The sequence below is a fragment of the Myodes glareolus genome, chromosome 5, assembly GCF_982192425.1.
Source record: "Myodes glareolus chromosome 5, mMyoGla1.1, whole genome shotgun sequence".
NCBI lineage: Eukaryota > Metazoa > Chordata > Mammalia > Rodentia > Cricetidae > Myodes > Myodes glareolus.
In genome coordinates this window covers 95,697,558-95,975,639 of record NC_142030.1, presented here as the reverse complement: position 1 = coordinate 95,975,639, position 278,082 = coordinate 95,697,558, and the positions used below count along the sequence as shown (strand labels likewise).

Below are 278,082 nucleotides of genomic sequence, written 5' to 3'. Positions count from 1 at the left end.
CAAAGTGGTTGCACAAGTTTGCATTCCCACCAGCAATGGAGGAGTGGTCCCCTTACTCCACATCCTCTCCAGTATAGGTTATCATTGGTGTTTTTGATTTTAGCCATTCTGACAGGTGTAAGATGGTATCTCAAAGTTGTTTTTTTTTTGCATTTTCCTGATCGCTAAGGAAGTTGAACATGACCTTAAGTATCTTTTGGCCTTTTGAACTTCTTCTGTTGAGAATTCTCTGTTCAGTTCAGTACCCCATATTCAATTGGGTTATTTAGAATTTTAATGTCTAGTTTCTTGAGTTCTTTATATATTTTGGAGATCAGGCCTTTGTCTGAATCAGTGTTGGGCAAGATCTCCCATTCAGTAGGTTGCCTTTTTGTCTTAATGATAGTGTTCTTTGCTTTACAGAAGCTTCTCAGTTTCAGGAGGTCCCATTTATTCATTGCTGCTCTTATTGTCTGTGCTACTATGGTATGTTCATAGCAGCACTATTTGTAATAGCCAGAACCTGGAAACAACCTAGATGTCCCTCAATGGAAGAATGGATAAAGAAAGTGTGGAACATATACACATTAGAGTACTACTCAGCAGTAAAAACAATGACATCTTGAATTTTGCATGCAAATGGATGGAAATAGAAAACACTATCCTGAGTGAGATAACCTAGACCCAAAAAGGTGAATATGGCATGTACTCACTCATTATTGAACTCTAGCCATAAACAAAGGACATTGAGCCCATAGTTTGCGATCCTAGAGAAGCTAAATAATAAGGTGAACCCAAAGAAAAACATATATAGATCCTCCAGGAAATTGGAAGCAGACAAGATCGCTGGGCAAAAGTTGGGAGCATGAGGGTGAGGGTGGCGGTGGGGTGGGGGGAAGGAGAGAGGGAGAGACAGAAGGGAGAAGGGAAGGATTGGGGAGAGCTTGGGGGAGTGGGATGGTTGAGATGGAGGAAGGGTGGATATGGGAGCAGGGAAGTAGATATCTTAATTAAGGGAACCATTTTAGGGCTGGCAAGAGGCTTAGTCCTGGAGGGGTTCCCAGGAGTCCACAGGGATGACCCCAGCTAGGTCCTTGGGCAGTAGAGGAGAGGGTGCCTGAACTGGCCTTGTCCTGTAGTCAGACTGATAACTATCTTCAATATCACCATAGAACCTTCGTCTGACAATGGATAGAGATAGAGACAGAGACCCACATGGGAGCACTGGACTGAGCTCCCAAGGTCCAGTTGAAGAGCACAAGGAGGGAGAAGATGAGCAAGGAAGTCAGGACTGCGAGGGGTTGGTCCACGCACTAAGACAATGTGCCTGATCTAATGGGAGCTCACCAAAGCTAGCTGGACTGGGACTGAACGAGCATGTGATCAAACCGGACTCTCTGAATGTGACTGACAATGGGGACCGACTGAGAAGCCAATGATAATGGCACTTGGATTTGTTTCTACTGCATGTACTGGCTTTTTGGGATCCTAGTCCGTTTGGATGCACACCTTCCTAGGCCTGGATGGAGGCGGGAGGGCCTTGGACTTTCCATAGGGCAGAGAGAGTACCCTGTGGTACTGGAGGGTGGAGGGTGGAGGGGGAGTGGGGGAGTGGGAGGAAAGTGGGAGGAGGGGAGGAAGTTGAAATTTTGAATGTTATTATTTATAAAGCAATAAAAATTTTTAAAAAATAAAAATTAATTCATAATTAGTTTAATTATCAATATTTTTCTCCCCCACACAACATGACTACTCTTCAAAAAATTTGTTTTCTTAAGATTTATTTATTTCCCATGTATGAGTGTTTTGCCTTCATCAACATATGTGTACCAGTTGTTTGCCTGGTACCCTCACAGGCAGAAGAGGGTGGTGGGTCCTCTAGGATGGTTGCTAAGTCACCATATTGGTGCTGGGAACTGAACCTGTACAAGAATCCTATACAAGACTGACAAGTGCTCTAAACAGCTCTGCCTCCAACCCCATCACTGGCGTGCCTGTGTGTCATGACATATTTGGACATCAGAGGACAACAGTGTGGAGTCAGTTCTTGCCTTCAACCTTCTCATGGGTTCTGGGGCTCAAACTCAGGCCACCTGGTCCATGCGTTTACCCTGAATCCATTATATTAGGCCAGGATAGGGTTGTTTTTTTGGGGGGGAGGTTTGTTGTTCTTTGTTTATTTGTTTGTTTTTGATGTGTTTATGTGTTTCATTATATGTAGGAGTGTGGATCTGATGTGGACATGTGCATGAGAGTGGAGATATTCTCAGAGACCAGAGGTGTCAAATCCCCTGGGCCTGGAGCTACAGATGGTTGTGAGCTCCCTTACATGAGTGTTAGGAGCTGAATTCTGGTCCTTTGGAAGAACATCAAGTGCTCTTAACCACTGAGTCATCTCTCTGGCCACTCAAAACCATTTTAGAGTTATTTTCTTCATGTTACTTTATTCTTTGAGACAGAGTCTCACATTACAACCCTGGCTGCCCTGGAACATGATGTGTAGACCAGGCTGGCCTCAAACTCACAGAGTGCGGAGGTTAAAGGCATGTGCTACCCTACCCCCTCCTAGTTATTAAGAATTTTCTAAGAAGGCACAGTTTTTAAAGATTCTCTAGCTGGGCATGGTGATGTGAGCCTTTAATCCTGGCCCTCAGGAGACATGGAGATGGAGCTCTGTGAGTGCAAGGCCAGCCTGGTCTACAACGAGAGTCACAGGCCAGTCAGGGCCTCACAGTGAAACCCTGTCTAAAAAACATCCCAGGGAAACAAAGAATTTGTTACACTGTGATCTGCATAAGACATCAGTTTTGAGAGAGAGAGAGAGAGACTTTCAAAAGATTTAGGCACAAGTCAAAATTTAGGGAAATTTTAAAGCAGTTGTTTTCTTTTTTAAATTATTTTTATTTTTTATGGGTATAAGTGTTTCACACATGTATATGTATGTACACCATATGCATACAGTGCTCATAGGGGCCAGGAGAGGGTGTTGGATCCCCTGACACAGGAGTTGCAGAGGTTTGTTAGTTGCCATGTGGATGCTGGGACCCTGCGTCCTCTGGAAGAACTGTCAGTGTGCTGAACCACTGGGCCATAACAAGCCCGGCAGCTGCTTTTTTAAGAATTGTTTTTATTGAGCTACATGTTTTGATCCACTCCCCTTTCTTCCTCCCCTCCCCGCTTCTACTCTCTCCTGAACCCCCGCCCCCATGTTCCCAATTTTCTCAGGAGATCTTGTCTTTTTCACCTTTCTATGTAGATCCATGTATGTCTATCTTAGGGTCCTCTCTGTTATCTAGTTTCTCTGGGGTTGTGCCCTGCAAGCTAGTTTTTCCCTGCTTTATGTCTTATGAGTGAATACGTCTTGTATTTGCCTTTCTGGGTCTAGGTTACTTCACTCAATATGGTTTTTGCTAGATCCATCCATTTGCCTGCGAATTTCATGATGTCATTGTTTTTGTTATTTTTGTTGTTGTTGTTGTTTTAACCACTGTGTAGTACTCCATTGTGCAAATGCACCACATTTTCTTTATCCATTCTTCAGTTGAGGGGCATCTAGGATGCTTCCAGGTTCTGGATATTACAAATAATGCTGCTACAGGCGGTGGTGGCGCACGCCTTTAATCCAGCACTCAGGAGGCAGAGGCAGGAGGATCTCTATGAGTTCGAGGCCAGCCTGGGCAAGAGCTAGCTCCAGGACAGGCTCCAAAGCTACAGAGAAACCCTGTCTTGAAAAACCAAATAAAATAAAATAATAAAATAATGCAGCTATAAACATTGTTGAGTACATGTCCTTTTAGTATAATTGAGCATCTTTTGGGTACATACCCAACAGCAGTATTACTGGGTCTTGAGGTAGATTATTTCCTAAATTTCTGAGAAATAACCAGACTGATTTCCAAAGCAGCTTACAAGTTTGCATTCCCACCAACAATGGAGGAGCATTTACCTTCCTAAATTAGGCTCTCATATGCATATCTGAATATTATTTATTCCTGTGGTCATTCAACAAACACTGGTTGTTTTTGTTTTTGCTTCTGTTTTTCTTTTTTTCTTTTTCTTTTGAGACAGGGTTTCTCTGTGTCACTTGGAGACTGTCCTGGAACTTGCTCTGTAGACCAGGATGGCCTTGAACTCACAGAGGTCCACACGTTTCTGCCTCCTGAGGACTGGGATTAAAGGTGTGTGCCACCATCTCCAGACTTCCAGCAAACACTGAACACCAATTTTGTGCCAGACTTTCTTCGCGGATATGGAGCAAGTCCATCTGTTTTTGTATAACAACTCAGATCCTTGATAGTTGCCTAAATGAAGAAAGAAACAAAACAAAACAAAAAAACCCTCAAATCTTAAATGTGTAAAGTCTTCATATGAACCTAAAAAATTTTATGTATGGTGTTTATTCCTTGACCTTATAGACATCACGCTATGTGAGATGTGCCTGGTGCTGGATAGTGTTTCTCTCATTTATTTTTATTGTTTATTTTGAATATAATCTCCCTGTGTTGCTCTTGCTAACCTAAAATTGTTTATGTAGACCAGCCTGGCCTTCAATTCACAGAGATCTACCTGCCTCTGCCTACAAACTGCTGGGTTAAAAGGCATGGACCACCAAGCCCAGCTCCTGATTAGGATTTAGGTGTTTTTTGATATTGGACAATTGCTAACTTTCATAATCAAATATTATGTCCTCGTGTGGTGGTGCACTTGAAAGGCAGACAGATCTCTCTTCTGAGTTTGAGGCTAGCCTGCTCTACATAGTGATTTCCAGGTTGGCCAGGACTACATGGTGAGAATGTCTCAAAAATACACTTTTTAAAACTTTTGATTTCTCAGAAAGGCTAGGGAAATGGCTCAGAGGTTAGGTGAGAGCATTTGCTGATCTGGCAGAGTTCCTAACACCCACATCAAGTAGCTTAAAACCACCTGTAGCAACTCTTGCTCCAGAGGATCTAACACCGTCTTCCTGCTTCCAAGGGCCCCTATATTACTGGCATACATTCACATAGACACACACTGACACATATACATAAATAAAAACAAAACAATGCTCAAAAACTGGTGATAATTAAAATTTATTAGAAATTGCAATAAATTTTTGGCCAGGTGGTGGTGGGGCATGCCTTTAATCCCAGCACTCTGGAGGCAGAGGCAGGTGGACATCTGTGTGTTCGAGGCCAGCTTAGTCAACATAGGCAGTTCCAATATAGGCTCCAAAGGTACAGCGAAACCCTGTCTCGAAAAACAAAATAAATTTATAAATGAATAAAAAACAAAAACAACAAAAAAGAAAGAAAATGCAATTAAATATTTGATAAATTAATAAAAGTATAACTCTTATAGAGTTAAAAGTAGAAAAAGATTATTAAAAGGATTAAAACCGAAATGCATAGACAAATACTCTTTTCCATCCTCAGAAGTCATAATATTTATATGGTCATGTTTGGAACTGGAAAGATGGCTCATCAATTAAGAATGCTCACTGTGCCAGGAGGTGGTGGAACAAGCCATAAGCATCCTAGCTCTCAAGAGACAGAAGCAGGTGGATCTCTGTGAGGTTGTGGCCAGCCTGGTCTACAGAGTGAGTTCAAGGACAGCCAGGACTGTTTTGAAGAGAAACCCTGTCTTCAAAAATAAACGAACAAAACAAAAAATAAATAAAATAAAACATAAAAGAATGCTTACTGTGTGAGCATAAGGACCTGAATTTAAAACCCAGCACTCATGTAACGAGCCCGGAGTCCACCAAATGTCTAACCCAGCTCCAATCACGGAGCACACAGGACATGGCCTACACTGGCTGACTTCCAGGCTAGCTGAGACCGTACAGGCCCCAGGTCCAAAGGACTAGGTGGAGAGTGACAGAAGACACCCTGTGCCTTCTTCTGGCCTCTGTGAAGGTGTGCGTGCAGGCATGTTTGCATATGCTCTCCACAGACACACACAAATTAAACCTCTCTCTTCTTTTAATCTCAAAAGCAACTTCCAAGGGTGAGAGATGATGTTGGCTGGGTGCCTTGAAGCTACAGTCAAGGCAGCTCCCAACCCTGGCGGCTGGAACCAAACTCAGGTCCTCTGCAAGAGCAGTGAGTTCTCTTAACTGCTGAGCCATCCCTCCATTCCTGACTTTTATAGGATTATTAATCTTGAAATGTATAAGGAACTGGAGAAAATACATCCAAGTATATACTTACTAAGGATTTTATACCTGCACTACAAAAACATTTCTATAGCTCAACAATGAAAAGATAACTCCTTTATGGGGAAAAGATTGGGATAGTTATTTTTCTAAAGAAGGCACAGAAATGGCCCATAAGCAAGCCGGGTGTTAGCTGTGTACCTATAATTCTAACCTCTAGGGAACTGCAATCAAGAACACAGCAAGTCTGAGGGCTGCTTGGGTTATATATGAAGTTTCAGACCAGTCTGGGCTACACAGCAAAACTTTCTCACAAAAAGAAACAATCAGAAAGATCGCATATCACACCGCCTAGGATAATTCAGTTTTAAAAGACAGCAACAGTTTGGGCATGATGGCACAAGCCTTTAATCCTAGCACTCTGTAGCAGAGGCAAACTGACCTCTGTGGGGACACTGGTAGTTGGACAAGGATTTATCTCTACTAGTTGAACTAGCTTTTTGGAGTCCATTCTTCTGAGGGGGGGTATCTTGCTCAGTCTAAATAGAGGGGGGAGAGCCTTGGTCCTGCCTCAAAGTGACATGTCAGATTTGGTTGACTCCCCATGGAAAGACTTGCTCTCTCTGAGGAGTGGATGGGGGACACGGTGGGGGAAGTAAAGGGAGGAAAAGGAGGGGAAACTGGGATCGATGTGAAAAATGAGAAAAGATTGTTTTTAAAATAAATAAATTAGTATTTTTTTACAAAAGAAAATGCCTTACTTATAGATCTTATGGAGATATTTTCTCAGGCAAGACTTCTTCCTTTTTGTTCACTCTAGCTGGTAATAAGTTGACATAAAACCAGCCAATACAAAGATTGAAAACATGTCCACAAAAAAACCTGTACACAAACATTTATGATATTTAAAAAAGACAAAATGTGATCATAAATTTCATCAATTTAAGAAGAGATTCAGCAATAAAAGTATCAAGAACTGAGAGAGCATTGGATGACTTTTGAAGACACAATGCTGTATGAAAGACCACACTTGATTCCTTTAGATGAAAGGTTCCACCTGGGCAAACCAGTTAATGGTTGGTAAGGCCTGGGAGAGGAAAGGGAGTGATTGCTAATAGAATCAGGGGCATTTTAGGAAGTCATGAAATATTCTACGGTTTCTGTGTACGGTTTCTACATGGTTCTATATAATATTTTATTTTGTGAGTTTAAAAGAAGTTTAACATTTATTTTGGCCCTGGGATGGGTGTTGTGTGTGTTCCATGGAGTCCATATGAATGTAAACAACAGCTTTCAGGAATTAGTTCTCTCCTTCTTTCGTGGAGGAAGGGTCTTAGGGGTTGAACTTAAGTCATCTCACCAGGCCCTTGTTTTTTTTTGAGACAAGGTTTCACTGGGGACATAGCCCAGGCTTGCCTCTAACCTGGGATTCCCCTGTGATAGGATGGCAGGTTGACAGGCTTGCATGGCAAGTACTTTACCTGCTGGGCCATCTTGCCTGCCTCAAAATATCATTTCTACTCTTAACTGAATTAAGGATAAAGAAAGAACAAAAAGAAGCAAAGGAAGGAAGGAAGGAAGGAAAGAAAGAACTATTTATGGGAGTGGAAACAGCAAGCCATGGTGCATGCATGGAGGTCAGATGACAGCTTAGGGTTCTCTCCTTCCACCATGGGAGCAAGGTCATATCATCAAGCTGGGGTGCAAGTGTCCTGGTCTATCTCAGCGGCCTTTGTCTGGTGGTGAACGACACTGACTGCAGCTTGACTGTTTTCTTTTTTCATAGCACCGTTGCAAGAATTCAGTTCCGGCTGCCTGACGGCTCTACCTTTACAAGTCAGTTCCCTTCTGATGCTCCGTTAGAAGAAGCAAGGCAGTTCGCTGCACAGGTGAGTTCATAAAGACAGATGTGTGGGTTATTAAGATCTTGCAGGGGAGGTTCCAAAGCAGAAGAATGGCAGGAAATAGACTGAGGTGGCGGGAGTTCTGACTTGTATTATACATGATGACAGTGTGCAGCAGGCTCAGGAACCCTCCTTTAGCATGCTTAATTACCAAGAGCAGTGAAAAGCCAGTGGTCTCCTAGTCGTTGATCTGAGGACTTGCCTGTCCTGGAAAGGAGGTGGGTTCTCTTTGTTTTCTTTCTTTCTTTCTTAGATTTATTTATTTATCATGTATACAGTGTTCTGTCTGCATGTATACCTGCAGGCCAGAAGAGGGCACCAGACCTCATTACAGATGGTTGTGAGCCATTATATGGTTGCTGGAATTGAACTCAGGACCTCTGGAAGAGTAGTCAGTGCTCTTAACCTCTGAGCCATCTCTCCAGCCCCTCTCTTTGTTTTCTGATGGTTGATTTGTGCCTCATCGTTTTTCTGTTTGCCAATACAAAAGATCAAGAATTAACTTTAAAAGTGTGACCTTACTCAAAATCTAAGTGCACATGAAGTTTGATGACATAAGAAGTAAGATAGGAGTGATTTCTAGTACTATTTATTCTCTTAGTACTGAGTCTAATGCATCCTGGTTATAAATCATCTTTTAGGAATAAGTTTTGTACAGCCAGAACCGGGAAACAACCTAAATGCCCCTCAACCAAAGAATGGATAAGGAAAATGTGGTACATTTACACAATGGAGTACTACACAGCAGAAAAAATAACAACATCTTGAATTTTGCAGGAAAATGGATGGAGCTAGAAAACATCATTTTGAGTGGGGTAATCCAGACCCAGAAAGACAATTATCACATGTACTCACTCATAAGTGTTTTTTTTTAACATAAAGCAAAGAAAACCAGCCTACAAATCACAATCCCAGAGAACCTAGACAACAATGAGGACCCTAAGAGAGACATACATGGATCTAATCTACAAGGGAAGTAGAAAAAGACAAGATCTCCTGAGTAAATTGGGAGCATGGGGACCTTGGGAGAGGGTTGAAGGAGAGGGGAGAGGGAGGGAGGAGAGTAGAGAAAAATGTAGAGCTCAATAAAAATAAATAAAATTAAAAAAATAGGAATAAGCTTTGTATATACATTATGGTTCTCATAACTTCAAGGTTAAACTTAGAAAGTTGGCTGTGTTTTCACAGATGAGGCTAACTTTCCTGGGTTGGAGTTTTCCTTCTAGTACCTTCTCTAGTGCTGGGTCTGTGGATAGGTATTGTTTGAGTTTGGTTTTGTCGTGGAGTATCTTGTTGATAGGCCATGCTTTGTTGGCACCCATGGGAGTCCTGCCCCATTCTGAACAGAGGTGAGGGAGGGGTGGATGCATCAGAAAGGACAAGAGGAGATGGAAGGGGAGGGAAACTGTGATCATGATATAAAATAAATTAAAAAATTTAAATAATGAAAAGAAATACATGAATCTCACGAATGGGTGTTTTATGATATATTCTTATATTCAAAGGAGAACTTAGCCCTATTGTTAAAACATAATTTAAATGACTGAAGAAAAGTTGGGATAATGGGTTAGACCTTTTCACCAAACTACTCAAATAGCCTTTCCTCCATGGTGAGTCAAAGAGGACAGTGATGCCTCAGCGCGGCAGAATCCAGCGCAGGTGGTTGTTCATTGCTCTGCTGTCCTGAGGACCCCACAAGGCTCCTCCTCCATCTTTTAGTATCTAATGGATTTAAAAACTTCAGAATAGGAATGTGTGTAAGAAACCAAGCTACAGACATACTCACTCTTACCTATTGTTAAATTTGTATTGTTTTTGTGTATGGGTAATTTTCCAGCATGTCTGTCTATACTTTAATGACTGCCTGGTTTCCAGGGAGGCCAAAAGAGGGCATTGGATCCCCTGGAGTTTCCAACAGTTATGAACTGCCATGTGGATATTTGGAATCAAACTCAGGTCCTCTAAAATAACAGCTGGTGCTCTTAATTGCTGAACCATCTCTCTAACCATGTAACAATCTTTTAAAGTTAGTCAAACACTGGTGGTGAGGGGCTAGGCCAGATCTTTGAATCTGATAGGCAAGTATTTTTCCATCGTACTATCTATGTCCCTGGCCTCTACCGCCCACATCCCTGCTCCCTCTCACCCCCAAGCAGGATTTCTACTGTGTGGTTGTGGCTGGCCTCAAATTGGAGCACCTCCTGCCTCTGTCCCCTGAGTGCTAGGATTACGGGCAGACATGTAGTATCGCGGCTAGACCTGCTTTTCACATTTACTTATCTAGTTTGGAGTCTGCCATCAGACACTGAAATGAACACACAGAACCACTAGACAGTTCAGTCTCTGCATTTCCACAGGGGACCTTGCAAGCTTCTCGGGGTCCACAGGAAAATTCCCAGTACTGAAGAAGATGCTTTTTCATTTAAACTGAGAACTTAGAAAGCTTCAAGATAAAAACCATCTCCCACAGTTCAGGAAGCCTTGATGAAGAGACCTTTGTGGTCAGGAGTCTGTGCTAGCAGGCACAGGGCACAGGGCACAGGGCTTCTCTGCACAACAGAGGAGCTGGCGACTCCTCAGAAGGAGGACATTGAACTCAAGTCACGCTCACTTTGCTGTGTTTCCCGGTGCTTGGAGCGCTTGCAGTATTTGTACAATAGAAACACCAAGCTACAGACTCCAAGAAGCAGCAGAGCGAAGAGCACATTCACCGCCGTCTGTGCTTCTGTGATGCCCAGCATCAGCCCCAGGAAGGGCACTTCTGTCTTCACAGGGCTGGCAGTGGGTTCAGCATCTAGGAGAGGACAATGGAGCTTAGGTTCTGGCATTCTGGAAAGTTCCTGCTGATCCTGGAGTCCAGAGGTGGCATAGTATCCCCCTCATAAACATACACAACAAACGCTCACCGCTGTGTTATCAGCGTGGGTTCCCTTCATTATTGTGTTGGTTTTGTGTGTGCATATACCATGATGTTCATGTAGGGGCAAAGGACAACTTTCAGGAAGTCTCTCTTTCCAATTTGGGTTTCCAATATAGAACACAGGCTATAGTGCTTTTACCTACTGATCCATGAGCCACCTTACTGTACCTTCCCCCTACATATGCTTTTTCCCCTGAGACCAGTCTCATGTAGCCCCGACAGGCCTCAGGCTAGGAAGTTAGCCATAGATGATGTTGAAATTCAAATTCTACTGCCTCTACCTCTTACATGCTCAGAGTACACAGATATGCTACTGCATCCCGTTTGTGTTACAATGTGTATTGACCCCCATCACCATGAACATGCTAGGTGAGCTCTCCATCATCTGAGAAATATCCCCAATCCTGTCTCAAGCATCACTTTGGGCAACTAAACAACAGTGTGAACTGGATAAAGGTCTTTTACTATCATAGTCATTTACATATTTTAGTCACCCCATAAGAACTACCTGTAGTGTTTATAAAATCCTTTAACTTGACCAAGAAACTACCTGGAAGTGTCTGTCCTTCTCAAGGAAGGTGCAGCAGTGACTTTGAGGTAGGACTGGAGGAATCTAGCTCTGTTCATTCCCACAGCAGGACCCAGTCTCTAGGGTAAGACAGGCTCTGGAGAGACCTGCAGCAGCCCAAAGGCGCCTGGAGCACATGCTAATGAATGGAGGGGACAGAAGGGCAGGAGAAGGCCAGGAACTAGAGGAAGGTGGGTGGAAAGAGCAGCTCCCTCTCACCCTTGACCCCAAAGTGTTAGTACCTCCCAGGGCCACCTACCCTCTGGTTGCTGGAGACAAGGGTGAGGTCCTTGTGCAGGGTCAGGAAAGCCATTGCAGCTCACTACAGAGGCATAGAACTTGGCCGATGCCTTGGGGATCCTTGGCAGAGAAGGGTCCAAGTGGTTCACAAAGTGCACACCAAACCTCTATGCAAAGCCTATGGCCCATTTGAAGTTCTCCATTATGCTCCATAATGTGTATCCTCGAAGGTCCACCTTATCCTGCACAGTGGCTGAAAAAGATGCCAGGTGTGAACTCTTCACATCAAGACACCTGTGTGCCAGGTCTCCTGAAGCCGGGCTCATAGTTGTCCCCACTGTTCTGCTTTGTGGAGTGTGAGACCCAACTCTGAGGCCCTTCCTGTGTGCTAGCAGGTCCTCTACAGTGGATATGCGGAACCATCGGTATCTTTCTACAAAGGCTCCGTTCTGAATGGAGCTTGGATAGCCTGAGCTAACCCCACAGCTTTCTTCTGTAGCTCGGGGATTGGTCTGTGTCAGGACCTTGAAATACCCATGGAGAGGCAGGAGCGTTTAGAAGCAAAAGATCTGATCTGAGCTGTAGTAAGACCTCCTGTCTGTTCCCTTTACTGTAGGAGAGCCCGAGGTTTATATATATGTCACACACATAGTTTGTAGCTGTGTGTCCATGTGAGTGCTGTGGTGCATGTAGAGGCCAGAGATGAGCCTCAGGTTTTTTCCACCTTGTTTTTCTAGACAAGTAGGCGAGGCTACCAGCCAAAAAGACCCAAGGGTCCCCCATTTTCTCCCTCCCCAGTGCCAGGATTACAAACACCCACCACCACACCCAGCTTTCCACATGGTGTCTGGGATTGAACCCAGGGCTCGCGGTTGGACAGCGAGCACTTTCCCACCTGAGCTACCACCCCAGTCCTCCTACCTTGCAAACAAACAGCCCTAGAGCCACCAGACAACCCTTGTCTGCTCACAGAGGAAAGCAATGTGCAGAGATGCCAAACAGCAAGAAAGACTAAGGTCAGGAACGATCTCAGGCCAGAACAGGAAAATGGGTTTACTTGCTGTGGGTAGGTGAGTCTAGGAAGGAAAAAGACCTCTGATTCTAGCCTCAAGCAAAGGCTCAAAATCCTCTGAGCAAAGGGCCTTGTCATTAGTGTCCCCGAGGGGCCAGGCTACCGTCCTGCAGACACTGATGCTCCACCAATGAAGGGGCTCACTGGGGCCAGGCAGTGAGGTGGGAGCTCTCACCTTTGAGGGCCTCATTGATGTAGCTGCGGAGGTAGTAGATCCTGTCAGTGTCATTGAGTTCTGGGTCCCCCCGTCTGGACACCCCATTCTCTGTGACATAAATTGGAGGGTTGTTGTATTCTTCCTTCAGCCAGTTCAAGATCCTCTGGAAGCCAAAAGGGGTCATCTTAAGCCAGGAGGAGCCAGAGTCTAGCCAAGAGCTGTCTGCAATGGTAGCCACGCCCCTGCAAGTTCACAAGGTAAAGGAGATGTCTTGTTTATAACTCCCAGGGGGATAATCTTAGTTGTTTCATCTAACCTTCCCTGGGCCCTTGAACTCTTAGAGATCTCCCTGCATCTGCATCCTGAGTAGTGAGATTAAAAACATGAGTTACCATGTTCAGCCGGAGAGCATGTGGCTAACCCCAATGCTGGGAGATGGAGATAGGTGAGTCCAGTCAGTCTAGCTGAATCCGTGAGTTCCACAATCAGAGGAATTGAGACCCTGGTTCCAAAAAAGAGATAGGGGTAAAAAGTGTAAAAGTGACAGAAGACACCCAGTGTTGGTCTGGCCTCCAGAATCACCTGGACACACACCCACAGATGTTCAGGTTACATCTGCACACACACGTATTATATTATTGAACATTTATTAGTGCACACATGAACACACATAGAAAATCTATCAAAATAGAAAAAAAGGGATTCTGCCTGGTCTGTAACTTACATATGCTTGAAGAACTTTAAATTCAGAATTTAAACATGAGAATACAGTAGTGGTAGTCATACATGCATGCTTGCACGTGCACGCAGACGCGCGCACACACACACACACACACACACACACACACACACACTTACCTCAAATGCCTGACTGACCACACTATTGCTCAGGCTGGGATCTCACGAGCTCATCACTGCCCTTGTCTCACACAGGTCAGCTGTTTCACAGGTAAGGCACCAGTTGAGAGCCAAGCACCCAGTCCCCTAATGCCCAACTCTCACTAGCTCCCCAATGCCTTTCTAATCAAGTTATCCCCAGTGTCCACCAGATTCCACATCTGCTAGCTCAGAAAAATGAAAACCAGTCACGATAAGGTTCTGGATAAACAAATCCCTTGCTGATTAAATGCCATCTAAATTCATTTACTGAGTGATAATTGCTATCTAGAGAACAAAGTGCTGATCACAAAAATCCTTGTCAGCAACAACCTTTGAACTGGTATTTGGCCCTCTGCAAAGCTCAGGGGTAAACGCAGGACAGTGTCTGGTTTCCTTCTGAGAAGTGCAAACCCCCAGGGCCTTCAATGGGCCTGAGCAGTGTGTGCCTCTCTCTGGCTCTGGACTCCCTGCTTTGCCCTGTGTCTGTCTAATACTGGCGCTGACTTCCTATCCTTTTGCATGATCCCCTATCTTCACTGGTATCCATCCTTTTCTGTCTCTTGATATTTCCAGCAAAAGTCTCCCTACTGTTAACACCCACACAACAGTGTCCTCCAATGCCGGGCAGTGGTGGCACATGACTTTAATCTCAGGACTCCAGAGGCAGAGGTCGATGGATCCCTGAGTTCTGAGTTCAAGGCCAGCCTGGTCTACAGACTAAGTTCCAGGACAGCCAGGGTTACACAGAGAAACTGGTTTCAAAAAATAAAAAAGAATGTCCCTCAATAGGAGGCTCTTACCTGGGCTCCTCTCTCCTGAGGTGCTCTTTCCCCATAGGGAACTATTAGCTTAGATCAGCAGAGACCCTGGGCTGGGGATGTGGTCCAGCAGGGATGTTTGCCTAGCATGCACAAAGGCCTGGGTTCCATCCTAGCATGATGGAAACCGGGCATGGTGGTTCATGCCAATAACCCAGAACTTGGAGGATAGAGGCAGGAAGGTCAGGAGTTCAAGGTCATCTTCAGCTATACAGTGACTTAGGCTAGCCTGAGATACATGTGGCCCTTTCTCAAAAACAAAATGAATAAGCAAATAAAGGAGTGAGTAAATAAATAACAGTTACTAGAGGAGATGGTGGGGACACCTGAGTCTTAGCAACTTGATATATTTTTCTCTCTCTGTGGGCATGTGTAGACCCTGTGGGTCCCAGAAATATATTTGTTTTATTTTGTTAGACACAGAATCTCAGTATGTATCTGCTTGCTCTACAACTCACCAGGTAGCCTAGGCTGGCCCCAAACTCAAAAAGATCCTCCTGCTTCTGCCTGCTAGGTGTTCAGATTGCAGATATGAGACACGCTGCCTCTCTGAACTCTGCTTTCTTAATGGAGCCAGGCTAAAACATGACAAATCAAGAACCAGGCCTATTTCCTTTTACGTGAGCAACAAATCTTGGGAACGGATGCTGTTTAGAAGAGTTTATAGAGATGTCAAACTAGGACCGGGTTTGTAGCTTGGTTAGTCCCGTGCTTGCCCAGCATCCACAAAGTTCAATGAGAGCACTGCATTACCCAGGTGTGTGTCGCATGCCTGTAATCAGGCTGGAGCACCCGGGAGCTGGAGGCAGGAGGCTCACAAGTTCAAGATAATCTGCTGAATACTCTGAGATACATAGGACCCTATCTCAGAAATTTAAAACTAATAATAAAAGCAAAGAAGCAAACAAAATCTCACTTTTAGGAAATCACAATGTAGCCAGGCATGCTGGTGTGCACTGTTAATCGCAGCACCTTGGAAAGCAGAAGCATGTGCCTCTGTGAGTTCGAGGCTTCCTGAACTACATAGTGAGACTGAGGGAACAAGAGTATGACCATCTACCTTGGAGACACCCCCATTCTGGCCTGAACAGCACCCCGTTCTCAGTGATTAATCATAGCCTAAGGACCAACTCCACCCCTGTCCGCTCACGAGACTAACAGTTCCAATTTCCCTAAGTCAACGTCATGAAGTCAGCACAGCAGCATTCCTGCATGTCCTAGATGAACAACAACCCTGGCCAAACCCACCCTCTGCCCTCTGACCAGCTCTCCTCCCCGTCCCTGATAAAACCCTAGTCAAGCTCAGTCTCTCTGATGACTGAAAGAAGTAAGATAAAAATTTCCAGTACTTTTATTCCCTTAGTCCTGAGTCAAATGGATCCTGGTTACAAATCATCATGTAGGATCTAAGTTTTGGATGTACAGTACGGTTCTCATAACTTCAAGGTTAATATTAGAAAGTTGGCTGTGTTTTCCTGAATGCAGCTAACTTTCCTGGGGTGGAGTTTTCACTCTAGTTCCTTCTCTAGGGCTAGGTTTGTGGATAGGTATTGTTTAAGTTTGGTTTTGTTATGAAATATCTTGTTGATAGGCCATGCTTTGTTGGCACCCATGGGAGTCCTGCCCCCTTCTGAACAGAGGTGGGGGAGGGGTGGATGGAGATGGGGGTCAGAAAAGACAAGAGGAGATGAAAGGGGAAGGGAAACTGATCAGGATGTAAAATAAATGAAAATTTTAAATAATGAAAAGAAATATATGAACCTAATGGATGGGTATTTTATAATATATTCTTATATTCATGAGGAGAACTTAGCCCTATTATTAAAACAATGAGAGAAAAAAAAGTTGGGATGTTGGGTTCAGAACTTCTCCCCAAACTGCTCAAATAGTCTTCTCACATGTTGAGTCACAAGAGGACAAGATGCCTCAGCACGGCAGAATCCAACGCAGGTGGTCGTTCATTGCTATGATGTCCTGAGGACCCCAAAAGGTTCCTCTGCTAACTTAGTATCCAAACGGTTAAAAACTTGAGGATAGAATGCTCATAAGAAACAAACCTTCTAACATAATCACTCACTTATTATTAATTCTTATTGTTTTTTGTGTATGGGTATTTTCCCCGTATGTCAGTCTACACATCACATGAGTGCCTGGTTTCCAGGGGAGGCCAGAGGAGGGTGTTGGATCCCCAAGACCTGGAGTTTCCCACTGCTGCCATGTGAAAACTGGGAATCAAATGCAGGTCCTCTAAAAGAAGAGCTGGTGCTCTTAACGGCTGAACCATCTCTCTAACCACATAACAGTCTTTTAAAGTTAGCCAAACACTGGCGGTGAGGGGCTAGGAATTGAACCCAGATCCTTGAGTCTTATAGGCATGCATTTTTCCATCATGCCATCCATGTCCCTGACCCCCTACTGCCCCCCACCCCAGTTCCTTCTCACCCCCAAACAGGGCTTCACTGTGTGGCAGTGACTGGCCTCAAACTGGAGTGCCTCCTGCCTCTTGCCTCTGCCTCCTGAGTGCGAGGATTATAGACAGGCATGCAGTATCACAGTTAGACCTTCTTTTCACGTCTACTTATTTAGTTCAGAGTCTCTGCATGCCCACAGGGTCTTTGGAGGCTTCTCAGAGTTCAAAATTCCCATATTGAAGATGTTGTCATTTCAACTGAGAAGTTAAAAAGTTTCAAGATGGAAACCATCTCCCACAGTGCTGGAAGCATTGGAAAGGAGATCCACTGTGGCAGGAATCGGTACTAGCAGGCCTGTCTAAACAACCCAGGCTTCTCTGCACAACAGAGGAGCTGGCGACTCCTCAGAAGGAGGACATTGGACTCAGGTCACGCTCACTTGGCTGTGTTTCCCGGTGCTTGGAGCGCTTGCAGTATTTGTACAATAGAAACACCAAGCTACAGACTCCAAGAAGCAGCAGAGCGAAGAGCACATACAACGCCGTCTGTGCTTCTGTGATGCCCAGCATCAGCCCCAGGAAGGGCACTTCTGTCGTCACAGGGCTGGCAGTGGGTTCAGCATCTAGGAGAGGACAGTGGGGATCAGGCTCTGGCACTGTTAGCTACCAGATTGTAACAGTTCCGGAAAGGTCCTGCTGAGTCTACAGTCCAGAGGCTGCATAGTACTCTCCTTTCAAACAAACGCAGCAAGAAGGCTAATCGCTGTGCAGTCTGCATGGACACCTTTCACTATTTTGTTGTTTTTGCACTTGTGCACACCAGGAGGTTCATGAAGCAGCAGAGGACAACCTTCAAGAGGACACTTTCCACTTTGTACTCCTAGTATAGAACTCACTCCAGAGAGCTTTTACCTACTGAGTCATGAGCCCTCTCACTGTGCCCCTCCCCATATGCACACATCTTTTTTCCCCTGAGACTGGTGTCATGTGGCCCAGAAAGTCCTCAAGCTAGCTAGGGAGCCATGGATGACCTTAAACTTCAATTCCACTGCCTCTACCACTCAGATGCTCAGACTGCAGGGCTATGCATCTGTATGCATACTGGGTATCATAGCCACGTGTAATTTTCAGTTTCCCAGTAAGTACTGGCCATACTGTTTATACAATCCTTAAAGTGACCTAGAAACTACCTGGAGGTGTCAGTCCTTCTCATTGAAGGTGCAGCAGCGACTTTGAGGTAGGACTGGAGGAATCTAGCTCTGCTCATTCCCACAGCAGGGCCCAGTCTCTAGGGTAAGACAGGCTCTGGAGAGACCTGCAGCAGCCCAAAGGCGCCTGGAGCACATGCTAATGAATGGAGGGGACAGAAGAGCAGGAGAAGGCCAGGAACTAGAGGAAGGTGGGTGGAAACAGCAGCTCCCTCACACCCTTGATCACACAGTGTAGGTCCCTCCCAGGGCCACCTACCCTCTGGTTGCTGTAGACAAGGGTGAGGTCCTTGTGCAGGGTCAGGAAAGCCATTGCAGCTCACTACAGAGGCATAGAACTTGGCTGATGCCTTGGGGATCCTTGACAGAGAAGTATCCAAGCAGTTCACAAAGTTCAAGCCAAACCTCTCTGCAAAGCCTATGGCCCATTCGAAGTTGTCCATCACGTTCCATTCTGTGTATCCCCGAAGGTCCACCTTATCCTGCACAGTGGCTGAAAAAGATGCCAGGTGTGAACACTCACATGAAGACACCTGTGTGCCAGGTCTCCTGAAGCCAGGATCATAGTTGTCCCTACTGCTGTGCTTTGTAGAGTGTGAGTTCCAACTCTGAGGCCCTTCCTGTGTGCTAGCATGTTCTCTACAGTGGACATGCGGGACCATTGGTATCTTTCTACAAAGGCTCAGTTATGAATGGAGCTTGGATAGCCTGAGCTAACCCCACAGCTTTCTTCTGTAGCTCGGGGTTGGTCTGTGTCAGGACCTTGAAATACCCATGGAGAGGCAGGAGCGTTTAGAAGCAAAAGATCTGATCTGAGCTGTAGTAAGACCTCCTGTCTGTTCCCTTTACTGTAGGAGAGCCCGAGGTTTATATATGTCACACACATAGTTTGTAGCTATGTGTCCATGTGAGTGCTGTGTGGTGCATGTGGAGGACAGAGATGAGCCTCAGGTTCTGTCCACCTTGTTTTTCTAGACAAGTAGGCTAGGCTACCAGCCAAAAAGACCCAAGGGTCCCCCATTTTCTCCCTCCCCAGTGCCAGGATTACAAGCACCCACCACCACACCAGCTTTCCACATGGTGTCTGGGATTGAACCCAGGGCTCACGGTTAAACAGCGAGCCCTTTCCCCCCTGAGCTACCACCCCAGTGCTTCTACCTTGCAAACAAACAGCTCTAGAGCCACCAGACAACCCTTGTCTCCTCACAGAGGAAAGCCATATGCAGAAATGCCAAACAGCAAGAAAGACTAAGGTCAGGAACGATCTCAGGCCAGTACAGGAAAATGGGTTTACTTGCTGTGGGTAGGTGAGTCTAGGAAGGAAAAAGACCTCTGATTCTAGCCTCAAGCAAAGGCTCAAACTCCCCTGAGCAAAGGGCCTTGTCATTAGTGTCCCCGAGGGGCCAGACTACCCTCCTGCAGGCACTGATGCTCCAGCAATGAAGGAGCTCACTGGGGCCAGGCAGTGAGGTGGGAGCTCTCACCTTTGAGGGCCTCATTGATGTAGCTGCAGAGGTAGTAGATCCTGTCGGTGTCATTGAGTTCTGGGTCCCCCCATCTGGACACCCCATTCTCTGTGACATAAATTGGAGGGTTGTTGTATTCTTCCTTCAGCCAGTTCAAGATCCTCTGGAAGCCAAAAGGGGTCACCTTCAGCCAGGAGGAGCCAGAGTCTGGCCAAGAGATGTCTGCAATGTAGCCACGCCCCTGCAAGTTCACAAGGTAAAGGAGATGTCTTGTTTATAATCCCTGGGGATGATCTTAGTTGTGGCATCTAATCTTCCCTGGGTCCTCGAACTCTTAGAGACCTCCCTGCACCTGCCCCCCGAGTAGTGAGATTAAAAACATGTGTTACCATGTTCATCTGGAGAGCATGAGGCTAACCCCAATGCTGGGAGATGGAGATAGGTGGGTCCAGTCTGTACATCTGAATCAGTGAGTTCCAGGATCAGAGCGAGGCTGAGACCCTGGCTCCATAAAAGGGGTGGGGGTAAAAATGACATAAGAAGACACACAGTGTTGGCCTCTGTCCTCCACAAGCTCCTGGACCCACAGATGCACAGGTTAGTGCATCTGCACAGATATGTAATATATTAGTGCACATTTCTTATTGCACACATGGACACATAGAGAAATACAATCAAAATAGAAAAAGTATTCTGCCTGATCTGTGTCTTATGATCTACTACTGGCTTGTCCTGCCACTTGGGTACTCTATCTTTTTAAGAGACAAGCCCTGCCCATTTCCCCCTTCACAAGGCAAACAGATCTTCTGCCTCCTTCAACCTGTGCCCTCTCTTCCAATCCCTCTTCTGAAGTGACTGATTCTTCTCTCTCTCTCTCTCTCCATTTCTGTTCCATCTCTCTTTCCCTCTGTCTCTCTGTCTTTCTCTCTCTCTGTATCTCTCCCTCTCCCTCTTCCCCTTCCCTTCTATAACCCACTAAATAAACTCTATACCCAAACTCTCTCTGCATGGTGTTTCTGTGTGTCTCTCACCCGCCATGGTCTTCCATCTGCCTTGGACCCTCCAAGGCCTCGGGTGGTAGGACTGGCAGCCCCTCATGGCTTGACATTGCCCTGCTTGGGGCACCCGCCATGGTCTCCCACCCACCAAGGGGACCAGGATTGGCCTCAGGTCACCTGCCGAGGCCTCTGACCTGCTGACCCCTCCCACAGTCTCTGTCCTGCATGGGATACCCTTCGCTTTAGAGAATAACACTGTGATTTACACATCCTTGAAGAAGCCTTAATTCAGGATTTAAACATGAGAACACAGCAGTGTGAGTCACACACACACACACACACACACACACACACACACACACACACTTGCCTCTTCATAGCTGGCTGGCCACACTATTCTATTGCTCTCTTGTGTGGGATCTCACGAGCTCATCACTACCCTGTCTCCCACAGGTCAGCTGTTTCACAGGTAAATCACCAGTTGAGAGCCAAGCACCCAGTCCCCTAATGCCCAATTCTCACTAGCTCCCCAATGTCTTCCTAATCAAGTTGTCCCCAGTGTCCACCAGATTCCACATCTGCTAGCTCAGAAAAATGAAAACCAGCCACGATAAGGTTCTGGATAATGAAATCTCTTCCTGATTAAATGCCATCTAAATTCATTTACTGAGTGATAATTGCTATCTAGAGAACAAAGTGCTGATCACAAAATCCTTGTCCAGCAACAGCCTTTGAACAGGTATCTCATTCCATGTATCCAGCATAAAGCTCAGGGGTAAACCCAAGACAGTGTGTGTTTTCCCTCTGGGAAGTGTAAATCCCCAGGGCCTTGAATGGGTCTGAGCAGTGTGTGCCTCTCTCTCTCTGGCTCTGGACTCCCTGCTTTGCCCTGTGTCTGTCTATTGCTGGTACTGACTTCCTGCCCATTTGATGATTCTAGCTTTTACTGGTATCCCTCTGTTGTGGGAGGCTTCTTGTTTGTTTCCTGGCTGCCAAGATTCCTGAAATAACCACCCAGAAACTGTATTAATTAAATCACTGCTTTTCCTATTAGCTCTAATAGCTTATTGACTAGCTCTTACATCTTAATTTAACCCATTTCTATTCATCTGTGTATCACCACATGGCTGTAGTTTACTGGCAAGTTTTCAGCAAGTCTGTTCCCGGCTGTTGCTACATGGTATCTCCTGACTCTGCCTTCTTCCTCCCAACATTCAGTTCAGTCTTTCCCACCTAGCTCTCTTCTACCCGATCAAAGGCCCAAAACAGCTTCTTTATTCATTAACCAATAAAAGCAATACATATACAGAAGGACCTCCAAATCATAAATGTGTGGTTTTGAAATGGCGACTTCCAGGTTCGTGATGTCAGCTCGAATTCTGACTCTTTCAGGAGGTCTGGCTATAAAGCATTTAAATGGGGTTTGTAAACACAGTGTTATAAACTGCTTAATGATGTGACATAGACCCGCTGCATACCTGGAACTGGGTGGTGTGCACGGCTGGCAGAGGTGGTGAACATGCCTCTGCCATGTTGGATTGAGTGGAGCCAGAAGGTCAAGCAGCCTTAGTCCTAGTAATGCAGCTTTGCATTTTAAGAAGCAGTCCTGGTCAGAAAAGGACTACAGAAATGCAATAAAAACAGATTCAGATAAAAATGAAAAAAAAAAGACCTCAAAACGAGATACAGTGTGTTTTTTTTTAAAAAAAATGTAATTAGAACTAAATAAGAAGATGAACCTGATGAAGATTATTTAGCTATCCGCCAGGAGGTAGGAAATTGTCAAGAGTCCCAGGTAACCTTGGGTGCATGGGGGGGGTGGGAGGGTTGTTGGAAGGGGAGAGGGTTAGAGAGAAGGGAGTAGGGGAGGAATGGAGAAAGCTCGGTTGACCGGGATGGGGGGAAGGGAGGAAGGATGAATGTGGGATCAGGGAAGAATATATTTCAACTAAGGGAGTCATATTAGAGTTTACAGGAAACTTGATTATATATGGGATCCCAGGTCCAAGGAGAGATCCCCAGATTGTTCTCTGGACAGAGGAGGGGGTGCCTGAACCGGCCTTGGCCCGTGACCATACTGATGAATATTTTGCTTATCACCATAGATCCCTCATCTGGCGTTGGATGACGATACAGATGGAGGCCCGCGTTGGAGCACCGAACTGAGCCCCCCAAGATCCAAATGAGGAGCAGAAGGAGGAAGAAAATGACGAAGGACTGCGAGGGATACTATCACCCACTGATACAAGGGGTCGGATCTAATGAGAGTTTACCAAGGCCAGATGGACCGTGACTGAACGAGCATGTGATCCAACCAGATTCTCTGAATGTGGCCGGATTTTCTGAATGTGGCTGGCCTGCAGTCTTTCCGAGAAGCCATTGACAATGACACTGGGACTGGTTTCCTCTGCATATACTGGATTTTTGGGATCCAGTCTGTTTGGATGCTCACCTTCCTGGACCTGGAGTGAGGGGGTAGGAACTTGGACTTCTCACAGGGCAGGAGACCCTGACTTCCCTTGGGGACAAAGAGGGAGGAGGAGAGGGAGGGGGGGAGTGGGAGGGCGTTGGGAGGAGGGGCGTAAATGGAAACTTTTTATAATTTAATAAAATTACTAAAAAAAATGTATATAGGCTTGGGAGAGAGAAGAAAAAGAATATAGAGAGCTATAAAAGGAAGTAAATGGTTTCTAAAAAATAAAACAAAGTCTTTAAAGAGACAGAGTAAACTTCTAGAAAAAGTAATAAAGTAAGAAAAATAAGCCATATAAAGATGGAAAACACACAGAGAGTCTGGATTATGTGCATTCTTGTGTTTCCTTTAAATTTTTTGACTATGAAGGAGCTAAGTACAGAGAGACATTCCATTGTATGGACTGAAAAGCTAAACCAACATATGTGTTTTAATGGTTTCTTGACTTCAAAATTTGAGTTTAAAAATATGTTGATTTGGAAAAGAGGTTCCTCTTTTGTTTCCAGAAAAGATGAGAACCTGTGGAATCCTTCTAGACTAATGTGGTTTGATGGACCAAGACCACACAAAAGGTCTCTGTGAAAAGCCCCAAATAGACTTCGTCCAACAAAAAGCAGGAAGTAATTTGGAGAGACCTATATACAAATTCCCTAAATGATTGTTTATAAATGTTTGTTTATATTTAATGGAGGATACAATAGATAAGAATAATTTGCTTTGGAATAGGTCTTGGTCTATTGATACAAATTTTGGGTCAATCTTATTATATGTATATTTCTGCTCTTGATTAAGGTTTTGTGATTGTGCAGTTCATTTAAAAATGTAATGTATAGTTACAAAATACAAATTAATAGATAGTTATCTATAATAGTCAAGCGTGTAGTCATGTTAAGTTAGGGTTTCTAGATGTATAGAGATATATTTCAGTTAGATGGAATATCTTCAAACTTTTCAAAGACCAAAGGAATATGGCATTTAAAATATTTTAATATTTTAAATATTTTAGGACTGTTCATGACAATGAGATACAATGAGATACTCCTGGCAGCACAAATCTACTTCAAGAAGATGATGGACATTGAAGAGGCTCCAGTGGAGTTTGTGAGCTATTTGGGCAAGGAACTGCTCTTGCCTGGACTGCTTGATGGTATGCTGTATGAACTGGACACGCAGGACCCACAGAAGAATGACTGCTGAAGTTGTCTAAAGGTGAGACAGTCCTTTGGTGTTCCTGCTTCATGAAAGAGTCTGCCAGTCATTCTGCAGGACCCAGAAGAAAGGAACTGACAAACTGCCAATATAGGCGGAACTGTCTTTGAAATTTCCTGTTTCATGGAAAAGTCTGCCAGATACTATGGGCCTGTGGGCTGAAGATGGATGCCCCAATGGTACAGAAGAACTTTGGTTGACTGCCCAGGCAGCAAGATGTCTCTGTCAATTCTAGAGTTTTGAATGTTGCTTACAATGTACTTCCTGTTAACTTAGGTAATATAGTATCCTTCTGAGGTTTTTGATAGAGTTAAAGAATAGATAGCTATAATTATAGTTTTCCTTAGTTATGATAAAAGATAAAGTAGATATAAATATTGTAATTATGATTCTTGCTTGATACCTGTTATATGTAATTTTACTATGTTAAAGTTAAACCCTTTTTTTACTTAGACAGAAAAGGGTAGATGATACAGGATGTCCTTCTGTATATGTGTTGCTTTCATTGGTTAATGAATAAAGAAAGATGCTGTTTTGGGCTTGTGATAGGATAGAATAGACCTTGGTGTGGAAGACTGAACTGAATGCTGGAAAGAAGAAGGTGGAGTTTGGGGATGCCATGTAACCTCTGCCAGGAACAGATGTGCCGGAAACTTGCCAGTAAACCAGAGCCACATGGCAATATACAGATTAATAGAAATGGGTTAAATTAAGATGTAAGAGCAAGCCAATAAGAAATTAGAGCTAAAGGTCAAACAGTGATTAAATTAATACAGTTTCTGTGTGGTTACTTTTGGACTGGCTGGCAGGGAATGTACAAACATCCCTCCTGTTCTGTCTCTCTATATTTCCAGTAAAATTTTCCCTACTGTTAACACCCATAAAACAGTGTACTCCAATGCCAGGCAGTGGTGGCATATGCCTTTAATCCCAGCACTCAGAAGGAAGAGATAGGTGAATCTCTGAGATCTAAATTCGAGGTGACCTGGTATACAGAGTAAGTTCCATGACAGCCAGGGCTACACAGAGAAAAATGGCTCAAAAAAAAAAAATAAAAAAGGGTGTCCCTCAATAGGAGGCTCTTACCTGGGCTCCTCTCTCCTGAGGTGCTCTTTCCCCATAGGGAACTATTAGCTTAGATCAGCAGAGACCCTGGGCTGGGGATGTGGTCCAGCAGGGATGTTTGCCTAGCATGCGCAAATGCTGTGGGAGTTCCTTCAGCTCCTTCAGCCAATCGCCGCTGAGTTACCAGCCCATTGGGGCGTGGTCTCTCCCTTTAAAAAAAAGCAGCGGCTGTCCTCCACTCTCTCTTTGTCTTCCGGCTCCGTTTCCGGCCCCTGGACTCCTTTCCTGTTCGCGCGGAGGGGCTGTTGTCTGGGACGGTAATCTGTAAGTTTTTTCCCCTTTGAATAAATAACCATTATATTAATCATAATTCCAAACTGGTGTGGGATTGTCTGTGACTTACGCCTTCATCTGGCGCCCCACGTTTGGTTGTAGAACCCCCCCTTCCCCCCCACTCAACTGCTTGCTACCAGCTCGGCTAGTCACGAGACCTCCCTCAGCTGCGGCCTGTGCCCTGTATGTGGAGCCAGCAGTTCAGTTAAACCCCACGCCTCCCAAGCTCCACAGGCTCGGGACAGTCTCTGCCTGCCTGGTTTGCTCTTTTCTGAGTTGTTTTCAAATTTCCCTTGTAAGTGCGGCACTTTAGTGGCGTGAATCAGAACGACTCGGTCACGTGGAGGCATACGCGGCTTCCGGGTTGCTCTTTTCTACCCCTGGATTCTGGGTTTCTGGTTCCGTGTATGGAATTGATTTAATTAAACTTTCTTTCTTGAGCAACTTATATTTCCTAGTTTTTAACAAATACTAAGGCAGACACTGAAACAGGACCTGTTTAAGTCACCTTTGCAGTGGTTCTAGTCGCAACTTGGCAACAGCGCCACCAACTAGACAAGAGGTAATATGGCAGTTTTTGTTTCCAACGCCAATTTTACTGTTTTCTTTATTAATACAATGGATTATGTCATGCAAGGTTTATATGACTATGGGAATATATTAATTTACTTGTTACTAGGTTTCAGTTTTCTTTTCAATATTTTATCATTAAGAAAGATACGACTTTTACGGACTAATATTGAACAACTAGTTGAAAGGATTAAAATTATTGAAAATCAGGGGTTATCTGAACAAGTGGATACTATGATAGACAAAATTGACTCCATGTCCAAGGGTACTAGGAAGTTACCTGAAAGGGTACAGGCTGTTGAATTTGACGTTCAGATGTTACCACAAAGTTTTGATAAGGTAACAGATAGAATGAACCTCCAGAATGGGAACCAAAAAACTGATACCTTAGTGAAATTACTAGAAACACGGGTAGGTCAGGAGATTCAGGATTTAAGGGATACAATGATAAAAAGATTAGAAATGATTGAAGAAACTATTGGAGCTGGTGAACAGAGTAAGAAGGCACAAGGACAGGATACAATGCCACCACCAGCTGTTAGAACTGGCTTACCCAGGGTCCTAACAACATACCCTGTAATTTATTCTGACAAAGGGTTAACTTCCAAAGGCTCAAAGGGAGTTAAGGAAGCTAGATGGACACCAATAGCAATGAATGATTTAAAAGAAATTAAGCAAGCTGTCGTTAATTTTGGCTTGCACTCTGCATTTGTTAAGGAAATGATAAGGACTTGGGCTTCTAATGTCAGAGCTACCCCCCATGATTTCTCTCAGCTAGTGTCTGCAGTTTTAGATGATGGGCCTTCCTTGATGTTTGGAATTTATTTCAGAGAAGAATCCAAACATATGGAACAGCAAGGAAGAGCAAAAGGTGTGGAGGTTTCCCAAGATCAAATTCTTGGTGTAGGAGCATATGCTGATCCACAGGTCCAAGCTCTTTATGATGAAGAAGTGCTGTCCTTATGTCACAAAGCAGCCTTGAATGCTTTGAATAGAATACAAGATCCAGCAAAAAGGGTCGAATCATATACCAGGGTTAGGCAGGGACAGAGAGAACCCTTTACTGACTTTGTGCAAAGATTAATTAAGGCTCTGGACATAGGGGTAACAGACCCAGAAGCTAGACGAATACTTCTTGAATCTCTAGCTTTTGAAAATGCAAATACTGAATGTAAAAAGATAATTGGGCCTTTAAGATCTAGATCAGCACCAATGGAAGAATGGATACAGCATACAATGAATGTTGAGATGTTTAGCTATAATGATGAATCCTGGGTAGGAGAAGCGATTTCCAAAGCTATGAGGAGACATCAAACTACCAGGTGTTTTAATTGTGGTAAATTAGGACATCTGAAAAGGGATTGCAGGCAAAGAAATCCTAGGAATAATATCTCCTCTGGGAATGACAAAAGTAGGAGATCTCAGCCTTCAGGTATATGCAGAAGATGTGGTAAAGGCCGACATTGGTCCAACGAATGCAGGTCAACAACAGACAGACAAGGCAACCCGATACCATCGGGAAACTCCTTGAGGGGCCTCTCGCAGGCCCCCAAGCCAAAAGTGGCCCAGTCATTCCCAGTTACAGTCGAAAATGTGTCTCACCAAGAAAATTAAAAACTCCAATGTCTGCCGTAAAAAGTAATACTGGTCTAAATGATGAATTACATGTGGAGAATGAGTCAAAAAATTCAGGAGGACAGAGTAAACGTATATTTTGGCAAACGTATATTAACGATCAAAGACCAAAGCTAAGAGTCTGTATAAATGGCATTTTCATTGAAGGCTTATTAGACACAGGTGCGGATGTAAGTATAATTACTCCAGAATCCTGGCATCCAAATTGGCCTCTTCATGAGGTAGATGTTCAGTTCCTGGGAATTGGAACCCTATCTCGTGTAAAACAAAGCACAAGATGGGTGGAATGCATAGGGCCTGAAGGGCAAATAGGAAGATTAAGGCCATATATAGCAAATATTGCAATAAATTTATGGGGCCGTGACCTGCTACAGCAATGGAATACCCAGATTAACATTCCTGTAGTTCCAGGAACTCACAATTCTGGGAAGGATATAATGAGGTATTATGGAAAAAGGTCACCAGCCATTCAGGCTGTACAAGAACACACAGCCAATAGCAAACCTTTAGAGGTACCAACAGCCCTACCTTTAAAATGGCTAACTGAGAAGCCAATATGGATCAAGCAGTGGCCTCTAGCTGAAGATAAGTTACAGGCTTTGGAACAGCTGGTACAAGAGCAACTAGATGCTAACCATATTGAAGAATCAACCAGCCCTTGGAATTCTCCTGTGTTTGTTGTAAAAAAGAAATCTGGTAAATGGAGAATGGTGACAGATCTAAGAGCTGTCAACAAGGTAATTCAGCCTATGGGTCCGCTACAATCTGGAATTCCTTTGCCTTCTCTATTACCAAGAGGATGGCCTCTTATAGTTATTGATTTGAAAGATTGTTTTTTCACTATACCTTTGCAAAAAAAGGATAGAGAAAAATTTGCCTTCACAGTGCCTACTTATAATAATTCTCAGCCTACTAGGAGATATCAATGGACTGTCCTCCCACAGGGGATGCTCAATAGTCCCACATTGTGTCAATATTTTGTTAATAAGCCACTGGAAATAATTCGTAAGCAATTTCCCAAGTCCATAATTTATCATTACATGGATGACATTTTATTATCTGATTCAAATAAAGATACTTTGGAAAGTATGTTTGAAGAAGTAAAGAAAGTTTTGCCTAGGTGGGGATTACAAATTGCCCCTGAAAAGATTCAAAGAGGAGATTCTATTAATTACCTAGGCTACAGAATAGGGTTAGAAAAAATTCGAACACAAAAGGCACAAATTAGGAGAGACCGATTACGGACTCTTAATGACTTCCAAAGATTGTTAGGAGATATTTCCAGTCTACGACCAGCTGTTGGGATAACACCTGATCTAATAGTTCATTTAAACAAAACCTTAGATGGTGATAAGGATTTGAATAGTCCCAGAAAATTGACAGTTGAAGCAGAAAAGGAACTGACAATGATTGAGGAAAAATTACAGGAGGCACATGTGGATAGGGTCAACCCGAATCTTAGTTCCATCCTAGTCATACTGCCTTCCAGAATTTCTCCTACAGGGATTTTAATGCAGAGGGAAGATATTATTTTAGAGTGGATATTTATACCTCATAAACCAAGTAAAAAAATTAAAAACTTATGTAGAAAAGGTTTCAGAATTAATTATAAAAGGTAAACTGAGACTTCGTCAACTAGCAGGTATAGATCCAGCAGAAATTATAGTGCCTTTTACTACTGAGGAAATAAGAAAGTTATGGGAAGATAATGAACCATGGCAAAGAGCTTGTGCTAATTTTTTGGGAGAAATTAGCAGCAACTATCCCAAAAGTGATAGACTTAACCTCATAAAGAGAACTTCTTGGATTCTTCCTAGAATTGTACGTGATGCTCCAATAACTGGAGCTCGGACATTTTATACCGATGCAAATAAATCAGGGAAAGCAGGTTATAAATCGGAAGAATTGAGTAAGGTGGAACAAAGCCCTTATAATTCTGTCCAGAAGGCAGAATTATATGCCATTCTTATGGTGCTAAGGGATTTTAAAGAACCTCTTAATATAGTTACAGATTCACAATATGCAGAAAGAGTTATCTTGCATATTGAAACCGCTGAATTCATACCAGATGACACAGAGTTGACTTCATTGTTTATCGAGGTACAGGACATAATTAGGAATAGGCTTTGTCCAATGTACATAACACACATCCGGTCCCATACCGGTCTGCCTGGGCCTCTAGCACAAGGTAACGCTGAAATTGACCAATTATTGATTGGAAGCGTTCTGCAGGCCTCAGAATTTCATAAAAAACATCATGTCAATAGTAAAGGCTTAAAGAAAGAGTTTTCCATTACATGGCAACAAGCTAAGGACATTATAAAGAGATGTCCTACTTGTTCTTTCTATAATCAAACACCGTTGCCTGCAGGGAGTAACCCAAAGGGTACTCAAAGGAATGAAATCTGGCAGATGGATGTGTTCCACTTTATGGAATTTGGTAAATTAAAATATGTACACCACACCATAGACACGTATTCAGGTTTTCAATGGGCAACTGCCCTGAGCTCAGAAAAGGCTGATTCGGTAATCACACATTTATTGGAAGTTATGGCCATCATGGGTATACCTGCACAAATAAAGACAGACAATGGTCCAGCATATGTATCTAAGAAAATGAAACGCTTCTTTGCTTATTATAATATAAAACACGTTACAGGTATACCAAATAATCCTACAGGTCAGGCAGTTATAGAAAGATCAAATCGTACTATAAAGGATATGCTAAACAAACAGAAAGGGACGAAAGATACCCCCAGAAATAGATTGCATAATGCTTTATTAACCTTGAATTTTCTTAATGCTAATGAGAAAGGAACAACAGCAGCAGAGAGGCATTGGATAATGGAAAAAACTTCTGAACTAAACCAACCTGTTTATTTCAAAGACGTGCTGACCTCTCAATGGAAGCCAGGAGATGTGCTACGTTGGGGAAGGGGTTTTGCTCTTGTTTCCACAGGAGAAGAAAAATTGTGGATACCATCAAAATTAATAAAGGTTCGATTTGAAGAGGAGAAACCTCTTGGAAAGGAGAAATGACAGCATCTACAATGATGATAACCATACAGGTGGTAAGAAAAGCATATAGAATGGGGGCAGGGTTCTGTTCTTATCTCCACAGGAAAACACTGATCTTTGAAAAGTTCAAGGGACCCTGGATATTTGAATACTGACAGATGGAAAATAACGGCCCAATAGGGACTATCAAGAAAACTGAATAGGTTCTGTAAGTACCATATACTAAATCATATTTCTAAATTTATAGAGCTGGTTTTAGAGTTGGACTCTGGCTCAGTCCCTCTCTAATTCCAAGCCTGTTGTTTAAAGAAAAACCCAGAGTTTCTGGAGTTTCTGTCTCATGTCAAGAGCCATGATATGGGACAGAAAGAAATATGAGTTTAGAAAACATCTTTACTTTTCTTCATATCTATCATACCTTCATTAAATATATCTATCATGTCTCTCATTGAATATAGGTATTCATGTATATGTCTATATAATTAATGTTTAAGTTTTCCACAATGAACAATGAGTTTTTCCTACAGTGACATTTGAAGTTTCCAGGAAGAAGATGGGGCCCCATAACAACAACTCCACCTGGTTGAGATGACATCATGATACTGATAGCGCTACTACAAGACCTGTTTTGGGTACCAGCTGCACAAGACGGTTCCAACGTGCTGAAATGGTGCACATCTTGTACAACATTCTGGCCAGACCTCCACAAAATACTCAGAGACTATTTGCAATTTTAAAAGACATTGATCTTGAAATTTAACCATCATTTTACTTTCACAGGATCCCCCAGAAAGAACGTCGCCCCCATGACAGCTGGAAGTAATTCTAGAGAACGACGTCCCCTTTCCCAGTAAAGTTTGTCCTTGGGTTTAGGGACATCATTTAGGGGTTGGTTATAATTAGTATAGGGTTGAGGGTTGGGGGAGGAATTTTATAAGTGCAGGAATCTAAAAAAAAAAAAAAAAAAAAAAAAAAAAAAAAAAGGGATAATTGGATTATGGGATAATAGCTTTGTACTTGTGAGTTATTGTTTTTGACAAATGTATTGGTATTGATTCTTATATATTGATACAAAGTTAAATTATGTTGACTATTTTATGCATGCATGCTTCATGCTTCTACCTCTGTTTAAAACATTTTTATGTATTTGTATATATATATTGTATTGATATATGTATATTTACCATATTGCATTGTACACTTCTACCTCTGATTAAGATACTTATATATTGTTTATGTATTGATATATATTTACCATATTGTAATGTATACTTGCACATTGTTTATATTTGGAGGTCACATTGTCCTCATTTATTGCACAGTTGTTTATTATCTCAGTCTTTAAGTTAGACAGATATTGAGAATTATATAGATCAACAGTCATCTAAGTTTGTCATTTATAATTAGACTAATCAGGTTCTTTAGATATATAGAGATTATATTCAGTATAGATAGATAATCTTCAACCTCTTCAAAGAGCTGTAGAAAATGGCCTTTAATCTAATTCAGAGTTCTGTGGTAGGGAGACACAATCGCTCCTGGCAACACAGATCTATGCCCGAGAGAATGTTGAGCACCAAAGACACTCCACCTGGAGCCTTTCGTCTTGGCAGAACTGGCCTTTGGGTAAAGAAATGCTCATACCTCAACTACTGACAGAGTTACAGAATATCCGTAAATGGATAAAACAAGACTGCCATATCCTGCCAAGACAGGGTAAGATAGTTTTGAAGTTTCTTGCCTTTGAAAATGGTATGTCAGTTACATCAGGCCTTAGCCAAAGTTGGTTGCTTCAACGCTGCAAATGTGACTTTGGGTGTTTGTCCAGGTAGCCAGTCGTCTCTGCGATTTGTTATATGTTCTGGAAGTTGTTTGATTGCACTTCCTAATTACTCAGATAACATTATTTCCCTTCTCAGATCTTTGATGGGATTGAAGATTATATAAATGTAGTTACTTTCCTTTCATGACTTGGCCAAGTTATTTGTTATACAAGACTTAAGCTAGTTAGAATAGGATATTTGTATTTATTGTATATAATTTCGTAGGTTTGTACTTATTGTATATAATTGCGTAGTAGGCTTAGAACTCTCTTACATAAACAAAAGGGGGAGATGCTGTGGGAGTTCCTTCAGCTCCTTCAGCCAATCGCCGCTGAGTTACCAGCCCATTGGGGCGTGGTCTCTCCCTTTAAAAAAAAGCAGCGGCTGTCCTCCACTCTCTCTTTGTCTTCCGGCTCCGTTTCCGGCCCCTGGACTCCTTTCCTGTTCGCGCGGAGGGGCTGTTGTCTGGGACGGTAATCTGTAAGTTTTTTCCCCTTTGAATAAATAACCATTATATTAATCATAATTCCAAACTGGTGTGGGATTGTCTGTGACTTACGCCTTCACGCAAAGGCCTGGGTTCCATCCTAGCATGATGGAAACCGGGCATGGTGGTTCATGCCAATAATCCAGAACTTGGGGGGTAAAGGCAGGAAGGTCAGGTCATCCTCAGCTATACAGTGACTTAGGCTAGCCTGAGATACATGTGGCCCTTTCTCAAAAACAAAATGAATAAGCAAACAAAGGAGTGAGTAAATAAATAACAATTACTAGAGGAGATGGTGGGGACACCTGAGTCTTAGCAACTTGATATATTTTTCTCTCTATGGGCCTATGTAGACCCTGTGGGTCCCAGAAATATATTTGTATTGTTTTGTTTGAGACAGAGTCTCAGTACGTATCTGTGCTTGGCCTGCAGCCCACTGTGTTGTCCAAGCTGGCCTCAAACTCACAGAGATCCTCCTGCTTCTGCCTGCTAGGTGTTCAGATTGCAGATATGAGACACGCTGCCTCTCTGAACTCTGCTTTCTTAATGGAGCCAGGCTAAAACATGACAAATCAAGAATCCGGCCTATTTCCTTTTAAGTTAGCTACAAATCTTGGGAACGGATGCTGTTTAGAAGAGTTTATAGAGATGTCAAACTAGGACCGGGTTTGTAGCTTGGTTAGTCCCGTGCTTGCCCAGCATCCACAAAGTTCAATGAGAGCACTGCATTACCCAGGTGTGTGCCGCATGCCTGTAATCAGGCTGGAGCACCCGGGAGCTGGAGGCAGGAGGCTCACAAGTTCAAGATAATCTTCTGCTGAATACTCTGAGATACACAGGACCCTATCTCAGAAATTTAAAACTAATAATAAAAGCAAAGAAGCAAACAAAATCTCATTTTTAGGAAATCACAATTTAGCCAGGCATGCTGGTGTGCACTGTTAATCCCAGCACCTTGGAAGACAGAGGCAGGCGTTTCTGTGAGTTCGAGGCTTACTGACCTACATACTGAGACTAAGGGTCAAGAGCACGACCTTGGAGGCAATCTTCATTCTGGCCTGAATAGCACCCCGTTCTCTGTGATTAATCATAGCCTGAGGACCAACCCCACCCCTGCCCACTCAAGAGACTAACAGTTCCAATTTCCCTAAGTCAATGTCATGAAGTCAGCACAAGCAGCATTCCTGCATGTCCTAGATTAACAACAACCCTGGCCAAACACACCCTCTGCCCTCTACCAACCCTCCCCATCCCTGATAAAACCCTAGCCCGTGGGAGAAGCTCAGTCTCCTCCTCTTCTCTGGTGACAGCCCTTCTCAGATTGACTAATACACCTGTGCCACTGCCACTGAGCAGCCTCAAGCTCTTTTCCTCTTACACAGGCCTCATCTCAAAATAAATAAACACAATCACATTTCTCCCTAGGCATTACAGATGCTGCATCTACCTTGGTGAGTGCAGCCGAGGATGGGGTTAGCAGGAGCTCGGGGATATCTTCAGCCTTCAGGACCACAGAGAGCCTTCCTCCTGGAACCAAACAGGAAAGAGCAGTAGTTGAGGGAGGGCGGAGCTTCTGAAGGGATAGATCAGGACCATGACTTCTCTTTAGCAGCTGACAGACTCCAGAAAACAAAGTGGCTAAAAATACAAAGTCTCACTAAGGGATTAGTTTGGGTTTTATTCAGATTTTTTTGAGACACATTCTCATTGTGTGACCCTGGCTGTGTTGGAGGTCAGCTGGCCTTGAATTCACAGAGATCTACCTGTCTCTGCCTCCCAAGTGCTTCGACTAAACTTGTGTGTCACCATGCCAGGCAAAGAGACTGTTGTGTACGAATCAAGACCCACATAGAGAGCACTTGGAAAAGTCAGCATAGAAAGAATTATCCCAAGGTGACAAGAGGACCCTTTTCCAAACTGGATTTAAAAGCAAGTTGCTTCAGGCTGAGGATGCAGCTCTGTTGGTAGAGAGCTCGTTCAAGTTCAGGGATTGATTGATTGATTGATTGATTGAATAGCTTTGTGATTGATTGAGTGACCAATTTCAGGGATTGATTGATTGTTGTATATGTTTGTGATTGATTGATTGATTTGAACAAGCCCAGAGATTGACTGATTGATTGAAGAAATGACAAGCCCAGGGACTGATAGCCAGCACAGCATAACCAGGCATGGTGGCACAGACCTGTGATCTCAGCACTTGAGAAGGAGAAGCAAGCAGGATCAGAAGCCTGAGGTCATCTCAGCTATATCCCCAGCTATATCTCTGGACAGTCGGGACCAGAGCTGTCACCTAACACAAACAAAACCAAAGTCAGGGTGCTCTCCGGAACCTCTGTGTCTCTGTCCTCATTGCACCTACTGTGCCTTGATGGGGAAACAAAGGAAACACTGATGTGTGCATGCGTTTTGTTTAGCTGTCCCGCAGCATGGTGACTGCTCTCAAGCTTGTGTGTGCACCACAACTGCCTGGAGAACAAAGGCAGGAAATACAGAGCTGCTGGGTGGGGGCGGTGCATGCCCTTAACTGTGGCACTTACAAGGCAAGGCAGAGACAGGGGGATCTCTGAGTCTGAGGCCAGCAGGGTCTTCAGAGTGAGTTTACAGGCAAGTCAGGGCTACAGAGAGAAGCCCTATCTTGAAAAAGTAAGCCAAACCAAACAAAAAAAATCAAAAACAAACTAAAAAGGACTTTAAGTTAATTTACTAAGTATGGATACATACACACATTCATTCATGTTGAAACTGTGCTTTTATTTGGAGCCAACAGAATCCCGGAACTCCTCTTAACTGAACCAGCTAACTGCTGGGACCAGAGAAGTGAGTCACTGGCATCTACATTTATTTGAAATGCTTGATCCTCTAACATTTGTGATATTGTCTCTCCATGCAGGCTGACTTTTCAGTCCCTATTACATGGTGCATACAATAGCATATCTAGTAACTGATATCAATCTGGGCTTCTGTTTTCAACAGAATTCTGTATTAAATTGAAATAGTTAAAAAAATTAATACATAATTAGTTTAATTTTCAATATTTTCCCCTCAGATGGCACCTCCTCAATTTCTTTTCTTAAGATTTATTTATCTCCCATGTATGAGTGTTTTGCCTGCATGAATGTATGTGTACCAGTTGTGTGCCTGATGCCTTCAGAGGCCAGAAGAGGGAGTTCAATCCTCTGGAATGGTTGTTAAGTCACCATGTTGGTGCTGGGAACTGAACCTGTACAAGAGTCCTATACAAGACTGACAAGTGCTCTAATCTGCTTAGTCAGCTCCACTCCCAACCCCATCATAAATGCACGTTCGTGTGTGTCATGACATATTTGGATGTCAGAGGACAATGGTGTGGAGTTCATTCTTGTCTTCAATGTTTTTATGGGTTCTGGGGCTCAAACCAGATCACCAGGCCATGCTTTTACCCTTGAATCCATCGTCCTAGCCCAAGACAGGGTTGCTGTTTTGTTGGGGGAGTTTTATTGTTCTTTATTTGTTTGTTTCTGATGTGTTTATGTGTTTCATTATATGTAGGAGTGTGGATCTGATGTGGACATGTGCATGAGAGTGGAGATATTCTCAGAGACCAGAGGTGTCAAATCCCCTGGGCCTGGAGCTACAGATGGTTGTGAGCTCCCTTACATGAGTGTTAGGAGCTGAACTCGGGTTCTTTGGAAGAGCAGCAAGTGCTCTTAACCACTGAGCCATCTCTCTTGCCACTCAAAACCATTTTAGAGTTATTTTCTTCATGTTACTTTATTCTTTAAGACAGAGTCTCACATTATAACCATGGATGTCCTGGAACATGGTGTGTAGACCAGGCTGGCCTCAAACTCACAGAGATCTGCCATGTTGCAAAAGGAGCAGCAGGCCCCATTCCCGCCGCCCAGTTCCCGGCTAGTTTTATATCTGAAATAATTACGTGGAAACTGTATTTATTTAAACATTGTCTGGCCCATTAGTTCTCCAGCCTTTTATTGGCCAACTCTCACATCTTGACTAACCCATATCTAATAATCTGTATGCCATCATGAGGTCATGGCTTACCAGGAGGATTCTAACTCATGTCCATCTTGGGCAGGAGAAGCATGGCGTCTGACTGCCTCTGCTTTCTTTCTCCCACAATTTTGTTTTGTCTATTATACCTATCTAAGCTGTTGTCCTATCAAAATCCAAGACAATTTCTTTATTAACCAATAAAAATAACATATAGACTGATGACCCTCCTACATCACTGCCACGTGTTGGGGTTAAAGGCATGACCATCCCACACACATACACCCCCAGTTATTACGAGTTTTTTAAGAAGGCACAGCTTTTAAAAATTCTCTAGCTGGGGAGCTGGAGAGATGGCTCAGCAGTTAAAAGCACTGACTGCTCTTCCAGAGGACCCGGGTTCAATTCCCAGCACCCACATGGCAGCTAACAACTGTCTGAAAATCTAGTTCCAGGGGACCTGACACCTTTACACTAATGCACATAAAATACAAAGATAAATAAATCATAATTTTTTTAAAAAAAAAGATTCTCTAGCTGGGCATGGTGATGCGAGCCTTTAATCCTGGCCGTCAGGAGACATGGAGATGGAGCTAGAATGCAAGGCTAGCCTGGTCTACGACGAGAGTCACAGGCCAGCCAGGGCTAAAAAGTGAAACCCTGTCCAAAAAACATCCCAAGGAAACATAGAATTTGTTACATTGTGATCTGCATAAGGCATCAATTTTGAGAGAGAGACTCTCAAAGGATGTAGGCACAACTCATGGCTTACAATGGTTTTACAGCAATTGCTTTTCTTAAATTACTTTTTATGTATTTAAGTGTTTTACATATGTGTATGTACATACACCATATCCATACAGAGCTCACAGAGGACAGGAGAGGGTGTTGGGTACCCTGACACAGGAGTTACAGAGGTTTGTTAGTTGCCATGTGGATGCTGGGACCCTGTGTCCTCTGGAAGAATTGTCAGTGTGCTGAACCACTGGGCCATAACAAGCTCGGGAGCTGCTTTTTAAATTAACTATTGTATACATATCTAAATACTGTTTATTTGTGTGGCCATTCAACAAACACTGTTTTTTGTTGTTGTTGGTGGTGGTGGTCTTTCTTTTCTTTCCTTTTTTCTTTTCTTTTCTTTTCTTTTCTTTTCTTTTCTTTTCTTTTCATTCATTCTTTCTTTCCCTTTGTCCCTCGTCCTTCCTTCCTTCCTTCCTTCCTTCCTTTATTTACTTTTTTACTTTTTGAGACAGGGTTTCTCTGTGTAGCTTTGGAGCCTGTCCTGGAACTTGCTCTGTAGACCAGGTTGACCTTGAACTCACAAAGATCCACCTGCTTCTGCCTCCTAAGAACTGGGATTAAAGGTGTGTGCCACCACATTCTGGCTTTCAACAAACACTCATTAAACATCAACTTTGTGCCAGACTTCCTTCCTGGCTTTGGAGTCAGTTCATCTTTTTTGTTTGTTTGTTTGCTTGTATAACAATTCAAATTCTTGATAGTTGCCTAAATGAAGAAAGAAGAAAAAAAACAAAAAATCCCTCAAAGCTTAAATGTGTAAAGTCTGCACATGAACCTAAGGAATTTCATGTACTGTGTTTGTTCCTTGTGTTTATAAATATGTAGGCTCTGACAGCGAGAAGTAATGTGTCTAATGGTGTTTCCTTCAAAGAATTGTCCGGAGAAAGCTGTTTGTTTTGTGAAGACAAAGGAAGTGGAGGCTCAAGGCTGCTGCCTCACTGTCCAGACAGGCAGAAGCAGAGTCAAGAGGGAGTCTTCTGCTCGAGACAGAAGGTACACCTTGCTTTATAAATGTCATCCTGAACTAGCCGGGTTCCTGGGGCTGATTAGTGTTTATCTCATTTATTTATTTTGCTATTCATTTTGAACAGAATTTCCCTATGATGTCCTTGCCAACCTGAAACTGCTTATGTAGACCAGGCTAACCTTGATCTCACAGAGATCCATCTGCCTCTGCCTTCAAACTGCTGGGTTTAAAGACTTGGGACACCAAGTCTAGCACCTGTTTAGGATTTATGTTTTATTTCACATTGGACAATTGCTAACTTTCATAATCAAATATTATGACTGGGTGTGGTGGTGCATGCCTTTACCCGAGTACTTGGGAGGCAGGCCGATCTCTGTGAGATTGAGGCTAGCCTGTCCAGGGCTGCCAGGGCTACATAGAGAGATCCTGTGTAAATGGAGACTGCTCATTCGCTTCCCGGCCATCCAGAGCCAAATGATCACACCGAAACTATATTAATTACAACACATTTTGACCAATATCTTAGATGTATTCCTGGATAGCTCTTTTATTAATCCATTTCTGTTAATCAGTGCATCACCACAAGGCTGAGGCCTACAGATAAGGTTCTGAGTCCTTCTTTGGCAGCTACATGGCATCTCCCTGACTCCACCTATTTTCTCTCTAGATCTCTATTCAGATTTCCCACCTGGCTTTACTCTGCAAAGCCACAGGCTGAAACACCTTTATTCATCAACCAGTAAAAACAACACATATACAGAAGTACATCCAACATCAACCCTGTCTCAAAAATACGCTTTTTAAACTTTTGATTTCTCAGAAGGGCTGGAGAAATGGCTCAAAGGTTGGGTAAGCCCTTGCTGCTCTGGCAGAGAACCTGAGTTCAGTTCTAACACCCACGTCAGGTAGCTTAAAACCTGTAGCAACTCTTGCTCCAGAGGATCAAAGACCATCTTCCTGCTTCCAGGGGCACCTATATTTATTGGCATACATTCACACAGACACACACTGACACATATACATAAATAAAAATACAAAAAATCTCAAAAATAATGAGAATTAAATTTTTTTAGAAGTTGTAAAAAATATTTGATAAATTTAACAACAGTATAAGTCTTATAGAATAGAAAGTAAAAATATTATTGAAAGAATTAAAACCTGAATCCATAGGCAAATACTCTGTTCCGTCCTCAGAAGCCATAGTTTTTATATGGTCATACTTGGAGTGGAAGAGATGGCTCATCAGTTAAGAAAGCTCACTGTGCTGGGTGGTGGTGGCATGTGCCTTTAAGGATCCCAGCACTCACACTCAAGAGGCAGAAGCAGGTGGATCTCTGTGAGTTCAAAGCCAGCCTGGTCTACAGAGTGAGCTCCAGGTCAGTCAGGACTGTTTCACAGAGAAATCCTGTTTCCAAAAACAAAACCAAAAACAAACAAACAAAAAGAATGCTCACTGTGCGATCATCAGAACGTGAATTGAGATCCCAGGACTCATGTAACAAGCCCGGAGTCCACCAAATGTCCAACCCAGCTCCAATCACGGAGCAGACAGGAGATGGCCTACACTGGCTGACTTCCAGGCTAGCTGAGACCGTACAGGCCCCAGGTCCAAAGGACTAGGTGGAGAGTGACAGAAGACACCCTGTGCCTTCTTCTGGCCTCTGGGAAGGTGTGCGTGCAGACATGTTTGCATATGCTCTCCACAGACACACACAAATTAAAGCTCTCTCTTCTTTTAATCTCAAAAGCAACTTCCAAGGGTGAGAGATGATGTTGGTTGGGTGCCTTGAAGTTACAGTCAAGGCAGCTCCCAACCCTGGCGGCTGGAACCAAACTCAGGTCCTCTGCAAGAGCAGTGAGTTCTCTTAACTGCTGAGCCATCTCTCCATTCCTAATTTTACAAAAATTTTTAATCTTGAAATGTATAAGGAAATGGAGAAAACACTTCAAATAATATATTTAAGAAGGAACTTTATACCTGGCCAATAAAAACATTTGTTTAGCTCAACAATGAAAAGATAACTCCTTTATGGGGAAAGGATTGGGATAGTTATTTCTCTAAAGAAGGCACAGAAATGGCCCATAAGCAAGCCGGGTGTTAGGAATGTGCATATAAATCTAACCCTTGGGAATCACAATCATGAACTCGGCAAGGTTGAGGGCTACTATGTTTATATACGAAGTTTCAAACCAGCCTGGCTACACAGTGAAACTATATCACAAAAAGGAACAATCCAAAAGATTGCATATCACACTGCCAAGGATAACACAGTTTTGAAAGACAAAAACAGTTTAGGCATGATGTCATATGCCTTTAATCCTAGCACTCAGAAGCAAAGGAAAACTGATCTCTGAATTCAAGGTCAGAACAGCAAGTGCTAGGCAGGGTCTATACAATGAGACTGAAGAAAATCCAGTAAAGACAGTAACAAGTGTTGGTGAGGAGGAAGAAAATTTGGAGCCTCTCTACATTATGAATGGGTGATAAAATGGTGAAGCCATTTTAGAAAACCATTTCGTAATTCCTCAGGGTATTAAACAAGGAGTTACCAGGTGGCCCAGCACTCACTCTTAGATATATATCAGAGTGGGTTGTTGTGGTTAGGGTTACTACTGTGATAAAACACCATGATCAAGGAAGTTGGGGAGTAAAGGGTTTGTTTGTCTTTCACTTCCACAGCACAGTCCATTATCAGAGGAAGTCAGGACAGGAACTCAAACAGAACAGGAACCTGGATGCAGGAGCTGAAGCAGAGACCATGGATAGGTGCTACTGGTTTGCTCCCTATTGCTCGTTCAACCTGCTTTCTCATAAAATCCAGCACAGAATGGACTGGGTTCTCCCCCGTTGGTTACCAACTGAGAAGATGTGTTACAGGTGGTTGTTATAGAAGCTTTATTGAGGGTCCTTCCTTTTGATGACTTTTGATACAGTTTGATACTAACTGGTATCAAGTTGACATAAAACAGGCCAATACAAATATTAAAATTGGGCCCACCCAAAAACCTATACATAAACATTCATGATATTCAAAAAAGCCAAAACATGGTCATTAATTTCATCCACTTATGAGGAGATTCTGCAATACGAGAAGAACCGAGAGAGCAGTGCTCTTAACCGCAGAGCCATCTCTCCAGCCCCAGGAATTCACTTTAAAAGTGTGGGCTTACTCAAAATCTAAGTGGCACATGAAATTTGATGACCTAAGAAGGAAGGTAGGAGCAATTTCTACTACTTTTTATTCCCTTAGTCCTGAGTCAAATTGATCCTGGTTACAAATCATTCTTCAGGGTCTAAGCTTTGTATGTACAGTATGGTTCTCATAACGTCAATGTTAATATTAGAAAGTTGCCTACGTTTTAATGAATGCAGATAACTCTCCTAGGTTGGAATTTTCCTTCCAGTACCTTTTCTAGGGTTGGGTCCGTGGAAAGGTATTGTTTAAATTTGGTTTTGTCATGGAATATCTTGTTGATAAGCCAAGCTTTGTTGGCACCTATAGGAGACCTGCCCCCTTCTGAACAGAGGTGAAGGAGGGGTGGATTGGGTGGCAGGGCAGAGGGGATGAGTGGGGACAGTAGTGAGGGAAATGACGTTTCGATCATGATGTAAAATAAATTAAAATTTTAATCAATGAAAATACATTATAAAACCATGAAAACAATGGATAGAATTTTACAATATATTCTTATTTTCATAAGGAAAAACTAGCCCTATTATTAAAACACAATTTTCATGACTGAAAAAAAAGTTGGAATATTGGGTTCAGAACTTTTCACCAAACTGCTCAAATAGTCTTCTCACATGTTGAGTCACAAGAGGACATGATGCCTCAGCACGGCAGAATCCAATGCAGGTGGTCGTTCATTGCTATGATGTCCTAAGAACCTCGCAAGCTCCCCTGCCATCTTTTAGTTTCCAAATGGTTAAAAACTTTAGGATAGGAATGTGTGTAAGAAACCAAACTACAGACATAATCACTCTTACTTATTTTTAAATTTTTATTCTTTTTGTGTATGGGTAATTTTCCCAGCATGTATAACTGTGCATCACATGAGTGCCTGGTTTCCAGGGAGGCCAGAAGAGGGCATTGGATCCCCAATACCTGGAGTTTCCTACATGAGATGCCATGTGGGCATTGGAATCAAACTCAGGTCCTCTAAAATAACACCCGGTGGTCTTAATTGCTGAACCATCTCTCTAACCACATAACAACCTTTCAAAGTTAGCCAAAAACTGGGGGTGAGGGGCTAAAAATTGAACTCAGATCTCTGAATCTGATAGGCAAGTGTTTTGCCACCATGCTATTTATGTTCCTGACCTCTACTGCCCCCCATCCTTGTTTCTTCTCACCCCCAAGCAGGATTTTACTATGTGGTTGTGGCTGGCCTCAAAGTGGATCACCTCCTGCCTCTGCCTCCTGAGTGCTAGGATTATAGACAGACACGTAGTATCACGACTAGACCTGCTTTTCACTTTTATTTAGCTAGGCGTCTACCGTCAGACACTGGAATGAGCACACAGAACCACCACACACTTTAGTCTCTGCATTTCCACAAGGAAACATGTAGGCTTCTTGGAGTCCATTGATAAATTTTCATACTGAAGATGCTTTCTTTTATTTCAACTGAGAAGTTAAAAAGTTTCAAGATGGAAACCATCTCCCACAGTGCTGGAAGCATTGGAAAGGAGATCCACTGTGGCAGGAATCGGTACTAGCAGGCCTGTCTAAAGAACCCAGGCTTCTCTGCACAACTGAGGAGCTGGCGACTCCTCAGAAGGAGGACATTGGACTCAGGTCATGCTCTCTTGGCTGTGTTTCCCGGTGCTTGGAGCGCTTGCAGTATTTGTACAATAGAAACACCAAGCTACAGACTCCAAGAAGCAGCAGAGCGAAGAGCACATACAACGCCGTCTGTGCTTCTGTGATGCCCAGCATCAGCCCCAGGAAGGGCACTTCTGTCTTCACAGGGCTGGCAGTGGGTTCAGCATCTAGGAGAGGACAGTGGGGATCAGGCTCTGGCACTGTTAGCTACCAGACTGTAACAGCTCCGGAAAGGTCCTGCTGAGTCTACAGTCCAGAGGCTGTTTAGTATCTCCTTCCCAAAAGAGGCTTCCACCAAAAGAGGCTAATTGCTGTGGTCCCCTTCACTGCTGTGTTGTTTCTGTGTTTGCCCATACCATTATTATCATGTACCAGCAGAGCATAACATTCAGGAGGCCTCTCTTTCCACTTTGTGCTCCTTGTACAGAACTCATGCCATAGTGCTTTTACTGACAGAACCATGAGCCACCTCAGTGTACCCCTCCCCACCCCCGCACTCACCCTTTCTTGCATTGACTCTAGTCTCATATAGATCAGAAAGTCCTCAAGCTAGCTAGGTAGCTATGGATGACCTTAAACTTCAATTCCACTGCCTCTACCACCTCGATGATCAGATTGCAGTACTGGCTACTATACTCTGTTTGTTTGGCGCTGGGTGGTATCATAGCCATGTAAGTACTGGTCATACTGTTTATACAATCCTTAAAGTGACCTAGAAACTACCTGGAAGTGTCTGTCCTTCTCATTGAAGGTGATGCAGCAACTTCAAGGTAGGACTGGAGGAATCTAGCTCTGCTCATTCTCACAGCAGGACCCAGTCTCTAGGGTAAGACAGGCTCTGGAGAGACCTGCAGCAGCCCAAAGGCACCTGGAGCACATGCTAATGAATGGAGGGGACAGAAGGGCAGGAGAAGGCCAGGAACTAGAGGAAGGTGGGTGGAAACAGCAGCTCCCCCTCACCCTTGACCCTGCAGTCCCTCCCAGGGCCACCTACCCTCTGGTTGCTGTAGACAAGGGTGAGGGCCTTGTGCAGGGTCAGGAAAGCCATTGCAGTGCACTATAGAGGCATAGAACTTGGCTGATGCCTTTGGGATCCTTGGCAGAGAAGGGTCTGAGCGGTTCACAAAGTTCAAACCAAACCTCTCTGTAAGGCCCGCAGCCCATTCGAAGTTGTCCAACACGCTCCAAACCGTGTATCCCCGAAGGTCCACCTTATCCTGCACAATGGCTGAAAAAGATGCCAGGTGTGAACACTCACATGAAGACCCTGTGTTTTAGGTCTCCTGAAACGGGGCTCATAGTTGTCCCTACTGCTGTGCTTTGTAGAGTGTGAGTTCCAACTGTGAGGCCCTTCCTGTGTGCTAGCAGGTCCTCTACAGTGGACATGCGGGACCATTGGTATCTTTCTACAAAGGTTCAGTTCTGAATGGAGCTTGGATAGCCTGAGCTAACCCCACAGCTTTCTTCTGTAGCTCAGGGATTAGTCTGAGTCAGGACCTTGAAATACTCCTGGTGTAGGAGGTCCTTCTGCATTTGTGTTGGTTTCATTGGTTGAATAAAGAAGCTGCCTTGGCCTTTTGATAGGGCAGCCCTTAGGTTGGTGGAGTAGAAAGAACAGAATTCTGGGAGGAAGAAGACAGGCAGAGAGCCGCCTGCCATGAAGCTGCCAGGTCAGACATGCTCAAACTTTCCCAGTAAATCACAGCCTTGTGGTGACATGCAGATTATTAGAAATGGGTTGAATCAAGATGTGAAAGTTAGCCAATAAGAGGCTAGAGCTAATGGGCCAGGCAGAGATTTAATTAATACAGATTTCCGTGTGGTTATTTTGGGGGTTAAGCTAGCCAGGCTAGGAATGCAGTCCACTCATCCTACAACATATTCCTACCCATGGAGAGGCAAAAGTGTTTAGAAGCAAAAGATCTGAGCTATAATATAAGATATCCTGTCTGTTCCCTTGACTATAGGGAAGCCCGGGGTCTACATATATATCACACATATAGTTTGTAGTCTAGGCTGCCAGTCAAAGAGCCTCAGGGATTCCCAATTTTCTCCCTCCCAAGTGCTGGGATTACAAGCACCCACCACCACACCCAGCTTTCCACATGGTGTCTGGGATTGAACCCAGGGCTCACAGTTGTACAGGGAGCACTTTCCCACCTTAGCTACCACCCCAGTCCTCCTACCTTGCAAACAAACAGCCCTAGAGCCACCAGACAACTCTCATCTGCCCACAGAGGAAAGCAATGTGCAGAGACGCCAAACAGCAAGAAAGACTAAGGGCTTCAGGGGGAACTAACTCAGGCCAGTTCAGGAAAATGGGTTTACTTGCTGTCGGTAGGTGAGTCTAGGAAGGAAAGTTTCAGATTCTAGCCTCAAACAAATGCTCAAACTCCTCTGAACAAAGGGCCTTGTCCTTAGTGTCCCTGAGGTACCAGACTACCCTCCTGCAGACACTGGGGTCAGACAGTGAGGTGGGAGCTCTCACCTTTGAGGGCCGCATTGATGTAGCCGCGGAGGTAATAGATCCGGTCGGTATCATTGAGTTCTGGGTTCCCCCGTCTGGACACCCCATTCTCTGTGACATAAATTGGAGGGTTGTTGTATTCCTCCTTCAGCCAGTTCAAGATCCTCCGGAAGCCAAAAGGGGTCATCTTAAGCCAGGAGGAGCCAGAGACTGGCCAAGAGCTGTCTTGAATGGTAGCCACACCCCTGCAAGTTCACAAGGTAAAGAAGATGTCTTGTTTATAAGCCCAGAGGATGGCCTTGGTTGTGACATCTAACCTTCTGTGGGTCCTATTCACACAGGATTCCTCACATTAATTTAAATAGTTCCACAGGTCCCCAGCTCCTATCTCCTACTGAAAAGTAAATGCTACCACCAGAGAGTGGGTCCCCGTGCAATTGCTGTGATCTGAACTCAGGACCTCTGGAAGAGCAGCCAGTGTTCTTCACCACTAAACCCTCTCCCCAGCTTCATGTAAGAATATCTTATTTTCAGGCTGGAGAGATGGCTCAGTGGTTAAGAGCATTGCCTGCTCTTCCAAAGGTCCTGAGCTCAATTCCCGGCAACCACATGGTGGCTCACAACCATCTGTAATGAGGTCTGGTCCCCTCTTCTGGCCTGTAGGCATACATGGAGACAGAATATTGTATACACAATAAATAAATATTTTTTAAAAAAGAATATCTTATTCTCATTTCTCAGTGTTTCCTCCATGCATTTATACTGTTTATAAAGCACAGATATAATTGTTTGGCCTTTGTATTGAAAAACGAAGCCAAGGACATATATTAGGGAAAGCAGCTGGGAGATGCAACATCACATGGCTGTCACGTGCTGTAGCCATAAAGCAAATCCAGGTATACAGACCATCAGGTATGTTCTGAGGATGACAGACCTGAATCTACACTGGGAAAAGAGCACTTCCCTCCCCAGGTGTCCTGTTGTTTGTCTTACCTGTCTGCATCAAAGGAAGAGATGTTAGCAGGATAGTCGAAGTTGTAGGCCAGGACAGTGGTGTAGTGGTTGAACCCGAAAAAGTCAAAGGTGCCGTTGATCCTCTTCTTCTCGCTCTCTGTAAATTCAGGAAGCCTGGGAAGAGGGAGTCATTAGGGGAAGAATCAGGAGGAATCACACTTTGAGGAGAGACTGTCTGGACACGATAGGGGCACTCGGAACTCCAGACACGTGGTTATGACTAGAGCAGCTCCCACAAAGGGAAGCTCTTCAGGTGATGCTCCTGCCTGCTGCTACATCCCTTCTGCTCCCCAAAGAGCCACTCTGCACACTGGTCTCACTGTCCTGGGTATGCTACCTGCGTCCCCCACTCCCGTCCATTACCTTCAGACATTCTGAGTTTTATTATGTAAGATAGGTTTGACAACCAAGCCTGAATCTGAAGTAATTTCTTCTAACTATTCCTTTATGCTCTTAATTTAGTCTTTGTCATACGTGTCCTCCCAGCTCACACTTGGCTCCTCTCTTTTCCTGGGCTTGCTTCATTCAGGAGCCCTCTGCTGTCTGTCCTTACTAATGGGGAGTTCTGAGAACTGAATGTTGGATTGTGGACTTCCGTGTCTGATTGATTATTTCACTGACCTGTGATCTCAACCCCTGCTTCTCTCTCTGGAGTCTGTAATGGCCCCTCAGCTGTGGCCTCAAGGCCATGTCCCTGTCCAGCTTCCCTGTGGCCCTGCCCTGCAGCAGGCTCCTCTCAGCTCTGCTGTATGTATTCTGCTTAGTCTTCCTCTGCCTGTACCAGTAGTTCCGAGACACAGGGAGTTCTGCCCTTCCAAGGTTTTGTGGTTTTTTTTTTGGGGGGGGGGGGATGCTTGCGCGGGCATGCATGGTTTTTTAAGACAGGGTGTCTCTTGCCCTCTTTTTCCAGGGTTTCTTAATCACTCTCAATCACTCTTGCCCTGACTTTTACTATTCTTTTTAATAATAAGAGCACCTTTGAAGCCTTAACTTCTAGTTTCTGCTCCCAGGAAGAGAGCAGAGCAGGGAAGCAGGGATGCTCTGTTGTACACCACTCCCATCTGCTGGCCGAGTGACAAAAAGCACGTGCCTGACAGTCCCCAAGCAATGGCTTTCTCTCAAGAGCAGGGCGAACTAGGCAACTCGTTCTTGAGCAAGGCAGTGGGGTTACTTAGGACCACGTACTCTTGGGACAGTTTCCATGGCTACCCTGGAGAACAATAACATTAATATTGACTGTCTCATCAGGCACATTCCCGGGTCAAGCTTGAGCTTAGTTTTCTTTTATTTTAATTTAAAAAATTTCTTTCTCGGGCTCGAGAAAAGTCTTAGAGGTGAAGAGCATGGGCTGCTATATCTGAAGTCCTGAGTTCAATTCCCAGCAACCACATGGTGGCTCACAACCATCTAGAATGAGATCTGGTGCTCTCTTCTAGTGTGTACGTATGTATGCATACAGAACACTGAATATATACTAAATGAAATGATAGCTTTTTAAAAAGAATTGTTTCTCCCACAATATGTTTTAAATAGATTTTTCCTTCCTCGATCTATACCCAGATCCTGTCCACCACCCTGTTCACCCAATTTTGTTTTTTTCTCTCTCAATCAAAAACAAAAATAAAACAAAACAAACAAAAAACCCAAACATAGATCAGTGGCTCACTCAGTCTCATCAGAAGATTGTCTTATGAAGTAGATGGGAATTAACAAAGAGCCACAATTGAACAAAACACAGAGTGGGAGACTTTGGAGCACTCTATCCTAAATGGTGTCTTCCTCAAACCTGCCTTCTATGTGCAGAAGAGGAGGTGGGAAGACTGTAAGAGTCAGAGGTGATGGGTGACCCTAAGTGTCTTCCTGAGTTTTACAGATGCTATCACATGCCATCTTCATAGCAAGAACACGAGTTCTAGGCACAGGGCCCTTCCTGGCACTGACACTCACACCGTTCAATCACCGCTGAGGACACAGCACTGACCTTGACTTGTTGAGGCCCTCCGCCAGGCTCCTTTCAAGGACCCGTGTCTTCATCACCTCCGGGTAATCTCCGCTTTTGAAGATGGGGTGTGCAAACCAGGCTCCCATGAACTGTGTGAGGGTAAATCACTGTTGAAACTGACATGGGCACCAGCAGGCTAGGGGAGGCTGTACCATCGGGGTCACTCTCTCCCTCCTGTCAGGGCTCTTCACTGTTCCCTGCTGGCCTCTGCTTACTATACTACAGACTTCCAGGGGCTGTATAAGCACATCACTGTTCTGAGAATTAGAAACTAGGGGCGCTGGAGTTCCTCAGAATTTAAGGAACTCTTGGCACCCAGAGGTGATGGCTACAGCCTCCTCTATAACCTACTATAGGGAAAGCAGGGGGTTAGAGTGGAGGAAGTTACCATCAAGTCAGTGCTGCATCCAGTGAGGCCTACACATGACAGGGTCTCACTGTAGCACAGGCAAGCCCCAGACTTGCTATGTAGCCAAGGATGCCCGTGAACTCCCGATCCTCCTACTTATGCAGAGCTGACGACAGAACCTCAGGCTCCATGCCTGCTAAGCAAGCACTCAACCAATGAGTTTTCTTGTTAAATTATCATCACCACTAGCTGTGGAGGTGGTGTTGGTGGCGGTGGAGGTGGCAGCAGCAGCTGTGGTGTGTGCATCTGTGTGTATGAGGTGGAGTGGGGGCGGTGCCATGGTGGACAAATGGAGGTCAGAAGACAACTCTGTGGAGTTTCTCCTCTTCATCCTTCCTTCTTTTTAAATTTATTTGTATTTTATTTTCATTCGTTTTGCCTGCATGTATGTCTGTGTGAGGGTGTCAGACCCCAAGAACAGGAATTACAGACACTTGTGAGCTGCCATGTGGTTACTGGAATTGATCCTGGGTCCTCTGGCACAGAAGACAGAGCTCTTATTTGATGAGTATTTTTCCAGCCCTACAGAAAAACTGATATTTTTCCAGATTTTTTAAATGTGTATGAGTACTCAGTCTGCATGTATTTCTTTATGCGAGAAGAGGGCAGCAGATCACACTATAGAAGGTTGCAAACCACCATGCCGTTCCTGGGAATTGAATTTAGGAACTCTAGCAGAATAGTCTAGTGGCCGTAATGGTAAGCCATCTCTCCAGCCGCATCTCCTTCATATTTACATGGGTCCTGAAGATAGAATTTATGTCAACAAGTTTGGATTGGCAAGGACCTTCAGTCACAGAGTCATCTTGCCAACCCATAGACAATTATTTTAAGACTAAAAACTCAGTCACTCACTGGAGAGAAGGTACAATTGTCAATGAAAGTTGATGCTCTCCAAAGGACCCAAGTTTGGTTCCCAGTAGCCTAGTCATGTGGTTTGCAATCATTCCCAAATATTTGATGTCCTTTTCTAAACTCCACACGCTCCTGCACACCCAGTCACGCATGCATACACAGAATTAAAAGTAAAATAAATCGGTGGTAGTGGTGCAAACCTTTAATTCCAGCACTCTGGAAGCAGAGGCCGATGGATTTCTGTGAATTCAAGTTAGCCTGGTCTACAAATTGAGTTCCAAGATAGGCGGGACTACACACAGAAAATGTCTTCAAAAACTAAATAAATAATTTTTTTTAAAAAACCTCTGTCTTTTATAACTCATCCCCTTTGCTACAGCAAATCTCTAAGTAAGAAACATTTAGTTCACAAATGAAAGACCTGAAGAACAAAACAGTTAAGTGTTACCCACAAGCACAGAATCAAGTAAGAGCAAAACTGGCTTAGATCTAAACTTTTGATTCCTGGTCTCCATCTACTTCTTTCAGAGCACAGTGGGAGAGAAGAGAGCCAAGAAGAGATGGTACCCAGAGGACACACCTGGACGTTCCTCCTGGCAGCCTCCACGTCCTCCTGCTTGGAGGGATCCCTGGGCTCAGCCCAGTCACAGTTGATGGTGATGGAAATCACGCCTCCCTGGCTGGCACGGTACTTGTCATTGTAGAGATGCCAAGCCTCAGCGTGAGCCTTTATTAGGTTGTGGCCGACAGTGTATGGAGCCGTGCCAGGCCTGGAGGAGATTCCTGGAAACACACACAGGAATGTCAGCAGAAAACACCGTCCTCCCTGTGTATGGGAAGAGGGGTTTGACACCTGGGAGACTGGCACTCCAATCCCACATCTCCTTCCTACTGGAGGGCAGACAGTAGTCAGCCTCATAGTGCCTTTCCCAGGAGAACAGGCAGCAAAGAGTGCTTGTAAGAAGGGAATGGATTGTTTGTGGGCAGCAGCCAGCAGCACTCTGGCTGAGAGAAGGTACTTGATCTATGGTGGCTTATGTCCCCTCCTCTGGTGGGACTTCTACTATGACGTATGCTCAGTAGACATCCTAGAACTCTAGGGGACACCATGAAGTCAGGACTGGAGGACACACCCAAGGGAGACAATAGCCACATCAGGAGAACAAGTGCTCAAATCAAAGTGCCAACTAGAGCCACAGAAGATGCCTCTATCTGTGATTTGAGAAATACCTCCCAATCCATTTCAAGTTTAGTGTGTGTGTGCAGGAGCAAGTGTGTGCAGGAGCAAGTGTGTGCAGGAGCAAGTGTGTGCAGGAGCATGTGCTGACATGTGTGAGTGTAGGTGGAGGCCAGAGGACAGCCTTAGGTATCATCACAGAGAGACCATCTACTTTTCTGTGACAGGATCACTTGTGGACCTAAACTAGGCTAAACTGAGGGACATGGGAACCCCAGAGGGTCACCTGACTCTGCCTTCTCAGGGTTAGGGTTACAAATGTGTCACCTTAACTGGTTTTACTGTTTGTTTTGTGTTTTGCATGGATTCTGGGAAGAGAATTCAGACCAGACTTGCATGGGAAGTCTTTACCAACTGAGCTCTCTTCCAACACCTGTAGAAGTGGGGACTCCAAAACACTGCCTGGCCATGACTTCTCATGTGAGCAGGATCTCAGGGCTTTACTGTGCTAAGAATATCATGAGCTAAGCAGCTGAAATGTTGGACTTAGGACATTTACCTGGAGCATGCACCCCACTGGCATAGCCATGAGTAGCAAAGACAGAGGGCTCATTCAGTGTGATCCAAAACTTCACCTTGTCCCCCAGCCTCTCGAAGAGCACATCTGCATACTCCTTAAACCGCTGCACAATTGTCTCATTCTCCCAGCCCCCGAAGTCATGTAGTGCCTGGGGCAGGTCCCAATGAAATAGTGTCACCTGCGGGGAAGCCAGATCAATGTTGAATCCACCATCTCCTCAGGAAGCCAGCGACATGAGACATGCAAGGACACTCACACGGAAAGGTTCAGGGAGTTCTGAACATTCTCCACGACAGAGAAGAAAACATTTCAGTCTCTAACTCTGCACCATGTGAATCTATGGACAATTCAAAACCCAAGTTACAAAACCATTTAGGTGCTTGGGTGATGGCTCAGTAGGTGCCTGCCACCAAACCTGATGACCTAGGTTCAAACTCCAGAATCCACACGGGGGAAGGAAAGTGGTCACTCCTATATAGATTTTCTCTGATACACACACACACACACACACACAGCACGGTGGTGCACACCTGAAAGTCTAGACTATAAGGTGTGGGATACAGAACAGAAGTTCAAGAACATCTCCAGCTACATAAGGAGTAAGAGGTCTGCAGGGATATTGGAGGCTTTTTCTCAAATGTAGATAAATAGATAAATAAATACATAAGACCCTATTTGATAAATAAATAAATATGAACAGCAGGCAGCACACTTTAAAAATATATAGAGTAAATGAATAAAATAAAATCCAAGCACTTGTTTGTATAATAAATGGGTTCCTCTGACCCACTGCCTCCAGGGACCACCCTCACCTGTGGTGTGATGCCAGCAGCCAGCAGTGCATCTATCAATCGAACATAGTAGTTGAGGCCAGCTTCATTGATGAACCTGGTGGTTCCGTCTGGGAGGACTCGAGGCCAGGAGATGGAGAATCGATAGTGGGACACACCCAGGTTCTGAAGGGCCACCACGTCCTCAGCAATCTTGTGGTAACTGTCACAATTCAAATTGCCATTGTCGTCATTCTCAATCTTCAATGGTGTGTGGGAAAATGTGTCCCAAATACTGAGTCCTTTGCCATCTTCTCTCCAGGCACCTTCGATCTCAAGATGACAAGAGGTGGTCTAAGCCATCTGACCAAATACATTCCCTTCTGCAGCTCCCTGGGGAGCCTTCTCTGCACACCCTGCTGCCAGTTACTAAAGTTGCCCTGCACATATGGCAGCATCACACTGCACTCTGCTACCGTGATGGTTTCCCATTTCCACATGCGGTGTAGGCACGTGTGTGTGTGTGTGTGTGTGTGTGTGTGTGTGTGTGTGTGTGTGCCTGAGTGCATGCATGTTTGTTTGTGTGTGTGTGTGTGTGTGTGTGTGTGCGCGCACACGCACACACTGACCCATGCATGTAAAGAGAGACAGAAACAGAGAGCTTCACACAGCCTAGGCTGGCTTTGAGCTCTCAGGTAACAAAGGAACCGAGTACTCTACTGAGTCACATTCCCAGTTCCAGAATGGGTATCGCATTTTAGTTTCCCAATTAATGCTGGCAGTGGGGTCTGGCATATGGTGGGTACTCACCAAAGGTGCTGCGTGAACAATTTCACATCCCCTATCACCTCTAAGTACAGTCAAGAAAACTGCAAGGATACTGGTGTGGAAAGTATTTGTAGTCCAGACATACATGGCTGTTTCTATGCCTTCCTCCTCCTCTCTAACTCTCTTCCAATAAGACTTTGGAGGACGCCCATCTGTGGTGTTCAGTGGGTAGATAGGTACCACCTTTGTAATTCACTTTCAAACATTTCAGCAAATATGGTGGGACAGCAAATACGGTGTCACAGCTGAGATGGTGCTGGCATTCTAGCCAATAATGAACATCCAGTGCTGGCTGGGAGAGGGCGGAGTGGAGCCAGCAGGAAACAGCCATAGGAACCATGTGTGTGGAGGTGGAAGAGGCCAGGACCAAAGGGACTAGCCTAGGCTGCCAGGAGCTAGATTTATATATATCCATTAGTGTAGAGAGTTATTCACAGGAGAAAGGAGATGCAAATATGGAAAATGAAAGGGCTAGCATTTCCTTATAGATTTGAACTGGACGTATGGATATGAACTCACGACTTTAAATATACAAAGTGTGGGGTTGGGGGATGTGACTAAGTTAGAAAAGGCATTGATTGCCATACATGAGGCCCTGGGCTCCATCCCCGGCACTGCATATGCTGAGAGTATTTAGGCATGCTAGTAAGCCTGATATTTGAACAGTAGAGGCAGGAGGGTCAGAAGTTCAAGATCATCTTGGGCTACAGAGTGAGTTGGTTTACATAAAACCCTGTCTCCTGTATAATTAATTAAGGAATGCAAAGTGGGAAGGGTCAAGGGTAAAATGACAGAAAATATGTGTGGGTCCATCCATGTGCTGTGCAGTTCCGACTGCTGAGAGGACCTACAAGTTGGAACAATCCAGGGGCAGAGAGGACACCAGAGAGGACGACAATTGTTGGCTGCTGTGTAAAACAGCTGGGTCTCACCAGAGAAATGGCCGCTTAACAGCTGGGGAGGAAGAGGAACAGAGGAGCCCACTGTGCCCGAAGGGATAGGAAGTCAGACTGGGGTGAGACTCAACTGGTCGAGGCTTTTCTAGCATGCGTGGACCCCAGGCTATCCCATCCCCGCACTGAGAAACCAGGCCTAGCGCTGCACACCTGTAACCCCAGCATTCAAGGAAATGGAGGCAGAATGGTCAAGAATCCAAGAATATGGGCTGCTCAGTAATTCAATGCCAGCCTGATCTGTATGAGACCCTGTCTAGAAAAAAAAAAATGGAAAAAGTGGAGGAGGAAGAGAAGAAGAGGATGAAGAAAGGCGGAGCCCCACGCCCGCTGATGGGTCACCATGCCTGCACTGAGCACACCCCTTGCCCTCTCTCTTTCATCTTTCCTCTTCCTGAGGAAAGGGAATCACGGCACCATATGTTCTGTGTTTACCTTCCTGGTCATGAACTCAGTAGCAGCCCCAGGTCAGAGCATCAGAAAATGCCCAGATTGACCCCAGCACCAGTTAGGTCAGCTGACGCACAGATGGAGCCTCCAGGGAGATTACATGTTTGCATGCTCTTCCTGAACCTTCTGTCATGGCTCTACCTGATCCATCTGGCCCTTCAAATGTCCATCTCAGTCCTTCACAAGATCTACAGACACCTAGGAAACACATGTCTGGCCAATCTATAAAGAAGTTTCTAGACTGAATTAACTAAGGAAAGAAAAATCACCCTTAATGTGGGCAATTACCGTTCAGTGGCTGAAATTTACCGAATAAAACCGAGAAATTGAGCTGAGCACCAGAACCCACGTCTCTCTGCTTCCTGACTGAAGATGCCATGTGACCAGCTGCCTCACCTGGCTGCTGTCAGGACTTCTCCTCATCCTTAAACTGTGAACCTGAAATTCTCCCTTCCCTCCATAAGTGGCCTGTGTCAGGTATCTTACCACAGCTACTAGACAAGTAACAAGCCAACCTTACCCACAGGGATCTAACTGACTTTGGGGTCTGAGGACCTGGATCCTCACGCACACGCACACTCATCTGCGCAGGTTTGCTAGTGGCTCTGGCTTGTGTGCTTCCAGTCCTGTGCACATGCTTGGGCCCAGCAGCCTGTAGGAAAGTGAGCTCATGGCTCCACACTCCTCACCTGATATGCAGCAGAAGCCGCACTCCAGATGAAGCCCTTGGGGAACTCTCCATACAGGAACTCGTCCTCCTTGACCAGGGGCATGCCATTGTTGGTAATGACCTCTGTGTAGTATCTGGCTGAGGCTCTTGCTGTTCGAGGCCTGGTCACATTGTCAAAGTCAACATGATACAGTCCAAACTTGACCGTGTAGCCTGACAGCCACTCGAAGTTGTCCATCAGCGACCAGGCAAAATACCCTCGAAGGTCCACACCATCCAGCCTGTAGGCTAGGATATGCCAAAGAGAGGAGAAGAAAGCTTTAGCCAGTAGGCAGGGCTCTCGAGAAGCCCGGTCCTGTGCTGGTACTGGACTCCAGGCTATGCCCTATGCTAAACCATGCACGCGTGCAGTCACATGCTTCCTGAGAGTGGAACATGTCACCTCATCACTCGTACTTTTTGCTTTTTATTGTTTTGCTTTTGTCTTTTGTGGGTTTTTTTTTTTCCAGACAAGGTTTATCTGTGAAACCCTGGCTGTCCTGGAACACACTTTGCAGACCGACTGGCCTCGTACTCAGAGTTCACCGAGCTCTTCATCCCTAGCCGCACAATTAAATCGTACACCACCACCACCACCAGTTTTCAATCTTACTTTTCCTGGCCTGAATGACCTTACAGCAAGTGTTATTTGTTAAGGTAAAGGGATAAGCCTCAAATTCAAGGGCCTCAGCCCGCTTTGCTGGTAAGCACACAAGTGTGAATTTCTTGATATCATGTGAAACATTTTGAGACAGATCCCAGGTAGCGCAGGCTGGTCTTGCACTCACTCTACAGTCAAGAATAAACTTGGATTATTTTCTGCTCCTCCTGCCCCTACTGCTCCAGTGTGGGATTGCAGGTGTGTACCTTGCCCACTCTAGGGCTGGGAGTGCAGCCTGGGGCTGTGTATTCTGGGCAAGCAGTTTACTAACTGAGCTTCATCCCCTGCTCTAGAAGTGGGAACTTTACCTTTTTATGTAAATCTCTGTGTGTGTATGAGTGAGCAAGTGTGTGTGTGTGTGTTTGTGTTTGCGTGTGTAGGCTAGAACACAACCTCAGACATTATTTCTTGGGCATCACTCACTTTTCTTTTTCAAAGCCTCTCAGTTGACCTGGAGCTCACCAAGTGGGCCAGGCTGGTGGGCCAGAGAGCGCCAAGAATGCACCTTTCTGCTTCCTCGGCACACAGATTACAAATGTACCAAGCCTGATGTTTCCCTAGAAAATGGACTCTGATCCCTATGCTTGCAGACAACACTTTACTGAGCCCTAGCCCAAGACCAAAAGAGAGATGTTCAGAGTGCTTGCCAGAGCATGGGACACATGACAGACCGAGGACAGGGAAACTGGACACAAGAGAGGCACAGGACAGCGAGAATGGAGGTTTAGTGAGAGCGGCTGCAGCCTCATGTACCTTTCAGAGCCTCGTTGATATAGGTTTTGTGGTAGAATATCCTGTCAGTGTCATCCAGCGAGGGGTCGTCCAGGCCGTTTCCATTCTCCGAGATGTAAATGGGAATGTCGCCATACTCTTCCTTGATCCAGTTCAGCAGCCTCCGCATCCCCCAGGGCACGGCTGAGAACATTGACGGGGAGGTCAACGAAGAGTCCATATTGCTGACCGTGAGCTCGCGGTCATCATAATAGCTGGGTGGGGTCAGCCTTGGAGTGCTGTGCTGCACAAACACGGACGAGTAGGTGTTGAGGCAGAAGACATCGGCGGTGCCCCTGATGTACGCCTTCTCCTCCTCTGTGAAGCTGGGCAGGCGGGAGCCCGCCAGGTGCTGCAGTTCACTCCTGTTCCCCACGTTCCATTTCATGACATCTGGATAGTCCCCGTTTCTAAAAATGGGGTGGGCAAACCAGCCCAGGGAAAACTGCAGCATCCGGTCGGCAGCTTCCACATCTCTTAGGACTCCTGGGTCTTTGGGTTCCACCCAGTGAGCGTTGAGGCTCAGTGAGATGACCCCCTTCTGCTCCTGCCTGTATTTCTCATCATAAGTATGGTAGACTCTAGCATGAGCCTTGAGGATGACGTGGCTGACCCTGTAAGGTGCCCAGCCCGGGTCCTGCACATTTGGGGGAAACTCCCCGGAACCATAGCCAGACAGCGACACTAAATAGGGCTCATTAAAGGTCATCCAGAACTTGACTCTGTCACCAAAGGTCTTAAAACAGAAGTCAGCATAGCTGTCAAACAACTCGATCAAAGAAGGGTTCTCCCAACCTCCAATATCCTGGAGGGCCTGGGGCAGGTCCCAGTGAAACAGTGTCACCATGGGGAGGATGTTGCTCTGCACCAAGCCGTCAATCAGACTGTTGTAATAATCGACACCGGGCCTGTTGAGGGAACTGTTTCTTCCCGTTGGGAAAATCCGAGGCCAGGAGATAGAGAACCTATAGGCCTTGACCTTCAGGGCGCGAAGAATGTTCAGATCGGCTTCCAGTTGGTGATAGCTGTCACAAGCTATGTCTGCGGTGGCATTGTCTTTCACGGTGCTCCCTGTGCTGTGGGTGAAGTTGTCCCAGATGCTGGGCCCTTTGCCATCCTCATCCCAACCTCCTTCGATCTGAAAGGCCGAGGTGGACACGCCCCACAGGAAGTCATCCCTGAATGTGCCATGATAGAACAAGTCTCTCTCAAACTTGGGCTGGTTGGAGAACTTCTCCCACACGATTTTAGCCTGGGAGGGCACCTCAGATGGGGAGTTGTAGAAGGTTGTGACTCTGGAGGAAAAGTCTGCTTTCACAGGCACTGGGGTTCTTCTCAGCTCTTTAGCAGGGAAACCATTCTTTTCAATGATGCCAGTGAAGAAGTGGGCAGATCTCCTGGCAGTTCTCGGTCTGCTGCTGTCACTGAAGTTGACACGGTACAGCCCGAACCTCTGGCTGTACCCTGGGGGTCCTTCGAAGCCATCAATGAGGGAACGAGCAATGTATGCACGGACATCCACCAAATCCTCCTTGACAGCTGTAAAGAGAAAACAAAGTCAGTCCTGTGTGAGTGCGTGCGTGTGTGATGTGCGTGTGTGTGTGTGTCTGTGTGTGTGCGTGTGTGTGTGTGAATGCATGGGAAAGCCAGAAGACAACCTCATTTGTTGTTCCTTAGGATGCCATCCCCCTTTAGTTTTCCTTACTCTTTTTTAATTTGAAAATCTTTTTATGTGCATGGGTGTTTTCCCTACATGTATGTCTATGCACCACATGTATGTAGTGCAAGCAGAAGTTGGAAAGGAGCATCAGATCCCATGGGGTAGAGTTTCAGAGGGTGTGAGCTGCTGTGTTGGAACTGGGACTTGAACTCATGTTCTCCAGAAAAGCAGCCTGTTCTGCGATATTTTTACTCTTTTGTCTTTGGGGACCACTAGCAAATCCTCCATGTAAATCACACATGAGACTTATACTTAGTTATGAATGCCCAACTTTGGCTTGTATCTAGCCAGTTTTTCTTAAATTATCCCAAATACCTTTTCCCTCAGGCTTTTTCCTTTGCTTACTTCTGTATATCTTCCTTTCCGCTGTGACTGGCCGTATTCCTGGGTCGCTGGAGCCCTGTGTCCTCCACTCTTTGTTCTATTGCTTCTTGCTCTCTCTCTCCTCATTTCCCCTTCTATTTATCCTCTCTGCCTGCCAGCCCTGCCTATCATTGCTCCTGCCACCCAATTGGCCATTCAGCTCTTTATTAGACCATCAGGTGTTTTAGACAGGCAAAGAATCACAGCTTAACAGGGTTAAACAAATGCAGCATAAACCAAAGTCACACACCTTAAAATAGTAATTCCCAACATTGCCAGTGCTCTTAACTGCTGAGCCATTTCTCCAACTGCCACCACCCACCACAACCCCAGCCTGAGTTCATACACATTACAAAAATAATAACAAGGTGGCCAAGGCTGACTTCAAACTCTGTGGAGCTGAGGATAAACGCGCACTCCTGACCCCACGGCCTCCACCTCCTGAGCACTGGTGTCACAGGCACACACTCCCTCGTTGACACAGTGCTGGGGATGGAACCCACGACGGTCAGAATGGTAGGAAAGAACTCTACCAAGTACATCCTGGGCCTATTTAATTATTTTTATGACAAGCTCTCATTAAGTATTCCAGGATGACTTTGAACTCTCAATCCTTCTGCCTCTGATTCCAGCTGCTGGGGATAAAGGGTTGCACCACCAGGCCTAGAGACACGTGTCCCTAATAGGAAAGATCACACAAAGATGGAGGCATAGACTGGTGTGAAGCCGAACTCCCCACTCTCCATATATAGACAGTGGCTGGGGAAGGTATGGAAGACTGGGCTAGGCTATTAACCCCGTCTTCTCAGATGGCCGAGTCTCTGAAGACAGCATCCCTGTCCCTGCTCACTGGCTTCTGTGAGTGACAGCCATCATCAACTGATCTAGGTTAGTGACCCATGTGCTGAAAACCACTTGCCCTCCTTTTCCACTTAAAGAAGACACATTGGGTCCAACTGAGCATGTATGCACGGCTCACCTGCAGAACAGGGAGGTCAATGCAGACTGGATAGCAGCTGAGGGAGATGGGGCTCAAAGGGGGCAGCGCACTGAGGGGAGTCGTCAGTGGGTTAGGGTCCTGTCCTAAGCGTCAGTCCCACTGTGGACTGAGTCTCCTAAGAAAAGATGACATTACTCAACTACATCTTTACTGTCTTATGCACTTCCAGGCTCCTCATGCTGTCAATAAACACTGATTAATGAAGAGCTCAAGAATACCAGACTGGAGAGGCTGAAATGGATTAGTGAGTATAGGCTCTTGTTGAGCAAGCCTGAAGGCCTGAGTTCAGTCTCTGGTCTGCCCCCTTAAACACTGTGAAGACTTGGGGAAGAGCCGCCCCTCCCACCCCCCACCCGGACCTTCTTACCCTTGAGCACCTCGTTGATGTACAGGTTGAAGTAGTTCACTCTCACTGAGTCGTCAAGGAGATCCTCTCCTTCCCCTACGGGCATGCCATTCCCAGCCAAGAAGATGGGAACTTTTTCTTTCGTGTATTCCATGGAAGCAAACCGAAGCAGCCTCCTTAGGCCCCAGGGCACCACCCGGATCCAGGGAGATGCAGTCTGGGGCCACGTGGGGTCTACGTGCTGGGAGAAGCCTCCGATGTTATCATAGCTGGGGATGCAGCTCAGCTGGGCAGCGCTGCTGACCAGCCGGGATGTGTAGTGAGACAGACCAAGGAAGTCCGCAGAGCCTTTCAGGAGCTGCTGCTCCGCTGCAGTGAACTCTGGGAGTTGGGCCAGAGGACCCCCACACTGCTGGTTTACCTGCTGGATCTGGGCCCGGAGGGTGGTGGGGTAGTTCCCATCCACAAAGATGGGGTGAGCGAACCAGCCCAGCATGAAGTGCAGGAAGCGCTCAGCGGCAGCAAGGTCCTGGGGACTCTCCCCATCCAGGGGCTCTGCCCAGTCTGAATTGAGCACGATGCCCACGCGGCCCTGCTGCTGTTGGCGATGGTGAAGGTCGTAGTGATGCCAAGTTCTGGCGTGCGCCTTGAGGATCAAGTGAGCCACCTCGGGAGGAAAGGATGACGAAAATAATGTCAACAGTGGCACCAGCTAGTCAGTAGTGTCACCAAATTCCTGCTGAAGTCAGCAGAACCAGCCATGGGTCTGGGACGTGGCTGGATTGTTAGACAGCCTCATAGTCACAGAACCCGGGGCTCCATTTCCTGCACTAATGAACCTGGCATGGTGGTGCAAGCCTGTACTGACAGAACTCGGGAGGTGGAGCAGGAGGATTGCTGGTTCATCCTTGTCTGCATAGCACGTTCAAGGCCATGTCTTCTCGGCTGTGTAGAGCTACAGCTTAGAACCATCAGGCAAAGGGACCCTTCCTTCCCCAAGTGCTTTTTGTGGTGGTGTTCTTTGTATTTCAAGACTGGGTTTCTCATGTAGCCCTGGCTGTCCTATGGTGGCCTTGAACTCAGAACTTGCCTCTGCCTCTCAAGTGCTGGGATTAAAGTTGTGTGCCGCCACCACCCATCTGCAAGTGCTTTTGACAGGTGTATTGTCCTAGCAGTGAGAAAAGGAACTGCTACAGAAATGAGGAGAAATGAACTTTCTCAGCCTGCATATAATATATCTAAAATATCACAGGAGACACTATAAACACTCAGGAAATTCTTACCTATAACAAAAGATTACCAAAGCCAGCTGTGATGGCTCAGTCTGTACTTTAGAGGCTGAGGCAGGAGGATTTCTGTGTGCTGAAGACTGAAAACTGTGTTTCATGTTAGCTTTAGCTACAAACTGAGACCTATCTCAATAAAGCAATGCAAATAAATAGATAAATAAAATCTTAACGGCTATGACTACAGCTGAGTAATATGTACAGAAGTACTTTCCTGAAATGCAGAGCCCTGGGTCTACCCCATAATCCTGGGCACAGACAGCACATGTCTGTCATCGCAGCTCCAAGGAGGTGGGGACTGAACCCAGGCCACGTGTGTGCTAGGAAAGAGCTCTACAGCTGAGGACAATCCTCCAAGCCCGGAACTTGTCCTTGGAGTCCAGGAACCTTGACCAGGCCTGAGGGTGTGGCTCATTTGGCCAAGTGCTCACGTATTATGAAGAAGCCCTAGGTTTCATTCTCACCCCTGTTTAAAACCCAGGCATGGTGGGAGATGCCTGTGACCCCCAGCTCTCAGGATAACAAGCAAAAGGTCAGGAGTTCAAGGTCATCCTCAGCCTAGGTGTAGGAGACAACACTAACAACACATTCTTATCCTTCCCTCTGTTTTTCTTTCCAGGGCTGGGAGTTCACAGCCTGATGTGTCTTCTAATTGACAGGAGTTGAGGGGTGGGAAAAAGTACCTTAAAAGAAGCCACTCCCGGGTCAGAGATGCCTGGTGGGTGCTGCCCAGTGCCATAGCCTGCGTAGCTTATCACCCATGGCTCGTGGAAGGTCACCCACAGCTTCACACGGTCCCCAAATGTTGAGAAGCAGAAGGCTGCATAGTCCAGGAAGGCATCCACCACACTCTCATTCTGCCACCCGCCTTGATCCTGCAGGGCCTGGGGCAGGTCCCAGTGGAACAGCGTAGCCATGGGCTCGATGTGGGAGTCCAGCAGGCTGTCTATCAGTCTGTTGTAGTAGGCGACACCTTGCAGGTTAGGGCTGCTCTTCTGCCCAGTGGGGAACAGCCGGGACCAGGAGATGGAGAATTTGTACACCCCAGCCCTGAGGCCTCGGAGCAGGGCCACATCAGAGGCTGGTTTGTGGTAACTGTCACTGGCCACCTTTGCTGTCGCTTGGCCCTTGGCTGCGTTCAGGTCACTGTAGCTGTCCCAGATGCTCGGCCCTCGGCTGCCTTCTGCCCAGGCTCCTTCCACACTAAAGGCTCCAGTAGACACGCCCCAGAGGAATCCCTCTGGGAACACATCTTGCAGGAAGGCATCCCTTTCTGCCCTAGACTGGTTAGCAAAGGCTGCCCAGACTGTCTGGTAGGCTGAGACGGGGGAAGAGGGCACAGCTGCTGTCTCCTGCTGCTGCTCAGTCTGAAAGGCCAGGCTGTCAGTTAGAGAACAAGATGGACTGTGGGGTAGAGCGACATCAAGGGACACAATTAATGACTGAGTTACAAACGCCCCACAGGGTCAGGTATGGAGGCTCATGCCCTTCTCTCAGAACTCAGGAGGCAGATGCGGCCAGATGTCTGTTAATGTGAGGCCAGCCTGGTGTGCAGAGTGAGTTCCAGGTCAGCCAGGGCTACACAGTGAAACCTTAAGGAGAATGAGAAAAAGAAAAAGGCAGAAGAAATGAGAAGAACAAGCGGAAGAAAGAAGAAGGATGAGGAGGAAGTCAAGAGAAAGAAAGCAAGAGAGAAAGAGAGAGAGAGAAAGAAAGAAAGAAAGAAAGAAAGAAAGAAAGAAAGACAGAAAACAACAGAAAGAAAACAACAGAAAGAAAGTAAAGGAGGGGCAGAAAGGGAAGAAGGTCAGGAGGAATAGAAGGATAGTTGGGAGAAAGAGACGGAGCAGAGAAAAAATGAAAAAAAGAAAAAAGGAAGAAAGAAAGAAAGAAAAAGAATGAAAAAATAAAAAAGGAAGAAAGAAGGCAAAGGAAGAGAGGAAGAAAGAAAGAAGAAAAAGATGAGGCAGAATGAGGAGGAGGGTCAGGAGGAGGAGGGCCAGGAGGAGGAGCATCAGGAGGAGGAGCATCAGGAGGAGGAGCATCAGGAGGAACATAGTCAGGAGGAGAAGGGTCAGAAGGAGGAGGACCAGTAGAAGGAGGGCCAGGAGGAAGAAGACCATCTCTGAATCCAGCACTGTGATATGAAACATTCCCATTGTACTTGGCTTTTATGCTTGTTCTCTGCTCAGGCCCCCCATGCTTACAGAGAAGGCACCTGACAGCCTGAATCTCCTCTTCTGCCCATTTGATCTGAGAAAGTTCTAAAATAAGGATTTTCCTGTGAGAGCTGTGATTCGAGGAAGGTGTTCACATCTCATACTGAAGAACTGAGCTCAGAAGTTTATCTCGTGAAGCCTCAGTGGGCTGCTCAGGTCTACACCTAAACTGCTCTCTTTTTTTTTCTTCTCTTTAATAATTACTATATTTATTTACCTTTTAAGTTTCATTATTTATTGCTGTGGATTTTATATATGGACAATTTCATGGAGTCTGTTCTCTTCGGCTGCACTTACGTGGGACCTGGGGATCTAACTCAGGTACAAATGCATGCGTGGTGAGCTGCTTACTTTTTGTTAACCTTGGTGCGGGAAATTGTCTGTAATCTGTCAATCATGTTTTACATAAATGCTGATTGGCCAGGCAGGAAGCATAGGCAGAAAAATCAGACAGGAAGTAGAGGTGATGCAATGAGAACAGGAGAATTCTGGGAAGGAAGAAGCTGATTCCTTCCAGTCCTGCCCAGATCACTGAGGAAGCAGGATGTGACCTGCCAGCGAAAAAGGTACCGAGCCATATGGCTAAAACATATCAGAACAAGAACTAATAGGAAGCCTGAGCTAATGGGTCAATCAGTTTTATAACTTATGGAGACTTCTGTGAGTTTTAATTTGGGGCTTGCTGGTTGTGGGATACCGGGCAGGACAGAAACCCCAACAAGCAGGCCCCTTCATGTTAAAAACCTGACACCAAGCTGGAGTCATCTGAGAAGAGGAAACCTTGACAGAGAAAAGGCTTATGTCCGACTGGATTGTGCACAAGTCTGTGGGCATCATCCTTATGTAATGATGGGTGTGAGAGGCCAAGTCAACTGTGGGTAGAACGACCCCTGGGTAGGTGGTCCTGAGTTATACAAGAAAGTAGACTGGGAGCTGGAAAGACTAAGACAGCTCAGAGGTTGAGAACACTGTTTGCATTGTCAGAAGTTGTGAGCTCAATTCCTAGCACCCACATGCTGACTCAGTAATGTCTACAACTGTACTTCCAAGCAATGCAGTGCCTCCTCTGATGTGCATACATGCAGACAAAACACACAAATGCATAAATTAAGAAATCTTGAAAAAAAAGAAAGAGGGCTGAGCAAGCCATGGAGAGCAAACAAGCAAGCAGCATTCATTTCCCCATGGCCTCAGTTTCAACTCTGCCTCGAGTTCCTGCCCTGATGCCCATTGTGGAGGACTGTAAACAGTAACATGAAATGAGCTCTGTCCTCCCAAGTTGCTTGGGTCACTGTTTTATCAGAGCAACAGAAAGCCAACCAGCACACAGGCAAGGGCCTTTACCCTCTGAGGCACCAGAGTCATGCATACATGCATTTATTCATTCATTCTTTCATTCAGAGACTCTGTGTGAGGAGTGTGCACACGGCATGTGCAGAGGTTGGATGACAATTGTGGGTGTCAGTCGTCTCCTTCCAACACGTGAGCCTGAGAGACCACACTCAGGTCATCAGACTTGGGCACAGGTACCTTTACCCATGAACCATGTAGCTGGCCCCATAACCTGCTTTCTCTGCCACATATGTGCACACTATCCCAGTATCCTCATCTCAGCTCTGCTAAATATGCAGACCTGGGAGAATCTGACAGTGAGGACACAGGACCTGTAGGCCCAGGCACATCTCCACGAGCTACTGCTTCTCTGGCCTCCCTCTGAGCCTCCACCTCTCATCTCTTAAACGACTGTGACCTGTTTGCTGTTCCAGGAGGCAAAGTCAGGACTGGTGAGATGGCTCAGCAGTTAAGACCAATTACTGCTGTTGCAGAAGGCCTGGGTTTAGTTCCCAGCATTCACATGGGAATTCTAGTTCCAAGGGATCTGTCATTCTGACATTCTGACCTCTGTGGGCTCACTCAGGCAGGTGGTGCACCTGTATGCTCACTCAGGATGCTGCATGCGCGCACACACGCCTCAAACAAAACCAAAACACAAGGACAATGGTCCCCAGTGATTGCCCATGTACGCAACAACAGAACCCATAGTAACCGTTACTTCTTGTTAACGGCACAAGTCAGCATTACCTCTCCTCAGGACTGGATGAACAGCTCAGGAATGCATTGATGTCGAACCCAACCATCTGTACTTGGTCTTTATTTATGGCTGTAAGAAAAGCAGCTTTGTTAACTGTGTGTGGAGCTGGAGCAGAAACATGCAATCTGTAGTTTACTTCATTTTAAAACCACTCTAAACACAAGTGATGATGATAAGACTTTCTGAAGATACCATGGATGCATCTGGTCTGCTTAGAACTAGAATGTTGGTCCTCATATTTCAGAGTGAATATCAGTGACACAAACACTTCAGAAGATAGCTGGACCCACCCTTGAGTCTTGGTCATGGGAACGTGTTCATACCTCCTTTCGGGCTTTTTATTTTTTATTTTTTTATTTTATTTTGAGATAGGATTTCACGATGTAGCTCTGACTTTCCTAGAACTTGCTCTTAGAGTTGAATGGCTTTGAACTCAGAGATTTGCCTACCTCTGTCTTCTGAGTACTAGGATTTAAAGTGTCTGCCACTGCCACCTTCTTGTGAAATTTTTGAAAAAGAAGGTGGGGGAGTTAATTGGCTCGGTGCCTTCTGGGTAAACAGGGGGAATTAGCTAAAGCTCCAGAACCACACAAAAAGCCTGGCATGGGATGAGAGAGATGACTCTGGATAAGAAGCAAATTGTTCTTCTAGAAGACCTGAGTTCAGATCCCAGCATCCACTGCAGGCAGCTCACAACTGCTTGCGAGTAACTTTGTTTCCAGAGGATCCAACAGCCTCCTCTGTTCTCCTCAGGCACCTGCACCAATATGTACACACACAGACAAACACACAGACACAGACATGCACACACACGTGCACTAAATAGACTTCCCTTGAGTTCAAGGCCTGGCAGGACTATTCAGTGACGTCTAGACCACAAGGTCCTACACCAGAGGTTTTCAGCATCTTAGATGCTACCAGGACTGCTCAGACAGCGGAACACAAGGATATGTTTCCATTCTGACAGTTCACACCTGAGTCAGGAACATGTCATATTGGGCACCCTTGCCATCTGTACAGGACCACTCGGTGTCCCAGGACAGGAGGAGCTCACTGCCAGGGAAGTTATGGGACTTTAGCCTCACCTGGTAGGCTCTCAGTCCAGCCATTTTCCTAAGCCCCTCCCGCGTGAGAACCCCCGATGTCAGTATTGCTTCCCAACACACAGTGTAACAAATGCCACTCAACACCTGCCACATGCTGGCCCACTCACCTTCAAGAAGGCTGAAGAGCAGTGAGGAGGGTCTCCTCCCTGTGGATGGGCAATCCTGAAGTTCTAGGGAATAGATGAAAATCTTCATTTTGGGCTCAATGTTCTAGAAAAGATGAAGACCAACAAGTGTGCCTTTAGTAATGGGAACAGGGGAGAAGCTACATGCTCACCTTCTAGAAACAACCTCAAGTCACCCCATCTACTGAGGGCAGTGACTTGGACTCTGGAGAACAACACTCGTCAGTGACCATCGGCCACCAGCCCTTCCTAAATGAACTGAAACCATAGCAGCTCATTTTAGAGAGAGGACTTCATACGCCAGCAAGAAGATTAGGGTCAAGAGCAAGGTTTCTGCTTGTGTAGGAGCCTGCACTTCCTAAAATGTTTAACCAAGATGCTGTATCACCATGATCATGAGTGTTCATGGTTTGCTTAAAAAATACTCTGCTTTGAGGAGAGGGTGCCTGAACTGGCCTTATCCCATAGCCATACTGATGAATATCTTGCATATATCACCATAGAACCTTCATCTAGTGATGGATGGAGATAGAGACAGAGACCTACATTGGAGCAGTGGACTGAGTTCCCAAGGTCCGGATGAAGAGCAGAAGGAGGGAGAACATTAGCAACGAAGTCAGGGCCGAAAGGGGTGCATCCAACCACGGAGCCGGTGGGACTGATCTAATAGGAGCTTACAAAGGCCAGCTGGACTGGGACTGATGGAGCATGTGATCAAACCAGACTCTCTGAATGTGGGTGACGATGAGGGCTGACTGAGAAGCAAAGGATAATGGCACTGGGTTTTGATTCTACTGTACTGACTGGCTTTGTGGGAACCTAGTCTGTTTAGATGCTCACCTTCCTAGACCTGAATGGAGCGGGGAGGACCTTGGACTTCCCACAGGGCAGGGCACTCTGACTTCTCTTAGGACTGGAGAGGGAGAGGGAGGGGAGAAGAGGGAGGGAAATGGGAGGAGGTGGAAAATTTTAATAAATAATAATAAAAAAGCCCCACCCTCTTATACCAAAAAAAGAAAGAAAGAAAAAAAAATCTCTGCTTTGTGATATTGAGAATGTACTTTGGCTGGTAGAGTGTTTTTCTAGAATGTGTAAAGTCCTGGCTTCCATCCTCAGTGGTACATAAACCAGGTGTGGCGGGGCAGGTATACAATGTCCACACTCAAGACATGGGGGCAGGAGAATCATAAGTGCAACGTTAGCCACAGAAGACCAGCCTGGGTTACATGAAAATCTGTCTCAGTATATATACTTTAGATAGAGAACAGATCGGACAGGTAAACAAGTTGGCTATGGCAGCCATGTCCTCATAGGAATTCCTATACTTTCCTTTCTTCTTTGGATTTGTTTCAAACTTTCTGTAATAAAAAGTCAAGCAAATGGCTACAGTGACAAATTGGTGGTTAAGGGCACCCAAATCACAATCATGAGTTCAGGTCCTGTGTAAGAAGCAGGCCTCCCAGGAATGCCTGTCACTCCAGCTCTGAGGGATGTGATGCCGTCTTCCAGCCTCTGTGCACCCAGGCAATACCTCTCCCCCCAAGCAGGAGGCACATGCATTTACACAAATATGTACAGTCACACTGAAACATAAACACAAACTGTCTTAAGAAATCCTGTCTTGAAAATAAAAATCAGTAAAATGACATAGGGTCTGGAGAGATGGCTCAGCGGTTGAGAGCACTGGCTGTTCTTCCAGAGGTCCTGAGTTCAATTCCCAGCACCCACATGGTGGCTCACAACCACCTGTAATGATATCTGGTGCCCTCTTCAGGCCTGCAGGCACATGTGCAGATAGAACACTGTATACATACATAATAAATAAAGAAAATGTTTTTTAAAAAATCAGAGGCGCTGTCACTTTGAGATCTCAGCTCCTATGGCTGATATCCCTCTATTCTTTGCTTCTTTATTTTTGAGATTGTCATTTAATTACAACATTTCTTGCTTCTCTTTCTTCCCTAAGCCCTCCAATATACTTCTCCCTCCTCTTCTTCAAATTCATGGCCTCCTTTTTTTGTCAATTCATATTGCTTGTGTAATGTATTTCTAAGTATGCTTATATACATATATTACTAACTGTAACCTGTTCAGTCCATATACTGTTATTTGTATGTGTGTTTTCGGGCTGACCATTGGGCACTGGACAGCCCACTGGTGTGCTCTTCCCTGGGGAGGAGCCCCTGTCACGCTCTCGCATTACTGTCCCCTGTAGTTCTCTGTGCACAGCTGAGGCTTCATGGGCTGTCCACTACTATGTTGGTGACACTCTATGGCTGTAGCTTCTGATGTTACTGGGAGACACAATCTCACAGCAAACTTGCTATGCTCTGCCTCCCACGATCTCTCTCTCCCTCCCTCTATAGCTTTTCAGCATCTTTGGTGTAACGGGAAATTGTCTTCAGGCTGGTATGTTTGACTTCGCTTTAAAGTAGTGTTACTGATGGTGGGTTTGGGGTGTCTGCACACATTTTCATATGGCAGCTTGTTCTCCCTTCTCCATTCCTCTCTCTCAAACAGGGTCTCAGGTAGCCTAGGTTGGCGTTGACCTCATTGTTTAGTTAACAATGATTTCCTACTCCTGATCCTCCTACCTCCCTAGTGCCGGGATTACAAGCAAACTTTACTACACTGTTTCATGCTGAGCTGGGGATGAACTCAGGGCTTTGCTCCTGTAAGGCAAGCAGGCTACTAACTGAGCCACAGAGCACACCCAGGGACTGCCCACGGGGAGCCCACATCTAGCTACAGCAAGCCCACATCCTGATGGTCTCTGTAACAATGGAAAAGCCCTCACATTACCTGTAGGTCACTCAGCTTCTGTGGTAGAGTCGCCACACTCTGACATGTAGAAGTCAAATCAAGAGAGAGGAAGTCAACCGAGTCCTAGAAACAGGGAGATAAACCATTAGAACAAGGCCTCCTCAGAAGTGTGCTGGTTCTCCCCATGACTAACCCGATCTTGGGATTCCCAGGAGAAAGCTGCAGATGAGTGTGCATGTGACTACAGCAGGGGCGTGAGTATGGTGAACTAGTAAGTGTGAAAATGTGTGTGTGGGTGTGCGGTGCCAGCAAATGGAGGAGCACGAAGGGAGGGAATTGGAGTCTGGAGCTTCCCCCAGGGGTCCCCCTCCCCTGACCTTTGTGACATCTGGGAACCGTCTTGGGTCTGGGTTTGGTTTTAATTTCAGGCCACAGCTTGAAGTTCACCCCAGTCAAGCCTGGCTTGAGCAGTTCTCCCAGCAGACAAACAAGCCACACAGCCCTGATCACCTGCGCTCTCTAACCCATGGTCTAGCTAGGGATTCCAGCTCACTGAGCATGTGGCTCAGTAGGAAGAACACTTGCTGAGCGTGTGCAAGGCCCAGGGTCTGTCACCAGCACTGCATTAACAGGGCATGGTGGTGCCTGTCTCTCCTTCAGCATTCTAATCCTTGGCTACCTTGTGAGTTCAAGGCCAGCTAGTGCAACAAGAGATCTTGTCTTGAAGAAGAGGAGGAGGAAGAGAATAGTGACAGGGCCTAGAAGCTATAGGTGTCTGCCCTCCACTCTGATGACCTGAGCTCAACCCCCCATCACACATGAGGGTAGAACTGAGACTCCCCAGATTTCCCTCTGCTCTCTACATAAGTGCCATAGTGTGTTCATGCCTACATAGAGATACACAGATACAGACAGATACATACCACACACACATACACACACATACAACAAATAACACATGTACACCACACCACATATACAGACACACAGACAGACGAACACATACACCATACCACACACAAAATAAAAATGTAATGAATTTTTTAAAAATCAAGGACAGTCGGGCAGTGGTGGCACACACTTTTCATCCCAGCCCCAGGAGACAGAAACAGGCAGATATCTGAGCTTGAGGGCACCCTGGTCTGCACAGCAAGCTTCTTACAACCAGGGCTACACAGAGAAACCCTGTCTTGAAAAAGAAAAAAAAGAAAGGAAGGAAGGGGCTAGAGAATGGGCCCACTCAGTGAGTTCTTCCCATGCTTTCTGATGTCGAGTACACACCGAGTATCCACAAGCACGTCTCATTGGTTTTGTTGTTGTTTGTTTTCTGAGCAGCCTTTGTCTGGCCTAGAATTCATTTGTAGACTAGGCTGGACTTGAACTCCTAGATCTGCCTGCGTCTGTCTCCCAAGTAGTGAGACTAAAAACATGTGTTACCATGTTCAACACGAGAGTGTCTTTAACCTGAACGCTGGGAGATGGAGATCGGTGTGTCCTGGGGGTTCACTGACAAGTCAGTCCAGTCAAATCAGTGAGTTCCCATTTAAGAGAGAGACTGAGACCCTGTCTCCATAAAAGGGGAGGGGTAAAAAGTGACAGAAGAAGACACCTGTACCGTCTGTACTACTACATGCACTGCGGTACTACGCCTGTAGTGCGGACCCGAGCCGGGCAAGAGCCTGGAGATTTGAACACACAAAGACACACAGATAGAAACACGTGTCATCCTTGCAAAAAGAATGCCCCCTTTATTGTGTACCAGAGCCGCTTATATATGGTTCCTTAGCTGATAGCCACGCCCTAGCTAAACCCACTAGAAACCATTCCCCTGTCATCAGGAACTCCTGAGGGTCTCATGCTCACAGTAGCTGCAAACACAGGAAAACAAGTTGTTTTGCTCAGAGCAGCTGCAGGTTTACAGGAAATTCAGGGTCTGGGTCCACAGCCCCCAATAGACACCCAGTGTTGGCCTCTGGCCTTCACAAGCACCTGGACACACACTCACAGATGAGCAGGTTCGTGCACCTGCACACACATGTAATACATTAGCACATGCACAGACAGAGAAAACCAATCATAATAGAAAAGATAAGATTCTACCTGGTCTGTGGTTTACATATGTGCTGTAGGAAGGCTTGTAGCTTGTGGTTACCCGCCTACTGAGGCGTGGCCTCTTATACTATATACACGGACACAGAACCTGCTGTATCCGCCCCTTTTTCTCTTCCTTCCTTTTCGCCAGCTGCTCATTTGGATTGTTGCATTGCGGGATTCAATCTCTGTCCTCCATTCAAGCAGAGAATTCTAAGTTGTGAGTTTACCCCTAAATAAATAACTGTCTACTTATCACTTCTGAGCTAGTGTGGGATTTCTTTCAAGCGTTCATGCACCACTAGGTCCCCTCATCACATATGCTTGAACAACTTTAAATTCAGGATCTAAGCATGACAAGACAGCAATGTAACTCACACACACACACACACACACATGCACACACACACACACACACACACACCTGCCTCCACAATCCGGACCGACCACTCTATTTTTCTCTTGGCTGGAATCTCACAAGTTGATAACTGCCCTTCCCTCCAAGAGGTCAGCTGTTTCATAGGTCAGGAACCAACTGGGAGTCACGTGTCCAGGTCCAGTGCCCTAGCGCCCAACTCTCACTGGCTCCCCAATGCCTTCCTATCAAGTGATCCCCGGTGTCCACCAGATTCCACATCTGCCAGCTCAGGAAATTGAAAACCACATACGATACAGCTCTGGATAAACAAATCTCTTGCTGACTAGATGCCATCTAAATTAATTTATAGAGTAATAATTGCTATCGAGAGAACAAAGGGTTAGTCATAAAAATCCTTGTCCAGCAACAACCTTTGAGCTGGTATTTTGCCCCTGCATGCAGCGCAGAGCTCAGGGGTAAACGCAGGACAGTGTCTGGGTTCCTTCTGAGAAGTGCAAACCCTGGGGCCTTCAATGGGCCTGAGCAGTGTGTGCCTCTCTCTGGCTCTGGACTCCCTGCTTTGCCCTGTGTCTGTCTAATGCTGGCGCTGGCTTCCTACCCATACATCATCCCTGCCTTCCCTGTTTTCCCTCCTGTCCTGTCTCATTATGTCTAGTAAATTTCTCCCTACTGTTAACACCCACACAACAGTGTCCTCCAAGGCCAGGGTGATGGGACGTGCCTTTAATCCCAGCACTCAGGAGGCAGAGGAAGGTTGATCTCTGAGTTTGAGGCAACCTGATCTACAGACTGAGTTCCAGGACAGCCAGGGCTACACAGAGAAACCTCTCTCAAAAAATAAAAAAAGAGTGTCCCCCAGTAGGAGGCTCTTACCTGGGCTCCTCTCTCCTGAGGTGCTCTTTCCCCATAGGGAACTATTAGCTTAGACCAGCAGAGACCCTGGGCTGGGGATGTGGTCCAGCAGGGATGTTTGCCTAGCATGCACAAAAGCCTGGGTTCCACCCTAGCATGATGGAAACCAGGCATGGTGATTCATGCCAATAACCCAGAACTTGGAGGGTAGAGGCAGGAAGGTCAGGAGTTCAAGGTCATCCTCAGCTATACAGTGACTTAGGCTAGCCTGAGATACATGTGGCCCTTTCTCAAAAGCAAAATGAATAAGCAAATAAAGCAGTGTATAAATAAATAACAGTTACTAGAGGAGATGGTGGGGACACCTGAGTCTTTAGAGCTTGTGCCTAGACAAGAGGATTGACCAAATCTGAGGCCAGCCTGTAATCTGGCTGTTCTAATTTCCCTAAGTCAGTGACATAATGTAATCTGTGAGAACATTTGACAATAGAATATGGTAAAGTCACACACGGTGTTTCATGCCTCTAATCCCAGACCTCAGAAACAGGAGCTAGAGACCAAAAGCTCAACGTCAACCTGGGCTACAGATGGAAGCCCTGTTCGAAATTTTAAAAATCACAGAGGATGTCATCAGGATGGTACTCTAAGGCATATATTTTGTTTATAAGCCTTATTTATTTTCTTTTCTATACAGCATGTACGAGAGCCCAAGGGAGCCAGGAGAGGGTTATGGTTCCTTGGAACTGGAGGTTACAGAAGGTTGTGAGCCTTCATGTGGGTGCTGGGAACTGACCCTGGATCCTCTGGAAAAGAGCAGCCAGTGCTTTTAACCATTGAGCCATCCCTTCAGCTCCCAGAAGTATATAAATAAATACTTTAATAAATTACTAACTCTTAATTTTTTTTTCTCTGTGGGTATGTGTAGACCAATTGGGTGCCAAAGTATATTTGTTTTGTTTTATTTGACACAGTGTCTCAGAATATATCTCTCCTGGCCTGAAACTCACTAGTAGCCCAGGCTGGACTCAGACTCACAGAGATCCCCCTGCTTCTGCCATCCTCTGTGATTAATCATAGCCTGAGGACCAACCCCACCCCTGCCCACTCGTGAGACTAACAGTTCCAATTTCCCTAAGTCAGTGTCATGAAGTCAGCACAAGTAGCATTCCTGCATGTCCTAGATGAACAACAACACTGGCCAAACCCACCCTCTGCCCTTTGACCAACCCTCCTCCCCATCCCTGATAAAAACCCTAGCCCGTGGGAGAAGCTCAGTCTCCTCTTCTCTGGTGACAGCCCTTCTCAGGTTGACTAATACACCTGTGCCACTGCCACTGAGCAGCCTCAAGCTCTTTTCCTCTTACACAGGCCTCATCTCAAAATAAATAAACACAATCACATTTCTCCCTAGGCATTACAGATGCTGCATCTACCTTGGTGAGTGCAGCCGAGGATGGGGTTAGCAGGAGCTCGGGGATATCTTCAGCCTTCAGGACCACAGAGAGCCTTCCTCCTGGAACCAAACAGGAAAGAGCAGTAGTTGAGGGAGGGCGGAGCTTCTGAAGGGATAGATCAGGACCATGACTTCTTTAGCAGCTGACAGACTCCAGAAAACAAAGGGGCTAAAAATACAATGTCTCAATAAGAGATTAGTTTGGTTTTTATTCAGATTTTTTTGAGACACATTCTCATTGTGTGACCCTGGCTGTCTTGGAGGTCAGCTGGCCTTGAATTCACAGAGATCTACCTGTCTCTGCCTCCCAAATGCTTGGACTAAACTTGTGTGTCACCATGCCATGCAAAGAGACTGTTGTGTACGAATCAAGACCCACATAGAGAGCACTTGGAAAAGTCAGCATAGAAAGAATTAACCCAAGGTGACAAGAGGACCTTTTGCCAAACTCTATTTAAAGGCACAGTGCTCCAGGCTGAGGATGCAGCTCTGTTGGTAGAGAGCTTGGAACAAGCCCAGGGATTGATTGATTGACTGACTGATTGATTGATTGATTGAAAAAGCCCAGGGATTAATTGCTCGATTGATTGAATGACAAGCCCAGGGACTGATTTAACCCAGGGACTGATAGCCAGCACAGGATAACCAGGCATGGTGGCACAGGTCTGTGATCTCAGCACTTGAGAAGGAGAAGCAAGCAGGATCAGAAGCCTGAGGTCATCTCGGCTATATCCCCAGCTATATCTCTGGACAGTCGGGACCAGAGCTGCCACCTAACACAAACAAAACCCAAAGTCAGGGTGCTCTCCGGAACCTCTGTGTCTCTGTCCTCACTGCAGTTACTGTGCCTTGATGGGGAAACAAAGGAAATACTGATGTGTGCATGCGTTTTGTTTAGCTGTCCCGCAGCATGGTGACTGCTCTCAAGCTTGTGTGTGCACCACAACTGACTGGAGAACAAGGGTAGGAAATACAGAGCTGCTGGGTGGGGGTGGTGCATGCCCTTAACTGTGGCACTTACAAGGCAAGGCAGAGACAGGGGGATCTCTGAGTCTGAGGCCAGCAGGGTCTTCAGAGTGAGTTTACAGGCCAGTCAGGGCTACAGAGAGAAGCCCTATCTTGAAAAAGTAAGCCAAACCAAACAAAAAAAAATTCAAAAACAAACAAACAAACACAGGACATTAAATCTATTAATTAAGTACATATACACACTCAGATGAAAAAACCTGATTCACATACACAAGTAATATATGAAATTTAGGAAAAAGGAAAAAGAAAAAGAAAACTAACATCAGGACCTACCTTCAGATTTCGAGTCAAGGGTAAAGATACAAATGTACCCAGGAACATAACAACCCTTTTAAAAATACATAGTTGTTTTTATTTATGTGGATATTTCTATGTGTATGTGATCATATGAAATGCATATATAGATGTCAACAGAGGCCAGAAGAAAGTGTGGAATCCCCTGGAGCTGGAAATACAGGTGATTGTGAGCCACTTGATTTGGGTGCTGAGAACTAAGCTCTGGTCCTCTGAAAGACAGCAATAACTCTTAGCCAATCAGGAGCCATCTCTCCACCACCTTGACTCCCAATGCCTCTTCTTTTTTTTTGAGACAGGGTTTCATGTAGTCCAGGCTGGCCTCCAAATTTCCAAGTGGACAAGGATGACCATGAATTGATTATTCTGCCTTCAGCTCCCAAGGTGACCTTGAACTCCTGGTCATCCTGCCTCCACCTTTTCAGTGCTTGGCTTACAGACATGTGTCACTACACCCAGTTCATGCAAGGCAGGAATTGGAACCCAGGGCTTCCTGCATTCATGACAAGCACTCTGCTATGCAATCACACAACCATATTGTTCATTTAAGTTTGTTTTTTTTTGTAGGATCGTTTTTAGAGATGGGGTTTCTCTGTGCAGCCCTAGCTGTCCTGGAACTCATTCTGTAGACCCTTGAATTCAGATATCCACCTGCCTCTGCTTCCTCAGTACTAGGACTAAAGGTTGACATCACCATAATCTGATGTGGTATTCCCCTCCGTATGCTGTAAATACCAATGGCACTCTCTCTCCAAGGCAGCTCCAGGTACAAGGAACCCTTAGAAGAATGTGGGAGGAATCCTGACTTTATAAACGTCCCTTCAAGGAAGGGCAGAGAAAGACAGTTGCTCAGACTTGACCCTGAGGAAGGGTCTAGAAGATAGTTTTCAAGGGCTGGAGAAATGGTTCAGCAATAAGAGCACGGGCTGCTCTTCCAGAGGTCCCTGGTTTGATTCCTGGCATCTACACAGCAACTCAAACCCTCTGTAACTCCAGTTCCAGGGGATCTGAGGGCACAGGCATGCACATGGTGCTCATGTAGATAAAACATGTAGATAAAACACCCACATATCTAAAATAAAAATAAAATCACTTGCGCACACACACACACACAGACACACACACACACACACGCACACGCACGCATAGACAGACACACAGAACTCCTAGATGTGTACAGGTGGGGGCCTCATCAGTTCCTGTTAAGGAAGCAAACAGAGGAGGGTGGTGAGAGCTGCTCACGGGCCACCACGTCTGTGTGTACTCACCCTGAGAAGAGAACTCTCTGTGGTAAACTTCAAAGGCTTTCCTGTGGGCCTTGCTGAGGGTTTGGAGAGCAGAAGCTTTCGAACCCTGGGGGGCAAGATCCAGGATCACTTTCTCCAAGTCGCTGAAGGTGAACCAGATCTCAGCAAGGTCCCCAAAGGACTGGAAGGCGAACGTGGCATAGTCGGCAAAGAGGTCAGCAAAGTCCCTGTCTCTCTGGATGGTGCCGCGGGTGGGTGGCGTCTGGTGGCACAGGACCACCATGGGCTGAAGCTGGGCAGCCTTCAGGGACTGCAGGAGTTGTCGGTAGCACCGCACCGCTTCCTGGTCTGGATTCTTGGGGCTTCCCGTTGGCAGAAGCTGTGCCCATGATAGAAGTACTTTGTAATGGGTGACCTGACTGGCACGAAGACTGCTCAAGTACTGTGGCAAGAAAGAGGGCAATGGCTGCTGGCAGACGTAGAAGTCCTTGCTGCCAGGTCCAAAACCAGAGCCCTGGGTTCCCAGTGGATGGCTCAGGTTAAGCACTAAGTCATTTGTAAGAGGACCAGCGGCTGAAATAAAATTTCTATCGGAATCCCAGGCAGTCCCCTGGCATGAAAGACTCAGGAGGACAGTGCTCAGGAAAAGGGCTGTCCAGGGCAGATCCATGTTCAAGGAATGGTTAGAAGCACTGGTAGGAATCCGGTCCTTATAACACAGTTGAAGCTGTAAAAAACAGTGATTATCCCCACAATATTTAACTGTGTTATCTAGGATCATTAAATGAGAACTTGGTAACTTCAAACAGTGTAATCTTCATAGAAACAAAACAAAAACTTGTCTGTGCTGCTGTATACATGTTCATGAACTTGTGTGTGCACAAATATGTGGAGGCCAGAGGTAGATCTTGGGCGTCTTCCCCGATTGTGAGCCCTGGGGAGCTGCCTGTCCCAGCCTCTTCAGTGCAGAATTGCAGTTGTGTCAGCACATCTGGTGTTTTACAAGGACATTGAGCATCAAAACTCAGGTCCGTATTGCTGTACAGCAAGCACCTTACCATCGAGCTGTCTACTCCACCCTAGTCTTTGCAAATGCACAAACCGTAAGATAATGTTATTGGAATTGTTAGGTATAATGATATAATAAATAAAGCTTGCCTAAATATAAGAGGGCAAAGCTAAGACACTAGAGGTTAGGCAGTGGAGGTACACACCTTTAATTCCAGGTTTTGAGAGACAGAGCAGATGGATCTCTGTGAGTTAAAATTCACCCTGGGCTACACAAGATCAATGCAGAAAGAAATGCAGGTGGTGGTGGCTCATACCCTTAATCCCAGTACTAGGGAGTCATATGCCCTTAATGCCAGCACTACAGGGAATATAAAATGGGAGGAGAGAGAGGCTTAGTCTGCTGAGTGTCTGGTCGCCCAGCCTTGGTAGAGATATGACTTCTGTAGTGGCTTGGCTGCTTTGCTTTTCTGGTTGTTGGGTTGAACTCCAATATTTGTGCTACAGTTAGGGTGTCTGAACCCTGGTAGCCCAACAGGCTAAGCTCAGTCACTAAGGCCCCCCAAATGCCAGATACATAACAGTGAAAAAAACAAAAAGAATATTCACTGTGGGCATGGTGGAGAAAATAAAGGGGCGTGTTGAACTTCTAACTTCCAGCCCCATCTTCAGGGTTGTGACATGAGTTTTGTCATTTTTAAAGATTTATTCCAAGATGGTGGTGACATGTCCTTAATCCCAGCTCTCAGGAAGCAGAGGCAGGGAGATCTCTGTGAGTTTCAGGTCAACCTGATCTACTAAGCAGTTCCAGGACAGCCAGGGGAACACGGAGAAACACCACATGCATGCCAGGTGACCTCAGAGGCTAGAAGAGGGTGTCGGATCCCCTGGAAATGGAGTTACACATGGTTTTGAGTCACCACATGGATGCTGGGAATCAAACCGGGTCCTCCGCAGAGCAGCAGTGTTCTTATCCACTGGGCATCTCTCCAGTCCCATGAGGTTTAAGGTTAAATAAAGGGCACAGCACAGCAGTTCTGGTCAAGGTGTGGCCCTGCCCCTCACTGTCCATTCAGTTTCTCCTGCAGAGCGGTCTGAGAAGTGTTGACCTGTGTGCCTTTGTGCAGTTCCTTCCCGGAAGACAAGTCCCTCCCCCCCCCCCCCCCCGACTGAAACTCAGTTTCAGCTTTTGTTCTTGCCCTACCCCAAGGCTGCATGGAATTCCAGGGAAATACTAATTCCAAGAGTTTCCTTGTTCAAATTGGTCTCTACCGATAGGAACAGGGTTGAAGGTCTCTTAAAGAATCTTCATTCCTGCTAGAATTGAAGGTTACAGCAACAAACTTCATGTAAGGACAGAAAGTTGCAAATACCTGAACAAACCAGATGAAATCTGACACAAGAAACACAAACCCCTCTCCAATCTGTTCCCCGTGAAACAAGGGTGATGCCCATCTTTAACTCAGCACTCAGGAGGCTGAGGTGCGTGGATCTCTGAGGTTGAGGGCAGCTGAGTGGACATAGTGACTTTGAGATCTGCCAGAGCTAGTAAGACTGTCTAGAAAAACCAAACTCAGAGAATCGAACCGGGGATAGGAGGGGGAAGACAGCTCAGTGATTTAAGGACACCGGTTGCCTCAGCAACCATCTTCTCCTTCCATCATGTGGGTCCATAGAGTCAACTTTGGCGGCAGGCACTTGTACTCACTGAGCCATCTCAGCAGCAGACAGATTAACTGCACTCTATATTCAGCTTTCCTTACATCAGAATATTGTCTGGGACAGAAGATTGGATTATGGTTTGGGTTCATCACACTTTTCTTTATTTCAGAGAGAGATTAAGAAGGAAATTGAAAGGAGAAAACCTGGAAAGGAAATGTTGGATTATAAGAGGAAACAAGAGGAGGAATTAGCAAAAAGAATGTTAGAAGAAAGAAGCAGAGAAAAGGCAGAAGACCGAGCGGCTCGAGAGCGCATCAAGCAGCAGATAGCGCTGGTGAGCTTCGCTGTGTGCTCCCTCATTCCTGTTGAGACTGCGCCTTTCTGTGCAGCCAGTAGAATCCCTGAACTCCCTTAACTGAACCAGCTAAGGGCTGGGACCAGAGAAGTGAGCCACTGGTGTCTACCTTTATCTGAAATGCTTGATCCTCTGACGTTTGTGATACTGTTTCTCCATGCACGCTGACTTTTCAGTCCCTACCACACAGTGCACACAATAGCACATTTACGAATTGAAAGAATATCAACCTGGGCTTCTGTCTTCAGAATTCTGTACTGAATTGAAATAGTTAAGAAAAATTGATATGAACATAGTTGAACAAATGCTTTTGTAGTATGATTGGGCATCTCTTGGGTATATTCCCAAGAGTGGTTATTGCTGGATCTTGAGGTAGGTTGACTCTGAATTTCCTGAGAAACCACCACACTGATTTCCAAAGTGGTTGCACAAGTTTGCATTCCCACCAGCAATGGAGGAGTGGTCCCCTTACTCCACATCCTCTCCAGTATAGGTTATCATTGGTGTTTTTGATTTTAGCCATTCTGACAGGTGTAAGATGGTATCTCAAAGTTGTTTTTTTTTTGCATTTTCCTGATCGCTAAGGAAGTTGAACATGACCTTAAGTATCTTTTGGCCTTTTGAACTTCTTCTGTTGAGAATTCTCTGTTCAGTTCAGTACCCCATATTCAATTGGGTTATTTAGAATTTTAATGTCTAGTTTCTTGAGTTCTTTATATATTTTGGAGATCAGGCCTTTGTCTGAATCAGTGTTGGGCAAGATCTCCCATTCAGTAGGTTGCCTTTTTGTCTTAATGATAGTGTTCTTTGCTTTACAGAAGCTTCTCAGTTTCAGGAGGTCCCATTTATTCATTGCTGCTCTTATTGTCTGTGCTACTATGGTATGTTCATAGCAGCACTATTTGTAATAGCCAGAACCTGGAAACAACCTAGATGTCCCTCAATGGAAGAATGGATAAAGAAAGTGTGGAACATATACACATTAGAGTACTACTCAGCAGTAAAAACAATGACATCTTGAATTTTGCATGCAAATGGATGGAAATAGAAAACACTATCCTGAGTGAGATAACCTAGACCCAAAAAGGTGAATATGGCATGTACTCACTCATTATTGAACTCTAGCCATAAACAAAGGACATTGAGCCCATAGTTTGCGATCCTAGAGAAGCTAAATAATAAGGTGAACCCAAAGAAAAACATATATAGATCCTCCAGGAAATTGGAAGCAGACAAGATCGCTGGGCAAAAGTTGGGAGCATGAGGGTGAGGGTGGCGGTGGGGTGGGGGGAAGGAGAGAGGGAGAGACAGAAGGGAGAAGGGAAGGATTGGGGAGAGCTTGGGGGAGTGGGATGGTTGAGATGGAGGAAGGGTGGATATGGGAGCAGGGAAGTAGATATCTTAATTAAGGGAACCATTTTAGGGCTGGCAAGAGGCTTAGTCCTGGAGGGGTTCCCAGGAGTCCACAGGGATGACCCCAGCTAGGTCCTTGGGCAGTAGAGGAGAGGGTGCCTGAACTGGCCTTGTCCTGTAGTCAGACTGATAACTATCTTCAATATCACCATAGAACCTTCGTCTGACAATGGATAGAGATAGAGACAGAGACCCACATGGGAGCACTGGACTGAGCTCCCAAGGTCCAGTTGAAGAGCACAAGGAGGGAGAAGATGAGCAAGGAAGTCAGGACTGCGAGGGGTTGGTCCACGCACTAAGACAATGTGCCTGATCTAATGGGAGCTCACCAAAGCTAGCTGGACTGGGACTGAACGAGCATGTGATCAAACCGGACTCTCTGAATGTGACTGACAATGGGGACCGACTGAGAAGCCAATGATAATGGCACTTGGATTTGTTTCTACTGCATGTACTGGCTTTTTGGGATCCTAGTCCGTTTGGATGCACACCTTCCTAGGCCTGGATGGAGGCGGGAGGGCCTTGGACTTTCCATAGGGCAGAGAGAGTACCCTGTGGTACTGGAGGGTGGAGGGTGGAGGGGGAGTGGGGGAGTGGGAGGAAAGTGGGAGGAGGGGAGGAAGTTGAAATTTTGAATGTTATTATTTATAAAGCAATAAAAATTTTTAAAAAATAAAAATTAATTCATAATTAGTTTAATTATCAATATTTTTCTCCCCCACACAACATGACTACTCTTCAAAAAATTTGTTTTCTTAAGATTTATTTATTTCCCATGTATGAGTGTTTTGCCTTCATCAACATATGTGTACCAGTTGTTTGCCTGGTACCCTCACAGGCAGAAGAGGGTGGTGGGTCCTCTAGGATGGTTGCTAAGTCACCATATTGGTGCTGGGAACTGAACCTGTACAAGAATCCTATACAAGACTGACAAGTGCTCTAAACAGCTCTGCCTCCAACCCCATCACTGGCGTGCCTGTGTGTCATGACATATTTGGACATCAGAGGACAACAGTGTGGAGTCAGTTCTTGCCTTCAACCTTCTCATGGGTTCTGGGGCTCAAACTCAGGCCACCTGGTCCATGCGTTTACCCTGAATCCATTATATTAGGCCAGGATAGGGTTGTTTTTTTGGGGGGGAGGTTTGTTGTTCTTTGTTTATTTGTTTGTTTTTGATGTGTTTATGTGTTTCATTATATGTAGGAGTGTGGATCTGATGTGGACATGTGCATGAGAGTGGAGATATTCTCAGAGACCAGAGGTGTCAAATCCCCTGGGCCTGGAGCTACAGATGGTTGTGAGCTCCCTTACATGAGTGTTAGGAGCTGAATTCTGGTCCTTTGGAAGAACATCAAGTGCTCTTAACCACTGAGTCATCTCTCTGGCCACTCAAAACCATTTTAGAGTTATTTTCTTCATGTTACTTTATTCTTTGAGACAGAGTCTCACATTACAACCCTGGCTGCCCTGGAACATGATGTGTAGACCAGGCTGGCCTCAAACTCACAGAGTGCGGAGGTTAAAGGCATGTGCTACCCTACCCCCTCCTAGTTATTAAGAATTTTCTAAGAAGGCACAGTTTTTAAAGATTCTCTAGCTGGGCATGGTGATGTGAGCCTTTAATCCTGGCCCTCAGGAGACATGGAGATGGAGCTCTGTGAGTGCAAGGCCAGCCTGGTCTACAACGAGAGTCACAGGCCAGTCAGGGCCTCACAGTGAAACCCTGTCTAAAAAACATCCCAGGGAAACAAAGAATTTGTTACACTGTGATCTGCATAAGACATCAGTTTTGAGAGAGAGAGAGAGAGACTTTCAAAAGATTTAGGCACAAGTCAAAATTTAGGGAAATTTTAAAGCAGTTGTTTTCTTTTTTAAATTATTTTTATTTTTTATGGGTATAAGTGTTTCACACATGTATATGTATGTACACCATATGCATACAGTGCTCATAGGGGCCAGGAGAGGGTGTTGGATCCCCTGACACAGGAGTTGCAGAGGTTTGTTAGTTGCCATGTGGATGCTGGGACCCTGCGTCCTCTGGAAGAACTGTCAGTGTGCTGAACCACTGGGCCATAACAAGCCCGGCAGCTGCTTTTTTAAGAATTGTTTTTATTGAGCTACATGTTTTGATCCACTCCCCTTTCTTCCTCCCCTCCCCGCTTCTACTCTCTCCTGAACCCCCGCCCCCATGTTCCCAATTTTCTCAGGAGATCTTGTCTTTTTCACCTTTCTATGTAGATCCATGTATGTCTATCTTAGGGTCCTCTCTGTTATCTAGTTTCTCTGGGGTTGTGCCCTGCAAGCTAGTTTTTCCCTGCTTTATGTCTTATGAGTGAATACGTCTTGTATTTGCCTTTCTGGGTCTAGGTTACTTCACTCAATATGGTTTTTGCTAGATCCATCCATTTGCCTGCGAATTTCATGATGTCATTGTTTTTGTTATTTTTGTTGTTGTTGTTGTTTTAACCACTGTGTAGTACTCCATTGTGCAAATGCACCACATTTTCTTTATCCATTCTTCAGTTGAGGGGCATCTAGGATGCTTCCAGGTTCTGGATATTACAAATAATGCTGCTACAGGCGGTGGTGGCGCACGCCTTTAATCCAGCACTCAGGAGGCAGAGGCAGGAGGATCTCTATGAGTTCGAGGCCAGCCTGGGCAAGAGCTAGCTCCAGGACAGGCTCCAAAGCTACAGAGAAACCCTGTCTTGAAAAACCAAATAAAATAAAATAATAAAATAATGCAGCTATAAACATTGTTGAGTACATGTCCTTTTAGTATAATTGAGCATCTTTTGGGTACATACCCAACAGCAGTATTACTGGGTCTTGAGGTAGATTATTTCCTAAATTTCTGAGAAATAACCAGACTGATTTCCAAAGCAGCTTACAAGTTTGCATTCCCACCAACAATGGAGGAGCATTTACCTTCCTAAATTAGGCTCTCATATGCATATCTGAATATTATTTATTCCTGTGGTCATTCAACAAACACTGGTTGTTTTTGTTTTTGCTTCTGTTTTTCTTTTTTTCTTTTTCTTTTGAGACAGGGTTTCTCTGTGTCACTTGGAGACTGTCCTGGAACTTGCTCTGTAGACCAGGATGGCCTTGAACTCACAGAGGTCCACACGTTTCTGCCTCCTGAGGACTGGGATTAAAGGTGTGTGCCACCATCTCCAGACTTCCAGCAAACACTGAACACCAATTTTGTGCCAGACTTTCTTCGCGGATATGGAGCAAGTCCATCTGTTTTTGTATAACAACTCAGATCCTTGATAGTTGCCTAAATGAAGAAAGAAACAAAACAAAACAAAAAAACCCTCAAATCTTAAATGTGTAAAGTCTTCATATGAACCTAAAAAATTTTATGTATGGTGTTTATTCCTTGACCTTATAGACATCACGCTATGTGAGATGTGCCTGGTGCTGGATAGTGTTTCTCTCATTTATTTTTATTGTTTATTTTGAATATAATCTCCCTGTGTTGCTCTTGCTAACCTAAAATTGTTTATGTAGACCAGCCTGGCCTTCAATTCACAGAGATCTACCTGCCTCTGCCTACAAACTGCTGGGTTAAAAGGCATGGACCACCAAGCCCAGCTCCTGATTAGGATTTAGGTGTTTTTTGATATTGGACAATTGCTAACTTTCATAATCAAATATTATGTCCTCGTGTGGTGGTGCACTTGAAAGGCAGACAGATCTCTCTTCTGAGTTTGAGGCTAGCCTGCTCTACATAGTGATTTCCAGGTTGGCCAGGACTACATGGTGAGAATGTCTCAAAAATACACTTTTTAAAACTTTTGATTTCTCAGAAAGGCTAGGGAAATGGCTCAGAGGTTAGGTGAGAGCATTTGCTGATCTGGCAGAGTTCCTAACACCCACATCAAGTAGCTTAAAACCACCTGTAGCAACTCTTGCTCCAGAGGATCTAACACCGTCTTCCTGCTTCCAAGGGCCCCTATATTACTGGCATACATTCACATAGACACACACTGACACATATACATAAATAAAAACAAAACAATGCTCAAAAACTGGTGATAATTAAAATTTATTAGAAATTGCAATAAATTTTTGGCCAGGTGGTGGTGGGGCATGCCTTTAATCCCAGCACTCTGGAGGCAGAGGCAGGTGGACATCTGTGTGTTCGAGGCCAGCTTAGTCAACATAGGCAGTTCCAATATAGGCTCCAAAGGTACAGCGAAACCCTGTCTCGAAAAACAAAATAAATTTATAAATGAATAAAAAACAAAAACAACAAAAAAGAAAGAAAATGCAATTAAATATTTGATAAATTAATAAAAGTATAACTCTTATAGAGTTAAAAGTAGAAAAAGATTATTAAAAGGATTAAAACCGAAATGCATAGACAAATACTCTTTTCCATCCTCAGAAGTCATAATATTTATATGGTCATGTTTGGAACTGGAAAGATGGCTCATCAATTAAGAATGCTCACTGTGCCAGGAGGTGGTGGAACAAGCCATAAGCATCCTAGCTCTCAAGAGACAGAAGCAGGTGGATCTCTGTGAGGTTGTGGCCAGCCTGGTCTACAGAGTGAGTTCAAGGACAGCCAGGACTGTTTTGAAGAGAAACCCTGTCTTCAAAAATAAACGAACAAAACAAAAAATAAATAAAATAAAACATAAAAGAATGCTTACTGTGTGAGCATAAGGACCTGAATTTAAAACCCAGCACTCATGTAACGAGCCCGGAGTCCACCAAATGTCTAACCCAGCTCCAATCACGGAGCACACAGGACATGGCCTACACTGGCTGACTTCCAGGCTAGCTGAGACCGTACAGGCCCCAGGTCCAAAGGACTAGGTGGAGAGTGACAGAAGACACCCTGTGCCTTCTTCTGGCCTCTGTGAAGGTGTGCGTGCAGGCATGTTTGCATATGCTCTCCACAGACACACACAAATTAAACCTCTCTCTTCTTTTAATCTCAAAAGCAACTTCCAAGGGTGAGAGATGATGTTGGCTGGGTGCCTTGAAGCTACAGTCAAGGCAGCTCCCAACCCTGGCGGCTGGAACCAAACTCAGGTCCTCTGCAAGAGCAGTGAGTTCTCTTAACTGCTGAGCCATCCCTCCATTCCTGACTTTTATAGGATTATTAATCTTGAAATGTATAAGGAACTGGAGAAAATACATCCAAGTATATACTTACTAAGGATTTTATACCTGCACTACAAAAACATTTCTATAGCTCAACAATGAAAAGATAACTCCTTTATGGGGAAAAGATTGGGATAGTTATTTTTCTAAAGAAGGCACAGAAATGGCCCATAAGCAAGCCGGGTGTTAGCTGTGTACCTATAATTCTAACCTCTAGGGAACTGCAATCAAGAACACAGCAAGTCTGAGGGCTGCTTGGGTTATATATGAAGTTTCAGACCAGTCTGGGCTACACAGCAAAACTTTCTCACAAAAAGAAACAATCAGAAAGATCGCATATCACACCGCCTAGGATAATTCAGTTTTAAAAGACAGCAACAGTTTGGGCATGATGGCACAAGCCTTTAATCCTAGCACTCTGTAGCAGAGGCAAACTGACCTCTGTGGGGACACTGGTAGTTGGACAAGGATTTATCTCTACTAGTTGAACTAGCTTTTTGGAGTCCATTCTTCTGAGGGGGGGTATCTTGCTCAGTCTAAATAGAGGGGGGAGAGCCTTGGTCCTGCCTCAAAGTGACATGTCAGATTTGGTTGACTCCCCATGGAAAGACTTGCTCTCTCTGAGGAGTGGATGGGGGACACGGTGGGGGAAGTAAAGGGAGGAAAAGGAGGGGAAACTGGGATCGATGTGAAAAATGAGAAAAGATTGTTTTTAAAATAAATAAATTAGTATTTTTTTACAAAAGAAAATGCCTTACTTATAGATCTTATGGAGATATTTTCTCAGGCAAGACTTCTTCCTTTTTGTTCACTCTAGCTGGTAATAAGTTGACATAAAACCAGCCAATACAAAGATTGAAAACATGTCCACAAAAAAACCTGTACACAAACATTTATGATATTTAAAAAAGACAAAATGTGATCATAAATTTCATCAATTTAAGAAGAGATTCAGCAATAAAAGTATCAAGAACTGAGAGAGCATTGGATGACTTTTGAAGACACAATGCTGTATGAAAGACCACACTTGATTCCTTTAGATGAAAGGTTCCACCTGGGCAAACCAGTTAATGGTTGGTAAGGCCTGGGAGAGGAAAGGGAGTGATTGCTAATAGAATCAGGGGCATTTTAGGAAGTCATGAAATATTCTACGGTTTCTGTGTACGGTTTCTACATGGTTCTATATAATATTTTATTTTGTGAGTTTAAAAGAAGTTTAACATTTATTTTGGCCCTGGGATGGGTGTTGTGTGTGTTCCATGGAGTCCATATGAATGTAAACAACAGCTTTCAGGAATTAGTTCTCTCCTTCTTTCGTGGAGGAAGGGTCTTAGGGGTTGAACTTAAGTCATCTCACCAGGCCCTTGTTTTTTTTTGAGACAAGGTTTCACTGGGGACATAGCCCAGGCTTGCCTCTAACCTGGGATTCCCCTGTGATAGGATGGCAGGTTGACAGGCTTGCATGGCAAGTACTTTACCTGCTGGGCCATCTTGCCTGCCTCAAAATATCATTTCTACTCTTAACTGAATTAAGGATAAAGAAAGAACAAAAAGAAGCAAAGGAAGGAAGGAAGGAAGGAAAGAAAGAACTATTTATGGGAGTGGAAACAGCAAGCCATGGTGCATGCATGGAGGTCAGATGACAGCTTAGGGTTCTCTCCTTCCACCATGGGAGCAAGGTCATATCATCAAGCTGGGGTGCAAGTGTCCTGGTCTATCTCAGCGGCCTTTGTCTGGTGGTGAACGACACTGACTGCAGCTTGACTGTTTTCTTTTTTCATAGCACCATTGCAAGAATTCAGTTCCGGCTGCCTGACGGCTCTACCTTTACAAGTCAGTTCCCTTCTGATGCTCCGTTAGAAGAAGCAAGGCAGTTCGCTGCACAGGTGAGTTCATAAAGACAGATGTGTGGGTTATTAAGATCTTGCAGGGGAGGTTCCAAAGCAGAAGAATGGCAGGAAATAGACTGAGGTGGCGGGAGTTCTGACTTGTATTATACATGATGACAGTGTGCAGCAGGCTCAGGAACCCTCCTTTAGCATGCTTAATTACCAAGAGCAGTGAAAAGCCAGTGGTCTCCTAGTCGTTGATCTGAGGACTTGCCTGTCCTGGAAAGGAGGTGGGTTCTCTTTGTTTTCTTTCTTTCTTTCTTAGATTTATTTATTTATCATGTATACAGTGTTCTGTCTGCATGTATACCTGCAGGCCAGAAGAGGGCACCAGACCTCATTACAGATGGTTGTGAGCCATTATATGGTTGCTGGAATTGAACTCAGGACCTCTGGAAGAGTAGTCAGTGCTCTTAACCTCTGAGCCATCTCTCCAGCCCCTCTCTTTGTTTTCTGATGGTTGATTTGTGCCTCATCGTTTTTCTGTTTGCCAATACAAAAGATCAAGAATTAACTTTAAAAGTGTGACCTTACTCAAAATCTAAGTGCACATGAAGTTTGATGACATAAGAAGTAAGATAGGAGTGATTTCTAGTACTATTTATTCTCTTAGTACTGAGTCTAATGCATCCTGGTTATAAATCATCTTTTAGGAATAAGTTTTGTACAGCCAGAACCGGGAAACAACCTAAATGCCCCTCAACCAAAGAATGGATAAGGAAAATGTGGTACATTTACACAATGGAGTACTACACAGCAGAAAAAATAACAACATCTTGAATTTTGCAGGAAAATGGATGGAGCTAGAAAACATCATTTTGAGTGGGGTAATCCAGACCCAGAAAGACAATTATCACATGTACTCACTCATAAGTGTTTTTTTTTAACATAAAGCAAAGAAAACCAGCCTACAAATCACAATCCCAGAGAACCTAGACAACAATGAGGACCCTAAGAGAGACATACATGGATCTAATCTACAAGGGAAGTAGAAAAAGACAAGATCTCCTGAGTAAATTGGGAGCATGGGGACCTTGGGAGAGGGTTGAAGGAGAGGGTAGAGGGAGGGAGGAGAGTAGAGAAAAATGTAGAGCTCAATAAAAATAAATAAAATTAAAAAAATAGGAATAAGCTTTGTATATACATTATGGTTCTCATAACTTCAAGGTTAAACTTAGAAAGTTGGCTGTGTTTTCACAGATGAGGCTAACTTTCCTGGGTTGGAGTTTTCCTTCTAGTACCTTCTCTAGTGCTGGGTCTGTGGACAGGTATTGTTTGAGTTTGGTTTTGTCGTGGAGTATCTTGTTGATAGGCCATGCTTTGTTGGCACCCATGGGAGTCCTGCCCCATTCTGAACAGAGGTAGGAGAGCGGTGGATGCATCAGAAAGGACAAGAGGAGATGGAAGGGGAGGGAAACTGTGATCATGATGTAAAATAAATTAAAAAATTTAAATAATGAAAAGAAATACATGAATCTCACGAATGGGTGTTTTATGATATATTCTTATATTCAAAGGAGAACTTAGCCCTATTGTTAAAACATAATTTAAATGACTGAAGAAAAGTTGGGATAATGGGTTAGACCTTTTCACCAAACTACTCAAATAGCCTTTCCTCCATGGTGAGTCAAAGAGGACAGTGATGCCTCAGCGCGGCAGAATCCAGCGCAGGTGGTTGTTCATTGCTCTGCTGTCCTGAGGACCCCACAAGGCTCCTCCTCCATCTTTTAGTATCTAATGGATTTAAAAACTTCAGAATAGGAATGTGTGTAAGAAACCAAGCTACAGACATACTCACTCTTACCTATTGTTAAATTTGTATTGTTTTTGTGTATGGGTAATTTTCCAGCATGTCTGTCTATACTTTAATGACTGCCTGGTTTCCAGGGAGGCCAAAAGAGGGCATTGGATCCCCTAGACCTGGAGTTTCCTACATGACCTGCCATGTGGGCTTTGGGAATCAAACTCAGGTCCTCTAAAATAACAGCTGGTGCTCTTAATTGCTGAACCATCTCTCTAACCATGTAACAATCTTTTAAAGTTAGCCAAACACTGGTGGTGAGGGGCTAGGCCAGATCTTTGAATCTGATAGGCAAGTATTTTTCCATCGTACTATCTATGTCCCTGGCCTCTACCGCCCACATCCCTGCTCCCTCTCACCCCCAAGCAGGATTTCACTGTGTGGTTGTGGCTGGCCTCAAATTGGAGCACCTCCTGCCTCTGTCCCCTGAGTGCTAGGATTACGGGCAGACATGTAGTATCGCGGTTAGACCTGCTTTTCACATTTACTTATCTAGTTTGGAGTCTGCCATCAGACACTGAAATGAACACACAGAACCACTAGACAGTTCAGTCTCTGCATTTCCACAGGGGACCTTGCAAGCTTCTCGGGGTCCACAGGAAAATTCCCAGTACTGAAGAAGATGCTTTTTCATTTAAACTGAGAACTTAGAAAGCTTCAAGATAAAAACCATCTCCCACAGTTCAGGAAGCCTTGATGAAGAGACCTTTGTGATCAGGAGTCTGTGCTAGCAGGCACAGGGCACAGGGCACAGGGCTTCTCTGCACAACAGAGGGGCTGGCGACTCCTCAGAAGGAGGACATTGAACTCAAGTCACGCTCACTTGGCTGTGTTTCCCGGGGCTTGGAGCGCTTGCAGTATTTGTACAATAGAAACACCAAGCTACAGACTCCAAGAAGCAGCAGAGCGAAGAGTACATTCACCGCTGTCTGTGCTTCTGTGATGCCCAGCATCAGCCCCAGGAAGGGCACTTCTGTCTTCACAGGGCTGGCAGTGGGTTCAGCATCTAGGAGAGGACAATGGAGCTTAGGTTCTGGCATTCTGGAAAGTTCCTGCTGATCCTGGAGTCCAGAGGTGGCATAGTATCCCCCTCATAAACATACACAACAAATGCTCACCGCTGTGTTATCAGCGTGGGTTCCCTTCATTATTGTGTTGGTTTTGTGTGTGCATATACCATGATGTTCATGTAGGGGCAAAGAACAACTTTCAGGAAGTCTCTCTTTCCAATTTGGGGTTCCAATATAGAACACAGGCTATAGTGCTTTTACCTACTGATCCATGAGCCACCTTACTGTGCCTTCCCCCTACATATGCTTTTTCCCCTGAGACCAGTCTCATGTAGCCCCACAGGCCTCAGGCTAGGAAGTTAGCCATAGATGATGTTGAAATTCAAATTCTACTGCCTCTACCTCTTACATGCTCAGAGTACACAGATATGCTACTGCATCCCGTTTGTGTTACAATGTGTATTGACCCCCATCACCATGAACATGCTAGGTGAGCTCTCTATCATCTGAGACATATCCCCAATCCTGTCTCAAGCATCACTTTAGGCAACTAAACAACAGTGTGAACTGGATAAAGGTCTTTTACTATCATAGTCATTTACATATTTTAGTCACCCCATAAGAACTACCTGTAGTGTTTATAAAATCCTTTAACTTGACCAAGAAACTACCTGGAAGTGTCTGTCCTTCTCAAGGAAGGTGCAGCAGTGACTTTGAGGTAGGACTGGAGGAATCTAGCTCTGCTCATTCCCACAGCGGGACCCAGTCTCTAGGGTAAGACAGGCTCTGGAGAGACCTGCAGCAGCCCAAAGGCGCCTGGAGCACATGCTAATGAATGGAGGGGACAGAAGGGCAGGAGAAGGCCAGGAACTAGAGGAAGGTGGGTGGAAACAGCAGCTCCCTCACACCCTTGACCCCACAGTGTTTGTACCTTCCAGGGCCACCTACCCTCTGGTTGCTGTAGACAAGGGTGAGGTCCTTGTGCAGGGTCAGGAAAGCCATTGCAGCGCACTACAGAGGCATAGAACTTGGCCGATGCCTTGGGGATCCTTGGCAGAGAAGGGTCCGAGCAGTTCACAAAGTGCACACCAAACCTCTCTGTAAAGCCTATGGCCCATTTGAAGTTGTCCATTATGCTCCATACTGTGTATCCTCGAAGGTCCACCTTATCCTGCTCAGTGGCTGAAAAAGATGCCAGGTGTGAACTCTTCACATCAAGACACCTGTGTGCCAGGTCTCCTGAAGCCAGGATCATAGTTGTCCCCACTGTTCTGCTTTGTGGAGTGTGAGATCCAACTCTGAGGCCCTTCCTGTGTGCTAGCAGGTTCTCTACAGTGGACATGCGGGACCATTGGTATCTTTCTACAAAGGCTCCGTTCTGAATGGAGCTTGGATAGCCTGAGCTAACCCCACAGCTTTCTTCTGTAGCTCGGGGTTGGTCTGTGTCAGGACCTTGAAATACCCATGGAGAGGCAGGAGCGTTTAGAAGCAAAAGATCTGATCTGAGCTGTAGTAAGACCTCCTGTCTGTTCCCTTTACTGCAGGAGAGCCCGAGGTTTATATATATGTCACACACATAGTTTGTAGCTATGTGTCCATGTGAGTGCTGTGTGGTGCATGTGGAGGACAGAGATGAGCCTCAGGTTCTGTCCACCTTGTTTTTCTAGACAAGTAGGCTAGGCTACCAGCCAAAAAGACCAAAGGGTCCCCCATTTTCTCCCTCCCCAGTGCCAGGATTACAAACACCCACCACCACACCCAGCTTTCCACATGGTGTCTGGGATTGAACCCAGGGCTCACGGTTAAACAGCGAGCACTTTCCTACCTGAGCTACCACCCCAGTCCTTCTACCTTGCAAACAAATGGCCCTAGAGCCACCAGACAACTCTTGTCTGCTCACAGAGGAAAGCAATGTGCAGAAATGCCAAACAGCAAGAAAGACTAAGGTCAGGAACGATCTCAGGCCAGTACAGGAAAATGGGTTTACTTGCTGTGGGTAGGTGAGTCTAGGAAGGAAAAAGACCTCTGATTCTAGCCTCAAGCAAAGGCTCAAAATCCTCTGAGCAAAGGGCCTTGTCATTAGTGTCCCCGAGGGGCCAGGCTACCCTCCTGCAGACACTGATGCTCTAGCAATGAAGGGGCTCACTGGGGCCAGGCAGTGAGGTGGGAGCTCTCACCTTTGAGGGCCTCATTGATGTAGCTGCGGAGGTAGTAGATCCTGTCGGTGTCATTGAGTTCTGGGTCCCCCCGTCTGGACACCCCATTCTCTGTGACATAAATTGGAGGGTTGTTGTATTCTTCCTTCAGCCAGTTCAAGATCCTCTGGAAGCCAAAAGGGGTCATCTTAAGCCAGGAGGAGCCAGAGTCTGGCCAAGAGCTGTCTGCAATGGTAGCCACGCCCCTGCAAGTTCACAAGGTAAAGGAGATGTCTTGTTTATAACTCCCAGGGTGATAATCTTAGTTGTTTCATCTAACCTTCCCTGGGCCCTTGAACTCTTAGAGATCTCCCTGCATCTGCATCCTGAGTAGTGAGATTAAAAACATGAGTTACCATGTTCAACCGGAGAGCATGTGGCTAACCCCAATGCTGGGAGATGGAGATAGGTGAGTCCAGTCAGTCTAGCTGAATCGGTGAGTTCCACAATCAGAGGAATTGAGACCCTGGTTCCAAAAAAGAGATAGGGGTAAAAAGTGTAAAAGTGACAGAAGACACCCAGTGTTGGTCTGGCCTCCAGAAGCACCTGGACACACACCCACAGATGTTCAGGTTACATCTGCACACACACATATTATATTATTGAACATTTATTAGTGCACACATGAACACACATAGAAAATCTATCAAAATAGAAAAAAAGGGATTCTGCCTGGTCTGTAACTTACATATGCTTGAAGAACTTTAAATTCAGAATTTAAACATGAGAATACAGTAGTGGTAGTCGCACACACACACACACACACACACACACACACACACACACACTTACCTCAAATGCCTGGCTGGCCACACTATTGCTCAGGCTGGGATCTCACGAGCTCATCACTGCCCTTGTCTCCCACAGGTCAGCTGTTTCACAGGTAAGGCACCAGTTGAGAGCCAAGCACTCAGTCCCTTAATGCCCAACTCTCACTAGCTCCCCAATGCCTTTCTAATCAAGTTATCCCCAGTGTCCACCAGATTCCACATCTGCTAGCTCAGAAAAATGAAAACCAGTCACGATAAGGTTCTGGATAAACAAATCCCTTGCTGATTAAATGCCATCTCAATTAATTTACTGAATGAGAATTGCTATCTAGAGAACAAAGTGCTGATCACAAAAATCCTTGTCAGCAACAACCTTTGAACTGGTATTTGGCCCTCTGCAAAGCTCAGGGGTAAACGCAGGACAGTGTCTGGTTTCCTTCTGAGAAGTGCAAACCCCCAGGGCCTTCAATGGGCCTGAGCAGTGTGTGCCTCTCTCTGACTCTGGACTCCCTGCTTTGCCCTATGTCTGTCTAATACTGGCGCTGACTTCCTATCCTTTTGCATGATCCCCTACCTTCACTGGTATCCATCCTTTTCTGTCTCTTGATATTTCCAGCAAAATTCTCCCTACTGTTAACACCCACACAACAGTGTCCTCCAATGCCGGGCAGTGGTGGCACATGACTTTAATCTCAGGACTCCAGAAGCAGAGGTCGATGGATCCCTGAGTTCTGAGTTCAAGGCCAGCCTGGTCTACAGACTAAGTTCCAGGACAGCCAGGGTTACACAGAGAAACTGGTTTCAAAAAATAAAAAAGAATGTCCCTCAATAGGAGGCTCTTACCTGGGCTCCTCTCTCCTGAGGTGCTCTTTCCCCATAGGGAACTATTAGCTTAGATCAGCAGAGACCCTGGGCTGGGGATATGGTCCAGCAGAGATGTTTGGCTAGCATGCACAAAGGCCTGGGTTCCACCCTAGCATGATGGAAACCGGGCATGGTGGTTCATGCCAATAACCCAGAACTTGGGGAGGGGGGTAAAGGCAGGAAGGTCAGGAGTTCAAGGTCATCTTCAGCTATACAGTGACTTAGGCTAGCCTGAGATACATGTGGCCCTTTCTCAAAAACAAAATGAATAAGCAAATAAAGGAGTGAGTAAATAAATAACAGTTACTAGAGGAGATGGTGGGGACACCTGAGTCTTAGCACCTTGATATATTTTTCTCTCTCTGTGTGCATGTGTAGACCCTGTGGGTCCCAGATATATATTTGTTTTATTTTGTTAGACACAGAATCTCAGTATGTATCTGCTTGCTCTACAACTCACCAGGTAGCCTAGGCTGGTCTCAAACTCACAGAGATCCTCCTGCTTCTGCCTGCTAGGTGTTCAGATTGCAGATATGAGACACACTGCCTCTCTGAACTCTGCTTTCTTAATGGAGCCAGGCTAAAACATGACAAATCAAGAACCAGGCCTATTTCCTTTTACGTTAGCGACAAATCGTGGGAACGGATACCGTTTAGAAGAGTTTATAGAGATGTCAAACTAGGACCGGGTTTGTAGCTTGGTTAGTCCAGTGCTTGCCCAGCATCCACAAAGTTCAATGAGAGCACTGCATTACCCAGGTGTGTGCCGCATGCCTGTATTCAGGCTGGAGCACCCGGGAGCTGGAGGCAGGAGGTTCACAAGTTCAAGATAATCTTCTGCTGAATACTCTGAGAGACATAGGACCCTATCTCAGAAATTTAAAACTAATAATAAAAGCAAAGAAGCAAACAAAATCTCACTTTTAGGAAATCACAATTTAGCCAGGCATGCTGGTGTGCACTGTTAATCGCAGCACCTTGGAAGGCAGAAGCATGTGCCTCTGTGAGTTCGAGACTTCCTGACCTACATAGTGAGACTGAGGGAACAAGAGTATGACCATCTACCTTGGAGACACCCCCATTCTGGCCTGAACAGCACCCGTTCTCAGTGATTAATCATAGCCTAAGGACCAACTCCACCCCTGTCCGCTCACGAGACTAGCAGTTCCAATTTCCCTAAGTCAATGTCATGAAGTCAGCACAAGTAGCATTCCTGCATGTCCTAGATTAACAACAACCCTGGCCAAACCCACCCTCTGCCCTCTGACCAACCCTCCTCCCTGTCCCTGATAAAACCCTAGTCAAGCTCAATCTCTCTGATGACTGAAAGAAGTAAGATAAGAATAATTTCCAGTACTTTTATTCCCTTAGTCCTGAGTCAAATGGATCCTGGTTACAAATCATCATGTAGGATCTAAGTTTTGTCTGTACAGTACGGTTCTCGTAACTTCAAGGTTCATATTAGAAAGTTGGCTGTGTTTTCCTGAATGCAGCTAACTTTCCTGGGTTGGAGTTTTCACTCTAGTTCCTTCTCTAGGGCTAGGTCTGTGGATAGGTATTGTTTGAGTTTGGTTTTGTTATGGAATATCTTGTTGATAGGCCATGCTTTGTTGGCACCCATGGGAGTCCTGCCCCCTTCTGAACAGAGGTGGGGAGGGGTGGATGGAGATGGGGGTCAGAAAAGACAAGAGGAGATGAAAGGGGAAGGGAAACTGATAAGGATGTAAAATAAATGAAAATTTTAAATAATGACAAGAAATATATGAACCTAATGGATGGGTATTTTATAATATATTCTTATATTCATAAGGAGAACTTAGCCCTATTATTGAAACAATGAGAGAAAAAAAAGTTGGGATGTTGGGTTCAGAACTTCTCCCCAAACTGCTCAAATAGTCTTCTCACATGTTGAGTCACAAGAGGACATGATGCCTCAGCACAGCAGAATCCAATGCAGGTGATTGTTCATTGCTATGATGTCCTGAGGACCCCAAAATGTTCTTCTGCTAACTTAGTATCCAAACGGTTAAAAACTTGAGGATAGGAATGCTCATAAGAAACAAACCTTCTAACATAATCACTCACTTATTATTAATTCTTATTGTTTTTGTGTATGGGTATTTTCCCTGTATGTCAGTCTACACATCACATGAGTGCCTGGTTTCCAGGGAGGCCAGATGAGGGTGTTGGATCCCCAAGACCTGGAGTTTCCCACAGATATGAGCTGCCATGTGGGAACTGGGAATCAAATGCAGATCCTCTAAAAGAACAGCTCGTGCTCTTAACTGCTGAACCATCTCTCTAACCACATAACAATCTTTTAAAGTTAGCCAAACACTGGCGGTGAGGGGCTAGGAATTGAACCCAGATCCTTGAGTCTTATAGGCATGTATTTTTCCATCATGCCATCCATGTCCCTGACCCCCTACTGCCCCCCACCCCAGTTCCTTCTAACCCCCAAACAGGGCTTCACTGTGTGGCAGTGACTGGCCTCAAACTGGAGTGCCTCCTGCCTCTTGCCTCTGCCTCCTGAGTGCGAGGATTATAGACAAGCATGTAGTATCACAGTTAGACCTCCTTTTCACGTCTACTTATTTAGTTCAGAGTCTCTGCATGCCCACAGGGTCTTTGCAGGTTTCTCAGAGTTCAAAATTCCCATATTGAAGATGCTTTTATTACAACTGAGAATTTAAAAAGTTTCAAGATGGAAACCATCTCCCACAGTGCTGGAAGCATTGGAAAGGAGATCCACTGTGGCAGGAATCGGTACTAGCAGGCCTGTCTAAACAACCCAGGCTTCTCTGCACAACTGAGGAGCTGGCGACTCCTCAGAAGGAGGACACTGGACTCAGGTCACGCTCACTTGGCTGTGTTTCCCGGTGCTTGGAGCGCTTGCAGTATTTGTACAATAGAAACACCAAGCTACAGACTCCAAGAAGCAGCAGAGCGAAGAGCACATACAACGCCGTCTGTACTTCTGTGATGCCCAGCATCAGCCCCAGGAAGGGCACTTCTGTCTTCACAGGGCTGGCAGTGGGTTCAGCATCTAGGAGAGGACAGTGGGGATCAGGCTCTGGCACTGTTAGCTACCAGATTGTAACAGTTCCGGAAAGGTCCTGCTGAGTCTACAGTCCAGAGGCTGCATAGTACCCTCCTTTCAAACAAACGCAGCAAGAAGGCTAATCGCTGTGCGGTCAGCATGGACACCTTTCACTATTTTGTTGTTTTTGTACTTGTGCACACCAGGAGGTTCATGAAGCAGCAGAGGACAACCTTCAAGAGGACACTTTCCACTTTGTACTCCTAGTATAGAACTCACTCCAGAGAGCTTTTACCTACTGAGTCATGAGCCCTCTCACTGTGCCCCTCCCATATGCACACATCTTTTTTCCCCTGAGACTGGTGTCATGTGGCCCAGAAAATCCTCAAGCTAGCTAGGGAGCCATGGATGACCTTAAACTTCAATTCCACTGCCTCTACCACTCAGATGCTCAGACTGTAGGGCTATGCATCTGTATGCTGTTTGTGTGATACTGGGTATCATAGCCACGTGTAATTTTTAGCTTCCCAGTAAGTACTGGCCATACTGTTTATACAATCCTTAAAGTGACCTAGAAACTACCTGGAGGTGTCAGTCCTTCTCATTGAAGGTGCAGCAGCGACTTTGAGGTAGGACTGGAGGAATCTAGCTCTGCTCATTCCCACAGCAGGGCCCAGTCTCTAGGGTAAGACAGGCTCTGGAGAGACCTGCAGCAGCCCAAAGGTGCCTGGAGCACATGCTAATGAATGGAGGGGACAGAAGAGCAGGAGAAGGCCAGGAACTAGAGGAAGGTGGGTGGAAACAGCAGATCCCTCACACCCTTGATCACACAGTGTTGGTCCCTCCCAGGGCCACCTACCCTCTGGTTGCTGTAGACAAGGGTGAGGTCCTTGTGCAGGGTCAGGAAAGCCATTGCAGCTCACTACAGAGGCATAGAACTTGGCTGATGCCTTGTGGATCTTTGGCAGAGAAGGGTCTGAGCAGTTCACAAAGCGCACACCAAACCTCTCTGCAAAGCCTATGGCCCATTCGAAGTTGTCCATCACGCTCCATACTGTGTATCCTCGAAGGTCCACCTTATCCTGCACAGTGGCTAAAAATCATGCCGAGTGTGAACACTTTAGAAGCCGGGCTCATAGCTGTCCCCATTGTTCTGCTTTGTAGAGCGTGAGTTCCAACTGTGAGGCCCTTCCTGTGTGCTAGCAGGTCCTCTACAGTGGACATGCGGGACCATTGGTATCTTTCTACAAAGGCTCCGTTCTGAATGGAGCTTGGATAGCCTGAGCTAACCCCACAGCTTTCTTCTGTAGCTCGGGGATTGGTCTGAGTCAGGACCTTGAAATACCCATGGAGAGACAGGAGCGTTTAGAAGCAAAAGATCTGATCTGAGCTGTAGTAAGACCTCCTGTCTGTTCCCTTTACTGCAGGAGAGCCCGAGGTTTATATATATGTCACACACATAGTTTGTAGCTATGTGTCCATGTGAGTGCTGTGTGGTGCATGTGGAGGACAGAGATGAGCCTCAGGTTCTGTCCACCTTGTTTTTCTAGACAAGTAGGCTAGGCTACCAGCCAAAAAGACCAAAGGGTCCCCCATTTTCTCCCTCCCCAGTGCCAGGATTACAAACACCCACCACCACACCCAGCTTTCCACATGGTGTCTGGAATTGAACCCAGGGCTCACGGTTAAACAGCGAGCCCTTTCCCACCTTAGCTACCACCCCAGTGCTTCTACCTTGCAAACAAACAGCTCTAGAGCCACCAGACAACTCTTGTCTGCTCACAGAGGAAAGCAATGTGCAGAGATGCCAAACAGCAAGAAAGACTAGGGTCAGGAACGATCTCAGGCCAGTACAGGAAAATGGGTTTACTTGCTGTGGGTAGGTGAGTCTAGGAAGGAAAAAGACCTCTGATTCTAGCCTCAAGCAAAGGCTCAAAATCCTCTGAGCAAAGGGCCTTGTCATTAGTGTCCCCGAGGGGCCAGGCTACCGTCCTGCAGACACTGATTCTCCAGCAATGAAGGGGCTCACTGGGGCCAGGCAGTGAGGTGGGAGCTCTCACCTTTGAGGGCCTCATTGATGTAGCTGCGGAGGTAGTAGATCCTGTCGGTGTCATTGAGTTCTGGGTCCCCCCGTCTGGACACTCCATTCTCTGTGACATAAATTGGAGGGTTGTTGTATACTTCCTTCAGCCAGTTCAAGATCCTCTGGAAGCCAAAAGGGGTCACCTTCAGCCAGAAGGAGCCAGAGTCTGGCCAAGAGCTGTCTGCAGTGGTGGCCATGTCCCTGCAAATTCACAAGGTAAAGGAGATGTCTTGTTTATAATCCCTGGGGATGATCTTAGTTGTGGCATCTAATCTTCCCTGGATCCTCGAACTCTTAGAGACCTCCCTGCACCTGCCCCCCGAGTAGTGAGATTAAAAACATGTGTTACCATGTTCATCTGGAGAGCATGAGGCTAACCCCAATGCTGGGAGATGGAGATAGGTGGGTCCAGTCTGTACATCTGAATCAGTGAGTTCCAGGATCAGAGCGAGGCTGAGACCCTGGCTCCATAAAAGGGGTGGGGGTAAAAATGACATAAGAAGACACACAGTGTTGGCCTCTGTCCTCCACAAGCTCCTGGACCCACAGATGCACAGGTTAGTGCATCTGCACAGATATGTAATATATTAGTGCACATTTCTTATTGCACACATGGACACATAGAGAAATACAATCAAAATAGAAAAAGTATTCTGCCTGATCTGTGTCTTATGATCTACTACTGGCTTGTCCTGCCACTTGGGTACTCTATCTTTTTAAGAGACAAGCCCTGCCCATTTCCCCCTTCACAAGGCAAACAGATCTTCTGCCTCCTTCAACCTGTGCCCTCTCTTCCAATCCCTCTTCTGAAGTGACTGATTCTTCTCTCTCTCTCTCTCTCTCCATTTCTGTTCCATCTCTCTTTCCCTCTGTCTCTCTGTCTCTCTCTCTCTCTCTGTATCTCTCCCTCTCCCTCTTCCCCTTCCCTTCTATAACCCACTAAATAAACTCTATACCCAAACTCTCTCTGCATGGTGTTTCTGTGTGTCTCTCACCCGCCATGGTCTTCCATCTGCCTTGGACCCTCCAAGGCCTCGGGTGGTAGGACTGGCAGCCCCTCATGGCTTGACATTGCCCTGCTTGGGGCACCCGCCATGGTCTCCCACCCACCAAGGGGACCAGGATTGGCCTCAGGTCACCTGCCGAGGCCTCTGACCTGCTGACCCCTCCCACAGTCTCTGTCCTGCATGGGATACCCTTCGCTTTAGAGAATAACACTGTGATTTACACATCCTTGAAGAAGCCTTAATTCAGGATTTAAACATGAGAACACAGCAGTGTGAGTCACACACACACACACACACACACACACACTTGCCTCTTCATAGCTGGCTGGCCACACTATTGCTCTCTTGTGTGGGATCTCACGAGCTCATCACTACCCTGTCTCCCACAGGTCAGCTGTTTCACAGGTAAGGCACCAGTTGAGAGCCAAGCACCCAGTCCCCTAATGCCCAACTCTCACTAGCTCCCCAATGTCTTCCTAATCAAGTTGTCCCCAGTGTCCATCAGATTCCACATCTGCTAGCTCAGAAAAATGAAAACCAGCCACGATAAGGTTCTGGATAATGAAATCTCTTCCTGATTAAATGCCATCTAAATTCATTTACTGAGTGATAATTGCTATCTAGAGAACAAAGTGCTGATCACAAAAATCCTTGTCCAGCAACAGCCTTTGAACAGGTATCTCATTCCATGTATCCAGCATAAAGCTCAGGGGTAAACCCAAGACAGTGTGTGTTTTCCCTCTGGGAAGTGTAAATCCCCAGGGCCTTGAATGGGTCTGAGCAGTGTGTGCCTCTCTATCTGGCTCTGGACTCCCTGCTTTGCCCTGTGTCTGTCTATTGCTGGTACTGACTTCCTGCCCATTTGATGATTCTAGCTTTTACTGGTATCCCTCTGTTGTGGGAGGCTTCTTGTTTGTTTCCTGGCTGCCAAGACTCCTGAAATAACCACCCAGAAACTGTATTAATTAAATCACTGCTTTTCCTATTAGCTCTAATAGCTTATTGACTAGCTCTTACATCTTAATTTAACCCATTTCTATTCATCTGTGTATCACCACATGGCTGTAGTTTACTGGTAAGTTTTCAGCAAGTCTGTTCCCGGCTGTTGCTACATGGTATCTCCTGACTCTGCCTTCTTCCTCCCAACATTCAGTTCAGTCTTTCCCACCTAGCTCTCTTCTACCCGATCAAAGGCCCAAAACAGCTTCTTTATTCATTAACCAATAAAAGCAATACATATACAGAAGGACCTCCAAATCATAAATGTGTGGTTTTGAAATGGCGACTTCCAGGTTCGTGATGTCAGCTCGAATTCTGACTCTTTCAGGAGGTCTGGCTATAAAGCATTTAAATGGGGTTTGTAAACACAGTGTTATAAACTGCTTAATGATGTGACATAGACCCGCTGCATACCTGGAACTGGGTGGTGTGCACGGCTGGCAGAGGTGGTGAACATGCCTCTGCCATGTTGGATTGAGTGGAGCCAGAAGGTCAAGCAGCCTTAGTCCTAGTAATGCAGCTTTGCATTTTAAGAAGCAGTCCTGGTCAGAAAAGGACTACAGAAATGCAATAAAGACAGATTCAGATAAAAATGAAAAAAAAAAAAGACCTCAAAACGAGATACAGTGTTTTTTTTTTTTAAAAAACGTATATAGGCTTGGGAGAGAGAAGAAGAAGAATATAGAGAGCTATAAAAGGAAGTAAATGGTTTCTAAAAAATAAAACAAAGTCTTTAAAGAGGCAGAGTAAACTTCTAGAAAAAGTAATAAAGTAAGAAAAATAAGCCATATAAAGATGGAAAACACACAGAGAGTCTGGATTATGTGCATTCTTGTGTTTCCTTTAAATTTTTTGACTATGAAGGAGCAAGTACAGAGAGACATTCTATTGTATGGACTGAAAAGCTAAACCAACATATGTGTTTTAATGGTTTCTTGACTTCAAAATTTGAGTTTAAAAATATGTTGATTTGGAAAAGAGGTTCCTCTTTTGTTTCCAGAAAAGATGAGAACCTGTGGAATCCTTCTAGACTAATGTGGTTTGATGGACCAAGACCACACAAAAGGTCTCTGTGAAAAGCCCCAAATAGACTTCGTCCAACAAAAAGCAGGAAGTAATTTGGAGAGACCTATATACAAATTCCCTAAATGATTGTTTATAAATGTTTGTTTATATTTAATGGAGGATACAATAGATAAGAATAATTTGCTTTGGAATAGGTCTTGGTCTATTGATACAAATTGTGGGTCAATCTTATTATATGTATATTTCTGCTCTTGATTAAGGTTTTGTGATTGTGCAGTTCATTTAAAAATGTAATGTATAGTTACAAAATACAAATTAATAGATAGTTATCTATAATAGTCAAGCGTGTAGTCATGTTAAGTTAGGGTTTCTAGATGTATAGAGATATATTTCAGTTAGATGGAATATCTTCAAACTTTTCAAAGACCAAAGGAATATGGCATTTAAAATATTTTAATATTTTAAATATTTTAGGACTGTTCATGACAATGAGATACAATGAGATACTCCTGGCAGCACAAATCTACTTCAAGAAGATGATGGACATTGAAGAGGCTCCAGTGGAGTTTGTGAGCTATTTGGGCAAGGAACTGCTCTTGCCTGGACTGCTTGATGGTATGCTGTATGAACTGGACACGCAGGACCCACAGAAGAATGACTGCTGAAGTTGTCTAAAGGTGAGACAGTCCTTTGGTGTTCCTGCTCCATGAAAGAGTCTGCCAGTCATTCTGCAGGACCCAGAAGAAAGGGCCTGACAAACTGCCAATATAGGCGGAACTGTCTTTGAAATTTCCCGTTTCGTGGAAAAGTCTGCCAGGTACCATGGGCCTGTGGGCTGAAGATGGATGCCCCAATGGTACAGAAGAACTTTGGTTGACTGCCCAGGCAGCAAGATGTCTCTGTCAATTCTAGAGTTTTGAATGTTGCTTACAATGTACTTCCTGTTAACTTAGGTAATACAGTATCCTTCTGAGGTTTTTGATAGAGTTAAAGAATAGATAGCTATAATTATAGTTTTCCTTAGTTATGATAAAAGATAAAGTAGATATAAATATTGTAACTATGATTCTTGCTTGATACCTGTTATATGTAATTTTACTATGTTAAAGTTAAACCCTTTTTTTACTTAGACAGAAAAGGGTAGATGATACAGGATGTCCTTCTGTATATGTGTTGCTTTCATTGGTTAATGAATAAAGAAAGATGCTGTTTTGGGCTTGTGATAGGATAGAATAGACCTTGGTGTGGAAGACTGAACTGAATGCTGGAAAGAAGAAGGTGGAGTTTGGGGATGCCATGTAACCTCTGCTAGGAACAGATGTGCCGGAAACTTGCCAGTAAACCAGAGCCACATGGCAATATACAGATTAATAGAAATGGGTTAAATTAAGACGTAAGAGCAAGCCAATAAGAAATTAGAGCTAAAGGTCAAACAGTGATTAAATTAATACAGTTTCTGTGTGGTTACTTTTGGACTGCCTGGCAGGGAATGTACAAACATCCCTCCTGTTCTGTCTCTCTATATTTCCAGTAAAATTTTCCCTACTGTTAACACCCATATAACAGTGTCCTCCAATGCCAGGCAGTGGTGGCATATGCCTTTAATCCCAGCACTCAGAAGGAAGAGATAGGTGAATCTCTGAGATCTAAATTCGAGGTGACCTGGTATACAGAGTAAGTTCCATGACAGCCAGGGCTACACAGAGAAAAATGGCTCAAAAAAAAAATAAAAAAGGGTGTCCCTCAATAGGAGGCTCTTACCTGGGCTCCTCTCTCCTGAGGTGCTCTTTCCCCATAGGGAACTATTAGCTTAGATCAGCAGAGACCCTGGGCTGGGGATGTGGTCCAGCAGGGATGTTTGCCTAGCATGCGCAAAGGCCTGGGTTCCATCCTAGCATGATGGAAACCGGGCATGGTGGTTCATGCCAATAATCCAGAACTTGGGGGGTAAAGGCAGGAAGGTCAGGTCATCCTCAGCTATACAGTGACTTAGGCTAGCCTGAGATACATGTGGCCCTTTCTCAAAAACAAAATGAATAAGCAAACAAAGGAGTGAGTAAATAAATAACAATTACTAGAGGAGATGGTGGGGACACCTGAGTCTTAGCAACTTGATATATTTTTCTCTCTGTGGGCCTATGTAGACCCTGTGGGTCCCAGAAATATATTTGTATTGTTTTGTTTGAGACAGAGTCTCAGTACGTATCTGTGCTTGGCCTGCAGCACACTGTGTTGTCCAGGCTGGCCTCAAACTCACAGAGATCCTCCTGCTTCTGCCTGCTAGGTGTTCAGATTGCAGATATGAGACACGCTGCCTCTCTGAACTCTGCTTTCTTAATGGAGCCAGGCTAAAACATGACAAATCAAGAACCAGGCCTATTTCCTTTTACGTGAGCGACAAATCTTGGGAACGGATGCTGTTTAGAAGAGTTTATAGAGATGTCAGACTAGGACCGGGTTTGTAGCTTGGTTAGTCCAGTGCTTGCCCAGCATCCACAAAGTTCAGTGAGAGCAGTGCACTACCCAGGTGTGTGCCGCATGCCTGTATTCAGGCTGGAGCACCCGGGAGCTGGAGGCAGGAGGTTCACAAGTTCAAGATAATCTTCTGCTGAATACTCTGAGATACACAGGACCCTATCTCAGAAATTTAAAAAAGCTAATAATAATAGCAAAGAAGCAATCAAAATCTCACTTTTAAGAAATTAAAATTAAGCCTGGCATGCTGGAGTGCACGGTTAATCCCAGCACCTTGGAAGGCAGAAGCATGTGCTTCTGTGAGTTCGAGGCTTCCTGACCTACATAGTGAGACTGAGGGAACAAGAGTATGACCATCTACCTTGGAGACACCCCCATTCTGGCCTGAATAGCACCCCGTTCTCTGTGATTAATCATAGCCTGAGGACCAACCCCACCCCTGCCCACTCATGAGACTAGCATTTCCAATTTCCCTAAGTCAGTGTCATGAAGTCAGCACAAGTAGCATTCCTGCATGTCCTAGATGAACAACTCTGGCCAAACTCACCCTCTGCCCTCTGACCAGCCCTCCTCCCCATCCCTGATAAAACCCTAGCCCGTGGGAGAAGCTCAGTCTCCTCTTCTCTGGTGACAGCCCTTCTCAGGTTGACTAATACACCTGTGCCACAGTCACTGAGCAGCCTCAAGCTCTTTTCCTCTTACACAGGCCTCATCTCAAAATAAATAAACACAATCACATTTCTCCCTAGGCATTACAGATGCTGCATCTACCTTGGTGAGTGCAGCCGAGGACGGGGTTAGCAGGAGCTCGGGGATATCTTCAGCCTTCAGGACCACAGAGAGCCTTCCTCCTGGAACCAAACAGGAAAGAGTAGTAGTTGAGGGAGGGCGGAGCTTCTGAAGGGATAGATCAGGACCATGACTTCTCTTTAGCAGCTGACAGACTCCAGAAAACAAAGTGGCTAAAAATACATCTCACTAAGAGAGTATTTTGGTTTTTACTTGGATTTTGTTAGGCAATGTCTCATTTTGTGACCCTGACCGTGCTGGAAGTGAGCTGGCCTTGAATTTACAGAGGTCTGCTTGCCTCTGCCTCCTGAGTGTTTGAACTAAACTCATGTGCCACTATGCATGGCTAAGAGACTATTTGGTTGTTTGAATCAAAACCTATACACAGAGAGCACTTGGAACAGGCAGGATACCAAGAATTATCCTAAAGTGTGTTCCCAGCCCATGTTTAGCCTTTCAAAACGTATAACTCAATGATGAGCTGCCAGTGTCAACTCTTCTATCGGCTGTTGTTTACAGTGGGGTGGGGATCCCAGTGTTAGCTGCACTGCTTCCCTGTGCTGTGTGTGCATCTGCATTCCCACCAGAGGGGCGTTCACTCTTCTTCCATAGCTGCTGCACCGTTGTACACTCTGTACAGGGAGATACAACCTTGCAGTTCCTCCAGGTCCCCATCAAGGTCTGCCTCAGAGCCATCCTAATAGGTAGGAACTGGACACTCATTATGGTTTTCATTTACATTTCTCTAATGCTTATTGATGTTTCGTGGGAATTTTCTTGTTATTGTATCTGTTTGTCCATTTCCATATCTTCACTGTAGAGATGTCTACTAAAGTCCTTAGCCTTTTATTGGGGGTGGGGTTGGGAGTGGGGGTAGGACTAGAGGTAGGGTCTCAGCATGCTGTCCCAGGCTGGATTCAAATATATAATCCTCCTGAGTGTTGAGATCATTGGTCTATCACTATATCTAGCTTCTGCATCCTGTTGTTCTTAAGTGGATTTTTCCCCCCTGGCCAGGTGTGACACATACCTTCAATCCCAACATTTGGAAAGCGGAGTCAGGTAGATCTCTGAGAGTTCAAGCTAGGTTGGCCTATACAATAAGTTCAAGGACAGCCAGAACTAGACAGTGAGACTCTGTCTAAGGGGGAGAGGGGATTCTTTTCTTTCTTTTCTTTGTTTATTTTGGACCCTGTTTCTTGCCCAAGTTGGCCTTGAACTAGCTATGTAACTGAGGATGACCTTAAGCTGTCATTCCTCTGGCTTCCACATCCTCAGTTAAGCTTTAATGGGAACACAGCATAGGTCTCCATACATGGACGAATCAAATGTAGACCATTAAGTGGTCTACAGACTTAATAACTACATTCTCAGTCCTTGCTGTTCGTTTTACTTGGGTAATTTGAGCTAACTAATTAATTTATGAGTCAGGATTCTCATGTGTCTCAAGGCAACCTTGAATTTCTGGCCATCCTGCCTCCACCTTTTCAGTGCTTGGCTTACAGACATGTGTCACTATGTCCAGTTCATGCAATGCAGGAATTGGAACCCAGGGTTTCCTGCACGCATGACAAGCACTCTGCTACACAAGCACTCAACCATAGTGCTCATTTAAATTTTGATTTGTTTGTTTTTCGAGACAAGGTTTCTCTGTGTAACCCAAGCTATCCTGGAACACACTCTGTAGATCCTTAAATTCAGATATCCACCTGTCTCTGCCTTCAAGTGCAGGGATTAGACTTGGGCACTATGACCAGCTAAAAGCTAACTTCTTTATATGCACTTCGTATAACAAAAAATTCTATCATTTAAAATTGGCAGAAAAGAATAGAACAGCAACATTGCAGCAATGTAACATTGTAGCATTATTCTTAAAAGTCTTTAAAAAAAGCCGCTATTTTAGAACACTGGCTTCATTGTTTATCTCTTTTCTTTTACACCCTTCCTAGGGTCTAGATGGGGAGATGGCGTTCTCACTATGTAGCACTGGCTGGTCTTGAACTCATACAGATCTTCACATCAGGCTGACTTTAAACTTGCAATCCTCACACTCAGTCTTTTAAGTGCTAGATTTAGAGGCATGTACTACCACACCTGGCTAATTTCAATTTGAAGGCCCTATCAAAAGGAATGATCAGAAGGTGGCAGGAATTTACACACAGCACTAGTCGCTGCGATATACTTTGTTCCTAGTAAAAATAAGTCAGTACAGTTGTAGAGCATTTGCCTCTCGTGGGCAAGGTTTTCGCTTTAGTCTCCATCCTACATTTACAAATCACAATCTTCTCATTATGCATCGTTGTGTTATTTATCTTTGCCTCACTTGATGCACTGTAAGCTCCAGCTAAAAGGTACACACTTGTTTCCGTAAGAGAAGGGGAACCACAGTCGGGTCTCCTTGTAGAGACTCAGGACAGCACTCTCTCTCCAAGGCAGCTCCAGGTTCAAGGAGCTGTTAGAATGTGGGAGGAATCCTGACTTTATAAACGTCCCTTCAAGGAAGAGCACAGAAAGACAGTAGCTCAGACTTAACCCTGAGGAAGGGTCTAGAAGATAGTTTTCAAGGGCTGGAGAGATGGCTCAGCAATAAGAGCACGGGCTGCTCTTCCAGAGGTCCCTGGTTTGATTCCTGGCATCTACACAGCAACTCAAACCCTCCGTTAACTCCAGTTCCAGGGGATCTGAGGGCACAGACATGCACATGGTGCTCAGACAAACGTGTAGATAAAACACCCACATATCTAAAATAAAATTAAAATCACATGCACACACACACACACACACACACACACACACACACACACACGCACGGACAGACACACAGAACTCCTAGATGCGTACAGGTGGGGGCCTCATCAGTTCCTGTTAAGGAAGCAAACAGAGGAGGGTGGTGAGAGCTGCTCACGGGCCACCACGTCTGTGTGTACTCACCCTGAGAAGAGAACTCTCTGTGGTAAACTTCAAAGGCTTTCCTGTGGGCCTTGCTGAGGGTTTGGAGAGCAGAAGCTTTCGAACCCTGGGGGGCAAGATCCAGGATCACTTTCTCCAAGTCGCTGAAGGTGAACCAGATCTCAGCAAGGTCCCCAAAGGACTGGAAGGCGAACGTGGCATAGTCGGCAAAGAGGTCAGCAAAGTCCCTGTCTCTCTGGATGGTGCCGCGGGTGGGTGGCGTCTGGTGGCACAGGACCACCATGGGCTGAAGCTGGGCAGCCTTCAGGGACTGCAGGAGTTGTCGGTAGCACCGCACCGCTTCCTGGTCTGGATTCTTGGGGCTTCCCGTTGGCAGAAGCTGTGCCCATGATAGAAGTACTTTGTAATGGGTGACCTGACTGGCACGAAGACTGCTCAAGTACTGTGGCAAGAAAGAGGGCAATGGCTGTTGGCAGACGTAGAAGTCCTTGCTGCCAGGTCCAAAACCAGAGCCCCGGGTTCCCAGTGGATGGCTCAGGTTAAGCACTAAGTCATTTGTAAGAGGACCAGCGGCTGAAATAAAATTTCTATCGGAATCCCAGGCAGTCCCCTGGCATGAAAGACTCAGGAGGACAGTGCTCAGGAAGAGAGCTGTCCAGGGCAGATCCATGTTCAAGGATCTGTTAGAAGCATGTGGAATGAATCCAGACCTTATAACACTGATGAGGCTGTAAAATATGGTGATTATCCACACAATATTTAACTGTGTTATCTATGATCATTAAATCAGAACTTGGTTCAGTGTAATCTTTAGAAAAAAAAAGTTTTGTGCTTCTGTATACATGTCCATGAACTTGTGTGTGCACAAATATATGGAGGCCAGAGGTAGATCTTGGGCGTCTTCCTCAATTGTGAGCCCTAGGGAGCTGCCTGTCCCAGCCTCTTCAGTGCAGAATTACAGTTGTGTCATCACATCTGGTGTTTTACAAGGACACCGAGCATCAAAACACAGGTCTGCGTTGCTGTACAGCAAGCACTTTACCAACTGAACCATCTCCTTCCTCTGCCCTAACATTTAAAAATTTAAATACTACGAGATGTTATTGGAATTGTTAGGGTGTCTGAACTATGGCAGTCCCAACAAGGTAGGCTCAGGCACTGGTCCCTCAAATGCCAGATATGCAACACTGAAAAAACAGAATTATTCAGTGTGAACAGAATGGAAATAAAGAGGTTTGTTGAATTTCTAGGGCTATCTTCACAGTCCTGATATGAGTTCTGCTATTTTTTTTTTTTTTAGATTTATTGCCAGACAGTGGTGACATGCCTTTAATCTCAGCACGGAACTCCTTGAGTTCCAGGACAGCCAGGGGAACACAGAGAAACACCACATGCACACCAGGTAGACTCAGATGCAAGAAGAGGGTGTCAGATCCCCTGGAACTGGAGTTACACATGGTTTTGAGTCACCACACGGATGCTGGAAATCAAACCGGGTCCTCCGCAGAGCAGCAGTGTTCTTATCCACTGCGCATCTCTCCAGTCCATGAGGTTTAAGGTTAAATAAAGGGCACAGCTCAGCAGTTCTGGTCAAGGTGTGGCCCTGCCCCTCACTGTCCATTCAGTTTCTCCTGCAGAGCGGTCTGAGAAGTGTTGACCTGTGTGCCTGTGTGCAGTTCCTTCCTGGAAGACAAGCGCGCACACACACACACACACACACACACACACACACACACACACACACACACACCCCAGTTTCAGCTTTTGTTCTTGCCCTACCCCAAGGCTGCATGGAATTCCAGGGGAAATCCTAATTCCATGGGCTTCCCTGTTCAAACTGTTCTCTAGACATAGGAGCGGGGGTTATAGGTCTCCCTCCGAGGAATGAAGGTTACACCAACAAACTTCATACTAGGACAGGAAGTTGCAAATACCTGAACAAATCAGATGAAATTTGACACAAGAAAAATGAACTCCTCTCTCTGAAAACAGGACCACAGTTCAGCGGTGGTGGCCTTTAACTACAGCACTCGGTAGGCAGTGATAAGCAAGGGGGGGGGAGGGGACACAATAGGAATGGTGATGCCTATCTTTAACTCAGCACTCAGGAGGATGAAGTAAGTGGATTTGTGAGTTTTAGGCCAGTCAGAGCTTGTAAGACCACCTAGAAAAACCAAAGTTCAGACAATCAAAACGGGATAGGAGTGGAAAGACAGCTCAGTGATTTAAGAGCACCTGTTGCTTTAAGCAAAGGACCCAGGTTTGCTTTCCAGCACCCAAGGGGTGGTTCACGAGGGAATCTGAAGCCCTCCTGACCACAGGCACCAGAAAAGCATGATACATATACATACATGCAAGCAAAATACTCACACACATAAATAAATCTTGTAAAAGTGGGAAGCAACCCTTCTCTATATACATGTATACATGGTATTACGTGCATGTGTATTCGTGTGGAGGGTGGGGGGCAGCTTTGGTCAGGCATCACAGATGAGATCAGTTGGGACTCTCCCATGTTTGTCCTGGGGATAAAACCCAGGTTCTCAGGCATGTACAAGTGCTTTATCTGCTCGTCTAGCAGGAGCCCCCCTTTTTTAAAAAATTTATTTTTATTGCGTATACATCATTCTGCCTCCATGTATGCCCACATGCCATAAGAGGGTGCCAGCTCTCATTACAATTACAGATGGTTGTGAGCCACTATGTGGTTGCTGGGAATTGAACTCATGACCTCTGGAAGAGCAGCCAGTGCTCTTAACCACTGAGTCATCTCTCCAGCCCGCAGGTCCCCTTTTTATTTTCAAGCTGGGTCTTTCACTGGGTTGGGAGTGATCTAGTAGGCTAGGCTGCCTGGCAACACCAGCATCTACAACTCTTCTTCCCCAGGGCAGAGATTACAAGTATACACTACCACATCCAGGTTTATTTACTTTCCATACTCAGTTCCTTGTGTTTGAGGGTGAAGAGATAAGTATTTTAGCGACTGAGCTACCTCAAAAGCCAATATAAAAACTATTAAGTTTTCAAACCAGGTAGTGGTGACACATACCTTTAATCCCAGCACTTGAGAGGCAGAGGCAGACAGATCTTGAGGCCAGCCTGGTCTCATAATGAATTTCAGGACAGCCAGGACTACATAAACTTCGTCTTGAAAAATAAAACAACCTATCAAGTTTTCATAACCACCTTAAAATATAATGAAGAGTTTTCAAGTGTCTTTTCTAAAGGTACATGTGAAGTCAGGTGTGGTGGTACATTCCTTTAATCCTACTACGGGGGAAGACAGAGGCAGTTCCAGGCCAGCCAGAACTACATAGTAATACCGTCTTTAAACATACACACAACACACAGAACTCCTTAGTGAGACTGTCTTTACACACATACAAACCACAAGAAGCCTACTAAAGTATTTTTCTTTCTTTTTTGAGAGAGGAATTCACTGTGTAGCCCTGGCTGTCCTTTGAATTCAGAGATCCGCCTGCCTGTGTCTCCTAAATGCTGGGATTAAGGGCCTGTGACACAGCTGGCCAGCTTTACTTACATATTTCTCTAGTTTGTATAATTCAATTATTACTGTACATATGTGCAGCAGCATAACATGTAGAAGTCAGAGACAACTTTGTAAAGGGACTTTCTTTTCACCGTGGTTTCCAGGGATTGAACTAAGTTGCATGGCAAGTGTCTTTAGTTGCTAAACTATCTCAACATTTTAAAATTTTTATTTAAAACTAAAATTTAGCCAGGCAATAGTGGCCCATGTCTTTAATTCTAGCACTTGGTAGACAGAGGCAAGCTGATCTGAGTTCAAAGCCAGCCTAATCTAGAATAAGTTTCCAGGACAGCCAGGGTTACAGAGTAAGTCTGATTCAAACCAAATCGTGTGGATGAATGTTTTGCCTGTGAGTAAATATGTGCATTACTAGTCCTATTCCTTGGGTGCCATTCAACTTTAAAAAAACAAAAACAAGAACTTGCCAAGTATGCTATCAGGCCCCAGGGACACTGCCTGTTTCTACCTCTCCAACAAAGAAATTATACCCCCCGATATTTTGCATTGGGTGCTGTACTGGCTAGTTTCATGTCAACTTCACACAAGCTCAAGTCAGCAGATAGGAAGCCTCAATGGAGAAAATGTCTCCATTAGATAGGGCTGCAGGAAAGACTATGAAGTATTTTCTTTTTAATTAATGGGAAAGGGCCCAGTTCATTGTGGGTGATGCCACCCTGGGCTAGTACTCCTAGGTTCTAAGGCTGAGTAAGTCGTAGGAAGTAAGCTAGTAATCAGTACCCATCTATGGCCTTTGTTGCCTGATTCCTGCCCTAAAAACTTTTGATGAACAGTGCTGTAGAGGTTTAAGTCCCCTACTTGCTTTGTGGTCAGTGTTTCATCACAGCAACAGTAACTCTAAGACAGGCCTTTACACACTTCACTGACTAGGCTTTCTCCCTAGTCCCTTTCAACTCTGTAGTTATGGATGGTCTGGAACTCTCTATTACCAACTACGCCTTCGAGATAAATTCTAGTCTATGATCTGTCCACCTCAGCTACCTAGGAGCTGGGATTACAGACAGGCTAAACACATCTGCTGGCTCAAGTTACTTAGACCTCTCATATAACAGAAAAGGTTGCTCTCTAGCTGGGTGGTGGTGGTGATGCCATGACTTCAGTCCTAGCACTCAGAAGGCAGAGGCAGGTGGATACACAGGAGTTCAAGACCAGCCCTATCTCAAAAAACAAAACAAAACAGAAAAACAACAATAACAAAAACCCCTTCTCTGTTGGCAAACAAATGAAGTCAATCCCGATGACTGGAGTACAACCTAGGAAATCCCACGTGCCAGGAAAGATTTCCTGGGATTCGTACACAGATACCACAGCATGCACACCCCCACCAAACAAATAAATTTAATAAAAAATGGTCTATTTCTTCTTAAAAAAAAAAAAAAAGAAAATGAAATCATTACCCAAAAAATTACCCTTAAGACAGAAATAAAATAAATCAGTACTGAGTAAATGATAAGTCTTTATATCAAAAGCCCAGCACTCAAGTTAAAACAAGAGGATCAGGCATTCAAGATTAGTAACAGGCTACTTGGGACCCCATACCCCTGCCACTCAAAAAAAGCAAAATAAACAAACCCCCTCCCACAGAAAAACATCCCAAACCAATACTGAAATTAACTTCAGAAACTCACCTCCAAGGCCTCTCTACCACAAGAAACTTACTCGTGGAAAGGGAAGCAATAATCAAGAGCACAAATGAATCCAACAAACAACTGCAGAACAAGTTATTTTATTTTAATGAATAAAAGCAGTAGTTGGAAATAGAAGAAGGCAATTTCCAGATATGTATATAACAAAAGCAGCAGGCTTTCCTAAACACGAAGACAAAGGTCTTACAGAAAGAACATGAAGGGTTCTGACTTCAACAGAACAAGAAGCACAAAGTGCCCAAGCCTGTCTCAGTTGGAGGCTCAAAGGGCCATGAATTCAGCTCTCACTCCTCAAAACATCACTCCAGAAACTGTCTCTCCAGGGCGTCACCAGGCTCTGGTGCAGAGGTAGGGCACCACAAGTCCTTGTGTCTGGCTGTACAGTTACCTTTAATATCTCAGTCTTCAAGCAAGTAGTTAGGGTTGACTACCAAGTAGGGGTCTTCCTCATAGCTCTCGCTTTCTTCAGTGGAGCCTTTCAGTCCAGCCTGGGTAAGCTCAATCAGAACATGATCCTGTGGAACAGTTTGTCTTCAGTCCAACTCTTTTAAATGTCTGCTACTTACATTCTCTTCTTTCCTGTCCAAAAGCCCTTGGACCAGAACCACCCCTTAAAACCATACCAGTGTTCTCAGCTCCATTCTTACAGGATGCTGACCTTCACTTAGAACTGCTGGAAAAAACTAAGACATTCAGCAGGTACTGTGATTTTAATAAGATATCTTTTACATTTTATTAAATGTTTGTTGATGTAACTTCAAAAAAGGAAACTGCTTGAATTTTAAGATTATACAATTGTATAAAATTCTCTAATATCTAAATCTGTTTTACTTTCATTTACTGTTGCCAGTTAATTTTTATTACTGCCGAGAAGCCCTTTTCATTCACTCCCCTCCCACTTTCTGAGACAGTTTACGCAGCCAGACTGGCCTGAAACTTACAATTTCCCTGCCCTTAGTTACTTGAGTGCTGGGATTTTAAGTGTGTGTGTGTGTGTGTGTGATCAGCAAGATTCTATTTCTCTTTTTCCTTCCTTCCTTTTTTTTTTTAAAAAAACTAATTTATTCTGAAGAGTTCTTAGGCAGTTCTTAGGCACCTGATGTGGGTGCTGCAAATCAAACCCGGGTGCTCAGGGAGCACCCTGCATGCTCATCACCACTGAACCATCTCTCCATCTCTTATTTATATTTATGAGATATTATACTGATTCTATTTCTAACTGAACTAACAATGGGTCAAAGATGCTATGGTAGTATACACCCTGTAATACCTCCACTCAGGTGGCTAAGGCACAAAGACCTTGAATTCTAGGCTAGCGTAGGCTTCACAGTAAGACACAATCTCCAAGTAAACAAACAAAAAAAATCTAAACATAATTTACCTGGAAATTTTCTCTCTGATCAAGTAAAAATAAATGTAGAACATGTTATCTGTCCTCTTCTTTCCCAACCCTAAACACTTTTTGCCAAATAAAACAGAACTTCAAGCAAGACCGTTTACTGGACCGAGGAAGATGAAACAACAGGTGCTGCTAGAGGACTGGTGAGAACTTACCAGACAGCAGTGTGTGAATGGAGTGGACAGGGTGAAAACGAAGGGTAAAAGTACCACTCAGGGGCTACAGATACAGCATAGACCTAAGGCTGACCAGCACATGCTAACCCAGGATTCAATGCCAGTACAGTTAAAGACACCACAAAATAAGATTCAAATGCAACTTGTTCAGTTTTTGCCTAAATCCTGCTTATTTTAGGAAAAGATGTACCTTCCTTGCTGTTGATTCTCCTTAACCACAAAACCCCAAAGATTCAAAATATACAAATTCATCAAAAAGCCTACAATGCAACCTGCTGATATAGGGACCCCCCCCATCCCGTACCCTGGAGCAGGCAGTGGATACATACGTAGTGCGTTAGATGATGAACAACCTTCTCTATGATCCTCTTTTTATTTATGAGCTCCTCTTCAGAGTCTATTTCTGACTCGATTTCCTTCAGGTACCAATTAACAAGCTCACTCCTCTTCAATGCTGACTCATCTTCCTCTGCAACAAAAACATTATTTAAAAGAACTGATATTTAACAAACTGCATTGCCAATTCATGGCGCATCACGCACACAAACACACACATGCAACAATAACAACAAAACAAAACAAAACAAAAACCATAGTTCTGATTATAGAAACTGCAAAATAAGGTGCAAGAGTTATGGCTTTGGTTTAGAACATGTGCTTAACAAGTACCAAGAACTGGATTCAATCCTTAGTACCACATACATACAAAAGATATAAAACCAGGTGTAATTGTAAGCTCCTCTTCAGAGTACTTCATTTCTTTGTTATTTTGAGATGGGGGTCTTCTTACTATGTAGCCTTGACTGGCTTGGAGCCCACTATATAGACCAGGTTTTAAACCTGCCTCTGCTGAGTGCTAGGACTAAAAGTGTAGGCTGTCACACCCAGCCAGAATCTACTTCCGATTCAATTCTTTCGAGTATTAGGTGAAACCAGCTGTGAAAGTCTCCAGTACAGATTAGATTTTTGCATGATGAAAGAAGCCTAAAAGCTACCAGAGCTATCCTTGGAACTGTTCAGTCCAGAGCACATACATTGGGCAGCTCACAACCTACTCTAACTCTTGCTCTGAGGGATCCAAATGCCCTTTTGATTTCCATGGGCACCCATACACAAAAAGAATCAACTATAACTGTAACAGATGATTGTTTTCCGCCTGCCCACAACTACCTGGAGAATGGTGAAACTGATAATCACAACAATCAGTTAAGGGTAAGAACTGGGCCAATGTTCCAGCAACCGGTACTGATGGGCAGAGGATTTTTATTAGATTTGTGGTAGCTATATAGATTTGAGTTCAATTTGCTTGTAAAAGAGAGACCACTTGTTGGGAAGAAAGCAACTATTGTAATTTCACCCGCAAAAATGTTATGTTCTTTATATGATCAGATCTAAAGAGTCTGCTTCAAAATCATAAATACACGAACAAGAATGATCAATAAGTCAACATAAATGACCATCTCTTCTGATAGAACACAATGTTCAACATCAGAAGTGGCAGAAATAGCATGTCAGAATGACAGCGAGAACACAGTGTAGGGTGCATACTCACCTTCTTCCATTTTCCTGAGGTGGAGCACAATGAGGTTAGAGATTCGGCAGTACTCAGCGAAGCCCAGCCTCAGGGAGGGCTTGGAAACAGGTTCCTGATTGGCATCTTCACTGGGACCGTTGACCCCATTCACAGGGGCTGGGCTGTCAGCATGACCTAAGGAAAGAAGTAACCACCTGATTCTCGCCTTTGTGCCTTCAACATGCCCTCATCTAGCATTCAGGCACAAACTCCTTAAGCTTAACATGAACTTTAGAAAACAATTATTTAATAAATAAATTTGGAACAACTGACTTGGGAGAAATATTAGGGATGGAGGTCAGAGACTTTATTGATATTTGACTGGCAGCAAGGCATGGTGGCACACAACTTTAATTCCAGCACTCAGAAGGCAGAGACAGGTGGATCTCTGTGAGTTCGCGGCCAACCTGGTCTACAGAGCTAGTTCGAGGACAGGATCCAAAGCTAGAAAAAAAAAGAGGTTGAACCAGACAGAAGGCTATAAATTTAATATAATTTAGGCTACCTACCCAATGAAATTTCCCCCCTGCATCCACTAGTCAATTTGCAGTCTTACGAACAAAGCAATCTGTTATTCACCTGTAATTGAGAAGTTTAATCCTCCTTTTAACTATCATTGTGCATATGGCCACTTGTGAGCATGCCATAACTGTGGATTTAGTCCTTTTTTACATGGGTGCAGGGTAATGTTTTCTTTCAGTCTTTCAAGCACATACACTTCGTATAACTACTTAACTGTGCTTCCTGCATCCACTAGTCAATTTGCAGTCTTACGAACAAAGCAATCTGTTATTCACCTGTAATTGAGAAGTTTAATCCTCCTTTTAACTATCATTGTGCATATGGCCACTTGTGAGCATGCCATAACTGTGGATTTAGTCCTTTTTTACATGGGTGCAGGGTAATGTTTTCTTTCAGTCTTTCAAGCACATACACTTCGTATAACTACTTAACTGTGCTTCAGTTTATAGTTAATTTAAAATCCATTTGCCTTCCCCTTCTGAATACATCTACTCCACAGCCATCGACCGGTGCATTGGTACTATGGTGGTTTGAAAGAAAATGGCCCCCAATGGGAATGGCACTATTAAAAGGTGTGGCCTTGTTAGAGAAGTATATCACTGTGGGGGTGGGCTGAGTCTCTTTTGCTCAACCTTTCTCAATGTGACAGTCAGCCGACTTCCTGCTGCCTGCAAGATGTAGGACTGTCAGCCACTAGCACCACGTCTGCCTGCATACCATCATGTTCCCCATCATGATAATGAACTAAACCTCTGAAACTGTAAGTGAGCCACCCCAACTAAATGTTTTCTTTATAAGAGTTACCATGGTTATGATGTCTCTTCACAGCAATGAAATCCCAAATTAAGGCAGGTACCATGATATCCTGCAAAATCAGTTTCTATCTACAGACCAGTGATGAGCAAACTCCTCACCATTGATGCCATCTGGGCCTTCATCCGTCTCCATCTGAATCTCTTCCTCTTGATCTAGATTGACATCAGGCGTTTCAACACGGATGATTGATTTATTCAGTAACCGAAAAGCTTCCTTCACATGTTTAGGCTGGACCTAACCCAGTAATGAGACAACTTAGCCATGTAAAAGGATATTTTATGCCAAACAGCTAAGAATGCTCCTCCCCATGTACACTATTAACTCACCAAAATGGCTGAAATGACTGACAACATCATATACTGACCGAAACAAAGACTAACTCACCCACTGCAGTCATATACGAATTTGCTGTAGGGCAATGGTTTTACCCTGTAAAGATCTGCTTCTTGTACTTGTTTAATAAAATGCTGATTGGCCAGTAGTCAGGCAGGAAGTAGAGGCAGGGCAATGAGAACAGGAGAATTCTGGGAGAGGAAAGCTCAGTCTGAAGCCTTCACCCAGAGGCAGAACAAGCAAGATGTGACTGCCTCACAGAAAAAGGTACCAAGCCACGTGGCTAACACAGACAAGAATTATGGGCTAATATAAGTTATAAGAATTAATAAGAAGTCTGAGCTAATAGCCCAAACAGTTTATAATTAATGTAGACCCCTGTGTGATTCTTTGGGACTGAGGGCTGCAGGACCAGGAGGGACAGAAACCTTGGTCAATACAAATTAATACAATTGTTTAGCAGACTCTTTCAATAAAGGCACTTGGCTTTTGATTGCAAAAGCAGTATGTGTACTTTCTTCCCATTTCATGTGCATACTTTTCTTTGTGGTCTGCATTTATGTCTATGCATCACATACATGCAAGGTCTGCAGGACAGAAGAAAGTATTGGATCCCTTGGGAATGGAGTTATAGACAATTACAAGTCATCATGTGGGTGCTGCGAATAGAACCTGGGCTCTCTGGAAGTGCAACCAGTGCTCTCTTACCTGAGCCATCTCTACAGCCCAGCAGTATGCACTTCATGCGTTCTTAACCATTTCCCCAGCTCCACTTTCTTTCCTTTTATTCTTTTAAGTCTTTTGAGAAAGAATTCTCTGTGTAGTCCCAGCTCTTCTTGAACTCAAGAGATCTGCCTGTCTCCGCCTCATAAGTGCTGGCACTGGCCACCACCGCCCACCCCCCCAACACCCCTTACTTCACAGTACTGAGAATTGAATCCAGGGCTCAACACAAAGCACTCTACCACTTAGTTACATGCCCAAATCTTGTTTCACTGATTTGAGACAACATCCTATGGAGCTCAAGAGGACCTCAAACTTGAATTGGAGCCATGGATGATCCTACCCATCCATCCCTTTCACAGACAAAATTTCAATTCTAACTGAACTTTGTATATAAAAGTACACAAAAGCCTTTTTTGAAGCAGAAATGTATGGCTTCCAATATCCTCTCCCTCATACTCTAATATTTGCCTATGAATCTAGGGCTCAAAGAGCAATTTAAAACCCATGGAGCTAACAGTGTAGATCAGAGCCAAATGTGTTTAGCATGTACAAGGCTCTAAATTTAATCCCAAGCACACACAAAAATCAAAATAATAGCCAAACCCAACACACACTGATTATACCATCCTTAAGGAGGAAGGCTCCTTCTGGGACAGGAGTCACAGCCACATTTGTATTCCCAGCCAAAGGCCAAGGACACTTGCTTGAGATATGCTTCTCCTGGATAAATGATTACTTACCTCTATCTGCACTCCACAACTACTGATTAGAATAGATTATCTGTTACTATCAGTCTATCTACTTCATAACTGCAAGACAGCAACCTTCTCACTGGGAGAATAGTACCAACTGGTTCTGGAAGGTTCCATAACAAAGGTTAAAAACATGCACACAAGCCAACTCATGCATTCCTCTGTTATCAAAGGGACTGTGGTACCTCATCACAGCAGTGCATCCGGGCCATTGATTCTGAGAGGCGGATCATACTCTCCAGCTGTCGCACAGTGATTCTCCATGAGGACTTAGTGACCCCAGAACCATCCCTCTGGCGGAGGCGTTTGTATTGCTCTACAATGAAGTCCTCCGACTCTTTGGATATCTGTTTCAAAACCAGTCAAGTGAGGGAGATGTTTACACTCACATCCCTTAATGGGCTACCTTAAACTTCAGTTAAAGAGGATCCCAGGTGGGAACACTCTGGAGAACTTAGAAGCTGAAACTTTAAGCTATCATAAAGACAATGAGCTAGTTCAGAAACCGGCATTAAGAAGCTTGTAAAGTCCACGTACTAATTCTATGAGCATGAAGACAATAACATTAGACTAGTTTAAGCAAATGACCATTTCTAAATGACATTTAACAAATGAAGCAATAGAATAAAAAGAAATGCCTTTTGCACCTCAAGTGTCAAAGCTCATTAACTGAATTAACACTCAGACTAAACTTAAGGCTCAGATCAAGAACTTATGCTGGCTTTAGGCGAAAAGACACCATACACTGACCTAAGAGGCCCTCAGTTTTTAAGAACAAGAAACTTGGTACACAGAGGGACAAGCATGTAGTCCTGGTGAACACATTCTTCATACAAAAGTCACTCAAAATCCTACTTAATTTTACTGTTAGACAGAGTTTAACTATGTAAGCTACAATATCTGGTCAAAGATTTTTATTAATATCTAACAAGTCAAATATAAAATTATTCAAATTAAAAATAATCTCTCAACCATTTCTGAAGAAACAAACTAGTATTCAAAACAAAACACAAAACTTAAAATTTAAGGACATTATAGTGCACTTAGCAGGTTTTAAAAGGAGCATACAAAGTTGGGAAAGAAAAGTAGTGAGAGGTATGGTATGAGAGGAGTGAGGTCTGGAAGTGGGAGGTAGATTTATCAAAACACATTATATTCAGGTATAAAAATTCTCAAGCAATAAGTTAAAAAAGATTTAAGGAAATGAAAAAGATAAACACATTAAGGTACATCGGCACCTTCCTATAAACTAAACAGTAGGAATCTAAAGCAGGATTATTTTTGAAGCCTGTCTGGTCTACATAGTGGAGATACTGCCTCAAAAGATCAAAACCAAAACCAACCAAAGTTAAAGTTAAAACAAAATAAAACCAAAACCAAGTACAGATTCAGTTAATTTCAACTTAACTCATTTATTTAAATGGTTTTAACATACACACACATGCATGCACACACAGCTTATGCAGGTACAGCAGGGCAGATTACCTTGGGTTTAAACTGTCGGGCAAAGAGAAGATACCTTCTGATATCATCAAGGGAATAAACTCGGTCAATCGATTCTTCAATCCTCGAATGCAAGTCTACTATACGCCTAGCGATAGCATAATCTGTCACCTAATTTAAAACAAGAAGATAACTTCTATTAATCCTAGTTAGTGGTGACTCCAAAGTACCCCAGAGGTAATTTATAGCTACAAAAGATCTTTCATCTGGGCATGTAGTCAATGCCTATAATCCCAGTACTTGGGAAGTTAACATTAACTACATAAGATGTTCAAGGTCAGTATAAACTACAGGAGACCCTACCTTCAAACAAAGACAAAATTGACCTCTATGCTACTGAAAGAAGTTATTAATAGGTACCAACATTCTGAGCAGAGTTTTTATTTCATTTTTTTAGATTTATTTATTCTATGTGCTTGAGTATTTTGCCTGCATGTATGCCTATGTAGTATGTTCACGTCTGATGTGCACTGGGGTGAAAAGAGGGCACTGAATCTCCTGAAATGAGTTATGGATGTTTGTGAGCCATCATGTGGATACTGGGAATTGTACCTGGGTCTTTGCAATAATAAAGTGTTCTTAACTGTTGAGCCATCTCTACAGATCCACAAGCAAAGTCCTCACAACAGAATTAAAAAAAATAAATACATGTTATGCTGGGTATTGTGGCATATGTCTTTAGTATGCACTGGTGAGGCAGAATCTCTTTGATCTTGAGGTCATCCTGGCCTGCATAGCAAGTTCCAAAACAGCCAGAATTATGGTGAGACCTATCTCAAAAAAACCAACAATAAAATTTATTTTCTGTGTATGATGTTTTGCCTCTGTGTATGTGTTTGCACAATGTACATGCTTGGTGCCCACAATGGCCAAAAAAGGGTTTCAGATTCCCTGGAACTGGAGTTACAGGTGGTTGTGAGTCACCACGTGGGTGTTAAGAATTGAACGTGGTCCTCTGCAAAAGCAGTAAGTGCTCTTAACCACTAAACCATCTCTTTAGAGATGTCCCACTTAAAAAATATTCCTGGAAAGAATGGACTACCTTTAATAATCATATTTGCTATGAAAACAGAAGGAAGAACTAGTGGGGAGGAAGGGAACCAGCCACAAACAGGCAGATCTCTGTGAGTTTGCGGCCAACCCGGTCTACAGAGCTAGTTCCAGGATAGGCTCCAAAGCTAGAAAACAAAACAAAACAAAACAAAGGTGGTAGTAAGTAACCAATTAGAGCAAAGTTACTGTTTGACAGGTGAATGGAAATGACACAAAGCCTGAGGGTCGCACACCTTTGATCACAGTTTTTGGGAGATAGAGACAGGTGATTCTCTGTGATTTTTCAGCCTAGTCTACAGAGAGAGTTCCAGGATAGCTGGGGCCACATAGAGACCCTGTCTCAAAATACAAACAAACAAAACCCAAACTATAATGAAATCTAGTAGCACATGCTAACTTAAAAATTGATCTTAAGGGGCTGGAGAGATGGTTCAGTGGCTCAGAGCACTGGTTGTTCTTTCAGGGCCTGGATTCAATTCCCAGCACCAAACAAGACAACTCATACCTACCTGTCTGTAGCTCCAGTTCCAGGACCTCTGACACCCTCACACAAACATCCATGCCGGCAAATACCAATGCACATAAAATAGAGTATAAAATAACCATAGCAGAGCTTTTACAGGAAACTCACTACATGACACTGTTTCCTCAGGAATGTGTAGAAGCAAACGTCATAAAAACCCCATAAAGAAGATATTAATTTTATTTTATATAGAAGTAAACTGAGTGCCAGAAGAGTTAAATAATCTGTCCAAAGACTTAGTAAGTAGTGGAGACAGAACTGATCAGTCTGGCTTCAGGGTGTCCTCTCCGTCATTACATTATTATCTAGGAGTTAACTGTGTTCATATACTTGTGAAGGGGACGAGGAAGAATCCAAGTCCTCTCCCAAACATTTACAACAGCAAGGCAGTTTTATTTAGATAATGTTTCAAGTCAGGTTGGAAACAGAGTTTTGCACTGTTACTACTAAATAGAGGAACTCCCTGCTCAGCAAATGAGTACAGCCCACAAAGATGGCCACAGTGGGTTACAGAGTTCAGGGCCAGCATGAGTCACACTAAACTTTGTGAGGTGGTGGAGAGGGTGGGCTGTTTGTGCGTTATCATACACTTCTGGGCTGGTAAGGCTGAAAATATTTAAATCTAAGAACAAATAACTCTGGCCAGCAGTAGTACATCCAAGGGGCACCAAAGGTCATAAAACTGAACACAAATGGAAAGCATGAACAACAGCTTAAGTGGTTGGTTACCTCATTGCACTCATCCACCAGGATAAAGAAGAGATCAAAGCGGGACATGATAGGTGCCGACAGACTGATGTTCTGTTTCAGTGATTTTGATCTGTCATAGTGTCCGCTGACAGGGTTTGCTGCAGCTAAAATGGATGTCCTGGCATTCAGAGTTGCCTAACCACGAGAAATAACCATGAGACTAAAGAACAAACCCAAACGGGCCAATATAGATACAAGGAAAAGTTGTGTTTTACGCAATTAACAAAACGGAAGTAAAATAGTGCAGCAGGCTTTCTTGAACCACCAGCCCCCAAATCATGACATGGAGACTTATTATTTGTTATGAATGTTTGGCCTTACTTTAGGCTTGTTCTACTAGCTCTTATACCTTATTTTAACCTGTTTCTCTTCATCTACATTTTGCTTCCGGGCTTTTTACTTTTCTTTCATTCTGTATGTCCTACTTTCCTGCTTCCTCCATGTCTGTCTGTCTGGTAGCTGCATGGCTGGTTGGTCCCTGGCATCTCCCTCGAGTCTAAATTCCTTTTCCTACTTATTCTCTCTGCCTCCCATCCCGGCCTACTCCTCTACTGCCTAACTACTGCAGCTTTTTATACTAAACCAATCAGGTGCCTTAAACAGGCATGCAACACACCTTTACATAGTCAAATATTCTGCAGCATACACAAACGTAACACATCTTTACATAATTATACAAATGTAGCATAAACAAATATTTTATATAATTAAACAAATATTCCATTCTGCAACAAAAAGCAGAAGGCTTTTCACCTACTGAATCATCAAAACTCAAGTATGATAACAGCACAATAGGCTCTTCTATATTGGTGATGTAATCTCTTATGAGTCCCGTAGCCTGCATTCTGCTAGGAATTTACCTTTTAACTAGATACAGTAGGTACTCAGTTTACTACAATAACTGTACCTTGTGACACACAAGACTACAAATGAAGCCAGGCAGTTGTGCCGGAGCGGATCTTGGGAGGCAGAGGCAGGCGGATCTCTGTGAGATCGATCAATGTAAGCCTGGTCTACAAGAGCTAGTTCCAAGACAGGCTCTAAATCTAGGGAAACCCTGTCTCGAATAATCAAAAAGACTGAAAACAATCCACCCAATGTATGGTTCATGCAGCTCAATACCATGGGCTAGTAAGTCACAACTGACCTAGTAGGACTATAGAACTATAGGAAGATTGACAATAAAATTATCAAGTAAAAGGAGGAAAGAACTGTATGCATATGCTTATTTTATGTGAAGTATTCCCACAATACATACCTAATATCCATTGTACTGGAAGTTGTAGGTGAAGATTTCTCTTAAATTTTTATACCAGTGAAATACTTTAAAAATTTTTAACTAACAAATCTATTACTTTCTTTCAAATTTACAGATTTACAAATTTACAGTTTACAGATTTATTTTTTTTTTAAATTATGTGTATGCATGTCTGTCTCTGTGTAATGCAAATCCTGTAGGAGCCAGAACAGGGCTCTGGAATCCCTAGATCTATAAGCTGTTCACTGTGAGTTCTGGAATCTGAACTTAGGTTCTCTGCGAGAACAGTACAAGCTCTTAATTGCTGAGCCATCTGTCTGTCCACCAAACCTACTACTTTTAATAAGCTAAGATTCTCTCTAAAGTTGGTCATAATATAATTCTTTCCATTTAAATTATTTGTTATCTTTGAGTATTTTGTGGTACTGGGACCAATAGCTATTTTTGTTATAACAAGCATGTTTATCAAAGAATGTGGGGTTTATTTATGAAAATTTTGCCAAACACAGTTAATAAGACAGCACAGCAGGCAAAAGCCCCTTCCACGAAAGCTTGGTGACATGAGTGTGACCCCCAGAAACCCATGGAAGGAAAAAACAAAAATGCACAAAGCTGTCTTTCTGTCACATGCACCCATCCCCCAATAAATAAACATTTCTAAAGCGTTTTGACAAATCAGAAGAAATGCTAAAAATTACACTAGTGCAATTAGTTTCTATCACAGCAATCTATGTGCACTGGACTCTCAATAACATCTGTACCTTACATTTTAGATCAGTACTACACATTGAAAGAATGTATTTCACCAAGTGGATATCTCTATCATACTAATCTCCACAAGTAAGGGGATACACACCTTCACTCCTGCTTTAGTGATAGATATGGTCTGCTGCTCCATAGCTTCATGAATAGCGACTTGGTCCCGCATGTCCATCTTATCAAACTCATCAATACAACAGACACCCTGTAATCAAACAGATCTAGCATTAAGGAATTTCCTTGTAGGGCTGGAGATAATAGCTTGGTGTTAACAGTAGTTACTTGACTAGTTTGTGTGAGGAAAGCAGACAAAACTGCTTTGTAAAAACAGATGTAAAATGATAAACTCACAAAGTGTCCTACCAGAGACCTCTCCATTCCCTAGGCAAATGGAAGACAGGATGCAAACATTGTTAACTCCTGTTTAGACAAGACTGTCCAATAGAACAAAGGGCTGGAAGCAATTCTCATGTGACTCATTTAAACTAAGAGCAAAACAAACAAATACCTAAGAGTAAAACTAATAATATGCAGACAATGTAGTCGTCTCAACACTTAAACCTCAGCCTCAAGAGATTTGGGCTGGGTGTAATGGTGCACACCTTTGTGGCAGGCAGAGGCAGAGGCAAATAGATCTCTGGGAGTTCTAGGACAGTGACAAACACAGACTCACTCTGGTTCATCCATTCATTTTATTTTAGTCTGGGAAAGTAAAGAGTGAAGGAGTACAATGAATACAAGCTTGCAGACCCACAAACTGATCTTTGCCAAATATGTATATAATATTCTATGTATCCATGGATGGACCTATTTAGAGATGTTAGAGTCTGCAAAGTAACAACCTGGTATGTCTAGTCAAAGCAATCAACACATTAGAGGGATGCTCAGAAAGTGTCAAATTGTGACAGTCTCAGCGGGGTGTAGTGGCACCTGCCTTTAATCCCACCACTAGGGAGGCAGAGGCAGGCAGAGTTCAAGGCCAGTATGATTCACAGAGTGAGTTCCAGAACAGCCAGACCTACAGGGTGAGACCCTGGTTTGAAAAGAAACAAAACAAAACAAACAACAATAACCCCCCCAAAAAAACTTAGTGTTGACAACTTCAATTCAATGAAGATTAATAAAACTAAGTAACACAGTAATAAATTCAACAGATCTCTATTGGCTTGACTAACTGGTCAACAGTGTACAATGTCCTTACATTATCAGCCAGCATCAATGCTCCAGCCTCAATGACAAATTCATGAGATTCTTCATCCCTCACCACAGCTGCTGTTAAGCCAGCTGCACTGGAAGCTTTGCCACTGGTATAGACAGCTCTGGGGCTGAACTCATCCACATGCCTGTTTAAGAGCAGCACAAAGATTCATTAACACATCAACACATTACATGTTCCAGAAATATCAGCTGACAGGAGCTCTACGTCCTTTGGCTTTTAAAACTGAGTTTGAGACCATACTGGGCTATACAGAAAAACCCTGTCTCAAAACAAAACAGAAAAGCAGAGTATTCTCAGTATAACAATGCTCACAGAAGTATTACTATTGCAACAGGGGAGAATGGAAACAACCAAAAGGTCCACCAATGCATTATGTATAAAACAAAATGCAACACGAGCATAAAATAGAGAAATATGCAGTCTGATCACTACAGCATGATGAATCTCAATGTATTACAACAAATGAAGAAAACTACACAGAGGGACCAAAATAGTAGGGTTACACGTACTAGTTACACAAAGTAAAATGGTGCTTATATGGGAGTGGACTAGAGAACTGTGGTTTAACAGGTATAGTGGTTCTGTTCAGAAGAACAAAAATGTTCTGAAGACAGAGAGTGGTAGTGATTACAAAAATTTGAATGTACTTAGAGTCACTGAACTAAACCTAAAAATGGCTGATACAAAACAAATTTTTATGTAAAAGTACAAGCTATCCACCTCCTGCTCATTCATATGTTCCATGAAGGACAAGAAATATATTAAACAGACTATGGAAAATTATGTAAAGTGATCATCTCGACAGAAATCCCCAAGGGAAGAAAAGCAGTCCTAGCTCAATTGTAAAGTGTTTAGAAGATTGCTCACATTTCTGCCTTGAGAGGAAGGACCTGAATCCTGCAGCCTCTCATCTTTGGACACAGAAACCATGGTAGCCAAAAGAATATTAAAAAATATGTTAAAGGGAGGGGAGGCTCAGAGAGGGGGCTCAATGGCTAAGAACACTGGGTGCTCTTGCACAGGAACAGGGCTTGATTCCCAGAAACAACACCCTGGCCCACAACTGTCTGAAACTCCAATTCTAGGGGATATGAAGCCCTCTTCTGGCCTCTGTGAGTACTGCATGCACATGTCCAGAGACTACAGACATACCAAATACCAAGACACATCTAAATAGATAGATAGATTTAAAAAAAAAAAAAAAAAAAAAAACAACACAGTTTGATGGGCACACGCCTTTAATCCTATCACTTAGGAGGCTGTGGCAAGCTGTGAGTTTGAGGCCTGCCTAGGTTATACAGTGAGACCCTATCTCAAACACCAACTGTTCCCGCAAACAACAAAAAGGAATAGAAAAAAAAACCTTGTAAATCATTATTCAAGCACTAAGCATAAAAGTGAAGACAGACATAAGCCCAATGTTCATTGATTAATAAACAGACAGTACCCCTCTCAGTGTAGCTAGTGGTTCCCAGTGATTTTATTATGATAACCTGATCTGATCAATAGATAATGAATTCCTTAATGTACTCATACTATTGGGAAGTAGTGAAAAATGGATGGGGAAAAGGGTACATTTATAAGAAATGGGTCACTGCTGGAGTATCTGGAAAGGTCTTTGTCTATGGCCACTCCCTGTTTTCCTGTCTTCATCCACTTCCTGGGTGCTATGAGGTGAGCAGTTCTGCTCCTTCTCCCTCACTCTGACTTTGTTTCCTGACCACCCCAGGAACAATGGAACCAAGTGATTGTGGACTAAAACTCTGAGATAAAAGTAAATCCTTTCTCCTTTAAGTTGCTTACCTTAAGTATCAGTCACAACGATGGAAGCTGGCTAACACCATGTGGTAGTCATGTATTATTTAGTCAGAGAAGGAAACAAAATACTGATGCAAATTCCAACATGACTTCATGCTAAGTGCAAGTTTATCTCTAAAGACCACATATGAGCCAATAAAAAAAAAAAAAAAAAACACAGACTGGGACAATGTAGTACACTATAACTTTCTATAGGGAAAAGAAGTAACTACTAACAAGCACAAGGTTTCCCTCTAATTAACAGTAACATTTTAAACTTAGTTGAACTTTGTAAACTATTGCTATACTAGAAGCACCAATCTTCAAAATTCAAAGAAATTAATTTCATGATGCATAAATTACATTTCAATAAAGACGCCAGAAAACACTATATAAAAGATCTAAGGGTCAGCAAGATGACTAAATAGGTAAAGGTGCTTACTGACCAACCTAATGACCTGAGTTCAATCCCCAGGAAGGATTAAAGTTCTATCACTTTAGGTAGGAGAGAAGTTAGTACTGCATGTTGTCTTCTGAGCTCTGTGTGTACCTCACACACAAATAAATGTAGCAAACAAAGGTCTAAGAAAACCATACATATAAAATACAATGCTGTCATAATAGGCAACAATGAATAGAAAAATAGAATTCTTTAAACATAACTATCACTTTCAAATCTAAAATTCAGCTTAGGAATGAGGATCTTGCTTAAGGGGTAGCATATACAAGGCCCTGGACTAAATCCCAGCATATCAAAGACAAAACAAAATTCAACCTGTGATACACTTAAAATAATCATAAAACGACTACAAATGTTCTAGGCTGGGCACAGTGACATATGCTATATACAGACCTTGTCTCAAAAACAAAAACAGGAACGACACTGACAGTAATTTTGGTAGCATGGCTACACACACTCACTGCTTTTTCTACTACTTCAGGTAGACACTTACTTGAGGAATTGGCTTTTAGCTGTACTTGGATCACCAACAATACAAACATTTATGTCCCCACGAAGAGAAGTCCCTTCCCCTGTTGTCTTAGGAACACCACCAAACAACATCAGTAAGACACCACGTTTTACTTCATCATTGCCTGAAAAGAAAAGTTCCAGAGGAAAAAATCATTTTTCAGAAGAATGGTAAAAAGGCTCAGCAGGTCCTTGCTATAAGTCAGAAGACCAGAATCTGACACTGGGAACCCATCCATGTAAAGGCAGAAGGAAAAAACCAACTCTACGATGTTGTCCTCTGATTTTCAAATGTACCTTTTCCCTTGGTATGATATATAAACATGGAAACTTAAAAAAAAAAAAGCTGGACGATGGAGGTGCACACCTTTAATCCCAGCACTTGGGAGGCAGAGATAGGCAGATCTCCGTGATTTTGAGGCCAGTCTAGTATATAAACCAAGTTACAGAACAGCTAGGGCTTTACACAAACCCTGTCTTGAAAACCAAACCAAACCAACCAACCAAATCACAACAACAAAAGAAAATTAATGGCTTGAGAGGCTCAGTTGGTAAAGTGCTTGCCAGGCAAGCCTGAGGACCTGAGTTCAAGTCCTTGAAACCATATGAAAAGTCAGGTATAGGGCTGGAGAGATGGCTCAGAGGTTAAGAGCATTGCCTGCTCTTCCAAAGGTCCTGAGTTCAATTCCTAGCAACCACATGATGGCTCACAACCATCTGTAATGAGGTCTGGTGCCCTCTTCTGGCCTTCAGGCATACATGCAGACTGAATATTGTATACATAATAAATAAATATTTAAAAAAAAAAAAAGAAAGAAAAGTCAAGTATAGTGGCTCACACTTGTAAGCCCAGTGCTGAGGAAAAGAACAGATTATTGAGGCTTGCTGACCAGCCAGCCTTGATTACTCGGAGAGCTGCAGAATAATGAAGACTGTCTCAAAAGCAAAACCAAAACAAACCACAGGTGAACAGCTACTGAGGACATCATGAGGTTGACGTCTGGTACATGTATGCATACACATACAAAAACAGAAAATTAAAAATCCATTCTATAACAAAACTGACTTATGACTTATGAAACAAAATGTATTGAGGACATGAGTTTTAAATGGTCCACAAAGATTTTGACATTCCTTATTTTAAAAGGGAACCTAACTGGGTGTGGTGACATCTTTAATCCCAGCATGTGAGAGACAGAGATCAGGGAATCCCTCAAATTCAAGGACAGCCTATATATAACAGTAAAAACTAAGAAGGAACCTGTTGGCTGTGGTGGATTAAACCTTTAATTCCAGCCTCTGAGTACAAGGCTAGCATGGGCTACATAGTTCCAGGACAACAAAGACTATGTAATGAGAACTTGTCTCAAATAAAGGAGATGGAATTTAATTTTCTACTTTCGAAGTAGGCATGAATAGACACTCTTTAAAAAATAAAAAAGTTTATAGAGTCTAGGGCTATACTCAAACTCACATGCATCCTCCTGGGTTAACTTCTTTCTTGAAGGCAAGGAGGGACTACAGATACCTACTATGACTTGAATTTTAACGAATAACTATATGGAATTAAAGGGGTACAACTGACAGATCATTAGACAGACTCCTGGGAGTGTACTCCAATGAGAAACCTGATTTACAAAGCTTCGGGAACACCTGTCTTTTAGATAGACACTATCAATTCTGTAGAAATCTTGTGAAGTCATGGCTCTTCTCCCTTCCATAACGGGATTCATCCCGAAACATCCCAGCAGTGTATAAATCATTCGTTGAGATAATTTCTTCCTGTATAGGCAACTGAATGACGTCTTCCACATCATGGGGCCCTGGTGTGAAAGCATTCACTCAGCCAACTTTTGTTCTCATAGTCAAATCTACATAAAGCTGGACCCTCACAATTATCCTTATTGACAACAAAGGAGTCCTGAGCAAGAGAGACAGTATGTCTGCTCTTACTGATAAACAGGTCTGGGTGGCCCTGAATTCTCTTACAGTCAACTGAAGAGAGTATAACCTACTGGCCTTTGCTCTACCCTAACAAGCTATTAATATTCTGTACTTTACTTTTGACTTGACACAGGTCTTAGTCTAGGAAATTAATTGTTTGTACCTTTATCCCTAAAATATACAGGAAAAAAGCTTGGGTCGCTAAACCAGTCCCAGAGAAAGAAATTCCTTCTCACCAGGGTGCCAGGGGGATACAGCATCCTGATGCTTATCCCAGGGGAAGGAGGGCCAAGCTCCATCCTAATCCTCCCAGTGTCTGCTGGGGAACTTCACAGTCACGCTCCTGAGACATAAGGTGCCTACCTTGTCAGTCTTTTATCCATCCTGTTAGCCCTAAGAAATGCATGCTTGGTACCATTGTTATTTAGGAGAAAATTGTTAACTATGTCTGTGTGGGCATACAAACTGGAAACCTTGTGGGATGGGTAGAACAGCAAGGACTATCAAGGAAAACATCCAAGAGAAACAGTGAAAGGGGAACATCAAGACAGCATTAGAGAGAGCATAGAAAGAATAAATGGAACATGATAAAAAGACTTACGTGAACTACTTATTATTCATTTACCCTCAGACCTTATTAGTCAGGTTTTTGCCTGCAATAGCCATCTTTCTGAATCCTGAGAGGTTTAGTGGGGCTTAATCCCAACAGAAAACTTGATAGTGAGCTGAGGTGAAGACCTGCCCACTGGGTATCACACATAGTAAGGAATCCAAGCTCCCTGCTATCCATCAGCACACTAAGGTAAGTTATCTGAGCTCCTGCATGAGCTATTGCTCAAGCCCCAGTCTAGCTTTTGGGCACCCATAGCTTCTGATCTACTTTAAGTGTATTGGTGCTTTGTCTGCATATATGCCTATATACCACATGCAGGCTTGGTGCCCTCAGAAGCCAGAAGGCACTGGATCTCCTAGAACTAAAGTTACAGACAGTTGTGAGCCTCTATATGGGTGCTGTGAATGAAACTCAGGTTCTCCATAATCATCTAGTGATCTTCAGTCCCAATATGAAGATCTCTCCACCAGTACCACCCATAGAAAGTTTCCTACTGATTGCAAGTTTCTATTACAAATAGTTCTTACCATGGATAGTAGGGAAGAGGCTGGTACAAAGGTTGTGGTACAGGTTTTTGTCCTGACTCATTTCAAACACCTTTTCCCATTCCTTCACTGTCATTTGGTTTTTAATGCTCTCAGCTGTCTGTTCCTCGTCTCTGAGTTCTTTCCCTCCAAACTGAGAAGTAGAAGAAAAACAAAACAAAAAAACATTATGAAGAGCCAAAACAATGTAAAGAAAAAGAAATTTCACTTTCATTATAATAAAATTGCTCGGGACATCAAAGTTGTGGTTTGACTATAGTCCCTAAACTAGCAAGACTTCAGTTAATAAAGGGATTTAAGGGCTTGTCATTTACCCAGTGAGGAAAACAAAGGCTACTATTGTTTTATGTTACTCTGAGCTATAATAGCAAGCTCATCACTGACATGAAAATGAGCCTCAGCAAAAAGCTATTATCAAGCTCTGCTATCTTAGTAAATCTCACCACTAGGGTTAGGGATATAGTCGAATTTGTTTCTAGCAGGCACAAAACCCTGTGCTTAATTTCTAGCATAGTAAACAAACAAATAAGTAAAAATAAAACTCACCCTTGGGTTGGTTGGTGCAACATAACAGGCAAGGAAGACCAGCCTGTATGACAGATCTCTGACACCAAGGGCCCGGAGTCCTCGAATGCCTTCTGTCTCATATCCATCAACTCCACTGACTCGAGAGTTAGTCTCTGCACGTGCTCCTATAAGAGTAAGGGATAAGGTATTTCACAGTTCAAATACTAAAGGTGCTAATAAGAACTAATATATTGAATAAGCCAAAGTTGAAGCAGCACCTTTCATAGAAAAATCAATTATCTCTTCATACTTCCATGCTTACCCTGATTGGTAGCCAGAAATGTCACATGGAAGATTCAAGTAACCGGATAGGCTGAGGAGCAGACCAGGATTGGTTAAATCTGAACAAATTACTGACCTGGTATACTAAGCTTGGAGACATCAGGTACAACTATTAGTGTCCCTGTGAAGTCACACTTGTCACCAGCTTGGGCTGACTCCACAGCTTCAGCTCTCAGGATGACCTCTAAACTTCGGGGGATACTTCCTCGGGGAAGTTCCGCTTGAGTCTCTTGAATACGAACCTATATCAAAACCAGCAAAAGTAAGAGATGCCTTTATACACTGTGCGACTGAAATCAACTACGATTACCCACATATCCCAGCCTCTGTGTACACTTTTCTCTTTGTGTGTGTGTAAGGGAGGCTAGAGTCCTAGCTCAGGTGCCACTCGCCGGCCTGGAATTTGCCACTTTAGCTACAATGGTTGACCAATTAGCTTTAGAGATCTGGTTGTTTCTGCCTCCTCTGAACAGAGCTACCACGATTGGCTTTTTTTTGTTTTGTTTTGTTTCTCGAGACACGGTTTATCTGTGTAACAACCCTGGCTGTCCTGGAACTCACTCTGTAGATCAGACTAGCCTCAAACTCAGAGATCTCCCTGCTTTTGCCTCCCAAAGTGCTGGGTTTAAAGGTGTGCGCCACCACTGCCTGACTCACATTTGGCCTTTTATGTGGGCACTGGGATCAAATACATGTCTCTCCCAGTTAATGTGACAAACAAGTTACCAACTAAACTATCTCCATAGGTCCTGCCCTGGAGATGTTTGACATATACCAATATTCATTCAACAAGTTGTACCAGAAGCTGAAGAGATGTCTCAGTGGTTAGGAGTACTGGTTGCTCTTCCAGGACTTGGATTTAATTCCTAGCACCCATATGAAGGGTCATAAGCACCAGCAATTCCAGTCCCAGAGGCTCTAATGTCCTCTTCTGGTTTCTGTAGACACTACATGAATATGGTACATAGACATGCATGCAAGCAAAACACCCACATGCATAAAAATAAACGAATGAATAAATAATAGTTTTGTGCCCTAAAACTACTTTTAGTCAAATAGTTCAACTGGCTAAGCAATTACATCTACTAGTGCTGGAGAGATGGTTCAGCACTGTCTGCTTTCCACACAAAAATCTTGCACCCTAAAACTCCTTTTAGGCAAATAGCTCCACTGGTTAAGAGATTAATCTATCAGGACTGGACAGGTGGCTCAGTAGTTAAGAACTACTTTGCAGAGGATCAGATTTTGATTCCTAGCACCCACATGTAGGTTTACAAATATCATCTACTTCCTGGTTATTTTAACACAAGCAAGAGCTATCTGGGAAGAGAGTTCCTCAATTAGAAAAATGCCTCTATCATTCAGGCCTGGTAGGCAAGCCTGTGGGGCATTTTCTGGATTAATGATTGATGTTGGAATGCACAGACCACAGCGAATTGGGTTACTCCTTGGCAGGTGGTCTTGGGTTGTAGAACCATGATGACCAACAGTAAGCAACATTCCTCTATGGCAGTGGTTCTCAACCTTATTAATGCTTTGAGCCTTTAATGTAGTTCCTCATGTTGCAGTGACTGCCAACCATAAAACTATCTTTGTTGCTACTTTATAACTATATTTCTGCTACTGTTACAAATTATAATTCAAATATTTATGATTTCTGACAGTCTTAAGTGATTCCTGTGAAAAGTATGATTTGACCCTCACCAAAGGGGTCATGCCCAACAGGTTGAGAACCATTGCTCTATGCCCTCTGCTTCAGTTCCTGACTGTAGGTTCCTGCCCTGACTTTCTTCTATGATGCAATAGAACTATAAGCTAAATAGTTCTTTCCAAGTTGCTTTTGGTCATGATATTTTATCACAGCAGTTGAGTCTCACTAGGACAAACTGTAACTCCTGTAACACAGAACCTGACACTCTCTTCTGGCCGCTGTGGGCATTATAGGCATGTGGTATATACACACCAACAAACAAAAACCACATAGATAAGATAAAAAGAATTCTTTAAAAACTTCACTTTTGAGTCACGAGGTGGTGGTGCAAACCTTTAATTCCAGCACTCAAGAGGCAGAGGCAGGCAGATTTCTATGAGTCCAAGGCCAGCCTGGTCTACAACAACTAGTTCCAGAACAGGCTCCAAAGCTACAAAGAAACCCTGTCGCGAAAAAATAAAAACAAAAAAAAAACCAACAAAATAAAATACCCCACTCCACGCTACCCCCTACCAGAAAACTTCACTTTTACCAAGGTGGTGCACACCTTTAATCCCAGCACCCAAGAGGCAGAGGAAGGGAAGCTCTGTGAGTTTGAGGCCAGCCTGGTCTATAGAGCAAGTTTCAGGACAGGTAGGACTATTACACAGAGAAATCTTATCTTGGAACCACCCTCTACAACCCTCCAAAAACTTCACTTTTGATGGGTTGATGCAGGCCTGTAATCCCAGCATTTGGCAGTTGGAAGCAGTAAGATCAGGTCATCCTTGGCCACACTGTGAGTTCAAGACCTGTCTGGGCTACATGAGAATCTGCCCCAACAAAACAAAATCAAAACCCAAAAAAACTTTACGTTTTACTCTAAACTCCCTGTTTTCAAAATGACTAAATATTTCATCTATGTCACACCCTCCTTAAACTTCTCAAAGAAGTTTTTTGAAAAGGCAGAGGCAGGTCAATGAGGCCGTTCTGGTCTACAAAGTGAGTTCCAGGACAGCCAGGACTACACACTGAAACTGTTCAAAGCCCCCTCCAAAACACAACAAAACTCCACACCTAACTACTTCAATATTGACCTCTAAGGGGGGGAGCACAACTATATTTGTCAATGAATGTTTCCTCCTGGAAAGCAAAGAAACAGCTGTAGGTACCTTCAGGAACATGGGAAATTTTTTTGTTGTTTATCAGTCTTTCATAGCCCAGAATGGCATACTGAAAGATGACCTTGATCTTCTGACCTTCTGCCTTCAGCTCCCAAGTGCTGGGACTAGAGGCTTGTGAGCCTGCTAAGTCAGCATTCTTATCTACTGAGGCGCATTCCCGGCCTAAGGAACAAATACATTCTCCTTTGTTCTTGCTACTCTAACACTGGAGACAACTGTTACAGGATAACCTGCAATGGACCATGAGTCAGGGAAGAAAACCTGTAATTTTTTTTTCTATTATGTAACTTTGGCGGTACTGAAGTTGCTATGGAGACCACACAGGCCACAGAGATCCACCTACCACTGACTCCAAGTGTTGGGATTAAATATGTGTGCAACCAAGACTGACTCTTGTAATTTTGAATCTTGCTTTGAAAGGTCCTCTTGGGAGAAACACTTACTGCACATTAAAAACATACTGTTTTGTATGTTCTTCCCTAGAACCCCCACAGGTCTGTGACTATTTCTCCATCCCTAGTTCTTCTGAAAGAGTTGTAGTCTCCCTCACAGAAAGGAGAGCAGCTTCAGGAATAAAACTTGCTGATGATGCAACAAAGAAACTATGTAAAGGGAGAAAAAACACTAACACTTACATAAATTCCTTAAAAACTGTCATCTACAAGTTATCACAAGGACCAAAAAAAAGGTATTAGCAGTGAATCTAATCTAATAATCTATTTGTCTAATAAATACATACATGAATCTGATCTAAACATAAGTAAATACCTTTTGAAAATCAACAAATCTTGATTTATTAGTGTCTAGCAAGAACCTCTTCCTGTTGGCACACACTGGATTTCGGCAGATATTTGGCTGTGTGTATTTGAACTGTTGCTCGACATCCTTGATCACTGTTTGACAGTCCAGGCACAGGAAAGTTCCACTCACGAGCTCAGGATGCACTGGGTGAGTGCGTACCACTTGCCCACTGATGCGGGTAAGCACCCCAATCCTGGATGAAGTGAGCTCACGAATCCTGTTTGAAGACAAGTGTTATATTAATAAATATCCTTACCATCTTTCTTTTTTTTTCCCTCCGAGACACAGTTTCTCTGTGTAGCCTTGGCTGTCCTAGAACTCACTCTGTAAACCAAGCTGGATTCAAACTCAAAGAGATCCATCTGCCTCTGCCTCCCAAGTGCTGGGATTAAATGCATGTGCCATCACTGCCCAGCCTTTCCATCTCTCTTTTTCCTTCAGTTCTGGGGATTGAACCTAGGACCTCGTACACTGAGCTACATGCAACCCTAGCCCACTTTCCATTTCCTTAGTGTAGAAAATCTAAGAAAATTTTCTTTTTAAGTTTTTTTTGTCTTAAATGATTTTTAATTATGCATGAGTGTATGTCTCTGTGTGGGTAAGTACATGTGAGGGTAAGCACTTTCAAAGGTCAGAGACACTGAATCCTCCTAGAGTTACAGGCAGTTGTGAGCTCCTGATACTGGTGTTAGAATGCAAACTCATGTCCTCTGCAAAAGCAGTTCACACTCTTACCTGCTGAGCCATCTCTCCAGTCCATTTCTGTTTTTATTAGGAGTGATTAATGATAAACATGCTTTAAAAGAATGGAGACAAATTATAATATAGAATCTCCTAAAAGAATAATTTGGTCAACACGCCCATTGCCAATTTATGTAACATAAATTCCTTAAAAAAATAAAAATGAGGGGCTGGAGAGATGGCTCAGAGGTTAAGAGCATTGCCTGCTCTTCCAAAGGTCCTGAGTTCAATTCCCAGCAACCACAAGGTAGCTCACAACCATCTGTAATGAGGTCTGGTGCCCTCTTCTGGCCTGCAGGCATACACACTGACAGAATATTGTATACATAATAAATAAATAAATATTTAAAAAAAAAAAAAATGAGCCAGGTAGTGGTGGCATACACCTTTAGTACCATCATTCATTCAGGAGGCAGAGGCAGGGATATATTTGATAAACTGTCCCAAAAACCTAAATAAATAAACATGAATATGAAAGAAAAGACTGAAGAAATAAAAAAGCTGGATGCCTTGACACGCATCTGAAACCACAGCATGTTGTTGAAGGGGTAAACCAGATCTTAGGTGCTTGATGCCAGTCAGTCTAGTCGGAGCGCCATCTCAAGCTTAGTGAAAAATACTTAGTTTCAGGACCGCAGAACTCAGTGTACTTGCTGCTCCTCTAGAAGATCTCAGTTCAGTTCCTAGCACCCATATCAGGCAGTTCACAACTACACATCACTCCAGGGTATCAAGTACCTCTGGGCACTGCACATACTTGGGACCCAAGAATACACACAAACACACACAATACCCACATGAATAAAACTTTTAAATTATTTCTAACGGTTAAGAATGTCATGTATTTATGCTGGGGGGAGGGAGGCTTAGCTGAGCATGGTGATGCGCGCTTTTTTCATTATTATTTATTTTTATTATGTGTATTGGTATTTTGCCTGCATGTATGTCAGTTTATGTAAAAATACTAGATGCCCCAAAACTAAAGTTACAGACAGCTTTAAGATGACATGTGAGCTCTGAGAACTAAACCTGATCTTGTGGAAGAGCAGCCAGTGCTCTTAACCGTTATGAGGGCAGAAATAGTCAATCTCTGTAAAAATTGATCACTTTGATTTCAAAGCCGCTGTTCTACATACTGAGACTCTATATTCATTAAAGTTCTAAAATTCATTAATTTCTTTACTTTTTTTCGTTTTTGAGACAGGATTTTACTATGTATCTCTGGATGATTTGGAACTCACTTTGTAGACCAGCTTGTCTTGAACACAAAAGAGATCACATGTCTCTGCTTCCTGAGTGCTGGGATTAGGCACTCATTGGCCTATCATTGGCCAATGTCAATCAGTGTCAATCATTGGCCTTAATCACAAATTTCTGCAACTATTCTTAATTCTCACACCCTCCCCCAGGCACAACCTGTCTGACAATACTGAGTATCTGCCTCACTTTACACTGCCCATCCTATCTCCATGGGAAAACAAATTTCTCCAAACTAAATTTTCTGGGTAAAAGGTTTAAAAACTTCAATATGTCCATCTGAGCTGGGTGTGGCAGCACATGCAAAGAAGAGACTGGACGCTTGGGTGTTTGAAGCCAGTGTGAGCTACATAGCAAGGCCTTACCTTTAAATGACAGACACAAACAAGAGATACTTCACAGCATCAGTATTTAAGTACTTATTACAATCCTGTTACTATCAGGTAAAAAGATTTTTACAGCAATAAAATTGTCTTTTATGACTAAAGTAGAAAACTCGAGGCAAAAGACATGATAGAAGAGAAGACTGAGACTCAGCAAAGAAAAAGTGGTCTCTATATTATATAGCCAGCTATTACCATCACTGGGCCCATGAGATTCACCCCCAAAAGATTCCTTCCTCACTTGTGTCTGGTAGGCAGGTCTTGAAATGCAACATAAAAATCCTTGGCAAAAGGGATCTCCTTTCGATCTTTGACAAAGGTCTTCAAGGCTCGACACAGGTAAGGGTAGACTCTGAAAAACAAACAGGACCAGTGAGTTTACTCTTACCAAGACTGCCTTCTTTTTCATGTTTGTCAACTTTTAGAGTACAGCATCCCACCTGGTCACAAACAAGCTTTAGAACTTAACTGCAAGACAGATGCTTGCTTTTATAGTAAACTCCGCTGCTTACTCCTCCAGCCATTCTTTTTTCCCTTCATGTATATGGGTATGTGAACCCATGAAAACATGGGAAGCCAGAAAACAACACTAGCTGACTTCCTGACTCACATTTTGTACGCACGGTCTCTCACTTGCTAGCCAGCAAGCCCCCAGGACTGTCCTCTCTGTTCCCTAGCCTTGGAGTTATTGTTATTATTGACTACTCTGGTTTATGTGGATAATGGGAAATAAACTCTGATTCTAATGCTTGTACAGCAAGCACTTGCAACCATGGAGCTATCTTCAACTGTTCTTGACTAGCTATAACTAAAAAGTTTCAGAGTACCCCAGCTTCCAATCCACCATGAAAACAGGACCATGTCTCCTCTTTTATAACTATTGACAAAAATCCGTATTTATACAAAGATTTATTTAGAACAAATGTAGATCATTATTTGTGAACAAAGCTGGGTTTTTGGTTTTGAAGACAGGGTTTCTTTATAACAGCTCTTGTTGTCCTGGAATTCTCTTTGTAGACCAGGCTGATCTCAGACTCAGAAATGCGCCTATCCCTGCCTTCTGAGTGCTGGGATTAAAGGTGTGTACAACCACCACCTGGCAACAAAGCTGTTTTTCTCATACATGGTTGAAAATAAAATGAGCTGAAGTTATTTCTACCCCTAAAATACTCAAACTATGCTGAAATGTGGAGGTGCACACCTGTAATCCCAGTACATGGGAGGCAGAGACGGAGATATGAGTTTGGTATACAAAACAAGTTCAAGACCAACCAAGGTATATATTGAAGTCCTGTCTTAAAAACAAACAAACAAAACAAAATGCCACACCTAAGCTACTAACATGTATCCAAGGAATTTTATATGGAAAATTATACACTAGGCCAAAAAGGGAAGGATGCTGTATCTGTATTATTATCTCCAAAACTATAGACACATAAGAAGACATCAAAAGATTGCCTGGCAGTGGTGGCACACACCTTTAAACCCAGCACTCTGGGAGGCAGAGGCAGGTGGCCAGACTGGTCTACAGAGTTTCAGGACAGCCAGGCTATAGAGAAAAACTGTCATGAAAACCAAAACCAAACAAACAAAAAATGTAGTGAGATCCTTATAAACTCTATACTTGCAGACATTTGAGGCTTTGGATGCTTGCTTCAACAAACCAGCAAAGAATGGCTACCAATGCAATAGTTAAGAACATAAAAGTAATTTTATTTTTCTCTTTACTTTTCTTTACTTTTTTTTTTTTAAAAAAAAATATTAGCTACACATGGGTTGGCAAGATGGAAAAGTGGGTAAGGGTGCTGTCACCAAGGCTGAGAACTTGTGTTCAATCCCTAGGACCTACAAGGAGGAAGGACAGAACTGATTCCTGTAAACTGAAATGAATTGCACACATGCACAAGGGCACACATCCCTTTTAAATAAAATTTTAAAAGAGACAATATAGGGGCTGGAGAGATGGCTCAGTGGTTAAGAGCACTGACTGCTCTTCCAGAGGACCCGGGTTCAATTCCCAGCACCCACATGGCAGCTTATAACTGTCTGAAGATCCAGTTCCAGGGGATCTGACACTTCACACCAATGCACATAAAATAAAAGTTAAATAAACCATTAAAAAAGAGAGACAATACATTATTTCCATAATCAGAAAAATTAAATTTTTAACAAAACCACTAATATTATTGCTATAAAGAGCCCTTTAAGTAGCCATAAGTGGTATGTGCTTGAGATTCCAGCTGTTTAGGAAGCTGAGGCAAGATCTTCAGCCAAGAATTCAAGGTCAACCTGAGAAGCACCCATGGTGAGACCCTATCTGAAAAAGTAATATCCTTGGTCCAAAACCAGGACTTACTACAGTTACTCTAAGTACCTATTCCATGAGTGAAACAGGATAGTTAAGATCAAATAAAATGAGAAAGCACTCACCTTTAATACTAGCATTTGGGAGGCAAAGGCAGGCAGATCTCTGTGAGTTTGAAGTCAACCTGGTCTACAGAGCAAGTTCAAGAATAGACAGGGCTATGTAGGGAAATCCTGTCTCAACAAATAAAACAAACAAACAAACAAAACAAAGAAAGAGAGAGGGAGGGAGAGAGGCCGCCCAATAGAACTAAGTAACTAAATGTGCTGCGGGAGTACCTTCAGCTGCTTCAGACTGCTTCAGCCAATAGTCGCTGAAGCACGAGCCCACAGTGCTGCGGGAGCGCTGTCAGCCAATAGCCGCTGAAATACCAGCCCACTGGGGTGTGGTATATTTCTCTTTAAAAGAAGAGCGGCAAGCTCGGCTTGGCGGTGCTTGGTTCCGGCTCCTGCTCCCTGCTCCAGCACTAGGCTCCCTTCCTGACGGTTTATCGTGTATGTAAGTTTTACCCCCCAAAATAAATAACCCCTTAAAACATAACTGGTGTGGGATTGATTCACCATTATAAATGTATGACACAAAGCAAACATTTTCTTCTTGGGAAAACTATATAGAATTTTTAACATCTGACATAAGGAAACCCAAGCTCTACAAAAGTCTATGTTAATGGGACCACTTGTACCAAAGGGTCTCTCCTTAGAAGGAAGTAATTGTGACAAAAGCCCTTCTTTCTTACAGGGAACACACCCAGGTCAAGAAGCTGGTTTTTCAGGCTTCATGTCTATTCAAAGGAAAAATGAACATGCTCTTACCTATAGAACTCTTCCTGAATGGTGGTAGAAAGTTGTTGGTTAAATTGTTCCAGGTCTGCAAAACTCACAACTAGTGTGTTTCTCTCAGGACGAATCAGCTCCTCTGCAAACTGCAAGTATTTAATTTCTCCATCACTACCCTGGAACCTGAAGATACAAAATCACATTAAAAAGAGGAACTAATTAGAAAAAAAAAAAAAGAATCTGCACACTAGGTAACTTGGTATATTGGTTAATGGGCATCAGCTTTAGGTTCAGAGACATCCATCCACACCCAGTATTTCCATGACTTGGGACAAATTACTTACTTTTCTAAACTTACTTTCCCCCCCCTCAAGACAAGGTTTCTCTGCATAGCCCTGGCTATCCTGAAACTTGCTCTGTAGGCGAGGCTGGCTCAGAGATTCACCTGACCGCTTGGATAATTTAACATTTTCAAAATAACAGATTTTTAATTAATGTGTAATTAAGATCCAACAGTTAAGAAATGGAGCTAAAGATTCAAAGATTAAATTTCCATTAGTCAATATTTAAGAAGCAGAATAGAGGCTGGGAATATAGTTCAGTGCTAGAGTGCTTGCCTAACATACATGAAGCCATAGATCTAATCCCCAACACCACAAAAAAATTTAAAGCAAGCCAAACAAACACCACCACACAGAGAAATGAGGTATCCACTGCTAAAGACCCCCCAAAAATGTAAACACATGAAGTAAAGCTGGTGACTTCCCAACCAAAAGTAAAACAATATCATACAAATATATTTTCTGCTCTTTTCATATACTATGTAGATCAGGTTTTGTTTTGGGCAAAATTATTCCTCTTCTAACTACATCAGGCTCAAATTCTTCTAAAATGCTTATTTTAGACAGACCCAAGTATAAAGCATTATATCTGATACCTAAAGGCACAGGGAAGGCAATGTTTTTCCTGCCCTAGAGTTGGCATTCTTAGGAGACAAAAGACAAATAATATTTCTATTGATGAGAAGTGCCAGAAATATAAGCCAACTATGCCTACAGGAATATCTATAATAAAGATTCATATGTAAAAGTAACATTGGAATTATTCCTTGAAAGTCATTAAAAGTTACATTCATGAAAAAAAATGGATGGGCTTGGTGGTGCAGGTCTGTAACACTAATTACTGGAGGGGCTAAAGGTGGAAAATTGGAAGTTACCCACCCATCTGGGTAACATAGAGGGACCTTTTTTCAAAATAAGAGAGTCAAAAAAGGCCTGGGAAGTTGTGTACAGTGGTGCACTCCTTTAATCCTATCACAAAGCATGATTTCTGTTAATTCCAGACAGACAAGGCAACACAGTAAGTCCCTACCAAATAAACATACAAAAGAGGGTGGATGCTAGAGATACAGCTCAGTAGTAGAATGTTTGTCTAGTATGTATCAGACCTTGGGTTCCTTCCCCAACACATTAAGAAAACAAGCAAGCAAACAAAAATAAAATAGGTGATAGAACCACACCTATAGTGACTGATGGTGGTTTTGGAGAATGAAACTGCAATAAAAAATTTAGTAGTAGCACACCTTTAGTGCCAGCATTCAGGAGGCAGAGGCAGGTGGATTTCTGAGTTCGAGGCCAGCCTGGTCTACAGAATGAGTTTTAGGATAACCAGGGCTACACAGAGAAACCCTGCCTTGAAAAACAAAACAAAAATTAAGGAGAAAAAGAAAAATGTAGACTTTATTCCATAAACAAAACTAAAGCTGTTTCTGTGAACCAAAGTGTTGTTTATGCTGAGCTTTAACACTGACCTACCAAGTAAAGGTGAAGGTTTTGTTTTTCCGAGAAAATGGGTCTCTCTGTGTAGCCCTGGCTGGCCTTACACTCTGAGATCCGCCTGTCTCTGCTCATTAAAAGGTGTGCCCTACACTTTTATTATCTGCTGAAAGGAACCTTTCTAACACCTTAGTGAGGCGGTAGGGTGGCTAGAGAGCCGAGAATGCCAGAGTTGACAGGGGAAAGCATCTGGAAAAGAGCAGGCCTACTGCGCTCACAAGGGAAGAAGTACCTACGGCTTATTGTCTGAAAAGTTTATAGAAGTGGTTCTCAACCTTCCTAATGCTGTGACCGTTTAATAGAGTTCCTCATGTTGTGGTAACCCCCAACCATAAAATTCCATTGCTACTTCATAACTGCAATTTTGCTACAGGTACTAATCCCAATCTGATATGCTAGTCCCAAGGTGTTGAGACCCATGGGGTGAGAACCACCAGTTTACACTTTCACCAAGAGTCTTGAGTTGGATTGTACGGACTGCCAAGAGCATTACCAAAAGTAGGAAAGTGGAATTTAAATCAGTTTTAAGTACAGCAGAATTTCAGAAGAGAGCAGTATTATTCAAGTAGCCAAAAGGAAGACAAACGGCTAAACAATATATGATAGGTACATACATGCCATGTAATTTTACTCTGCCTTAAAAAGAAAACTGACTACAGTAAGCTGCACGTCTAGCAAAATTAGCCACACACACTACTTATACGAGGCACCTAGAGTCATCCATTTCAGGGATATGGCAATTATCAGTAGGTTAGGAAAGGGACGCATAAAACTGGTTATTTAATAGGTAGAGTGTCTGTGTGGAAAGATGAAAGTTTCCAACAGATATGATACAGACGGTTGTATAATGCAATACAAGATGCGACTTTTTGTGCACACCCCCAAAAAGTCAAAACAGTGAGTTTTTTGTTACATACTGGCATAATCCCGAAATGAAAAAAAAAATTCTGTAAACTCAAGCTCGCAGCACGGCAAGCTCTACAACTCTCAGCAGCCGGCTGTGGCTCAACCTTACTTAAGAAGTAACGGGCTCCGCTCCAACCCTGCCTCCCTGGGCTGTAATGCGAGCACTGAAATAAAAAAGCAGGGCTGGGTTCGGCTCCCAGCATCGCATCAACCGGGCATGGCGATGCGCGTCTGTCACTGCAGCACTCGCGACGTGGAGGCAGGAAGATCGCCAGTTCAAAACCATCTCTGACTACACGAGTTCGAGGAGACCGTCTCAGAAAAGCAAAGAGAAAAAAGCAAAGCGTGGCGCAGGAAGGCGCTGAGGGAGGGGGAGGGCTCGGCGCGGCTTTGGATTCCGGTCTGGTCCGGTTCCATCCCTCCCCGACCCTGAACACACGCGGCCCCAGGCTCCGCCGGCCCGCTAGCGCCCGGAAGCCACTTACTCTTCTAGGAAGTCTAGGAACAGCTTCTGGCATTTCTCGGCTACCTCGTCGCGCACCTCCGGGTGCTGGCTTCCGGCGCCAGGCTCGGCGGCCGCCGCGAGATCCATGGCAGCGCTGAGAGTACGAACCGCTGAGGAAAGACCACGACAGGAGACAGGCCGCAGCAGAGGAAGACCCACACAGCCGCAGCTTCCACGCGTTGCTCCTTCCGCGCGGCCGCTTCGCGCGCGCCTCCGCCAGGCCCCGCCCTCTCACCCCAGCCAATCATGGAGCAGGAGCTGGGGTACTTCGCGCCAAACCTGTCCAATCAATGGCGGTTCCGTCCAGAGCCCCTCCCACCACACGCGAATTTCGCGCCAAATGTGAAAGCTTTTTGCACATGCGCCATGTAGTCTCGCCCACCCTCTGGTTGTTTTGACCTCTGGAGGTGGGAAGTTTGCGTCTACGTCATGATGGATTTTTCACCTTCATTTTCTTTTCGTTACTTTCCTTCCTTTCTTTCTCTCCCTCCGTCCCTCTTTTTCCCAGAGCAAATGTAGATTTATTAAGTGATGGGAAAAAAACTTCAAAGAGTGGAAGGGACTCCAAAGAAGGAATACACGTTTTTCATGTCTTTGTGGTTTTTGTATAGTTTCCTAGTGTTGGGAGGTAAGAATAAGGCACTGTGAAAGGGGAAAAGTCACTCAGCTAAGCCTCTCTGAACTGTCTAGCTGCAGGAAATAAGCTGTAAACAAACCGCAGGAGAGAGCGCTCTAAAAGTTAGTGAAGGGCTGGAGAGATGGCTCAGCGATTAAGAGAACTCTGCAGAGACCCGCCCACCTTGGCCTCTCAGCACCGACATCAGACAGTTCACCACCGATAACTCCAGCTCCAGGGGATTTGAAACCCTCTGCTACCTTCTTTGAACACCAGCAAGCACGTGTGCATACACACATATCTTTGTTTGTTTGTCTGTTTGTTTCTGTTTATTGAACCTGTCGCCCGCGCCCTGCTCCCGCCATTATTGGGCTCGCTCCCTCTACAGCCTGTCGGTCCCTGGCACAGTCGGGTCTGGTTAGTACCCGGATGGGAGGCACACATTTATTTTAACAAGTCAAAGACAGATAAATTCTGCTGAAGGAGGAGGCATACTTTCCGGATCCTCCTGACACAGTAAAATCTGCAAAACATTTGACATTATTGATTTTTACTGAGATAGAGTCTCACATAGCCCAGGCTGGCCTTGGATTCTTGATGGGACCATCAATCACATTGGGTTCACGTGCTTCTGGGACTGAATCCATAGTTTCCTGAGCGCTAGACAAGGGCTACCTTGCTATTGAATAAGCCACATCGCCAGCCCTTTGATCCCTTGGTGCTGATGACTTGAGGCTGTGTTTCACCCGTACTTTTTTTCTGGACCTCCAGGACACAGTAAACCTGCACAAACAAATTTAAAATATCACTTTTTTGAGACTTACAGGATGTTAAATTAATATCAGGCAGGGCAGACCTAATTAATATTTTATTACTATTGTACTGGGTGGTTTTGTGTGTCAACCTGACACGAAATAGAGTCATCAGAGGAAGGAGCCTAAGCTGAGGAAATGCCTCCATGAGATTCAGATGGAAGACATCTTCTCATTTAGTGATCAATGGGGGAGGGCCCAACCCATGGCGGGTGGTGCCATCCCTGGGTCTTGTTGGTCCTGGGGGTCTATACAATTTGAACTGCAATCTGTTGGACTTAGGTCTTATATATTGTTGCTTAATAATTTTCAGAACCACTGACAGTAAAGCTGAAGCAGTATAGCTTAAAACTTGTATAAATTCCAAGTGATTAGGATGATCAGGTACTAAATGCACAAAGTAAAGCCAGTAAGCAGCACCCCTTAAGGGCCTCTGCAACAGCTTCTGCCTCCAGGTTCCTGCCCTGTCTGAGTTCCTGTCCTGACTTCCTTCGGTGATGAACAGCAATGCTGAGGTGTAAGCTTAATAAACCCTGTCCTCCCCAACTTGCTTTTTGGTCATAGTGTCTTGTCGCAGCAATAGAAACCCCAACTAAGATAATTATTAAGGTGTATACTATAGAGATCTGCAACTGAAGGTGTGATCTTACTAAGAGGTGCTGAAGACTTGAAGCTGCGTAAATGCCTCAGTCCTTCACAACTCCAAATGTAGCCCTCACTGGATGAGTGCATTGGCAATTCTAGAGGAACAAAACTGGCCGGGCGGTGGTGTGGGCGGTGGTGGCGCAAGCCTTTAATCCCAGCACTTGGGAGGCAGAGGCAGGCAAATCTCTGTGAGTTCAAGGTCAACCTGGTTTATAAGAGCTAATTCCCGGACAGGCTCCAAAACCAGAGAAACCCAGTCTCGAAAAAAAACGAAAACAAACAAACAAACAAAAAGGAACAAAACTGATGGAATGATATAGGATATATTAGGGTTAGCACACAGGCTGTGGTTCAACTAGCTAAGCAGTACCTGTATCCCAACAGAAAGGCCAAGAATCCAGTAGTTGTTCAGTCTACAAGGTCAAATGTCTCAGCTGGTCTTCTGGTCTTCATTGTTTGTTGGAGTCCTGGAGAAACAGGTTCTAATACCAGCGGAGGTTGCCTCAACAGCAGGAGGATGAACATGCCAGTGAAAGTGAGGGCAAGCAGGCAAAAAAAAAAAAAAGCTTCCTTCTTCTATGCCGTCTATACAGGCGACAATCAGAGGGTGTGGCCCAGATTTAAGGTGGGTCTTTTTTTTTTCCCAGGGTTTCTCTGTGTAACTCTGGTTGTACTGGAATTTGCTCTGCAGACCAGGCTGGCCTTGAATTTAGACATTGTCCTGCCTCTGCCTCCTGAGTGCTGGGATTAAAGGTTTGCACACCACCACCTGTCTTTGGGGAGGTCTTTGGATTACAAATGATCAGATTTAGGTTGGATGTTCTCATTCATAGGAGCCAATCAAGAAAATCCTTCATAGGTGGGTTCATAGGTGCATCCAGTTATTTGGGTTTTAGTTGATTCTAGAAGAAGACAAGTTGACAACCAAGATTAGCCATCCTTCTGTGTGTCTGTCTGTGTGTGTTTTGCTTTGTTTGTTTGTTTTTCCTTTTTGATAAGGTGCCAGGCCAGCTAGGGCCACAAAACAAAATCCTGTCTCAAAGAAAGAAAAAAGAAGAAGAAGAAAAAAAAGAAAACAAAATGTTACACTAAATCTTATAACTCAATCCCAGCAAGATTAACTGGTATCATTTGTGCATTTGTGGATACAAGTTCTACTTTTTTTTTTTGAGACAGAGTTTCACTGTGTTGTCCTGGAACTCATTTTGTAGACCAGGCTGGCCTCAAACTCACAGAGATCCATCTGCCTCTGCCTTCCGAATGCTGGGACTAAAGGTGTGCACCACCACTGCCTGGCAACTAGTTCTGAATACTTCTTTGTATGAGGGTATATAATTAGGAGAAACAGCAGAAATCAGGAAAGTAAAAAGGAACTATGGAGGTTGTAGGAAGAGGTCGAGAAGGAGGCTAGTAAGTCCTAAGTGCACTGAGAGGGAAGACAGTTAAAACGGGGAGGGGCTAAAGCTTGGGAGGGGCAGGGAAGGCAAGGCAGAGGAAGAGTGAGGGAGGAGGGATAAAGAACACTAAGGATGGGCTGGAGAGATGGCTCAGAGGTTAAGAGCACTGGCTGCTCTTCCAGAGGTCCTGAGTTCAATTCCCACCAGCAACCACATGGTGGCTCACAATCATCTGTAATGAAATCTAGTGCCCTCTGCTGGCCTGCAAGTATACACGCAAGCAGAACACTGTATATGTAATAAAGATTAAAAAAAAAGAACACCAAGGATAACTGAAAAATTAGAGCCTATATATATATATATGTGTGTGTGTGTATATATGTATATTTGAGTAATTTTTATGAAGTTTTTCCACTTGAGGTGATAAAACGCCTTCCAAGAGCCGTAGACTAATAAAAACTCCAATTCTAGGCATGAAAATCTTTTCTTCAAGTTGTTAGAGGAGTCCAAAGACTCCCCCAAAAGTATATTTATTGTCCTTGAAGGCAAAGCTCTATTGCTGCAGACATTGGAGCTGGAGAAAGGAGATGGTTCCAATGGTCCAGACCGACCAGCTCAACTATCACCCAGACCCACATCCTAGGACTTGGGTTGGCTCACCATAACAGTTGCCCCATCTTGACCTGCTGGAGTGTGAGAAGGGACTGGTTTTGCAGAACAACAATAACTGAAAAATCTCCATGACTCAGGGCAACAACAGGATGTCCAAGAGGAGTTTCTCTGAGGGTCCAGCCCAGTGACCATGGTGGACCAGAAACCAGAGGCCTTGAACCAGACCAACAACTCATCACAATGGTCATTTTGTGGGTGGGGCTGATTGGATAAGAGGGGTACTCTGTGTGACACGCCACAACTCCCGATGACACTAGAATGAATGAAGGGGTGTTAGAAAGATGGAGGAGTGAGGTGGGTTTTTTGGTTGCTTTGTTTTTAATTAATTTGGGGGACATACTGTAGGATAAGAGGTATATAATGAGGGACTGGGAGAAGAGCAGGATTGGAGTTCATAAAGTGAAATTTCCAAAGAATCAATAAAGAATTATGTTTAATCCAGGACAGACTCCAAAGTTACAGAGAAACCCTGTCTCGAAAGACAAAAAAAAAAAAAGTTTAAAAAAGAAAGTCATTGTATGTATGTATGAATGTTTCAAAGAATAAAATATCTAAAAAGAAGAAGAAGAACTCAAGCTAGAACTGACCTGGAAGCCTCCTCCCTGAAGACCCTCACTGTATGCAAGCTGACAAGGGAGAAAAAAGCAATTAAGAATCCTTTCCATCTGTAAAGTTTATGAACCGTGACAATGACCAACATTGTAAAATATGCCTGAGGGTGTTACAATGGCACACCTATCTTTTGGGTAACCAATAGACCTGTAATTGAACTTAAGGGTTACTCAATAGGGAGAGAATTCATGTCTGGTACTGGAAACCTAGGCATCTATTTGTGATTGGCAATGTCATAGATTAGAGGAGAACTGTAGACAGAAGTTTTTGTCCTGCCTGGTCCTGCAGCTGTTCAGTTCCAAAGAAACACACAGAGGCTTGTATTAATTATAAACTGTTTGGCCTATTAGCTCAGCTTATTATTAGCTAGCTCTTATAACTTAAATTAACCCATAATTCTTATCTATGTTCAGCCACATGGCTTGGTACCTTTTCTTAGTAAGGTATTCTCATCTTGCTTCCTCTGCTTCTGGGTGATGACTATCTCTCTGCCTTTCCTCTTCCCAGAATTTTCCTAGTCTGGTTGCCCTGCCTATACTTCCTGTCTGGCTACTGGCCAATCAGCATTTTATTAGACCAATACGAGTGACAAAACTTTACAGTGTACAAACGCATTTTCCCACTGCAGAGAACCTACTATTGTCATTTTTCTAAGCCAGTATAAAATTCCTAACTGCATTCTAAGTACTTATCATTATATCCACAGATAAGTGTAGCCCTCACATCTCATCAAAGAAGCTGCTTCTGTGGTAGACAGAGACATTGTCCCAACTAGTCAAAATGCACAGAACAACTGACCATGAGATGTCCATGCCCAGTCAGTACATCTACAAAACAATCTCTACATGTAAGCCTCAGGGAACAGCATGGAAGAGGAAGAAAGACTGTTACAAGCCTGAGGACCAGTGCATCTGCTGTAAGAGTCTTCTATATGTGACAGGGAGCTGCATTCATGAAATCTTCATGTCACTTAAACAAGACCTACACACACACACATGTGCACGTGCGTGCGCTCTCTCTCTCTCACACACACACACAGAGACAGAGAGAGAGAAAGAGGGAGAGATCAGAGAACAACCTTGTGGAGTCAATTCTTTTCTTCCACCTTTATGTGGTTTTTGAAGATTGAACTTTGGCCATCAGGCTTTCCTTATCCACTGAGCTCTCCTTCCAGTCCCTTGAAGAGCTTTCTGTATTATTGTTACTTAAAAAAACATTAAATTTTGTAAAAGTAAAACTATATCATTCCCCCTCTTCCCTTTCTTCCCTCTTAAATTCATGGCCTCTTTTTTGTTACATACATACAGACAGACACATAAATATATAAATACAACTACTGAGTTAATTTAATTTAGTATTGCTTATGTTTGCGATTTCCCATTTAGTATTGGATAACCAACTAGAGGGCTCATCCCTAGTAAAGACCATCTCTCCTGCTCTCAGCATTCCTTAGTTGCCTGTAGGACTCCAAGAGAGATTTCCCTGTTTTTTTGTTTGTTTGTTTGTTTCTCAAGACAGGGTTTCTCTGTAGTTTTAGAGCCTGTCCTGGATCTCACGCTGTAGACCACGCTAGCCTCAAACTCACAGAGACCTGCCTATCTCTGCCTCCCGAGTGCTGGGATTAAAGGTATGTGCCACTGCCGCCCCACAAGATTTTCCTCTTACATGTTAACGTGTCTACTGGTGTCCTTGTTCAAGTCGTGTTTAGGCAGCCATGTTGAGACATCAGTGGGTGAAGTGTTCCTGACATTTCAAGGAGACACAATCCAACAGCCAATTTCCTGGTCACCTAGCTTTTTCATAGTTTTTCCATCCCCTCTTTTGCAAAGTTCTGTGAACCTAGATGCAGGAGTTATGTAATAGATGTGCTCATTGGAGCTGGGCACCTCACCAACTGTTGCTCTCTTCAGCTGTGGTTTTCTGTAATGGTCTCTGCTGAAAGCAAAGAGAAGTTTCCTTGAGGAGGGGTGAGCATGGGTAGAGGACGAAGTATTAAGAATGCAGTTGGGAACTATGTTGGCTTAGAAATGGTGGTAGTAGGCTAAGATCTGTGCCTCGCTATTACACTCAGAGGGACATCTTGCTGTGCTGTGATTATTGTGGTTCAAAAGCATCACGGCAGGTGATGGTTAAAGAAGGTGTGGAACATACACACTTCAGAGTTTTACTCAGCGGTAAAAAACAATGACATCTTGAATTTTGCATGCAAATGGATAGAAATAGAAAACGCTTTACTGAGTGAGATAACCCAGACCCAAAAAGATGAATATGGTATGTACTCACTCATAAGTGGATTCTGGCCATAAATTAAGGGCATTGAGCCTATAATTTGTGATCCTAGAGAAGCTAAATAAGAAGGTGAACCCAAAGAAAATCATATAGTTATCCTCCTGGATATTGGAAGTAGACAAGATTGCCAGGCAAAAGTTGGGTGCACGGGGGATGGGTGTAAGGGGAGATGGGGAAAAAGAAGGGAGAAGGGGAGGATTGGGGAGAGCTTGGGGGAATGGGATGGAGGAAGGGTGGATATGGGAGCAGGGAAGTAGATATCTTAATTAAGGGAACCATTTTAGGGTTGGCAAGAGACTTGACTCTAGAGGGCTTCCCAGGTCCAAGGAGATGTCCCCAGCTTGTTCCTTGGGCAGCAGAAGAGAGGGTGCCTGAACTGGCCTTGTCCCATAGCCACACTGATGAATATCTTGCATATCACCATAGACCCTTCATCTGGCGATGGATGGAGAAAGAGATAGAGACCCACATTGGAGCACTGGACTGAGCTCCCAAGGTCCAAATGAGGAGCAGAAGGAGGGAGAACATGAGCAAGGAAGTCAGGACCACGAGGGGTGCGTCCACCACCGAGATGGTGAGACTGATCTAATGGGAGCTCACCAAGGCCAGCTGGACTGTGACTGATGGAGCATGTGATAAAACCGAACTCTCTGAATGTGGTCGTCAATGAGGGCTGTCTGAGAAGTCAAGGACAATGGCACTTGGTTTTGATTCTACTGCATGGACTGGCTTTGTGGGAGCCTGGTTTGTTTGGATGCTCACCTTCCTAGACCTGGATGGAGGGGGGAGGACCTTAGACTTCCCACGGGGCAGAAAACCCTGACTGCTCTTAGGACTGGAGAGGGAGGGGGAGGGGGAGTAGGAGGAGTGGGAGGAAAATGGGAGGTGGGGAGGAGGTGGAAATTTTTAATAAATAAATAAAAAAACCAAAAAAAAAATAGAGAGAGGTAGGTAGGGAAAACTAAACTGAATGCTGGGAGAAAGAAGGTGGAAGGAGAGGCCATGGAGCCACCAAACACAGACATGCTGAAATTTTGCCCCATAAGCCACAGCCTCATGGCAATATATACGGATTAATGGAGATGGGCTAATTTAAGATATGAGTTAGCCAGAAATATGCTTAAGCTATTGGCCAAACAGTATTGCAAATAATACAGTTTCTGTGTGGTTATTTCGGGGCTGAGGAGCCAGAAACAAACAAGTGGCCTCTTACTACATATGTATATGCACATACATGCACTTATACAGATTTTATGTAATTTTAGTTAAATAATAGTGTGACCCTATGGCTTTCCCAAATATCTTTACTATTTATTCCCTACCTCATTTTTCCTATCTCCATATGTTCTCTCTCATCTATGTGAGACTATAACCTGGAGCACCCAAGGCACCAGGAAAGTAAAAAGATATCATGGGGCACAGGAGCGGTAGAGGTGAATAGCAGGATACATGTGATATCATTACTTTAAAAAGTTATTTTATTCCATTGTATAACATACAAGCAAAAGACCAGTAAGACAAAAATACCCAAATAAAGCATTGCTACAAAGAAATCCCACTGAGTTTGTTTTGAGTTGTTCATCAATGCTGGTTATGGGGCCTACCCTTTTGTGTGGTTAATATACCCAAAGAAACTCTACAAGAGAAAATAATCTTTCCTTTACAATCCTGTATCAGTCCTGTTGTGTCACCCATCTCCTTACAATCCCTTATAATTTCCTCTTATAAGTCTTCTTCCTCCTCTTCCATATAACTTCCTGAACCCTGAAGGGAGGGGTTTGGTGAAGACACCCATTTACTATTTATTGTTTCAAAATCTCTCACTCTCTTTACATTGTCCTGTTGTGGGTTTCCATGTTAGTCCCCATCTAATGCAAGAGGAAGCTTCTCTGATGATAAAGCTATTTTCCCCCCTCTTTGAGATAGGGTTTTACTATGCAGCCCCAGCTGAAATCAAACTTTAGATGTTTCTGCCTTCACCTTCCTAGTATGTATTTATTATAAAGGTGTGTATCACCAGACCTGGATAATCAGCGGAAAAACATTTTGATACTCTGTTTTTCAGACAGTTTGTTGTAGCTCAGGCTGGCCTGAAACTCCCTTTGTATCTGAGGATAGTCTTCAACTTCTGATCTTCCTGCTTTTATTCCCAAATGTATACAGGTATACACTCCAATGCTTGGGGATCAAAACCAGGGCTTCATACAAGCCCTCTACCAATTGTGTTGTAGCTCTAAGCCTTTGACTGCTGGTTTCTAGACTGGCAGAGCAGAACAGTACCTTCACATTTCCAGGGCCATTTCCTTCATGTGTCTGCTAACGGGTGTCAACTCTTTCGGAACATAGACATCTAGACCCACACACTCTAGCAATTGGATGAACAAATGCAACTGAGTCCCGCACTGGAAGATACGATGAATAGAGTGAGTCCTGTACTTCTGTATCCTGAACCCCGCAGTTCACTTAATGACTCCAAATTTTATGTTGCTTGCAAAGGTGTATGGTGCCCTCTCCATGCACAATAGTTTCTTCATGGTGGTATTGATGAAGCCTTCATAAAGTCCTATTATTACTCTTTTATAAAGCAGGAGTGTTCTAACTTTTTGACATATCTTTTTGGTCAAAAGTGAGACCCCAGTCCTCTAACACCCCTATATCCAGAGGCTGAAATGTAATATTGAGGCCCCAGTCCTCTAACACCCCTATATCCAGAGGCTGGAATGTAATATTGAGTTGGAAATGTCACTCCCAGCCTGCCAAGAGCTGACCACTCCCACAAGGGATTTAGGGTTGGGCCAGAAAAAGGAACATGTGGTTTTGGGTTTGCACGTGTGCTTTTCCTCGCCATGCACCCCCGGCCACCCAGGACTGTGCCATCTACTAAACATGGGCATTTAATTTGGTTTGATCTGGTCTGATTGGAGTTTTTTTGTGTCAGTGGAGCGGCTCGTCTTAAGATTTTTCCTAACAGTTTCAATTATGATGTCATCTACAAACGTGTTGGGCCACATTCATAGCTATTTACTGGCACATAGATACATAGATTCCCTCTTTTCCCTCCAAAGGGTCTCTGAGCAGAGGTCCAGGAAGAGGTGGAGATAAAGGAATAAAGGGCATAGCTGGCTTGGAGGGCTTGAAGCTTTAGATTCACCTATAGTCAAGCTTGAAAAAGGACATAGAGGAGTTTAGCTAAAAGTCAGTTCCTGATCTATAAACCCCCAATGTATTCTTTTTGCTTTGTGGTAAAGTAGGACCCAACCTAAACTATAGCACAGGGGTTCAATGTTGGCACACCAAGTTTTTATGAGCCCTATCATTGTCTCTGGAACATGCTTCACAGGCAGAAGAGAAAATGTCATGGAACATGTCTTGTGTCTAGGCTAAGGTACTCTGCCGACCCTTTCTAGGTGGGAAGTGTCTGGCATCATCAGCTTCCACAAATGGATGTTTTCTCTAGAAATGGTGCTACGGCAGAGCACAGCATCAATCCCTGCTTTGGACAGGACAATGGAGGTGTGCCCAGTATACAGTGATCATGACAGACCAGTTCATGCTGTTGCCAGTGCTTCTTCGTGGTGTATTCTCTCTCAAGCACCAATACATTCTAAGATACTTACATGTTTGCATGTTTCGGTTACTCTCCTATGTGTTTTCTTTTCTTTTGAGAGGCTCTCATGTAACAACAGAGACTGATTTTGAACTGTTGGCCCTCTTGTCCACACATCCCTAATGCTAGAATTACAGGCACATGCTGTAACGCGCCATTGGTTCTGTAGCACTTTTCATGTCTAATATTTACATAAGGCTAGTTTATTTTTTATTCCCAATGTGTATATGCCAACCAGTTAAAAAAATCAAATTTCTATAAAGTCACACAAAATTATCATTAGCTTTAAGGTTTTATTGAATTCCAACATCAGAAATGAAGTGTTTTGGTGTTACTGTTTCTAGCCAGCATTCTCACTTGCCTCACATGATTGCTGCAGATAACTTTTAACTCATACTCTGATTTTTCTGTGACATATTGATCTTTTATATGTTAAAATCTTGGTTATTTCCCCAATTTCTTTTTCTCAATGTCAAGAGTTAAAAGTCCAAATACTGAAAATTTAGGACATTAGTATTGAGGATACCATAACATAGAAAAAAAAATTATACAATCTTAAACTGCTTAAAAGTCTCCTTAACTTTTCCTATAGTGATAAACTATGAATTTTCACCATAGAAATTTCTATTAAAATGTTCAAGCATGTCCTACTGAAACATATCTGAAGTTCAAAATGTTTTTTCTTAAATTAATTTGTACTGAACTATTTAAAAAAGAATCGTGGCACTTTAGTAAGACAGTTATTTTACTGCATATCTTAACTACCTCACGTGTAACCTGATCAATAGCAGATTACTAGAGAGAATAAAAAGTGTGGTTTAAGGCGTGAGTCGTTTGGGGTCACGAGGGAACATTGATGTCTGACGTACATTATGCAATCCTAAGAACAGCATCGTCACTCTTTCCAACCCTGTGAATAAGAAAATGACAGTTAATCCTTTTTGAAAACCTCTCATTTACTAGTTATACTTTTTTTTGTGGAACATATTATTTTATTTTATAAAGCATCTCTCATTAAAAAAAGAGAAAAAAACCCATAAAATTCTATACTTCGTAAATATTCTTTTCCTTCCTCCCTGGATATAGGCATTCACCAATCTATTCTCTGCTTCTGAACTTGACTACTCTAAAATACCAGCAGAGTAGAATCATACAGAATTAGCCCTTTTGCTAATTTATTCATTTATTTATCATTCATTCGTATATCATCTCCACAGTTCATCTATACTTCAGAACACAAGAAAATTTCTTTCTTTCTTTTTCTTTTTCAACTGTGTAACAAACAGCCTTGGCTGCCCCAGGAGCTCTCTCTCTCTCTCTCTCTCTCTCTCTCACTCTCTCTCTCTCTGTAGACCAGGTGACCTTAAACTCAGATAATCACCTCCCTCTACCTCCTAAGTGATGGGATTGAAGGTGTTTACACCACACCCTGCAAAATTTCTCTTTTTAACACTGATTGGCCATATAGGTCAAAGACCTTATTCCAGAAATTCAGATGTTCTAAAATCTAAATATTTGGAAGCATCAAAGCAGCACTCAAGGATCTCAATGGTAAAGTCTATGAAATTAATTCTAAAAGCCAAGAAAATACAAGTCTGGTCCTGATCATGTCACAGGGGATCCTTAACCAACACCACATTCTGCTGGTCCATTTACCCATAATGGACGCCCAGCTGCATCCATGTCTCAGCCACTATAAAGATGTATGTATGCATAAATACTTCTTTGGTGTGTCATTTTCAATTCTTTCAGGCACACACACAAAATTGGACTGACAAATCACATGGTAAGTCTTTCTTTAGGGTATATACACAGAAGTGGACTATTGGTTTCTATGATAAATGAGTCTCTATTTTTGAAGAACTATAGTCCTGTTTTCTGCAGCAGGCAAACTGATCCTCCACTCATCCTAGTGATAATTATTTTATGTTAAGATGGCAGCCATCCTAGCTGTGTGATGCTACCGCTCATGCGCTCACCAACCATCTGCATCCTCTTTTGGAGAAATTTCTATTTAGGTCCTTTGTCCATTTTGAACACGAATTTTATTTATTCTGGATATTAATCTCTTATCGCATATATAACCTGTAAATATTTGTTGTCGCTATGTGGGCTGTCGTTTTACAGTCTTGCTCTTTTTTTTTAAACATGTCTGTGTGTGCACGTGTCTTCAGGAGCCTGCAGGGTCATTAGATCTGGAGCTGAAGTTTCAGGTGACTGTGAGCCCCTGATGTGGGTACTAGGAACTCAACCTCCAGTAGTCTGAAAGAGTAGCAAGTTTTACTTTACTTTACTCAACTTTAGCCATCTCCTCAGTCCCCCTTTACTTTTTTTCCCCAATTGTCCCCTGCTTTCAAAGTTGGTGCTAGGGATCAAATGCAGGGACTGTGCAGACAAGGCGAGCACTGAGTTATATACTTTAATTGTCAAACCCAGTCTTGTACACACTGTGCAATTAAGTATTTTTTTATGCACAAAGTTTAATATTTTTCCCTACGCTAAATTTTGCTATTAATCACCTTGCTATGTGTGCCATAGGTACTATATCTAAGAAAACATGCGAAGGGCTGGAGAGATGGCTCAGTGGTTAAGAGCACTGCTTGACCTCTGAAGGTCCTGAGTCAGTTCCCAGCAACCACATGGAGGTTCACAACCATCTGTAATGAGATCTGGTGCCTTCTTCTGGTCTGCAGGCATACATGCAGACAGAATACCGAGAATACTGTATACATAATAATTTAAAAAAAAGAAAAGAAAACATGGCAAAATCCAATATCCTGATGCTTTTGCTCTGTTTTCTTCTAAGAGTTTTCTAGCGTTAGACCTTTCATTTAGGTTTTTGATTCATTTTGGATTACTGCTTTTACCTGAAGTTAGGTAAGGGCTTAACTTTATTCTTTGACATGTAAATATCAATTTTCAAATCACTGGGGAAAAATACCATTCTATGACCTTTAAAAATTATTTTTATTTACATATATGTATGTGAGTACATGTGAGTTTACGTACCCTACTATGTGTGCAGGAGCCTGCTGAGGCCAAAAGAAGAAATCAGGTCCCCTTAAACTGAAATTTTAAATGGTTGTGAGCTGCTATATGGGTGTTGTGAACTGAACTCAGATCCTCTGCAAGAGCAGCAAGTTCTCTTAATCTCTGAGCTGTCTTTCTAGTCCTCTTCTATAGCCTTTAAACTTGTTCTTCACTTGCGTTTACAGAATTATTTATAAGTAATAGCAGTATTACCAATGCCTCCACCAGCATGAGGAGGGGCTCCAAATCTGAAGGAATCAATGTAAGCTTTGATTTTCTCCAAATCTATAAAAAGAAAACAGAATTTATCATTTTATTATAAAGAGATATTACTACAATGAAGATTTGGGGGAAAATGACTCATGAGACATCTTTAAGATGTTTACAATGCATTATTTTCATAATTCACATAGTTCTAGATATTTTAAATTACTTACCAATTCCATGGTGCAAAGCTCTCTCTGTTAGCAACTGAGGATCATGTATTCTTTGTGCTCCAGACAGTATTTCTTCTCCTCTCATGAACATATCATAAGAGTTGGAGTGTTTCTGCAGAAGAAAAATGAATGAACCTCCATCATTCTTCAAGTCCTATGTTATCACACTTTCCCATGATAAAAATCCATGCTGTCTTTCCCTAGTTAATGAAAGACTATCCTTCAACACAAGATCCTCTATGGAAGAACTGCTAAGGGCAGTTTTTGTTCTCTGTTTAGGTTTCCATTTTCTCTTTACCACACCTCCTACTAACCAGAACACCACATCTAAAGCAGTGGTGCTGCTTTTTATTTTACTTTAGGTCTAAAAAGTTTTAAAATATGACATAAATTTTGGTCAATTGTGAATGTAAATCACCAGTAAGTAAGTACTCTATTTTAGAGAACTTTTAAGGAAAGTTAAACTAAAACTGAATTAACCTATGCTTAACTTGTGGACTATCAGGCATTTGACACTATCAGTTTTAACTTTCACATAAACAATGGCTCCGATTCCCAGATCATTTCAGCATTACCTGTAATTTGTTATAAGCGCTGACCTCTAAGCCTGCCCCAATCAAAGATTAGGAACTCTAAGAGTAGGGTTCAGTATTTGTGTTTCAAAACCCCTCCAGTCTGGTGCCGGTAGTGTACACCTGGGAAGCCGAGGCAGGCAGACACCTGAGTTCCAAGCCGGCTTAGGCTACCCTGCAGATTCCAGGTCACCAGAGATACACATAAGACTTTATATTGGGGGAAAAAAGAGAAAACAAACAAAACAAAACAAACCCCAAGTTCTCTAGAGGGTTCATGTATTCTAAGGGTTGGGAACTACTAAGAAACAAAAATCCATAAGATCATCTGGATTACTAAATATAAAATAAGCTTTGATTTTCTTCAAATCTATCAAATGAAAACATAACTTACTACCTTAGTGTAAAAATTAGAAAGGTGAATTCCCAGTTCAAAGTCAACAGAGATCCTCCCTAAACTCTGAGTATCTAGTGCTATATGTAGCATCTACAGTACCAATAAATCTTTAGGAAAATTGACCTCGTAATAGGATTTAATTTAATTTAGGTTCTCAGGACTAATTTGCTATAGCACTCAAATATGGTTATTAGAAAGTTCTTTCTTCCCCACAAATAGGTGATTTGAGATTAAATTACTCACAGGATTTCTTGGGTCAGGCATGGTATAGAAAGGTCTTACAGCCAATGGATATTTATCAAGAACATAAAAGTCTGTATCATACTATTAAAAGAAAGAAACTGTGTTAAGTATATACAATATTTTATGGAAAATTTAAGTATTATTATATTAATATAAAACCCCCTGAATTATTTCCCTAATAACACAGCTTTTTGTTTAAATATCCAAATAAAATTGGGTAATGGTCTTCAAATGGAAACCACTGAAATAAATACCGTTACAGTGTTTGACATTTTCTTACTACCTCACAAGCTTAGGTAAAAAGAAATTACACTCCAACTTTTATTTGATTACATTCCCCTTTGTTAAAACTGATGGGAGAGAATGGCAGCAGAGTGGTGACTGCTGATAGAGCAAGCTCAAGGTCTGGCTCACACTGTAGACTTCAGAAAAAGCTCAACCAGCAGGGGGAGCTCAAGGACTTTCTAAACATTAAATTAGTGTCCTATTAAAAAGAACACAACTAGGCTAAGCTTTATGTCCTTTGGCTTTAGTTCTAGAAAATAAAAGCAAGAGTGCACAGGTAAGACCTTCTGTGGTTTAGAGCCCGTCTTCACTAATCTGACAATCTGAAGTGTCCTTTGGAGGTACTTCAGTATGACTGCACAAATGTCACACACCGAATTAATCAAACTGTTGGTCAAAATCTGCCTAAATATTTTCCCCCTTTTCTAAGAACAAAAGTACCATTCACTTTACTAACTCTGGAAACATACCACTGTAAGAAGATGATAGAATATTCTGCTATTGTTGCTTCTTCTTAAGGTACATTTCAGATTAAACAACAACAACATCAAAAGGAAAACATCCTACCTTTTCCTTCACCAAACGACCCAACAGCTTTTCATTTGGTGTACTGAAAAAAGAGAAACATGAAACTAGTGGTTGAAGGTAAAACAAAAAGTTTTTTATTTTGGTTTTTAGAGACAGGATCTCTCTGTGTAATATCCCTGGTTGTACCGGAACTCCCTCTGTAGACAAGGCTAGCTTCAAACTCACATAGATCAATCTGCCTCTGCCTCTGAGTGTTAGGATTAAAGACGTGTGCCACCACGACCCAGCTTACAGAAACGTCTTAGCTTTCTAATATTTGTATTTAATTGTGTCTGTGAGTGGGTGCTGGAGTTACACAGGGAGTTGTGAAGCAGACTGATGTCAGTGCTGGGAACTAAACTCACCATACCGGGAAGGGCAGTCAAGAGTTCTTAAAACCACAGAACCATTTCTCCAGTCCCCCAAGTAATAACTCAAAACACTTTTTAAATTAGTAAGGCTCCTTTTAATTTAAGGTTCTTAAAGAAAAATAAAACTTTGGCTCAAACACAGTCAGCTGTCTGCCCCCTTTTAAGACAAGCATTTCAGGAAGCCACCTACAGGCTCACCTCCCTCAGATACTTGGTGCACATACACAGTGCTCCAACCTTTACAACCAGGCAGAACTAAGTATTCCATTGATCCAGAAACAGGAGGGAAACTTAACTGTTTTACTGTACTGTTTTCACTTTACTATAATTGTGTGAAATAAAAATCCAGTCGGCCAGCACTGGAGGATTGTGTTATTAAACAGTCTCTTTTTGTTACTTCACAAAGGTTTGTAATGACAACCAGTATACCCAAGTCCTTAAAGGCAATCTGTGACCAACAGGTACCTTTTTTAGCACCTATGTCACTCAACGACAATTCTCAAGATGCCTAAAATATACTGCTTAAATTGAACTAATTATAAAATTTATGGCTTCTTTTAGCAATAAAGGGTAAGCTGAAAAATCGTATTTTTCTTAATAAATAAGTAATGGACTAGGAGTAAAGTATATTTTTTTGGGGAAAAAAAAGACAACCACCACGTTTCTCTTCCACAAATCTACTATGTACTATTGTGATGACTTAACTATTTTAATCAGGAACCTCTGAATGAAATGTATATTGACAGCAATTTTCTATCTTTAGTATGCAATTTATTCCTAAATTGTAAGAAGTAGAATTAGATTTAGGTTAGAAAATACAGCATACTGATAACATATAGACATTAGTATTTCTATGCCTAATCCTGTGTGGGGTGAATTAGAATTTTCTTTACCCTTAAAAAGGGAGTAACATTACAAACAAAAGTCATAGACAATAGCCAGGTGTGGTGGTTCATGCTTTTAATCTCAGCACTTGGGAGGCAGAAGCAGGCGGATTTCTGTGAGCTCAAGGTTAGCCTGGTCTACTAGTCAGCCAGGGCACACTGACCCTGTTGCAAACAAACCCACCAAACCAAACCAGAGAAAACTCTCCTCATTCTTCTTTGTTCTATATTACTAGGGATTGAAAATAGAGTCTAACATAAGATAAGTAAGTCTCTACCACTGAGCTATGCCTTCTACACCCCCACCTATAAATTATATATAGCCATGGCTGTCCTGGATCTCACTAAATAGACTAGGCTGGCCTTGAACTTAAAGGCCCACCTGCCTCTGCATCCTGAGTGCTGGGATTACAAGGTGTATTCCACCATACCTAGTAATAAAATACCTACCTACCTACCAACCTACCTACCTACCTACTTACCTACCTATCTATCGTTTTTCAAGGCAGGGTTTCTCTGTTTAACAGTTCTGGCTGTCCTGAATCTTGTAGGCCAGGATGACATCCAACTTACTGAGAGCCACTGCCTCTGCCTCTGAAGTGCTGGGATTAAAGGTGTGCACCATCACTGCACAGCAAAAATATTTTTAAAATATTTAAAAATACTGAAATATTTTATGTGTGACTGTTTTGCCTGAATATATGTATGTGTACTACATGAATGCCTGGTTTTCTGTGTAGCCATGAATCGATCACCTAGAAGAGGAGTTACAGATGGTTGTAACCTACCATCTGAGTACTGGGACCAAGACCTAGATCCCATGAAAAAGTAGCAAGTGCTTTTAACTGCTGAGCCATCTCTCCAGTCCTTAACATGTTTATTTATTTATTAAAAGATTATTTATTGCTGGGTGTTAGTGGTGCATGTCTTTAATCCTAGCACCCAGGAGACAGAAGTAGGCAGATCTCTGTGAGTTTGAGGCCAGCCTGGTCTACAAGAGCTTGTTCTAGGACACCTAGGGCTGTTACACAGAGAAACCCTGTCTTGAAAAACAAACAAACAAATGGCAATTTGCCTGCATGTGTTCTGGAAAAATAGCAAGACTCTTATTCTCTGAGTCATCCCTCCAGATCTCCTTTTCATTCATTTTGAGGTAGCGTCTCTCAAAGCTGCTCAGGCTGGCCCAAAACTTGTTCTGTATCCCAGGCAAACTTTGCATTGGTAAACCTCTTGCCTCACCCCCCCTCCCGAGTACTTGAGATTACTGGCCAGTGCCACTAGTTTGTCTTCATAAAGGTTATAAATAGGGAGCAAAATGAAAAGTTAACAAAATTACTGAAGTTTATGCAAACAATATTAAATATATCTTATATTCTTTATTATATAAAGCAGTATTATACAATATATCAAAGTTAATAGTAATCTGTTAGGCAAAATACATTAAGCCTAGGCATAGAAGTTAAAAAAAGAAAAAAGTTTGAGACCAACCTTAGATCTTCCTCATCGCCCATTTCAACTCCTGCTTCTCGAAGCATAGCCAAAGCTTCACAATACTCCAGTCTTAGAGTTGGCTCCAAAAATTTGAAGGGCTCACATGGGAACTGTTTATTCACAGTTTGAATTTCAGTCTGAAACCTGTATGTTCAATGTTTCAGATAATAAAATGTGAGTTAAATTTTTCTTCCACAAGAGGTCACTGTAAACAATATATGATATCAGTCTTTGAACTTACGTTTGTATCAAAAAAAAGCATCATCAAATTTTTAAGAACTAAAGTACTACTTATAATACTTAATTCCATTTCTTTGTTTCAAGTTTTTTGTTTTTTTCCAAATCACAGTATTTGGTATTAAAAGATTAAAATTTTTATTTACAACTCCTATCAGTTAACATTGTTAGAAACAAAAATATATATTCTGTGAGGCATTTAAAAAAATCTTATTTTAATCATTAATCAATTCTTTTCATCTAGGAAGAGGACACTAAAAGATGTCTGCCTTGTTCTGCCATTCCCACCACGCTTTCTAAGATATTTAGGTGCTACTTCCTTCCTCCTATGATGTCCCCACAGTACCTGCACAAATTATAACTGCAGAGAACTGTGTTTCAGTAGTGAAGGGTTCTTTCCTTTTCTGAAACAGGGATCTCACTGTGCAGTCCTGGCTGACCTCACACTTGTAATCCTCTATCTCACGATCTCAAATGCTGCCATTTAAAGGAGTATCCTACTATACCTGGCTTATTTAAATAAGGCTTAAAAAAGCATATTTTGCTCAAATGTTTATGGATGAGATGATGATAGACTTGATTCAAATAGGGGCAAGGAAAATAGGCACAATAAATTTTTTTTAGCCATACACTGGCAATGACTAAAACAAGGTACTAAGCACATAGGATTTGTGAGGCTTAGTGTCCCTAATTTAAAAACTTTTTAAAAATAAAAGCTGGAGAGATGGCTCAGTGGTTATAAGCACATATTTCTCTTGCAGAGGATCTGAGTTCCATTCCTATTACCCACATCAGGTGGCTCCTGTAATTCTAGTTTTAGAGAAATTGACACCTTCTAGACTCTGAGGACATTTGCACTCACATATAAACATACTACCTCCACAAAGGCATAACTAAAAAGTAAAAAAAAAATCTTTATTCCTATATTGGATTATAGGTGTGTGCCACATCTGGTACAGTCACTGATTTGGAAACGACTGTTCCTTTGTTTATCCCTACTCATGTCTCTCAATGCTCTGAGTCATTGATAGTTCTTTACCGATATATTACTCTGCAGCATAAACATGAGTGGAATATAGCACAAGCCTGACAGTCTAAATTACAAGGGACATAACAACAAATGGTTTCCAAATAATCTGTAAAATATAGAAAAAAGGCTATTTTTCAAACTGTTGCCTTATGTTTACTAAAGAGGTTAGCAACAAAACTATTTGAGTCCTTATAATTAGACACAATTAATCTTGGTTTATTTCAAACACTCATATTAGAGAAAGAATAGATATCTAGAACAAGTTTTGGAAGTTTTCTTAAACTATACAAGAAACCGTATTATTCTCTATCACTCCCCAACCAAAAAACAAAACAAAAAACTGCAATTGTTTTGAAATTAAAGCCATTTCAAGACATTAAATAATTTTAACCTTTCTTGAAGTCCTTTGAATATTTGCACCAAGGTATCAGCAATTTCTTCTACAACTTCATGGTAATGATAATTAAAAGCCATTTCAATATCCAAACCAACAAATTCAGTCAGATGTCTATGGGTATTGGAGTCTTCGGCTCTAAAAACTGTTAACCAAAGAAAAATAGTACAGTATTTTAAGTCTTGGGTAAATGAGAACTTAAATGCAGAATTGTACTTGGTAGTGCCCTAGGTGGTGCTATTATTTCATGCCCACAGGGTGAGACAGAGCACTGATAAGCCATCTGTTTCAGCATTCTCCTATACAGCAAGTTCATTACAAACTCCCAAGTCCTAGAGAAAAGCAGAACCAAATGCAAATTAATAAAAGAAGCTCTTGAGAACCCCTAGGGAATGCAAGATCCTGAGGCACCACCTCAATAATTAAAAACAGACTCATTTATGACTAATACAGTTTGTCTCCGTTTTATTAAAATATGGCTCAAGCAAAATGAAACTGCATAAGTGAAGTAACATTATACACGTTCCAGCAACTTCCAGTCCAGCTCCTATGCTCTCTGCAACTCCCCTGCAGTCTCTCACTCATCTTTCCTAGAACACATTCCCGCTTGCAAACTCACAACTCACAAATGGCTTTGGCTTGCAAAGTCACAAATGACTACTATAACAAGATATAAAATGACAAAGTCTAAAACCTTTACGCTTTTCAATTTAATCTTAGCCTATACTTCCAATTTTTAACCACTCTTATTTCTGTTTTCTCTTGTAGTCCATGCTTTCTACCTATCCTGTTCCCTGTAGAACATTATTTCAGTTTTTAAATATCCTACTAAGTCCTTAAAACCCACTTTAGTTTGAATTTTTTTTCATGGTGACTCCAGCAAATAATCTTTCTACTGCTAATTGTATAGCACATTCTGATTCTTTTTCTTTTGAGACAAGGTCTCACTTAGCAGCCTTGACTGTCTGAAACTCACAATGATCCTCCTGTCTCAGCCTCTTGGGTACAGGGTTATAGGTATGAGCCACACCACATGGCTCCCTGACACAGACTTCAAGATGTATTATTTGAATGTGTAATCATGGAATTATTTTGTAATTCATTGGCTTATTCCCCGTGACTGCTCTGTGCACGTGTGACTTACTCAGTAACAGAAGCAGGGATTGACATGTTCCCTTCTCACTCAAGGCACAATCTCTAAGCCAGGAGTACAGCAAGTATCTGGGCGCTTTGAGTGCTGAGCTTCAGGTTTCACCACAAATGTACTACAAGAACTTGCATTTAAATCTCTATCAGCATCTGATGAGTGTTGCTGATTCTTCTAAGGACATGGCACCTAGCCTTAAGAATACGTATACAATATATGCGTGGTAAATAATAACTTCAGAAAATTAAAACATTAAAAAAAATTTAAGACAGGATTTCTCTGTGAACAGTTCTGGCTGTCCTGGAACTTGTTTTGAAGATCAGGGTGGCCTTAAACTCTCAGAGATCCGTCTGCCTCTGCCTCCCAAGTGCTACCACCACCTGATTAAAATATTTAATTTTTGTGCCAACTTCTCTATTAGCAAAAGTTTAATAAGCTTTGGTAAATTATCAAAAAACATAAATAAAATAATTTGTTAAGTTTAAAAAATATTTCATCATCTTATGTATATAGATCTTTTGCCTGCATGTATGCCTGTGCATCACGTGCTTGAAGTGCCCACAAAGGCTAGAAGCAGGCATCATATGCCCTGGAATTGGAATTCTAGCTGGCCCTCTTACAGAGGACCTAGGTTTGATTCCCAGCAAGTATAAGGGAACTCATTAAGATTCACCTGCTGCAGAGGACCTGACTAGTCCTCAAATCATGTATTTTTAAAACACATATCCACACTCACTCACACACACGTTTTTATTTCTACCTTTAAGTTTAGTATTTTTTTCTTTTTGTTTTTTGTGAAATTGAACTGAGAGCCTTGAACATACTAACATAACAAATGCTCTATCATTGAGCCAAGTGCATCACTAGCTCTTAAATTTTAATATTAGATAATCAGCAGATAGATGGATTTAAGCTTTCAAAGGATCTAAATGCTAGTGTTTCTAATATAACTACTCTATAATTAATAGGTTTAATTCAACTATTTAACTCTACATAATTTTACAATTAGTAAACATAAATGACAATATCTTACCTGGTCCAATGCAGAAAACCTTCTCAAAATCAGCACAGATGCACATCTGCTTATACAGCTGTGGGGACTGAGCAAGGTAGGCATTATTTTTAAAATAAGACACAGTAAAAACATTGGCTCCTCCTTCACTGGCAGCTGAAATACAAACATTTATATTATTATAATCAATTGAATGTTAATTTATATAATTATTAGGTTAAAAAAAAAAAGCAGTTCACTTAGAGAAAAAAAGAAGACCTAGAAAATCAAGGAAATATTCCCTTTTTCTGAATCAATTTCCAATCTATTAGTTTAAGGCTGTAAAAACTTAATGAATAAATAAAAGGGAAAAATATTCCCTTCCCGGTGGGCGGTAGTAGTGGCACACACCTTTAATTCCAGCACTTGGGAGTCTGAGGCAGGAGGACCTCTGTGAGTTCGAGGCCAGCCTGGTCAACAAGAGCTAGTCCTAGGACAGGCTCCAAAGCTAGAGAGAAACCCTGCCTCAAAAACAACAACAACAACAACAACAAACCTTCCTTTTTATCTGAGATAGGCTCTCACCATGTAAGGCTGCTCTTTTAATTATTTTTCTAATTGTAAGAAGGTGATGTTTAATTTTTTTAATCTATATCTAAATACCATTCTTTTAATAATTTAACTTCTGTATATTGTTTTGCCTACATGTGTGTATGTGTATCTTATGCATACCTTGTACCAGAGGCCATCATAAGAAGGCATTGGATCTCCTGAATCTAGAGTTACAGATGATTCTGAGATACTGTGTGGGTGCTACAAACTGAACCTGGGTCCCCTGCAATAGCAACAAGTGCTCTTCAACTGAGCTATGGCTCCAACCCCATTAATAACATTCTTTTAATGCATTTATTTAATCAGTGTACACATTTGCCTTTAGAAGTGCATGTGAAACTCAGAAGAAGCTTTTGAAAGTTGGTTCTCTCCTTCTATGTGTCCTGGGGATTTGAACTCACATTGTTAAGCTTAGTGGTAGTAGCAAGGCAAGCCCTTTACCCACTAAGTCCTGCAATGATGATGATGACAGTGATGATGATGATGATCTTTTGAAACAAGCTCTCTTTATGCAGTCTTGGCTAGCCTGGACTTGCTATGTAGACCAGGCTAGCCTTGAATTCACAGAGATCCACCTGCCTCTGCCTCCAAAATGCTGGGATTTGTTTGCCAGCAGGAACAGCTAGAACGCTACGTGGAACTCATCTTTTCAGTGTTATGTAAACAATTCTAAAAGGGTAAAATGATGAAGACAAGATTCTCATCCAAGAATGATGTCAACAGGTATTTGGTGGTTTTTACAACGAAGTTTATATAAAACCAAACTGCTGTGCCAATTCTGAAGGAAATTAACATAATAAAAATACATGTGGCCTAACTTTCAGTATAGGAATCATGTTTTGTTACTGCTTCATTTCCTTATCATTACCACAAAGTGACTGTTGAAGGAAGAAAATGGAACACTGTAGATGGTATCATTGTCCTTGAAATAAGTCCATGGCACTAAATCTTAAGGACTCTTAGAATTATTTCAGTTTAAAAATTAACATAAGCAACACTGGGTGGGGGTGGTTTAAATTACAGGATACGTCTTGAAACATACCTGAAATAATTTTAGGAGTTTGGATTTCCACAAAACCTTTGTTAATTAATGTTTCCCGGAAGAGATGGCAGATGCCGGACTGGAGACGGAAGACAGCCTGACTAGTTGATGTCTGTAAGATAGCATTAAAGTCTAATTAAACCAACCTGGCACAGCAAGCAAGTTAAACTATTCCTGCTCTCAGCAATGTTTAAGTCCAATAGTACTGGAGAAGATGAAACACACAACAGCCCAAGACAGAAGATGATGAGACAAGCTGCAATCTAATGAATATATATGATCATACTGAGCCATTCTCACTAGAAATGCTTCCTGATGTTCTGATTTATAAAAATACCATTCGTGAAAAATATTTCTTAACAATTAGTGAAACACCTTGCTTGTAGATTCTCTTGGGGACTGTTTTTAAGGGCAATCCACTGAGTGAGATATCAATGTGTATGTAGCATACAAATATTCTAAGTAAGAGTGTAGCATGGAGTAATAAATCACCAAAGACAACACGTATGTTCATGTTAATCATCACCAATTATATGCTAACTGTAGACAGCCATGCATTTGTTCCATTAAAGAAAGAAACTGAATACATAAAAGGCACAGCACCTCACAACTCTGACCCACAGTGGCACAGAAAGCAGTGAGGAGCAGCTCTCTAAGAGCTTGCTGCTGCCATCTTTTTTATTTTCTTTCTTTTCCGCTCAACCTCCTCAGTTACTCTGGTTCCCTTTGTTTACCTTCAGCCTCAATCAGTGGCCAGAGCTCTCTAGTAATTATCTGTGTTCCAGTGAATATAAGTGGCTTCTTATCAGTAAGTCTTGTATAAAACATTAAAGGGAAAAAATTGTTATAACCAAGTAGGTGTTTGATAAAATACCTGACCTCAACCCAGACCAGGATAACCAGAGTGCTGAGTTGGTATTCACGCATTTCAATGAACTGTGCTCTATGGCCACAGCTCATCCTGCCTATGCACACTCTGCACTCTGATGCAGACACTAAGGACCAGGTGGCTGCTACTCTACATCTTTTATAGGAAAGAATGTAAACTTGAGTTTCTGGAGATCAGGACTTTTTCTTTTTTAAAACAAAACAAAACACTTTATTCATTTTACTTACTTAAAAAAAAAGATTTATTTACTTACTATGTATACAGTATTCTACCTGCATGTATGCCTGCAGGCCAGGAGAGAGCAGCATGGGGTTGGGAATTAAATTCAAGACCTTTGGAAGAGCAGGTAGTGCTCCTAACTACTGAGTTATCTCTGCAGTACCTATTCATTTTATTTTGTGTGCAAGTGTCATACCTCATGTGTGGTGGTCAAAGAATAATAATGAAGTTGGCTCTTTTTCTACCACATTGGAACCAAGGATGGACCTCAGGTTATCAGCCTTGGCTCAAAGTGCCTTTATGCCTTGAGCCATCTTGTCATCCCAAATCAGGGCATACTTAAGCAGTGTTATTTTATAATTCAAATTCAAAGACACAAATCAGTAATTCCTCACAAAACAATGGAGACAATTTTTTAAAAGCCTCTATAATCTGTTATAACTGTTTAATTATTCACTTTTAAGACATTTACATTTAAATTGGAGAAAAGAATTTGTGGCTTTACTTATTTACTTGTTCATTTATTTGTTTGTTTATATGTTATGTGACTTAAGGAAACACTGCCTCATTCAATTACTACAAACTATTTTTCTGCTTTGTAGTACCTAGCAACCTATAAATCCAAGAGGTATGTCACTGTACTTCTACACATATGGAGACACAATTCACTTTAGTGAAATATATTCTATGTAAGGGCCACTACCACACTGTATCGCTCTTTCTTCCTTTCTTCCTTCTTCTCTCTCTCTCTCTCTCTCTCTCTCTCTCTCTCTCTCTCTCTCATCCGTTTAGCTAGCCTAACTTACCTTATTTTATCCTCTTATAAAATTGAAATCAAGCTTCTGGACTGTTGTAACTCATATAGTATACATAGAAATTACACTTAATCATGTTTTAAAAAATAAATTTTAGGGCTGGAGAGATGGCTCAGGAGTTGGTCTTCCAGAGGTCTTGAGTTCAATTCCCAGCAATCACATGGTGGCTCACAAGCATCTCTGGTGGGATCTGACACCCTCTTCTGGCATAAAGGTATACATGCAAATACAGAACTCATACACATAAAATAAATAAATAAACAAATCTTTAAAAAACAAATTTTGCTGGGCAGTGGTGGCACACGTCTTTAATCTCAGCACTCAGGACACAGAGGCAGGTGGATCTCTGTGAGTTCGAGGTCAGCCTGGTCTGTAAGAGCTAGTTCCAGGACAGGCTCCAAAGCTACACAGAGAAACCCTATCTCAAAAAAAAAAAAAAACAAAAAACAAAAAACAAAAAAAAACAAAAAACCAAACCAAACCAACCAAACACACAAACAAAAAACCCAAAAATTAAAACAAGCCCCCCCAAAAACCCTAAAAATAAATACACCCCCACACATACTAAGCCCCATTATTCTTGGCTTACTGATTGTATCAACAAATCTGTCAATGTGGGAAGAAAATGGATCCATGGTGTATATGAGAAAAAACAGCCCTCTATCCCATTAGGTTCTTTAAGGTACTTGCTTGCCACTGGCAAGATAGGTGCCTATTTTATTAGAGAGAAGGAACTGGGGACACAGCTTAGGGCTGTGTCATTTGCCTTGCATACTAACATACTAAAAGTTCTATGCTCCATTTGTATTACAGAAGAAGAAAACAAGAGAGTGTAGCTCGACAGTGAAGTTCTTACCTAGCATGCACAAGCCTCTGGGTTTATTCTCTAGACCACAAACACAAAAACAAGAAACTGAACACAATTATTCAGACAAAAATTCTAGCATGTCCCAATTTCTATCTGGCTCCCTAGAGAATATTCTCTGGCAGATTCTACCTTTTAAATGGTTTGAGATGACTATAGCAGTGCATACCTCCAACACCAGCTCTTAGGAGGCTGAGGCAGGAGGAATTTGAGGGGCCACGGGATGAGGACTGCTAAAATCAAGAATGAGGTTGGTGAGAAAAGTTAATCAGAATTTATAAACATAAGGTGTTCTTGAAAAGCAGAAGGAGAAAGCTTCAAAGGAAAGCCTTGCTTATTTTGGCTATCTGTAATGCTGACAACATTCCTAGAAGCACACTTGACTGAGTGCATGCCAGTTATCTTTGTACTCAGGACACAAAGCTACTACAAAAAGCTTGAATATCTGTGCATGGAAACTTGCCTCAAGGAAAACTCTGTTCTCAGGGGAACTGCGCTCAACAGACTAACACAGAGCCTGAGAAACTTTTAGTCTACTGCAGAATCATGTTTCAGCAACAGCCCCTCCTTCACAAAGAATCGAATGGCATTAGAAGCCAAGGTGGAGAAACTAAAGTCTGAGCTATCTACCTACCTACCTACCTACCTATCTATCTATCTTCATTTTTCGAGACAGGGTTTCTCTGTAGCTTTGGAGCCTATCCTGGAACTAGCTCTTGTAGACCAGGCTGGCCTCGAACTCACAAAGATCCGCCTGTCATATAAAACTGGATAGAGGGCTGGAGAGATGGCTCAGTGGTTAAGAGCACTACCTGCCCTTTAGAAGGTCCTGAATTCAGTTCCCAGCAACCACATGGTGGCTCACAGCCATCTGTAATGAGATCTGGTGCCCTCTTCTGGCCTGTAGGCATACATGCAGGCAGAATACCAAGAATACTATATACATAATAAATACATAGATTAAAAAAAAAAAAAGCCAAGCAGGGTGTGTATGTGTGAAACTGCTAAATCTCTTAAAAAAAACTGAATAGAAAGTTATGTTTAAAATAACCTTTCATTCCAAATGAGCTACTCTACTTTTTTCTTAAATCAGATTGATGTAGAATTTATAATTAAGTACAAGTAACCTCTGTAATAAAAAACTGGAATCACTGCAAAACTACTATTTTATTACTACATATGGAAAGTTTGGCAGCACTCAGGTTAAATCTCAGCCAAGACTCACCAGCACATAGGCACTGTAGTGTACGATAAAAGTGCTGCAGACTGAGACTGGGTGGTTTGCAACACAACAGTGTCTGGCATCCCTAGAGCACTCTGATTCAGGCCAACAGTTACCACACCCAGGAAACTCCCGGGACTACCTCAGGCCACCCATTTTTTTTTTAAAAAAAATATCATCACCTACGGCAATCACCCATCTATGATTCTCACAGCATTCCCTCAGCATTACTTCAATTTGTTTCTGCCTCTACTCACTTCTGTCATGGTGGATTTCACTTGTATTACTATTATTTCCCTTTAAATCACACCTTGAATGGCACATCCTTAGCAGTAACAGCATCCAAAGACACATGAATTTAATTTGCAAGCTATATCACATAACTATTAAAATATAAGACATGCATCTGCTTAACAACCAGAAACCACTGTACATCTCCAGTTTTAGAAAAACATTGTAAAACTGAAATGCCATAAATTCCAATATGTTGGCATGTAATCTATACTGCCAAGAAAATCTTTTGTATTACAACGGAGTAAAAATGTATTAGAAATATATATATTTTCATTTTCTACTTGAAAAAAAGTATTGAAGTAGACAAGGAACAGACAGACACTTGATTATAAACTATCTAATTACTGTGTAAGTGTTTCAGGATTCCATGGTTTTGTTAATGACTTAAAATTTTTTTCTAGATTTGTTTTATGTATATAAGTGTTTTGTCTACCTATATTTTTGTGCACCATGTGCACGCGGCTTCTCTGAAAGACAGAGACATCAATACTGGATACTCTGAAACTGCAGTTGCAGACAATTAAGCTTCCAAGAGAGTGCTTGGAAACAAAACTGGATCCTTAATAAGAAAGGCAAGAACTCTTCCCTACCTCCCCCCAATAAATTATTTAATTTTTTAATGAAAAAATTATGTGTATGGGCATTTTGTCTGCAAGTATATCTGTATATTATGTGGTTGGAGTGCCCAGAGAGGAAAACAGGAATGTTGGATCCCTTGAAATTGGACTTACAGACAAGTTATAAGCCATCACAGGTGCTGGGAAACCACACTACAAGTCTGTTCTTGACCACTGAGCCACCTGTCCATTTATTTATTTTATATGTGTATGGGAAGGCAAGTACAGACTTTCAAGAGTTGATTGACTCCTTCGATCATGTGGGTTTCTGAGACTAATATTAGGTCACTATGCTTGGTGGCAGTTACCCACACCACTGAGCCATCTTGATGCCCCAAGAATGTTAAAATGTTAGTCATTTGTATTCTCAGAAAAGTCTAAGTTAAATGACTTTATATTACTCACCTAGTCCTTCAATAGGTCACTGTGACAGCCAATCCACCCTCTAAGGATGGCAGGGTATTTGGGAGACTTTTGGAAAGCTTGCACTTAAGTCAGAATCACTCTTTGATACTATCCTCTTAGGAACAGATAAATGTCATCAAGATAGTAAATACTTATTTTTACTCTTGGGGATACATTGCTTACATAGTAGATTTCCCTAATTAAGAATGTATGACTGGAGCTGGGCGGTGGTAGTGTACACCTTTAATCCCAGCATTTGGGAGGCAAAGGCAGGCGGATCTCCGGGAATTAAGGCCAGCCTGGTCTACAAAGTGTGTTCCAGGGCAGTCAGAACTGTCACACAGAGAAACCCTGTCTCAACAAACAGGCAAAAAGAATATATTACTTTAGTTGGCTTAACATTACAATTCATTTAATTTAAAAAAAACTACTATTTTATGTGAATGGGTGCTTTGCCTGCATCTTTTTTGTTTGTTTTTCGTTTTTTTGAGACAGGGTTTCTCTGTGTAGCTTTGGAGCCTGTTCTGGAACTTACTCTGTAGACCAGGCTGGCCTGGAAATCACCCGCCTCTGTCTCCGAGGTGTGCCACCACTACCAGGTGTTTGCCTGCATGTTTATCTAACACTCCATTCACATAAGGCTCTTGGAGGTTCCAAAGGATAACAGATTCCTCGAAACTGGGAGTTACAGACAGTTGTGACGTGCCATATGGGTGCTTGGACCTAAATGGGGCCCTTTGGAAGAATATCAGCTCTCTTATCCATTGGGCCATTTCTCCATCCCACAATGTATTTTCTTTAATTGATCACTGCGCTAAAGCTTTTATGCTCATATTACCAGTTTCATATAGACAAACACAGGAATATATAGCAGTTACTTACTTCGAAAAACTGAGTATTTTTAGGAGATAAGACTTTTGATGAGGTCTTAGGGCAGTCCTATCTCCCTTGGTTTACCACGTTATCATAGAAGTCAAGCCATTTGTTTGTTTGTTTGTTTATTTAGGTTTTTTCAAGACAAGGTTTATCTGTGTAGCCCTGGCCATCCTGGAACTCGCTCTGTAGACTAGATTGGCCTCAAATTCAGAGATTACCCTGCCTTTGAGTTTAAAGTTTGTGTCACCACCACCCAGCATGAAGTTGAGCTATTTTAAAAAGCATAACATATTATTTTTTTGTTTGTTTTGAAGACGGGGTTTCTCTGTAGCTTTTTTGGAGCCTGTCCTGGAACTAGCTCTTGTAGACCAAGCTGACCTCGAACTCACAGAGATTCACCTGTCTCTGCCTCCCGAGTGCTGGGATTATAGGCGTGTGCCACCACCGCTTGGTAAAGTATAACATATTTAAGCTAGGGATCTAGTTAAGTGAGTAGATTGCTCACCTAACATGTATGAGGCCTTAGGTTCAATCCTAAGTTATCCAGCATAACTGGATGTGATAGTGTCTCTCTAGGCTATCAGAACTTGAGAAGTAAAGGCAATAGGATCAGAAGCTCAAGTTTTCTTCAACCACAAAGACAGTGGCCTTATCTCAAGAAAATAAATAAAATACAAGGGGCTGGTGAGATGGCTCAGTCAGAAGAGATGCTTGCTGCTAAGCCTAATGATTTGAGTTTGATCCCTGGAAACCACATGGTTTAAGGAAAGAACCAACTCTCACAAGTTGTCCTCTGACTTCCATGTGTGCACCACGGCACATGCCTACCGTCCCCTGACCCTCCACAAAAAACTTAAGATGACCCATGCAAATGTGAGGTCAAGGGTTTAGATCTCTAGTATCCACATAAAAAGGCAAGCGGGTGTGGTGATCTGCTTATAATCACAGTACTATGGAGGTTTCAACAGAGGACCGTGAACAAGTTGGTTAGGCAGACTAGCCCCAAACACTGAACTCTGGGTTCAGTAAGAGACCCTACCTCACTATAAAGAGTGGAAAAAGACCTCGGCAACCACCTTGGACCCCAAAACAAAGATGCATGTGCACGCACACACTTTCATACATGTACCTCCATACACAGGAATATGCACATATGCATATGCAGACCACTTTCACATGAAAAAAACAGTGTTTAAGAATTAGACAAATAACATGAATGAATTAAGTATAGGATAACACAAGGGACATAGTCTACCTAGTACTTTATTTGGCCAGAATGAGCCCAATATTGCTAAGATCTCCAACTTTTCAAGAAAAATCATCTGGACGTTAATATGAAAATCTTCCCACCCTTCTTTTCCCTCCAAGATGACCTCCAAATGCTTTTTCTTTTGTTTGTTTTTGAGCCAAAGTCTTATCACTGTAGCTACAGTTGACCTCTAATTGTCTACATAATCCAAGCTGACTTTGAACTTTCCTGCCACAGCCTCTTGAATGATGGGGATTATTGGTGTACACAACCAAGTGTGGCCAAATCCTGGGTTTCAGTGATTCTGTATTGGCCTTTCAAATAGCTGGGGTCACAGGCCTGTGTCATGGCACCTAGCAAAACTCCCTGGGTACAATGCACTTAAATTAGACCATCACCACAGACAAAATTGTTCTGGGCCAAACTAGTATAAACCAGCAACAACACTGAAAAAACAGTATGGGCAAACAAAATATACCCAACTCTTATGATCAAAATAAATGGAAAACCTGAGATTTCTAGGTAGTTGTGAGAGGTTAGTTTTTGCAACATAAAATTAAAATGGAGGTTAAAAAAAAAAAAGAAAACAGAAAGCAAATAGAAGAAGCGTTAAGTGAACACTACAAGGAGACACAACTGCAGAAGAATCAAAGTCAGAAAAAACTTAGGGCAGCAAAGAACCTGAGCATGAGACAGAACACTCAAGGAGGAAGATGTGGTCAAACATTAAGAAAGAGATGACAAACCAGTGATGAAACCACTGAACTCTTTCACTTGCAACCAAACCAAAAGAGAAACAGAAGGCCCAGGAGACGACATTGCAAACCACGGCAGTGACTTCAAAATAACAATTCCTGTCTCTACCTGGTTGCGCTAAATTGTATACATTTTCTTTTACTTCTTGTAGTGATTTAATGATTGCATTTCCACATGCTTACTAAGTCTGCACAAAACAGACATCACCTGGGAGTCACCCCAACACTGGCATTATAATCATCTGTTATTTTCAAACAAAGCAAAATCAGTATCCTGCAAACTAGTTCTTACCTGCTCCTGGCAGTTTTCTGGGGAAAAGGTCAGCTAGAGAGGTACACTATGTCTTGTATCACGATACTCATACATACGCAATTAGCTTTAAGGTATCCCCACAACTCAGTGTTGGCATAACCATATCAACAAACAAATGAGGCATACCCTAAGATCAATGACTCTGTTGTCTAATCTTGTATCCTGGTTAACAGTAGCTCTTCCTTCCTAAAAAAGAAAAAAAAGGGGGGGGGGAGAAAAACATATTTATACCAGTATTTTGAAGTACACACATGGATATCATATACCCTACTCTTAGAAGCTATGTATCCTTTTAGTGAGTGGTGTGTATGTTAAAATTGTACATGGAAATCCCTATGTCAAGAAAATAGGCAGAGTAAGAGGAATGTCAGGGAAAAATTACTGTTAGAGGCAAAGATGATGCTGGGGATGGTAAGGCACGCCTTTAATGTCAGCACTTGGGAAGCAGAGGCAGGTGAATCTCTGTTTCTTTGGTTTTGAGGCTAACTAAAACTATATAGTAAGGCTCTGTCTTAAACATCCACACACAGCAACAAAGGAGAGAAGGGAATGCAGGGGAGGGAGACTTAGAATAGAGATGGCTCAGTGGGTAAAGCATATGTTATAAAGGTGAATACTGAACTTTGAATCCTCATTGTCCATGCTGTTACACATGAGCTAGCTAGACAAACTCAATCAGTGAGCTCTGGGTTCAAAGTGAGATACCCTATCTCAATACATAAGGTGAAGAGTGATTATGGAAGACACCCACTATCAACTTCTGCATCCATATATACACATGCACCCACTCTCCTACTCAAAAACAATAACAAAGACAAAAAGAGATAGTAAAATGAGAAAGAACAAAAATATTGCTTTCTTTCCCTTCTCCAAACTTGCTCACTACTGGGGTACCAGAATTCCCCACCTGAACTCTTATTACTTCCTGATTTAACCTGCAAGCCCTGACTAACACCCAACAGGAAGAACAACACAGAGCAACAGTTTTTAAATGTGTGCTCTAGGGACCACCAACAGTCCCAAGATTTTGAGGGAGTCCCTGAAGTCAAATCAATCTCTCTCTCTCTTCCTTTTTACATTTTTTTTTCTTTTTCAGCTGGGCGTTGGTGGCGCATGCCTTTAATCCCAGCACTCAGGAAGCAGAGGCAAGCAGATCTCTGTGAGTTCGAGGCCAGCCTGGTCTACAAGAGCTAGTTCCAGGGCAAGCTCCAAACTACAGAGAATCCCTGTCTCGAAAAAACAAAACAAAACAAAAAACCAATTTTTTTTTCTTCTTCTTAAAAAAAAAAATACAGTGTTTTCTCGGCATATATGCCTGCAGGTCAGAAGAGGGCAGGATATCTCATTACAGATGGTTATGGCCACCTTGTGGTTGCTGGAAATTGAACTCAGGACCTCTGTAAGAGCAGGCAGTACTCTTAACCACTGAGTCATCTCAAACTCAGAGATACACCTGCCTCTGTCTGGGATTAAAGGTGTGCTCCACTATACAGGGCTAAATTTCTTTTTTTAATTACTTTTCATTTTCACTCAATGAGTTTACTAAGAAGTTTGAAAATGCTGTATGATTGGTAACTTCCCAACATGGTGAACTCAAGGACCATATAGGAATCTAGATATACAAGAGGTCAGACATTTACAAACTGTCCATATTTAATATGTCACTTGTAACAGGAAAGTTTTGTTTTGGAAAATACAAAGCATGCTTTGGTCACTTTTACATTTTATCAAAATATATCCAAGCATGCAATACTTTCATATTAACATTTTAATAAATAAATTTTGCCTTAAACGTTAATTCTATAAATACTAACATATGAACAAAACAAGAGCTTATGGGGGGCATCTCCTATATTTTTAAGAGAATTAAAAAGAACTTTCTTTCCTTTTAGATTCTGTGACAGATGTCTGTTAGATAAACCTCTACCACTGAACTACATCCCTAGTTGTAAAACAGATCAGGACACCAAAAAAAGTCTGAGATATGCTGGTGGTAAGAGTAATTTATTTATTTGTGATGCAAAGGCGGGAAAGATGGAAGAGTGACACCTCCACCCCCCGTTTGCTTGCTTTTTTTTGTGTGTTTTGTTTTTGGTCTTTTCAATTAATATTCTTTTGCTATTTTTTTTTGTTTCTTTCCTTTTTTTTTATTTTTGTTTTTTTTTGAGACATGGTTTCTCTGTGTAGCTTTGGATGTTCTGGAACTCACTTTGTAAAAGACCAGGCTGGTCTTGACCTCACAGATTCGCCTGCCTCTGCCTCCTGGGTGCTGGGATTAAAGGTGTGTGCCACCATGCCCAGCCTTAATTAATATTCTTATTTGCACTTTCATTTTTAAAATTTTATTATAATTATTTTTTTAAGTTTTCCTTTGGGGAGGATGATACAAGGGTGAAGGGCAGATATGGAGAGACTGGAAAATCAATGGGATTGGGGTACATGATGTGAAATTTCTGAAGAGTCAATAAAATTATGCTTAAAATTAAAAAAAGAGTAATTTAATTAAACCCAGGCCTGCTGAATTGTAGATAAACAATTGGAATTCAAGTCAATTTACAGGTACTCTTCGTACAAGAAGGCACTGGATGTCCAGTGTTACAATTTATCTAGACCCATGTGACATAAACTTTACCTCTTCACCTTCCACTTCAGGCCGAACAGCATCATCCAGCTGCAACGGCAGGCGAGGTTCAGCCAAACTGATCACATAAATCTGGAAATGAGAAATTGCCAAAAATATTAAGTAACAAAACCTGTTATCTTCTGTTTAAAAGATAATCTACATGGAACGATGCTTGCATACATCTTTAACTGAAACCATTTGGTGAAACAAATAAGATGATATCCATTTTTAATCTACCCAGCAGGGATACTATTGTTGGCTCTATGGATTGTTTGAAGTCAACTAAGACAACACAAATATTTTTAAACCCTAGGTATACAGCATTGTAATAAACAAGGCCTAGTTATATCAACAAAAGCTGTGATTAGGGAAATCAATCTCAAAGCTTCAATTAAAATGGGGTCTGCCACAAGAACCAAAGCAGTAACATAGGTGTTGCTATTATTAACATTATTCAGCCACTTCTACCACTATGATCAACTTCAGCCCAGCTAGGCGACACCCATCTTCCTTTCTTTATTCTTTGCTGTCTCCCTCAATTGACTCCTTTCATCAAACATCACATCTCATTTCCTGCTGTTCTGGTCAGAAGCTGCCACAGAGGATGCTCTTTTACGTTATCCAGTACCTCAATACTCACATATGCTAATTGTACATTATAGTGATTTCTGAACACCTCAAAAATGTGTTACCTTTACCACTTGCAACCTGAATTTACTAAGTCTGGTGAATCACAAAGGGGAATCACCTCTACTTCATTAATTCAGAAAAGGAAGCTGTATTCTCCCAGTTTGTGGACATCACCTGGCATTCAGAAAGTGTCAGAGGCTTTACTATAGCAACACTCAAAGAACAGTTATCTATCATAGTTCCCTACACACAAGTTTTAGGCTTCCTTTGGTTAATACAATCTTGATCTTCAAACCCCAAACTGGAGAATCAAAGAGCTATGACTTTCATAACCAGTGGAAATTCATCCTCACCTTCACTGGGTTCAGGTTCACATAGTACTTAGCACAAAGCAGTACAAATAGTATATACAAACAGTAACTATTAGTTGAGTACAGTCAACTGCATATGGTATAATTTAACACTTTGCAATATTATGGCAAAACTTATCAGTAAATTCCTAAGGCTTTATTATTTATGGCTGACACTTTTAATGCTAGATATAAGTTCTGCTATTGAGTTAGGATCCTCCCATGTATTAAAAATTCAAGTTTGCTTTAGTCATTAAGTTTTCTTTATTAGAGTACTGGAACACATGTCAGCTAGAAAAGACAAACCCTTTTCTGTCAATATAAATGAATTTCTATACTAGACTCAACAAAGAACAAAGTAATGTATCAGGCCAGCTTAGCAAAAATACAAGACTTTCCGTATCTCAGAGTTTCACAATAATTAACTCCTATTAAATTTAACTCTTCATTTCCAAATCAGTGGGTGCAGATGTGCAGATCTCTCTGAATCTACCAACCCGTCTTTCTTACGCATGATCCTAAATATTCCACCCCTTCATTCTGTGGAAAGGGGTCTCTGTGTATGTGCTCTTCTGGCTTTAGATCCCTTAAGGTTGAGAGAGCGAAGAAACTATCCCTTGTCTTGAAAATCATTTAAACATTCATTCATTTATTTATATGAATGTGTGTACACATATGAGCATATATGCTCATACCACATGAGTGGAAACCAGGAGTTGGTTCTCTCCTATTAAGTGAGTGCCCCAGCACAAACTGATTCAGTAATGACCATAATCTCAGAATTCTACAATTTGTTGTTTTATCTCATATAGGAGAGGCTGATCTCAGACTCAGAGGGATTAAAGGTATATAACTATGCTCACCTACATCAATTTATTAAGAACATACAGGTCTGATATAAAACAGTCTAAAAATTACTCAAATCTATAGATAATCTTATCTGTTCCTCTCTTGCTCTTTTTATGTGGTGCTGGGGGTCAAATCCAGAGTACCATGCACACTAAGCTGTATGTATCTCCAGTCCTCACAACACAGTATTTATAAGATTAGTTACCTTCTGGACATGTAACTCAACGTCTTGTTGTGTACAGCTTCCAATTTTCTGATTTACTTTTCTCACAATGCCTTCCACATCAATAATACTTTCTTTGTTGATGCTGTCAAGAGAGAAAAAAATCCTTAACTTTAATAATCCCATTAGAGGTGTCAGGATTCATTTGGTATTTAAGCTGCAGAATATGTCAAACCATTCTTCAATAGAGGAGACACTCGTGTTAAAGCCAGCCTCTTCAACCTATTTAAAACAAGCTCTTACACAGAATACCTTGTGAGATTCTGTTAAAGAGATGATTTTTTTTAAAAGATGCCACAGTTTAGTAACAATTTATAAGATACTTGGGACATGAAAGGCAATAGGACCAAGTGAATTGTAAAAAGTTGTAAAGGCTCTGAATTATTAAAGAGCCCTTTCCCTCTTACTCTTGAGATCACTAAGATCATTTCCTTTAGTAAGAAACTCTGCCTTCAATAAATGCAATTACTGTTATGTAATGGAATTAAATAAGAAGGGCAACTGAAAAGTTTTTCAAGTACTAAGAGGTGTTGCAATTACACCTTCATTGCCTACAAGCATCCTCACTCACCTTGTCCCTGGATTATGACTGATAACCTAGTCGTGCACTCACACAGAAGGAATGCTTGTGTGACACTTAATATTAAAACAAATATAAAATAACTGCATCTCCTGGGCTGTCTTTTAAAAAACCAAAGCTTCAAACACTAGACACTTAAATTTTGAAACAGAATTTTATTACATTGTCTATTAAACAATCATTTTCTGGTTACTTTGCACATAACCAAGAAAAGGTGTAATTTTAAATGATGACTCCCAAACAAACTAAACTAGGTTTGTTTTTTGCTTTGCATATTCTTCAATGATGGAAGGTGACAATGCATTTGGTGAAAATGATTAAGATTCATGGGAAAGCTGCCTTCATTCTGACGCAGAATCGTATCTTCAGTAGTTGTGGCGTTATCAGATACACTAGAAACCACAAAGTGCTAAGTGTAGTCTTAGAACGTCACAGTGAGCTACAAGGCCATCTACTCAGGGATGGAAAGGCCTAGGCTGTACTGTCTAGGATTCTGTCACCGACTACCTTTTTAAAAACAATTAATAGTACATATAGCTCTTCTCTCTTGAGTATCCTATACCACAGCTATCACCGAATATCTAACTAAAGAAAAATCCTAATTTGTAATTAGAAGGACCAGGCTTCTATTTACTATTCAAAGCATTTCCTGACATTGGTAGTGCGGAGTCACTCATCTGTCTTCTAACTGCTGCCTCATCTGTATGCGTGGGTCAACCTGATGCTTGAATAGGTGATTCAGGGCTGGCTGTTTCACATGTCACCAGGAGAAACGTTTTCTCCTCACTGATCAGTACAGTATGTCATTAACCAACCCTACCTCAACCACAGCTCCAATTTTCCTATTGTCCCTAAGCTCATAGTGCTTTGGTTTCACTCACTCTGACTCTGGACCTTCTGTTAGTAGACAGTCTCCTTTAAAGCCACTTAAGTTAAATATTGCCTTTTTCAACACAGTATTTTTATTGACTATTTGGGAATTTCACAACATGCACTCCAATCACACTCACATCCTAGTCCTGCCAGGTCCATCCTCACAAAACAAAACAAACAAGCCTTTATCTATCTATCTATCTATCTATCTATCTATCTATCTATCTATCTATCTATCTACCCATCCATCCATCCACCCATCCATCCATCCATCCATCCATCCATCCATCCATTTATTTATGAGGCAGGGTTTCATTACATAGACCTAGCTGGCTTGAGCTTATTATGTAGCTTTAATAGGCCATGAACTCTGAGATCTCCTTACTTCTGTCTCCTGAGTGCTGGGATTAAAAGTGTGTCACACTATGCCCAGTAACATTGCTAAAAAAAAAACAAACAAACAAAAAAATAAAAACCATCGACTTACTTTGTGTGCGTCATGTGGTGCATGCAAACCCATAGGAAGCCCTGAGTAAGTTAAGTCCTCCTGAATGTGTGTTTGCTGACATAGATATAGCCATGTCAAGGAGCCCAAAACCTTCTTATACTCAGGAGAAAATAGCAAAGCCTTCCTCTAGTCCATCTGCAGAGAAGGTTCATCACAATATACTCCCCCTAGATAGTTACTGCTTGAAGACTTCTCCCCTTCAGAGACTACTCCTACCAAGATTAGCTACACCCATCTCCTTGATTCAGCTTGTAAGCCCTGCTCCCTTGATTAAACTGTGTAGTGGTAACGCCTCTGTCTACCACTATACACAAACATGCTGAACTACAGGGCGCTGACGCGTCTCCACAAGAGCTGTCTTGTGTCCGTCTTTCCTTCATTCCCTTACCTAGAGCCACACTACAGAAAATACTATAGCATGAGTGATGAGTGTGGAAGTCGGATGACAACTTGGGGGATCAGTTCTTTCATTTGACCACATGGTCCACGGGATAAAACTCTGGTTTTCAGGCTTGGAAAGTCCCTGCCAGACTACCCAGCTGGCCTAATTTCTCCCTTTTTTTGTATTTACTTTTGTGTGGGGCTGGACAGACAGCTCAGTGGTTAAGAGTACTGAATGCTCTTCCAAAGATCCTGAGTTCAACTGCCAGCAACAATACGGTGATTCACAACCATCTGTAATGAGATCTGGTGTCTTCTTCTGGCCTGCAGGCATACATGCAAGCAGAACACTGTATACATAATACATAAATAAACAAGTCTTAAAAAAATTATCTGTGTGTGAGTGTTTCACTTACGTGTATGTATGTGTACCATGTGCATGCCTAGTGCCCAAGGTGGTCAAAAATGCATCAGAATCCCTAAACTGGAGTTACAGATACCTGAAAATATCACGTATGTTGTGGGAACTGAACCCTGGTCCTCTTAACCACTGAGAAATCTTTCTATTCCCTCAAGATTTCTACTCTTAACAAATGTGTTTCACACTAGTTTCCTCGCAGAAAAACAATGAAATGTGGGCAGAGATCTTCTGCTTGGCACTAGCTGGAAATTTATTGAAAGAACACAAACATTTTTGTCTTCTTTCTTCCTTATTAATACCAGATGTTCTTTAAATTTTGGGTAATTCATTCTAATACATCTATACGTCTAAATTTATGCCTTTATCTACTCCTATTTGCAGAAATGAATGCATTCACAAGGAAAAACAACTCGAAACAACACAAAATTCATTTATAACAAAGGACTAGCTCAAAAACTTGCTACTACAGTCTGTAAAACAAAACAAAAAAACTTAATTTTTCGGTGTATTTCTATGTGTATATGTACACTTAGAGTTAACACAGTGACATAATTACTACCAAACAATGGGGGGGGGGGAATGAGACTGTTTCACACAAAGCCCAGGATGATTTTTAATTCATTACGTAGCTTGGGCTTGCCTTAAACGCCTTATTCCTCTGCATCTGAGATTATGGTTGTATATCACTATACTCAACCCCAGTCTATCAATATGATTTTTTTTTACTTACTTATACGTAAAGAAAATGTGCATGACATAATTTGCCACCAGAAAGACATTGGACTAGAAAGCTTCAACTCCACATCTAAAACAAACATGTCTCTATGTCTACATTTTGAAAAAGGGTTTTATCTATCAGATAACTAGAAAGCTTTAGGTTTACAGAGGATGTGCTATAAAAAATAATCCGGTAGAAAGCAGAGGAACTCCCAGGAGCTGTTTTAGTACAGGAGAAATGGAGGAAGTAAATTAAACACATCTTTTCAAGAGCTAAGTCAGCTGTTTTTATTATTAGTGCCTGAAACACACTGCAACTGCATTGTTTTCTGTGCCTCTTTCATTTTTCAACCACTCTTTTGACTCTCCATATAATTAGTCATTTAGCAAATAAAATAGATTAGTACAATCTTGCTATCAAGACATTCTTAAGGAATAGGCAAAATAGATTTCATTCCGTTTTACTAGGAACTACTAACCACCAACCTCAAACTTTAGCTATAACAACCAACAGTTTCCATAGAATAAAACTGCATTCACACACACACACACACACACACACATATAACCTTATTTAACTTTATTTCATGTGCATTGGTATAACGATGTCAGATTCTCTGGAACTGGAGTTACAGACACTGCAAACTGCCATATGGATGGTGGGAATTGAACCCAGGTCCTCTGGAAGAGCAGTTAGTGCTCTTAACTACTGAGCCATCTTGCCAGTCCCATTCTTTATATTTTATAAAAAGCTTTCCATAATAATTTTGGTTTGTTTTGGAAGTATATATAAATTATGTTAGTCTTGAGCTCATAGTCCTGAGTTTCCTGAGTACCTCTGTATTCCAGCAGATCCCAAGTTTTGTTGACAAAAAATAACTGGTACAAGTGACTCCTTGTCAACTCGACACACAAACATATCACTATTAAATCATAACTTTTGTTTCCAAATCTCACATTATATTAGTATCACAACATAAAATATAAATAACTTTAAATGTCCCACAGTCTTAAACAATTCCAATTAAGGGGGCTGAAGAGATGGCTTAGTGGTTAAGAGTACCTGGCTGTTCCTCCAGAGGATGCCAGTTAGAGTCCAAGCACCCACATACTAACTTACAACTGCCTATAAGTTCAGTCCAAGGGGGTGAGACACCCTCCTCTAGCTTCTGCAAGCACCAGGCACACAAGAGGTGCACAATCATGCATGGACTCATACACATAAATTAAGTGAACCACAACACGAGGGTGTCAGCATCAGATCCTTCTCATGACTGGGATCTTCAGAGACATTAAATACCATAGGTGACATGATGTCCAGACACACAACACTGTGTCAGGCAGGCCTGGTGTTTACCCACAAATTAAACATTAGAAATACCTAAATACTTTCTCACAGTCTCAGCTAAAAAAAAATTAAAATAGGACAATATGGATGAATTACAGGAAGGAAACTCAGGAAGGAAGAGAGAGAGGAAAGAAAAGGAAGATAAGAATGAAGGAGGATAGACAGAAGGGTGGACTAGTGAATTTTCTCTTCCTCAATGAGTCATTGTACCCTGGAGATAAGTACAGAACAAAACTCATAAAAGCTTTCAAAAGTGGAGTAGACAATTTGAAGGTCACTGCTCAAATTTTTGTTTCTGTTTAGTAGTTAGATGAAAAAGTATTAAACAGCACACAGCCACACAGTTCTGGTCAAGTAGATGATACTGCATGCATATGGTGAAGAAATAAACCTGGGGGAGAAAAAACCAGCTAGTCTTTTTTACTGCTGGGTACTAGGGGCCAAGTGTCAACTCTCCCACCCTCCTTCCTTCTGTTCATTCCACCTTTTTTTCTTTCTTTCTCCCCCCCACCACCAAGACAGGGTTTCCTTGTAGCTTTGGAGCCTATCCTAGAACTCACTCTGTAGATCAGGCTGGCCTGGATCCACCTATCTCTGCCTCCTGAGTGCTGGTGTGCGCCACCACCGCCCAGCTTCACCCATATTTCTGTATTATCCTTCTGGAGTATAAAGAACCATCTAAGGCCGGGCGGTGGTGGCGCACGCCTTTAATCCCAGCACTCGGGAGGCAGAGGCAGAAGGATTGAGTTCGAGACCAACCTGGTCTACAAGAGCTAGTTCCAGGACAGGCTCCAAAGCTACAGAGAAACCCTGTCTCGGGGGAAAAAAAGAAAAGAAAAGAAAAGAAAAGAAAAAAAGAACCATCTAAGATGGATGCTAGCAAATGTTTGTCATCCTAGCATGCAGGAGGCTGAGGCAGGAGGAATGATTTGAGTTAAAGGACACCAGAATTACAATGTGAATTACAAGGCAGTCTGGTGTATAACATGAGACCCTGTAACCTAACTAAAAACATCAAATCAAACCAAACCTTCAGCTCAGACTGTCACTCATCTGTGAATGACAGAAGCTGCATAATTTGGTCTTATGATTTTTGTTTGTTTGAGACAGGGTTTCTCTGTGTAGTCCCGGCTACCCTGGAACTCACTCTGTAGACCAGGCTGGCCTTAAAGTCAGAGATTGTCCTGCTTCTGCTGGGATTAAAGGTGTTACCCAGCCACTTCATTCATACGATTTTAATGTATTTATTGGCTCTGTTGAGGCTAAAATCTGGAGTTTTACTGTTCAAGCTAGGGATGTGTTCTACTTATTACTGAGCCACATTCCCAGCCCTTAAACTACTTTTTAAAAAATAAAAAATTTAAAGCTCATTTTTTGGGCTGGAGAGATAGATGACTCATCAGTTAAGAGATCTTGTTACTCTTGCAGAGGACCCAGGTTCACCTGGTGGCTCACAGTTCAAGGAACTTACCACCCTCTCTGGCCTCCATAAGCATCATGTTCACATGCTGTGCACTTACAAACATGCAAGCAAAACACTCACACAAATAAAATAAAAATAATTTTTAAAATCCAAAGAACAGGCATATCCAGATGCAAATGCTAATCCAACCCCATCTTCTATGGTCACTGTTTTCTATTTGGTGCATAACTCTTTTTCTCACTTGCAGAAAATATGGAATGTTTTATACATTTTATGTCAGCATTCCATGGTACTTTATTGAATGGATCTGTATCTTATTAAATGCTAAAGAATCTTAATACACTTTTATTTTGTAGCTCATAAAAGTAATCTTAATATGCAAATCTCTAAAGCATTGCTCCCATTATCACTCAGTCATTTCCTATAAGTTTCAGCTTATGTGAAGTGCTTTAGACATGCATACAACATTCCACTTCAACTTTACAAGTACTGATAAGGAAGGCATTATCATTTAAAAAAAAAACAAAAAAAGCAAAGAAAAACAAAAATAAAATAGTCTCTAAGAAGATAAATAATTAGCTGGACACCATGCAGCTAACCACAAATAAATCAAAGGTTACTTGTTATTGACTCAAAAATTAACACTAATTTAAATACCTGGGTGCTTCTTCAGCACACCTGCAAACAATACACTTTTTTTTTCAATATAGGGTTTTTTCTATGTAACAGAAGTCACACTCTGTAGACAGAGTTGGCATAGAATTCACAGAGATCAGCCTGTCTCTGTCTCTAGAGTGCTGGGATTAAAGGTGTGTACCACTAACGCCTGGTAACTTTCTCATATTCTCTCTCTCTCTCTCTCTCTCTCTCTCTCTCTCTCTCTCTCTCTCTCTCTCCCTCTCTCTCCCCTTTTTCTCTGTAGCTTTGGAGCTTGTCCTGGAACTAGCTCTTGTAGACCAGGCTGGCCTCGAACTCACAGAGATCCGCCTGCCTCTGCCTCCTGAGTGCTGGGATTAAAGGCATATGCCACTGTTGCCCAGCGTTAACTTTCATCCTTAAGACCTCACAAACTTCAATACTTGGCTTATGCGACAAACACTCAAATAATGGGCCATCTTTTAAGAGTTTTCCAATGTCCAAGAATCATTATTACCTTCTTCAATAGCACTGATATAGTTTGATGCCCTCATGTTGCCAACCTACGCAGAGTTCAGAAGAATCTTTGCATGAAATCTTAAGTAACTAGTTATATTTAAATTAAGCAAGGTAAATGAATGCCATAAACTACCTGGGAATTTCTAACACCAGATCTTAGACTTAATTTTGTGTGTGCTTGTGCTTACCATGGTGCTCTTGAGGTCAGAGAATAACAGAGTGTCTGTCCTTGCCTTCTAATTTATCTGTGTACAGTTTCCCTGCTTTGTATGCTAGGGTAGCCAGCCAGAGCTTCCAGGGATTCTGCTGTCTTCCCCTCCCTGTAGGAATACTGCGATTACAGACTTGTAGGATGCTGTGTCCAGTTCTTACATGGGTGATTCAAATTCATATCCTCAAGCTTGTATGGTGTTTATCCACTGAGAAATCTTCCCAGTCTTAGACTTAATTTTTTAAAAAAAGTATTTGTATCTTCATTGCTGTGTACATGGGTGTTTTGCCTGCATACACATGGTAATGTGTGTGCCCAGAGCTCATAGAGACCTGAAGAGGGTGTCAGATCCCCTACAACTGATGTTACAAATTGTTATGATCTGCCACACAGTTGTTGGGAATCAAATATAGTTCTTGGCAAAAATAGCTGGTTCCCTTAACTGCTAGTCCATCTTTTCAGGCCTCCAAGAATTCTTTTAGAGACAGAGTTTCTCTATGCTGCCCTGGTTGTATTGAACTCAAAGAGATCCTCCTGCCTCTGCTTCCCAAAGGCTGGAATTAAAGGTGTGTGCCACCACCGCTCGTCTAGGCTAGATTTAATTTTTTTCTTTTGGTTTCTTGAGACAGGGTTTTCTCTGTAGATGAGGCTGGCCTAGAACTCACTGAGATCTGCCTGCCTTTGCCTCCCAAGTGCTGGGATTAAAGGCACGTACCACCCCACTCAGCTAGACTTAATTTTTTTGGGGGGGGGATAACATAAAATAGAAACGGAATTTATTTCTCTAGAAGAAGCAGATATTCATAGCTGGGGCAACAACTTTGGCAACAGAGGCTGATGGAAACACATCAAACAGCAACAGAGAAGAGCAGGGGTCAAACAGAAAAGTAGTGGTCCCCTGGGTTCTTCTTCCAATCCGGGGCCCTGGGTCTTGTCAGAGAACCTGGTTCCTCTTTCTGAGCCACTTCAGGGTGTCCGCAGGTATAAGTTCCTTGGAGTGGTCAAGACTGCAAGTTCACAGTGAAGCCACAAGTCACATTCTGTCCAACACTCCAAATGCCTACAGAGGCTCCCTGGAAAAGAGGGCAGCCCTGAGGAGGGCCTGCTGGATGCTGGCCTACCCTTCTGTGCAGCCAACACATCCTTCTTGCCCAAATCAAGCTTGGCTTCCTCAGTCTAGTCCTCCAGGGCAAAGTCTGGGGTATACTCTAGCCAGTAGCCCAGCCCTGATCTTGAGCCAGAGGCAGGTCATACACAGGGCCTGCCAGGCAGCTTCCTGTCTTGCCTTCACAAGGCTTCTTCCCACCACTTGGTTGGGACACTGAGGGCTGAATAAGGTGTGCAGAACAGTGTTGGGTGAGGAAGTGAGGTGGGCAAATGGGGCTCCCAGTCTCCTGTTTTGTCCACTGGGAACAACAGGCAGTAGTGGGTCCTCCAGTCCTGAGATGGGGCATCTCCCCACTCTTGTTCCACAGGCAGGAACAAGGGCAGACCACTATTCTGACAACAATCAGTGTTTTTGGTAGGCAGGGACCACAGGAACCCAGAAGGTGGCAGCCAGCTTGCTCCAGATGCCAGTCAAACGAGTATCTCTTGTACTTTGTAGCACTCCATCCATGGCTGAAGACCCAGTCCAAAGAGCTTCTCCACCATCTGGATACTATCTGCTGGCCCTGCAGCCTCTTGCCCATCCCCTGGGCAGCCCCTCTGTGCCTGCCGAGTAGTGGCCTGCAGGGCTGGTGGCTGAGCCCCTGGGTTGCTGTTATTGGTGGAGAAGTTGGCCTTTGGGTCTGAGGCAGCCTGAGACATAGATCGAACAGTGGCAGTGGGGGCTAGGGTATTGGGTGGGGGCAGCATCAGGGGCACAGGCATGGAGGCTGGCTCTTCGGGGCTCTGGGCCTCTTGACGGAAGTACTGATAAAGCTCTAGGTAAGGAGGGTGCTCAGGCAGCAGGTAGTAATGAGTACTGCTGACCTTCCTGCCATTGTGAACAGTGGGCAGGATACAGGGGCCAACCTGTAGGCCAGGATCCTGGATCACTTGTGGGGTGGCATACTTAGGGTCTGAGGCAAAGCTTTGGGTGGTGGGCATGGTCTTTCCGGGTGAGCTAGGGAGCCGGTGTGGTAACAAAGAACTGCCAGGTGGCACCAGGGGGCTTGGAGTTCTTGAACCTTGAAGGGATAAGGGTTCCCAGGGAGGCATTCAGGGAGGGGAGGCAGGTCTAGGCCACCGTTTATCTCTTCTTCACCTGAGGGAACTGGAGATAGCTCCACGCATGGACATGTGGGCTGAGGGGGAATAAGTACCTGGGGTGACACCTCCTGGGATGGGGGAGGGAGTCAGTTGGCCAGTGGGGACCTGTAGTTGCTGCATACACTTCTGCTGCAGTGCCTGGAAAATCTCTGCAGTCTGGGCTGAGCTGGGTGGTTTGCTGCCACCCTAGGGTGGAAGAAATAGGTTGTCCTTCAGAGCAGGGAGCCCTGCACCCACTAGTGAGCTGTTGATAGGGCAGACCTCAAAGTCATCCTCATCTTGGGCCACAACATCATTGGCAGGGGGTAGGGGCAATGGACGAGCATCCCAGTCTACAGGTATGGGATGTAAAGGTTGTGGCAGTGCCTGTGTGGGGCTCTGTAGTGATGTCTTGTTCAGCAAGGAGCAGGCATCAATGGCCAACTGTGTCAAGGAGGTTACATAGGACCATAGGCTCCTAGCCAAAGTAGATGAGTGTGACCTCACCTCCAGTGCTGCAGCCTGCTTTGGTGCTGGCACTCGGCAGAGGGCTTTGCTAGCCATAGCCCTTAGGGCAGGACTGACTTCCTTAGGCCCAGCCTCTTGAAGTAACTAGACAAGGGGTCTTGGTTCTCATTCACAGGCAGACTTAATTTTTAAAACATTCTTATCCAAAATCTCAATGTTGAACTGAATAGACTACATAATCACTTCTTCCCTAGCAGATAAACTTGCTCCAACAAAGAGTCAAAGCATATAGGTACAGCTGCTCAAAGGGCAGCAAAGGATAACAATGCAAAGTTGGCTTCTTTGGGTCTCCCCTTTAGATAAACATCTACCCTTACCAGAGAATTTGTAACAAGTTTCTGCACCGTTCTGAATCTCTTTCCCCTTGCTGACCCAAATTTAGCCAAGTGCCTGGACCAGAGCAGGTGTTAACTAAGTATTCTGAGTCAGTGAGACTTCTGAGTACTATTTATTTTCTATTTTCCAGCTATAATAGTTAATGCAGTAAACAGAAATTTTATACCTACCAACCAGTGGAATATCTATTTTAAGTGAAATATCTCAAAGGAAAGAAAATAAACAAAACTAGTATGTAGTTAGGTGACTCATTAGAGAATGAGGAATATACTTGTGACTCACAGGCTATCAGTAAATCATGTAACCACAATGACTAATATAAAGAAAAAAATTGTTTTCAGAATCTAAACTGCCTGAATTTTGGGGTAAAAGGAGGGTTATCGAACAAGCACAAAGAGCGATAGTAACTTTTAACTTTAAAAACTACTGAAACGGAGGTTGGGAGCCGTGATTCTGAAGTCAGACAGTTCCAGGCTAGATGGTAGAGAGACCATGTCAAACAAAACAACCATTAAAACTACTATCCATATTAGTTCTAGTCCTTTAAAGATGCTGCTGTAAGGTCAGCTTATATTTGTATTAACTGTTGTCCTCTATTAACAGCTGCTACAGAAAGGCTTCCAGAACACCTTATTCCCACAAATAAAAAACCCCATCAAAATCTTGACTTTATACATTACTTTGTAACTTTTAAATGACACTGAATTAAAAACAATTTTTCTGAAGAAAAAAAAAGACGCTAACTTCTCGCTCAAGTCTTTAGCTACAGAATCAGGTGGCGGTGTAAAGTGAGGTCAGAAGCACCATCTTGCACAAGAATCACATCTTGGCTTCCAGAAATTTTCATTTACAGAAAGACCATCAACCATTTCAAACACACAATTAAGATTCTGGTCTTAAAATCCCTATGGAGTTAGATGTGTCAACTTCCCTTGTGTAATTCATGCAGCTGCTCCATTTTTCTATTCATTCAGTCACAAGAAAATTGATCTTTCCAACAGATTGATTAAAATGATCTCCTCAAGCATCCTATGGCACTGAATCTAATTAGTGAGCCAACTTTTGGGTAAAAATATCAATAAACTAGATGAATGTAGGACATACGTTTTCCTCCACATTAAACGTCAATGTTTCTTTTCAAAAAAAAAATTCAAAAGTTCAAAATTAACAATACAGTTTAGTCAATAAGGCAAAAGACAAGAATCTCAGATTTAATATCTAAAGTAAATGCTAAGATCGTTATTTACTTACGATATTAAAAGTGACCTTGAATTTTGCCTTTTAAGTGATTAGGAAACCCCAGCTGGAACTATCTGATTTGGTATTTTTAATAGTGGAGTCCTAGCTTTTCTCCACCTGGTAAAAGGCCAATGGGAATAGGGTTAAATTTAGGCCTTATGGAATTAACATATAAACACCATTCTCTCTCTTACTTTCTTGTTTAAGAGTTCACATGTTTTACTGTCCAGAGTCCTTGGGCTGCAATCTTCAAAATGTAAACACCTAGAGAGTTGACAGTGTTCAGGTGATCCATCAGTAAAGTCAGCTGTAAGCATTTCATATGTAGAAACTGATCCAGAAGAGAATGAAAACTAAGTGAGGATTAAAAGCAGTCTTTTCTTCATACACATATTTCTGTGGGTATTATTTTCTAAACCAGATTCTGGCAGCATTAGCTGGCCCACTCTCTAGGCAGCTGGCTTCCCCCACACAATGTGCTACAAAATATCTTTTCAATCACTTCAGGCTTCATTGGTCCTCAAATTTTTAACGTCAGCTAAAAACATAAGTAAGCTTTTCATTTTATTTTATTTAAGCACAACACTCAGAACTAGTTTAGAAGCTAGTCATGTGCTGTTTTGATCTTAATAGGAGGCCACTAGAATATTTTGCAGAATTCATTGTTTTCCCAGATTTTTTTGTGTGTAATTATACTTTAAAGGATAAAAAGGAAAGATCCTCAAGTATTCTGCTAAATAATAAAAGTATTTGAAGTCTTTAAGTAAAATCTTGATTTTGCACTGTTAGGTAGAAGAGGGGCAGACACGTCATAATTCTACACATGCACTCAGTCTTGGTGTGAGATAAAGCACCAGGAGTCTGTAGAACAGAACTTACATATGTTGCCAAGGCAAGAGGAAGAGAAAGCAGCAGAGGAAAAGGGAGTTCTGAGCAAGGAAAAGACGATGGGGGCACCACAGGAAGGGTTCTAAAAGAAGACCAGGATGATAGGGGGAGCAGTGGGGTTATGTCTACTAAATTCTCAAAACTTTGAAGCTATCTTCCACTCCTATTATTTTCCTCATTCCCACAAAGAAGTAGTTAGAAAACAGGTAAGGCCTTTTATAGGAGACAATTCTGATGTAACATTTGTTTAAGAACAAGGCCAACAAGATAATTTGTTACCTGTCTATGCCAGGCATCATCAATGAGAAACACAATGTCAATGCTTTTAGTGGTAACATGGATGACCTCAACCATGAAGAAACACTCAGAACACATACTGCTAACATCCCGTGACCTGAGTTACATACCCATTTGCACGAAAATTCCAGGCAGCTTCAACAACTACTTCACAACAGCACAAGCTACATCTCTTCAGAGGCTTTTTCACAAGCAAATTACAGATTTTTTTTTCAAAGAAAAGTTTCACGTTCACTATTTGTATATTTATCTACTCCCAACATTTATGGAAATTGTTCAACCTACCTTTAAAAAGTAAAACTCTTGCCCTTTAAAAATGTGTCATCGATTACGTTTCTCAGTGTTATGCTATTAACCTCACTTATCCATAAACTGATTTTTATTGAATAATTTCACATAGTACAGTGATTTTTAGGGATGTATATGTCACACTACAGCACAACCGACAAGGTCTTAAGCACCACTTTAGAAAAAAGTAATTTAAAGGGACACTAACATCTGAATTTCAGTCTCAGGAGCACTCACTTTCTCTATGGGGTAGACAGCGATCACAGAGGTGTCAGCTTATATAGCCGTGTGACAAATACCTGTAAGCCAGTACAGTGAACAACAGGACCAACAGCAGAAACGCTCGTGCTTTCAGAAGCCTAGCAGAAGGCAACCAGGTACTTGAAATTCAAAGTCTGTGGTCACATTTCCTAACATTCTCATTCCCCACACAGCTGCTACAATGGGTGTAGCATTCCTCACAACGGCAGTTGTGAGAGAGAGAGATTATAAAGTACACTGCTGATTAGCCATGTTGGTAAGAAGAAAAGAAAAGACTAAAACTTTATCAAAAGTATGTGGGATTGTTAGATCTTTCCGGAAACATCAAGGTTTCATGTTTGTAACTATTAAATCTCTTATTACTGAAATTATTCAGAAAAATTAGCTGTCACTGCAAACCAGAAACTCAGTTACAATTCTTTCTCCTCCCACTGTTTTTACAACAAGCTTTTAAATAAGGGGGTGATTCTTTGGGAAAGCACTCATGCTTTATAAAAAGAGACAGACTCATTAGTATTAATGTTAGAAAGCCTTTAAATTCCTCCTTTGCAATCTTTTTTTTTTTTGTATCAGTGAATTAAAACTATTTTCCCTTACTGAATAAATCAGACTCTCCAGGGCTGTGGCAGAATGCCTGACACAAACAACTTAAGGAGGTAGGATGTATTTTGCTTTCAGTACTCCAGGCCTTCATGCAGGGAGTGGTAGGGCAGCTCACCTCATGGAAGAAGGAAAAGGAAGCCTGTGCTTGGAAACCACCCGCAACCCTCCACTTTTATTCTGCCAGATTCCTAGTCCAAGAGATTGTCTTCCCCTAGTCAGTCTTTTCTAGAAACATCTCACAGACATAACTGGGGATGTGAATCACTTATCTCCCAGTCCTTCTATATCAAAAACTAACCATCTCATTTCCTGCATAATTTTATACATACATGTGTTTTAATTTTAGTTTCTGGAGACAGGGTCTCACTGTGTAGCCCTGGCTGGCCTGAAACTCCAGATATCTACCTGCCTATGCCTCCTGAGTTTGGGATTAAAGGTGTATGCCACCATGCCTAGCCCAATGGCTTATATTTTTCAAAGTTTCCCCTCTAATTTGACTCTCACAAACTTGGGGGCAGTGTCTAACAAGCAGACCTATATAGTGGAAGGCTTTTAGCTACTACCAGTAAAATGCGAGTTGATTTAGAGGTTACAAGTTGAGTTCTACCCTAGAGACAGAAACTTGGTAAAACAACAACAACAACAACAACCACAACCACCAGTCAGTATTTCAGTCTTGTATTTCCTTTGTTAAAGAGAGACAGAGACAGCAAGCCAGTGCTATAACTCATCTGGAGTTTGCATCAATGTTCTTAAGAAAACTGTCTTATCAAGTAGCCCAAACAACTACCAACTCATCAATTATTACCATGAGTCTTAGTCATAAGAACCTTCATTTCTCATAAGGTAACCAAAGTCATCATACCACCTACTATTAATGCTCTGGCTTAATTCTTTAGTATGTTAGTAACAAAAGTTGGTTATAATCTAAGTACCATGTGTTAAGGCTATTGTATAAAATTGGCCATTATCACTTCTTTATAACTAAAGGCTTTAGCTATACCTTTCCCACACATTGCTAACTATATAAAGTCTAATTTTTAACACACGAAATAACACAAACATGCTTTAAAAATTCATTTATAGCTTATCTGTACAGTATAAATGCCATCCAGATCTTGATTGAGTTCATAAACTATAAATATAGAATTATCTATATTCTTCTGTATAAAAGAAAATTATTTTCTTATATTTGTAAGTAAATGAGTGCCCATGGTGGTCAGAGGACAGCCATCGATATCATTTTTCAAAAATCATCTACCACTGTTTTGAGGAACAGTCTGTCATTGCCCTAGATCTTGTCTAGTACAATAGGTTGGTTGATCAATAAGCCCTGGCGATCCTCCTGTCTCTCTGTCTTTCCAGTGTTGGTATAACAGTACCACCACCACACCTGGATTTTTCAATGGTTTCTGGAGACTGAACTCAAGTATTTTGAAAGTACTTTATCAACAGACCAGCCCAAGAAAAATCATTCTTGACTTGCTTCTGCATGAAAGTCTGGCCTTTCTTTCATTTATAAATATGAGGGTACTGGTGAACGGTATCTGTTGGGTGACTATTTGTAAGCACTTCTACCAGCTAGTTAGTTTGGGCTGACAGATTAACTGCTGTTACTTATTTCATTCCCAGAAACTCCTGGAAGATCCAAACAAGCTGAGCACTTTTTGTGAACTATGTTAGGTATCAGACACTGACTGCCCACACTCAGTAGGAGGCCCAACAGTGAATATTAAAGATTAATGAGATTTTCAGAAGTCTGTTCAACTATATGGTATTTTCTTTAGGAATGTAACACTGACGTTATAACAACATAATAGAAGTATGAGCAATGTAAAATTGTCAGCTTAATAGTTCCCCAGAACTAAATAACGTATAAAAGACAAAAATCCATTTATCTTTTTGTTTGAGGTTGAATTATACCTAGTATTTTAAATATATTAAATATCATTCATCATGACAACAGTGATTTCCATGGCCATCTCTTTCCTTTTGTAAGAAGGGTTTCTATGTAGACATAGCTTATCAATAGGAACCAGAGTCATTTACGTAGATGCGGGGACACACATTGACCTTCAGATGCTGGGTGGAGGAAGTATCTCATAAGCACACTCTATGAAAACAAACCTAACGACTAGAAGACCAGAGTGGGTCTCTGACAGAGGTCTAAGACCAAGGAACAAGTGGGGCTACCACACTGATGGAACTAAACTACTAAATTTACCATTGAGTTATAAAACTCATGGAGCTGAAAATTTCAAACATAAATACAGGTATTACTATATAATAATAAAACTGATCTAAGTAAATCTCTAAACCACATCTAGTTGCTGAGCACTTTACTGTCTTGGGGTCAGGGAGAGTCCAACACAAATTCAGACGTTACATTAGATCATGTTAGTCTCTTTCTAATTCTAGATTTCATGATTCCATTTATGCTAACGTGTCTTTGAAGATATACATCTAGGGATTGGAGAGATGGCTCAGGGGTGGACAGTACTTGCTATTCTTGCAGAGGACTCAGGCTCAGTTCCCAGAATCCACATATGGCTGCTCAAAACCATCTGTAATTCCAGTTCTAGAAGATCTGATGCCCTCTTCTGGTCTTTTGGCACCAGGCACACATGTGTCGTACATACATACAGGTAAGCAAAACACTCATACACAAAACAATAAAAATAAATTTAAAAAATTTAAAAAGCCTGCATCTAAATAACAAAGATGCCCTTCAACAATAGAAAAACACAGTATTTGCTTTAGATTTAATTTATTTTAAAAGCACCTACATCTATGGAATACTATTACTTAAAATGCAAGCCATTCATCCATTTCCCTGTGTCTTCTTTCATTATTATCATGGGAATACTAATTAAGAAAAACAGCTAACGAAACAGCCCCATCATGAGCCACAAACGAAACTCTCATTACCTTAGAGTCAGAGCACCCTCTACCTCCTTTCCTACTTCAACATACTATTTCTTGTAAGCCAAACAAAACAAAACAATGTGCCTCTGTAGAGTTCTGAGCTAGACAGCAAATACCTTTGCAGCTGCAGGAAAAAAAGCAAGTTTTAGCTCTTTTTTCCCTCTAACTCTTTGGTGTCAAAGTTAAAAGTTGTAACATTATTAATACATGTCTGACTTCCTTCAGGAAGGAATCATCTGCAAAAGTACGTTGTCTTATTTTACGTTCTTTTATTATTCGGTTAGAAAACTTGTTGCTCATTATGCAAATCTCAGGGGGGGGAGCGGAGGAAACAAAGCTCAACAAACAACAAAATCAAGTGGCTGTGCCCTGTTGAGGATGCCAGGCTTTTTGTCGCTCTACTTGAAAGTAATGTGACTTGTCTGTGAAGAGTGCAGCTTCAGCAGTTCCAAATGAATCACAAGCCTGTGCTCCATATTTTCTCTTTTGTAAGTTTAATGTATTCAAGCAACACTGAACTGACAATTTAAATAACTACATTTTTAAACAAACGAAGCATTGATGTTAATGTATGAAAATGGTCCAAACCCCTGGGAGTCTTGGTTCCCACCATTGTTTATTCTGACAACAGGATATAATTGCTTACTTACTTGGCAGCAAATTTAACCATCTGCTTGCTCGCATGGTCTCCCACAGCCACAAGAGCCTGGACATTAAACTGCTGCTGCCTCAGGACTAAGAAGCACTGCTTCCCTGCAGGAGACACAAAGAATATGGGACATTAGGAACATATTATTTCAGGTTTTACAAAGGAAAAAGCTTCTCTACTTTAAAATTAGGTCAAAATTTAAATACTCATCAGGTATATGCACGTGTTATTTATCAGCTTCTACAGCCAAAATACCCACACTTACCTGACAAGCTTTAACACCAGTTCCTATGAATAATAAAAAATGCATCTGACAGGTTTCTTTTGAGAACATAGGTAAATTACCAATTTACACAGAGAGATACATAAATCTAGAAGATTATTTTGTAACACTGAACAATTACAAGTTGTTTCAGATGACTTTCACCAATCAACAAATAGCTCCTATATCCTACTGGCATAGACCCTGAGCTAACCACCACGGGAGCTTCAATCATGCAATCACAAGTGCTAAAAAAGTGTTTACGAGTCAGACTACAAGTGCTCTTTGGTGGTGGTCCATCCACAGAGTTCTTCCTACCAAAGAACATTTTACAGAGCACATAGACTAACAGGCTAGGTCCTTTCACATTCCATTTTCCCAGTTCCTTCTCCTCTGTGATAGTCACACATTTTAAAACTTTAAGCAATTTTAGTTTTTTCAATAAAACACCATTTTTTAAAAGTCCTATAACTAGTTTTATTTTCACATCTTGTGGGTCTCTTGCTCCCCGTTCTTTTTTTTTTATAGTTTATTTTTATTTATTTATTTATTTATTTATTATGTATACAATATTCTGTCTGTGTGTATGTCTGCAGGCCAGAAGAGGGCACCAGACCTCCTTACAGATGGTTGTGAGCCACCATGTGGTTGCTGGGAATTGAACTCAGCACCTTTGGAGGAGCAGGCAATTTTCTTAACCACTGAGCCATCTCTCCAGCCCAGCTCCCCGTTCTTTTAAAGAGAGCTATCATTTCTTACTCTTAACCTGAAAAGTATTACTATACACCCTTGTGCCATACATCCCTCTCCCTCCAAAGCAAGTCATTTTAAGTCTCTGATCAAATTCTAGAAACCCACTTCCTTATAAAAATGAATTAATCTTTCCAAGACCACTTTTCTCATCAGATTTTCTTATGAAACATCACAAGCCTATGGTTTTTCATTATTCTATTATGTTAAATGTTAGCTTGCCAAAAAAACAAACAAAAAAAGGAAGCAGATAGCTACTATTTTCATCACACAGTATTTTAAAATGTGTACCAGAGTACAACCACAAATTTTAAAAAGACAGGTTAGTCAGGCATGGTGGTACACACCTTTGATCCTAGCACCTTGGAGGCAGAGGCAGGTGGATCTCTGTAACTTTGAGGCCAACCTGGTCTACATCGCTACAAAAGAAAAATAAATAAAAAATTAAAAAAAATTAAAAGGCAGGTTAAAGGAAAAGTCAAAAGAGCTATAATCTATTGGTTCTGCAGTCACATAATCAACAGATTTTTCTCACAAAAAAAGATATTACTTTCCTGTTTTACAGTATGATTCAGATACATGTTAAAACTAAACAAATTCAAAGGCATTTTAAGGTACTGGATAATAAAAATTACCCCTGAAACTTGCACATCATCAAAACAACATTATCTAAGTATACTACTACAGAACCCATAGCTGGATTTTGTCCCACTTAGAACACAATGCAGCAAGAAATGGAAGGTGTGCTTATATAACCCAGGGCAGGCTGAGAGGAAACAGTATTTTAGCTGCTGAAGTGGTTCAGACAGAAGCAGCTCAGTCCTCCCTGCATTACAAAGTTAGCCAGCAATAAAATAGCTCTAAAACAGCACAAAGACCCTTAATAAATGGAGTTCTGAGGGGCGTACAAAGGGTCAGTACTAAGGATTAACAGTCCACCTAATGATTTGGTTGAATAATGATTTCAAAACCTGTTGTTTCATTTATTTGGTTGGATGGATTTTTCGAGATAGGGTTTCTCTGTGCAGCCCTGGCTGTCCTGGAACTCACTCTCTGGACCAGGGATGAGTCTGGGATTAAAGGTGTGGGTTACCAGCTCCCGGGAAAAATTTGAAATCTGAAGGTCAAGGTTCATATCCTATTGCTTCTACAAAGTGGTCTCAGAAAAACTATTAAATGACTGTAGGTCTCTGTTCTTCATCTGCAAAATGGAGACTAGCACACTTCTCGAAGGTTTAGTTTTCTTTAATAATTTGAGGAATACATATTTAAAGTCAAGGCAGAGTCCCTTAACATTAACCACTAATTTTTTACTGTTAACAACATTTCTAATATTGGTATCTTATTTGAGGACTGCATCATTCCTATTTTGCAGATGGATAACCATGTACAACTTATACTGGATGCTGAGAATATGAAGATAAATATTCAGAAGACATTTTCATGAAAAGTGATCACAAAAAAAACCCCACAAAACCCAAACAAGGTCGGGTGGTGGTTGCGCATGTCTTTAATCACAGCACTCGGAAAGCAGAGGCAGACAGATCTCTGTGAGTTTGAGGCCGGCCTGATCTACAAGGACAAGCACCAAAGCTACACAGAGAAACACTGTCTCAAAAAACAAAAAACAAAAAAGTATAGTAAGACTGATTGTATAGGGGAAAAAACTACACCAAAATGTGGTTAGTAACAACTGATGAAATTACAGGAATTCTGCTCTTCCTATCTTTCTATAGGCTGGGCATGCTGGTACACACCTTTAATCTCTGCACCCTGCCCTGTGAAGTTAAGCCAACTTTATCTACATAACGATTTTCAGGACAGTCAGGAACACATAGAGAAACTTTCAGAAACAAAAGAACCACTATAACACATACAAACACACCAAAAACCCTTTCAATAGTAAACAAAATCTTTCCTAACTAGAAAGGTTTTTTTAAAAATATGTATATGGTACATGCGCTTGTGTACTTGCCTACATAGACACACGTATGAGGCCAGAGGTTGATGATGTCACGATGCCTTTCCTCAATAGCACCCTCTCCAACACCGCCCCGTCATGGTATGCACACTGAAGTCAGAAGACAACCTGTAAGAGTTGGTTTCCTACTTTGATCATGTGGAGTCCCAGGAAAAAACTGAGGTTGTCAGGCTCGGTGGCAAGCACCCTCACCCACTAAGTCATCTTGCTGGCCCTCCATCTTTTATTTTTGAGACAGTCTCTGAACCTGAAGTTTGCTGTTTTGACTACTGTCCAGCAAGCCTGGAAAAACCCACCTGTCTTCACCTTCCTCACCTCAGTGATGGGGTTACAGATGTATGCCAGGGTCTGGCTTTTAAAGGCAGTTCTATGGAGCTGAACTCAGGACCCTGTGTTTAGGTAGTAGGCAGTTTATACACTGAGTAGGTCAGAAAAAAGACAACAACAACAAATTTTTAAAAATATCACACAATCATAGACAAGGCACAGAAGGAAAGTCAGGGCTAATAATAAAACTGAACACATTCAAAATGCCACCCTTGGGGGACTGGGGGTTGCATTCAACATACAGAGTAAGGAAACTATGGAATTTAACACAGAAGGAAACATGCATCCCAAGATCTGACACATCTACTATTGAAAAGAAATCACGAAGGACAAAGTGTATTTTTTAAAAAAAATATTCCTTAATTTATTAGACACAATCCTAAAAAGTAAGCCTCTACTACAAAAACAAACAGGCCACAGACCTGTGATGTGGGATTCCCCTATGTACGCTGTGAATACTATTGGTTAATAAAGAAACTGTCTTGGCCTATGATAGGGCAAAAGAGTAGAGCTAGGCAGAGAAAACTAAACTGAATGCTGGGAGAAGGAAGGCAGAGTTTAGAGACATCATGTAGTCTCCAGAGGGGAAAGATGCGAGCTGCCAGCTGGGGCCCACGAGTCTTGTAGTAAAATATAAAATATTGGGAATGCATTAATCCTAGATGTAAGAGCTAGCTAGCAATACACTTAAGTGATTGGCCAAGCAGTGATTTAATTAATATAGTTTCTGTGTGATTATTTTGGGAGTCTGGGAGGCCGGGAAACAAACAAGTGGCCTCCTACTACAGACCTGAAAGAAGGTGGTGAGAGTTGTCTCTAAGCACACTCTGTTCTAATCCTAGAGTACACCAGCACAGAAGCTGCCACATTTGTAGAGCCTAAGAAGTAAGAATGGGGTTACAGAGAGACTCTAAGTGGAATCTAGTCAAGGGAGAATTAACTGAATAAAGCTGGGTGTGGTGGTACACACCAATTAATCCCAGAACTCTGAAAGTGAACAAGATAACCCACAGTCAAGGTCAAGGACACCCTGGGCTACAGAAGAACATCTCCAAAACCACACAAAACCCCAGACAATCAAAAACCCAAAACAACAACAAAAAAATCAGGGCAAAGAACCTCACTGGCAGAGCATGCTCAGGACCCAGTGTGCTCCAAAAAGAAAACCAGTAAACAATGGAAGTACTAAATAATACAACAAAGGAAAAACTACCCTTAAATCAATAGAACGGGCTGGAGACAGCTCAGTGGTTAAGATTCCCTAGCTGATTTCCCAAAGAATACAAGTTTGAGCCCCACCACCCATGTGGCAGCTCAAAATCACATTTAACTCCAGTTCTAGGGGACCTGAACAACAGTTAAGAGGGTTACTATATAAAGTTCTTAAGGATTTATGAGATAAGAACATTGAAATCCTCCCCATCAAAAAGCCAGGTAATAATTAAAAATAGGTAACATGAAAGAAAAAGAGAATAAATATAAGGAACAAGATGTTACTTGTTATGAGCATAAGAGTAACGGAAGTTGAAGCAAATGATGGCAACACATTATTTACTTCTCACATGAGACAATTTTTTTTAAACATTTCTTATAGTTTATTTAACTTTTTTTATTTTATGTGCATTGGTATGAAGGTGTCAGATCCCCTGGAACTGGATCTTCAGACAGTTGTGAGCTGCCATGTGGGTGCTGGGAGTTGAACCCTGGTCCCCCGGAAGAGGAGTCAGTGCTCTTAACCACTGAGCCATCTCTCCAGCCCCGAGACAATTTTTTAAAAAAAGAATATTTAATGCTTGGTAGAATTAAGTACAAAGCATCCTACTATAGCTGGTAGAAAGTAAACGTGACTAAAACTAATGAAGGGCGGCCTCGCAATGGGCACGATATAATTATATTTTAGTTAAAATTCTTAAATAAAAACAAAATAATGAAAACTGTATCTATCAAATATACCCTGTAATTTTTTTTTAAAGCTTAAAAATAAAAAGACTGTCTAGTCAATACTTTTTTTTTTTTTTTTTTTTTTGGTGAGATACGGTCTTACTATGTAGTCCTGGCTATCCTGGACCCTATAGACCAGGCTGGCCTTAAATTCAGATATCTGCCTGCCTCTGCCTCCCATGCGCCACCACACCCAGCTCAATAAATACACTTCTTAGGATGTATATTAAGAAAATTAAATATGTAAAAGGTCATAATGACAAAGACATTCATAACATTACTATTCACATAGAAGAATGAAAACTATTATTACTCACTCCATAAGTTTGTAGGTTTCATTAACTCAGCAGGTCTACATGCCACTCCAGAGCTAGTCTCCAAGTTTTCTCTGTTAGTGTTCCTAAATACTACAGCTTTAAAGATAGCCTGCTCAGAAGGATTCTGAAAACCCAGAACAGAAAGTCAATACTGGTGTCTTGGCAGAGAATGGTTCACTCAAACCATCCCCACCAGTATTTATGAGACCAAGTTCTTGCCATGTGCTGACAAACACAATTGTTCTTTCTTTGGTTCTGGTGGCGACAGTGAGGCCATGATTTGCTTAGTTCAGCATTCTATAAAGCACTGTCCTACATACAGTAAGAAAACCAGGAGCAGCACATACTATCCTTTTTTTTTTTCTCTTGAGACATGGTTTCTCTGTAGCTTTGGAGCCTGTCCTGGAACTAGCTCTCGTAGACCAGGCTGACCTCAAACTCACAAAGATCCGCCTGCCTCTGCCATCACTGCCCGGCCCTATACTATCCTTCTGTATAAAGTTAAAAAACAAGAGCAATGTGTGTGTGTATGTATGTGTGCGCGCACACATGCCTGGGTTTGAGTCCCAGCACCACAAACAAAACACAATAACTCAGTGAATACTTATATGCACAGATACGGCAAGATTAAAGAGGGGGTTATAAAACTAGTATTATAAAATTGCTGACTCAAATACACCCTTCACACTCAGGTTCATGAAAATTAGTTTGAAATATTTATGGTTGATTTTCTACTTACTCCTTACATTATTTTTATAATGAAAAGAACAGGGTGGTGGTGACATATGCCTTTAATCCTAGCACTCAGGAGGCAGAGGCAGGCAGATTTCTGTGAGTTCGAGGTCAACATGGCCTACAAGAGCTAGTTTCAGGACAGGCTCCAAAACTACTACTCTCTCGAAAAACCAAACCAAACAAACAAACAAAAAAAACTGGACAGAAGCATGACTTGGGTGTGACAGCTTCTAGCCTAGCTGAAGTACAGATCCTACCTCAAGGGCTCAGTGATAGAGGGGAGCACCTGATGCCTTCTTTTGGCATGCCAAGAGCAGATAAAACTTGCACAAACACATACATAGAAATAAATCTCAAAAACATTGTAAATGATATAAAAATTAAATACTGCTATACAGTATAAAAGAAAAAAATATCAGGTTTATCTTACAACAATTTTAATAATATATCATTTCAAACTTTTTTTTTTAATCTTTGATCAGGTTTTTATTCAAATAGACTGTCTCTATTTGCTCTATGGAATGAAAGAGATTTTAATAGATTAAGCAGCAAGCTTTTTCCTCTTCTTTAGTCAGTTTCTTCTCTACGGGCTTTTTCTCACCTGCTGGTTTCTTGGTAGCTGCAGCCTTTTGTCCTGCAGGCTTCTTCTGCTTCTTGACATCCATAGGCTTCTTTTCTTACTTTCTGCAGGCTTCTTGTATGCAGTCCCTTTCTCTGATTTGGCAGCCAGTGCCGCTTGATGTGGGATTTCCCTCTGTATGTTGTGAATACCACTGGCCAATAAAAAAACCGTCTTAGCCTATGATAGGGCAAAAGAGTAGAGCTAGGTGGGGAAAACTAAACTGAATGCTGGGAAAAGAAAGGCAGAGTAGATGCCATGTAGCCACCACTGGGAACTTTCCAGTAATTTACAGCCATGTGGTGATACACAGATTAATAGAGATGGGTTAATTCCAGATGTAAGAGCTAGCTAGTAATATGTTTAAGTGATTGGCCAAGCAGTGATTTAAATAATATAGTTTTTGTGTGATTATTTTGGGAGTCTGGGCAGCCGGGAAACAAACAAGCAGCCTCCTACTATAGCTGCTGCTTCCAGTTTTCTTTACCCGGAATTTGTGATTTCTGGCCTGGTGAAGAATGGTATTCCTGTGCATAGTCTTTGCATAAGAGTTCAGCTTCAACATGATTCTCAGGTTCTTCAGTGGATTCTTCAAAACTCTACGCTGAATCTTCTTGCATGGTGCTCAGAGGGCTCTTTGGATCTCTGGGCTTTTCAAGATTCTGCTAAGGTATGTGTTCATCATCTTGTGCATGGGACTGTTATAGTTACTCTTGAGGGTAGCATAGTGCTACCTTACACCAACTGCCATACAACTCATCTAACTTCTGGAAAGCACTTTCGGTCCAAATGCAGAAACGCCCCACATGCCCACCAGGAGCAAGTTTCAAAATGTTCAGCTCTCTGACATTAAGCAGAGTAATACCAGGGATGTTTCTGAAGGCTTTGATGATACCATTATCTTCATTACAGATGATGCAGGCCCCCCTGGGCTGGATATGTCATTGGTTTCTCATTTTGCCTTTGCCAGCTCTCATTCTGAGAAGCATAAACCTTTCTGATGTCATTTCAAGCTTTAAGTTTCTTAAGCAGCTGAACAGCCTCCTTGGTTTTCTTGTAACCTTCAACCTTATCTTCAACTAACAAAGGGAATTCAGGAACTTCCTCAATGACCTTTAGATATTGCCAAAGCTGGTAAGGCTGAGGCAGTCAGGGGAGAACAGATGGTGTTATCACTTTTGAGTTGTGTTTCCTCTGTGGTGCCAAAGATGCCAGGTTTTGGTTGATGCATACATGTGGCCTCCCCGACACAAATTTCCAAAGGCACCCTGGCCAGAACAATGGGCACCACCACCTCCAACTCTTGGAATTCAAGCCACAGCTCTGCCAGTACCCCAAGACTCAGCACTGGTCTGATGACCTTCTAATTCACTGATGGCATGGGGCTGTCTGTTGTTTTCCCTCAAGCTGGGGAAAATAAAGTTCACAATATCCAGTCAAATGGGAGCTTTGAACACAGCTGGCAAAGTGACATTCTTGCAAGATGACTCCCCTTTTCAGAGTACACCGATATGAAGGGACGGGCACAAGCCATGACGGGGAGAGGAGAGGGCCATGCTCCTCTTAACCCGGCTGCTCCCACAGGAAAAGGTTCAAACTTTTTTTTTTTTTTTTGAGACCACCTACATACCCAGGCTGGCCTCAAACTGGAATCCCTATTTTACTGAGATTACAGGTGTGCACCACCATTCTCAGCTTCACTGATATATTTAAAGTCTGAATAGAGAAACTAGAGAGAGATGATAACTCAGTTGTCGAGAATGTGTCATAAGAGAATTTGAGTTCCACTCCCAGCATCCAAATCTGGCAACTCACAACTATGTGTAACTCTTTAGCTAGAGATCTATTGCCTCCAAGAACACCTGCACCTAAAGACACAAAATTAGAAAGGAAAGAAACCTCCACAAAACAACAAAACCCCAAATAAATAACAAAACAAAGAGACATGGAAGAGAAAAAATTTAAAAGCAGGGAGGAGAATAGGTCTGAAGTCTTGGTCCAGGCTTACACGAGCATGCATTTCCATCTTTCCATTAGCTAAACCAAACATGGGGCTGGACAGATGGCTCAACAGCTAGGAGCACTTGCTTTTTTCTTTTTTTTTTTTTCAGAAGAATAGATTTCAGTTTCCGGCACTCGTGTCACATAGCTTAATAAAATAATCTTAAAAGATTCACCAGGTATAGTGGTGAACATCTTCAATCTAGCAAAGTAGGTTGATCTCTGTAAGTTGAAGGCCAGCTGAATCTACATAGAGTTACAGGTAGCTAGAACTACATGGAAAGACCCTGCCTACAAAGAAAGAAACAAACAAACCAAAAAATAAAAATAATAAAGAAGTGATAGGCACAATAGCTCACACCTGTAATCAGTACCCATGTGCACATACCCACACAAATACACACATTATATAAATCTTTAACAATTTAATTTTAAAAGAGAAAAAACAAACAGTAGGCTCTCAGTCTAATGACAAAAAGGCAATAAATTACAATCTGATCATCTCTTGGTAGAATAAATGGCCCAAACTTTCACCAATATAAATCAACATTATTTAGAAATTTAAAACTATTAGTACACTTCTGAAAGTCCAACACCAATATTCACTTACTTAAGAATTTGATATTAGAATATACAAACTCTTAATAGACAAACTACCACTAATTATCCTTTACTCTTTAAAAGTAATTAATAGTAGAGGCATGGGTATAAAATGTCAAAAAATTTCAAATAATAGACTAAATATATTAATCTGTAATATAAAATACTTTAAAACACAATTTTAAGAAATGTTGTAACATGGGACACATTAAATAAGCTCTTCTGAAGAGACAAAGATGTCTTAGCTTTTACAATTCTGTTCATATTCTACCAATCACTATGAGACTGGACAAGCAGCTTGAGAACCTTAGTTTCCTCTTTTATACAGCAAATTAGCAGTGTCTATTTTGTCTACTTCACATATCTGTAGGCATGATTAAATTTGAAAAGCGGGAAGTTACAAAGTCGTAACAAATATAAATGTCATTACTATTTTTAAAAAATGCTGATGAGTAGGTCAAGGCCATTATTCCATAAAAGTTGAGATTTGAACAACCCCAATATTTATGTTAGTGTTAATGCTGTATCTTCCAAAAGCACTGTCCAAAAAGGAAAGGAGCACTCATATGGTTCAAAATACAACTAGTACAACAAAACTGTTAATCCCCACCCCACCCCTAGGCAGGGTTTCTGTGTGTAGCTCTGGTTGTTCTAGAACGCTCTCTGAAGACCAGGTTGGCCTCAAACTTAGAAATCTGCCTGCCTCTGCCTCCTGGAATGCGAAGATGAAAGGCCTATGCAACCACTGCCCAGCTAAAGCTATTAAATTTTAAATAGCCACACGTGGCCTGTGACTACCATAATGCAACATTTGGCTCTCTTCTTCCAATCTAATTCTCTTATCTAAATAATTACAACTTTAGGAACAAGAGAGACAGATGGATTAGCAGTTCAGAGTATGTACTGCTTTTTCACAGGACTCATGTTCCATTCCCAGCACCAACATTAGGCAGCTTACAAATGCCTGCGACTCCAGCCCCAGGAGATATAATGCCCTTGTCTGGACTCTGCAGGCACCTGCACTCATACATATACATATCCACATACAGACATATATACAGGCAAAACACTCACTCACACTAAGATTTTTTTTAAAAAAAATTAATATACTTAGCGAAAGAGCTATAACCACTGAGCCAATCTTACCTTTTGCTCTACTTGTATGAACTCGTGCACGGACCCAAACAACATCATCAGCCTTTTCTACTGTCAGGTCTTTAACTCGAACCAAAACTCTATCTGTAATACATAATAAAGCCATTTTAAATTCAGATTTATGATCATAATTTGTCTGATAGTTACCTTAAGAACTTAGTATTACTTTAATAATTTCTTTGATGTTTTTATGTATGCAGTATGTCCCCTTTATGAACTGCACTTCCTAAATATGATTCTCTACTATCTTCATTGCCACTTTTGCCACTACCTTAAACCAAGCTACTACTGTCTCTTGTTTAAACTACAATATGTTCTTTTACTCTCCTTCTAATTCAGTCTATACTTTGTCATAGAAGTTACACATTGCAAATCTTTTCATTTCAATGTGAACATTTCAATGTCTTTAAATGACCAAATACACTATATCCTCACCTGTCTGGGCCAAAGCTAACAGAATTATTTGTGTAGATGCTGTGAAAATGGTCATATGTTGTAAATATGTCATTCGTCAGGACAATGAGTAACCAAGATTAGAATATATAAATGCTGAGAGAGTCTCTTGAAAGTCCCTGCCTCAGGTAGTGTAGGCACAGGGCTGCAGTTACATCTTTCCTGCTAGCATGGGTTCATAGGAGAGAATGAGGCCGTGATAAAGGAAGCAGTGATAGAGAAAGTACTCAAGATGCTCTAGTCTCTAATCCAGCGGTCCTCAATCTGTGGGTCACGAACCTTTTGGGGGTTGGATGAGCCTTTCACAGGGGCTGCACACTAAATTATTCTGTATTTCAGATATTTACATTATGATTAATAACAGCAGAAAAATCACAGTTATGAAGTAGCAACAAAAATAATTTTATGGTTGGGGCTCACTACAACATGAGGACCCTATATTAAAGGGTCACAGCAGTAGGAAGGTTGAGAACCATTGCTTTAATCTAATTGAGCTTAATGCATCTCATACTATTTCCTATAGTTGGTATATGAACCCACTGGCAGTAGATAAACTCTAACCATTATGTATCCTAACATTAACCAAAATCGTATATCTATCCAGAGGTCCCCAAACAGGAAAAGGTTACAAAGTCACTATTATGTAGAAATAGTTCTATAAAATAACATTCAGAAATCATTCCTTTTTTGGTTTGTCGAGACAGGGTTTCTTTGAATAGCCTGGCTATCTTGAACTCTCTCTGTAGACCAGACTGGCTTTGAACTCACAGAAATCCACCTTTGTCTGCCTCCCGAGAGCTGGGATTAATGGTGTGTGCCACCACTGCCTGGCCAAAGAAAACATTCTTATTGTTTTAAATATATACTAATTTGAATAGGGGAAGGTTCGGGTATTAAGTAAAAACAACAATAGAGAATAATACCTCAATGTACCTTTGAGGACATTCTAAAAATCAAACTATAAATGTATGTTATCTATCACCTCTAAATATATTAGTCTCATAAGGCAAAGATACAGCTGTAGAAAATGTGTTTGCAAAACACTATGGTTCTCAAGGTCAAAAGCAAAGAACATGAAGGAGAACTACTGACAGTAGACTATCTACCAAGCCAACTTCTGCATCCACAATGAAAGGCCAGGAAAGACACACTGTGAAAGAGAGAAGACAAAGCAGCCTGAAGTTTTAAAAGGTGTTATCTGGCCAGGCAGCAGTGGTGCACACCTTTAATTCCAGGACTCAGGAGACAGAGGCAAATGGATCTTTACGAGTTTGAGGACAGCCTGGTCTACAAAGAAAAACTGTCTGGGGTGGGATTGGGGGGGGGGGGGATAAAAATACAGATTTGAAAATACAAAAATCTGGTTGGGAGTGGTGGTGCACGCTGGCTAAATCAGCACTCGGAGGAAGAGAGAAGAGGGTCAGAAGTAAAAGGTCTTTCTTGGCTATACTCAAGAGTTGAGGGCCACCTGAGTATACCAATACACAAGTCTCTATCTCAAAAAATAAGAATTAGAAATATATTCTTTTGCAGATTAGGACTCCAAGCTGACAATGTTTATAGAGTGTGTAGTATCTATTGGGTTATGAATGACATTTAAACTTTTCAAAGTTATTCCTTTGGAGCAATGCCTCAGGTGATCCTATTTTAAACTTCATGAATTGTTCTCCTAGAATTAGAAAGAAGATACCAACCTGGTTTTTCTTGTGATTGTATCATAGAGGATATCCCATATCTCTCTTTGGCATAATCCTAGAAAAAAAAAAAGGTTTTCTTTTTGCAATATAACTTTAATTAATACATAAATACAAGCACCTAGAACTACAAATGAATTTGCATTAATTTTCAAAAACATTTCATTAATTTGAAATCAGTCATTTTAAAAAAAATGAGAATTTGTTTACTTGTATATGTGCTTTCTGCAAAAAAGCACTCAGTTTCTGGTTATATATTCATTATATATGCATGAATGCATCATACATAGTAGCACTCGTATAATTTATACATGCATAAAATGCATCTTAACTACCTTGTTCTAAAAGGAGATTAATCTACTTCAAAGGAGAGATATAAATTTCCCCCATGAAGGGAGTAGGATGAAGTGCTACAGTTTTATTAACTTCCTATTACAGGAAGAGATGTTCAAAGAGAACCAATGCTTTGGGTAAGGTTTCTGAGCACCAGATGTTCAGTTCTGAGAACTGGAGCTGCTGGGTATTCACTAACTAACTACAACTTTGCTTTTGTAAAACATCATCAGGAAATTCACCTGCTGCCTAGTTCCAAAACCCAGCCTTCTAACAGACTGAGGCTGCAAGACTGAGACGATGGCAGTGTTAATCAAGTTCTGTTATAAAGTCAGGAACAGGGGGCCTAAGTTCAGCCTACAGACTACACTTATACATAGATTTGTGCTCCTTCATTTCATCTTATGTTACCTCTAAAGTGATCTTAAGTTTCTTCTACTTACAGTTATAGGACCCTAGCACAGTATCTACCTTATACTACATTTTATAGCTATATTACTTACAAGGGTGCACTGGTAACATATACGATTAGACACACCAACACACAAGAATAACTCCCTTAGATTTTTATAAGGTAGATTTGAAAGATCTGTCTGGAACAGTTTCTGTCCTTCTAATTGCCTTGTTGTAATTCTCTCTTCAATATGAGAAGCACTTTTGACAAATACACGAAATAAAACATGTTATGGGTCTTACCAAGCAATTACTTTTGAATATTAGTAAAATATCTAAGGAAAACATCTAAGGAGAAATAACACCTGGGGCACAGTAAAAAGACACTGTAACATAATGAAACCTGGTGTCAGTGTGTGAATCAAAGGCGAGTAGAGTGTTATCTTTTCCCTTCAGTATTCACATTTCATCAGAATTAAATATTAACTTGATATTCTGAGTTATGATGTAGTTACCACAAATGTTGAACCCACCCACCAAAAAAAATTAGGAGCCAAAGACTGAAGTTTAAAAATTTGTACAATATACCTAACTTGAAGGAAGATTTCAAACTTTGATTTCTGGAAAGTGCTAAAGATCACTGCGGGTTACTTTACCAGGTCACTAAGAAAGGAAATTAAGATAACACGTGTTCACAGCTGTCACAAGGAAAAGTCATTTAAATACACTGGCAGCCAGTTTTGCAAAGAGCTGTCATTACTTGTCTGAACATTATGAGGGCTGAGAGGAAATCGATTAGTGGTGCTTTATCAAAAATTTCTGGGGCCTGGAGTGGTGTGTTACGTGCAGGTCGTGCTCCTGTGAGCTCCGCTGGGGCTACTTCCGGTTCACTGGGCGCCACGTGTTTACCCGTCCCCACCCCCTCAACCCCCCCACCCCACCCCCCGCCGTCTCCCCATGAACACGCTTCTCCTAAGCCACGGTTCTCAAGAGAAACAGTCCCAGGCTGCTCGGACCGCGCTTCCAGGCGTGGCCCTGTGGGTCCTCTGGGAGCACTGGGCTGCGGCGCGATACCCCACGCCGCGGCCTGCAGGTAAAGTGTGGTGGGGGGGCTCCCAAGGCAGCGAGCGCCCCGATCGCCCCACTCCCTCCCTCGGCTCGCGTCCCGACCCGGGGAAGAAGGAAACCCACTTCCGCCGCGTCCACGATCTCCCGCGGCTTCTCCTGACCCTTGCGGCTGGCGTTGGCGCTGGGCATCAAGACACTGGATTGGGGGAGTGGGTGCCACCCTCCCTCGCTGGCTTCCGACTGCAGGAAAAAGGGCGTCTACCACCCGCACCGGCTCGCCCTCCCAGCCCCGGCTTGAAGCTCACAGACACCGCGTACGAGTTTGGCTCGGAAATATCGCGAGAGCTACAGCGGCGCTCTCGCGCGCCGCTGCGGGTTTCTCCCTCTGCCCCGCCCATGGGCGCTAAGGGACGTTCCCGAGGCCTGGATGAGGTGTTGTGGGGTGGCTCCGGGTGCCTTTCCACCTTGACCTACCCGCACGGTGTAACTTCAATTTAACTGCCGTTAGTAGTCTTCTCCGTGCTCCTAAAACATTTTTTTTCTTTTCTTTTTTTAAAGACAAGGTCAGGGTCTGTGTAGTGCTGGTTTGCCTGGAACTCACGGAGATCCTCCTGCCTCTGCTCTCTTGAGTACTGGGATTAAGGGCATGTAACAGCTTGATAGGCGTTTTTTATTTGGGGATGGGGTGTCACTGTGTTGCTCTCTTTTAATTACAGAAAACTTGTCAAATTATCTCTGCAAGTTCAGGCCCTGATCTCCGCTTTTGGACGTTAATGCCGTCACTGCCCCCGTCACTGCCCCGTGGAGGCGTGTCCCTTGGGTCAGAGAACACCTTGGCAAGCTGTTCCGCAGTTGGGGGCACGGCGTGCTGGGTTGCTAGGGCTGGATGGAGAGTGGGTATAAAGCGGTAACCTACGTGTTTTCCCTGACTCTGCATTGTTAAAGGTAGAATATCATGTTGGTTGTTCAATAGGTGGATCTCCCCAAATTAGACTTTAAAAATTGTAATTGGTTTTTTTGAAGGAGGGGTTTGGTGACACAGGCCTGCAATTACAGCACTCAGGAGGCAGGGGCAGGAGAGTGAGGCCAGCTTTATATGCATAGTGATGGTTCACGTTCTTGACTCTGAGCTGGAACGTAGGCTGATCTGCTATCTTGGTGCATGCTGACCACCTTAATGTAGTCTGCTCCTGTCCGCGCAAAATGGAAGAATCGATTCATTTCTTAGGGAATGATATTGAATATTTATGATCAATAATACATCCCATTATACTCATGGGATTCTAACACAGAAGGTGTCTGTGAATTTGCTTCATTTTTTAAAAGATTTATTTATTATGTATACAATATTCTGTCTGCCTGTTTGCCTGCACACCAAAAGAGGGCACCAGATCTCACTACAGATGGTTGTGAGCCACCATGTGGTTGCTGGGAACTGAACTCAGGACCTCTGGAAGAGCAGCCAGACCTCTTAACCTCTGAGCCATCTCTCCAGCCCTGCTTCATTTTTTTTTAAAAGAAGTATTAATTTCCTCAGGCTTAATACTAATGTACGAATTGATTGACAGAGGTCAGATATCCTATCGTCATTTTGCTAGTATAGGAATCTCATATTTCAATGTGTCCACAAGGCTTCTTAATGTACTTTTTGTTTGTTGTCATTTTGCCACATACTTTTTGTTTGTTTGTTTTTTGTCTGTTTGTATTTTGTTTGTTTGTTTTTCAAGACAGGGTTTCTCTGTGTAACAGTTCTGGCTGTCCTGGAACTCATTGTGTAGACCAAGCTGACCTCAAATTCACTGAGATCCACTGCCTCTGCCTCCCAAGTGCTGGTACTAAAGGCGTGTGCCACCACCGCTGGGCCACATATTTATTATGGCCCCTTTGCCTTGAAAGAGTATTCTCATTTAGGTCATAACTTCAGAGTAATGATGTAAAAATGTGTAAGAAATATCAACTATGACTCTTTACTATCAAATACTAAAAAATCCGTGTTTAGGACAAGGAATTCAAATATTTTTTTTATCTCCCCCTCCCTGTAAGACTTTTATGAAAATGTTTTAATCCTCCCACCATGTAAATCTTTGTTTGCACAAAGATTTATTCCTAGGAAATTGATGGTCTTGAGCAGTGACCCTTTTCTTCTTGCAGTGAGCCCCTTCCCCCTTCATTTCCTGCGGGTCAATTCCTTTCAGACTAGCCAACTGAATAAGATTGTGAGGCCAGACCCCAGCCAACAGGGAAAAGACACAGCTGAGTTAACATAAAAACCAAATGTACTTCCCGTCTTGGGGTGTTTGCTCTTCAGAGGACACCCTCTTGATCAAGAGTAAACTCTGCCTTGTCCAGATTCTTCAGTTGGTGGTCTCTTTCTTTGCGAGCCTGAACTTACTTCTAACAATATGTGCTCTTGCTTTCTCGCCTAATAGCGACAGAAGAAAAGCGTTTGTCACATCAATAGCCACATAGTCCTGAGATCTCCCAGTGTCAGTGCCAGGGCTAACTTGACACAAAGGGCTGAACTGCGTTGCCCCGTTTATCCCTAAGCATTCATATTTTGAAATCCTAGGCATGTAACTGGTTTAGGAGATAGGATCTTAAAAGAGGTAACTGGGTTAAAATAAAATCACTGGTGTGAATCTGTGCTGGCTGGTCTTATGTCAACTTGACACACAGACTAGAGTCATCTGAAAGTCAGTTAAACTCATAACACTGGAAGCAGAGTAAGTTATTAGTTTATTAAAAATGCTGATGCTTAAGTGGTAACCTGTAGAATTAATCCCTTAATGCATCACCTTTCTTGTCATCACCTACTGTAACTGTATATCAACATGGCAGTGGTATAGAAATTTAGGTATGTCATAATTCTCTGCATTGATCTGTACTCCTTACTTACAAAACATTATAGACTTGATAATGATGGGAAAGGCACATTTTTTAAACAACTTACTAGTTTGAGAGCCTACAGAAATCATTGTGCTACTAAATAAAATGCAGTTTGATTATTTATTCCACACTGATAATTATTGGCTGGTAACATTAGCATGTTACTTGGCATATATAGATAACAATATCCTAAAGATCCTCTTCAAGATTTTTTTGAAGATACCCCTTAGGTATTACCTAAAACTACATCTAAAAGTTCTTTAGATAGTACTTTTAATTCTTTTACAATAGCTCTTTGTCTTAGGGGTTTATTCCTGTGAAGAAACACCATGACCACAGTAACTCTTATAAAAGAAAACATTTAATTGGAACTGTCTTATAATTCAGAGGTTTAATCCACTATCATCATGGCAGGACATGGTGGCATGCAGGCAAACATGGTTCCAAGAGTTCTACATCTGAATCAGCAAGCAGGAAAAGAGAGTGACACTGGGCCTGGCTTGCGCATCTGAAACTTCAAAGCTTACTACCCCCAATGACACTTCCTTCAACAAGGTCACAATAATGCTACTCCCTATAAGTCTATGGGACCATTTTCATCCAAATGACCACATTCTATTCACTTGTCCCCGTAAGCATGTAGTCATATAATGCAAAAACTTCATTCAGTCTAGCTTTAAGTCCCCATATTCTATTACAGTCTCAATGTTGTTTAAAAGTCCAAAGTTTCTTCAGAAATTCATAGCAATCTCTTAACTGTAATCTTCTGTAAAATCAAAATCAAAAAGCAGCTCACATACTTTGAATATAGAATGGCACAGGATATACTTTACCATTCCAAAAGGGAGGAAAGGGAGCATAATAAGAAAATGACCAAAGCAAGACTAAAAACCAGCAGGAAAAACTCTCAACTCTGCATCTCCCTGTCTGATGGCAAAACACTTCTTCAGCTCTCCAACTGTGGTGGTTTGAGAAAAAATGACCCCCACAGTGAGTGACTACTGGGAGGTATGGCTTTGTTGAAGTGAATATGTCCTTATTGGAGGAAGTGTGTCACTGTGGGGGGCAGGTTTTGAGGTTTCCTATGGTCAGGATATGGTGTAGTGTCTCAGTCAATGTCCTGTTGCCTTCAAGATGAAGCATCCTTAACTACTTCACCAGTGTTGTGTCTGCCTGCCCATGGCTATGCTACCTGCCATGATGATAATAATGGACTGAACCTCTAAAACTGTGAGTCACCCCAATTAAATGTCTTTCTTTTAAGAGTTGCGGTGGTCATGGTGTCTCTTCACAGCAATAAAAACCTTAACTAAGACAAAAGTTGGTACCAGGGACTAGGGTATTGCTGTGATAGGTCTGAGTCTGATTTTTTTTTTTTGGAGTAATATGGACTTTGCTACTTTGTGTTAGGAAAGCAGTAGAATACTTTAAGCTCTGCTTAACAGGCCACACTAGTAGGAGCATGGAAGACAGTGGTGCTGCATGTGACCTGATGAGCTGTGGGGATGAAAAAGTTTCAGGAAGAAGATTAGTAATTAATTTCCTTGGCAATTAAGAAATCTCAAAATAGCCCAATATAGACTCTGTCATGTGGTTATTAGTGGTACTCTAATGAAGATTTATAATGAAAAGGACCAAGCTGAGCAGTGTTGCTGTGGAACAATCCTTTTGTACCCTGTGGATATCTGTTGCTCTTATTGGTCTAATAAGGGGCTGAATGGCCAATATGTGAGTAGGTAGAGGTTATGTGGGACTTGCAGACAAAAAGAAAACATGGGAAAGAAGGAGACCAGGGTGACCAGGAGACGTGGAGTAAAGCAAAATGAATGTGCTGTGCTAGAAAAAGGTACCACCAGGTGGTAGAGTGTAAATAAGAAATGGGTTAATTTAAGTTGTAAGAGCCAAGGAAATTACTTTGGTGAAGAATCAAAGATGTCCATGTTTAATAAATGCAGCATTCATTTCATGGGTGGCTGGGAGCATGACGAGGGAGAGAGAGAGAGAGAGCAAAACCCGAAAACCACATATTCTTTTTCTTCTCTGAAACCTTTGAGCCAGGACCCCACAGTTCAAGTCACTGTCAGCACCACTGTCTTCCATGATGCTACTAGGATGGCCCATTAAAATGTTCAATTGTTTTCCTACTGCACAGTCCACAGTCCATATTCTTCCAAACAAAAACATGGTCTGGCCTATCACAGCAATACCCCAGACCCCGGAACAACCTTATCTTCATTAGGGTTTCTGTTGCTGTGACAAAACATCATTACCAAAAGCAAGCTGGGGAGGAGAGGGTTCATGTGGCTTATACTTCCACATGGCTGTTCATCATTGAAAGAAGTCAAGACAGGAACTCAGATAGGGCAGTGACTTGGAGGCAGGAGCTAATGCAGAGGCCATGGAGGGGTGCTGCTTATTGACTTGTTCACCATGGCTTGCTTAACCTGCTTCCTTATAGAACCCAGGACTACCAGTCTAGGGGATGGCACCACCCACTATGGGCTGGGCCCTCCCTCATCTGAATCATTAATTAAGAAAATGCCTTACAGCTGGATATTATGGAGGCATTTTCTCAATCGAATTTCCCTCCCTCCATTCAGATAACTCCAGTGTAGCTTTCTTGTCAGACTATCTTTAGATCGCTAGCCCCCAAATAATGACATGGAGACTTAATTATGAAAGCCTGGCCTTTAGCTTAGGCTTTCCCCTATATCGTTCTTATAACTTAATTATCCTGCTTTTATTAGCCTACATTTTGCCACGTGGCTCATTTACTTCTCCTCTGTACCGTATGTTCGACTTGCTCTGCGTCTTGCTGGTATCCCTCTGCCTCTCTTACTAGAGTTCTCTCTCCCTGGAAATCCCACCTATTTCTTCCCGCCTGGCTATTGGCCATTCAGCTCTTTACTAAGCCAATCACAGTGACACATCTTTACACAGTGTAAAAAATTATTCTGCAATACTCTTGCTTATGTCAAGTTGTCATAAACTACCCAGCACACCTGACCCCTTGTCAGCTTGACACACAAACATATTACTGTTAAGCCGTAGCCTCTCCTTTCATACTTATCCCCAATATTATATAATAAGAAAGACATCACCATATAAAACATTTTACAAACTTAAAAAGTTCCAATGCCTTACAAATTAAATTCAAACACTTTAAAAATTGTCTCTTTGAAACAATCAGTCTTGGGCTGGAGAGATGGCTCGGTGCTCTTCCAGAGGTCCTGAGTTCAATTCCCAGCACCCACATGGTGGCTCACAACCATCTGTAATGAGATCTGGTGCCCTCTTCTGTAATGCGGGCATACATGGAGGCAGAATGTTGTATACATAATAAATGAATAAATCTTTTAAAAAAGAAAAAGGAACAGTCAATCTCTTTAAAAATCCAACGTCTTAAAATTCAAGCTCAATTATGGGCTCCAATAAAATAAAAAATAGATGAAATACTTTCTTACTTCAAGAGGGAAGAACTAGGGCACAGTCACAATCAAATCAAAGCAAAGTAACTTCAATTGTAAATAACTCAGTATCTAATATCTGGGATCGTTCACAATCTTCTGGACCCTTCCAAAGGACTTGAGTGAGTTACCCAGCTCTGCCTTCTGCAGAACACACACAGCTTGTCTTCTAGGCTCTGGTTGGCTCCGCTCCACTGCTGCTGCTGGTTTTGGTGGTCATCCCATGATACCAATATCTCCAAACTGCTGGGGGCTTCTGTTGCAATTAGGCTGCACTCTGACCAATAGCTTCTCCCGGGCTCTCTTCATGGTGCCAAGCCTTAACTTCCCTGCATTACCCGTCAGTCCTGGGCTTTCAACTGCCACTGAGACTGCACCTTCACCAATGACCTCTCCTTGCCTTTCACAGTGTCAGTCCTCAACAGCTTTCCATGACCCCTTCAGGCCTTCACCACCAGTGCCACCTGAGCGACCCTAACACTATCAAGTCTGACTGCCCGCATGAAGTCCAACCCTGGCTGCCTCTGGAATACAGCCATTTTCATTCAAACTACCATACTCTTCAAAAGGACAAGGAGCTTGTGTGTTATATACAAATTCCATATTCTCCACGAAAGGATTGTGTTCCCCCCACCTTGTTGTACAGCTGAACAGTCTGAACTTACTGTAATCAATTAACTTTAATTATATGTCTCCCAGGATTAAATAGTTTACCTGACTCTGCATATTGTGCTGAAGCTGCTCCTCTTTTAGAAGAGAAACTCATGCTCATTCTAATCAGCCAGGTCCATTAATATCTGCTAATGCTCAAGCCTTTGTGCTGGCCTCCTCACTCCTAATATTTTCCTTTTAGGCCCCTCAAAACTCTCATGAACTTCATCAGCAAAGCGCAAAATCTTTGCAGGTGCAGTTCTCTACCTTGTGAGCAAGCTGAACAGACCATTATAGGGCCTGCCCTTCTTGTTCTTCTTTTACCCAGTAGCCATCTGCTAGTACAATTAATCCTCAAGGCTTAAAATCTGATGCCATCTGGCAAACTTGATATTACGCATATCCCAGAATTTGGATGCTCAAAGCATGTTCATGTAACAGTAGATTTTTTTTTCTCATATGATTGCTGCTTCTGCTCGCAGGGGTAAAATAACCTCAGATGCTATTAGTCATTTACTATGTACCCTTTCTTTTCTAGGACTCCCATTACGACTAAAAGTTGATAATGGTCCTGCTTATACTAGGAAATGCTTTAAAGAATTTTGCAATTTTTTAATAATATTATGTTCATTTCTATGCATTGTTATTTTGCCTGCATGCCTGTCTGTGTGAGGGTGTTGGGTTCCCTAGAACTAAAATTTACAGACAGTTGTGAGCTGCAGTTGGTTGCTGGGAATTGAACCCAGGTCCTCTGGAAGAGCAGTCAGTGCTCTTAACCACTGAACCATTTCTTCTGCCCCTAATTTTTCAATGTGTAGATTATTAATCATGTTACTGGAATTCCTTACAATCCACAGGGTTGAGCTATTGTGGGACGACATCATCAAATACTTAACTGGTAAATTTCAAAAACAAAAAATAGGGTATAACACCCACCTAAATACTATGCTACATTTAACTATGTTAACTAAATCTTTTCACTTTAAAGAATAATGTTTTTTCTGCTACCCCAAAACATCTTTCTCTAAAGGAGACACAACTTAAACCATATCTTAAATGGAAAGATCTAGAAACTAATAAGTGGAAAAGGCCCAATGTTCTAATGTCAGGATGCTTATGCTTGTGTCTTTCCAGAAAATGAACAAAGTCCCATATGGCTCCCATTATGATGCTTCTGACCAGGACAGCATCCTGGAGTCACTGGACAAATGAAACATTGAAAGACAGATAGGAGAAACTCATCAAAAGGAAACATCCCAAGAGGAAGAGGAAGCAGATAATTTGAGAGACATCAAGACTTCATAACTCATCAAGCTGAGACCCTGGGAGATAAGGACACAATTCTACTGACCCGAAATGATGCTGTTATATTTATTGATTATATGAAATGCTAATTTTCAGCTTGTTAGTGAAGAATCCAAATGTTTTTTGGTCCAGGGGGAATAGAAGGCATGCTTGTAGCAGGAGACAGTATAAGGTTTTTGCCATGTTAAGCATTGTTTTTAGGTTTTATGGCGTCTTTTTCACAGCAGTTGAAATCCCAGCTAAGACATGTCAATCCTTGGAACTCACCTTTATGGAAGATATCACATGTGCTTTACAAAGAATTTTGTTGTAGTCGTATTTTAAGCTTTATTGTACATACTGAATTGAGTTATTTATAATTAGGAAAAGTTTCACCAAGTTGTGCTTACTTAAATATGCCTAAAATAAACCCCTTGAGGTCACACTCTCAAAGTTTGAACTAATATCAGCTACTAAATTGTAGTTGTATCAGAGAGTTCCACAACAGCCTGGAATGGAGTATAACAAAGGTTTATTTATTTGGGGATAAACTTACAGTAAGGGTAGTGATCCACAGTTCTCTGCATGTGCCGGGAACTGGAACCAAATCCAGCAGAACAAAAGGCCCCTCAAGATTTTTTGTCTGCACTTATAGTACATGAGATCATGCCAAAAGTGGGCAGATATCTTCAAGGCTATTGACTGAAGGAGTTTCCATAACACTAGGTTGTGTTGAACTGAACTACCTTCTTCTCTGGTAGATTGTTACTCTGCTGGCTATGGTGGTCACAAAGACCTCACAGAGTCCATGTAAAGGGACCATGTGAAGAAAGCCATCTTTAAGACAATGAAAAAGGCCTCTGAAGAAACTAACCATGTTTAGCAACTTGATCTTGGACTTCTATCTTCAAAAATGCTTTAAATTTTTCTGTTGTTAAACCATCTAGATTAGAAAACTTTGTTATAGAAATCTTAATAAATAGTATACTTGGGAACTTGTTAGAAATGAAAAGTCCTTAGTTTTGTCCTATTCAGAAGCTCCAGAGTGAAAACTAGCAGTTTGTTGTTTTGAAGACCCTGTGCATGATTCTTAGGCACTTGCGAGTTGGCAAAGAGCTGATCTAGTAGTTGAGGCTGTAAGCACTAGCCTGCTTTGCGTGCGTACCTAATCTACCGTGCACTACTGTGCATTTGAGGATAGCTAGGCAAGGGCTCTGTCACTGAGTTATAGCCTGAGCTTCTGTCTCTATGTTGTAGGTTGTTATGGTGATAAATGAATCCATCTAAGTAGTGTTTAGAGCCGAGACTGGTACATGGTTAACTCCCTACATTGTGAGATATTACTATAGGAGGTAGCATGTAAATGTTAAAACTGGAATTAAGGTTATTTGACTTTGTAAAAGTACATAACCTAGTGGACTGACAGTATTTGTAAATGAGGACCTGAGGAGTGGTGTAGGTACCCAGGTCTTTTTCCCTTTTGTTCGTGGCTATTTTGACCTCTGGCTCCCTGGCTCTCCTGCACTATCACCGGCCTGAGCATATAGCTTAGAAAGAACTTGGCCGTCTTTTGTTATGGTAATTCCACCTGTAAACAAGGTTCCAGCCGCAGGCCCTATACGCCTGCCACGCCTGCCTCCCGCAGCTGCTTTGGGCCTCAGGCGCTGGGCGCCTATCATCTTCCACTGCTCCTGATGGGAGGGGGCCGTGCCCTTTTGCCCCCCTTGCTCACTACTATATATACCTGACTTGAGTTTAATAAAGTGGCCATTTACTCTTTGGTGAATGAGCAGGTCTCTTGCTGTCTTTGTGCTTCAACCCTTAGGATATTAATCCATTCTCATGGACTCGGTTCGGGAAAGCGTTTGCCTGAATCGGGTGTGGGTATTCACAGAAAAGCTCGGTGGCCAACAGAGTGGAGGACTGAAATAGACTCTTCCAACCCCTATTTGGCTTAACAGAGCTGCCATGTGGGTGCTGGGAATTGGACCGGGGTCTTCTGGAAGAGCAGCAAGTGTTCTCAACCACTGAGCCATTTCTCCAGCCCCTTCCAATTTTTTTCTCATCATTTCCTGGTTGTGATTGTGATTTGGAAAATGTAGATGGTGCCAAGTTCTTTGGAGTTCATGCAAATAATGCATAGCACTCATTGTTAAAGGCTCTTCACGCTCTTGGAAGGCCTATTGTCATCAACTTTATATCCTGTTCCCACGAGAACTTCACCTCTTTTCTCCTCTTTGCATTTTGCTTCATTTTGTGATGCTTGAGATCAAGCCCTGGTCCTGGTGCTTGCTGGGCATACTCTGCCGCTAAACTATCACACCCACAACCTCCTCCTGACTCTTAAATGAATTGCTCAGTTTTTTGCTCAGATGCCTTAGTCGTATCCTCCGCTGGCCTGTTTGAATCCACCTTTTAAAGCAGTTTCCCATCAAGGCTCCCCATCTAACCCCCCCCCCCTTTCCACGTGTCCTCTTTCCGAGGCAACTGTTTTACTATGCAGCTGCTGCCAGAGCCCAGGAATATGCACACTGGCTGAGTTGCACCATTCAGCCTTGTTTCTGTGTATCTGATGGTCTTTAGTATTTTATGTGAGTTGTAAACACACTGAGTAGAAACAGCTCAATAAGTGACAAACAGTAAAGTGAATAATAAAAAGTTATAGTCTCATAGAATAAGAATGGGAGTGGCGTGGGCTTTCCCAGACAGAGTAAGCTGGCTGTCAGAATGTCTGAAATATTGGAGGGCTGCTACTTCATCTTAAAAGATTTTTTGAGTCCCAAACTTGTTTTTGTAGTTGCCTCTTGTTCTTTCCCCTCACTCACTTTCTTGCTCACTCTTGATATCCATTCCTTTATCTCCTAGTTCCCAAATTTCAGTGCTGTTTCTTATTGCTTTCTTCCCAGCATCCAAATATCCATCCAGATCTTTTCCAGCTTTTTCCTTTTAAACATTACCCATTTCTAACTTATCTCCAAGTACAGACTGTCTACAATGGTGAGGCGCTGGAGAATATAGGATAAATTATAATTCATCTGGCTGGATTATGGCTGATCACATTTTGTAATTCTCTAACTGCAGCAATATTTAGAAATTCTGGAACAGCCTCAGAAAACACCCCCCCACACACATAAATTAAATGTAAAATATAAAACATTTACATTTTTAAAGGAGCAATATACTGAAGGAGGTGGAGAAAAGGATGTGATACGAAGACCCTTGAGCTCCTGTCTGGCTCCTGCTGGTCGTTATTCAGGCTTCCTTCTGCTGCTTTGTGCTTTGCTCTCTTCAGTAGAGAACCTATGCTTTTCACTAGTAGATCCACCATTGTCACTATTCAAGCTTGTGGTTTTAGCCCCTGCCTTGCTTTGTGATAATTATTTTCTCTAATCCAATTTATGTATTTTTATTAATGGTTCTAAGTAGTTCCTTAGATCAAAAGGAACTACTTTCTATACCCTATGTCAGGTGCATGTACCTATGTTATATGACTTTAAAATTTAATTCTACTTCTTGGTATCTGTGGCACAAACTCAGGTTGGTTTATCCTAATTGAGTCACTCAATCTAAACACAATTAAAACCCAGGAACAGGAAAGATACCCTCAGGGTTTGATGGGCAGCCATCCTAGCTAAATTAGCAAACATCAGGTTCATGGAAGACCCTGTCTCAAAGGATAAGATCGAGAGAGATTGAGGAAGGTAGCTCATGTTGACCACTGGCCTCCACATGCACATGGGCACACATGCACATATGTGCATACACAGGGAAAGAGAGAGGAAGAGGAAAGTATACATACATAAAGAAAGAGAGGGGTTGAATCTCGCTCCTTAGTTATGGTGGATGATCTTTCCAAAGATGGCTTCAAGAACATCTCCTGACCCACTTGTCCTTTTGCAACTTGACTTGACTATGCCCTTTCTCTCCTGTTGCCACTGGACTAGCCCATGACATAATTTGATCAATACAAAACAATCAACAAGAATTTATCAGTTTCTGCTTTTATGACCTGGGATGTTCTTTCTTGGAATCAAGTCACTATTGCTGTGAGGAGGTTTAAGAGATCATACAATGGCTGGGCGGTGGTGGCACACACCTTTAATCCTAGCACTCAGGAGGCAGAGGCAGGCAGATCTCTGTGAGTTCAAGGCCAGCCTGGTCTACAGAGCCAGTTCAGGACAGGCTACAAAGCTACAAAGAGAAACCCTGTCTCGAAAGAAAGAGAGAGAGAGAGAGAGAGAAATCACAATGGAGAATAACTTCAGCTTAGCTTCCAGATGGCATGTGAATGAGGTCAATTTTGGTGTCTTGGCCTACTCAGCAGAGCACCAAACAATTCTCCATGTGCTGGAACTGTTAATCAATCCACATACTCATGAGCAATAGAGAATTGCAGGGTTTTGCTTGTTGGTTTTGTTTTGTTCTTTGTTTTGTTGTTTGCTTTGTTTTGTTTTGTTGGTTTTTGAGACAGGGTTTCTCTGTGTAGCACTGGCTGTCCTGGATCTCACTCTGTAGGCCAGGTTGATCTTGGAATTCACCTGCCTCTGCCTCCAGAGTGTTGGGATTACTGGTGTGTGCCACCACTGCCTGGCATGAACTGCAGTTTTAAATTACTTCGTTTTGAGGTGCTCCACAATGGCCCATCCTTGACTGGAAGCCCCCAATTCACCTAACTCACTTAATCACCCTCAGGCCTCTTCAAGGAAGAATAACTTCCTTTTGTGGGCCTCTGCAGTCACTTTTGGCTCTATTCACAAAGTGGCTCAGTGATTATGAAAATGGCTAAGGGTAATCACAATGTTGCTTGACTGCTTTTAATGTTTATACAGTGGTAATTTGAACAAAACTGTCCCACATAGGCTCATGTATTTGACCACTTGGTCCCCTGTTGGTGTCACTGTTTGGGGTTGTTATGGAGGCTTTAGGTACAGCTTGCTGGTAGAAGTCATCTTCGGCGGGCTTTGAGGTTTTATAGCCTCACCCGACTTCCTATTCTCTCTCTGCTTCTTGTGGTTGAAATGTGGTCTCTCAGTTTCCTGCTCTGGTCATCCCTGCCTTTATGGACATCTAGCCCCTAGTACCTTGTATTAGTTAGTTTTTGTCAACTTGACACAAACCTAAGCAAGAGGGAATTTCAACTGAAGAATTGTCTCCACCAAATTGCCCTGTAAGCAAGTCTATGGGGGCATTTTCTTGATTAAAAGCGTGATGTGGGAGGGCCCAGGTCACTGTGGGTGGTGCACCACTAGGCAGGTGGTCCTGCATTGTATAAAAAAGCAGGTTTAGCCAGTGATGGTGGTGTCTGCCTTTAATCCCAGCACTCCAGAGGCAGAAGCAGGTGGATCTACGTGAGTTTGAGACCAGTCTGGTCTACAGAGCAGGTTCCGGGACAGCCAGGGCTACCCAGAGAAACCCTGTCTTGAAAAACCAAGAAGGAGGAGGAGAAAGAGAGGGAGAAGAAGTGGGACAAGGAGGAGGAGGAGGAGAGGAAAAGAAAGCAGGCTGAGCAAGCCAACAGGAAGTGTTCTTCCATAACTTCTGCTTCCCTGACTTCAGGTTCCTACCGTGAGTTCCTAATTCAATGGACTATGCCTTAAGTACAGCTTTAGGATGTAAGCTGCCGAGGGGAATCCTGGTGTTTCTGATCCACTATGCTGTCTTTCTTCAAGAAAAAGACAACACTACTGTGTTGCTTAGAAAAGCAGGTGTGTGTGTGTGTGTGTGTGTGTGTGTGTGCGTGTGTGTGTAGTGTGTGGTGTGTGTGTGATATGTACATGTTCATGTGGATGTGTGTAATATGTGTACGGTCAGAGGTCCAAGTTGGGTGTCTTCCTCAATTGCTTTTTGAGATAGCACCTCAAACTCGACATGGAGCTTCTCTGATTGGCCGCCTGTCCAGGAATCTGCCTATCTCCACTTCTCCAGCACTGGGAAGAAATTATATTTCAGGTTCTTTCTGTTTTTGTTTTTTTTTTTAATATTGGTTTCATCCTTTAAATGATTGGAGATGTATGGTCTAAAACAAACTTCTGTAAATTTACGAACTGCTTAAGTGTAGATGAAACACTCTTAATCCAATTTCACCAATTTTCGGAGTTCATGATTCTCTTCGAGTTGAATGAAGCATCATTTGTGTCTACATGTATCCCACTTTGAGGGGAGATGGTTTATAGTTACCAACAGGCTCAAAAGCATCTGTGTTTGGACTGAAGACTAAAAACTAAACAAGAACATTCTTTTAAACCTTCTAATGGAAGTAACCTGCAGGGTTTCTTTGACTTCAGACAAAGCACGCACAGTTTGCAAAGCACTATAAATGGACCTTGTCTTTCTTAGCCAAGAACCAGTTTCTTTCCAGTGTGCTCCTAACAAAGCCCAGGTAATGCGGAAAGACGGGTCACACAGGTGGGAAGATCCTGCCCACTCTAATTGTGGCTAACAAAGACCAAGGCTAGCCTCAGCAGCACTTCTGTCCCTGGGAAGTCACTGATGAAGCTTAGCTATAACTACAATCTGTACTTGAAACATTATTCTCAGGATGACAAAAACCTAAATTATGTCCCCAGACTGGCACCTGAGGCAAAGTCCTAAGGGCTAATGATGGTGAGGGATACATGTGACATTCTAGTCAGTAGGGATTGCTAAACAAAAATAACATCACTCAGAATCTCAGAGGGGGTTAAGTATCCAACAGATCCTTTGACTTCTGTAGTGTGCCCTGGGCTCTACATTTTATCCTGGTGGTACAGCAGGGATGTACACCACCTGCAGCAGGGATGGCCGCATCATGTCCTGGACTGAACTATTCACCCTGCAGTGCATCACCAACCCACAGCAGGGATGGCCACATCAACAGCTGGGGTTTTAAAGCAGCTTTCTGGGCCACTAAGATGACTGAGAGTAAAGGTGCTTACCATCAAGGAGGACCTGAGTTCAACTCCAGGGACACACTCGTGGAAGAAGAGAACCAACTTCAGAAAGTCAAGCTGTCTTGTGGCTTCCATAGGGGTACTGTGGCATATGTGTACATGGGTACACACACACACACACACACACACACACATACAAGCGCTATATGCAGATAGAGGCCAGAATTCAACCTTCATTGTTGTTCTACAGGTGCTGTCTATATTATTATGATTATCATCATCATCACCAACAACATCAACATCATTATCATTAATTAATTTATTTGGAGACAGGGTCTTTTCCTAACGTGGAGGGTAGGCTGTCTGCTAGTGAGCCCTAGGTGTCTGTCTGTCTGTCTACTGCTTTCCAGGAAAGTAGGATTGGAAGTGTGCACCACCACCCTTACATTTTTTGTTTGTTTTGTTTCACAAGACAGGGTTTCTTTATGTTACAGCTCTGGCTGACCTGGAGCTTACTTTGTAGAGAAGGCTGGCCTTGCACTCACAGAGATCCTCCTGTTTCTGCCTACTGAGTGCTGGGATTAAAGGTGTGTACCACCATTGCCCTGTTGACACTTTGATTTTTTTCTTTTTTTTTTTTCTTGCTTAGGTTCTGGAGGTCTGAACTCATTCTTGCAAGGTGATCAGTTTACTAACTGAGCCAGCTCCCAGCCCATAATGCAGCATTATGAGATTTGATGCTACTTTCTCTTATTTGTAGACCCTTTTGTCTTTTTGTAAGAAGGATTCAGCGTGTCTATTTCATTTGATTTTTTTAAAAGAAGATTATTATTGCTGGCCTGTAGAGTAAATAAAGATTCGGTAGGAAAGAAGGAGGGAAATGCAATTTCAAGTAATTTAAGCATTCAGTAGATGATGACAATTTCTGAAGTCATCTCTAGTTAACAGAGAGGTCATGGATTAAGGAGTATATAACACAAGCCTCATGGAATCTGGGAATTAGGGAAATGTTTTTGACCCACGGAAATAATTTAATAAACGGGGTGCACCTGTTCCTAGACATGCCTTGGGAATACGTGAAGCCCCGGCACAGGATGAGCGTCTGTGAGTGTCAGTCTAGCAGCAAAACAAAGCTGGCAGCAGACTAGGGAAGTCCTTGGGGGGTGGGGAGTCACCATCCACAGTGGCTAGCTGCCTGTTGATGCCCGGCCACCAGGAAAGGGAGGCCAAAGCTTCCAGATGACTCCCCACCCCCCCACCCCCCCACTCACAAAGCTGCTGTGAAATGAAATACAAATCCTTCCTGAATATTTCCAGCTTTCCTTCCTGGAGGAAGTGTTCGGTCAATGGGAAACAAAGCCTTATTCAAAGGATTAAAGCCAGAGTCATTCCATTGTGTAAGGCTTCAATAACATGACTTTCCTTCCACGGACAGAATTTTCAATTCACAAATCATCTCGAAAACAGGAAATTTTGGGGAAACGCGTGCTTATGATAACAAACAAGGATCTGCCCTGTGGTATGGAGGGCCGCGAGGAGTTGCTTCCAATTTTATTTAAGGTCCCTCATCCCACTGTGCTGCATTCTAGGAAGAGCATTCCTTAAAAGAAAAGGCCATATGGTTTACAACATCAAACTTCTCCATTCCCACCCCACCCCGAGAACTGCAAGGAGGAGGGGGGAGGAGATGATCTTGGCCAAATCTTCATAGTCTCGCTCCAAGGCAGGAGTATGGAAGTAACAAGTAGTTCTCTGAAATCCTGTCTTTGCCTGCTACCCCCAGTCTCTGTTTACCCCTCACACCTCATCCAAACACCCCTTGTCATTTTAATAGACAGAATGGGTCAGGCCAGCAGGATTATGCAGAATGTTCCAGCAGGGTATGCGTGTGTCAATGACAGGTAAGAGGCATAGGGAGCTACAGGAGATTGAAAAGGCTGTAGAAACAGACACTGCCCTGCCAGCAATGCTGATGGGCTGTCAGGGTAGAGTACCAGGTCTGACCTGTGAGAAAACTCACAGTGCACATCTGTACCAGCTACTTCTGAATTAACTCCAGGGTGGGGTGGGGAGGGTGGCTCAGGGGTAGAAAGCTTGCTGACCAGAGGACCAGGGTTTGGATCCCAGCTCCCATGTCCCACAAAAGCTTGTAACTCCAGCTCCAAGGGATACAACCCTGTTTTTGCCTCCTGCATGCACACAGGTGTAGGTACCCACACAGAGAGACAGATATATAAGTCTTCAAAGGAAATAAACTTCAATGGGCCCATGGAAGTGTTTGTATTTAGATTCCTCATCTTGGTGACAATCACTAATCTCTGATCTGTATGCTAAAAGAACCGTCCTTCAGGATCTAGGGCTTCTAGAACAGTCATTTTCTGTGTCCACAGTTCTTCAATATATGTTTCCGCAGGCCACATTTCTCTCACTCGTCAGTTTTGTTGCTGTTTCGAGAAGGGGTGTCATGGATCCTAGGCCTACAGCTTGACTTGAGGCTGAGGATGATGTGCAGGTCTGATCCTCCTTCTGCCTTCCTCAAATGCTGCGTCTGCAGGTGTCTGTCACCACGTCCAGTTTATGTAGTGCTCTGTTCTCAGCCTGGAGAGCTTTCGTTCCATCAGCATGACTGATTTCTTTGTTACACAACTGTGGTTTTAGCTTCATGGCTCCAGAGGGAAGAGCCATCCCTGTGGCGGTTTGAATGACCTGTCCCCATAGTCCAGGCATTTGAATACTTGGTCCCCAGTTTGGGGGCTGTTTGGGAGGCTTCGATGTGGCCTTGTTGGAGGAGTATGTCATTGGGGTGGGCTTTGAGAGTTTAAATCCTGCTTGTAGTTTAAGATGTATGCTCTCAGATGTTCCTGCTGCCTGCCTGCTGCTTGCTGCCGTGTTTCCATGCTGTGATGGTGATGGACTTTTGTCTCTCTGACACCATAAACCCGAAGTAAATTCTTCCATAAATTGTATTGGTCATGGTGTTTTATCACAGCAATAGAAAACTAATGGATACAATCCTCAACTCAGCCTTTCTACCCCCATTATTCTGTTTTAATTATTAATTAAAACTTTGAGACAGGATCTCAATGTATCCTAGGCTGTTCTCAAACTCACTATGTAACTTGGAGTGCTCTTGAACTTTAAATCCTTTTGATTCTAGCTCCTTAGTGCTGGGATTGTTAGAGGTGTGCTCCACCATGCTCAGTGGTACCAGGGATGGAACACAGGATTCATGAATCCCAGGCAAGAATTCTACCAAGTGAGCTACGTTCCCAACCTTCCTTATTTTTTGAAATTATTTTATTAGTTCTTTTTTGGCTTTGCGTTGTTTAGGGCTGTGTTTTCAGTGCCCAGAATAGTTTCTGGAATGTTCAAAATTGCTCAGCCAAATGTTTACTGCACTAATGAATCAGGTTCTGGGGGGTTGGAATTAGGTTTTGGAGTGCTAGGAAAGCACTCTACCAACGGGGCTGCCCCCTCTGGCCTGCAGCCCAGCCAAGCTGACTTCAAATTCCCGGAGAGTCTTCTGCGTCAGCCTCCCAAGTACTGATATTACAGGGATGATCTACCACGTGCAGTTCAAAAGGAAATATTCTTTATTTGGTGAAACAGAAATGTAGCAGAGCATGGGCCTCACTAGTGTGTAACTAGGTATGGTAGTATATCTGTCACCCCAGCGCTGGGACACAGGCACAGAAGGATCAGAAGTTTAAGGTCATCCTTGTCTACTAAGTTTCAGGTCATCCTGGAGAAGAGCCCTCATTTATAAAAACAAACAAAGAATGTATGCTTTATGCTTCTTTTAAGACATACACACTCTCTTTCTTTCTTTTTTGATAGTTCTCAGGATCAAAGTCAAGACCTTGCACATGATAGATTAGCACTTTATCACCAAGCCTCCAGCCCTATCTTAGCTATTTAACACACTCTTAGGGGTAGGGTGGTGAGATGGACTAACTGGTAAAGGCCCTTGTCAACAAGACCGATAACTTGAGTGTGATACTTGCAACTGCACAGTGGACAGAGAAAAACAACTTCCAAAAGATTGTCTTCTGACCTCCGCACAGGCAAGGACACACACACACACACACACACACACACACACACGGACACAAACACACACACACATGCAAATTAAAAAGAAAATAAATGTTAGAGCTGGAGAGATGGCTCAACAGCTAAAAGCACTTGGCTGCTTTTGTAGAGGATCGGGGTTCAATTCCCAGCACCCACCTGCTGGTTCACAACTATCTGTAACTCCAGTTCCCGAGGATTAATGGATTTCTGGCCTCCATGGCCACTGCACACATGCGGTGCACAGACATACATGCAGGAAAAACACCTAAGCACATAAATAATAAATAAGTCTTAAAAAAAGAAAAACTTTGAAGCAGCATACCCATAAACAGGTTCTATTCCTCTTACATATAGGGTGGGTCTCAGAGTCAAAGGAAAATTTTACTACGGGATCTCATATATCCCATCCTGGCCTTGAATTCAGTACATAGCAGAGGATGACCTTGAACTTCTGATCTTCCTGTCACCACTCTCTAAATGCTAGGCTTTTAGGTGTACCCCCCACCACACCCCAGTTTTCCCAGTGCCTCATGCACTCTACCAGCTGAACTACATCTTCAGGCCCTCTCCCCTTTTAAAGAAATGACCCTATGTGTGTGTGTGTGTGTGTGTGTGTGTGTGTATGTGTGATATATATATTCTTTGAGGCAAGGTTTCTCTGTGTTGACAGCCCTAGCTGTCCCGGAACTAGCTCTTGTAGACCAGGCTGGCCTCGAACTCAGAGATCTGCCTGCCTCTGTCTCCTGAGTGCTGGGATTAGTGGCATGAGTCACCACTGCCCTCATGACCTTATATTTATACTGCTTGTAAAGTTTATTTTATGATTATTTTCTTTATGCAAGGATACTCTGGCCAGGCATGGTGGTGTATTTCTTTAATTCCAGCATTCTGGAGGCAGAGGCAGGTGGATTTCTGTGAATCAAGACCAGTCTGGTCTACATAACAAAATTATAGGGCAGCCAGTGCCATTAGAGAGATCCTGTCTCAAACAAACAAACACCCTTCCAAAAGAATACTCTGTAATATAAGGACATTTTTAGCTTAGCCTTTACCTAGGCTTACAATATTTTTTAAGATTTATTTTTCATGTGTGTGTACCTGTGAGGTCAGAAAAAGGAATCAGGTCTCCTGGAGCTGGTGTTCTAGGAGGATGTGAGGCCCTTGGGCTGCTGGGAACTAAACTTAGGTTCTAACCACCAAGCAGTCTCTCTGACCTGTGAACTTACTCTTTATGACAATGCCTTTAAGTTTTACTTGCTTCAAATCTAAGGTTGCTTAGCCACAAAGTTCATTTTAGTTTCCAAATCACAACATTCCCTTTTTACTATTAGGGAGAAAAATTTATGATTAAGGTTTTTGTTTGTTCCTTTGTTTTCCAGAGACAGGGTTTCTCTGTGTAGCCCTGGCTGTCCTGGAACTTACTTTCTAGATCAGGCTGGCCTTGAACTCACATAGATCTACCTGCTTCTGCCTCCAAACTGCTCTAAAAGTATGCACCACCACTACTTGGTCCACGTGTAGCCCAGGCTGGCCTCCAACTCATGACCCTTCAAACTCCTTCAGCAGATCCTATTGGCATGCGCTACCACAACTGGCAACTAGATTTTAATTTGCAGAAAATGTATGAGCACAAGACTTTTTAAAATTACTTTTATTAGCACATATAACTTGCACAAAATACTGAATTTAACCATGGAATTTTAATGTGTGCACATAACAGCTTATTCATTTTTGCTTCCCTAAGGATTTTAATGCATGCAACCAATTGAGGGTAGAGATGGCTCAGTACAATACTCAGTGTTGACCCAGCAAAAAAAGTTCAATCATAATTCAGCAAAAACACTAACTGACTCAGCAACATGCTGAACTGTATTTCAGCAAAACACTAAGTCACAGCTTGGCCAAAAAGCCAACTATGACTGTGCAAAATGTCAAGCCAGGTTCAGCAAAGTGTCTAAAGGTTAAAGGTAGTGGTGTATATCTTTAACCCAGCAATTTGGGAGGCAGAGGCAGGCAGATCTCTGTGAATTGGAGGCCAGCCTGGAGCGAGTTCTAGAACAACCTGGCCTACACAGAAAAACCCTGTCTCCATCCCCTCACCCCCCAAAAAGTCTAGTCATGATTTAGCTTAACACCAAATTATGAATTAACAAAAGCCACCAAATTATTGATCAGAAAAAGGAGCAGAATTGAGTGAAAAACCAACCAAACACACAAACCAAACAAAGCAAAAAAAAAAAAAACAAAACAAAACAGTAAGACTCAGCAAAAAGCCAAACATGACTGTTGGAAAGTTTCAAGCCCACTCCCCAGGGAGTTGCTGCAGTTCAGACTCCATCTCCAATTAACTGCCCTCCCCACAAGACCGAACAAGTGGTCTTCCCGGTCCTGTCCCCCCCCCCCACCCGTGTTTTCCCGGAGGGCCACCCAGGAATGCTGGTATCCATTAAACCTGGGCTTCTTCTAATTTGGTTTGATTTGATCTGATTTGGATTATTGTGTGTGGGGGAGAGGTTTGTCAGCAGAAAGAAACGTAGCAATGACTCAGCAAAATTCCCATCCATGACTCTGCATGTTCTCTTAATAGGGAAAAAACAGTAACCAAGCCACCATGACTTAGCTCTGTTAACAGAGACAGTTTAATAAAAACTGGCTCAGGATCACAGAACCGATGGAAGAACGTATCTCCTCCATTTTATTAAAAAAAAATTCAAATACATAGCAAAATTAGAAAGAACTTTGGCAGGGAATACACACATAGTCTAGTCTTTGTAGCTGAGCCACGTAGCTCTTTGTTTCTAAAGCCAAAATCCAAAAGGTGATTATCTGTCACAAATATCTTGAAAAAAGATTGTCAATGTTCCCTTAGACTCTGTCATTTAGACCTTGAAGTGACTTTAGGGTCCCTGGCTGATTGAATGACTCCAGAGGTTCCACATAGCTGACTCAGTATATCCACAAATGCTAAGTTTTGCAGACACGAGCTGTGTGGTTCCGAGAGGAAATCAACGCCTGTCTGAGAACAACAGCTGAGGAGAAATCCCATAAGCCAGGAAAAACAACCACACAATCACAGTAACAGGTGGCTGATGTCAAAACAGTTCAGGCTGGCTGCTCAGCACCTGCTCTGCAGCCACAGCCGGCCTTGTCACTCTGCCGGGGTCCGCTTAGGTCACCCTTGCCACACTGTAAGGAAGATGAACTACCTCTCAGCAAAGCTCAGTCATGGTGGCTTAGGTGACTCTGTGGTGGTCACCCTGTGTTCCCTGTCACTGAGAAGAGGGAGTGAGAGCATTTGGAGGCCAGAAGGGACCTTGGCAATTAACTATTTAGACTACTCCACTCCCCCTTTGAGTGAGAAAAAGTCAAGTACACGGGAAAGTTAGGCAGAAATTCCCCTATACCCAATTCTTGGATTCTGTTGTGAACTTCTTATTAAATTCACTTAACAATATATCTGTTTTTCTTTGTATCATTCTAGTTTAAATGTAATTGGCCTCCATAATCTCATAGGGAGTGGCACTATAAGGTGGTGTGGCTTTGTTGGAGTGGCTATGGCCTTATTGGAGGAAGTGTGTCACCATGGGGGCAGACTTCAAAGTTTTCTATGTTCAGGATACTGCTCAGTGTCTCAGTTGACTTCCTGCTGCCTGTAAGATGTAGGACTCTCAGCTTCTTGTCTAACCGCACACTGCCGTGCTCCCTGTCATGATGATAATGGACTGAACCTCTGAGAATGTAAGCGAGTCACCCCAATTAAATGTTTTCTTTTCACGAGTTGTGGTCATGGTGTCATTTTATAGCAATAGAAACCCTAACTAAGACATATCCCATCATTAACAGAAAAGTTTTACTCAAAAAATTTTAAATTATGTTTATGAGTATGTCTGCACATCAATGTAGATAACCACAGAGACAGGAAGAGGGCATCAGGATCCCTGCATCTGGTGGTCAGCTGCTTGGCCTGGATGCTGGGAGCTGAACTCCAGCCCTCTGCAAGAGCCGTCCACGCTTCTAAAGGCTGAGCCCCCGCCCCCATCCTCAGATTACTTTTTAGATACCTTTTGGAATGAACTGTTGGCATTTATTTCCTTTCTCTTAAAGCAATTGTTTTAAATTTCTCATGTAATTGCCATCTCCTCCTCCCCCACCTTTTTTTTTTTTTTTTTTTTTTTTTTGGCTGGATCTTACTGTATAGCCCTGGGTGGTCTAGAACTCTTAACAGAGATCTGCCAGCCCTGGAACTTACAGAGATCCAACTGCCTAATGTCTCAGCCTCGAAAGTGCTGGGATGAAAGATGTGCACCACCACACCCAGCCTATTAGAGACTCTTTTTTTTTTTTTTTTTCCTTTAGGATTTTCAAGATAGGGTTTCTTTGTGTAGTCCCTGACTGTCCTGGAACTCATTCCTTTTCTTTTTCTTAAAGATTTACTTATTTTGATTTTATTTGCATTGGAGATTTGCCTGCATGTATGCCTGTGAAAGTGTCAGACGCCCTGGAATTGTAACTGCAGACAATTGTGAGCTGCCATGTGGGTACTAGGAATTGAACCTAGGTCCTCTGGAAAAGCATCCAGGGCTCCTAAATTGCTGAGCCATCTCTCCAGGCCCAATTAGAGATTCTTAACCCAAAAGAATTTCAGAGTTGGTAGAAATTCAACAGGAGCCATTGCTTCTGGTATTTTCTCCCTTTTCCTGGAAACATGTTCTTTTCCTTCCCACTACACCCACTGACCTTCATTCCTCCGAGAATGATCTCAGACATCTACAAAGAACCCAACTTCTTTTGTCATGTGTTCCTGTTGTACGATTAAAGGTCAAACACTCTCAAGTGCTACCTTCTTCCCAATGCGCCAATGTCTTTCCTAACCCCAGATCTTTTACTTTTATCTACTTATTTTTGGTTTTTTTCCAAGACATGGTTTCTCTGTGTAACAGCCCTGGCTGTCCTGGAGCTCGCTTTGTAGGTCAGTCTGGCCTCAAACACAGAGATCCACCTGCCTCTGCCTCCTGAGTGCTGAGATTAAAAGCACATTCCACCACCACCTGGCTAGTTTTAATTTTTGTATTAAATTTTAGGTTATCATGCAAAGTAATGGGGAATCATCATGGTGTTTTTAAACATATGTGCTATTATTTTCTTCTCATTTGTTCCTCTCCTTGCCTGCTTCCCAACTCTGCCCTGATCCATTTGGTTTCATTCATCTAGTTCATTCCCTCTTATGTCTCCTTATTAAACCATATATTAATGCCACTCTATTTCCCACCCCCTTAAGATAGCTTGTTATGCCCAAAGTTAGGATCCCTAAAACATGAGACCATCACCATGTTTGATGCAAAGCAAAGAGTCTTTATTGCGACTCGGGTCCCCTTCTGAAACAGCAGCAGCTACGACAATAGCAATAGTTTAGGAGAGACCTAGAGCAGCGAAGGAGAGGTTTTATATAGGGGAAGAAGCTTGGGGAATGCTGAGCCTCAGGGCTTGTGATTGGCTGCCCCCTAGTGGGGTGAGGGGAATTCCAGACTTTCAGGCTTGGGATTGGCTGCCCAGGCTGAAGGGGAATTCCCAACTGCTGGTAACTGCCTGAGGGGAGGCTAAGCCTCTTCGGGTTCAGTGATTGGTCCATTTTCCCTGATCAGGGATTGGCTGGTTTTGTGCTGGGGCGGTGGGGATGGGGGTGAGGGGGGGGGCAGAGATGACTCTGATTCTGGAGCCAAACTGTTTATTTATGGAGTTCTTTTTATCTTTTTGACCCTAATTTTAAGATCAGGGTAAATATCTTTGGTATGCTTTGAATGTAGGGACTTAGTGCATTCTTTTTTGGTCCTGTTTTCTGGGTCTGGGGACTTCTCTCTGGCTCTAGTTCAGGGACAAAGTGTCTCTTCCGCTAGCTCTAGTCCCATTTTCGGGTGTGTTTCTTTCACTGGGTTGGGGCTTGGAGCAGAGCCATTCAGGGTCTGTGTAGAAACTGCTGATTGGGCTTTTCTGGGGCCTGGACCTCTCAGCTTCCTTCTGGAGCTGGAGAGCTGTCTCAGCAGTTAAGAGCACTGACTGCTCTTCCAGAGGACCTGGATTCAATTCCCAGCACCTAAATGGTAATTCACAACTGTCTGTAACTCCAGTTTCAGGGGACCTGATACCCTCACATAGATAATACATGAAGGCAAAACAGCAATGCACATAAAAAAATGAATAAATAAATGATTTAAAAAATATCTCTTCCTTCCCTCTTATGATCCCCTTTTTAGTTTTGTGACCTACAAGCACACACATATACACACATACCTGTGCTCATACACATACATAAATTTAAAACATGGCAAATTTCTTTCTGACGAGTGTCTGGATTATTCCATTTAACACAATAACTTCTAGTTGCACCCCTTTTCCTGAAAATGCCATGATTTCCTTTTTTCTATACAGTTGAATGAAATTCCTTTATCTATTTATACCACAATTTCTTTAGTCATTCATCTGTTGATGAACCTCTAGGCTGGTTCCATTTTCTGTCTGTTTGAAGTCTTCAATTACTAGTTAATCAACAGCTCTGATTTGCCCCTTCTCCCTTTCTCTTCTTTTCTTAGAGACAGGATCTCCTGTAGCTCAGGCTGACCTTGAACTCAATATGTAGCTGAGGATGACCTCTACCTCTGGAGAGCTGAAATTACACCAGGAGTGTTGGGTTACAGCTGTGTGCTGCTATGCCTGGTTTTATGCAACACTGGGGGTAAAACCCAAGGCTTCATGAATGCTAGGCAAATGCTCTACCAACTGAGCTGTATCCTCACCCCTCTGCTCTCTTAAAAAAAAAGATTGTGTGTGTGTGTGTGTGTGTGTCAGTGTCTAGGCATGTGCATGAGAGTGTAGTTACCTTTGAAGGCCAGAAGGTATTGGAGGCCTGGAGCTGGAGTTACAGGACATTGTAGACTAACCCCACAGGAGATCTGGGAACTTAGTTCGGATCCCCTGGAAGAGCAATATATGCTTTTAACTTTGGAGCCATATTTACAATCTGCTCTGTCTTCCTCTTGAATGGATCCCATATGAAGGTGTGGTGAGCAAGATGTCTTTCGCAGTGGGGTGTGACAGTCGGGACGTCCTCTCCCCACATCACGGCTGTCTTCTACCACTTCTGCTGTTGCCACCAACCCCTCAGTTTCCCTTTGCCACTTCCTCCTTGCCACCACCAACGGCCAGCGCCCTGTGCTCCTCACTTGGACTCACTGTGACTCACTTCCAAGGCTGAGTCAGAGCCAATGGCAAGGTCTTGAGGAAGAAGCTGCCTAAGGAGGTGGCCAGTTGTGTCTCCCTGTTCTACGTTCACAGTTCTGGGCCTCAGGACAGAGGTGCATATTCTCACTCTGGGTTCTTAAGACAGTTTGTAAAGCTGGCTAGATAGAAAGTTGGGCCTGTGGTTTGAAGTTCCGGCCACCTTTGATTTTACAATGAGTGCAGGGTGAAGTTGAGTAACGGGTCTCTTGCTTAAGCAGCACGAGTCACCGCAAAGCATCCGCAAGGCAACTGGTGGCTGGTCCACCTTCAAGGTCAAGTATCTCTGTGAAGGAAGTGTAGGCTGCTGTTATCTATGCTGCCTGAACTTAGAAGAACGTGTGTGTGTGTGTGTGTGTGTGTGTGTGTGTGTGTGTGTGTGTGTTTGCATGTGTATGGGTGGGTACATACATGCATGTATGTGCATGAGCAAATGGAGGTCAATATCAAGTAGCTTCCTCTATCTCCAGCTCATTTACAAAAAACACTCACTTTGTGTGCTCAAGTGTGTTTGTGGATGCATGTGTGTGAGTGTGCACACATTTGTATTTGTTAGGGGATGCCCATGGAGGTTAGATACCTTGGAGCTGGAGTTACAGGTGTTTATGAGCAGCCTGATATGGTTATTGGCATCTGAACTCTAGCATTAAGTGCCTTAACTGTAGAACCACCTTACTGGCTCAGTTAAGACCCCTTTGGCGGGGGGGGGGGGGTCGAATGACCCTTTCACAGGGGTCACATATCAGCTATCTTGCACATTACATATGTACATTTTGATTTATAACAGTAGCAAAAGTACAGTTATGAAGTAGCAAAGAAAATAATGTTATGGTTGGGAGTCGCCACAACATGAGGAACTGTGTGAAAGGGTCGCAGTGTTAGGAAGGTTGAGAACCGCTGCTGTAGCTCAACACAGATCACATTGAGACAGTCTCTCAGTGAACCTGGAGCTCACAGACTTGACCTGCCTGGCTTTTTCCAGGTGTCTGCTTGGGATTGAACTCAGGCCCTCCCATTCGTGCGGTAAGCACTTTACTGACATGCATCTCCCAGGCTTTCTCCTCCTCTGTTGTTATTATTGTTTAGATTCATATGTATGGGGGACCATGTGCATGCCTGGTGCCCTCGAGAGGTCAGAATAGGGTATTGGGTCCCCTGTTAATGAAGTTAAACAAGTGGTTGTGGGTCACCACGAGGGTGCTGGGAATGAAACCTGGGTCCTCTGCAGGAGCAACAAGTGCTCTTAACCACTGAGCCACCTCTCTAGCCCCACTTTCTTGTTTGAGATCAGGTCGCGGAACCTGAACTGATTGGTTTGCTGAGATTGGCTAGCTAGCCAGCTCCTGTCTCCACTTCCCCAGTGCTGGGATTACAGAGTTGTGCTGCTGTTATCTGGTAATTTTTCTAGGGTTCTAGGGTTGGAACTCATATCTTCCTTTCATGATTTCGTGTGGCAAGTACTTGACAGACCCACCTCCCTAATCCCAGACTGTTTTCCATACTCAGGAACTGACTGTGTATCAGTTGCCGAAAGAATGGCGTTAAGAACACCTAAGGACCTGATAGCTGTTTGATTAAGCGTTGACTGTTTTATGTTTTGAGTGCAGTATGCTGGAAGTCGGTTTTCCTGAGATACCCCAGCCTTACTATTTATAACTCAACAAAGATTTCTCTGTTGCCACAGTTTCTAAACTTGAGCAGTCCTCAGATTTCACCCCAGAGGCTCAGATTTCGGAGCTGGGCATGATGGTCTTGCCTATAATCCTAGCACTCCTTATGTGAAGGTGAAGAGTTCAAAGTTATCCTCCAACACATAGTGAGTTCCAGGTCATCTGGGCTGCATGAAACACATTTTGGAAACAAACAAACTAACAAACAAACAACCCCCCCCCCCCACAAATTCTCCGCAGATACTTGGCTCTCACTCATAGTGTTTTGAGTTTCTTGGTTGGTGAGGAGCCCAACCTAGAGCACTTCAGATGAGTGGTTAGATGCTGCTGCTGCTGTTGGTCAAGCGGGACCGTCTGCTCACAGATAATGTAAAATGGTAGTATTTTTTAGACTACTTGCCAAATCGCCTGCTTGTCTCCTTCTCCCACTGGGTAGCAGTGGTTCTCAGCCCTAGCTGTTCATTAGAATCACAGTCAAAGCTTTTAGACACAGTGTCTCAGCGGAATGGCCAGGCCCTACCTTAGACCAAATTAGGCCCACAGCTGTGGGGATGGCACGCGGGTATATTTTAACAAAGATCTCCAGATTGTGTTAATGAGTGGCCAGGATGAGAGAACCACAGGCATATAGTGAGATCAGTCTCTGTTTAGCATTAACATATGTTTTTCCCTTGACAAATAGATGTTGACCACTGACTATATGTCCCAGTAAATGATAAAGTATATATATGAGAAATGGTCCCTGACCTCAGGCAGGGATAGTTCACGTACAGGAATATTTAAACAGAAAGCTGGTGTGTGGTGAGTGCCAATTAGAGGAATAAACCATTATTGAAAGCAGAAGGAAGGCTTGATGATCCAAGGTAAGTCAGCAAAGCGTCGGGTCTCCATAGCATTGCTTATGATAAGTTATGTCTGCCTCTGCCACGCATGAAGCATGTCCCTTTGGTGTGGGAAATTGCTCATTTGTTGGTTCATTGAGGATGCTGTGACTGATTCACCATGGTGGGTCTGATTGAACTGTGGAAATGATGGAACATTCAATCAATAGCTAGTCAGCTGGCGACTATTCTTTGCTAAGTATGCTATTAAGACTGTTCTCAATGTCCCATGCTCAATAGGCTCCCACCTTTTCAGCAGAGAAATACAACACAAATTAGGATTTTAATTTCTGGATTTTAGTAAACATTTCTTAAATATGAAACAAAATCAAATTTACTTGTGACTCAAAAGACAAAAATTATTTGTAAAAATCAAGCCTATTTAATTCACTTTTATACTATATTCATTTTAAAGAGGTAATTGTTAAAAAATATTACTTTTATAACTCAGTGGGTTTCATTGTGATATTTCCATAGGAGCCTACACTAAACTAAGAGTATGTTCTTATTTGCTTGCATTAGAATATAGAAAAATTTCCTGATTCGGTAGCAGCTTTCCTACAAAGAAGAGTGTTTCTAGAAAGGAGAAAATAGGCTCTGGTATTACTAATATATTAAGGACAGTATCTAATTCGTCATGTTGTATATTTGGGTTATAACTTCTTTTGCTGTTGTTGTTGAGATTTTATTTTCATGCCAGGGAGCTTTTCCAAGAATAAGAGTCCAGTGACGGCAAAAGAAAATCATTCTGAGGAAAAAGAAATAAGTGCTTTTAAAATGATGGCATTTATTTTCATTCAAAAGTACTGGAGGCATCATGTCAGCCATCAAAGGAAAGAACTGGAAAAAAAAGAAATGCAACTTGGCAGTAGGGAAAGATAAAGTGGCCTACTTGAAGCAGGATGTTACACGTGCTTTTAGAGAGCAATACATTCTGGAGGAGCTTCCAAAGAGCTAAAAGGGGAGCAGGTCAAGGTTCAGAAAGCCTGGGATAGGACAAGACTGGAGTTCTGGTGCAGTGCATTACTGCGTGGCCAATTTTCCAAGGCCAGCTGTTCCCAGTCAAATGCAGGCCCCGATGAGCGGAGGATCGATCAGCAGGGAGATCAGGCCACCTTTCCCCATTTGCCTGGTGATGCAGTCTCGGGAGCAACAGTGTCACGGTCTCTATCTAGGGAACAAACGCAGAAAAAATCGCTCTGAAGGCTCTTTAGTTCACTTCTTACTAACAAAGTTTAACTTGAGGGATTTTCTAGGTTGGCTAGGTGGCCACTGGTATTTGATTTTAAAAATATAGCCTTATCGTTTATCAAATAAATAAAAATTAAAATAGCAATGAATTGTTCATCCTTTAAACTACTAATTTTAGATGACCAGCGAGATGTGGGGGTAGGTTAGGAGCACCAGGCTTCTGCCTGGAGCACGTTCCTTAGTTTATTGTGGCTGGAGGACTGTGTATATTTTATAGCCTAGGAAGGCTCCCTCTAGAAAGGCATTCCCAAGACATAGCATGCCCCCCTCCACCTTGCAAAGTGCTCCTTAAAGCTTTGCTTCTGATTGAGGAATGAGTAAAGAAATAAATGCCCAACAATAGAATAATAAAGGAGGTGTTCTATGCCAATTTGTGGGTATAACATAGCTGTTGCTGTCTTGACTGCACAGCAACTGCCATTGCCTGTACAAGACTGGGTACTCCTATCCCCCTCCCATCAGGAACTATAGACAGTTAATGGTTGCTGGAGTAGGAGGAGAGGTATTGTCTTTGCAGTACAGCATCTGGTTAGTTGCTCAAACTCCTGTAAATAATGTAAGGAGCCTAATGTAATTCATAGGTTGGGGAAAGGAAAGGGAGGGAGGAAGGAAGGAAAGAAAAAAAAGAAAGGAAGGAAGGAAGGAAGGAAGGAAGGAAGGAAGGAAGAAGAAGAAGAAGAAGAAGAAGAAGAAGAAGAAGAAGAAGAAGAAGAAGAAGAAGAAGTTAGGAAGGGAGATAGGATCAGTATGAGGAGGACAATAGAGGGTAATGGAGGAAAATGTCAAAATACATCATATATGTGAATAAAAATGTCATAATAAAATCTATTCTAGTATAATCAATATGTGTCAATAAAAATAGAATTTAAAACATGGGGGGGGGGGAGAAACTACTGCCAGTGGCGTAAACATCTTCCTGAGTTTTTAAAATAAGTTTGTCATTTCTATTTAAGGTCAGCCTTCCCTCTTCTGTTTCCTTCTCTCCTGATAGTCTGTGCTCTTGGCAGACAGGCTCACTTGCTGTTCCCGCTCTGAGCTGAACCCATGTGCATCCTTGTTTCCCTGCCTTTTCTCACGTTTCCTCGCTTGGATGCCTTTCCTCCATCTCTAACGTCTTGCTTCTCCACAGTCCACTGTTTGTTTGTTTGTTTGCTTTTAAATGTCTAGAGGCATTTTGCCTGCATGTATGTCATTGTACCCCGTGTGTGCCTGGTGTCTGCAGAGGCTAGAAGAGGGCATTGTTCCCTGGAACTGGATTCCAGGCAGGTTGGGAGTCAAATTCTGCTCCTCAGAGCAGCATGTGCTATTAACCACTGAGCCATCTCTGCAGCCCTTACAGTCTAGTTTCTAAGTCACTTTACATGTTATAAAGCATTCCTTTCATCACACAACCTGCTTCTGTGTCCGTCATAACGATTGGTCTTCTCCAGTTTTCTCATCTGTATTAGAACGGCCTGAGCATATGTTTTATTTTCTCTATCAGACTTTGAACTACTTAACATGTTTAGTTTTGTGTATCTCACGGCTATGGAGCATGTGGGTAAATGGAGTGAGTGACTGGATTGTCTGGTAGACTGCTGCCAGATGCTGATGTTCTCGGCAGATGTGGAAGGAACTTGGCAAGTGCCAAAGGAACTCTTTGATTTTCGTGGAGTCTGGGGACTTGGGGCTGAAATGTCCTATCTGATCATGCATGGAGATGTGAATAGACCAGGCAGACCAAGATAGAGAAAGAACGGGTCTGAGATCAGGGTAGCCGGCAAAGCAGGCTGCAGGCTTTTGCTCCTTTGGCCCTCACACAACTTAGTGCAGTGAGAAAAACTGGATTTTTTAAAATGGAAACAGAGTTTCATGTAAATGAGACTGGCCTCAAGCTCTCTATGTAGTTGAGGATAACCTTGAGCTTGTGATCCTCTTGCCTCCACCTTCTGAAGGTTGAAATTACTGGTATGTGCCCTCATAGCTGGTTTATGTAGTTCTAAGGATGGAACTCAGAGCTTCATGCATGCTAGGCAAATGCTCTATCACCTGAACTATATCCCCACCCCTTGGTTTCTTTTATAAATCTGTGTGTGTTTTATATGCAGCTATATGCTGTTTTATATGCAGTTATGTGACATGCACTCATGAAAACAGTGCATTAAGATTTCCTTCTTGTCAATGTCTGTATTTGGAGCCTTTGAAAGTCTCCCTTCTACTTCATGAAATGTACTAGATTATTGTGACGATAGCCATGGTGTAATGAAACACTAGAACTTATTTCTTCTAGATCGACTGGAATTCTCATCAAGAAGTGGGCTTGATGGGGGCTGAAGGAACAACTCAGCTGGTTCTGTGCTTGCCTATGCCTAGCATGCATGAAGCCTTGGGCTCAGTCTCCAGCATTACGTAAACTAGGCCTGGTGACGTGTGGCTGTAATCCTAGAATTTGGGAAGTGAAGGTAGGAGGATTAGAAGTTCAGGTCAGTCTTGGCTGTATAGTGGGTTTGAGGCCAGCCTTTGTTGCATGAGACTATAACTCAAAAAGAACAGGAAAACGTGCAAATAAGGGGGGAAACCAGAAAGAAGTGGACTTGATGCAGATCGCTGAGAAAAGAGAAAGCACTTGTGAGTAGCTTCAGGCCTTAAAAGGACTCAACGACATACATTTCCAACAGTGGAACTGAAAGACAGAATACCTGCCCACACCCTAAAGAGATGAGAAGGATTCAAATGATTTAAGGAGCAAAATCAAAAGTAAAAAGACCTTCAAGATATCCCAGTGGATAAAGATGCCTGTCGCCAAGCCTGGGGATCTGAGTTCAATCTCAGAGACCCATCTGGTGGAAGGAGAGAACCAACTCCTGTTGCAGGTTGTTTGACTTTTACACACATGCTACAGTGCATGTCCCTATAGATAGACAGACACACAGATACAACACAATTCGTTTTGCATACAAGTGAGTTTGTTCTTCTGTGGGCATGTGTGGTGCGTATGTGTGTGCACTTGTGTTTTCAGATGCACACGCCTGTATAGGAGAATGCAGAGACCAGAGCAGGACATCAGGTATCTTCTTCGATTGCTCTCTGCCTTGTTACCTTTAGACAAGTCTCGCACTGAACTGGCCGCTTGCCTTTTTGGCTAGGCTTGCCAGTCAGTGAGCTTGTCTGGGCTTTGCTGGTCTCCAACTCTCAGTACACCAGGGTTATAGGCGTGCATGGCTATGCCTGGCCTTTACATCAGGGCTGGGGATTCAAACTCAGGTCTTCAGGCTTGCACAGTAAGTGCTCTCCCTAGGTCATCTCCCCATTCTCTCAATGGAGAAAAAGTGACTGTGACCGGTCTAACAATGCATGTTGATTTCTACATTGCCTGAGCCAATATGAAGCGCTCCACTCCATTTGTGTTGGTGGTACAGATACCTTGACATCCTCAGCTAAACTAACTGTCCAAAATCATCACGTTTACGTCTTGCTCAGGCTTGTTTTGTCCCCACCTAGCACAACTTGGACCTATGTGTCCTACTATACTTAGCAGTGCACCTGCTATGGGCCCTCGTCCTTCAGGAAATGCCTCTACTTCCTGAAAAAAAATGCTGCAAACTCCACACAAAATTACCACTATAGCCAGCTAATTCCAGAATGAACTTTGGCTCCTACTCTGACAGAGCAGGCTCCTAGTGAAGTAATTATGGTCAACTTCACAAAAGAAGTTCCTAGACAAATATGGAGAACATGATATGGATTCTACTACATGTATGAATCCTTTTATGTGGGTTGAAGAGATGGTTCTGGAAAGTGCTTGCCACTCAAGCAGAAGAACCTGGACTCAGATCTCTAGCACCTTCGGAAAGAATCTAGTGTAGTGGTGCATGCCTGGAACCCCAGCACTGGGGAGACAGAGACATGTGGGGTCCTGGAGCTTCCTGGCTAGCCAGTCCTGTGGGCTCTATGAGGTAAAGACTCTAACTGTGGGTGACACCCAGTGTCAGTCTGTGGCTTCCACACGTGTGCATATGCATCTGCACACAACATGAACATGTACACCACACATGTGCACATGCACACCACAGACAAATCCTTTTATGGATGCACAATTTTATACTTTTTTGAAAAAGCTCCTCACTGTGGTAAGATTAAAACCTTATTAAAAACATTTGGAAGCAAACAATAACAAAAGCTGCTTTTCACCAAAGTCCCTCTTTCCTTCTGCCAAGTAGCAGTCACTTACAGACCCAACCGGGAGTGAATAGGAAATCCTATACTCCAGATATGGGTAATGAATAACCTCTGAGGGCCTGAACTTCTCTCTGTTCCCACAGACAGCTATCCATAGAACGGTGCTCCAACTCTGAAGGGAAGGATTTGCCCCGGTTTGGAAGGAAGTGGAATAAATAGAAGCCCGAGTGGCAAGGTCACCTTTAATATCATATGAACAGCTTCTCAACAAGCTTCACAATTGCTTTGTTTCTTCCTGCCCCTGTGCTATAAACAGGCAGAGTGGGGGCCAACTCTCAGAGCGCACACCATGAGCAGAGGAAGCTCCCAGAGTCCGAGGAAGGGGAGGCAGCGGACTCCATGGGCTATAAGGCATGCCAGGGTGACAATTGTTATGTTGCGGTGGCCAGAAGGGAAAACTGCTTGTTTTGAAAGGAAGGAGTTATATTGTCTTAAATTCCTGTGTATAAAATATAGAACAAACAAACTCCAGTGGGAATCTTCTATTGGGCTCTGTGGAATATTGTCTTTCTACTTGGCTTGTCTCCACGCCTGGTATCACACAGTGCTTATACACACAGAGTGAGACTTGAAAAGCCCCTCTTAGGACTCGGTTCAGTTGGTGTTACAAGCGCAGGGTGGGCTCAGCCCTGGGGTTCTGCAGCAGAACGGCTTTCTCCCTTTTCATTTTCTTTCTTTCCCTCTTTCTCTTTCTGTCCCTCTTTCTTTCTTTTTTCCTTCTCTCCGTCCGTTATTCCTTTCTTGTTCTCATTCCTCCTCTTTTCCTCTTTTGACAGGTTCTCTCACTCAGTTTGGCCTCAAATTCAGTGTGTAACTGAAGATGACCTTGAATTTCCCAATCCCCTGCTTTTATGTCCCAAGTGGGAAGTTGGTTACAGATCTACACCACTTTCAGCTCATTTGGTGTTGGAAATGGAACGCAGGCTCTAGTGCCTGTAGGACAATCACTCTCTCCTAACTGAGCGCGCGCTCTCTCTCTCTCTCTCTCTCTCTCTCTCTCTCTCTCTCTCTCGTTTTCTTTTTTTCTTGGCTCCTTTAGCCTATATGTATCCCTCTTTCTCCTTAGGCTGTCCTTCCCCTTTAAATGTCTCCGTGCTGAAGGGAGCAAAGACTAGTTAGCAGGTATACAAAAGCTCGTGGTTCTCAACCGTCCTCATGCTTCGACTCTTTGATACAGTTCCTAATGTGGTGGTTCCCAGCCATAAAATTATTACCGTTGCGATTTCATAACTGTAAATTTGCTACTGTAATGAATCTTAATGTAAATATCTGCTCGGCAGGACATCTGATATGTGGCTCCTGTGGAAGGGTGGGTGAGTCCCAAGGGTTGAGAACCACTGCTCAAAGAAGTCTGGATGCCAAAGAGTTGGGCAGCAGGTCTAGAATTTCGGTGCCCTGGCTTTCAGGAGTTCTTAGAAAAGTCCAATGTCTCTCGGAAGACCATTTGAGAAAAGAACTCTATGAGAAAAAGTGCTGCAAAGTTTAGACTGGGCTTTCAGTCTGAGAGAGATGACCTCATACGACTGAGATGCAAATTGTCTGACATGGAAACTATGCAAAGTCAAACTGGATTTTGTTACTTGTTCTGTATTGATATTCTATACCCAGCAAAGGTGTTAGATACGTACTAATTTTTAACCTTTTAACTTATGCTTGCTGTGCTAGAGATCGAAGCCATGGCATTACACATGCCAGGAAGTGCTCTACCATAGAGCTATACCCTAACTCCCTGATATTTATCTACTTACTTACCTTTTATTTTCATGACAAGATCTAATTGCATCCCAAGTTGGTCTTGACTTCTCTATGTAGCCAAGGATAACTTTGATCTTACTATTTATTTTATTGTTAATATATGTGAGAGACACTGTACCTCATTAAATAGTCTCTCTCTTTTAAGATGTTTATTTTTATTCCATATCTGAGCGCTTTGTCTACATGTGTGTATTGCATTATGTGAGGAGGCCAGAATTGGGCATTGGGTCCTCTGGAACTGTAGTTACAGAAGCTGCTGTTTGGGTACTAGGAACTGAAACCAGGTCCTCTGCAAGAGCAGCAAGCGGCCTTAACCTCTGAGCCATCTCTCCAGCCCCAGGGTCATTGTTTTTGCCATACTCCATACTCCAGGACAGCTTGCCTTTGAGCTTCCGGGCTGTTCTACCTCCAACACCATCTTACTGTAGAGTGCAGAGATTGCAGAGGTGCACCACCACATTGGGATTTGACCTTGAGTTTCTGATCATCCTGCCTCTGTCTTCTAAGCACTGGAATTACAGGCATATGCTACCATGCCTGACTTTTATGTGGTGCTGGGGATCGAACCTAGGGCTTTGTGCATGCTAACTAAACAAACACTCTACCAACTGAGCTATATCTGCAAAATGATGTACCATGGCATATGCTGGGCTGGAGTGAGCTACGGTGGCAACTGCTAGATGGAGCTAGTGCTGTTTAGTGGCCAGCTATTTTGATCTGTCGATAACACGTCATACATATCAAGAGATTCTGATCTCTGTCTGGCAAGTGTGCTAAATTAGGAGTCTGGGGAGCAGACATTGTGGATTAGTCTAAAAGTTCTAACAGATACGATCTATCAGAGTGCTGTGTTAGCATGAATCTGAACGGGCTGGGGATTCTCCACTGTGCCTCCTGTATAACCATAGCTGGAGGACATTTCTCTCAACTGTGAGAAGGGCGTGGTAGGAGGAGAATGAACTCTTGCCTTTGTTCTCTGGTCACCTAGAAGAATATGGCTTATTTGCTTTATGAAGCAATAGGGAGTCTCACAGTGTGTTGGTTCTGAGGTTGAGTGCATATGTACAGACATGTATAAGCACATTCAATGTATACTCACTTCAGAGCTGACATTTTCTTCACTTTAAAAAAAAATCTGAAAACATGGGCTGGGCAGCTATGAAAGCAAAGCTTGGTCATTATAGCGCTTACTTTGCAAGTAGAAGAACCCGAGTTTGCTCCTCAGAACCCACATAAAAAAGCTGGGTGTGATGATGTGTGCTTATAATACCAGCGCTTTGGAGGTAAGCTCAGACAGATGCCTGAGGCTCACTGCCATCTAACCTTGCCTACTTGTCAAGCTCCAGGCCAGTGAGAGACCATCTCAAAAACAGGGTGGATGCTCCTGCTGGAGGAATCAGAGCCAAGGTTGTCCTCTGACCTGCATATGCATGCATGCATGCACACACACGATATACAAGCAAGCAGCTAATACCAACCGAGAAATTTGTCACATTATCCAATCCAATTCAATCCAATCCAGTATTCTGCTTCCTCCCAGGACAGCAGAACCCCATCCAAAAGCATCAACTGCATGGTTGTGCCTTCGTTTCTTTTCCGACACAGCTACCTGCCCTCTATGATGATGAACTCTGGCTTTATCCTTTCTTCTTCTTCCCTTTTCTATTGTAGTTCTGTTTCTGAAAATATTCTAACACCACTTACTTCTTGGTCACAACCTGCCCCAAGTCTATGCTCTGTGATTGCAGAAGCTCGATCCCCTGTTCATTAAGACTGCCCTGTGAAACAGAATTGATGAGTGCTCAGGGGCCATTTGTAGCATTTGCGATCCACAGGCATCAGAGCTTGATGCATGACCCTCATCTCCTTGGCCTCCTGCACAATGATGCTCATCTGTCTTAGTTAGAAAGTCAATTAATCTTGACCTTGGCCCCCGGGGTGTGGTTCTCCATTCTCTCACGCATCTTCAACTCTCTTTCTTCTCAGAAGCCCTTCTTGTTCGAGCCCATGCTCCCCCAATTTCAATCACTCCTAGCCATTTGTCATCAAATTATATTACTTTGATTTTTATACAAAAATCTATATTTCTAGTGTTATATATTCCCAGGAAGTTCTCATTCTGAGCTGTAATTTAATTATAAGGATCATTAAGGCTCTGAAGACCGCTAACGGGCAGAAAGGGAGTCAACAGCACATAAGTTATTAGGCATTACACATCACGGTGCATTTCGACATCTCTCCTAGGATGTGGCATTTTGTTGAAAGAGGGTTTGTTTTGAACAGTGACGGTGCAGAAGACGCTCTTTTCTTCTGCTTTGATTTTCACTTGCTGCAGCACACATCACAGACATCAGTCATATTAGTTAGGCAACAGATTTAACAAAAACTATCGGCTGGGCGTGCTGCACGCCTTCAATCTTCGCACTGGGGAGGCAGACGCAGGTGAATTTCTGTGAGTTCCAGACATGGTCAACAAAGGGAGTTCCAGGTCAGCTAGGACTACATAGTGAGATCCTGTCGCAAACTGAAACCGAACAAAAGCTACAGTAGGAACTCAATGTATCATGGAATCATTTCAGTTCAAGTACTCACCTATATGTACTCTGTTCATACTTTCTCTGGATGTAAGTGGAATTGACATTTCACAATGAAAGCAAAATTCCTAGGAAGGGATACGTTTAAAAAGTCATTTTGGGGTGTGTGTGTGTGTGTGTGTGTGTGTGTGTGCACTAGAGAGATGATTCAGTGGGTTAAGAGGATATATTGCTCTTGCAGAGAACCAGAGTTCAGTTTCCAGCACCCACATCAAGTGGCTAACAACCACCTCTAACTTTTAGCATCCAAGGGCACTGGACACATGTGACACACATACATCTATGCAGGCAGCACATCTCCTTATATAAAATGCTAAAAATTTAATTAAAAAGTGAGGTAGTTGACTTACAAGGCTCCCTTTATCCTTCACACACATATGCATATAATACAGACAGACAAATAGACACATAGTTGGCACCTCTAGGGCATTCCTACACAGTGTGTGTTAATGTAACCAACTTCTCTAGGACACTTCATGGGAAGATGCTGGCCAGGAAGGAAGGAACAGTCCCCGGCCTTCACACTAGTCTTTAGTTCCAATGGATTTATGGAGATCATTAATATTGAGTTGCAAGTCATGACTAGTACTATCCAGGAAACGATCAAGTTCTGTGACCACAATATCAGGCTGAGAGGAAGGAATGCAAATGCACGTAAGGGCATATAGGATGCCACTGTAGGGCTGCAGATGGCTCAGCAGGTAGAATGTTTGCTATGAGAACTAGAGTTTGGATTCCAGCACCCATGAACATGTTGGGGAGAAATAGTGGCCCATCTCTAATCCAAGGCTCAGGAGGCAGAGACAGGGGATCCCTGGGACAAACTGGCTGTCTAGACTCACCATATCAGCCGACTCTGGGTTCATCAAGAGACCCTGTTTCAATATATATAAGGTAGAGATGACCCATATACATCACACACGTAGAGGAAAACTGTTTTTACAAGGACTAATTGTTTTGTACCCTCTGGGCACACAAGATGGTGAGAAAGAGGCTCAATGATGGTGGGAGACAAGGGAGACAGGGAGGGTTCCAGAGGAAAGGAAACTGGGCGGAGTGAGAGATGTGAGAAAGACGGGAAGAAAGGCATTACCAAATGCCAAGGGGTAGGTGGGACATAGGAAGAAGAGCCCACCTGCCATCCCACTTTCCCCGTCTGCCATCCCCCTCTCCCTGTCTGCCATCCCCCTCTCTCCACCTGCCATTCCCCTCTCCCCACCTGCCATCCCCCTCTCCCCGTCTGCCATCCCCCTCTCTCCACCTGCCATTCCCCTCTCCCCACCTGCCATCCCCCTTTCCCCGTCTGCCATCCCCCTCTCTCCACCTGCCATCCCTCTCTCCCCTCCTGCCATCCCCCTCTCCCCACCTGCCATCCCCCTCTCCCCACCTGCCATCCCCCTTTCCCTGTCTGCCATCCCCCTTTCCCCGTCTGCAATCCCCCTCTCTCCACCTGCCATCCCTCTCTCCCCATCTGCCATCCCCCCTCCCCACCTGCCATCCCCCTCTCCCCACCTGCCATCCCCTCTCCCCTCCTGCCATCCCCCTCTCCCCACCTGCCATCCCCCTTTCCCTGTCTGCCATCCCCCTCTCCCCGTCTGCAATCCCCCTCTCTCCACCTGCCATCCCTCTCTCCCCATCTGCCATCCCCCCTCCCCACCTGCCATCCCCCTCTCCCCACCTGCCATCCCCTCTCCCCTCCTGCCATCCCCCCTCTCCACCTGCCATCCCCCTCTCCCCTCCTGCCATCCCCCTCTCCCCTCCTGCCACCTCCCTCTCCCTGCCTGTCATCCCCCTCTCCCGGTCTGCCATCCCACCTCCCTATACATCCCCCCCTCTTTCCCTTGCCACCCCCCTCTCCCTCTGCCATTCCCCCCTTCCCTGCCTTGCCTTCTGTTTCTCCCTCCTCCTGCTCCTGGATATCATGTATCCCAGGGCTGGCCTTGAATTGGCTGTGTAGCTGAGGATGATCTTGAACTTCTGATCCTCCTTCATTTAGAGTGCTGGGATTATAGGTGTTTGCCACCATGCCCAATTTTTGCAGTGCTGGGGACTGGACCCCAGAGCCTCTTGGGCATGCTTAACAAGCACCCCACCAACCGAGCTACTTCCCCATTTGGAGAAATGTTTTTCTTTTGAATTAAAAAAATTCAGGTACCTCCTAAATGTGAAAGAAATAAGAAAGAGGAAAGCAAACACATCGAAAGGTACAGGGAGTTGAAAGAGGGAAAGTGAGCAGAGCCCCAGTGCAGCACCTTTAAAAAATTACTTTCATGTATTAATGTGCATGCGTGTTTGAGCACCGAGAGGACAGCTTGCGGGAACTGGCTCTCTCCTTCCACCACGTAGGTCCCCAGGGATTGAACTCGGGTGGTCAGGCTTGACAGCAAGCCCCTTTCCCTACTGCCAGCCCTAAAGTAACTTTTAATTGAGTGGAAGCTTTCTTTTATTTTACTTCTTATAACTTTATTTCATAGAAAAAAAGTTTCTGCCGTATTGATTCAGCGACGGAAGAGCTAATTAAAGATAGCTCCCTCTGAGAAGGCATGAATTAAACACTATCTTCTTTCCAACGGAACTGGACGGATCAAACTATTTAAAAACTGCACCAGAGGAGTGTGCAGTTTCCCCCCAATTCAAAGTTCTTATGAACTGCTTTGAGGAACCAAAAGTATATTTTTTATGAAGTCTACAAATTAGGGTAATTTGCGGAGCCCTGTGAAGGAGATGAGGTGGATTGGTGTCTCGGCTAGAAACACAGGAAGTGGCACATGAAGCCACAATGATAATCTCTCAGTAATTAAAGGAAGCGATCCTGCTTGAAAGACCCCGATGTACATGGAGACTGGAGGAGACAGGTCCTTCCCTTCTCAGAGGAGGAAGGGTGAAGATAGAGAGGGAGGGTCAAGATGGAAAACAGTTTTGTGTATTGTGCTGGGTGACTGCCTCGCTGCATCTTCAGGTCTGAACTTAGAGGTCATTGATAACCCCATACCAAAATCCTCTGAATCCATTCAGTTGTGGAAGCCAGAGCTTGATTCCTGAGTGGAGTTCCCAGTGAAGGTTCCTGCTACCAAGGTTGGAAAGAGCAAGCAAGGGGAGGTGATGTTCACTCCAGCCCATAGGGAAGCACCGTGTTCCTCTTCACGTCAACCGCACAGACCTTCTTGGGGAGATCTCCTCCTGCAGCAAGTATGTGTTCTTAACTGTTGCTGCTGCTTTGGTTTGTATCCAGTTCTTCCTTCCTTGCTTCCTCGAGTCCTATATACACCACCCCATGGCTTCTCATGACATCACTCTGTTAGCTTATCAGAGAACAAGTTACCAAAGGGTTGCATTAACAGTTCAGCTCCTGAGGCTGGGGGTGCAGCTCATTTGGTAGAGTACTTAGATAGAGTCCATAAAATTCTGGGTTCCACCCCCAACACTGCATAAAACTGGGCATTGTGGTACCGGCCTGTGATCCTAGTACTCTGGAGGTGGAAGGGGAAGATCAGAAACTCAAGGTCATCCTCAACAATATAGAGTCTGAGGTCAGCTTGGGCTGCTGGAGATGCTGGAAGGCAGAGACAAAAATACGAGGATAGAGAATTTGAGGCCAGCTTGGTCTAAATAATGGGCCCTATTTTAAGGAGAAAAAAAGAGACCAGAAAAACCAGATCATGGTTTCTGGGACCAAGGATGAGGCTCAGGGGTTGAATATCTCTGCCTGTTGTGGACAGGGCCTTAGACAAGGCCCTGGGTTCCAGCCTTAGCACCACAAAGGGAAAAGGGAGCAAAGGATGTTGTTTGAGCAAGCGGCCTGTGTTCACGTACAAGTCACCTGTAACTAGAGGCATGAGATGTGTGGCCTAGGGCAACTGACTTCATGCCTTTCTTTTCATACACACAACCCCTCCTAGAGCTACTGTTGGGTTCAATGAGTTGATGTGCAATGTGCCTGGACTACAGCCGCAACATAAGCCATCTGTATTGCTATAAACCTATTTCATTAGAACATGGAATTCTCAAAGGTGGGAAAAGCTTTCTATCTAATCTCAAGCCTAAAGGAATAGTCAGTGTTTACCTAATGCTACAAGAAAGTATACGGGCTTAGATTTAGTCCTATGATCCCTGTTTATGCATTTACTTATTTTATTTATTACTTAACAAATGCTTGCTTATTTCAGATAAAGTTTCACTATTTTGCCAAGGCTGGCCTTGAACTTGCCATTTTCCTCCAGTAGGCTCCTGAGCTTTGGAATGAAAGAGATGTAGTACCATAGCTAACTCAGTAAGTACACCATTTATTCATTTCTTTATTTGTATGGGTCTTCTGTATACCAGGCTGGCCTCAAACTCATCCTGATGACATTGCCCTTCTGATTCTCTCATCTCACCGTTAGAGTTCTGGGGTTACAGGTGTAGGCCACTGCACCCGATTGATGTGGTACTAGGAACCAAACCCAGGGCTTCATGAATTCTATGTAAGCTCTTGACTTAACTTGAGGTATATTACCAGTCCAACAAGTTCATCTTAAACACTTTCTATGTTTAGGGTCTTTCTAAATGCTGGGTATAGATTGCAGACCGCAGGGAGAAGATCTCTACTTTTTGGGAGTTAACTGGTAGAGATTGTTATAAAGCAATTAATCAAAGAAAAAAGTTATTGTTAACATATTTTTAATGTATTTTGAAGGAAAGACTAGAGAGTTATGAAGGGAAAGAGTCTTTGGTTTCCCTGGAATCCTAGATCTCATTATGTAAAAAAATATTAAAAGATGAAAGAGACTGTGTGCCTTGGTCCTCATATTATATTTAATAAACAAGAGCGCTCAAGCTGAAGGTATCTGTAAGCTGATGATCTGGCGATTCTTGTTATGCCTTAGCACACAGTGTTCTCTGATATCTGAGAGTGGTTGGCTCGCTTGATTAGCTAATGAGGTCAATGTCAGAGGTCAGCATGGGTCAGTGAGCTTTCTTCCTTTGTCTGTCCTTTATTTTGCACTTTCAACCTCAACTGTCTTGCAGATGCGTGTGCTCACAGGAAGAGAGTGTGGCTGGAGGAGCTCCAAACCTGCCCAGACAGGAGCGTCACTGACCTCAGGCCTACCCTGGCATCTTTGCATTCTCGTGGTAGAATGCAGTGTGTTGTTCTTTCTTAGCAGGGGGACTCTCCTCTCATTTTTGGACAAGGTGGCCATTACTCTGCACAATTTTTTTTCCATTTGAAAATATAGAAATTACACCTGTAATTCCATCACTGGGGAGGTGAAGACAGGAGATCTTTGGGCTCATTACCAGCCTGCCTAGCCTAAATTGGTGAGTCAGTGAGAGTCCCTGTCTCAAAAAACATGATGGGGAGACATCAAGGAATACACTTAGCCTTTGGTGTTCATGTGCATATGTACCTACACACACACACACACACACACACACACACACACACACACACACACACCTGAATCTTAGTTGCCCAAGATCCAACTTATTGGAACTGTTTACTATTTAAAACACTTCATTGTTTATATGCTCTCCACAAAAGCTCCTACCCCATTTTAAATAGTAGTGAGATTATAAAGAAAAATTCAACATACTTTCATTTTGGAATATACATGAAATGTTCAAAGAGATGGACCTAATTCCATATGGTGTAGACTGGGGATGTAGCTCAGCTGATAGACTGCTTGCTTAGCATGCATGAAGTCTTTAGCGTCCCACAAAATGGGTGTGATGGTACATCCATATAACCCCAAAATCTGGGAGGTGCATGCAGGAGGACAAGGAGTTTTAAAGGTCATTCTAGGTACATGGGGAGTTGAAAACCCACCTGAACTACATAAGACTGTCACACATATGTGTACACAAACACACAAACAGAAAAAAACCACACACACACATACCTTAAAATGCATCACAAACTGTCATTAAAACACAGAAAACCTTTTGTTTTTATGGAGGACCTTTTAGTTTTATCTTGAACCTATTTTTCCATGTGTGATGAGTGTAGAAGAAGCCATTTGGGTCTTCTGCATTTATTTCTTCAGAAACAAAGGGACTCCTCCTTCTGCCGTCCAGCAGAGACCTAGTCTCCTATGATATGTCTTGTATTGATGCTCAGATGATCACAAGCTTGCGACTGCCAGAGACACGGCTTCTCCACAGACATTTTCATAGTGTGAAATCATGAGAATCAAAGCCTCCTCCAATTGCCAGTATTCTTATAGGAAAAGAAACTAAAAATGTTGACCGTCTTCACTGCCCAGAGAGACAATGCATTTCTACGGCCACAGAGAAAGCTGGAAAGCAGGCATAACAAAAAAAAATGTCTTATTTCCTTTTTTCTTCAAGTCCTTTGGTCGGGTCTATATCATAAAATTTGGATTTTTGAATGATTAGTGTAATTAACAAACATATCCATGTACAAGGAACCACATGCTGATTATTCTAAGAAATATGTCACTTTGTTAAACGAGACTGTGTTTACTGAGACTCGCAAACTACTAGAGTACAATTTTGAATACTGAGGATACACTTGTATATCCCAGCCATTTCATTACATACAAATTTTATCATGTGTTACACAAAACAGTGGGCTTCATTATGACAGCGTCATGCATGTGTATAACTATATTTAGATCATAGCCACCCATCTTTATCTTTTCATGCCCTCTTCCTACTCCTGTGGGTCCCCCTCTTCTTTCCAACTAGTGCCCTACTTTCATGCCATGTGTATGTGTTTGGGTGTATGTGTGTGTCCCAGTGAGCTTTCCTGGGGTTGCTTCCAGGAGCACAGGTGAGGGCTTTCCAGGGACTACACCACTGAAGAAAATGTCTCTCCCTCCCCCAGAAACTCCTCCTCTAACTGGTCTGGGTAAGACATTACATCCAAGTTAGAGGCAGGGCCAGGATACAAACCCGACTTTCCTACTTTTCCCAGATGCGCCTTCCCTGCCTCAGAAGCTTTTAGACAAAGTCACCAGGGCAGAAGCCAAAGACATAAATCTGAAGGACAATTTAGGGTCTGCACATAGATTTATTCCTCAGTTTATTGAAGTCGTCAGTCAATCAATGAATACTCAATTAGCTTCTCCTGTGTACCTAACACTGTTTTACATAATGTAAAGTAATTTAATATTTACTCATGGGTTCAGATTTTTTTTGTCAGTGAACTGCTCAGGGGTGAGCTGGGTGCTTCGTGCTGTGGGGTTAACCCTTGCAGGGTCACTTGAGAACTTTTATTTTTTAGATGAAATTGGGAGTGTTCAGGGTGGTTTGACTTTAAACAGAGCTCTTAATTTTTTTTTAAGTCCGGGGTGGGGTGGGGAGGCAGAGAGACAGAGAGAGTACTCAGGTATATTTGTGCTATGGTTTATATATGGAGGTCAGAGGACAATCTTAGTATTGGTCCTTGCTTTTCACCTTGTTTGAGACAGGTTGCTTCTTGCTTGTGGTTGCTTCATAACAGGCTACCTGGCCCTGGAGCTTCCAGGAATTCTCCTGTCTCCACTTCCCATCTCACCATAGGAAGGAGCACTGGGGTTACGCACGTATGTTGTTGAGTCTGGCTTTATGTAGGCTCCTGGGATTTGAACTCAGGATTTCAAGCTTGTGCGTAAGAGTTTTAAATCATCTTCCTAGCTCCTCAAGAACTTTTGCTTCTAACAAGCTTCTGTTCACTGGAACTCTCGGAGAGTTTTGCTTCCCTGGTCTCACATCCTCTATGTAGAGCGGGGCCATGGTTCTTTCCCAAGAGCCTCTTGCACCACTTCTTTTCTTTCCCCATTTGCTTGCCTTGGAGGCCCTATTTCCTAACTGCCACCTTTGGTCTGTGGTTGAGACTCGGGCCCTTTCCACAAGGGATCCCCAATAACACTGGCATGTCCCTCTCTCCTTTTCTGAAAAAGTTATTCTGTTTTGTTCCTTTAAGCTAGGCAACTGCCATCCCTACTCTTTGGCCTGTCTAGAATCTTTTGGCCTAGATTCCTCCCAACCTCTCTTGATCAGTGGTCTTTGTTGTTGTTTTTTATTTGTTTGTTTGCTTGGTTTTGGTGTTTTGAGACAGGGTTTTTCTGTAACCTTGGCTGCCCTGGAGTTCACTTTGTAGACCAGGCTGGCCTTCGACTCACAGGGATCCACCTGCCTCTGCCTCTTGAATGCTGGGTTTAGTTAAATGCATGTGCCACCACCACTGGGCCTGATTTTTCTTTCCCTCTTTTTTACTTTTTGGCAGGGTCTCGTGCACCCAGGCAGGCCTCAGGAGGATGCTCTCCAGCTGCTCCTCCTCCTGCTCTCAACTTCTGTCTCCCACTGGGATTACAGATGTGCAGCACCGTATGCAGGCGCTGAAGATGAAAGCCAGGGCCTTGTGCACGCTGCCAGCAAGCACTCTGCCAACTGAGCCACATCTCCAGGCCCCTCATTGTCTCGACTACAACTTTTCTTCACTTTGTGTGCCTTACATATGACTGCTAAGTCTTTTCCTACGATGTGGCCTTTGGTGGCATACGCTACCTTGCCTGGAACTATCTCTCAAATCCTCCAGGCAATTAATAAATGCCTCATTTGTCTTTCCATGCATCTTATTGACACATATAAAAGTTGGATGAAGTCAGGTGTGGTGGGCACACCTGTAATCCCAACATTTGGGAGTTTGAGTCTAGTCTGAGCTACAAAGTGAGACACTGTCTCAAAAAAAAAAAATCAAAGTTGGGAGCTGGAGTGATGGCTCAGTGGTTAAGAGCACCGGCTGCTCTTTCAGAGGACTAGAAATGAGAGCTCTGCTCTCATTACCCCAACTGCCTGAAAATCCAGCTCCAGGGCACCTTCTGGTCTTCATGGTCACAGCATGGCATATACTTTTGGATTCCTCCAAAACACAAGGCATTTACTTACAGAGGCCCAGGCATACACATACACAGGTCTAAAAGTAAGTCTTTTTTAAAAGTTGAGCAAACCTGTCTCTAAAATAATTCCTTTATTTTCTACATAGGCAAACTGGGAATACTAATTTCCTTTTTTTTTTGTGAAATGTTGTTAGCAATTTAAAGAGAACAATTCTAAACTATAAATAACTTTATTATTTTGTTTGTTTTTAGTTTTTCGAGTCAGGGTTTCTCAGTGTAACAGTTCTGGGTGACCTGGAACTTGTTTTGTAGACCAGGCTGGCCTTGAACTTACTAAGATCTGACTGTCTCTGCCTCCCATGTGCTGAGATTAAAGGTGTATACCACCACCACTTGGCTAAATAATTTTATTTTCATTTAGTATTTATCATCATTTAATGCACGGTTGCTTTATATTATTATTTTTTTTTTTTTTGCCAAATAGTAAATGGCTAGAGGAAAAGGCAGTGTTTGGGGTTTCCCGTAGCCTCACCCACCTGCCTAGTATGGGCTGTGATTCCTCCAGCATCACAGCAATATCTTGGTTCACTCTCAGTACTGGGTAGGATCACTGCCAATGGCAATGCGTTTTCACAGATGGGTGAATGCTTTGTTACACCACCCACAAATCTTTGGACATTACACCTACTTGGCTGATTCGGCAACTGCTGTTTGAAGTAGATCAGTTAAAAAGTTCTGTGGCTAGAGGGATTGCTCTCTTGATAACAGGCTTTCCTGGAAGCAAGCCCGAGGGCCTGTGTTCAAGGGTCAAAACCCATGTATAGAAAACTGGGTGTGGGGTCTAGAGCTTGTGATCCCTGTACTGGGGAGGCAGCAACAGGCAGATTCTTGGGGGTGTGATGACCAGTTAGCCTAGTTTACATGGTAGACTCCAAGCCAGTGAGAGACCCTGCCACAAAGAAAAATGGGTGTCATCTGAGGAAGGACAGCTGAGGTTGTCCTCTGGCCTCCATATGCACACATGTATAAGTGTTCACAAGCACACACACATACACACACAAACACACACACACACACACACACTTAAAACAGACAAAAAAGACTGCTCTCTCTCTCTCTCTCTCTCTCTCTCTCTCTCTCTCTCTCTCTCTCTCTGTCTTCCACATATTATGAATGCTTCATTAAGCTACAGTCCTACAGTTTGAATTCCTCTTGTGGCCTACGTTGCTTCCTTGTTCCTAAAGTTTTAACAGAATCTTGTGGGAGGGTGCTGGGCAAAAACGGAGAGACAGAGATGGCTGGAGTTGTCCACCCAGGGTCCACCAGGATTTCTACACTGCCAGTAAGAGCTGGGACACAGTAATTGCCTGCGCTCCCACCCCTGGGCTGTGTGTTGAACTCACGTTTTTCACATTAATAATATTATTGAAGGTGACAGTGAGCTTAGTGTTATCTTCACACCCTCATCCCTCAGCAAATAAGGATTATTAATTGACTGATGTAACAACACTTTTATTCACGTTCAAGAAAAACTCACACATTCGGGTGGTTCTTTCTTTGGAGAGCGACCCTTTCCAGTTTTTATACTCAATGGCTTCTAGGGGTGAGTTAAAAATTTCTTTTCCCAGAATCCAAACACGGTAGTGAACACCGAGTCACAGAGTGGAGAGTGATGGGTTAAATGCAGCTCGAGACTGGAAGACAGGGAAGCATCAAAAAACACAGTCTTCACCCTATGAGTTTGAGGGAGTGGGCAGACACCAAAGAAAAACCTTTCAGTCCTCAACGAGTTCCATGGCAACTGCAGCCTTGGAAACTCGAGAGGCATGGGGGCGGGGAGGGAGACAAGACTGGGACAGAGATAAGGTGACTGAATCTGCTGGCATTCCATGCATCGCGCTTGGGTTGAGAGTGAAGGGCGCGGGCGGGGGAGGACTGCCCACATCAGCCGTGAGAGTGACCTCATACCAGCCAAAAGGCTAGCAAGGAGCCTGGCAACCAGCTGGCGAATGGACCGGCTAGAGAGGCAGAGGTGCTGGAACAGGTCGCTGGAGCTGAGGTAGCTCTTTGGTGCTGGGGGGGAGCTCTGCCAGGAGGTTTGGTCTTTCCTGGAAAAGAACGCATCTCTAGTCACAAAATCTCTGGGTCCAAATGAAGGTCATGCATGTAATGTAACGCAGGCGCAGTGATCACACTGGCACTGGAACAACCTTTTGTGTGAGCGACAACAATGGAGGGGGAGAAATCAGGACACGGTTGGTTCCCAAGGCAGACTGGCTGGTGCGGATGTGTCTCCAGGCTGGCTGCAAAGTGAGCTGTAAGCCAGGTCGTTGCCCGGCAACCAGACGCTACCGCGCTTGCGCCTGCGGAGCGCACTGAAAGCTTGGAGACCCCGGGAAAGCCGGAGCACAGCGTTCACAGGACAGGCTTGGGGATCAGGAAACAAAGCTTAGGAGTTGAGGCAGTGACTACGTGAGGCTAGGGGAATGTCTTGTATCCTAAAGGGGAGGTCACTAGGAACTCGCTTTCCTCAATCGTCTGAGTCAGAACCCTACTTTGGGCCTGCGTGTAGATTGCTTGCACAAATGCTTCCTCCACTTGAAGCTTACAGCCCAGATGTTACAGCACTCAATTGTCTGCCTATTGTGTAAAACGCGTCAGCAGCCCCAAACAAACAACAAAAACAAACCCTCTTCAAGTGGCCAGCTGAAACTCATTTATTGTTTTCCAAAGTACGACTACTATGCACCTGGAGGCCCGCTTAACAAAAACAGTTGTGAATGTACTGTCACATGGAGACGCACTAGTGGCAAAAAAACGGAAACCTTGGAAATGCTACAGGAAAACGTAGGGGAAACACTTAAACTCATAGACATAGGCAAGGACTTTCTGAAAAGGATTCAGCATAGGAAATAACCTCAAGCACTGGCAAATAGGATCGTATGAAATGAAAAAGCTTCTTCTGTACAGCAAAGGAAATAATTACCAGAGTGCAGTCTATATACAGAACGAGAGAAAAAAGAAATCTTTGCCAGCTACACATCAGACAGTGGATTAACATCCAGGATAAAACATTGCAAGAATTAAATGCCCAAACCCCGAATCTCTCAATCAATAAGTGGGTTAACAGAATAGACAGTTGTCAAAAGAAGAAACACAAATGGCCATCAAATACTTGGAAAAAGTGTTCAATGTCCTCAGCCATCAGGGAAATGTGAATTAAAGCCACTTTAGGTTCCGTCTCTCATCAGGCAGACTGGCTAGTATCAAGAAGACACATGACAATGAATGCTGATGAGGCCGTGGAAAGAGGAGCCCTTGTTCACTGCTGGTGAGCGTGTAACTTGTGCACTCTTATGGAATCAGTGTACGAGTTCTTCAAGACCAACATAAAGCCACCATGTGACCCATCTGGGTCATTCCTGGGCATATACCCAAAGGACTCCCAGACAGTGCACACACCACAGGGATGCTGCGATGGTCACAAGAACCAGAAAATAGAACCAGCCTAGATGTCCATTAACAGATTAATGAATAAGTCAAATATGATATAGCCATAGATATGAGTTTTAACTAGCTCTTAAAAATGCATTTGCAGGAAAATGAATGTAACTGGAAATCACCTTAAGTGAAATAAGCCAGAGCTCATAAATAGGACCTACATTTAAAATGTGTGGCTAGGTGTGTGTGTGTGTGTGTGTGTGTGTGTGTGTGTGTATAGGTAAGTGACAAAACTAGGAAGGGAACCATGATGGGGAAGAGGAGATCTTAAGGGAGGTAGGAAATAGGGAGGGTGGTGGAATACATGCCATGAAAAAGCAGGTGGGACTAACTAGGGGAAGGGAACCAGAGGGAGGGCATGAGGAGGGAGGGCATGAGGAGGTGTGGGGAAGGTAGTTGGGGAGGGGAGTGGATGAGGACAAAGCGTCATGGCTCAAATGTATGAAGATTTCATGTCAAAACCAAATTCTTTGTATGCTAAACAGAAATATTAATAAAAAGTAAATAAAGTTAGAATCAGGAAAAAAAAGCATATAAATAAAAGCTTTTTAGGTGGGGTACTTGGGAAGAGATTTGTGGAAAGGCAAGTCAGTCCAAGTTTGGTGTAGTATGTGTGTGTCACAGACACAAAGGGGTGTTTTCCTTAGTATTGTTGACATATGGTCCCAAGACCTCCCAAAATGAAACTCTCTACCACACCACCCCTTCCATTTTGGTAATTAAGCAATTAACATCACACAGACTGGAAACAAAATAACATCCCAAGACCACAGAACTCTTTGAGCCTGAGGGCTGGGTGGAAGAATTTTCTCAGTTTTTATTAAATAAGGAAACACCAGAACAAAGAATCAAAACCATTTTGTCCTAATGGGGAACTTGAAAATTCTTGATCACCTTATGTTTAACCACATACCCATATTTGTGAATACACACATACATTCTCTCTTCCTTTCCTGGTCTAACATCTAGACCAACCAGGGCACATGGAAAACTTGGATTTACAGATTCACATTGGTTTTGCTTCCCGGAGTTTACTAGTTGTACAAATAGAGATGTTTCTTTGTATTTGTCTAAAAAGACTGTACTATTTGAGGCAGGACACTACACATTATTAAGAAAAGATAGGGAGGGCGAGGGTGTAGCTCAGTTGGTAGAGTGCTTGTCTAGTATAAACAGTCTCATTACCACCTGTAATCCCAGCACTCAAGAGGTTGAGGCAGGAGAACCAGAAATTCAAGGTCATCTTTAGTTACCCACATAGCAAGTTCTAGACCAGCCTGGCTTAAGAAAGGGAGGAAGGAAGGAAGAGAACAGGTAAGGAATAAGTTCCAGAAGTCTGTTACAATGATGTTAGACCCACTTAGCGATACTGTATTATACATTGATATTTACGCATGTATATATTTATTTATAGGTAGAATTTTCCTATGTAGTATAATCTGGTCTAAAACTGCCAGTTTTCCTACCCCAGACTCCAGAGTACTGGAATTACAGGTGTGCTCTACCACACCCGTCTAAAATAAGTTAGAGGACAGAGCTCATGTTAGATGGTCTTGGAAGAAAGGTTGGAAAACAGTAAAGTGTTTGGAGATGATGGGTGTCTTTATACCCTCGTTGTGGTGATGGTGTCATAGATAGATGCTTAAGTATTAGCTACTGTCCAGTAGCCATGACAAACACTTGCTGAGAAGCAGCGTAAGGAAGGACGGGTTTATTTCGTCTTGCAGTGTGGGGGTACAGTTCGTCCAAGTGGAGAAGTAATGGTCAAGGGTGTGTGACAAGGGGTCACATGACCTCCACAGTCAGGAAGCGGAGAGAGATGGAGGCTGTGTTCAGCTCGCTTCCTTTTCATTCAGTCCCAGAGCATGGAATGAGGTCACTCTCCTTCAGGGATCATCTTCCCTCCTTAGTTAGACCTTTCTGGAAATAGCTTCACAGACGGGTGCAAAGCTGTGTCTCCATGGTGACTCTAAATTCTGTCAAGTTGACTATCAAAATTAATCATTACCGTGAGGCTTATGTCCAAACTCATGAAAATGTCCACGTTCCTATGTATGTGAGCAAGGGACCCTAGTTTATTTCATTCTGCGTCCTCTCCTTTTATGGCACTCGGAGTAAAGATGTGCTTCAGGTCAAAGGATGACAAAGGTGAGGGCTTCTCAGACTAGCTGGACCAGTCTACTTCCGGATGCAAGCACCTGGGCAATCCCTATCTTTTGATTAGAACAGGGATCCCAGTCTTGTGATTTATAACCAAGGGAAGATGTGAGGTGGGATATTTTTTTTTCTCCAAGACATTTTCAAGTAGCCCAGAATAGTCTCCAACTTGTTCTGCAGTGTGTGTGTATGTGTATAACCTTGGACTTCCGGTCTTTCTGTCTCCACTTGCAAAGTGCTAGAATTATGGGTATGCACCACCATGCCCGGTTTATTTGGTGTTGCGGATTGAACCCAGGGCTTTGTGCATGCTAGGTTAGCACTGTAGCAACTGAGGCACATGTCCAGTCCTACCTGTGGCACTTCTGAAAAACAAGCAATGCCTGTATTCAGGGTCATAGATTCGAGGTAGTTAAGGTGTTCTAGTCTTCTTTTTGTTGCTGTGATACACACCATGACCAAAACTTGTGGGTGGAAAGGGCTTATTTGGCTCCCAATTCCACATCACAGTCTGACACTGAGGGGAGCCAAGAAAGAGGCAGGATCTGAAGCAGAGACCATGGAGGAACACTGCTTTCTGACTTGTTCCTTCAGTTACCCATTTCCTTTTCTTTTCTTTGGTTTTTTTTTCTTATTTATTTGTTTATTTTGTTTCTTTTTAGACAGGGTTTCCTTGTGTACTCTTGACTGTTCCGGAACTTGCTCTGTAGATGGCTGGCTCCATAGAGATCTGCCTGCTTCTGCCTACCAAGTGCTGGGATTAAAGGCTTATACCACCATGCCCACCCAGCTCAATTACCTTTCTTTTGCAGCCCAGGCCTACCTACCTAGGAATGGTACAGCCCACAGTGGGCTGGACCTTCTTACATAAATTAGAAAATGAGCAAATATAACTCCCCAGAGCCCCATGCCCACACCACAGGCCAGTTTGATAAGGCAATTCTTCCACTGCGGGTCCCACTTCCCCTGTGTTTTAAGTTGACAACCAAGATTAGCCATCACATATGGAAAAAGAACGTACCTTCCCCTTGTCTAGTTGGTCTGTCAAAGCACCCTCCTTGACATGTTTGTCTTCATCTCACTGTTCCTTCTCCTGGACTTCAGCAGACGATCTTGGCATTATAAGACAGATTTTTCTGAAGACAAGCTTATCGTCTTTCCCATGATTTCATGTTTCCTTCCTAGTTGTTCCTGTTTTTTTTTTTTTTTTTTTTGACTACCCAATTTTAGGAATGACACATTTTGCTAGGTCAAGTGAATATAAGTGGTAAGTAGGTAACTGAGAAAGTTTATCTCCACACACACACACACACACACACACACACACACACACACACACACTCAAATCTCTGCAGAACGACAGAGACCATTATCTGGGTTGTTTTTCTTTACCAGCTGGAAAAGCAAGTACTAACGACAAACAGTTGAAGTCACTTGAAAAGTTAGCTCCCACCATTTGGCTCCTGGAGGGGACTAACATTTGCTTTGGGCTAAAAGTAACCCTTTATGTCTTTTGTTTAGAAGTCATGGAGTAAAATGGTGATAATCTATAAAACCAAGTAGAGGTGTTGGAGCATAGAAAAGTATTGGAACACACACATCCCTACTCCTTCCTAATCTAGCTCGACCCCTGTCTGTTTCCACAGAGCAGCTGCAAAAACATAAAACTCTCATTCAGAGAACTTTAACCGTAGAGTTATTAATATGTTAAGCAAAATACTTTCTACTATGAACAGTTGTCCTTTGTCTTATAGGATATTATTTGCATTGTTCTAAAACCAACTGAGATGACTGGCCCTCCTTGTAGGTTACGTAGCAATGCCTCTGGCCTCTATCTACCACTAGATGCCAGTATCAATCTCTCCACTCCTAGTTAGGTCAATCAAAATGTTTTCAGAGGAGCTCGGAGGTCATTCAGTGAGTCAAGTGCTTGCTTTGCAAGCATGAGGACACGGGTTCATATTCCCAGAATCCATGTTTACAAATCTAGATATGGTGGCATGTCCTAATAATTTCAGTATTGGAGAATTGAAGGCAGAAGTACCCCTGGGCTTGATTACCAGCTAGCCTAGATCAGTTGGTAATCTCCAGGTTCGTTGAGAGACGCTGTCTCAAAAAATAAGGTGAAGGACTAGAGAGAGGCTCGGCATCCACTGCTCTTCCCAAAGACCCAGTTTTAGTTCCCAGCACCCAAGTCAGGCATCTCACGACACCTCCAGCTCCAAGGGGGTTCCAGTGTCTCTGGTCTCCGTGGGCATCTGTACTCTTATGCACATAACCAGATACACGCATGCGAGCACATCCATATAATTAAACAAATACATCTTTTTTAAAGGTGGAGACACCAGACACTGACCTCTGTCTACCATACTCACACATACACATAATCATGTAGACACACCCCCACGTGAACACACACACACACACACACACACACACACACACACACACAGAGTTTTCTACCATTGCCCAAAGCTTCATGGGAATGGATAAAGTCATCTATGTTGAAAAGAACCATTCTAGTAGAATCGCTGACCATGTTAATCTAGTAGGCAGGACCCAGAGTGTTGATGGAAGTGTTGGGAGGACAAGGAGCAAAGTTTCACCCAAGGAATGTGACAGTCACAGCTGCAAGTTGGCAGGGGATGGACTCAAACCCTTTCGGCTAGGCTGTGCCATGAACAGAACGTATAATAGTATGCCACAAACAGGACACATGGCACTCCTCCATTTCCAGGAGTGAGCATAAAATGGAGATGTTTAACTGAACTTCTTCTAACTTGTGGTTCCTAGTTTTACCTGGAAGCAGCAGATGCTCTACTCCAGGGTCTATCAATGTAATGGTGAGAGTTAAGTTACAGTCGTGGTGTATGTGTGTGTGTGTGTGTGTGCACGTGCGTGTGTGTTTGTGTACGTGCGTGAGTGTGTGTGCGTGTGTGTGTGAGGCAGAGGTGGACATCTGATGTCTCCCACAGTCACTCCCCACATTACATCATTGTTTCCTGTGAACCTAGGACTTCACACATGACAGACAAGTACTTTCCTACTGAGCTCTAGCCCCGCCCTTCCACCCTACTTTTGAAGACAGGGTCTCTCGTTGATCTAGGACCTCGTCTATTTGGCTGGACTGCCTGGCCAGTGCACCTCAGGGTTCCACCTGTCTCTGCTTCCTGGGGCTGGGATACGAGCATTCGCCATCTTGCCTGGCTCTTTACACCAGGCCTAGGGACTGAACTCTGGTCCCCAGGCTTACCAGGCAAGAATTTTGCTGACTTTGCCTTTTCCTCAGCCCCTAGACTGGTACTTGCTTCTGTAGGAAGTTCCCATGGTTCTAAGCCCTCAGGGCGGGTCCCTGTGCCGAAGTTGGAGGAAATCTATGCTGCCTTCTCCCCACTGTGTTACAGCTTTCCTTTGCTCTTATCAGGGTGGCCCTGCCCTTTAACACAATAAGAGACCAAACAATGAAAAAGCAGTGGTGAGATTTAGACCCTCCAAATCACAAAGGAAGGAAATTCTGAGTTATTGCTTTCACTTAGGGTCTCATTCAAACGGGCCCTGGCATTATCAAAAGATCAGGGAATCGCTATACATTCCACAACGTGTAATTACCAATAAGGACGTCATTATAGGCTTGGACTCTTAAAATAACTGCACCTTTGTGCTTTCAGGTGGGATGAAATCACAGAGTGTTAGCTAGAATGTCTTAGAGCTTTTGGAAGTAAATTGTGAGAACACTTTTACTTGCATATAACAATACAGTTAGATTGGTAGCTGCAACGTCTTTAGTCTTGGACCAATTTAAATTTGGTCCAGTTAGTACCTAAAGCTATGCTTAGATATCTTGACCTCTTCCCATTTTTATTTATATATTGCTTATTACTTATTTATTTGAGAATTATTGTAGTTATGATATGTGTGTGTCTGTGTGTAGGTATGTGCATGACAGTTCATGTGCCCACGGAGGCCAGCGACTTTGGAACCCCCTTGAAGCTGGAGTTATAGTCAGTTGTGAGCTACCAGGTGTGGGTGCTGGGAATTGAACTCAGGTCCTCTGCAAGAGCCATATGTACCTTTAACCACTGAGCCGTCTCTCCAACCTCCATTTCTACTTTTTTATTTTTTTTTTAAAGATGAGGTTGAACATGTCCCAGGCTGGCCTTGAGCTCAGTTTGTGGTGGAGGATGATCTTCAACTTTGATCTCCCTGCTCCACCTCGTAGCCCAACACCTGCTCTATGCTATGCACTATGATATGGTTTGCCAGTCAGGCAAGGGATTGGAGATTGAAACACACACACACAGACACAGACACAGACACAGACACAGACACACAGACACACAGACACACACACACACACACACACACACACACACTGGTAATGCCAAGAATGCTCCAAGAATGCCCAGAATGCCCCCTTTATTGTCTTCCAGAGCAGCTTACATAGAGTCTCCTTGACTAATGACCATGCCCTAACTCTCAGCTGCAAGCCCACCAGAAGCCACTCCCCTGCCATCAGGAACTCCTGAGGGTCTCATGCTCAGAGCAGCTGCAAGCATAGGAAAACAAGTTGTTTACTCCTGCAGGCAGGGGTCACAGAAAATTCAGGGTCTGGGGTTCACAGTCCCCAACACACCTTATCCATGCTGAGATTGCAGTGGTGTGCCAGCATGTCTGAGTATCTGGTGTTAGACACTGAATCCAGGGCTTCATTCATACTAGGCAAGCACTTCGCTACCCGAGGTACAATCCAAACCCTCTTGCAGCTGGATGTGCATGGCTGTATGGGATAGTCAAGTTGCTCTTATCTTTTCAATATTGACATTAGTGCATTAACCTCTTTTTTCTCTCTGTCTCTCATCTCCTTTTTGCAGCTCAGGTTGGCCTTAAGCTTTTGATCCTCCTACCTCACTACCTTAGGTTCTGGAATTGAAATCACAAGCACGTGCTACCACACCTGGCTGTGTCTGCCCCCAGCTACATTTTATTCTTTTGTGTTTATGTGTGTGGACATACACATGCCATAACGAATGTATGAAGGTCCAAAGATAACTTGAGTGAGTCAGTTTTGTCTTTTTACAGTGTGGGTTCTGGGGAATGAACTCAGACCCGCAGGCTTGGCAGCAATCTCTCCAGTCCTGCTTCTGCGTGTTTTCTCTCCGTAGGTCAGTTGTAACGTGAGTGTGCTGTAACAGTGCAGGGTTTACCTTGGCATGTGAGATAGTCATAGTGACATTACCTTTCAACCTCTCTAGGACACATCTAGGGTTTTGAGTTTTCCTAACTCTGCAGCTTTGTGACTTAGCCGGAAAATTGCATTTCGCTCTGACATTCTCTTTGCTCGAAGGTGTTGCAATAAATGAGTGTGAAAATGCAGAGTACATCCCGTCCCAGCTCTTCTTATTAGGCGTGTAACGTTCCTGAGCGAAAGTAATATCGCAGAGCAATCTGGCTATTAAGGCAGTAATTGCATATCTTGTCCTGGTTATAAAGTTACCTTTTGCAAACAGTCCACCTCAACCATTTTAATAGCCATATCAAGAAAGGTGCATAATGAATTTTCTTTGAAGAAATTCCCTGAACTACATTTGTTCTTCTATCTGATTTTACCATTATGCTGAAGGGTTGATAGCAAAGTCTTGTCCTTCGAGCTCATGAGCCCAAAGATTTCACATAAATATTTGATAAACTGAGGCTTCTTAAGTCACAACTAGAAGGACATGTTCTAAGTACCATTCTGTAGGTAGTAGGATTGTAATTGATTAAATAAAAATTTCCCTTAGGGGCTGGAGGTAAAACTCAGTAAAGTAGATGGCTCGTCTAGCAAGTATAGGATTTGAATCTGATTGCCAGCCCTACAGAAACTTACATTTTCTCTGTACTCTCTTTTTAATTTTTTCAGAAACTAATATATATTATTGTGCATTTTGTTTCTTTCTTTTTCTTTTCTAATTTTTCAAGACAGGGCTTCTCTGTGCAGCCCTGGCTGACCTGAAACTCACTCTGTAGATCAGACTGGCATCAAAGTCAGAGATCAGTTTACCTCTGCCTCCTAAGTGCTGGGCATTATTGTGTATTTTGAAGGGCTTTTTTTGTTTGTTTGTTTCTTTTTTTGTTTTGTTTTGTTGTTGTTTTTAGTTTCTTGAGACAGGGTTTCTCTGTGTAACTACTGTGGCTGACCTGGAACTGGCTTATGTAGACCATGCTGGCCTTGAACTCACAAACATCCACCTTCCTCTGCCTCCTGAGAGCTGAGGTTAAAGACATAAGCTACCATCACCCTATTGTGTATTTTGAAAGCATTACCATGGAAGATAAATGGATTCAACTTTCTACCTGTTTCAATCTAGTCCATCAGAGAAATCCAGCATGATTTTTTTGATCCCATGAAAGCATGTAAAATTTTTATCTTGTCAATGAAAAAGTAACTAATACATATCTCATCTAGAGATGAAAAGAAATATTCATCTCTCTGCAGCCAACTAAGATGACCAAGTTGCTTTCCTCATGGGGGTCTAGTGGGCAATGACTACAAACAGCAGCCTCT

General features: G+C 43.0%; 7 protein-coding genes, 1 long non-coding RNA gene, 1 other non-coding gene and 3 pseudogenes across 12 annotated transcripts in view; 2 read left to right on the top strand and 10 right to left on the bottom strand.

Moving 5' to 3' along the window:
- Positions 1-8,592: 8,592 nt before the first annotated feature.
- On the bottom strand, positions 8,593-14,690 carry LOC148122152 (lactase/phlorizin hydrolase-like; annotated as a pseudogene). Its single transcript, XR_015737954.1, has 4 exons — positions 14,656-14,690; positions 12,995-13,218; positions 11,767-12,000; positions 8,593-10,813 (listed from the first exon to the last, which is right to left on the bottom strand). The product of XR_015737954.1 is annotated as a lactase/phlorizin hydrolase-like (transcript).
- Positions 14,691-16,936: 2,246 nt separating this feature from the next.
- On the bottom strand, positions 16,937-22,287 carry LOC148122151 (lactase/phlorizin hydrolase-like). Its single transcript, XM_087906658.1, has 4 exons — positions 22,234-22,287; positions 19,776-19,998; positions 18,551-18,784; positions 16,937-17,706 (listed from the first exon to the last, which is right to left on the bottom strand). Exons 1-4 carry the CDS (start codon positions 22,285-22,287, stop codon positions 17,489-17,491), a joined length of 729 nt encoding a protein of 242 aa, XP_087762784.1. The 3' UTR covers positions 16,937-17,488.
- Positions 22,288-43,542: 21,255 nt separating this feature from the next.
- Positions 43,543-78,667, bottom strand: LOC148122150 (lactase/phlorizin hydrolase-like). The gene is made up of 17 exons (XM_087906564.1): positions 77,988-78,667; positions 75,377-75,456; positions 70,661-70,744; positions 67,841-67,943; positions 66,618-66,696; positions 63,000-63,720; positions 61,052-61,697; positions 57,584-59,140; positions 56,150-56,418; positions 53,272-53,562; positions 52,439-52,637; positions 51,283-51,485; positions 49,418-49,527; positions 47,416-47,550; positions 46,444-46,667; positions 44,950-45,183; positions 43,543-44,122 (listed from the first exon to the last, which is right to left on the bottom strand). The coding sequence occupies exons 1-17, from the start codon at positions 78,634-78,636 to the stop codon at positions 43,905-43,907; spliced, it is 5,802 nt and encodes a 1,933-aa protein (XP_087762690.1). The 5' UTR covers positions 78,637-78,667; the 3' UTR covers positions 43,543-43,904.
- An 11,332-nt stretch (positions 78,668-89,999) lies between these two features.
- Positions 90,000-101,599, bottom strand: LOC148122149 (lactase/phlorizin hydrolase-like). 3 transcript variants are annotated; one of them, XM_087906563.1, is made up of 5 exons: positions 95,213-96,398; positions 94,777-94,886; positions 94,403-94,547; positions 93,174-93,407; positions 90,000-92,221 (listed from the first exon to the last, which is right to left on the bottom strand). In XM_087906563.1, the coding sequence occupies exons 2-5, from the start codon at positions 94,777-94,779 to the stop codon at positions 92,004-92,006; spliced, it is 600 nt and encodes a 199-aa protein (XP_087762689.1). In that variant the 5' UTR covers positions 94,780-94,886; positions 95,213-96,398; the 3' UTR covers positions 90,000-92,003. The 3 variants fall into 3 exon arrangements, with proteins under 3 accessions (XP_087762689.1, XP_087762687.1, XP_087762688.1); XM_087906561.1 differs by having other exon boundaries at positions 94,403-94,626; positions 95,213-95,528; XM_087906562.1 differs by lacking the exons at positions 94,777-94,886; positions 95,213-96,398 and adding an exon at positions 101,527-101,599 and having other exon boundaries at positions 94,403-94,626.
- LOC146895002 (lactase/phlorizin hydrolase-like) lies at positions 98,121-101,436 on the bottom strand. The gene is made up of 3 exons (XM_087906560.1): positions 101,155-101,436; positions 99,954-100,187; positions 98,121-99,100 (listed from the first exon to the last, which is right to left on the bottom strand). Exons 1-3 carry the CDS (start codon positions 101,372-101,374, stop codon positions 98,883-98,885), a joined length of 672 nt encoding a protein of 223 aa, XP_087762686.1. The 5' UTR covers positions 101,375-101,436; the 3' UTR covers positions 98,121-98,882.
- A 4,420-nt stretch (positions 101,600-106,019) lies between the features above and the next one.
- Positions 106,020-111,061, bottom strand: LOC148122148 (lactase/phlorizin hydrolase-like). The gene is made up of 3 exons (XM_087906657.1): positions 110,405-111,061; positions 107,456-107,535; positions 106,020-106,100 (listed from the first exon to the last, which is right to left on the bottom strand). Exons 1-3 carry the CDS (start codon positions 111,051-111,053, stop codon positions 106,020-106,022), a joined length of 810 nt encoding a protein of 269 aa, XP_087762783.1. The 5' UTR covers positions 111,054-111,061.
- Positions 111,062-115,661: 4,600 nt separating this feature from the next.
- Positions 115,662-148,319, bottom strand: Mcm6 (minichromosome maintenance complex component 6). The gene is made up of 17 exons (XM_048430628.3): positions 148,101-148,319; positions 144,911-145,057; positions 141,975-142,085; positions 139,320-139,569; positions 135,754-135,919; positions 135,375-135,520; positions 134,811-134,961; positions 131,710-131,851; positions 128,942-129,083; positions 127,838-127,945; positions 125,703-125,858; positions 123,380-123,508; positions 122,080-122,241; positions 120,182-120,317; positions 118,725-118,880; positions 117,502-117,641; positions 115,662-116,112 (listed from the first exon to the last, which is right to left on the bottom strand). Exons 1-17 carry the CDS (start codon positions 148,205-148,207, stop codon positions 115,996-115,998), a joined length of 2,466 nt encoding a protein of 821 aa, XP_048286585.2. The 5' UTR covers positions 148,208-148,319; the 3' UTR covers positions 115,662-115,995.
- Positions 148,320-159,043: 10,724 nt separating this feature from the next.
- Dars1 (aspartyl-tRNA synthetase 1) lies at positions 159,044-218,515 on the bottom strand. The gene is made up of 16 exons (XM_048430629.3): positions 218,310-218,515; positions 216,393-216,450; positions 214,237-214,329; positions 203,559-203,661; positions 185,677-185,779; positions 183,652-183,732; positions 181,146-181,205; positions 172,501-172,612; positions 170,889-171,023; positions 168,706-168,853; positions 167,045-167,191; positions 164,302-164,344; positions 163,450-163,530; positions 162,238-162,349; positions 162,014-162,085; positions 159,044-159,680 (listed from the first exon to the last, which is right to left on the bottom strand). The coding sequence occupies exons 1-16, from the start codon at positions 218,373-218,375 to the stop codon at positions 159,589-159,591; spliced, it is 1,506 nt and encodes a 501-aa protein (XP_048286586.1). The 5' UTR covers positions 218,376-218,515; the 3' UTR covers positions 159,044-159,588.
- LOC125398300 (activated CDC42 kinase 1 pseudogene) lies at positions 194,520-198,830 on the bottom strand (annotated as a pseudogene).
- Positions 210,404-212,061, bottom strand: LOC125398088 (large ribosomal subunit protein uL4 pseudogene; annotated as a pseudogene).
- On the top strand, positions 218,071-228,263 carry LOC146895000 (uncharacterized). The gene is made up of 2 exons (XR_015001459.2): positions 218,071-218,211; positions 226,325-228,263. It is a non-coding gene; the product is annotated as an uncharacterized LOC146895000 (long non-coding RNA).
- Positions 228,264-278,007: 49,744 nt separating this feature from the next.
- LOC125398393 (small nucleolar RNA SNORA70) overlaps positions 278,008-278,082 on the top strand; it is a 135-nt gene continuing 60 nt past the window's right edge. Inside the window, exon 1 of the small nucleolar RNA XR_007231375.3 lies at positions 278,008-278,082. This exon is cut by the window's right edge and continues 60 nt beyond it. This is a non-coding gene — a small nucleolar RNA (small nucleolar RNA SNORA70).

Bases quoted from the DNA above. Each gene is read 5' to 3' on its own strand.
- Mcm6 (XM_048430628.3), bottom strand. From the start codon at position 148,207: ATGGATCTCGCGGCGGCCGCCGAGCCTGGCGCCGGAAGCCAGCACCCG. The intron at 135,521-135,753 runs GTCAGTAATTTG...TTACTCTTATAG, and splicing joins CTCCAAGCTTAGTATACCAG to GAGCACGTGCAGAGACTAAC. The intron at 117,642-118,724 runs GTGAGTATGCAC...TTTTTGTTGCAG, and splicing joins CCTCAGGAAAATGGAAGAAG to AGGAAGATGAGTCAGCATTG.
- LOC148122151 (XM_087906658.1), bottom strand. From the start codon at position 22,287: ATGGCAGAGGCATGTTCACCACCTCTGCCAGCCGTGCACACCACCCAG. The intron at 19,999-22,233 runs GTATGCAGCGGG...GTGAACTTGCAG, and splicing joins TGCACACCACCCAGTTCCAG to GGGCGTGGCTACATTGCAGA. The intron at 18,785-19,775 runs GTGAGAGCTCCC...CATCTTTTTCAG, and splicing joins CATCAATGAGGCCCTCAAAG to CCACTGTGCAGGATAAGGTG.
- LOC148122149 (XM_087906562.1), bottom strand. From the start codon at position 94,568: ATGACCCCTTTTGGCTTCCAGAGGATCTTGAACTGGCTGAAGGAAGAA. The intron at 93,408-94,402 runs GTGAGAGCTCCC...CATCTTTTTCAG, and splicing joins CATCAATGAGGCCCTCAAAG to CCACTGAGCAGGATAAGGTG. The intron at 92,222-93,173 runs GTAGGTGGCCCT...GTCCTCTCCTAG, and splicing joins TTGTCTACAGCAACCAGAGG to ATGCTGAACCCACTGCCAGC.
- LOC146895002 (XM_087906560.1), bottom strand. From the start codon at position 101,374: ATGGCCACCACTGCAGACAGCTCTTGGCCAGACTCTGGCTCCTTCTGG. The intron at 100,188-101,154 runs GTGAGAGCTCCC...CATGATTTTTAG, and splicing joins CATCAATGAGGCCCTCAAAG to CCACTGTGCAGGATAAGGTG. The intron at 99,101-99,953 runs GTAGGTGGCCCT...GTCCTCTCCTAG, and splicing joins TTGTCTACAGCAACCAGAGG to ATGCTGAACCCACTGCCAGC.
- LOC148122148 (XM_087906657.1), bottom strand. From the start codon at position 111,053: ATGGATCTGCCCTGGACAGCTCTCTTCCTGAGCACTGTCCTCCTGAGT. The intron at 107,536-110,404 runs GTGAGTACACAC...GTTTGGTTCCAG, and splicing joins CAGAGAGTTCTCTTCTCAGG to GAGGAAGGCTCTCTGTGGTC. The intron at 106,101-107,455 runs GTAGATGCAGCA...CCATCATGCTAG, and splicing joins CCTCGGCTGCACTCACCAAG to GATGGAACCCAGGCCTTTGC.
- Dars1 (XM_048430629.3), bottom strand. From the start codon at position 218,375: ATGCCCAGCGCCAACGCCAGCCGCAAGGGTCAGGAGAAGCCGCGGGAG. The intron at 183,733-185,676 runs GTAACTAATCTT...TCTCATTTCCAG, and splicing joins TTGAGTTACATGTCCAGAAG to ATTTATGTGATCAGTTTGGC. The intron at 162,350-163,449 runs GTGAGTAATTTA...TTTCTTCTGCAG, and splicing joins TGCCTGACCCAAGAAATCCT to AAACACTCCAACTCTTATGA.
- LOC148122150 (XM_087906564.1), bottom strand. From the start codon at position 78,636: ATGGATCTGCCCTGGACAGCCCTTTTCCTGAGCACTGTCCTCCTGAGT. The intron at 61,698-62,999 runs GTACTTTTTCCC...TTTCCTCCCGAG, and splicing joins CGGGAGTGGCTTCTTTTAAG to GTGGCTCACTTGATCCTCAA. The intron at 46,668-47,415 runs GTAAGACAAACA...GTGAACTTGCAG, and splicing joins TCTTCCTTTGATGCAGACAG to GGGTGTGGCTACCATTCAAG.